The following is a 288,358-nucleotide window of genomic DNA, read 5'->3' as shown; positions in this document are numbered from 1 at the left end:
GTGAATATGGAGGCTACTTTGAAGTATGTTTCCCTGAATGCACAATCCCGTTACACAATGGGAACTGAGTTATTTTCTTTTTTATGTTATTTTGTTATAAATAATTATTTCAATTTTGCAATTGTGTATGTAGGCATACATATAACCAGTTTACAGCTGGTTACACAATATTTTCTTTTGAAATGTTTATTTTATTATAGGTTTTCATTTTTTGAAGTCGTGCTATGCAGTAGACTAATGCGAATAAAAGCCTTGTAAGGAAATTTGATAGTCCATATTAATATATTGTTTGTATGGTACTTTCAATGGAGAGACATTGAGCACAGAGTTTAGGTGGGGTATTTTGGAATGCAGTCTGACTAGATTGACAGCAGATATGACCATTTATGGGTATTTGTGTAGGGGGTTTTACAGCTCTGCTCTGCTTGCTAGCATGGGGGGATGGGAGAATCTCAGAGAATCTACAGATGCAAAGGAATGTGGGAGAGGCTCAAATGATGTCATTATAGGGGAGTGTTCTATGTTATTAAAAAGTGTTTGCAGCCATTGTCTGTGGCACAGATTCCATCCGCTGTGACCCAGAGCATTTGTCTCTGCTTTCTTCAAATAGTTCTATTCTTGTATTACACCAATAAACATATTTTTGACTTTGACTAATATTGTTTTTCAGTTTTAATCAATTTTTCCCTACAGCCTTTTGTGTTATTTTTGTAAATAATTACTTTGTTTTTACAACTTTGTTTGTACATATAGCAGTTTACACCTGTTTAAACAATATCTTCTTTTGAAATGTTTATTTTATTATAGTTTTTCATTTTTTTACGTCATGCATTATATGTGCTAATTTAAAAAATAAAGCATTTTATGTTTATTTTTTCATTTAAATACAATGTTTCTGCTATGCAAATGTTAGCTATGATGTTCATAAATAAAACTATTGAGTTGTATCTGATAGTTTGTGTTTCATTTTCATATCGAAGCTGTTTAAAATGTACCTGTCAAAATGACTTCTGGCGGTTCTAGGTAGTAGCATAAACCCGGTGGTTCTAGTGTTAAAATCCTTACATATATTCTTAAAAGAACTTGCCTTACAACAGTCAAAACATGCTTCAATGTCCTTTCACTTTTACTTTTCTTGTGAACAATGGAACAGAACATTCTTTAACAAACCTATGCCTAGGAGGTTTGGGGTAGACTGCCCAAACTCCAGGTGATTGCTAGGGGGTTATTCTGTCCCTTAGTCTTCATGGCAATCATGTCTAAACTAAGGCTTTACAAATCAAGTCTCTGGGGTGCTCTGCAGGAACAGTCAGAGTGACAGAGTATTTCCAGAGGGGGTTCTGGAACAGGAGTGACTTGACCTTGGGTTGCTTCAACACAATGGAACTGGCTGGTGGGTTGTTCATCAGTTAATAGGACATGTCAGGAGCATTGGCTGTAGGGTAATCACATATTCCTGAGGGCAGCGAAACATTGGTCACAGGTAGATCTCTTGTTTGTGGAGACGCTTCTCTTGCTCGAACATGGTCCATGTGTTTGTGCACTACTCTGTTCTCAACCTTAACTTGAAATGACAATGGACCTGTTTCGTTGACGATGGTTCCTGGTATCCACTGTGGACCACTTCCAAAATTATGCACATACACAGGGTCTCCTGCCTTAAATGTATGAGCACTACTGTATTGGTCATGATTTGCTTTCTGAGTGCTCTGCTTGCGTCTCACCTTACCCTCCAAATTGGGAAACACCAAATCCAAGCATGTTCTCAAGCAACGCTTCATCAGCAGCTCCGACGGTGTAGAGCCAGTAGTAGTTTGAGGTGTCATGAGATAGCGTAGAAGGAATCTAAAGACGAGACTCTAAAGTACCACCAGACAACTTTTTCATTCCTGCTTTAAAGGTCTGACGGCCCTCTTGGTGAGACCATTCGAAGAAGGGTGATATGGCGCTGTCTTTATGTGAATTTCTGAAATTCCTCACTGGTGAAGACTGTTCCATTGTCCGAGACAATAATCTCATACAGGCCATGTATACTGAATGAGTGACTTTTCAATGGTTGCAGCTGAAGTTGGCGTTTTAACTTCAAAGATCTCCAGCCACTTTGAATGTGCATCAATGAGCAACAGGAACATAGTGCCTAAGAAAGGACCTACATAATCAATATGCAGTCTTACCCATTCATGGCCTGGCCATTCCCAGGGGTGAAGTTGAGCTGTAACAGGCAGTTTTTGAAGTCGTTGGCATGAGAAACATTGCCTAATTCTGTGCTCAATGTCGCTGTCTATCCCTGGCCCCCAGACATAACTGTGGGCCAATGCTTTCATTCTTGACACTCCAGTGTGCGTACTGTTTAGCTCTGCCAGTATTGGTTCTCTGCCCTGTGGGGGAATCACTCTGGAACCCCACAATAAGATTCCATCTTGACAGCTCAATTCATTGCTTCTGGAATAAAATGGTCAATAATTCAATAATTCAATAACAGCACTAATTCAATAACAGCACTAACTGTTGTGTTACCGGTGTGTTAGTTGGAAAATCGGGCAATGGGAGACAGCTGAGTGCATCTGCATTTGCTATGTTCAAGCCAGGACGTTACATGAACGTTTATTCGTAAGCTGATAAAGTCAAGGCCCAACGTTAGATTCTAGCTGAAGCTATAGGTGGAATAGTTTTGTCTTCGCCGAACAAGCCTGTCAGCAGCTTATGGTCAGACACAATTGTGAAATGTCGTCCGTGCAGGTATTGATGGAACTTTTTGACACCAAATACGATTGAGAGACCTTCTTTCTCCAGCTGAGGGTAGCCCTTTTCAGCTTCAGAGAGTGTTCTGGACACATAATCAATTGGCCTGTCTGACCGGTCTTCCATTAGATGCGATAGTACGGCTCCTATGCCATGCTGTAGTCACACATCAACACTAGTTCCTTCTGTGGGTCATAATGTAGCACCAAGCATGAGGAATGGAGCAGTTCCTTGGATGTAGCAAACGCTTCTTCTTGCTTTGAACCCCAAGAGCAGTAATGACTCTTCCTCAGCAGCAGGTGTAGCGGTGCCAGCACAGTAGACAGATTCGGTAAGAAATGACTGTAATAATTTATGAAGCCCCAAAGTGTCCACTCTGTGGCCCAGGTATGTGACTTCAGGTGCCTGGAATGTACATTTATCTTGCTTCAGACGCATGCCTGCTACCACAAATCTTTTCAATACTTCTTCAAGGTTGGCTAAATGTTCAGCTTCTGTCTGACCAGTGATGAGGACATCATCCAAGTATACAACATGTGGGATTCACTTTAGCAGGTTCGCTGGAAAATCGCACACGCTGATGAGACGCCTAAAGGCAACTGCGTGTACTGGTAAAGGCCTTTGTGAGTATTGAACGTCACATACTCTCTTGATGTGTCGTCCAATTCCAGCTGCTGATAAGCATGACTCATGTCCAGCTTGGAATATGACTTGCCTCCTGCCAACGTGGCGTACAGGCCGTCAATTTTGGGGATGGGGTATGTGTCTAATTCTGCTGCTCTGTTAACTGTCAGTTTCTAGTCACCGCACAGTTGTAAGGTTAGGTCTTGTTTGACAACTGGGACGATCGGCGTGGCCCACTCTGAAAACTGAACAGGCTGGATTATTCACAGTTTTTCTAACCTACACAACTCTGCTTCCACTCTCTCTTTCAGTGAATAAGGCACTGGTCTGAACAAACGTGATGTTGCCTGGGGATTTATGTGAATTTTAGCTTGTGTGCCCCTCAGTTTTCCTAGTTCATCTTGAAAAACAGTGTCATATTTCTGTAAGAGCTCTTGAGTTCCATCAGACTTCAATTGGTATATTTCTGACCAATCCAATTTCAGTTTTTGCAGCCAATCTCTTCCCAAAAGACTTGGCCCCTCCCCCTCTACAACCATAATAGGAAGCTGGGCTCTCAGTTTCTTGTAACATACTGGAACAGCAGCAACGCCCTTTACGTGAATAGGCTCTCCCGTATATGTTCCCATTGTTGTGCCAGTGAGCTCCAACTTCACTGGCATGCTTCCTTCATTGAGGTATTTTAATGTCTGCTCCCCAACTATTGTAGCTGATAATTACAGACAGCTTTGGCTGAAAATGTGTCTTCACAAGCTCCACTAACTCCACGTACGATTTACTACTAGGTGAATTCAGGGCGGTCAGATTCCTGATAAGATTGTATGTTTTACAACCACACACACTCAACAGGATAGCTTTACATTTATCTTCAGGAGGAATTGAATTTGTAACGAAAATGAATCCGAATCTCTCGATGTACTCCAATCCTCTGCATCTGCATCATACGGATCAATCCGTCCAAACAGCGCCATGTTCGGTAAGTTATTTAAACTCTTCGTTACTCACAGCAACCAGAGCGATGTACAAAGCTTTAATCTTCTTTATCCTAGTCGCCAATGTAATAACTTAGAGCAGATGTTTATCTTGTGGAGAAAGGTGATTTTTATTAGAGACACACGAGGTACTGTTTACATGCTGATTGACATGTTCTTGAACCGGAAACCCAAAGCAAGACTATTGACCTTAGTGTGATTGACAGGGGGAGGGACGGTTAACTCAACTACTACATGGTACAATTGGGTGCCATATAGTCCAGTACAGTCGAGAGTTGTGAGGTTTACAGATGCTGTCTGAACAGGTGTGTCTTGAGGAGGCACCGGAAGGTGGTCAGGGACTGAGCAGTCCTGATATCCGTGGGTTGGTCGTTCCACCACTGAGGGACAAGGGTGGAGAAGGAGCGGGCTTTAGAAGCGGGGGAGCCGGTGGTGGAGGAGCGGAGGAGGTGAGAAGGGGTGTAGGGAGAAATAATAATCTGGAGATAGGAGGGAGCAGAAAGGTCGAGACAGCAATAGGCGAGTACAAGAGTTTTCAATTGGATACGAGCGATAGGGAGCCAGTGGAGGGAGCGGAGCAGCGGTGTAGCGTGTGAGAAACGAGGAAGGGAAAAGACAAGGCGGGCAGCAGAGTTTTGGATGAGCTGGAGCGGACAAATAGTAGTGGCAGATAGGCTGGCCAGGAGGGAGTTGCAGTAATCCAGGCAGGACAGTACCAGGGCCTGAACTAGGAGCTGCAAGGAGTATTATCAATGGCCAAAGACAAAACAAAAAAGAAATGCAAGGCCAGCTTGATAGTGGGTACTTTATACAGTATAACTGAAAGTAACTATACTATTTCAAAGGTGCACAGATAAAATAAATAGGCTCAGAATTTGTTAGACCATTTGAATTCAACATACTTGTACTACAAAAAAAAACAGAAACACAGAATACTTTCTTGGCCTCTTTCCCTTGGAGGCTGGGTCTCTCCTTTTAATTGCTGCAATGTCGACTGATGTACATCTTTTGGCAAGAAGATAGAATGGTAAAAATGCCCCCCCACCCCTCTGGGAAAGGAATTAGCCGCATGGTGGTGGGAAACATAGGGTAAATGTTTGAATCATTTTTGGTAGCACTGAAAAAATCTCATTGTTGTATTTTAGTGTAAACTGCCACGAAATCCGCGTGTTCAGATTTCTTTACGTGCTCTTTTTATTTGCTCAGCACACACTCTTATCTCAGGGGAGACGTTAGGAGGACAGAGATGTTATTACTCCTAGTGGGATATAGTTCGTGCTCTGGACCCGCAGTATATTCGGATGACCAATTTAGTACCCAAGAAATTGACAGACTCATGTATCTAAAGTGTTTTTACGAATCAGAGTATGATCAGTACTCCTTCGGTTTATTAACAGTTAAATATTGGATTGAGTAGCTACAGGCTACTTCATATCCCCAGCTGACAGACGTTCTGGGCAGTCCAGTGTCTTAACAGATATTAACGTTAACACTTTAATACATCTTTATGTATTCGTGCAGCCGGCAGGCCTGGCCACGACCACGACCACGACACTAAATACACCCAGTAGCCTCTTTTCAGCACATTCAACAAATGTTCTCCTATCTTCTAAACATAGCGAGAGTCCCTTATAGCAATACATGCAATACATGTGAGATAAAATAATAATTGATTAATGCTTACCCTTTAATATAGATCGTAAAAGGATATGACTGTCTTCACCAGGCAAATTAAACTGAGTTAAATCAGTTCAATTGTGTTTTTGGTTTGCAGAAGATGGACCACCTTGCGCTGTCTGGGATGAGTGTGGTCGCCTCAATTAAATCCAATCATTAATCAGGTGGGACAGTTCTTATCCATTTTACAAATAATAGTTTTCAAAAGATCCGGACTAACTTTTCAGAATTAATAGGTGTCATGTACTCAATAAATTCAATATCTCATTTCTTGTCTAACTCCAAACCTATGATTTCATTTCTTTGCTTTCCTCCAAGCCCCTCCTTTATCTGAAAAGTTAAGTGAACCAAGGTTCCCAGGATCTTGGTTTATAATATAATATAAAAACACTACTGCATGCAAAACACTAATTTTATATAACTAGTGTTATATATGAGAGATGTTCTTAATATGTGACATCATCTTCTAAGTGATTATATTATGCTAAATTAAAGGTATGTGTTTCTTTTAACTTCATATTGTTTCATCATTTTGTTAATGAGTCAGTTTTGATTCCATATACCATTGTCTGACAAAAGTTTGTCTCATACAATATTCAAGTCATTTAGTTTCACTAAGTTTAAGTGGTAATAGTTTTCATTACAATTATTTATCCATTAAGAGATGCACTGACCAGGCTCTGACCTGTACCTCTCTGGGAATATGTTACTACTAGCAGTTTCCACAGTCTCTTGTTTTTTCCAAGGTCAGAGTCTGTGCAAACACTTTTTAGATTTATGACCTATAAAGGTCTGTTAAGCCATAATTTTTGCATATTATTTCAAGATATATTCTTATCTGTGCTAAACCACTAATTCCATAAACCTTAACACTCCATCTACATGAGGCTTGCAGCTCTGCTGAAGTGGAACCCAAGGACTCTCCCTCTTTCTAGATAAGAAGAGAGGCCCTGTTTTCACTGCAGCAGTTTCAAATCACCACATTATAAGGAATCCATCTACCATCATTAGACAATAGTATAGTGGATTAATAACAAGGTACATTATAGTATATTATTACAAACTTAACACAAAAACATAACACAACACCTTTTAACTTCTATAATTCAATAGATATCATAATGTCTAGAAGTCTTATTGTTCAATAGAAAGAAGAATAAACTTGTACCATTTTCCCATTTAAGTAAATCGAATACTGCTCCAGGTTTTAATCTTCTTATCACTACAGCAAAGTCGTGAACAAGTAATAATACTTGTCAGTTTTAAATAATATGTTTTCTCATTATAGCAAATACTTAAAACATATTATTAATCTTATGAAATAACTGTTATGAACTATAAACAGTGTCAATTAGTACTGAACCTGTTTCATTATAAGATAATCTTTCAAGTAATTTACCTCTGTTTATCAATTGCTATAATATTATTTTGGTGAATCCCTCTTAGGATTTAAATCCAAATATAGGCCAGTATAACCCTTCTCTTTGTTCATACAAAATCCAGCCGAGACAGGATTTTTTCTCAAGACCTCTGGATTGTTAGTTAATCTTTTGGTCATAAAGAGTCTCTTCTTATCTTGTGTTTTTAGGACATAAATTTGTAGATTAACGTTCACTTTTAGCCGGAATGGTGCTTTTTATCAAGCGTCATGCTTTCTGAAGATAAGATATACTAGTGGTAAATCGTTCATTATATATATGTTCTTAGGGATTCTCAGACTACTAAGTATTTGATTGAATACATGTGTAATTCCAAACAAGAGAGGACTGACCTATTTCATGGAGCAAGAGAGCCACCTACTAGTGGTACAAGGATACTCTTTCTTTATCCTTCCTAATATCTTTGACACTTCATTTTATAATACATTCCATATTTGAAATTGCCTAGTCCATGTCCTGCATATCCCAGCGTTCCCAGCAGGATTCAACTTCTGTGCCGGGTTCAGCTCTGGTTGGTTCCGCGAAAACGACAACAGGCCCCTTTATCCAATGTTTCTCCATCACAGGTGTGGATTTCCATGGCCTGACTTCAGTCCTATAAGATACTTGGACACGTTTAGCTGTAAATATTATTTCTTTATATTTCCTATTGTTCGCACAGAGTCACTTTGCGAGGTACGCCTTCCATCCAGAACACTGAAGGAGGCCAAAACTCACTGTTACTCATATTTTCTGGTATCCAATTACTGTTCTGCCTCACATCATCAGTTGGCAGACACAATACAACTGAATCTGATTCAAGTGATGAACCAACAGCTGTAGCTACCGAGATCCTCCATGCAAAAGGTGTCAATGTTTTACTATATGGAATAACTAGTTCAGCGTCACCTGCGACAAAACCAAAAACTGAAAAAATATGTTAATTCTGAATGAATGTTCCTTCTTTAAAAGTGGTTCAGTGTGAAGAGATTTCATGCTCGCTCATTTATGCTTCTGGATTGAAATCACTTCATTAAGAATTACAGCCATCATAAAAAGGAAGGAACCAAAGCCTCTCTCTGACAGCAATTGCATAAAACACAAAGATATGCAATTTATTGATTGCTGTGTTGCATAAAAATAATTATAAAACATATATCATATGAAATGATCTGTTTTTATTTCAATAATATTGGCCATGTCACATTTATCCATGGCTGAAGCTAAATGAGTTTGTGTTTCTTTTCTTTAAAGAGTGCTGTGCGAAGCATTTTTTTTTTTCAAAATAAGCACTTTTAGTTTTTGTGGAGCTGAATTTACTCTGCATGCATATAACATGCATCTTTTCACACATCCACAAGGTTAAAGATATGCTGATAAGTTAAACATCCTGTTTACCAATGTAACTCTAAACCAAACTGTCACTGATCTGGCTAAGATAACATATAGTGCAAGTTGGCACAATTCTGCTCAAATAGTTTATTTAATTATAATTAAGTATATAAAGTGCTAATAAATTACTTAAAAAGGGTTATGTGACTGCACAGTACAGAACTCCTACAAAAAAGCATCCCTGTAGTGCTGTAGTTCATCCATGGTGATAAACTGTGACAGGATAGCTGTGTGGGTGATGGGAAATAAACCAGACCAGTCCCTGTTTTCTGTGTGCAATACACGCGGCTTTATTTTGGCCAATGCAAAATAATAATGGAGCCAGGATACACAACAATGTGTAACCTGGCAACCACAAAAATAAAGTAACAAAGAAAAAGGAACCAGAAAAAAAACGTGCACAATCCAAAAACCCCAACAAAACAATAATCCGTCTCTCCCAAATACTCGACGGGAAAACGGGGCGTCACCAGTCCGGCACTTCCAGGTTCGCGCTCCTCCTTTTTACTCCGGAGCGTCCCGTTAGTGCTTTGGCAGATAAAAGTAAGACAGTAACACAGTTATTAGCAACACACGCGCCACACACCCCTTCTCTTTGTTTTCCTTCCCCTATTTGTTTGCATCCTTTTTTTCCCCGTTATCGTCTCTCTCCGTCTCTCTCACACAGTACCTTGCAGGAACAGAACCCCGGGCCACGCCCCCTTTTGTACGCCCCGTCCCATCCCCATTGGTCAGCGAGGGCAACCGCCGTCAGCCAATGCGTGATTGCCACCACGCTTCCCGACCGGGTCTGTGACGTTGCGCACCGCGGCTCCGCCTGCTCCTCCTCCCCAGCGTCCTCACCGGTCGGAAGGGAGATCTAAAACAAGAGTTCACTCTCTCTTTGTCACATAAACACAGCAAGATATTTAGTAATACTAAAATAAACTTCTTGGACAAATGACTTCTTGTATAGAACCTCAAGCTTCAGATATGGAAAGCAGGGGCATTCATTTGAAAGCAGGGACAGTGTGTACAAATGGCAAAAAGCCTCACATATTTATTAAAATACAGACAATAGGAAAACAGACTTACCTTTCATTCTGTTCCTTGCACAGACACAAACAAGTTTACTATGTTTGTTGTTTGCTTGTGGAAATAAGGTATACAAGCACAATTGTGAATGATAAAATGGCTTAATCTGCCTGCTTTTTCTTTAGTCTGGATGTGGTTAGTGTATTAGCTTCTTAATAATTAGTCTAGAGGTTTTGAACTTGAACACATTAGAATAGTTTTTGTTTAAAAGCGCATTTCTACATGTTGTGTGTACTGTAATAGGTTAGATATGCGATACAAACATAGACAGTCTTTACATTTTAAGTAACGGGATTACAAGCCATTATAGGTTTACAGATTGTGCTGCTGTACAACACACGTGAGGTGGTACATGTACTCTATGGGAGATTAGGCCTGAAGACAAACTAAGGTTTCAGAGACACTTTTTGACTCCATAAAATGTCTCACTATTTACTCAACTTTCAAATCTAAATTCAGTCTTGTGGCAAAGTGGTTTGTAGTGCACAGGTGTAGAGGTGATTAATAACAACAGTCCAACAACAGTTCCAATGGTGAAAACAAAGCTTTATTTGTTGCTTTAAATAATAAGACTGACTACACACAGCGATGTGTAAAGCCAGTCAAAACCACGGGGTTCAGACACGGTCACGAATCCCAGCAGTGAGTGCTCCTTGTGTAAGTGGTGAATTATACAGCAACAGTGAAACAGTAGTGCAGTGCAGTCTGGGGTTGATGCTGGCTGAATAGTGACAGCTCCCAGATTTAGTCTTCTATGAACAATAAGGGTGAAAATTAATAGACACAGGTACAACACGACAAAAACTTACGGCTACTTTCGGCTTTTACCATCCTTTACAGGTCTTTCACAACCATAACAAAGGAGCAGATCGCTCGGCCACATCCCCTGATATACCTTCAGTCACGGCCCCTTCGGTATAAACAAACAAGCCAGCCAGCAAACACAAAGCACAGGAGTGCTTTATTTTCTGCCCTCTCCATTCTCTCCACTTCCAACCTGGTTTGTTGTGTTTATCTTACTCCCACTCTGAGGACAGCTGTCAATCACTAGAAATCGACTCCACCCTCTGAAATTCAGCAGGATCATTCACTCAAGGCACGCACAGGGGTAGGAACACAAAACAAATTAAATATTCACACACACACACTTTATGTCATGATCAAACAGTAATTCAACAGTGAATATACAAAACCAACACTCATAATACATAATAAGTCATAATAATAATCTAAGCGATACTAAACAATATTGTGAACATGCAAATAAAAATACATTAAAGTAACACTGTGTTACATCTGCACCCTGTAAACTGAGACTTTAAATAGTTTTTTTAAGATCAATTATTGACTGACCACTTGGAGCGTATCATTTCTCTCTCTCTATCTTATATGGACCATTGTGTAGTCCTGATCTCCTAATGCTTCATGTTTTACCTGTGAATCTGTAGTGCATTGCAATTAATGTGTTTTAGAACTATATGTGATCCTAGAGAGGAGATGCTTCTTTCCTTTGTTTTAAGTAATTGTTTATACTGTATATATTTGGTTTGTGAATAATACATTGATACATAGACTAAGCAGTACAGTTTATCAATGATAACTTAAATTACTAGTGACCACCAGCGCAACTAGATTCGGTGTTCAGTGCTAATCCTTTCCCCGAAGAGCTTTTTCTTGATCCCAGGGTGTTTCTTTGAGCTTTTTCTATGATGTTTCTTTCTATGGCCCGCACAATATTTTGTTTTTTTTATGAAGTCATCTTTCACTTATTTATAAATGTAAACAACATTTCCAAGGGGATTGACATATGCAGAGGTCTGTGAACACAATGTCACTTACAAAAATCTAATTTTATGCAAGATAGGATTTGTAACCTGTGGCTTTGATGTAGCACTGTTACTTACAATACCAACACTGTTATCTCAGAGAGGACTGCACATGGTACCAAGGTCAAGTTCAATTTACCAGTAAAGGTACTGCTGTCATAAGATTTGAAAACCTAATAAGCACATATTTTGCTAAATAAAGTTAATAATAATAAAACAAATAAAACAAACAGTTCATATATAGCCCAATGTCACATATTTTGAATCATGCATAGTTTGATTAAGCTGCGATGGAATCATTTTATAAGTCTCAGTGTGATCCTTTTAAAGGATCTATTACATCAGTTATCATACAGCAACAGGAAAACATGATTAGCCACAATTTGTAATGTGGCAGTGTAACTCCTTCCCTTGAGGTCTTTGAAGGACAAGGTGACAATTGAAGGTTCCCTGTAAAGCAGACATAATTGTCCCTGCAGAGTTATTTACCCTTATTATATCAAGACTGTATTAACACCAGTGCTAGAGGTTAACTGAAACTGGTATTGCCTTATTTGCCCTCAGGCTTCACTAAGTGCCACATGGAAGATTTAGTGAAGTCACACAGGGAAAAATTACAGTGGGCTCAACCCTTGACACTGCTGTAGAAACAGCTTTAAAAACGAGGTTTAAATAAATCACAGCGATAAACTGTCTTCACTGTTGCTTATTTACTCCAAATATCATAAATATATTTCCCATTTAAAGTCCAGATGGGGTATCTTGGTATAAAAGGTTAAAGGGGATGGGGGATGGAAGTACCATTACTCTTAATGGATCTTTGACAGATTGATGTAGAAGGGAGCAATCTGGGAGCTTTCTACTTGACCCTTGAGGACAGAGTGAGAAATGCAATGAACTAGGGGCTGTCAGCTGGTAAGCACTGAGCAGCTCCTTTGTACCAGGTGTCTCTCTGGTCCTGTGCGTTTTCTACCTGTTTCAGTAACATGGTGAGCGTCCAGTACTGGACAGAAGCCCTTTCACTATGACAATGATTATTGTGTTAAACGTCTCTTAAATTGTGGGAAAAAATGTAGCTGTCCATTTTTGTATTTCTGGTATATCAATTTATAAGTAATCTAGGTGACATATCTGTCTGTGTAAGCAGTTAACTGAATGGATCTGTTTTATAAGCGAAAGGCGGGGTCTCAATACAGTACAAACCTGTGAGATAGCGAAAGTGGGTTGCTGCTGCAAAGTGTCCAGAATGACAGTACCTACTCCTGTCCGAATGGGTTAAAGGCAGCGGTTAGCAGAGCCATGGTTCAGCATAAGAAGAGCCAAATTAGATTTGTGTTTTGTTAATGTTGTTTTGTTTCCGTTAAGAGAGTGGTCATGTGCAATAGGTACACGGATACAAGGAAAACAAAAGAACACAAATGGTGCTTTGGAAAAATAAAAAAGTGTTTTTACATGACATGATTATTTCACTCTATACTGAAAATGTACTGTATGCAATGTAGATTACTATAGCTTCGGGTAGCAACAGTAGGAGGAAAGGATGTCAATGTTGCTACCTTGTGTCATTAGTTCTGTCAAGTCATATCTATAGATTATACTAGAACCACAAATGCCCTCTAGCGCATCCCGTCTATGACATACATGTTCATTTCTTTTTTTCCCCCAGAAAATCATATGCAGTCTGAGTGTGTGACAAGCTGCTGGGAAGGCACATTGGCAACCTTAACATCCTGGGATGTAGAGGTAGTGACAGGTTATTGAGTCATCTGGTTCATTTCAGAGACAAACCCACTATCTACTATGCTAAAAGAGTTGATCACTATTTGCTGAGACAGACGCATCTTATACATTATTCAGCACAGTAAGCATTCAGTGAGAGTTCATACAAGTCCATCACCAATAGTACAATACTTAAGCAATAATTAGGCTTCATACTATTCGATTTTCATTTTTTTGCCAAATACAGACATTTATTTTAGATAGAATTTACTGTTTTTTTAGATCTTTATTTTTCAATTCAAGTAGAGAATGGGTGAAATCGACCTTTATGCTTTAAAAAAACAGACTTTTTATGCCATTGATAAACGTCTCATTTAGCGATACGTCTTTATCATATTCAACATGCAAACCATGGTTACCAACATTCTAATTGAAATAACGTTTGGGCACAGCAGAGCTTTACCTTGTAAAGATAAAGATCCTACACAAATTTAAAAAATTGTCTCAAATAAACCATAGAAAACACAGCATACACCAACTTTTATAGCATAAATTTACGAGTAAAAATACGCACAGAACAAAACATTAGATAGTTGAACAGAACTAACAAACTAGTAACTGTCACCATATACCTAGCAAAGGCTTACCTACACCTTAACCCCCAAATTTCAAAGTAGATGCCTTGAATGACACGTGCTGTAACTGGCAAATGAAATGCACAGTCGGTGCAGGTTTGATGATTGACAGTCATTTAAATGAATGAGAGCATTCTAGCGCTACTTCAGTCAACAAGATCTGTCAGAACAGGGTGAAACTAAAGTACTAACGGACCACTGAGATGACTGACACTGACCCCTAGCCATTCAGAGTGGAACAGAGACGGGACAGACAGTAACAACTACACAAACTAGAAATGATTTCTAAATGATTATTTTTCGTAAGAAAAAAAAATAACTAGTGTTTTTACCGACATTTATCCTATATAAATTTATTTCAGTCGAACTCATATTTTTTGGGAATTCGACATCTAACGAGCTTTACCGATTAATATCGAAAAGTAGCAAGCCTAGCAATAATACACAACACGGTGTGTGTTATCATGAGATATCACCCAAGAAGCGGTGATATCTAATGGCTAGGGAGAAGTTCTCAGCCAATCAGAATCTAATATTTTCGCCAATTGTTTCTACCCATTTAATAATTATAATTGTAATTGTAATTATATTTCAAAATTACTCAAATGTAACCAAACATGTATTTTAAGAATATCTTTGTGCCTCGTCCATCATGTCTGTCCTTGTGGATTTTCTTCTCTGTCTGCTTCCACCGGACTTTTGCTCTTCTGCTGTTTGACAGTTGGTTGATTGACTGCATAGTTGGCACTGACGAATTGAACCCTGATGCATTCACAGCTGGACTGTCAGAATAATTACTCAGCAGAGCAGAGCTATGGGGTAACACACTATTGTGTTTTCAGGAAAACTACACAGTTGGGTTTGAAAGGGTGTGATCATAGTTATTAGGACATTTTTTGTGTATTCTACTTGAATATCAGATGTGAAACCTGAGGGATAATACAAGCCAATACAGTTCTGGATACTGTTATAGTCACATAAAAACTAGAAAAACAGCACTGCAACACACAGTGTGTTGTGTAATAAAAAAAAAATGAATAGCTATAACCTGAAATTAGTTGTGTGCCTAATATATTTCAGCTACTGTTAATATAATGGCATTGCTTAAGTCTGGCACACAATTTCATTGGCATATTCATTCAATTAAGTGACTGTTTTTTTAAAAGTCTGCTAATTCTGTAAGTGCAGTGAGAAAAGCTAAAAAGTACTAACAGTACTAACAGCACATATGCATAAAAGATGGCGGTAATTTCCGGCCAACAAAAAAAAAAAAATTACTCCGCAGTATTAAACACGAGATTTATAAAACTGGTTATTAGACTGGCCAGTAATGTTTTGAGATGCGAGTTACCATCACGGATTGTTACCGAGAGATTGTATCTAACCAATTGTCAGAAGTATGCAAATGAGCTGTGTCCCTTACTTAAGACGTCAATGGCATTCACTGTCTGTTTACACCGTCACGTTATGGCTACAGGACTTGTCTGGAGGCAGACAGGTTGTCTGAAATATCGAAATGTCAGGTTTTAAAAAAATATTTGCACACAGGTGCTGTATGTGAGTGAGAGATTAGAGGCAGTGTAAGTCATATCTACAGATTGCACTAGAACCACAAATGCCCTCTAGCGCATCCCGTCTATGACACAGGCCTACTGTTACCATACATGTTCATTTCTTAACAGTGCATAAGGTTTTTCCCCCAGAAAATCATATGCTGTAGCACAGTCTGAGTGTGTGACAAGCTGCTGGGAAGGCACATTGGCAACCTTAACATCCTGGGATGTAGAGGTAGTGACTGGTTATTGAATCCTGGTCATCTGGTTCATTTCAGAGACAAACTCACTATCTACTATGCTAAAAGAGTTGATCACTATTTGCTTAGGAGGCAGAGGCATCTTATACTTTATTCAATATGGTTACCATACGTCCATTTTTTCCCGGACATGTCCTCTTTTTTGGTCCTTAAATCTTCGTCCGGCCGGGTTTTTTAAATATCTAAAAATATCCGGGATTTTGCCCTGCTCTTTCCATTGAATGAAATTAACTGAAAGGAAGCTTCTGTGCGCTTTTCTTCTTGTGTGTGCGGGCCCGTCCGCCCGCATGCAGTTTTTGTAAAATGTCCCAAACAAACAGCGACCACGCGGGGGTCCGAATTCTGCTGGGGGCCCTATGCTATATAGGCAGCCCGCAAAAGCCTTTCTTTTGGCCCGTCAAGCGTCAGCTGTCCTTCATTACAAAAGCCGAAATTGCTGATACGCAGGATTATAAGGTCGCCGCTATCTGCGGGGTATTTGCTTCCCCTAACAAATGTTTTTTGTGGCAGCTTAATACAGGAACAAGTCACTGATTGGCCAAGCTTTAATTCTGATGAGCTATCGTTTTGGCATGCATCACAAAATCTCTGCCCATTTTCTTAGAATTAGTGCCTCATTGATTGAGCAATGAGAGAAGGCTTTGTGAAATATGAAAACAGCGGTAGTAATATTATTTTCTTTAGTGTGGTGAAACTATCTGAATATTCTTACAAACATTGCTGCACATTAATTCAAAGCCAAAAAGCCATGTCTGTGTCTAAAATGACAAGTGATGTGTGGGATTAACATAAAAAACAACAACAAAGTGATGCTTCAGATTTGGCAAGCGAGTCAGAATTGGGAGATACAGCTGCAGGTAAAGCACATCACTCAAAAATGCTTATTCATATGATAAACTAAGTATTGTTAACCAGTAAGTGTTCAATCACAGGAAATTGGCTGAAGAAACCAAACCAATCAAAGGTCTTTTATTTGGGCTTAAAAAAACCTGTTTGGCAACAGTAAAAAATGCATCTACAGCACGCCTCTCAAAGATGGCACGGTGGATATACACTTAAGTTTATTTTCCTCTCTGTTTACTGTCATGCCATGTATTTAATTTAGAAGCTTTTCATTTACATTTAAACCCATTGGAGTTAGAACATGCATATTTAGACACCGTGCTACACTTTTAATCAGGAGCTTAATAAGATGCTGATACAATACAAGTGCTTTCGTTCGTTAACTTGAATGCTTGCTGTGCAGTAATTGTCAGAACATTTTCTAGTTTTAATAGAATTAAAATTAATAACATGCTGTTTTAATAGCATTACAGTGAGATTTGTATAATTATTTGTTTGCAAGATGTCGTTTGAATACTGGTCAGGAAATGATATTTGCTTTCTATTTTTATTATTAATGGTAATCAAACACTGTATCATTGTAAGTAGTTATTTCTGAGATGTATTAGTTGATTGGTGCAAATGCAGTGCTGCAACGTTTTGTTACTGTATGTAAAGTGTGATTGGATAGTCAGATTTTCATGACCATTTAAACAACCACCACTAGTACGCACATCTTGAGCGCCCTGTGGCCCCCCCAAGGTTTGGACATTGCCTTATCTGGCCCGCCAGAGAATGTAATTGAGTACCACTGCTATAGCGTAATTTACGTATAGGTTAATCCGGCCCTGAGTCTGGCTATCTCTCTTTCCCACAGTCTTACTGTCTGACTAGCCTAAATGTGCACTCACATGCACACACACTGCGCTCTCTTCCTGTTCTCCTCATTTCTCTAGTCCCTCCTTTTATTCTCTAAAACAAGCTGTGCCAGAGAGCGAATGAATCCTAGTCAACAATCTCCCTCCTGACCTGTGAGTGCGATCTATAACAGGAACAGTGTTCCCCGGACTGGATGGTTTGACAGTTCATTCCAGGGTCAGTCGGAAGTCGGCCATCCAGAAAGGGGGTGGAGTCACAATACCAGAAGTCATCACCTAGGCGATGTGTCAGTGATGGATAGGAGGATACGTGATTGCACTCGTCACCGAAGGGGGCGTGACTAAGGGTATATCAGGGGATGTGGCTAAGCAATCTGTTCATTTGTTATGGTTATGAAAGGACCTGTAAAGGAGTACAGAGAGAATAACACCGTGAGTGTTTTGTGTTGTTTTGTATTGTCTAATAACTGTTACGTTTGTCATTTGTAGACGGCTAACTAATCCGGGAGCTGTCGCTAAAAGCCAGCACCCACCCCAGACCACTCTACACCATTGTTGTCACCATTAACTGTATTGAATCACCACTTACACTAGGAGCACCCACTATTGGACTTGTGAGCATGTGTGTATAAAGTGTGTGTGAACAGCATTATTATTTCGGGACTGTGCTGTGAGTTTTTACCTGCACAATACAAATTGTTGTGTAGAGCCATTATTTAAGGTTGCCAAACAAGCAACCCCACTGATTAAAGAGCTGTTTTGACCATGAAATGTATTATTGTCTATCATTCCTGAGCACCGCATCACCACTACACCTGCGCACTGCAAACCACTTTGTCACACAAGCTTATCTTAATTGATTGTAATAACAGATTAATTATTTATTACAAAACAGGTGCCAGACATTACAAATGTACAGCTATAGCCAAAAGTTTTGCATCACTCTATAGAATTAACTAATTTTGCTTCATAAAGTCGAATGAAACCTGCAGAATAATCTTGCATTAAGATATTGAATTACATACGGCTTTGTAGTTTTCCAAAAACTGGACTAAATAACAGTTTGTTCAGGTCAGGTGTGCAACGTCACCAACTCAGACGGGAAGCGCTGTGGCAATCGCGCATTGGTCAACGGCGGTTGCCCTCGCTGACCAATGGTAATGGGACGGAGCGTACAAGAGGGGGCGTGGCCCAGGCTTCTGTTCCTTCTGGCAAGGTACAGTGCATGAGAGAGAGAGAGAGAGAGAGAGAGAAACAGAGATACAAACAGGGAATTAAAGAGGGAGACAGGGAACAAGGAAACGGGTGGTTGTGATTGTGCATACCTGTTAACCCCTGTGTCTTTTTGCGTATTTTATAGAGCACGCTCCGGGAATACGTCAGAGGAGCGAGAACCCGGAAGTGCTGGATTTTTACCACGTTGTTTTCATTCCCAGATCAAAGGGACGGATTGTCTTTATTTTTTGAGTTTCTCCTTGTTTGGGACTGCAACCCCTCGTTCTGGTTATTTTATCGGGTTACAGTTTTGCTGTGTACCCCGGCTCCCCTTTATTTTGTTTATTCTCCTTGACCACCTGGCATTGGTTTTACGTGTAATAAAACCGGGGCTTGTTAAGGAAAACCTGATTATTTTTGTCATTCTTTTACACCACATTCCGCCATCTTGGTCACAGTCTCAATCCTAAAATTTTAGTTGTTGCAAAACTTTTGGCCATAGCTGTTGTAATGAATTAGGTATACAATTTATTTAAATAAAAATTAGTCTCTAGTCATCCACTCAGGGAACTTAAATACCTTATTTAAGTTCATTATTATGTAGAACTCAATATTTTATTTAAGAATAAAAAGGGTGCACAACTAAATCTAATCTTTCAGAAAGGAAAGGTGATTGATTAGAGATATGCATGAATAGCATACAGTTCATCGATTTCTTAGTCAAACGATTACAACGACCACAGCATTACTAGCATACATGGTTAATATACAAATATTAATTATGGCTGATCACACAAAGTGTCCACTTTGCATTAGTATTTTTAATACTTGTTTCTCATTGTAATTGATGTTTTATATCAAATGCACGAGAATTAATTCAACTTCCCAATAAGAATGGAATCTAACATTCCAATAACTCATTTATCAAAGTAGTTTTATTGTGTTAATTTAGTTTAGACGTGATCTGCCAAACTAAACAATATGTTATCAATAGCAATTGATTCTATATTCAAATTAACTCAGAAATGGGGCACTGATCAAATTCTATGCATTTATGAGGTAACTCCTTTGAGTTAGACATTTCAAAAAACAAAATACATTTCTTACATACTCTAAAACAGGAAGTTATATTCTATTCTTAGAACAATTTATCCACTAACTTGATAGCATTAGCTACAGTTCATTTCTTGAGTCATAAATTGCTTATCATTATTACTTATCGATTTTCAACATAGAAGTGAATACACTGCAGTTTCTTCTCTCTCTGGGTCTGAAGTTCCAATGAAAGAAGACAGTACTTTGCTTGCAGTACGCATTGTATTGCGTCGGCATGCAATAAACAAATAGTACTTTTCAAATGGAGATCAGCTTGTTGATTTCCAATAGTCTTGCAGCATTATCTTTGACTTGTTGGGAGTTTTCCAACTGGAAACAGTAGCATTAACCAGATGTAACTCAGTTCAGAGAATGCGTTGCAATTGAAGAGTTATTTAGTTTGTAGAACTGTTCTCGCTGCAATTCTTCTTTAGGCTAGTACATGACTGTGGCAGAGTGGTTGCAGTGCGTAGCTGCGGTGATGTCACTGATCAGGAAACACAAACCAAAAAACACGGAATGGTGGTGAAACTGAGGCGCTACGGCGCTCAGTATTTTACTAAACAGAAAACAAAAGATTTGCACAAATGAAAAACACTTAAATAAAAGGGCACGTTGGCCAAACAAATAGAAACAAACAAACAAACAAATCACATCCTTCAGGATGGTTCACAGTAAGTAGCAATTGTTTCTTTTTATTTTCCACAGACTTACGTCTCTCCTCGGACACTCTCCGTCCAATTGGCGATCATTTATCTCCTGACTACCTGCATTCCACACGTGAAGGCGGAGAGAGGGAGTTAACCCACTCTCTGCTGAGTCAACACAACATAAAATAGCAGACGGTTTTCATCCGTCTGCATACATTTAAACAGTATAACAATATAATAACAACAATAATAATAATAAAAAACATACAGAAATACCCAGGAGTGGGCACTTTGCCACAATGACCTTTGGCCCAGCTGCTGGCAATGCTTCAGTTCATTTTGTGCAGCGACATGGAAACAAAGACCCGCTTTCAGATCAAAGCAGTGTCCCGTTTACTGGTTCAGTCTCTCGTAGAGCAAAGAGCTATGGCCCTCTTCAAAGCTGATTTTCTTAGCTGATATAGGGTCCCTTTAAGTACACTGTATAGTGCTCCTATTTCTTGTGTGCATTCATCAGAATAGCCCACCTGCTTAATGTAGGAGGGACTATTCTCTTGCTTGTTTTAAACAGTCTGTACACTACTCCCCACTGGTATCTGTTTCCATCTGGCAGAAATTCAAATTGCAATTGGCTGTCAGCAAGCAAATTAAACACTCTGGCAGTTACTGCCTGAAAGGTTACTTTTTAGTTTCCCTGTACTGCTCATTGTGCTAATTCATCAGTGCAATTGTTACCTATAATTGTAACCTCTTTCCACCTCCAGTGACCTGCTGCATGCTGAACACTGATTCTGTTACCCCTCCATTTTTTAATCTCCTTGCATATATTGGCATGTCCTATAGGTTTGCCTCTATTATTATTATTATTATTATTATTATTATTATTATTATTATTATTATTATTATTATTATTATTTATTTCTTAGCAGATGCCCTAATCCAGGGCAATTTACAATTGTTACAAGATATCACATTATTTTTACATACAATTACCCATTTATACAGTTGGGTTTTTATTGGAGCAATCTAGGTAAAGTACCTTGCTCAAGGGTACAGCAGCAGTGTCCCCCACCTGGGATTGAACCCACGACCCTCCAGTCAAGAGTCCAGAGCCCTAACCACTACTCCACACTGCTGCCAGAGTAACCATTCTCTTTCCAGGCTAGAGAGTGAATATTGAATGCTTAGGCACAATAGCCGGAGTGTGTCACTAGTAACATGGTTTCACTGAGCATCCCCAGTAATTGAACCATCTGAAGTTCCTTCAAGAGGGTTTTTGCTTCTGCTATTTGAGCAGATCGACCTGACACCACTTCAGAGTGATGTTGAGTTTCTTCATAAATTCCATTATTATTTTTCCAACTAAGATTCCTATACTGCATACCGGGTTGCCTTTTCTGGCAGGAACCATCGGATAATATCAGCCAGTCAGATACAAATACCGATTGTCCTGCTGTTGTGTATCGTTCCTCCCATTCTTCAGACGGGGGAAGATTTTGGAATTTATTTTTGAGATTAGAGGCTAGCCCAGTGGATCAGCTAGCAAAATGACCTATCTATTCCACCTTCGTTGCAGCACTTTCATGTTTACCAGTGATCCCTTTGTTAGGGTAGCTAGTCCTGGGGTATCACTGAAAACTTCAATAGGGTTGTCCTGGGTTAGGTTGAACAGAGACAGGATTACTTTATTTAAGGCAGTGAGCATTCTCTCCTCATAACAAAACTGCTTTTCTGTACTTATGAAATTAAAACCTACATTCTTAATAGGCATTTCATTGCCTTTATTCTTTACTACACTAATACTGAGTACCCTGGTACTGTGTTCCTTGCATAGTTAAATAACCCCATTACTGCTTGGAGCTGTTTCACGTTTTCAGGTGATGAGATACTGTTTACTTTTTCTTTGTAATGCGGTACTTAAATTCATACCCTGGTCTATAATTTTATTAAATTAATTAATGTATTTATTATTTTATTAATTTAAATATTTTAAATAATCTTTATTCCTCCTCTGTCATAATCTTGACTGCTGCTGCTGCTAATGGGTTAAAAATTGGAGGTCTGATGTATCTACTGTTCTTTGTTAACTGAAGTCTGGTCCCTATGCATGCCTGCTCTCTGGGCTCTCTAGGACTCTGCCTCAGATTATACTTGTGAGTTATTGGAGCCTGTGAGCTCACTATCTCCTTGCTGGTTACCACCCCTCTGGGTGGACTGAACATTCCCTACTTGCAGCTGCTTCAGCTGACTTACTCCTTTGCTCACTTAACTTCTTTTTCTTTCTTTTTTTGGACCTATTAAAAAAGTTAACAGCTCTTTTAAGGGGTCTCTCAGTTCTTATTTTCTCTCTTGGGGCAATCTCTTATGGCAACCTCCTGGAAAGCCCCATCATGTAATGAGTCCTCACTATCACTCATTATGATATGTCCTATTTAACTATCCTGTCTAATACTGCAGGATAATCTACCCAAGATGTTAGTAGCCGATTCTTCTAACTCCTGTTTTTTCTTAATGAGCTCATCTATTATAGGCTCTCTGTCTGCCATAAAGTAGTCCTGCCATTACTATTTACAGTAGCCTGTTCAATGTCCTCTTTATTTTCCTAGACTTTAGTTTACCGGAAAGCTTTGTGCACAAGTTAAGTTTGCCGCATCATAAGGTGTGGCACAACCTTGGGTTTCCCAGATTAAAAATATTTTTATCAATTTAAAATTAAAATTTAATACAAATTTTGGTCGATGTAATAAAAGTGATTTTCTTGATTAGTCATCCATATGGATCATTACCTACAAGCCCCACGTTGGGCGCCAAATGTCAGATTTGCACGTAATCTTTATATATATATATATATATATATATATATATATATATATATATATATATATATATATATATATATACATACAGACATGCTCAAATTTGTTGGTACCCCTCCACAAAAATTTTCTCTGAAATAACTTGAAACTGACAAAAGTAATTGGCATCCACCATTGTTTATTCCATATTTAATAGAAATCAGACTTTGCTTTTGATTTTTTATTCAACATGATATTGTAAATAAGAAAACAAATGAAAATGGCATGGACAAAAATGATGGGAACCTTTAGAGGCAATCACTGCAATCAAACGTTTTCTGTAGCTCTCAATGAGACTTCTGCACCTGTTAACAGGTAGTTTGGCCCACTCTTCCTGAGCAAACTGCTCCAACTGTCTCAGGTTTGATGGGTGCCTTCTCCAGACTGCAAGTTTCAGCTCTTTCCATAGATGTTCGATAGGATTCAGATCAGGACGCATAGAAGGCCACTTCAGAATAGTCCAATGTTTTGTTCTTATCCATTCTGGCCCCCACAGAGCCCTGATCGCAACATCATCGAGTCTGTCTGGGATTACATGAAGAGAGAGAAGCAACTGTGGCTGCCTAAATCCACAGAAGAACTGTGGTTAGTTCTCCAAGATGTTTGGGCCAACCTACCTGCCGAGTTCCTTCAAAAACTGTGTGCAAGTGTACCTAGAAGAATTGATGCTGTTTTGAAGGCAAAGGGTGGTCACACCAAATATTGATTTGATGTAGATTTTTCTTCTGTTCACTCACTTTGCATTTTGTTAATTGATAAATATAAACTATTAACATGTCTATTTTTGAAAGCATTCTTACTTTACAGCATTTTTTCACACCTGCCTAAAACTTTTGCACAGTACTGTATATATATATATATATACTCTAAACAGACTCTTAAACTCAGGGGAGATGTTTAGGAGGACATAGAGTTTCAGACTCCTGTAAATGGATCGATCGTTAATGCACTGGGCTTTCAACGTATCCAGATGACTTTTAATAATCAAGAAACTCACACAGACTCATTTTATTTTAATTTTTAACAAATCAGTAGTATTAGTACCCCTTCGGTTTATTAAATGCTTACAAATGGATTGAGTAGTTACAGACTACTTTAAATCCCAGCTGCCAGGCAATATGGGAAGTCCAGTGCCTTAACAGGTAGAATAGCATTAAGACTTAAAGACGTTTATGGTTAGAACATGTTTTGCCCTTAATCTATGCATGCTATAAAGCTAAAAACGCCCACCGCTAAATTCTAGAGCATCCAATATATCACTCTCTTAGACTAAAACATAAACCAGATACCTTATAGCAATGCATCAATATAAAAGAGATATACATTTAAAATAGTTCTTACCTTCCAATATATATATGGAAGTGTAGAATATAAAGACAGGAACTGTCTTCAAAGGCAAAGACTTCTGAATAAGACCCAAACAGCAATCAGCTTGATCAGAGATCTTCAGAGCATGGATCACATCATCTTGTAGTTAGCAAGCTGAGTGACACTTAACTAGGATTTTACCTCGGTTTTTATAGAGTTTTTGCTTCACTTTTTGCGTCAGAAGTCATAATTAAATCTTAAACATTAATATGCCTTGACAGCCCATGTCCTTCAGGTGAATACCATTTTCAAATAACCCAGTAACTCTTTCTAATGGGCCATCATCCCATAATCCACCTCCCCTACATTTCCAAAATATGTAAGGTGAACTTTTGAACTGATGTTATTCTCTTTTGGTACCAGGGAGTTCTTGAACACCATACAACTGAATATAGTGCAAGTATATGAAGAATACATATAGAAAGATGTGTTTAATATATAACACCTACTTTTGGTTTAATTATTCCAACCTGGGTTAAAAATATATTTCCCTTTTAACTTCAAATACATCCTCCTTAGTAAGTTGGTTTTATTACATGTATAGATGTACTAAAACATATCGGATAGAGGCTGGTAGCAGGTTCATAGCAAACTTCAAAGTCTGCAATTATATATCCAATTATTTTCACTTAAATCCAGTCTATCAAGAACATAGTCAAAATATAACAGTCCCATTTTAGCTATGCTATGCTTTAAACTTGACCTCTCTCTGTTTCTACAAAAATCCTGTTCAGGCAAATTCCAAACCACCTGCTTCTCTGTCGAGGTCATCCATCATTAATCCTTTGAGTAGTATGAATGTACCGGTACGTTCACTGCTCTCTGGTCCCCAGGGAGTACCAACGTACCGGTATGTTCTACAATTTTAAACTTGAATTACTGAGCGTACAAAACTTCTGATAAGGCTCGGGTTCGTTTCACCCTTTAAAATACTGACCCAGACACAGAGATAGAGGGTTTGGAAGCGCTTTTGCACTAATTTTTAATAAACAACAAAAACCAAAATAAACACCTAGCTGTTTTTTGAGCACTTAACTAAAACACATATGCAGGTCCCTGTCTAATATTCAAGACAGCTAAGCTGTTTACCTGACATAAAACACCAAAACAAAACAAAATAAACACAGTTTCCACAAAAACACAACACCAGGTTTTTAACACTACCTTTTTTCTCTTACGGTTGATCACTCCCAGCCGGGCTCTTTACTCTTCAGCAGCCCAGAACAGACTGGCTGCTTTCCTTTTATACCCTGCACCTGGCTCTAATTTACAATGATTACCAGGTGCAGGGGATAATTAATAATAAAACAATTAACAAAATCTAATTAAACCATTAAACAAAACAACTACATTAAACCCATATGCATTCGCATATGTTTTTCCTGCAGGGAGGATTAACCCCCTCCCTGCTGTGTTACACAAGATATTGTAACACTATGTTTCTGTAACACCTTTTATTGGTCTCTTCCGCCCTCTGCTAGATATTGACTGAATTACATACAATAAATCATCACAAAAATATCAGCGATGTATGTACATTGGCGAAAATTGCTAATTGAGAAAGAAGTATTAGAAATAATACTGAATTCAGATTCCGATTTAAATTCAAATACATACAATTCTTCCACCGAATCGGATGTCAGTGAGTGTGTCAGTGAAGAATATTTACCATCGACATCAAGCGACGGCGCCAAGCTCTGTGTGTTGATCCATGCTTCAAGGAGTATCATACCCTGAAGCATTAGACACTCTCACTCCCTCCGCCCCCACAACCTGTTTACCTGGATATGATTAATTCATGTCTCTCTCTCTCTCACTCGCTCTCTCCCTCTAGTTCAGCCTTTTTTTTTGTTAGGACGTGTTGTTGTGGCTGTTCCACCCTGTTGTTTATTGATAATTCTCTACCTGTTATTTTGTAGTCAGAATAAAACATTATATTTATTTGTTTTATTTATTTACGTTAAAAAAATGTTCTCTGTTTTTCATCAGTATTCATTACATACAAACATATAGCTTTTTGCTTGTTTGTAAGCTGTGCTCGTAATAATCAAGCACATGCAGTAGACTCACTACTCAAAGGGTTAATAGAAGACTCTTCTGTAAGTATTTTCTCAGACGTATGGCATAACATGGTCCTATGCTATTGCTCCCCCTCACTGGTTTTTACCAGGTCTTCAATAATGTCTATGATTTAATGCAGCCATATATAGCTCACCACTGACTCCCCTTTCCTGTACCAGGAGGTGTTTCTTATTATGTAAAAGATCACTTATTATAGAAACCTTGGATTTCAGACTCCCCAAACATTAAAACTTGCATTCGTTGCCAAAAAGTTATTTCCTTCAATTACCCATGCCTGGTACCGTTCCGTGTCAAGCAAAGACAAGGTTAACAAATTAATTATATTCTCTTTGGCAGATCCTACTATATGCCTGACACAGACTGGTATCGTTATGTTTTGACTGAAGTTTTTTACTTTAAACCTTTGCAATCCATTTATTAAGTGCGCGTCAGGCGCATCAGGTCCAATTTATTTTCACACGCGCAGTTAATTTTAGACGCGCTGTTTAAAAGTATTTTTTTTCAAAGTCAAACGGGTTTAAAAGGCCCTGCATATCAACAAAGCACTCACTAGGCATTTCCAGCCCCGCCCCACCCTTTCGTTCGCTATCGCTTTCACATATGCTAAGAAATAAATAAATAATAATAATAGTCGTACATACTGATCAATCATCTCCTGATCACTCGTTTTATCACCAAACTCCTCAATAATGCAATCCAAGTCATTATTTTATTACTATAACATCTCAAAAAAGCTCTGCAAATGTCTGTGATAGTCTCTGTGCGCTGATGCAGTATCAGCCAGCTTGTTTCCTTATGACCGCCCATATGGGATGCCAATGGCAAGTATGACTAATCATGAGATACGCCATTTTTTATTATTTTTTTATTTTTTATCGGCTTGTCTCAGCTCCTGTCGCTCCCGCTCTGCATTTTTTTGATGATGTCGGACCAGGTCCGACAATGGACCGGATAGGAATAATTGCAATGTCGGACCAGGTCCGACAATGGACCGCAAAGGGTTAAGTTAATTTCTGACTAATACAGAAAAAATGAAAAAACTTAGCAGTGCAGCAAAACGAAAAAAAAACAAATGGAAAAGCAAGCTAGTGAAAAATGCCTGCTGGAAAACATTCAGAGACTATCAAATTTCGGTTTTAAATCCTATAAAAATGAAGTAACGACAACAACAAATGAACCTGAACAACTGGTCAACGAGAGTTTTGGCGGCGCTACTGTTCCAAATAATGGGCCAGAAGAGTTAGAAAGTAATACAGAACAAGGAGTCGGACCCAGTCTGCCCACATTGCCAATTAACAATCAAGGTAACTTCAATCTGCCTTTCGCTTTAACCCACAGACTTCTGGAATAACATTCTGGAGAGATTTGACAAAACTAGTAAATCCATTCAAGCAGGAAACATCGAACTGTCAGTGGTAGTTGAATTACCTGAATCTCTGAAAACATTTCTGGATGATATTCGTGATAATTTTGATGATTTTGAAAACCGTGCAATGGAAACTGCAGTGCTGAAGAAATATCAAGACGAAGAGCGACGGCAGAGATGACCACCTAGTGCTCTGCAGGATCACGATTGCCCCAATGTAACTAAAGTTTTACTACAGGGCAGAGATAGATTTCGTGTTCATATGTTCCTAAAGATTCTGGATACTCTTTCAACATATTGCTTGCACCGATCAAAAGCGTATGTTACTGTTTATAACTTGTTTGGCTTCCTTACCGACTTTCAGAACATGTCAGAATATGACATCAAAAACAAAGCTGCTACACTCTATCAAATCTATCCTTCAGATCTGGATGAATATTTCCCATCAGAAATGCTCCAGTTTACTAAATTTGTTTCTGGCAAGGACAAGAGAACAGCATTTGACCACCTTCAACTTATCCTGAATTCTCAAGAGATTTCCACGTTTTCAAATGGCACCAATGCTCTGCGCATTTACCTATCCTTAATGTGCACTAACTGTTCTGGAGAAAGATCATTGTCGCGCATGGGTCTCATTAAGAATGAACTAAGAGCCACTATGGATCACCCAAAAAGCCTCGCCATCATGTCCACAGAATGTGATTGTGACAAAATGCCCCGCCCCTGTGTGCATTTGTGTTCTGTGTTATATGTTGCGTGTGGTGTGTTAATGTTGGTGTATAGATATGGCTGCACGGGATATAAATGGGTGTGTGTAGCCCGAGTTATTTAAAATGTATAACTGTATTTAGGCACGGGGATTGCACTTCACTTCACGTGCATTTAAAGTACTTTAATATGTGAACACGGGGTTTTCACAGATAAGTTCACGTGCTGGGATTCAAGTGAATAATTAATTAGTAATTGAATCCCAGCACAATTTTATATATTTTTATAAATTTAGTCGTTGCCAATTATTTTTATTATTTTCTCCCAATTTTAGAATGGCCAATTTTTTTTTTTTTTTAAGCTCAGCTCACCGCTACCACCCCTGCGCTGACTCGGGAGGGTGAAGACGAACACATGCTGTCCTCCGAAGCGTGTGCCATCAGCCGACCACTTTTTTCACACTGCGGACTCACCATGCAGCCACCCAAAAGCTACGGCGTCGGAGGACAACGCAGCTCTCGGGCAGCTTACAGGCAAGCCTGCAGGCGCCCGGCCAGACTACAGGGGTTGCTGGTGCGCGGTGAGTCGAAGACACCCTGGCCGACCTAACCCTCCCTCCCCCCGGGCGACGCTCGGCCAATTGTGCGCCGCCCCCTGGGCGCTCCCATCCACGGTCGGCAAAGGAATAGCCTGGACTCGAACTCACAACGTCCAGACTATACAGCGCATCCTGCACTCTAAGTGGAGTGCCTTTACTGGATGCGCCACTCGTGAGCCCCCTTTTTTTGATGGTTTAAAATGAGTCATTTAAGTGTTATGATAATAGACGTGATGATAATGAGGCGCGACAAAACGCTGGTCAAATGAAAGTCTTGATTGTTGGAAAGTATGACGGTAATGTGTCAATTATACAATGACTTTAATTGGCACATTTGTATAATAATTATTATTATTATTTATTTCTTAGCTGACGCCCTTATCCAGGGCGACTTACAATTGTTACAAGATATCACATTATTTTTACATACAATTACCCATTTATACAGTTGGGTTTTTACTGGAGCAATCTAGGTAAAGTACCTTGCTCAAGGGTACAGCAGCAGTGTCCCTACTGGGGATTGAACCCACAACCCTCCGGTCAAGAGTCCAGAGCCCTAACCACTACTCCACACTGCTGTGTGTCGTGATCAGCCAATAGCTTTCGGCTTTACGAAGAAGTGGGGAGGACGGAAGCCAATAAGGTGTGAGGAGAGGTGGGTCTAAGGAAACAGGACGCAAGCAGGAAAAGAGAAAAAAGGGGGGATCTGAAAAGTTTCACTGCACTGCATGCATACAGTTTAGTTTAGTTTAGAGACAACTAAACGTTTTTAGCCCTAAAGGCTGCTTGAGTAGGATAGCTGGCACAGAAATAGTACATTTACTCATATTTGCGATGTTATTTCTGTATGTGTGTGGGCCCCCCTCTGGCGTCGGGTCCCAGGACGCTTGCCCGGGTGCTGACGCCGGCCCTGGAATGAAACATTGCTGTTGATTATGTATTGTAGGATATGGCATTACAAAGTTGTATTCAGGGGTTATGCCATAAGGACAACTTGTCATTATATTTTTACATTAAATGTATAAAACTTAGTTTTCTGGTATTTTAAATATTTTTTTATGGATTTATTTATTTTATGGATATAAATATAAAAGTTACTTTTCATCAAGCAATCCTGTCACTAAATTATCCCAACAACAATGTACCACATCTGGGTGTCAGCACCTGCTTGATCTAGAGAGGTCTAGATCAATAATTTGCAATAAAAGGTTAAATGCTAAGCATATACACTGAGAATTATTGTAGCCTCTCAGAAGGTTATAGCCATCATGAGAAAATTCCCATTATACAACTAAGGTATAGAATACACTTTTAGATATTTCGAGATAGCTATTTTAAAACCAGGACCGCCGTCGCCCTACTGTCACTAACACTTACAGCTGTCTCATTTAAGAACTCCCGGAACCATTCAAAATGAATCTCAAGGCCATTTAAACTGCACTACATAGTAAAATATAGATTTAAAACAGTACCAGTAATAGGGATTTTCCATTAACGTTTGAATTACATTATGCTCTCTGGAACATTTATCAGAAGATGAATTACATTTTGTGTTTGAATACCTGCAATTTGATGAAGAACAACAAACAAAACTAGAAGAGAGTAACCCAATCAGCAAAATAACACTACATGCTTATGCTTTTAGGGACCCCAACTGGGAAGACTTACAATTGCAAAAATGCAGTTGTCTCACTGGAGTGACAATACACTGTACTGGGTAGTCTTTAAATATTTATTTTATTGGTATTATTTGTTCAAGGAAACACTCGTATGGTAATACTGGTTTAAACTTTAGTTTCTTCTTGTATAAAAAGAATAGCACACCCTACTTGATATGTAAATATAACTAACTCAGAATGGCACTGTCTCGTTGGTTGTGTGTCTGTTCTGTCCTATCCTCTGTATACACAATTAACTTTCAATACATAACCTCTATATATACTCTCTTGTATGAAAATACTCACTTCTAAATTGAGATCTGCCGTTGTGGGCCACTCCTGTCATACATAACTAAACAGGTGCTGAACTGACATTCATTATCATTGGGTATGAGGGAAAGGTATGAGCCACTGACACTGTGGACAAAGAGGGTGAAGGCTACAGTGTTTAACTTTATAGTGTAATTATGTAAGATTTACAAATCATAAAGTAGACAGAATTCTGAAAATCCACAGCTTTATCTACCAGGAGAGGCAAAAGCTATCAGACAAACTATGATAAAATGAGACCTCGGTTAGTGAACACTGAGGGAAACGGAAAGGTAAGAGTAAAAGGTGTCTGACAGTTAACCTTTTGTTTATTTAGGGTGAATAAATAGGTGATATAACATCTGTGTAGTGGATTAGAACGATGTTCTTGCTTCGTTGCTTGCAGTAAGAATAATGACAAAAGGGAAATGAAGGTAAGTACTTATTGAATCTCTGTTGTATGTACACATTTCTAGAAATTTTCAAATATGTCTAATGGTGGTCTAAGTTAAGTAGACACACGTTTCTAAACTGTTTCTTAGTTTTGCCTTATTGAGTGTTTTGTGTATGATCTGTTCAATGGGGATGTGTACAGTGTAACACACAGTACCTTATTTTTCAATATCCCTGTTAATGAATATTATCTGTACATACACACACACACTGTAAGGTTTCAAATAAACATGTAATATTGTATTCTGTGTATAGACATGCATTTGGAAAGAGTCCAATGTCAGCCTGGTATTAGGGCGTATGTAAGTTTCCTATTGCAAGGTATACAATGGTAGACTAGAAAATGAATGTGAGTTTCCTATTGCTGGGGCTTGGTCCAATGCCGAGTGGGTAAGGGGTCTCCATTGTATAAGTACATTATATGTGAGAGGGCTGTGTCAGCTAATATGAAACAGATGTAAACCAAAACCAGATGTTAGACTATGGAATTGTATAGGCTTAAGACTGCACATGTTCAGAGCCAAATTAAATATAACTATAAAAGCTTAGAGGGGACTACACTTATACACATTTTACACTGGCACACCCGACCCGTGAGGGCCTGGGACCCTCACGTGTAGGGTGCTTTTACCCTGGCAATATACCCGACCCAAATCGATCCGTACCGTGAAACTCCGACCTGATAACATATCTGAATCTGGCTCAGGCCGAAGCAGGCCGTGGGCAGGGTTATTGATTATTGCCATGACACTGGTGCATCTTGACTGTTGCATCTGTAACCTTATTGCTTTTGCCTTTATTTTATATGTTTAAGTTTTTTCAGTGTATACTGTCATTGAAGTTGTCTTTTCACAGATTAACAAGGTAAAACTAAAGTATTACGGATTTGTACTGTATTTTTTTTGTCGATTTCACTAAACGTGACTTTAGTACGAAAGTTCATACTGCATGCAAATGTTTCAATGACAAAGTATGAGGAAAAAAAACACATTAACTTCTTTGCCATACGCCTCGTCTCTATTCTCTGTGACTCGGCACATTCATTACACGTGATGTTATTCGGTCGGCTCAGCTCTTCAGTGGTACTCAAGGTACCAGGCTGGCTGGGCTCGGCACCGGCTCGGCTCGGGTGTGCCAGTGTAAAAGGGGCATTATTTGAATCGCTTGCGTTGAAATGGACTGATCACATCTTCTCCGAATCCGTCTGAAAGGGTGTTCCCAGTTGAAGGTGATGGCTAATTATTATTTTAACTGCAAGTTAGGTGACTACCATTATTCAACTAGAAGAATGGGTTACAATAATTGTAATGTGTCTGTATCTTGAATAACAAATGAATGTAAACAAATGTAATCATGTATTGACTATATGATCTGTTAAGAATAATCTTTCATTAATCAATAAACCGTGTAATTCGAATAATTAGAAAAGTAGAATTGTCTGATTCATTATAATAAATAATAAATTCACCACACTCTACAACATGTTAAACAAAATATATACTGTACGATTGCGGTTATAGCTCGAATATCCCAAGGCCTACAGTATATCAAGAATATAAGGCCGAGAAGTAATGAATGGGTTTCTTGTCAACAACGCATTTCCCAAGGGTGACAAAAGTCGACAATGTACAGTAAGAATTCAGGACTACTAGTGAGTACAGTAATTAATTATATGTTATTGTGACAGGATGAATGATGCGGTGCAAAAGATTGAAAATGTCCAAACGAATTCTCCCGTGCTGGCTCGGTAGCGACAGCCTCCCGTCCTCCTGCTCCTCTACAAAAACACGAAACAAACACATAACAAAATAAACATACACCAGCTCTGGCTGGTCAATTATTGTCTCTGGACTCTTGACCGGAGAGTCGTGGGTTTAATCCCAGGTAGGGACACTACTGCTGTACCCTTGAGCAAGGTACTTTACCTAGATTGCTCCAGTAAAAACCCAACTGTATAAATGGGTAATTGTATGTAAAAATAATGTGATATCTTGTAACAATTGTAAGTCGCCCTGGATAAGGGCGTCTGCTAAGAAATAAATAATAATAATAATAAATTGTCTCAGCACAAGGGGAGGTACTGACGTAGCTGCTTCCCCTTTGTACCTAGAAAACTCCTCCCTGCAATCAACGCGTCGCCATGGTTTCTCCAATGGAATCGTCCTGAGTACTTGCAGCTACGTGCCCCTCCTAATATGGTTACCTACCGGTTTCCACCTACCACCGAGGTGGCAGATCTAGGAGGCAGCGTACCTTCCCCCTTACACAGCGCCCTTTCGGGGGGAGATTTACAGCATTGACCCTTTCTCTCTCTATCACAGTTATGTATAGTTTTTTTTTTTAATCTAGTTTAACTATTGTATGAAATTTGTTTTGCTGGAGACACAAAACTAACATTGATCCCCCCCAATTGAAAAAGTTGGCGCCTGGCCAGACTACAGGGGTCGCTGGTGCGATGTGAGCCGAGGACACCCCTGGCCGGCCTAAACCCTCCCCGGGCAGCCAATTGTGCGCCGTCCCCTGGGAGCTCCTGACTAAGGTCGGCAATAGAATAGCCTGGACTCCAACCAGCGACGTCCCGGCTATAGGGCGCATCCTGCACTCCACTCATGATTGGGAATTTGATGTTCAGGGCATTCATTTCAACTGAGCGGTATCAGGACTGGACCAACAATGTAAATTACAATGGACCCAGAGGCAAAAAAGGGCTGACTAGAAATCGGAAGGACAGCACTACAAACTCGTAAGCGACACAATAAATAAACAGCTCAGGGTGACAAGGAAGACAGAAGCTATGGTTTAGGCCAGGGATCTCCAACCCTGGTCCTGGAGAGCTACAGGGTCTTCTGGTTTTCATTTCAACCAAGCTCTCAGTTGCTTAATTAATTGAACCTATTATCAGCATAATTAGTCAAGATTAATCAGATCTTTAGCCATTGATGACGTAAAGACACCTATAAAACCTGCAGGATTGGGGCTCTCCAGGATTAGGGTTGGAGACCCCTGGCTTAGGCTATATTTTTTTCACACTTATCACTAATTTCACAATTTCAGTGAAATTTAACCATTGCCGTATAAAAAAAATGATTTCCATTATATGACAGTAGATGTTAAAACTTCATGCTGAGTTGAACTTGGCTCTCGCCAAGATAAACACCAACTAAGACGTAGCTTTACAGTAAACTAATGTGATCCAAAAAGAACATTAGCATTTTTTTTTTTAACGACACCTTTTTATTTAAACATAATGATGTAGATATCCTTTTGTCTGGTGTTTATGGCTGACGTGTAATGCTGGCTCCAGAGATCAGCTTATTTTGCCTCCCCAACGCATCTGCACACACAACAGCTGCGATGCTGGCTCCGGGGATCAGCCATAGTGCAGTCTCCCCAGCGCATCAGCATGACAACCGTCTGGACTGAGCAAAGTAGGGTACATCTCTGGGGTCTTCAAGTGGGCACCTTCCATCCTTGGTGTTTCGTCGACTAGCCCACGACACCTCAAGAGGGCTCGATGGTGATTCTGGTGTCCCAGCATCATCCCCCTCTGTCCCCCACTCAACTCAACCCAGCTTACTTACCCGTACATCAGCGTTTCTTTCTTTCTATTGTGCTTGAGATCCCCAACCAGAATCTTTCCGTCTCAACCACAGCCAGTTGCTGCTCCACTCTGCTGCTCCAGATAAGTTCTTCACTGTGCGACGCAACTATTGGCCACTGAATCCGATGTCTCTGAGAAACAGGTTTGTAGAGTGTATCACAAATCCTCGACAACCCACCTCCAGTGGGTAAACCCGGACTCTCCATCCTCGCTGTTTCACTTCAGCGGCTAGTTGAGCATACCGCAGTTTCTTCCTCTCATACTCCTCATCCACAGCATCCTCCCATGGCACTGTTAACTCTACCAGTGTTATGTGGTGTGTTGTTTAAGCTCAGACAAGACTGTAACTGGATTTAACCAAGTTTATTATAAAATATTAAATCATTAGTAACTTGCAGTAAGTACAGAACATGTGCTCTCTCAGACATCATTATACAACTCTGGAGACCCTCCCTTACGCTGTACGCATACTACTGGTATAACCTACACAATATCCTGACATCCTTCCTTTTCAAATGAAGCAACAGACTTACTATTATGACAGAATGTAATATCACTTCAAAGCTTATTAATTAGTAATTTCTTTTGCAATTAACTTTACAGAGTTTCTGTATTACCTTATCTTTCTTGCTTTTACTATGAGTCTTTAACTATCTACATGTTATGACTATGCAGTTCCACATTTAACATCTTATAATATTTTTATTTTACTGTGTTCAAGGGTCTGATTTTATTTTCTTATTTTTCTACAGCAATCTGTTAGGGGAAGCGATCCGCCTACACCCCAGGCGTTACAAGTTCAATCATTGAACCTTGCTGGCTTCTTCACCAGTCGTCCACTTCTTGTCTTCAGGACAGGTGTTGCGACTATGCACTCCACCTGCTCTGTGTCATTAGTTGCATCTGTAACTTCAGGACTGGTAGTGGAGCTTCCATTGTCTTCTGCTCTGATGTTGTTAACTTTACTGGCTTGTTTTGGTCAAAGTACTTCAAAACTGGAGCTTTTGATAAACATGCTTTCAGCTCTTTCACAGCCCTTTCATGTTCTTTTGACCAGTGCCATTCAATATCATTCTGAAGCACTTGCCTTAGTTGTGCTGTTATGGCAGACATTTGTGGTAGAAATTTTGCAAGAAAATGTGCCATACCTAACAGTCTTTGCAGCTCCACTTTGTTTGTCTGTTCAGGCTTGTCCACAACTGCCTTTATCTTTGAATCATCAGGTTTCATGCTATCTGCTGTGAGAATGCTTCCCAGGTAGTTCAGCTGTGGCATTGCAATGTGGCACTTTTCATTTTGAATTGTAATCCAACTTCTCTTTCTCGCATTAAGACTCTTTTCAGTCTTAAATCATGTTCTGCTTTGGTAGTGCCCGAGATTAGCAAATCATCAATATAAGTTGTGACACCTTCAATTCCTTCCATTATTTCTGCAATTTTCTTGTGAAAAACTTCGGGTGCACTAGAAATTCTAAATGGCAGTCTCGGAAAACGGTACCTCCTGAATGGTGTTTTGAACGCAGTGTTCTTTGAACTCTGCTCATCCAGCGGTATTTGACAGCTTCCACTGGAACCGTCTAAAATGCTAAAGTACTTTGCTTCCGTCAATTTACTACTTATTTCTTCCATTGTTAGTAGCTGGTAGTGTTCTCTTTGAATTGCTTTGTTCAATTGTTGAGGGTCCACACATATTCTTAAGGACTTGTCAGGCTTTTCTACTATTACCATGGGGCTGACCCACTCGGTCAGTTCATTTTCTTTCACAATTACTCCCAGTTCTGTCATTATTTCCAGTTCTTTTTTAACTTTGTCTCTTAAAGCAAACTGTGTTTTCCTTGGTGGATGCACAGCGGGAGCAACATCCGGGTCAAGTTTAATCCTGTGAGTGCCTTGTACAAATCCTAAAATCATAAATAAATATAAATAATTTGCCTTATTGATGCTGTGGTGGGGTGTGGTATATGCAAAGGAGGCAAAACAGAGTTCTGGGTTTCAGTATAACAAAAAGTTTTTACTGGTGTGTCACAAAGACGGCCGGAGTGGGTGGCGTCAGACCAGAGCCAGGAAATGAAACAACATGAGAGAGGTGGAATTTGGTGGAGCTGAGCGAATGGTCTCGCTCAGCATTTAATAAATAAACAGAACAGAAAATAAACGGTGGTAACAAACAACACAGGACACGGCACTTCACGCCAAAATAAAGAGACAAACAAAACGGACTATACAGTAAACAGACAGACAAAACACGGTGAGCTTCTATTTTTAACTATTATTATTATTATTACCTCCGTCTCCAATCCCGTTCTCCACTCACTGAACACCCAACCCCGAGTGAATGAAATATGCATCTATTTATACTGTTGTGCTGGGATTCAATTACTAATTAATTATTCACTTGAATCCCAGCACGTGAATTAATTATGTGCAACCTCGTGCGTGCATATTACTTACTTTAAATGCACGTGCAGTGATGTGCAATCCCGTGCCTAAATACAATTATACATTTTAAATAACTCGTGCTGCACACACCCATTTATATCCCGTGCAGCCATCTCTATACACCAACATTAACACACGCACGCAACATACAACACAGAAATGCACACATGGGCAGAGCACATTGCCACATATACCCCCCCTTGTGCGCAGCACACATGGCCTCAACGGCCACCTCCCCCCTTAAAAGCCCAAAAGTCCAACACAAAGTCCTGGGCCAGGACCGGAGGCTTCAAGGGGCCCACAGGTGGCAATGTTGCCAGTAGCCAGGCTGCTACTGGCCATGCTGTCAGCAGACATGCTGACTCCTTCAGCCGGGGCAGTCCTGGCAGCAGAAAGGCTGCTTGGGGGGTGGTCTCCTGACCTCCCCCTTTCTTCGTAGCTGGTAGCTCCCTCTTCCGGGGCTCCGGCCACAGTATCTCCTGCAGCACAAGTGCTGCAGTGGGAGCAGGTCTCCTGACCCCACGATCTCCGGCAACGAAATTGCTGTGGGGGATGCTGGTCTCCTGACCTCTCCCCCTGTCTTTGTAGCCGGTAGCTCCCTCCTGTGGGGCTCCGGCCACAAGAACTCCTGCAGCGAAACTGCTGCTGGGGAAAGTGGTCTCCTGACCTCTGCCCCTGTCTTTGTAGCCGGTAGCTCCCCTTTCTGGGGCTCCGGCCACCGTACTCCTTGTGGTGGAGGTGCGGGAAGCAGAGACAGCTCCTGCTGTTCTGCCCCTGGCAGTGGCGGAGGCAGAGGCAGCTCCTGCTGCTCTCCTCCTGGCGGTGGTGGAGGCAGAGGCAGCTCCTGCTCCTCTGCTCCTGGTGGTGTCGGAACCAGCAGGTATTCACCCTCTGCTGGTGGAGGTGGGAGGGGCCAGCAGTCCTCCCACAGCGGTGAAGGCAGAACCAGCAGGTATTCACCCTCTGCTGGTGGAGGTGGGAGGGGCAAGCAGTCCTCCCACAACAATGAAGGTGGAACCAGCAGGTATTCACCCTCTGCTGGTGGAGGTGGCGGAGGCAGAGGCAGCTCCTGCTGCTCTGCTCCTGAAAGTGGCGGAGGCAGAGGCTGCTCCTACTCCTCTGCTCCAGGCGGTGGCGGAGGCAGCTCCTGCTCCTCTGCTCCTGAAAGTGGCGGAGGCAGAGGCAGCTCCTGCTCCTCTGTTCTTGGCGGTGGCGGAGGCAGAGGCAGCTCCTGCTGCTCTGCTCCTGCCGGTGAAGGTGGCGGAGGTAGAGGCAGCTCCTGCTGCTCTGCTCCTACCGGTGAAGGTGGGAGCAGCGTGTAGTCTCCTGGCGACAAAGGTGGGAGCAGCGTGTAGTCTCCCCCTTTTGCAGGGGACTGGTGCTGCTCTGCCTCTCTTGCAGGGGACTGGTGCGGCTCTGCCTTTCTTGCAGGGGACTGGTGCGGCTCTGCCTCGGAAGGGGAAACCAGCAGGCATTCTTCCTCTGCTGGTGGAGATGGGGACAGCAGGCATTTTCCCTCTGCTGGCAGCTTGGGTCCTAGGGCTATGGAAGCCCCGACTTCCCTCTCTTTGGGCTGTGGACGCACCGACGCCACCCTTTTGGGCTATGGACGCACCGACTCCTCCCTTTTGGGCTGTGGACGCACCGACTCCTCCCTTTTGGGCTGTGGACGCACCGACCCCCCCCTCTTGGGCTGTGGACGTTCGGGCTCCCCCCACTCAGGCGTAGGATGCTCGGGCTCCTCCCGCTTGGGCTGTGGACGCTCTGGCTCCTCCCGCTTGGGCTGTGGACGCTCAGGCTCCTCCCGCTTGGGCTGTGGACGCTCAGGCTCCCTCTTCTCCTTTGCCCTTCTCTGCCTCCTCCTCCCCTTCCTCTCCTGGGCCAGTTCCTCCTCTCCCTCTTGGTAGGGGCAGCGGAAGGGACAGTTGGCGAACAGATGTTCCTGGTCGCAGAGGAGGCACCCCGGCGATGGCTTGTTAAATCGCCGTGGATGTCTGGCCCTTAGGCGGCACTCCTCCTCCCATTTTATTTATTTATATATATTTTTTTGTAATCCAAAATTTTTTTTCCAAAAAATGCGGTTCCTGCTCTGGTCTGACGCTTGGAGGCGCTGTTATCCCACGATGACACCACGTGTCAAAAGACGGCCGGAGTGGGTGGCGTCAGACCAGAGCCAGGAAATAAAACAACAAGAGAGAGGTGGAATTTGGTGGAGCTGAGCGAATGGTCTCACTCAGCATTTAATAAATAAACAGAACAGAAAATAAACGGTGGTAACAAACAACACAGGACACGGCACTTCACGCCAAAATAAAGAGACAAACAAAACGGACTATACAGTAAACAGACAGACAAAACACGGTGAGCTTCTATTTTTAATTATTATTATTATTATTATTATTACCTCCGTCTCCAATCCCGTTCTCCACTCACTGAACACCCAACCCTGAGTGAATGAAACACCCATTTATATCCCGTGCAGCCATCTCTATACACCAACATTAACACACGCACGCAACATACAACACAGAAATGCACACATGGGCTGAGCACATTGCCACATGGTGCCAACACACATATGTACAGTGAACAAGTGCACAAAGTATTTACTATAGAACACGGCCATTTTCTCTTGCCTGCCTGCTCTCTTGCTCCTTGGTGGTTCTCCAATCCCTGTGGTTCTCTGTTCCTCGGCAGCGTTATTCATCCTGGAAAGGCAATCAGCAAGTTTGACAAATCCGTGGTTTGTTTACATTTGGTATGTTCCAGCTCGCTCTCACAGCCAAATCCCTGACTGAATCCAACCTACACAGCTACATAGATCCCTCATATGTACCAAATCCCGCCCCATTAATCCACTGCAGCCAATCACTATTCGATATAACTGCCATTGAAACCTCAGTTTTAACTAGTCTTATTGTATTACTTGTATTGTAACGCTTGAAATGTTTTTGCCTACGATTGTAAGTCGCCCTGGATAAGGGCGTCTGCTAAGAAATAAATAATAATAATAATAATAATAATAGTACAAAACTCAGTACACCTGTGTAGCCAACCTCCCCAAGATGGCCACCGCAACTGAACTCTGTATCTACTGTATGAGCCATCTTGTTGATGTTTCTGTCGGTCAGCCTACCAGGTGGCCAGTTTTTCCACCCTCCATCTCCCTTCTCACTGATACAGATGCACAGAAAAGCAATCACAGATTTTGTAAATCTGAAGTTTGTCAAGCTGAAGAATGGTAAAATACAGTTTATATTGAAGTTACAATGATAACATTGATCATAAAACTGTGGTGTCTTGTTAGAAAAAGGAATCCATTTTTACAAAGAAATAAAATAAACGTCCCTAGCATCATCAATGAAACTGCTGAATTGATTTTAACTTCAACAAATTAAAGCAGGAAATGGTGTCTTAGTACATATTGATTCACAGACAATAAATGAAGTTACCAAAATGTCAAAGCTAGAGATTTTTTTTAGATATCTATGGCTGAGATTGAGCACATTACTCGACAACAGCTGGGGAATTCAATGTTGTAGCTTAAACTGATAAACTTTAAAATGACTGAAACATAATTAAAACTCCCATTGCATATATCAAGGCTGTCTATTTTATCAAATGATACAATTAGGCATAACAAATCTGAGCAAATTCTTAATGAAAAAATAATAAGTGATGTAGTGCTTGAGTTATTGTCTGAATCTTGTAGCTGTCTTAAGCAGTACAGACAATTCGGCTGCAGAGGTTGCCTGATCTAACACAATCTCGTATTGATTATTTTAATTTTGGTGATAAGGGGAGCAAATGGTCAACTGAAACTGTGACTAGATATTGCAAGGCTGCCGATTTGATCAAGCTTGTTACAAAATGGCACAGAGAAGAGGAAAGACCTTTCTATATTCCATTTCTTTCCTATGTTAGCTAGCGGTACACATATTCAGGAGTTGCTTCTTAAGTGTTTACAGATGTGTTTTAAACACACAAATTATTATTATTTTTTTCTTTCTGTGGGGAGGTGGGTTGAACATGAACATGAACATATAGGGCACTACAGCTTGAAAGAGTAAAGAGTAAAGGTTTTTACCATCCCTTTTCCATTTTATCATGGTTCTATTCATTCTTTGGTAGTTTTTGCATTTACTCAAGTATTCTTTTTTATATTTCAATTTGTGTTAAGATGCTTTGACCTGATTTCAGGAGCTGCTTTTCTCTTCTGTTTTTCTATTGATGGCAATATTACACCTGTGCACGTATGTCTGGATTATGTCTTTAGCAGGCAACCCCACAGAAGAATAATTCACGTCAAAACACAGTAACATAGAAAATATCAAAAAGTAAAATAATATTTGTGTAATTACAATAACAATCCAATGATTGTAAACAACATAGATTTGAACATTAAAATAAATCTATATTACATGGTTAATTAAATTAATGAGAAGAAGCCTATATATTATATATGTTCATTGTTAATTAGCCATGTGATCTGGACATAGCTTTAACAACACCTTGTATGGGACACTGTGTTCAGCCTTCTGTATCCACTAGATAAACCACAGCATGTGTGGATATACCCAAATACCTTATAATATAACGAATATGTTTTAATGGAGATATGATATCATTAGAAAAACAAGCCAATGCAGTTCACTGTCAGTTATCAAAGGGAACCCCTGCTTGCTTAATGAACAAAGACAAACAGACTACAACACATGGCTCTTAAATAATCAATAAGTATCCTAATTAAAAGACACCCTGAACACATCCAGGTCTCTGCTTTTCCAAGCAAACCTTTTACACTCTACTTTTGCATTATTAACTATCCTTTCTATTTTAAGCAAAATAGACACATTATTTTTTAATTATGGCAAATAACAGCCCCTACCAGATCTTGTTAAAAGCCCCTGCATATTACACTAATAGCTTTTATGATTTTCCTGTTCAACGTGAATATTTGAATGCAGGACTGTGGCTTTGGAAATCTATAAAAAAAACGAATGTCTCAATGAATTATAAGCCAATGACTCAATTAGAACAATGTATATTACCCAAGAACATATTGTAAATATGCCTATTTATTTTATTAGTCACTCTTAATAAGGGATTTGTAACTTGAGACTAGACTGTAGCGATCTCTAATTCAGTTTGTGACTATATGAATCACTGAGAATGTTTGAAACAGTTCAAGTTTTTAACTTGCCTCCCAATGCATTCATTTAATGCATTCAATGTTCTTTTTTTTCTTATGTGCTGTAGGTTTACAAGTACCAAAATGCACTGAAACTGGAGTTTTAAAAAAACAGTCCTTGTGAACCTGGGGACTATATACACTATCCACATAACCTAAATAATGTGTGATCAACATGCATCAAAGCCAAGTGATTGCCATTCACTTCATTCACAATTATGTTTTCAAAACAAGATTGATGTGAGTAGAGTGGTAGTCAGTGATTGAAAGAGATGACTACAGAAATGGAACATTAGCATATTGTAATGAACCTTCGTTCATGTGTTTTCTAAATTATGCATAATGGCTGCTTCTTGTTACTATCTGTAGCCGTGATCTTACTTTTAATGTATGGTTTATTGATTTGTTGGGATGTTCCTCAGACATGTAGACTTGTTAAATAGAGGAAAGAAAAAATGATACTGTCTTTGTTTGTCTAAACTAAACAGGAGCGAACCGGGAAATCTGGAGGCATGGCAAAGTGAAACTAGAAATTAACATGATGATGTGGGAATGACTTGGGATGTCATGACTTTACGGCAGGGGCGCTGAGGTGGGGGTGGGGGTGGGGGTGGGGGTGGGGGTGGGGGTGTGGGGAGTCAGAGGGGCACGCAAAAGAAACATGTGCACAGAAGGAAGAAAAGGCAATTGTATACAGGTCCAGCATTAGGCCTATGCAGCCTATACAACTGCATAGGGCTCCGCGCCTCAAATGGCCCCACATAGTGTTTCCCTTCCGCACCACTGTCAAAGTTTTGTATGTACATTAGGCTACTGTCGCTTTAAGGAATTATCCCTCTGGGCCCTGCCCCACACAAACGTACAAATGGGGAAAACATTTCTTATAGGAATCGTTGTTGTGTGGTTCAGTAGCAGAGCAGAAAACCTGATAACAAATAACAAGACTTTACATTTTGGGAGACTGCACATTGCTTGCATTTCTGAAATATGTGTGTGTGTGTGTGTGTGTGTGTGTGTGTGTGTGTGTGTATAAGTAGGGCTGTATTTTTTGCTGTAAAAAACTGCTTATTTCAGAGCATTTGACGGTCTAAAAATATGTTTAAAAAATATGATTAAATATGATTAAAAATAATGTTTACTAAAGCAGAAAAAAATAGCGTTGTCGCATTCAAAATTATTATACAACGAATGTGCCAAAATATTTAAATGCTTACCTGAAAAACAGTACATTGTAGAATAGTTTTTTATGTCCACCTGTAAATAAAGTAATAAAAACAAATGTTGTTTGTTTATTGTTATATAAGTTCTGATTTAAAACAGATCTAGAAAAAAAGTTCCCATTTCAATGTGTGTTGCCCAAGTAGTAATGTAATTACAGTTGATGTTATCGCCAATTTCTATATGTTATAAAATCTACATTATTTCTTTATAATTGATATTTAAGTTTCAGTTTAGTTTTCTTGATTATTTGAGGCCACCATGGGGACGTTGTTCAGAGACTTTACTTTTCCTGTGAGGTATATTTTTTCAGTGTGAGAAATAGACTACTTTTAAAAGGGGAACTATATAGAGAATTTGAATAATTAAAGGATGGAAAAATTAACGCTTTAGAAGGCGATAATATTGTGGATGAGGTAGCAAAAATCTTAATTTCACCGCCACCAAAAAATAAAATAAAACAAGGCAGCATATTAAATTATTTCTGCAGGAGATACTCTCCACAGTAAAACAAAAACACTGACAATGTTAAACACAGTGGCTTTGATAAGCATACATAAAGACAGAACTAACACTGTGAAAATCAGAAAAAATATGGACATGTTTATAGCAAAGAATGAGCGCAGACTAGCCAACTTTGGGAGTGATAAATTGACCCTTTTCATGTTTCTGGGTTCATTAAACCATCTGTGTTTCTGTGACTCAATATGGCGGAAATGAAAAGTAAAAGCTCTTGCAGCGTACTACTGTGTTCAAACACTAGACAGAAGCAGCCATATTTTGTATTCCACGACTTTCCAAGCGACCTTAAGCTGCAGAACAAGTGGATGCAGGCAATTAATAGGGATGAGGGTGCGAATTTTCAAACAAGATGAATTGCCTGCACTCAACACTTCAACCCGTCTGGTGTGTTTACTTTGCCAACCGGGTGAACACGTCTCAAGAAAGGGACCATACCCTGCCGTTTTAAATGGAATGATTGGGGCTAACGATTGCCAAGTAGGGAATCACCCTTTGACAGGGCGAGTGTTCGACTTGGTGTCAGCCATGTTCGCTGTCAGCTATATTCGCTGCACCTCCGTTGCTGAAACAACAGACCCACAAGAAACCGACAACACAGAACTCACTGCAAACATGATAGAGAATGACTACATGCGCAGGCCACCTCCTGGTAAGTACAAGTTCTGTGTTGTGTTATTTAATACACTAACACGTTGTAATTCTACATATACAATGACTGTGTATATACACATTACAGAATGTGTTTTATATTTAATATGTGTATATTATTAACTTTAAAGTGAGATGTATGTCTCGTATTTGATTTTAAATTGCACTGGACACTGCACTGGAGTGGATAAAGGAGTTGGAAGCCCAAGTTTACAAATTGTCTTTAGTTAGCCACAAATTAATCGTTTCTGTGCCTCAAATGAAGACTTCTGCTACTACACACGCTTCTCATCTGAACAGGTTTTAAAGTTTTTTTGGACTCATTTGAACCATCTGCTACAAGACTGGTCTACTGGTCAAGGGCACAGAACATCTTGATGTATGTTGCATCCAAAACACTATATTTGGGCATTTTACTTCCACAAGACTGAAGGGATCATACACTTTACCATCAGGGCTGGCCCCAAGATGTGGAACATCTGGGTGCACTATCAAACCACAAGACAGGACGTTCACATTGCACATGTCTGCATACTGCTGTAATACTTCTGGCTCAGGTTCTTCAAGCCCCCTTTTCATTGCCCCTGTCTGCCGAGTTCCCTTAATAATCCTAGCTGCAAGAGATTGGCTAGAGGATTCTCTCCAAACATGACAAGCTTCGTGGAATCTGCTTGATGTAACTCGTGGCTGACACATACTGACCCAGAGTGGGGAGTCAGCCTGTTCTCGAGTAGCCTTCTCAATTATTAATGATAATTCATGAGTTAACTTTATGTTCAAAATGATAGAACTGTGGGCAATTTGGGACAAAATTAAAGTAATTTTTAAAGCTATATCCAATTAATGGGAGGTGTGGAAACAATGGTGAATCTGGATGTCTGGTAATCTCAGCACTTGCAATAGGTGGCACTGGTATGAAAGTACAGAACCGCGAGGAACTGGACCAAATTTGGATTCCAACATTGTAATTCCAGCCAATCCATGAAGAATTTCTGAAATCTAGAGTTATGGTCTGACACTGCTGAGGATAGATCCCGCAGATAACACATGATGATCTAGAAGGGGTCCTGAAACATAGAAAATGAAGGTACTTGGGTTAGAGAAGCAAAACATGTATAGGTGACTCAGGTGAATGAAATAAGCAATAGCTAATTCGAATTCTAATTTGTTTTACAACTTGAGAAGCCTTGAACAATATGTTCAATACTAATCGAAATATTGGCTAACCTGGATATGCTCGGTACAGTGTTGATTTTACACCACTTGTGCCATGTATCTTTCGCGTTCTCACAACCAGTTTGTCAACAGACTTTGGATGGATTCCCTAGAAAAGAAAAGTACTTTTTATTTCTTTAATAATGTTTCATTCTGCTTTCATGCATGTGCAGTGCAATTTTTAATCCTTGTTTACGCTTGTGAATTATAGTTACAGACTCATGGAATCTTATATGCAGTAATTTACCTGTGTTCTGGTCTGTGCCACATTTGAAGAGAAGTTGTACCTTCATTGTGTTGTAGTGTGCAGATTGAAAAAGCAGAGTAGCCAAATGGTTACACAAAGCATTGCCAGCAGCACAGGAACAGATGAAGTTCTTTAGAATGGAGGGCTTCTTATCCATATGCAAGGTGATCTAGAGGTACAGCAATTTTCCAAGTGATTCACAAGCAGACATATCCCAGGCCAGTGAACAGAAATGTATTTTAACAAAGATATTTAAAAAAAGAAAAGTTAACACAAACTGATCAAAATGAAAGAAAATGTGCATTATTGAATCGGGTTAGTTAAAATCTACAACCGCAGTAGATAATAGAACAGGTAAAGAAGGAAAGCAATGAACTTGAACAGTAACATGAACTGAACTCTCTAGTTTCTGCTTTAAAGCAGTAACCTCAAGTGTGTGGGGCTGCTCATTCTTCCTCATGGACCTGTAGCACTTGGCTCTCACTCCCACAGCTTGGTTCACAATGTTTGAGACTACACATACACACACAGGAGAAAATCCGGAAATTATATATATATATATATATATATATATATATATATATTAGCTCAAAGAAGAATTTGTATCCCTTGTCCACGTTTCATCTTGGAATGTTTGCTTACGAGCTCTTAAAAAAAAACAACAGGCAACAGGAAACTATCTCAGTGCACAAGCTACCTAATACCGGAAGTTGTTTTACCCTGCAAGTCGAGACAGTCAGATTTCAAAATGGATGTGTGAAAAGGCGTATTAAACAACTCACTACCCAACATTCAGATAACAATGTAACACTTTTTATTTATTTATTTATTAATTAATTATTAATTTTACATTCACCATGGTCTGGATTTGAACTGCTGACCCTTGGCACTACAGGCAGACACGCTACAGTTTTGCTAAAGGGGAATCCCCCCTAGTGGCGGGGGGTCATTCATTACAACAAGCTCATTATTATTATTAGTCGTAGTCGTAGTGTTGTTATTGTTACAAATTTTAAATAACCATTAGACTATAAATATACAATCTGGTTCAGTATTTGACGTAGTTGTTGTATCGCATTCAATTATTTGTAGAAATACTGCATTAAGATAAAAAAGTAAACACTATTCGTAGTTTTCCATGTAGTCGTAGTGTTGTTATTGTTACAAATTTTAAATAACCATTAGACTATAAATATACAATCTGGTTCAGTATTTGACGTAGTTGTTGTATCGCATTCAATTATTTGTAGAAATACTGCATTAAGATAAAAAAGTAAACACTATTCGTAGTTTTCCATGTAATGTTATCTGCTATATACTCCTTTTTATGTTTTAAACCCAAAGATCTTGTACTTTTTTATTTTTTTTTACAATAGGCGTGCTTAAAATGTAGTTTGTCCTGCAAAGCAATAAATGTTTGAGAATTTCCCGGTGGTGGGGGGTGTTCATACCAGCCAACCCTCCCCCAGACCTTGGCATCCCCACTTTTAGAAAAGCTCCAGCACCGTTTCTTTACAGGTGTGTGGAATGGGACGAGATGTCGCTGGATTTTCAGGGTATAGTGCTAGTCGTATGACAAAAGGATATTGACTCTAGATGTCCCTCAAAGAATCTTTCGCTGGAGATCCCACTGGAAAAAACAGTTCCAGTCCCCCCTGCTGTGTTCATGCTGCTTTGTGTAAATTAATATGTAAAGTGCAGCTTCAAATGTCATTTTAATAGATTTTTTAAATGTAACTATTTTATGATATTTGCAATAATTCTGAGTGCTTCTGCGTTCTGTTGCTCTTATCTGTCTTTACCAGATTTTGAGCTTGCCTGGGCAATCCAAACTGAACATTTCATTAAAATAAGTGACAATGGGACCTTTCAACACTGCTGGCCTCACTTACTCTCTCTCTCTCTCTCTCTCTCTCTCTCTCTCTCTCTCTCTCTATATATATATATATATATATATATATATATATATATATATATATATCAATATATAACCCGTAGCTAAGGCTACAGTCTCAATTACTCCTGATTTATGTGTTAAAGACCGACATGGAGGTCCCTAATTAGCAGATAATGACCTGCAGCTACACATAATTTACTTTTAATACCAGGCTGCTCAGTGCAGTTTCTATGACAAAATGCTAGAACTTGATTTACCAGGATACTGTTGGGATATAGTTCACTGCGTTAGGCCATATGACATGAGATATGCTTATATTCTCTCTCTCTCTCTCTCTCTCTCTCTCTCTCTCTCTCTCTCTCTCTCTCTCTCTCTCTTCTATTTAATATAGATATTAAAGAGTAAGTAGCCAGGTTCTAAAAAATATAACTTTACATGTCCCCATGTGTTGCTACAACTGTTTAAATAATGTACCTGTAATTTTTCTTTTCATTGTAACATCCTGACAACTTTTTAAACTTATAACTAAAGGCTGTTTCAAAGCTGTTTTCAAAATGTCCACTCTAGTACACTGATAATGTAAGGATTATTTCCCACATTGTCAAACAGGTAAGACAGCAATAATCATCCATGATGCGGTACAGAACAAAAAAGCCAGCACACTTATGGTTATGGTTTTTTTTATCGCTCTTCCTGCAGTTATTTAGAGGACAGATCTCAAACTCTAGTGCACTAGAGCAGACATTTTGAAAAGAGCTTTGAAACAGACTTTAAAGTTATAAGTGTAAAATGTTGTGAGGATTTTAACAATGTAAAGACAAATTACAGGTACGTTATTTAAACAGTTGTAAGAACACGTAGGGACATATAATGATATATTTTTCAGAACCTCGCCTCTTCCTCTTTAACACTAGAACCGCCGGGTTTATGCTACTACCTAGAACTGCCAGCAGTAGTCATTTTGATGGGTACATTTTAAACAGCTTTGATTTGAAAACGAAACACAAACTATCAGATACAACTCAAAAGTTTTATTTATGAACATCATATCTAACATTTGCATAGCAGAAACATCATATTTAAATTTTTGAAATTAGCGCGTATAATACATGATGTAAAAAATGAAAAACTATAATAAAATAAATATTTCAAATGAAGATATTGTGTAAATAGGTGTAAACTTCTATATGTACATACACAATTGTGAAAACAAAGTATTATTTCCAAAAATTTTGTAAATTTTTCACATTAGCCTACTGCATAGCATGACTTCAAAAAATGAAAAAAACTATAATAAAATAAACATTTCAAAATAAAATATTGTGTAACCAGCTGTAAACTGGTTATATGTAGGCCTACATACACAATTGTAAAATCGAAATAATTATTTATAAAAAAATAACATAAAAAAGAAAATAACTCGGTTCCCATTGTGTAACGCAGGGCTTCTCAAACTCGGTCCTGGGGAACCCCTGTGGCTGCTGGTTTTCAAGCTCTCAATTACTTAATGAGACCCTTAAGTGAACTGATAATTTGCTTAATTATACCTTTTTACTTGTTTTCAGCTCTTAAACAATTACAGTTCAAGTTACTTATCAAATGTTACAGCTAACTTGAAATATGCAACTGTTTAAGAGCTGAAAACAAGTAAAAAGGTATAATTAAGCAAATTATCATTTCAATTAAGAGTCTAGTTAAGTAACTGAAAGCTTGGTTGGAATGAAAACCAGCAGCCACAGGGGGTGTCCTGGACCGAGTTTGAGAAGCCCTGGTGTAACGGGAATGCACATTCAGGGAAACATACTTCAAAGTAGCCCCCATATTAGCACAATCCACACAGATGTAACGCTTATCAACTTGTGTTCATTTACCACATACTGCTGTTTCACACTGTGCACAGATATCAGACGTTTTATTTTTATTGCATTTAGTTACCTGGCATTGTTTTCTGTTGCTTGTGTCACTTGGTGTGCACTGTATCCAGGGTGAGCTGCGTTTCCCTGCCGCTTTGCAGTTTTCTGATCGAAATGTTTCTGCCAAAGCTCTGTGGCTAGCATCATAAGAGATCTCTCCTACTGATATTTTCCCCGGTACATTCATTGTACAAAATGAAGGAATTGATGGCTGCCATGTCCAGTACATTGCAAAATTCAGCAACTGGACACCAGTGATTGCTTTCACTGAGTACTACGTTTTGCGCAGATGGTGGAAACTGTCTTCTCGCTTTGTTTACTGTTCCAACCAGGCTGTTTTTTTTTTTTCTTCAACTGTTTTGCTAATTACAGTGAAATAAAAAAAAATGTATTGGTAACATTCATCTCTTTTCCTAAGCACGGTTACATCAGCCTAACATATTGTCACCCAGTCTCTGACCAGCGGGGCGAGTTTCATCTTTACACAGGTAGGGGTAGGGTCCGCTGCCAGCCAAAACTTGATCCCAAATTTGACAGGTTTGTTTGTCTAGCGATGCCGTGCTTTTGTCGGAAACAGCTGCTTGTCCATGTAATGTTTTATGTTTAGCTTGAAACAAGTAATGCTGTTTTCAATGAAGTCATTCCAAATTTCTGATGCCAAGGCAAATATATCTGTAGATGCTCTCAAATCAAAACGCAAAAATATCAAGATTTCTCTAAAAATTCTTGTAATAGCAATATTATAAGACAGCAGACTATATATGCTCGCGTAGACAGCCAGACGGCAGTTCTCCAAGGAACTGATTGGATTACAATAGATATTTGGATAACACATATCTAGATGTCAAGAGCAATATTCTATTCAAATACATACTGCTGTAAACTCAGCGGAGGTACAAATAACAAACTGGCTTGTATACATATAAAAAATAGCCTACCGTAGGTTATACTAACAATAAAAGCATGTATTGTAACAAGCCATCAAAATGACTACTTTTGGGGGTTCTAGGTAGAAGTGCTCATAACTTTTTTATTTTTGCGATTCTGACTTCAAACGGCGTCAGTATATTTAATACATGTATTTAGTCAAGAACAAACAACCACCGATCTTTAACATACGCAGAGTAATTTAAATTTTAAAAGTGAAAACCGTCAAAATGACTACCGTGGCGGCTACAGTGATAATAGCATTACAATTAAATTATACCAAATCACATTTTTATTTATAATCCACGGGACAGGAGCAAGGGCTGCATGGAGTAAGCCCTGAGACTTGAAATAGGAATGATGTGCTTGTGACTTTAGGAAGATGACATGCTTTCCCTTTGGCTCGCGGAGAGCCGTCCTCACAGAGGTGAGACCGAACCGATCTGCCTCCAAGGCTGGGAAGTAAGCATTACTTCCCCCAAGGAGAAAATGAAGATTTGGATAGTGGATACATTAAGAAGACTAGAAGTCACCCTAGCTTACAAGGAACGCCCCTGCTTAGGGAGGTTCAGTATGGCCGGTATGGCCAGACTTCTGAGGCAGAGCGATGCAGGGAGACAAGAATTGTGAAAGAGAGAAGGAAATTAACATATAATGAAGAGTCAGAGAATAACACTGGCACAGATGAAAGCAAGTTGTTAGTAAAGAATACCGGGTTTTCCCCTGGCTCAAGGAGAGTCACCTTCTTGGAGGTGAAACTGAACCAATCGGCCTCTAAGGCTGGGAGCATCGATGCTGCCCTTAGCGGGAACCTAGAGTGATAGAGAGATTGTTAGGATAGATTTGGCAGGGGTCTGTCTCTCGGAGAACCATCCTGGCTGAGGACGAGGCCAGCGCAGCTGAGGATGGACGAGGTCACCAGAAAAAGGGTAGTAAAGAAAAATGATTGACTACTTATTTAATATATATATATATATATATATATATATATATATATATATATATATATATATATATAGGACTAATCACACCGCTTGGCAGAGATGAAAAACTCTCCTTTAGGAGGAAACCTCTGGTGGTCCCGGCAGAGGGATGACTCCGGGCATACTAGCAATACTCTGTTGGGCCGAATATATATATATATATATATATATATATATATATATATATATATATATATATATATATATATATATAATCAGGGAGTGAAAGTGAAAGGTGGAAGAACAGTGCTTCATTGTTTTGATAAGGAACTGGATAATGTTAACTTTAGCTGCTGAGGTTGCCGTACCTATATGAAAGGAACAAGGGGAATAGAATTGAGGGGGCAGACCAGCTTTAGAGATGACAGAGGAAAGATGGGAAGAAAACCAGTTTTGTTTTATAACATCATGGTTAGTGTTGATGAACAGAAGATCAGAGGGGTTGCTGCAGGAAAGATAGCAGTATAGGGAGGTATAACAAAGAGGAGAGTTGAGTTTACAGAAGTGCACGAATTGACCCTGGCGGAACTGGTCTGTTTTGGACATATAAAGAAAGAGATGATAGTGTGGACTAGAGAGAGGTCACAGGAACGAAGTCCCAGGGAGGGAAAACTGGAAGGAGAGGGGACAGCAAATTCAGAACAGCGGAGAAAACCAAAGAAGGCATAAAGGCAAAGAGATTCCATGGCTATATTGTTGAAAGGAAAAAAACAGCCGTGACAGAGGATTGAGATTAGGTGAAATAGAATATCAGTAGTGATGGGGGGATGGGAATAAGAAGGAGGGGGGCACTCACTGACCACCCCCCTTAAGGAGAAGGCATACAGCAGGGATAGACGAGAGGAGGGGACGAGATATTTGCAAAACGATAGTGGTATTGAATGCCAGCTAGATAAGATTTGAGAGTTTCCAGGGAGAGATGCAGCTTGTCTTTTGCATGAACAAGGAAAGATAGAATGACATCTGGGTTCATGGGTGAAGGGGATATTCGATTTTGCTTGCAGAAAGTCGTGAAGGTGGACCAGCCAGTTGCGTAGCAGGAGCGGGTGGATGGAGCAAGGGCAGCAGACATATAACCTTGTGCAGAAGCGAGGAGATTGCGAAGGGAAGACTTTAGTTGAGTATTAGATTGCTGAATGGAGGAACGGTCAGTGGTGAAGTTGAGTGCTTTTTATGAAAATACATTTTCTATTATTCTCTGTCTGATTTGTATGGCTTGCATGGGTGGCTGATGTCTGTTAGACTGAACATCTGGGTCCTCCAAAGCTGGTATTTGCCTTCTATTACTCTGCAAAATGTGTGGGACATTTCTAATTATTGCAACATAGCACAAACCAGAATTATCTTATTCTGGCACATATTGTTAGCTTCTGTTCTCTTTTTTTTTAGGAAACCAAAGCAGTTCTTTAGCATACCAAAGGTATGTTCTATTTTGCTTCGTGTTTTTCTATGTGCCTCGTTATATCTTTCCTGAACTTGACCAGTCAATGGAGTCAGAAGCCACTTCTTTAAAGGATATCCAATGTCACCTGCAACAGATAACATACAACCCATTGTAGAATTGTTAAGTTACAGATACATAATTATAAGTAATTAAATATAACAATATGCTAATAATGTCACTTGCCAAGTAGAAAGCAATCCATGATTTCTCCACTGACAAACATTCTCCAAGTTTTAATCTGTTGAATAAATGAAAGAATCATAACACGATGCAGGGAAATTAGCAAATACATGTGTGATATGGCAACGAGCATCGAGGATTAACTGGACATTTAGGGAGTGGAATTTTCTCCTGTTTCTAAAAACAGCTTCAGACCGGCAGGAGGTTTTATAGCTACATGTGTACAATCCATTAGTCTAATTATCTGATGCATTTGTGCATCTAGATAAAAATCTAATTTAATTTGCTTTTGCTCAACCACTCATAGTGGGAATCTAATAAAAGCAGGAGCCCTGTTTATTAAGGCTCAGTTACATCACTGATGATCTTGCATACTGACATCTGTGTTAGTCCATAACCATAAAAATATAGGGCCAAAGTGACTTTGGTCAAAACTGGAATTGGGTGTGTTCTGTTGGTGGAAGCTTCCAAATCCGCCTTAAGTAATTCACAAAGACCATAAAGGGTTTGCTTATCAAACCATTAATGCCTCAAAATGTGTTAATTGGTGGCATCCATAAAGGTGACCCTGGAATGAAAAATTAATTCAGCAGGGTATGGTCTGGTCCTCTGTTGTTCTCTCCTCCTCTGCAACAAAAGCAAAAATCCACCTTGCCTTTCTCTGATGAAAAATCCCAGTTTCAGCAGGGGTTTATACAATACGCGTACATTTACACCATTAACTTCAATGGTATAAATGTACACATTGAAATTACATGAAAATTGTCCTTAACAAGCTTGAAACATCACTTTGTAAGTTTAGTAAAATGTAAACTTACTCAAAAACTTACTTGGTGTTAGCAGGCAGTTAGTAAAGTACATTTACGCAAATAAATTAACGTAAAGTATAATGGCTCTTACCTGGGAAAATTGTAAAAATGTGTCAATTTACTCAAAACACCTTTACTAACTTTGAAAATCAGTCCCATAGACACTAAATCTAAGATTAAATTGACTACATAGGACTAAACAAATTCATCTCTAGGGTTAAATCAATAACTTTAGGTAGTGATAACCCTTTATACAGCACTACTATCCCAGCTCACACGAAACGCTCAGTACTCTATTCTGGAAGTCAAAAGGAGCTGCACGTGGTAACTTACGCAGTATATGAAAGACATGCCTGAAGATGGAAAAAAATTATATAATCATCATTTTATCAATACTGTACTGTATCAATTAATAAGCAGGATAATATAAAGATGCAGTTATCAAATGCAGTGCGGGAAACTAAAGTATTATATACACATAGATACACAGTTTCATGAAAATGACTAGTGGTTAAAAAAATAAATATATGTAGGGCTAAATCAATTATTTTAGAAGTGATACACCATTTCTACATCTCCACATCTCCACCAGCTCTCCTGCAGCTCTCCACAATCTATTCTGACAGTTATCCTGAGCTGTGACTGTGGTATGTAAATTTTTTTGTCACCCTCAGAATGCACCCCAAAAATGTACCATATGCACTTTGAAGACAGATTACTCCCGATTCCCAAGTCAGACAAGGACATGCTTGGTATCAAAATAAAAGATATCCCGCGATCTTATGATATCTGTTCATTTCAAATACACTGGGGTGTACCCCTTGTGCTGGTGAAGGGTCAGGTGCTTCTGATTTGCTAGCAGCATGCTCCCACGGTTTCTTCATTGGTCAGCGCTAATGGAATTCTGCCAGCGCCCAGCTTAAACTCCCTTCAAAATCACAACATGAAGGGGGTGGCATAATCCAGTGCAAATGTAAAGAACTCTGTCCTTATACTTGTGTTTTTACCATGTTTCATCAGAATTAGGCCTCAAGCTTCTTTGGCTCGATTTACTGCAAAAATTGCTTTGGAATCACTTGCAATAAATCTTTAATTAGACATTTAACACAATACATCTACCAAAAAAATCCTTCTGTTAAAACTTCAAAAACGTTAAGTACCACAGTTATTACATATTACAGACTATTTCCAACCCTTTTTCATGTAAACTGACTCATCATAAGGCCACACTAAATTGTTTGCTGGATTCACAACTCCTATTATTTACAGTACAGAATGCAAGTGTAAGCATTTCATAATAGCAAAACAAAAAGTTTCCCATTTTTAGTAAATTATTACAGTATTGTCCCTACTTGACTTGCTGTGGTACTATTAGGGAACAACTGCACATCAAGAAATGAAAAAAAAAAAACCTTTTTCAAAATACAATATAAACACAAGGATAAAAGCTTCTGGAAAAACAAACACTGCTATTTTCAGTAGTCCATGCAAAAACTTTAGTCTATAACTGAAGTACTAGACTAGCGGTAGTGTTGAAATGTTTGTTTTTAACCACATGGTTTTCTACATTAGTACAAAACATTAAAAACATACAAGTGTGAAATTAATCTTCTTACATATATGGATTTTAGAGACGTGACAGTTTACTTTAAAATGTACAGTGTATTGGAACTATTGACATGTACATTAGTTTACTTAAAAAAGGATTTTTAAAATGTAATATAATAAAGGTAATTTATATATTATCTATTACAAGTTCTCTTTTTTACTAATACTTTTCATTACATAAGAAGATTTACCTTTTTAAATAAGAAGACACTTATTTTCAGGTGAGACACAGGTAAATAAATGGCATTCGGCTGTAACTGGATGAGTCTTAAAGTTACAGTAACCATAATTCAAAGCTAAGTACTTTGTAACCCTTTGCGGTCCTATGTCGTACCTGGTCCAACATCGCAATTTTCCCTTTCCGGTCCAATGTCGGACCCTGTCCAACATCATCAAAAAGACGCAAAAAACAGGTCTCTACTCGTTTTTTCTCCTGAAAAAGCAGAGAAAAGCATTCAATGGCCGAGTGAGACCGATAGGAGCCGAGAGAAGCCGGAAAAAATCAATAAGCTACTAACAACCAAACGAGCAAGATGGGCTGAATGGCCTCCTCTCGTTTGTAAACTTTCTTATGTTCTTCTTAATACAAGCAGTGTATATGAGCTTCCTGTTGTCCATTATTTGCTAGAGTAGCCTGTTACAGGTGTACAAAATTGTGCAGCTTGTTGTTTTTTTTTTCACTGATATTTTTTGTCACTGTTAACCATCCAAGAGTTTGTTTGCCTTATTTACCTCAAAAATATTTTTAACAAGACAAAAGCATGGCTGAATACGGACTTAATATAGTATTTTCTATTGTAACTACTTCTACAACACAAGCAATACCTATAAATCAATTGTATTTGGTTTTACCTCAGAATATGATCTCTGCAGGTAGCACAGATTATGTTTCCTATCATATGCACACTATGTAGCTATTCCTGCAGAAAACAATGGGCAGCCCACAATAGTTTTATCTGCAACATTGCTTTCTAATTTGAACTACAACAAACTGGCTGTAAGTATTAATTCATGGGACAGGAGCAAGGGCTGCATGGATGAAGAAACGGAGAGCCACCCTCGCGGAGTTGAGACCGAATCGATCGGCCTCCAAGGCAGGGAAGCAACCGATACTTCCCCCAAGGGGAACCTAGACGTGTGAAAATGGGAAAACAAACGAGAGGGATAGATTTGGCCGGGGATCCCCTTTGTCTCGCAGTTGACATTGATTGCTGCATCTATACGGAAGGAATAAAAATGTTTAACCCTTTGCGGTCTTATTATTATTATTATTATTAATTTCCTAGCAGACGCCCTTATCCAGGGCGACTTACAATTGTTACAAGATATCACATTATTTTTACATACATTTACATTATTTTTTACACATTGTTTTTACATACAATTACCCCCAGCTGGGATTGAACCCACAAGCCTCCGGTCAAGAGTCCAGAGCCCTAACCACTACTCCACACTGCTGCCCGACCAGGTCCAACATTACAATTTTCCCTTTCCGGTCCAAAGTCGGACCCTGTCCAACATCATCAAAAAGACGTAAAACACAGGTCTCTAGTCGTTTTTCCTCCAGAAAAAGCCGAAAAAACCATTCAATTGCCGAGTGAGACCGATTGGACCCGAGAGAAGCCGAAAAAAAAGAAAAAAGGGGCGGATCTGAGCAATACACCACAGAGATAACACGGTCATAAACACACAAGATAGCTGTATCCGCATTCAGCGCTCAAAGAGTATCACAGACATTTGCAGAGCTTTTTGAGATGTTATAGTAATAAAATAATTACTTGGATCGCATTATTGAGGAGTTTGGTGATAAAACGAGTGACCAGGAGATGATTTATCAGTATGCACGACTATGAAGAGGTATATGAAAAATACAGCGAACAAGGGGTGGGGCAGGGCTGGAGATTCAGTACTGAGTGTCTTGTTGATATGCAATGCCTTTTAAACTTGTTTTACTGTGAAAAACATACTTTTAAACAGCATGTCTAAAATAAATTGCACGTGTGAAAATAAATTGGACCCGACGCGCCTGAGACACGCTGAATAAATTGACCGCTAAGGGTTAAATCATGAAAATCTTCAAATAGGTATTTTAGACCGTGAAATGCTGTGAATGAGCCCCATGAAATCATACACCATAACTGTATATCACTTTTGATTAAATACTGGTTAACATACTCAATAAACTTTGGGAACTGTCCTGCCAGGGTTCTGAAAACTTTGAGAGTTTTGACATAGAGACCGAGACCGCAGGAATTACAATGAACACACAAAACACCCTCAACCACAATAAGGTAGATTACAATATCATAACAGTTTATTAGATTATAATCCTAATCGTACAGAAAGAAAATACTTAGAAAATCATTGTGAGGTAACAGTTCACATACACACTACTGCAGCACAAGTAAACACTTCACCCTTGAATGTATATGCTCCTATATATGTCGTTTCTAAATAATTCATTTAAACTACAGTACAAGTGGAATCCTATTGCTTTCCTAGTGTTCAGTATAGGTTCAACATTTCATTCTAACACAGTACATTAATTCCTCTGTCTCAATCTCAGTACAGGCTGTGCAGCTCTGCCAGCAGGTGATGACGTCACTGCTGACAGTTCCCTCAGCTCAACTACACAGACAGTGGTCCTGCGTCTACCGCTCACAGGCAATATAACTAGTTAAACACAAACAATTATTATTAAAATGCAAAACTTCTAATAACATCTAAGGCTGGACTACAATTGCTTAATAACAATTACACAAATATACTTTCAAATAAGCACTTCATATGACATATCTACTTTTTAACAAGGTTCATACTCTGAGGTTTTACATACACGTGTTGAAAGTACAATTTAAGATAACTATTTTATCAATTTTTATGTGTTGTAATTACAATTAATTACTCTAGTTCCACAAGGGAAAGGTAAGGAAATTATACTCAACAATTCCTTGAAGAAGACCCCAAAAGTCTGCAGAATAAATCTTCCGTTGTAGTTAAATTTTCGCTTAGTTTCCACAAATCTTCAAAACCCAAGTTGGGCTCCTTTATCTTCAAAACCCAAGTGGGGGTTTCACACATGTCCTGTGTGTTTTCTTCTTTCCTTGAATGCTTCGCCTCAAAGGAAGACACAGTCTCGTTATGCTGTGGTTATGACTGGAAACAGAAGCTTGTGTCCGAGCCGGGAATCGTTCTTTTCGACGCGTAGATAAACTGACTCACAGACGTCTCTTTTTCCCATCAGCAAGAGTCCTGAACACGGAGCTTTCTTCGACGTTGGTTTATTGCAGGGTACAAAATCTTTTTGTAGTCAAGAGGTATAAAGCTTAACGCTATCTTCTCTTAGGGAGCCATGTTAGACTCAGAAACCAGTTCAGAAACCAATTCAGGAACCAATTCAAAGTTCTGGCCGCAAGCTGCCAGTTCTTATAGGACTTCCACATAAAGACCTATACATTACCCCTACAACTGTCTTCCATTGTGTTGGACAATGGGTTGCCTCACTCTGCATGGGATGAATACATTATCTATGATTTCCTTAGGCTGTCTCCAGTTTTTGTTTCCTCCATAAATTCTGATTGGATGCTCCAATCTATTTATGATCCTGTAGAGACCAATTGTGCCTACAAAGGATTTAAGAGTTGTCGCATTTCCTTAATAACGTTAGGACATATACAGTATCTATCAGACCTGGGATAAATATTGATTGTGAATATTTAAATATTTCAAATGATTTATTTTGTATGATTACACCGTGTAACAAATTTTTTTTTTTTTGGTTCCTGGGTAGTAAGTGTTATTTCCTAATTGCTTATGCCTCAAAAGTATAGAAAATGGCTATTATTCCCCACAAACTTTGCTTTTGTGACCAGGACAGTGATATTTTGAAATTTACCTATTTTCCAGAACATTCCAGATAGATTCAGTGCTGCGTAAACCTGGAGTAACTTCTAGAACTTTCTAGAACTTTCCAGTAATATAAATAGTAGTATAAATACAGGGGCCTTAAGCCCACCAGTTCAGTTTAGTTCCAGCTGCCTAAGTGGATGCATATCTGCATTTTTCTGAGATGGCATCAATGTGACCAGTCTGTTCAAGGCAATCGGAATCGCCTGTAACCAGAATGAGTGGCGCCTCTTCATTGACAGCTCATCCAGGAGCCTCAAAGCCGTGCTGCTCCATAATGGTAACAAGTACCCGTCTCTTCCCCTGGCTCACTCGGTGCACCTCAAAGAGGATTACAACAGCATCAAGACCTTGCTGGACGCCTTGAAGTATGATGAGTACGGCTGGGAGGTCATAGGAGACTTCAAAATGGTGGCATTCCTGATGGGTCTCTGTGGCAAAGTGGTAATGACGTGCAGGTGCGTGCAGTGCAGAATAACAGACGTTGGTACAGGTGCAAGGGTGTTTATTTATTTTAGTAAATGTCCAGAGCCTCAAGGCAAAACCTGTAAATAATAATAGTGATGGAAGTGATACAGCGGCGTGTATCACTTCTAATTTATAATCCCGCGGGTTTGACCCGCAACCCCAAAGTCCCGTTCCGACACCCACACTAAACACGAACACAAAGACAGTGCGTGATTCAAGTGCTAAAAGGTGCAAACACAAAGACAGTTGGTAGTGAAAGGTGAGTGGTGAAGTCCGGGTTTTTCGCTGGCCTGCGGCTGCAGCTCCGGATCGTGCTCAGTACTCTTCTGTGACAAATAACACACAAGACATACAGTGCCTTGCGAAAGTATTCGGCCCCCTTGAACTTTGCGACCTTTTGCCACATTTCAGGCTTCAAACATAAAGATATGAAACTGTAATTTTTTGTGAAGAATCAACAACAAGTGGGACACAATCATGAAGTGGAACGAAATTTATTGGATATTTCAAACTTTTTTAACAAATAAAAAACTGAAAAATTGGGCGTGCAAAATTATTCAGCCCCTTTACTTTCAGTGCAGCAAACTCTCTCCAGAAGTTCAGTGAGGATCTCTGAATGATCCAATGTTGACCTAAATGACTAATGATGATAAATAGAATCCACCTGTGTGTAATCAAGTCTCCGTATAAATGCACCTGCACTGTGATAGTCTCAGAGGTCCGTTTAAAGCGCAGAGAGCATCATGAAGAACAAGGAACACACCAGGCAGGTCCGAGATACTGTTGTGGAGAAGTTTAAAGCCGGATTTGGATACAAAAAGATTTCCCAAGCTTTAAACATCCCAAGGAGCACTGTGCAAGCGATAATATTGAAATGGAAGGAGTATCAGACCACTGCAAATCTACCAAGACCTGGCCGTCCCTCTAAACTTTCAGCTCATACAAGGACAAGACTGATCAGAGATGCAGCCAAGAGGCCCATGATCACTCTGGATGAACTGCAGAGATCTACAGCTGAGGTGGGAGACTCTGTCCATAGGACAACAATCAGTCGTATACTGCACAAATCTGGCCTTTATGGAAGAGTGGCAAGAAGAAAGCCATTTCTTAAAGATATCCATAAAAAGTGTCGTTTACAGTTTGCCACAAGCCACCTGGGAGACACACCAAACATGTGGAAGAAGGTGCTCTGGTCAGATGAAACCAAAATCGAACTTTTTGGCAACAATGCAAAACGTTATGTTTGGCGTAAAAGCAACACAGCTCATCACCCTGAACACACCATCCCCACTGTCAAACATGGTGGTGGCAGCATCATGGTTTGGGCCTGCTTTTCTTCAGCAGGGACAGGGAAGATGGTTAAAATTGATGGGAAGATGGATGGAGCCAAATACAGGACCATTCTGGAAGAAAACCTGATGGAGTCTGCAAAAGACCTGAGACTGGGACGGAGATTTGTCTTCCAACAAGACAATGATCCAAAACATATAAAGCAAAATCTACAATGGAATGGTTCACAAATAAACATATCCAGGTGTTAGAATGGCCAAGTCAAAGTCCAGACCTGAATCCAATCGAGAATCTGTGGAAAGAACTGAAAACTGCTGTTCACAAATGCTCTCCATCCAACCTCACTGAGCTCGAGCTGTTTTGCAAGGAGGAATGGGCAAAAATTTCAGTCTCTCGATGTGCAAAACTGATAGAGACATACCCCAAGCGACTTACAGCTGTAATCGCAGCAAAAGGTGGCGCTACAAAGTATTAACTTAAGGGGGCTGAATAATTTTGCACGCCCAATTTTTCAGTTTTTTATTTGTTAAAAAAGTTTGAAATATCCAATAAATTTCGTTCCACTTCATGATTGTGTCCCACTTGTTGTTGATTCTTCACAAAAAATTACAGTTTCATATCTTTATGTTTGAAGCCTGAAATGTGGCAAAAGGTCGCAAAGTTCAAGGGGGCCGAATACTTTCGCAAGGCACTGTACAGTGTTAATACACAGACACAGAACACTCACGGTTTACTCACGGTACGGGTTCCTTCTTGGTTAGTTAACTTAACCATATGCAAAGGAACAGATCACTCAAGCCATGCCCCCTATTTATACCCTCGCCCATGACCCCGAGGTTAACGAGCGCATCCGCTCCTCCAGTCCTCGGATGCCACGCCGCTTACCGTCTGGGTGACTGAGCTCGGGTGCCATGGCTCCGCCCCCTTCCGAACTGACCGACTTCCATCTACCCTACGGAATAAATTGTCGTGCCATTTCATTAAGGGTACTCTGTTCCTCGTATACCGTGCTCTCACAGGTCGAGAGGGAGATCTAACACTAAGACTCATTCGATCTTTGTCACAGTCTCCAAGGAGGTTTTACCAAGTTTCCCTGCTATCTTTGCCTTTGGGACAGCAGGGACACCAAGGCGCACTACCACAGGCGGGACTGGCCACAGCGGACCGAGTTCTCTGTGGGGAGAAACAACGTCAAGTGGGAGCCACTGGTGGACCCCCGGAAGGTGCTGATGCCACCACTGCACATCAAATTGGGCCTTATGAAACAATTTGTCAGAGCTCTAGATAAGGAGTCGGCAGCCTTCAAGTACCTTCAAGACTTCTTCCCTAAGCTGTCTGAGGCAAAGGTCAAAGCCGGTGTCTTCGTCGGACCACAGATAAAGAAGATCCTGGAGTGCAATGAATTCCCCAAGAAGCTCACTAGTAAGGAGAAAGCGGCTTGGAACAGCTTTGTCACAGTGGTTCGGGGCTTCCTGGTCAATCACAAGGCCAAAAACTATGTGGAGCTGGTTGAGACTCTGGTGAAGAACTACGGCACAATGGTCTGTAGGATGTCCCTCAAAGTCCATATCCTTGATGCTCATCTTGATAAATTCAAGGAGAACATGGGAGCGTACTCGGAGGAGCAAGGCGAGCGCTTCCACCAGGATATACTGGACTTTGAACGCCACTACCAAGGACAGTATAACGAGAACATGATGGGAAACTACATTTGGGGGCTGATTCATGAAAGTGATTTACAGTATAATCGTAAATCTCGAAAAACTACTCACTTCTAAATCTTTTGTAGTCATTTTTGTATTACTTTAGTATAAATACATGTTAATTTGGATTCATATGTTGTTTTTTTCTGACTTTATGTGAACGAAAAGACACAAATTCGCCCGTTTTCTCATTGGAAATAGGTAAATTTCAAAATATCACTGTCCTGGTCACAAAAGCAAAGTTTGTGGGGATTAATAGCCATTTTCTATACTTTTGAGGCATAAGCAATTAGGAAATAACACTTACTACCCAGGAACAAAAATTGTGTTACATAGTGTTATAGATATACATATTTCAAATAATGTTGTTGCGAATATTTATAAATATTCAAATACCGTATTTATTTTGGCTTTATTGGCGCTTTTGATTGTATCGCCAATAATTCTTCTGCCAATCAGAGTGTGACATATAGTGAGTGATCCCGGCCTCTGACAGACTGGTATGCAGCAAAGGTTAAAGAAGCGCTGGGCAAGGGAAAGAATGTGTCGAATGTCAAAGTGAATATGAGAATGGCAGTGTGATGAAGCCAATTTGCTTGAAAAAATTAAAAGCAGACCGGACATTTACATCAATGGATTTAGAAAATCTGGAATTTATGATGCGATCAGGAACTCCGAGGCAGTGTAAACTGCGCCTGCTACTGTGGTACCTGTACGACTGTTCTTTATGTTAAGCAGTTTTGTGTTATTTTTTTTTTTTACAAGGGGTTAAGTACTGTAACAGCCAAATAGTTTAGAAAGTCTGTAACAAAAGCAAATTTGCTTTGGATTGTTATTGTTGATTTGTTGTAGATACTACTATAAAGACACCCACCGTGCAGGTATCACAACGTCCCTAAACAATATGTTAAAATAAATGAGTTCTGCACCGTATAAAAATGAGTTGATTTTGCCAGTGCTTGCTAGTCTATTAACCAGTTTTAAATTTTAAAGCGTTTTAGTTTCGTCTTTATTGTTAAAGTTTTCAGACGTGCTATACTGTCCTACAATTACTACATGATACTGTGATCATTCCACTGTGTTATATTAGTGAACTAGAGCTACGTTTTAAAACTGAGAGTTAGCAAATGCCTATCGTTAAAGTGTACTGCAGCTACTAATCCAATTACTGGTATCTTAAAATTAAGGACTATATAATGATAATGCTGTAACTCATTTTTAGAAGCCCTTCTTTGTTCTTATCAAAGTTGCTGCAGTGACATTGTAGATGCTATAACGAGTTACTGTGAATGAGATACTGTTTTAGAAGACAGATTTAATTAAGTAAATGTGTATTTGAATGTTTTTTTTAATTAAAAGTAGAAATACAAAACTGTGGCATTTTTGTTTGTGAACATGCTAAGTGAAAAACACCAATTCAAAAACCGTCAAAATCTACCAAGGTAGCAAATCCACCAAATTTAATACCAGCCAAAATTTCCCGTTATACAGTATTTTGATTTCTGTTTAAAATATATTTATACATGTTTTACAACCACACAGTAAGTTTTATTTATTTATTTATTTATTTATTTATTTATTTATATTTATTTATATACCGCCTTTAACCAAGGCGCTGAACAATTTTTAAACTAAACGGTACATTCAAAAGAAAAGGCTGAAGGAAGAAGGTACGTTTATTGGGCAAGGGTGGGTAAGTAGAGTGGTGCTACAGTGAGAACAGAGGCTAGGGCAGGGTTGGGCAAGCAAGCAGGGTCCTGACCGGGGGTTAGGGGCTAGGACACGCAGTGGTTTGGGCTAGGGTGAAAAGATGAGTTTTAAGGGAGGAGCGAAAACTGTGTAGTGTAGGGGACTGTTTTATATGGAGTGGGAGTTTATTCCAATGAAGGGGAGCCAGGAGGGAAAAGGAACGGAAAGAGGATTGGGCACAGGGCGAGGGTGGGACCGAGAGGGACAACAGAGTATGAGAACGTAAGGGACGGGAGGGAACATAGTAAGTGATGAGTGCAGCCAGATAGGGTGGGGCGAGACCATGGAGGGATTTGTAGACTAAGGTAAGGAATTTAAATAAGCAGTGATAGTAAACAGGGAGCCAGTGTAGCTGGTGGAGAAGAGGGGAGATATGAGAGGAGTGGGGGAGGTTGAATATGATACGGGCAGAGGCGTTTTGAATTTGCTGTAGTGGTGTGAAGGCATAGGAGGGAAGGCCAAGGAGGAGGGAGTTGCAGTAATCGAGGCGGGTGAAGATGAGAGCATGAACCAGGAGTTTAGTGGCAGAGAAAGAGATGGAGGGGCGTATTTTGCGATTTGAACATCTATTTAGTATTATCACATTCAGTTACACTAAATATTATCCAGTTGTGCATCATGCATATTTACAATTTCAAAACATCTATAACTTTAATCATAACACGATTTAACTACACTGATTAAAATGTCATCTGCTATGTTCAGTATGGCCTATTGTTTTCCACTCTATGTTTAAAGACCCTCAGGAATGTTTATGTAATTGCATAAGAAGCACTTACACTGAGACGCACAAGGAGGTTTGAGGTAGAGTTTACTGTGGTGCCAACCTGTTGTTTACAATATTTACAAGTGGCTTTGAATTTATCCGAGGCATTGTCTGGTATAATGAAATGCAAAGTGGCCTTAGATCTAGGAAATAACATGTTGGTACCATAAGCAAAACTATGTGAGTGACACTGAACTGAAGACAGGCAGCTTATATATACAAAGTCCTTTTTATTGACTCGTAATTGAGATGTTTGACAAGGTTTTCAAATGAGGAGACTATTAGTTTATACAACTTCAAAGTAAACCAATGACCCAGGTGAAGAGACAAGAGCTATAAAGTGAGGAGTTAAACCGTTACTCTGTTAAACCAGGTTATTGATCAAAGACACATTACTTATTTGATTATAGGGTTCCAAGGAGATTTACTTAACTTTTAAATTGTTCATTGGTATACAATTTGAAAATGATTTGAAAAGTTTGGTCAATATTTTAAATTCATTGTCAAATAATTATTAGTTTGGAGACAAAATACATATTAATATTTTCAAATAAATATTTGAGTGCAAACAAAATATTGAAATGTTTGAAATAGTTGATATTTATAAATTGTATCTCAGATAAAAATAAATATATTTGTCTCAAGTTTGGTATCCATTAGTGCATGTATCCTTGTCCTGAAACAGTGGAAATGAAAGTGAACAGACAGATTATCAAGAATATTATTTCTGTTTACCTTCAGCAAGCAGCTTTTGAAGGAGCCGTTTCTGTTTACGCTCGGCAAGCAGCTGGACGGCAGGGCCGGGCACTGCGCAGAGGGAGTGGCAGACGCTGCTGTCATGGCGGATACGTGTAACTGGACTGTTCTAAGCGAGAAATCCTGGTTTCAAAAGGCATTCAGGCGGTCAGTGGCTGAAGAAATGGCGGCTGTGACAGTGGATAGTAAATAGAGAATACGCAGCATGGGAGGGCGTTGTGCAGTACATGCAGTACAGGATAATGCTAGCTTCAGAAGCCTGTGAGTCTGGCAGGTGGGAGCATGCTGCAGGTGGCAGCACAGGATTGGCAGATTGTCCAGGAAGAGAAATACAGTAACCATTCGAGAATTCGATTCTGCAGAGAAAGAAAAGTTAGCCATTTCAAATCTAAATTGATAATCAGATTTTAATGATTAAATTGGAGTCTGCAGGGCTGTGTAGCGATACACCACCAAAAACAGACAGACCATTCTGGAATTCAGAGTCAGCATTTGAAAATTCAGAGTGAGAAAGCTTTGTCCAGCAGTGTTGAGGGTTGAATGGTCAGCGACATTTGTCAGCTGTGTTGCGACAGGCAAACGAAAAAGACAGAGATCATGACATGACTTGGGGTTAAAATAGGGGTTTGGTGGATATTATTGCCCCTCGAACCACACACAAGGATACAAATGTGAAAGCTTTTAAAAACTTTTTGTCCATTGTCGGACTGGGTCCGACATTGCAATTATTCCTCACAGGTCCTTTGTCGGACTGGGTCCGACATCATTATAGCAACGCAAAAAACGGGTTTCTAGTCGTTTTTTCTCCGGAAAAGCCGAGAAAACCATTCAATTGCCGAGTGGGAGCGACAGGAGCTGAGACAAGTCGAAACAAAAAAAACCAAAAAAAAAGGCGTATCTCATGAATAGTCATACATGGTATCTGGTATCAGATAACGGGGCGGTCGTAAGTAAACAAGTTGGCTGACTGAATCAGCGCACAGAGAACACGGACATTTGCAGAGCTTTTTTGAGATGTTATAGTAATAAAATAATGACTTGGATCACATTATTGAGGAGTTTGGTGATAAAACGAGTGATCAGGAGATGATCGATCGGTATGTACGACTATTATTATTATTATTATTTATTTCTTACATAGGTGAAAGTGATAGCGAACGAAAGGGTGGGGCGGGGCTGGAGATGCCTAGTGAGTGCTTTGTTGATATGCAGGGTCATTTAAACCCGTTTGACTGTGGAAAAAAATACTTTTAAACAGCGCGTCTAAAATTAACTGCGCGTGTGAAAATTAATTAGACCTGATGCGCGATTAATAAATGGACCTCAAAGGGTTAAACGATGAAATTACTGCCCCAAAAGGATACATTTTTCTTGTACGATATTCATTGCTGAACTTGACTTTGAAAACCATAGAATACAGTTGTGTACTGATTATGAAGCCAATATCTCAAAGCATTTGGTCTTTATCATGTAGAAACCCATGACATGCCTGCAGTAAAAATAGCACAGTATTTATAAGAACATATCATCTCCCCCTCACAAGAATGCTAAAAAGTCCAAGATGTATACTTTAACACTGTACTTTCAAACAAATACATTAACGAATGAATGAATGAATGAATGAATGAATGAATGAATTGATTAATTAAGAGTATCTAAAAATAAGAACCACAAATAAAAGAGAAACAGATATGACACAATCAAGTTTGTCCTCAATGTAAATGGTTTTATCCCTTTCAAAAGCGCTGACAGTTACCAGTTATTAGCAGCATGCTGCCCATCAGTGTAGCACTTTGCATTGTGAAATAGATCTGCTATACAATTTATATTGATTTTCTTTACATCTACTGAGCATGTTTATGGGTACTTAAGTATCTACAATGCTGAGTGGTCTGGGCTGGGCTGGGCTTAGCATAGTAGTTTAAGGTGCAGTGTTCCACAATCATGTTGTTTGGGTAGAAATTTGGCGCTGTCAGGTTTAAAGCTAAAACTAGAAGTTGGCATAGCAAAAGCACAGTAAAAGAACCGCAGAAATGTATTTATCTGACCAAAAAATAAAAATAATGGCAAAGTTAACATACAGTTTAAAGCCATATAAAGATGTGCTGTCTGCAAATTATATACAAAAAGGGTCAGCCCTGTAAAGATGTAATGTAAAAGTGGCTAATTTAAAAAGACAAAATTTTTATTGCAGTAGGAACTACTAAAAGTGGTGGCCAAGTTTGCTGTACTGATAATATTTCATAGAAATACATATATAACTGATGTTCCTAATCATTGTTTAATGGACCTTTCCCTTGTTAAAGGTGTTGCTAAGGTTTTAAAATGAATTTTCTTACCTCTGCCATTTTCACTGCTCCCCTTATCATTGAATTCTACTCTGTCCATCACATCTCAGTATACATGTTAAAAGCCTAACCTGGATGCAGCTGAGTTATGTGTGGTATGGCATTTCCTGACTTTCGTGGCTTCCAGCTGCACCATTGAAGAACATTGTATTGTCTTTTTTTTGTTTTTTGTGGCTTTAAGCTTAATCCATAACTATTTTTTTAATTACGTTTTTTGTAATGAATAATAATACTATATTAAAAAACGTGATGATCATTACCATTTACAATTCTTTATTACACTAGGCCACTTGAAATTGTTTAACACAGTAAAACTATAAGAGTATAAACTATACTATCTGGGTATGATCAGAGCCAGATTAAGAATTATTGGGGCCCTGGCACGAATAAATAACATACTCATATTGTGTTATTTATTTGTGTAAAATGGTTCTGTAAAACATTTTAGTAATTAGCATTAGTCGGCACTAAGACCCTTTTTGTTAGGTGGAAAGGTGGGCTGTGGCTGTTTTGTTTTGTGTCTTGGTGGTGTCAACCCTACTTCGGACGTTTCTGAAATATCTTGTTTCTCTGGAATTTCTATTATCTCCTTTTCCTGTTTTAGCTTTCTCTTATCACATCACTTACTGTAAATAACGACGATTGCTAGAAGAATCCATACTGGTGTTTTATGAACAGTATTTACAATGTTTGATTTGATTTCTGTGAATTAACGCACTCTTAGCATCTGACGAATCACACAGCATTAATTTGAGAGTGTAAGTGAGTGTGTGTAATAGTTTGTAGAAAACAGAGCCAAAAATTCTTTCAGCAAAAAATGTCTGATGTACTTACAAACACTGGACAGTGTATTCAGCCATTAATATCTATATATCTATATCTATATATACATATATATGTATATATAATGGCAGCCAATGACCGTTAGTGAGCTTCTGTGTGACATATCTGTGTTGGTGGGGATGGACAAGCTGCAAGGGGATCTCTCTTGGGCTGCATACCATGCTAGCCGTCAACCATCCAGTGCAGCACCAGTAAGCAGCATGGCCCTCACTTCTCTACTGCCCCTGTTCTACGACCAGGCTAAGTCAGTGGCTATGATTCAGCATTCTATGTACATAGGCTGCGTTCACATACGCATGTTTTCCTAATGCTGCACAGATTCTGTGCAGTTTCTGCGCAGATTTTGTGCAAAACCTGTCCAAGTTCGCCAACTGCGTGAACTCATCCGGAAAAGACGTCACCAGGTCACGCATCTTCCGAGCGCTGATTCTGCACAGATCGCGCATCTCCTGACAGGTACTGCGCTGGAGCAGCCACGGCTTCAAACAACAGAGGAGCGGTAGCTTATAAAGAAGTGTGTCTGCAAGCAAACCCGATCGTCACTCTATGTGCTACTGCCACCTAGGCTGGAGGTGTGAATGACACAGAAAAGGAGCTTGTGTAAGTTACCACTATTATATAACTCGGTGGTTTTGAACCCTGGTCTTGGAGTACCCAATGTACTCTGTGCCTCTGCTGGTTTTTGTTCCAACCGAGCTGCTCTCAATTACTTCATTCAACCCTTAACTAATAATTTGCCTAATCAGAGCCTTAAAATCATTTTAACCCTTTGCGGTCCTATGTCGGACCTGGTCCTACATCGCAATTTTCCCTTTCCGATCCAATGTCGGACCCTGTCCAACATCATCAAAAAGGCGCAAGAAACAGGTCTCTAGTTGTTTTTTCTCTGGAAAAAGCCGAGAAAACCATTCAATGGCCGAGTGAGACCGATAGGAGCCGAGAGAAGCTGGAAAAAAGGGCGTATCTCATGCATACTGATAGACCCGACACCACATAGATAACACAGACATAAACAAACAAGATAGCTGCTTCTGCATCCAGCGGTCAAAGCATATCACAGACATTTGCAGAGTTTTTTTTAGATGTTATAGTAATAAAATAACGACTTGGATCGCATTATTGAGGAGTTTGGGGATAAAACGAGTGATCAAGAGATGATTTATCGGTATGTACTATTATTAAGAGGCATTTGAAAAATATAGCGAACAAGGGGTGGGACGGGGCTGGAGATGCAGTACTGAGTGTCCTGTTGATATACAGTGCCTTTTAAACCTGTTTTACTGTGAAAAAAAACTTTTAAACAGCACGTCTAAAATAAACTGTGCGTGTGAAAATAAATTGGACCTGACACGTGCTGAATAAATGGACTGCTAAGGGTTAAACAGTTGGGGTTTCAAGTTAAGTATAAAATTGTATAAGGAACTTGAATCCTCCAACATTTGCTGAACTATTCAAAAAGTCAAATTAAGCAAGTTAACTTAAGGGTACGGAACTACTATCGCATCCACCTCTTCTGCAATACAAATCACAACTAAATCAGCTTCCATGTTTGTTCTCTATGCTTTGCAGCTAACCTCCAAATCGTGTCCAAGCTCCGGCTACACAGACCGTGACGTCAGACGCAGACTCCCGTCTGCAACCTAGCCGTCAAAAAAGTATTGTGAATGCAGCCATAGTGAAGAAGGCATTGGAGATCCTGAATCCTGGTCAGATGCCTATTGTCACTGCTGATCAGCCTCTGTACTCAATTGCAAAACAATCCATGGTAAGGATAATTTTGTTGTGATGTTCGGTGGGTTATACATCGAGCTCTAAAAACACTTCTTGAGGGCAGTGGGTGGACAGGTGCACTAGTGCAGGCCGGCATTGCCACACCTGGAACAGCAGACTCATTTCTGCAAGCTTCCCATGTGACACATACCCGCCGTGCCCAATACAGCAGCAGCCTGGAAGGACAGAATATGATGTCACTGGAAGACTGGTGTACTGACAGAGCTGAAGCAAGTCCCCACTTCCAGTTTTGATACATTATTCTGCAGCTGGAGCTTGTTGCTGTGATCTATGTTAGAGCAATACGATAGGCAAATTTCCTACTCTACATAGATGCTTTAATGAAGATTGTCCTTTGGTTCTTCTCCCTGGATCACACCAATTATGCCAGATGGATCCCTGTCCATTTGTGTGACATGGTTACATTGGAAAACAGGCATCCCAATGTCTTTTCATAGTTTCTCAAGGGAAACTTTACAGTTAAGAAGACAACACATGCCTTCTCTGCTATTGTAATTGACCAGGCCCACGAGCAGAATAATGCCTCTGTGAAAGGTGACAAAGGAGCTGTAGACCTGACAGAGAACCCTGCAGCTCTTTGGTGCTGGATGGTGTCTAGGCTTGAGATGGTTCTGTCTGATTGGAGAGTTTAATGCATCAACTGAGAGGAGACAGAAGAGGACAGATCTTTGCCACAAAAATTTACAAATGGCATTTACAGATGTCGGGAGGGGAGCCCCTGGCCAAGACGGCAACAACAGAAGCTCCACTTCTCCCTTTTGCTCTGTAGCCAGCAGCTCCCTTTTCTTGGGCTCCGGTCCCAGAATTTCTGGCAACGCAAATGCTGCTGCTGGACTTAACAACTCCCTGGGTGATGACAGGCAGGCATCCCTGGTCGGTGTCGTGCAGGCATCCCCAGGCAATGGTGAGCTGGCCTCCCCTGGCGATGTCGAGCTGGCCTCCGCTGGCGATGGCGAACAGGTATTCCCAGGCGATGCAGAGCAGCAGGCAACCCCAGGCGATGCAGAGCAGCAGGCAACCCCAGGCGATGCAGAGCAGCAGGCAACCCCAGGCGATACAGACCAGCAAATAACCCCAGGTGATGCAGAGCAGCAGGCAACCCCAGGCGATGCTGGGCAGGCATCCTTGGGCGGTGCAGGGCAGGCATCCTTGGGCGGTGCAGGGCAGGCATCCCTGGGCGATGTCGAACTAGCCTCCCCAGGCAATGGTGGGATGGTCTCCCCTGGTGATGGCGAGCTGGCCTCCCCTGGCGATGGCGAGCTGGCCTCCCCTGGAGATGGCGAGCTGGCTTCCCCAGGCGATGGTGAACAGGCCTCCCCAGGCGATGGCGAACAGGCAACCCCAGGCGATGCAGAGTAGCAGGCATCCCCAGGCGATGCAGCGCAGCAGGCAACCCCAGGCGATGTCGGGCAGGCATCCTTGGGCGGTGCAGGGCAGGCATCCTTGGGCGGTGCAGGGCAGGCATCCTTGGGCGGTGCAGGGCAGGCATCCTTGGGCGGTGCTGGGCAGGCATCCTTTGGCGGTGCAGGGCAGGCATCCTTGGGCGGTGCAGGGCAGGCGTCCTTGGGCGGTTCAGGGCAGGCGTCCTTGGGCGGTGCAGGGCAGGCGTCCTTGGGCGGTGCAGGGCAAGTGTCCTTGGGCGGTGCAGGGTAGGCATCCTGGGGCGGTACAGGGCAGGCATCTTTTGATGGTGCTGGGCAGGCATCCTTGGGCTGTGCCGATGGTGACGACAGAATGGGAGTTTCTGGACAAGGTGGCAGCGGACAGAATTCCTCGGCTCTGTCAGCTGGTGGATGCAGAGGTAGCTCCATATCCTCTCCTCCCTGTGGTGGGAACCATGGCAACGGCACCATCTCTCCCTCTTCCGGCACACAGAGCCACAGAACCATCTCCTCCCACTCCAGCTCCGGAGAACACTGCAGCACCTTCTTCCACTCCAGATGGCTCCACCCCTTCTGGTTCTCGAGATGTCATATGCTTAGACTTTCGAGGCTGCACAAGCTCTTCCCAGTCGTTCCCCTCTGGTGCTGGAGGCGGAACCAACCAATAAGCTCCCTCTGGCGATGGAGGCAAGAACTTTAAGGTATCTTCCTGGCGGGAGTAGCAGCTCATCTCCCTCTGGTGGTGGAGGCAGGAACAGCAGCCCATCTCCCTCTGGTGGCGGAGATGGGCATAGCAGTCCATCTCCCTCTAGTATTGGAGGAGGGAACAGCGAGATGTCTTTCCCTGGCGTCGGCAACAGGATGTCTTCCCCTAGTGCCAACGGCGGGACCATCAAGACGTCTCTGCTGGACGTCGACGGCTGCGGGCAGAGCAGGAGGTCTCCCTCTGGTGGAGACAGGGAAGGCAGACAGTCTTCATCTGGCAGTGGACAGCAGGCAGGAAAGTCTTTTTCTCTTCTCTGCCTCTCCTTTTCTCTTTGGAGACAGCAGGGCTTCTCCCTCTGGTGCAGTTCCCTCTGGATCATGTGGCATGGGCAGAGGGGCGTGGGGTGATCGCCCTCTCCACAGTCCAGACACCACCATTTCAGCTCCCAGTGTAGTCCGGGATGGGGTGGCTTCATCTCTGGCTTCCTCATCTTGGGCGCTGGATGCTCAGGCTCCTTCACTTGAGGTGCTGGAGTACTCATGTGTCCGGAACCCTCACAGCGACCACACTAGTCTAGAGGCACCTCAACCAGTTGTGCTCCAAGTGGCCGCACCAGGTGCACCCGGGTCAGACTTCCCACGGTTCCACCCACGGCTCTTCTTGCCGGGGTGGCTGCTGCTGCTGTTGCTTCTGCAGCTGCCGCTGCTGCTTCTTGCGGCTGTTCTTTCCCATATTTAAAAAAACGAAACAAAAATTAAGGCACCCTCAGTACTGCTCCTGGCCTGTGTCCTCCGAGGCACTGTTCAATCCCACAATGGACAGCACGTGTCACAAGGATGCTTTGAGTGGCATGTGTGGTGATGTCACAGACCAGGAAGCAGTACACAGTAAGCTGACCGCGGGGCTGAAACTGCCGTAGCAGTGTATTTATTAATCAAACAGAAAAATAAAACAAACAGCAAAATAAATCAACGATATGGGCAACGATATGAAAATTGTATATCGATATCGTGCAAGTATTTCGATATCGATAATATCGAAGTCTTACAAAATACAGAAAACTATTAAAACATAATTGCAATATGAAACATATACATATAGATGTTAACAGATATTTACATAAGAAAAGCAATAACTTACTTGAACTTAGTCTCTTAATATCCATGGAGAAAAACAAGGTCTTGTTATATTGTTTTATTATTCCATGCCATCATCAACTACCTCAAAACCGAAATATTTATATACTGTACTTCACTGCACAGACTAGCCAATCCGGAAGTAATTTAATCTTCTCTAATGCATGACACATTTAAATGTATTAAGTAGCCCATGGTGTCATTGATGTTTTAAAAGTACATCTCATTTATAATACCTAGTTCACATTTTAAAAATACATTACTAGTACTAATAGTAATAACATGGAAAAACATGCAATGAACCACTGACGCATGCTAGGGTTGCCAACTGTAGTTTGAAAACTACAAGTTTATTCAGTGTTATTTTGCCATTCACTGCTTAGCGGGATCCGATTACTGAGCATCTATTATTTAAAAAAAAAAAAATCACACAAAGCACTCCATCACACCTTATTAAGGGAGGCTGTGGTAATCCTAGGTATCTTTTTTCAACAATAAATTACCAGTTACAACCAAATTGTAAGCCCGCAAGATCTGGTTCTACAGATTCAGCATCTGGTCCTAACCACAGTTACAGGCCTTGTATATTTTCTTTTGCGTACATTACTTCATTACCCTGTGCAAAAGGGTCAAACAAGTCAAGTAGACAAACTGTTCAGTTCATTTCTTCTTCAGCATACTGGCAGTGTTGACACTTTTTCAGATTCTTACAGTTTTACATCATTATTTATGATATACGACTGTCTGCACAGATCATGGAGCACTTTACCTATGGTAACATTAGTTAGGCCAAGATTAGTGCTAATCAAGGTCTGTGGAATCAGTCATTAGTGTTTGAAGATATGCTTGGACTATCTATTGAGCAAAGGAAGTATGGGTGGGGAGGGGGCTGTGTATTAAAATGTTGGCGAAGGATGCTCAGAGACCAGTTACAGTAATCAAGTATTAGTATTAATTATTAAATATTATAACTGTATAACTGTAGAGTTATAAGGAAAGCAAGACTTCAGCTTTAAGATATTTTTTAACTCTGTATTGCTTTATTTCAGTTTCAAGTCATACCAGTCTATGGTAAGGTATGTAATGACTTCTTAAAATACAAACCGAGGGAAGTGGGAACTATTGCACTTAAGGCCTAGCAAATAAATACTTCATGCAGGCAATTCAGCTGCTCTAATTCGGAAGTGAACTGTATGAAAAGGTAGAGAAATGGATGTGAGAGTGCTATCTGCACCTTTAGCTTGAAAACCCTAATTTGATGTAGAGTGCCCCTGACATGCAATCCTAGCACCTGAACATTTTAGGCTGTTTTTCTCATTATTTCTCCCAGCTGCAGCTCACTGCACCACAGCTACAGTACATTGCATGTCTGCCCCTCCCACTTAGCTCCACGGGAGAGTCCTGATCAGCACTGCCCCAGCTTGCTGCTGCTGCTGCTACAGCTACAGCTACAGGCAGTCTAACTCGAGTAGGGAGCTGCAGCACACACACAATTGGGCAAAGTGCTGTGAGATCCCTGCCTACGGACAGGCACCTGTCATGACAAAATGGAAGTGCAGCCAGGCCAGCTACCAGCGGAAGGGTTCGAGCAGCTGAGGCTGAAGAGCCGACCCGAGCTCACCTCCACATCTCTCACCCGAGTTGGTTCTAACGTGTACAGTACTGTTCAGCAACATGACTATTCTGCAAGTGTGTGGCTAAGAAAAAAGGACAAACTTGAACATGTAAGCATTTTTTTTATGGATTTGTTCATTTGGGTGGGTGGTGGGTGGTGGGGGTATGTTAAATAGGACTAGTTAGTTTTATTTGATTTTCTTTAGTGCTGTAGTTCCTTATTGTGTGTTCAATCAGTTTTGCATCTTTTTTGCTGCAAATGGGTTTCATCCATTGCCATTTGCATCTTTCTTCATCAGTACCGATTGTTTTCTTCTGTCATAGTTTAAAGAGGTTTTCATTGACAATTCATATCCTGGTTTAATCTATTTTCTTCATAGCTTTATTATTACAATATGCACCCTGCAAAGCTTCCTTTCGCCCTAATAAAGTGTTGCATTTTTTATGTTAATTATAGTGTTATGGTAGTTATTGACAACATAATGATGATTTATATGCATTTTTTTGCAAATGTGGATAACTCAAATACAGTACAACCCGTATTAAGCATCACTTGAACAAACCAGTGAAGCTCAGAACAGATCTTCTTTAAATACAAGTGAATGAGAAAGGCAGTATACTTAGCAGCCACCCATCTTAAGCACCTACAAAGTTCAGTCTGTAAATGGTTAACTCAGGTACTTTCATCAGCAGTACATATCAGAACAGCACTGCTGAATTTTACAATGGAAAGTTAGTCATTTTTAACCAATTATGTTTTTAACAGTTTCTTCTTTTAAACTACGGTACATCTTTTTTCTTATGCATCTCTGCCTTCACATAGCTCTTTCTGTAAAGTGCCTTTTTTGAAATATAAAAATAGGTTGTTGAATATTTCATGGATTGAACAGCAAAAAAGTGTTTTAACATCTGGGGTCCTTGCATTGTACAGGATAATTGCTTTCAAGCTAGCCAGAAACTAGTTAAAATGCTTTCTGTAGCTGCAGCTGTTGTTATTGATTCTCAATACTTTTGGCATGTCATGCAAATATCTGTGGTCCACCCTACCAGTAGCTTTACACTTTGTATTTCAATAAACTGTTTTAAGTAGCTTTCATTTTCCATGTGTGTGTGTGTGTAACTGCTGGAGAATTTAGAGAAATTAATGAGGCTTTTTGTTTAATGTGGCAGGCATCAACTGGCGGATAATGACCTAAGTGCTGCATTTTGATTGGCTGTGGCAGTGTCCATTATGTTTAAGTAATGGCATATTCAAATACTACCTATAAACACGCTACTGCAGGTTTTATATTTACAATCTATCATTTTCTATTTATTTACTGTCTAGACATGCTCACCATAATTGTAAGGGGTGGGTTTATTAAACTATCCCACAAGGACACGACATTGCAGCAGTGTGTCACATATATCTGATCCCCTTCTTAAATAAAGCAAGCAATACAATGGGTTTTACCTGGTCTACTTTTAAACCTGTATCCATATTATACAACAGTACAACTCACAAGAGCTTCATATTTTTATAATATCAAAAATTTCCACTAGCTCTAACAACTTGGAACTGTGTTTGTTTCATATACTCAAGTTGGTATTTATCTGGTATTTCTACAAATATGTCATAATCATTGGAATAGATGGATACATTGCATTTAGCTTGTTTGTTGAAGTGTCATGTATTCTGCAGTGCAGTGAAGGAGATAACTGGATTGAAATGTTAAGATGCTACAGACTAGGTTTTTGGGGGTAAACATGAAGTTTACTCTCATGTAGGTTTTTGTTTTACCATTATTGGATACCCCTGATGGTCGGCTGTTGTAAATGCATGAATATTACTTTTTTTTCCAACTTAATTTATTTATTCAAAAAAGAATGTAAAAAAAACAAGAAAATAAACTTCAGTTTAACCAAAGAGGGTGCGGCCATATCATTTGAAATATAATGGTCTATAAACTAAAAATTATGTGGCCTTCCAGCAGGAGGTAAAATGTTTGTTAAAAAATTATTTTCTTTGTAACTAATGGGAAACCAGTATCTTTTTCAATGATCCCAATGGGATTGTATAGCAAAGGATTAATATAGTCTGCTAACAGTCTGAGTAGGCAAGGTTATTTACCCTCACTACAGTACTGCAGCCTTTTCTCTAAAAAAAATGACAAATGTAATTTGCTGCTTCTGACATCCTCTAAATCAATATTCAGACTCAGACTTTACCGTTGGTGCATTTCACAGCATAGAATGATGCAGATTGCAAATTAAGGTTAGCTTCTTTGTTTATGCCTTTTGGGGACTGACTTCAGCTCTGCCTCATGGTAAGAGGTTGTAGCTAGAGAGATGTGAATGAATAAACAATGAGCACTGCAGTTAATTAGTCTAATATTGACACAGGTTGCACTATTGTTTCAAGTTTTTACAAATTTAAGTGTTCAAGAGCCAGCAGATGAAAATGACTTTTAGGATACTCCATTGTCCATTTAATAAATCTCTTTTTTTTTTCTTTGTGAGTCAAAGCGACAGAAGGTGTAGTAAGAAGGGTCATCATTATTTTAGCAACCGGAATATACGTATAATGTGCAATCCTTTACATTTAAATTCATGCCATGGCAATGTTTTAACTAAATCTTTGATTTATATTTTAGGTTTTGTCTTTTTAGTGAACTTTTCAATATTGTATTCAAGGTTTCTTTGTCAACACTTTTTTATTGGATGAAACAAGCCGTAGTGGTTTCAATTTTCAACTTTAACCAGTTATTGTTGACATGATCATGGACAAAAAATTCCCTTTTTCAATTTCATTTTCAATGTTTAAAATAAGCAATACATGTTGGTGAAAGTTGAAAACAAATCCTAACCCCATACACTGTATGCGTAAAATACTAATAAGTTTGGTTTAGGATGCAGAGAAAAAACAACTGTTGAATGAACCAATATTTAAAAAATATATATTTTAGTGATCTTTCTTTTTTAAAAATATATTTACTGCAATAATGTTGGTTTTAGGGAGGCTGTGTGGTCCAGTGGTTAAAGAAAAGGGCTTGTAACGAGGAGGTCCCCGGTTCAAATCCCCCCTCAACCACTGACTCATTGTGTGACCCTGAGCAAGTCACTTAACCTCCTTGTGCTCTGTCTTTCGGGTGAGACGTAATTTTAAGTGACTCTGCAGCTGATACATAGTTCACACACCCTAGTCTCTGTAAGTCGCCTTGGATAAAGGCATCTGCTAAATAAACAAATAATAATAATAATTTTATACACCAGTACAGTATTTGAAGTATCTGTGCATCAAGTATGATAGTGGAGAGACGTATGTGCATATTCGCTGCTTGATTGACAGGAGATGAAGACAGAGGTTGAGGTGACACCAATGGTAGCACATGAAGAACATACAACAAAGTGTATGAAAAGCAAAAATAAAACACTGTACAAAAACTACAAACAAAAGTTGCCGTGAACACAGCTGGTGTTACTCTGCTAATAAATGGAGGTCCTGCTTATGCACCTCTCCTCACTATACTTTAGGGGGATCTATAATCCCTGAACTAATCTTTATTATTCAATAACCTAACCACAGCTAACAGCGATTTAGGTTTATTTTAAGAAAGGCTCCAATCCCGGTTAACACACACAGTGATCAGAGGACAGTTTACAGATTTTGACTTTATCCAGGCAGCGTGGACGATCTTCAGTCCGTTGGCTTATGGCCTTGTAGCAGCCTGGAGGTGTAGAATTGGTTCTCCATTAACTATTTACAATATATGCATACATGCACAAGGCTCCTGCCCTGCCACACATGCTACAACAAATATTCATAATGTATTAGTTATGCCAAGGGCCTTTATTTTTGGTTGATTATTTATTGTCTTTTTCGCTGTTTAATTTTGGAAAGGTTTGCGCTTTCTTGTAGAAGGGCTTTAATAGTCGTAAACTTATATTACATTATTTAGATAAGAAATAACCCATGACAGGGTGTGCGGTAAGACACTTATTACCACATGCCTGGGTGCATTGTGAGAATGTGAGGCATCATGTTTCTGAGGTAATTAACACCAATAGGTTCATGGGAATACCAAACTGATTTGTATTCTGGAATTTTTTTTAAGGGGATGAAGGTAGAATGATTTGGGATCTGAAGGACACTTTTGTAAATATTTTTTAAAACTGTTGACAGGGCACATAGAATCACCAGGCTGGGCAAACATGTAACCACAAGTACTTTCACGGTTGATCTCATTGACATCTTTATGTTTTTTTGTTTGCGCATTAAACAACAGGGTCACAAAATCCAGACCATTTTCATCTGTATCGATGACAAACAACTTCTGTGTCAGGTTACGTAGTCCTTCCCATCCGCGGCGAGCAAAATAGAATTGAACCAGACCTTGTTTAAAAGCCCAATGGCTGTCAGCAGAGCGCACAAGTGTTGAATTTTGTTTAAATCTGTTTCTGAAATCGGAGGGTGGTGGTGGAATGTATCTTGGAGGCAGTCAGGGCTTGTAACCAGAATGTCATCTGTTCATATCCCACCTCTGACACTGACTGACTCACTGTGTGACCCTGAGCAAGTCATTTAACCTCCTTGTGCTCCATCCTGCGGATGAGATGTTAAATCAATGTCCTATTGTAAGTGACTCTGCATATAATGCACAGTTCACAGCGTACCTCTGTAAAGCTCTTTGTGATGGTGGTCCACTATGAAAGGCACTATATAAAGATATTATTATTATATTATCGTTGCCAGATTTTCTGTAATTCTTGGCGACAGAGATGAAAACATTGTTGGATGATTTGAACTCTGTTTCAGTTATTATGTTGACATATCTACCTACAGAAACCCTGTTTAGATAGTGATTTATGCAAGCTCTTAGACCCAGTCAAATTTATATGTTGTATTAATTTCCTTCAGCGTCTCCAACTGTTGCATAAAATTGCCTTAGGACGTTGTTCAATTTAACACTTGACACAGTTTTAAAGTCCAAGCTGATGTTTTTTGTTTCAACCAGTGATTAAAAACATTCATTGTCCATGAAGTTGTTTTTCTAGTGTTCTTTTCAATTTTGTTCACCTCAATTTCATCTAGTTGTCTGTTAGAAATATTAAGGTGTCTACTTACAGACTCAGTTTTTTTGTTTTTTCTGAAGTTTAGAGACATTTTGTTCTGCTTCAATCTCATTAAGAAATTGTTCAAATGACAATCCTCCGGAAAGGGCAACATTAACTTGTTGAAAGTCAGTCATTTTTAATTATTATTATTGGTCTATGATGTCATAGCCGTGCGGTAAGACAATTATTACTGCACGGTCATGTGATCTTGTTCAGCCAATCACGGCACTTAATTTATCCAAGCCATTTCATAACTTATTATTATTATTTATTTCTTAGCAGACACCCTTATCCAGGGCGACTTACAATTGTTACAAGGTATCACATTATTTTTTACATACAATTACCCATTTATACAGTTGGGTTTTTACTGGAGCAATCTAGGCAAAGTACCTTGCTCAAGGGTACAGCAGCAGTGTCCCCCAGCTGGGATTGAACCCACGACCCTCCGGTTAAGAGTCCAGAGCCCTAACCACTACTCAACACTGCTGCCCTTACGTTAATGAGCATCAGATTCTGGAGATATTGGTGTTGCCTGTCTGTCTGTACATCTATTTCTATGTCACACTTTTTTGCATATAGCTGGAGAAGGGCTTGTCTAATTGACATGAAACTTGCTATTGACACAATTTAGCATATGTTTGTGGCACTGCCACTTAAATTGAATGTTTGGTTCTACATGGTACAATAAACGTACCATGTGTTGCGCCTTAATTGGGCAGCACGGAAGCCTGGCCAGGTTCCAAATACATTTCGAGGTTCTTATTCGCTGGAAGCGGCAGCGTTGTTAATGGAAAGATTGTTTTAGACAAGTATAAATAGTACCTTTGTTACGCCATAGGGGGGAGCTGCTTACCTGCCTTTTGAGTTCCTGTCGTCTCCTTAGTTCCTGTTTAGGGACTCTATTCCTTGTTTTTGAAAAGTCCGCGGCGTTCTTTTTCCCGGGGTGGTTTGCCATGGTAGAGCGATCCTGTTTACCTTCGACTGTCGTTCTTGTTGGAAGTTGATTTGTTTTTTTATCAGCAAGTGCTTTGTTCCAGTTTCAGGCTGTTTAGCCGGTGTTGTTCACCTCTGCTGCCCACGATCGCTAAAGCCTGGAGCCGGCTTGTAATGCGCCACGTTGCTGACGGTGTTGGTTTTTCAAGTGCATGTTCATAGTTTTTGTGGATTACTGGTCATCATCTTCTGAGAGGATCTTCAAGCAAGCGGGTACCCAGGAGTTTGGTGAGATCGTTGTTTTTTTTATTTTTGTTGCGGGACTGTTTTGTTTTTTTGTTTTATTTTGTTACTTTGTTCTCGCAATGGATATTTTGCTGGCTTGTTTATGTTTTGTTTTTTTGCTCAGAACTTCTTTTCCATCTTGTTTTGTTGAACAGTTTCAATTATTTTAGCCAATAAATGTTTAAGGTTATCCCGTGTTTCTATAGTGTATTTATTGGGGGATCTCGCGTCCTTGATGCACTGTCGCTTCGCCCTTCCCCTTGTTAATAATTTGAGTATATTTGATACAGGGAGGTAATCCTGCCGTTGGGATTAGTTTTGTGCTAAGAGCGAGACGTTACATGTTAATGCAATTTTAGGGATCTGAAGAATTGTTTATCAAATTGTGATTAAACATTTTACTGCAAATTCTTATTCTATACTATTCTGTACATACTATTGCTATATTTATTAGGCTTCCAAGCCAAAGGCTGGGGAAGCCTATTGTTATTGCTATGTTTATTATAATTATTATTATTATTATTTTTCCGCACACACAACATCGCAGAGTTATGAAAACGCATACGTAAGTAGATGCCTATGGCTGGACAACCAGACTGGCATCCCCAAATGAAAAAGTCACATGGTTCGACCGCCATCTTGGATCTCGTGGAAATTTGGGGAATTTTTCAAAACTCTTGCCGTTAAAAACAACTTAAGATGGAACTATGACAAAGGCAGCAGATAGTGCAGCAATGGCCTATAAAAAACATATGTTCAATCGAGGTCGATTGAACAATTACTTTGCCCGCTACGCTGGATTGGCGCCAAATATTCAACAATCTTCTTGTCTTAAACCACATTGTCAATTGACACCTAAATTGGCACACATGTTCATGACCAGGTCCTTTCTACTGTTTGTAAAATCCACGCTTTTTCGTTAACAAACATGGCCGCGGCGCGCAAATAACCGTTTCACGGCGGCTCTATTTTCATACATTCGTGCATAAACCCAAGGTGCAATACACTACAGTCATGAAACTTTATATGACCATAGAGACTCATGTGAAGTACTGCTGATATGAAAATGACACATTTTGGTCACATGGTTTGGCGGCCATATTGATAATTGTAAAAAAAACTTTTGCAACCCAAAACAAGAACACCATTGCACTTATGCTCTTCATTGTCAACACAATTGCACAGACCGTTGGAAAGTAATAACTGCTGAAGTTTGAAACAAATTGCTCACACGGCGTGGCGGCCATATTGGAATTTACGTTGACATTTTAACTCCTAGGGTGTGCCGACAGAGTCAAAGTTATAATGGAACATGTATAGCAAGTCATATGTGCTCTATGAAAAAATGTCATCGCCGGTGACGACCTCTCCTAAAGGTGAAACATGATGCATGACATCATCAACATATGCAACTGGCTATAAAACTGCCTATAACTTCTTATCGGCTGCACCAAAATGCACGAAATTTGACACAGATGTAGAGGATTATGGAATGTTGTGCCATGGTCAATATGGCAGCCTTTGGTCACATGGTGTGGCAGCCATCTTACATTTAATGAAAATTTCGGGCAATTTTCAAAAGTCTTCTCATATTTGTGCCAAAATTGACACAATTAGCACAGTTAAGAACATAAGAACATAATGTTCTGATGATTACGATTCATCTACAATAACCAATGCGCTTAAATTTCACAATAACTGCTTGGAAGCCTTCATAGTTGCTAGCAACTCTAGTTTATTTATTTATTGCATTTATATAGCGCTTTTTATACAAAAGTATTGCAACGCACTGTACAGTACATAGCAGAAAAAAAGAACAAACCACAATACATTTGTATAGCATGTCACACATACAACTGCCACAATCAGACCATTTGAATAACAGATTTAAACAACAGTATACACATAATAATACAAAAGCAGCAATTTTGAAGTTACATTAAAACCCACCAACATAAGAAAGTCATTTTATAAAAGTGCATTTTTAGTCTTGACTTGAAAACCGCTTCCCTGACAAACAAGAGCAGAGCACTCCATAATTTCAGAGCTCTACAAGAAAAAGCCCTACCTCCCTTGATCCTAGGAATAACCAGCAGTCACGTATCCTGTGATCTCAGAGTGCGGTTTGGAAGATCAGACTAGGTGCTAATCCATTCAGGGCCTTATAAGTTAATAGCAAAAGCTTAAAATCAATTCTATACTGCACAGGGAGCCAGTGTAAAGAGGCCAAAACAAGGGTAATATGTTCTCTTTTTCTGGTTTTAATCAGAATTCTAGCAGCGCTATTCTGAACAAAATGCAAGTGGGATACCACACGTTTTGGGACACCAGAAAAAAGTGCATTACAATAATGAATTCTAGATGAAACAAAGGAATGCATTTCTCTCGGCATCAGATATGGAAATAATTGGTCTACGTTTGGCTATATTTCTCAAATGGTAAAAAGATACTTTAGTAAATTCCTTAATATGAATCTGAAATGTTTTGATGAGAGACTGCAAGAGTCGTGCTCATGTAATCCCACATTTCCTTTTAGCTGGTTCTGTGGGCCCACTAGCATAACCTCTGTTTTACCTGAATTCAACATTAGAAAATTCTGTGACATCCAGTGCTTGATGTCTGTAAGGCAAGTAGCTAATAACAGGCAGAAGAAATTCCTGGCTTGAGGGACAAATATAGCTCCGGATAATGTCACCTAATGGTAGCATATATAATGAAAACAACAAGTGACCTAGACTGGAGCCCTGTGGAACACCACAGACAACTTCCGATAATGCAGATTTTACCTCCCCAATAGAGATGAACTGAAACCTATCAGAAAGATAAAATTTGAACCAGGATAGGACAAGGCCAGATTACCACTGTGCTTTCAAGACAATTCAGTAGGATGGAATGGCCTACAGTATCAAAGGCAGCACTTGTATCTAGAAGAACTAAAACTGATGGAAAGCCTGAGTCAGAGTTTGTCAGCAGATCAATCACAACTCTGACAAGGGCCATCTCAGTGATATGTGCAGCACTAAAACCAGACTGAAACTTCTCAAATATACCATTAAAAGTTAGAAATGTTTGTAATTGAATTGCAAGAATGGCTGGCTGGTGAAAATTGGCCAGCAGGTGATGCAGATGCAGGTGGGGTTGTGTCCTCGATTGCCAGTACCGGTAGTTCTGGGACGGGACTGTGGGCAGTTCAAGGATGGGTTGGCTGCCCTGATGGCCCCGTTCTCCCTATTGGCTAAGAAAGAGGAAATAATTGGAGCGATCTTTCCCTTTCGCAACCCGGAGTGGTTCTGTCATAAATTGAAACCCTGTAAAACTAAACGGGAGCACCGGGCTGCTAAGAATGAGGACTGGCAGTGGAGGGGGTCTGAGAAGTTTCAGGTGGGGGCGATTGGTGAAGAGTCAAGGGGGGAGGCCGCAGAGCCAGTGCAGGGGCCTGGTTCGGCTGCATCCGCTCAGGACTGACCTGATCCCGAGCTGCAAGCCATGGGAGCTGATTTTTTAGCTCACTCCCGTGACTTCCGACTCGAGCAAGGGCGTGACGATGTGCTGGGCAGGCACTTTGACCAAGCAGCGGTGGTTAATGGTCAGGTGGTCAAGCCCAGACGCGCCGCCACATACCCTCAGTTTGAAATCGCTCGAGATCTCCTGTACCGTGTTGACAAATTGCCCCAGACCAGGGAAGTGCGTCACCAGTTGTTAATTCCTCATCCTTTTAAGGAAAATTTGCTGCAGCTGGCTCACGCTATTCATTTGTCTGGTCATTTGGGAAGGGATAAGACTAAAGCAAGGCTTGTGTCACGGTTCTACTGGATGGGGCTGGATGCTGACGTCAGACGTTTTTGCAAACGTTGTGGGGAGTGTCAGAAGGCCAGTCCTAGAGCCATCCCATGGGCCCCACTGGTGCCGTTGCCTCTAGTGGAAGCTCCGTTTCAGCGTATTGGAATGGATTTGGTTGGGCCGCTGGAGAGGAGTGCGGCGGGATACACACACCTATTGGTCATTCTGGAATACACTACCCATTATCCCGAGGCCATTCCCCTTCGCTCCGCCTCAGCCAAATCTGTTGCCAACGAGCTGGCCTTTCCCGAGTCGGGATCCCCAAAGAAATACTAACCGACCAAGGCACCAACTTTATGTCCTGACTAATCCACGGAACATGTAAGCTTTTAGGACATTGGTGTTTCATCCTCAAACCGATGGTCTGGTGGAGCGTTTTAACAAGACCCTTAAGAACATGTTGTGTAGATTTATTGATAGTGATGTGCGTTACTGGGACCATCTGATTCCTCTCCTTCTCTTTGCTATCAGAGAGGTACCCCAGGCTTTCACAGGCTTTTCGCCATTCGAGCTGCTGTATGGGCGAAGACCCCGGGGTGTGCTCGATCTGGTCAGAGAGATGTGGGAGGAACAGCAGGATAATTCGACCAATACAGTCCGGTATGTGTTGGACCTGCGCAAATGTCTTGAGTCTGTTGGAAAATGGGTGCATGACAATTTGCTGCAGGCTCAGCACAGACAGGAGACACAGTACAACCGAGGAGCCCGGTTACGCACATTCCAGCCGGGGGATAAAGTACTTCTATTATTACCCAGTTCTGAGTCGAAACTTCTGGCTAAGTGGCAAGAACCTTCTGAGGTTCCACGCCGGATTGGGACGGTGGATTATGAGATCTGCCAGCCGGAGCGACGGAGAGAAATACACATTTATCATGTTAACCTCTTGAAGCCGTGGTTGCAACAAGAGGCGTTGGTAGTGGCGAGGGCAGATGACGTCACCGACCTGGGACCTGATCTTTCTGTGTTGGCGAAAACAGGGTCGGTACAGATTGCGGACAATCTGACACCAACACAGAAATGTCAGGCTCAGGCGCTGGTGACAGAATTTCCTGATGTGGTTTCCCCAGTCCCGGGGCAGACTCGAGTAGCCCATCATCACATTGAAGTTGAGCCGGGGGCGCCAGTTCGCCAGAGGCCATACCGTATACCTGAACGTAAAAGACAGGTAATAAAAACGGAGATTGATGAGATGCTGAGACTAGGGGTAATAAAGTGACTGGAACAGTCCTATTGTTTTGGTGGATAAGTCAGACAGGTCAACTCGGTTTTGCATTGACTTCAGACGAGTTAATGAAAAATCAAAGTTCAATGCTTACCCCATTCCCCGGGTAGATGAGCTACTGGAGCGTCTAGGCATGACTCATTTTATGACGACACTAGATTTAACGAAGGGGTACTGGCAGATACCCCTGACCCCGGAATCCAGAGAGAGGACAGCGTTTTCGACTCCCTTCGGGTTATACCAATTTAGGACCATGCCTTTTGAGTTGCACCGAGCACCAGCCACGTTCCAGCGGATGATGGATCGCATTTTGCGGCCCCATCAGCAGTACACCGCTGCTTACATAGATGACGTGGTTATCCACAGTGAGGACTGGCCGAGTCATCTGGGTAAAGTAGTGGCAGTGCTGCAATCCTTGCGGGAGGCTGGGCTCACTGCTAACCCAAAGAAATGTGCACTTGGAAGAGTGAGTTGGAGTATTTGGAGTATCGAGTAGGGGGTGGCCACATCAGACCGCTGATTGCTAAGGTGAAAGCCTTGGCTGACTGGCCGGTCCCTACGACCAAAACCCAGATGCGCTCTTTCTTGGGTCTAGCGGGCTATTATAGGAAGTTCATACCGAGTTTCGCCACGCTCTCTGCTCCTTTGATAGACCTCACCAGGAAGGCTGCCCCAAATATGGTTCAGTGGACGGAGCCGTGCCAGAGGGCCTTTCTTGCTCTGAAGCGAAGGTTGTGTAGCAAGCCAGTGCTGTGCAGTCCTGATTTCGGTAAGAGGGGAAGCGAGCACCCGGTCCTGTATATCAGCAGGAAGCTCCTTCTCCATGAAAAGAACTATAGTACCAGAGAAGGAGTGTCTTGCAGTAAAATGGGCAGTCGAGTCACTCCGGTACTACCTCCTGGGGCGACACTTCACCCTGGTGACAGATCAGGCCCCCTTAGCGTGGCTTCACCGGATGAAAAATAACAATGCCAGAATAACTTGGCCCTGCAGCCCTATGCTTTCAGGGTTGTCCATCGAGCAGGAAAGTTGCAGATGCTGATTTTTTTCTCTCGGGAAGGCATGGGGGTGTAGGATTTTGAATGGACCGGTGGTGCCATTCTGAGGGGGAGGATGTGTAACAGGGAGAGATCATTTTTTTATGGCCACCAGCTGCCACTTGTGGTAAAGTACAATAAATGAACAGCATGGTAAACTGTACATTTACTGTGGTAAATGTTTATAACAGAAATGGTAACAATACAGAACTGTAAAATTGAAATAAAGGCATACAATTCAATACCTTCAGAGTGTGACATTTAGTTTTGTCTGAAATACAGACATGCATGCAAGATTTCAGGATTATTAAACTGTGCTGGAAAGAGCAGGAATCCAATTCATGGCAGGGTTCTCTCAGCTTCAAAATAAGATCTGTGCAGCAATCCGGAAGCATAAGACGCTCTGACTCCTACCAGCAGAACTGACACCAGTAAAGACAGCTTTACTAATTTTTTGTTTCCCACCTAAGAATAATTTCTATTACCACAGGGGGCGCAGAGAGTGATGAATGAATTACCTTTAAGGTTTTCCTTTGTCCTTTCCATTCCCTCTCTGTTTTTAAGAACTAGTGTTCTAGTGTTCATTTTTTATATTTGTCAGAATGTGTGTATTTTACCGGATGTAATTTAAAAAGTATAAATGACAGTAAATTATTACGTGAAATATTATGCAGAGTTGTGCATTTCATATTTGTGGTGTTTATGAAAGAGAATCAAATTCCGTTTTATCACCAACTATTTGTTTTTCAGGGAACCTTTGCCATTATGTCAAATCAAATTCAAATCAAATCCCATTTTATTTATATAGCACCTTTCATACAAAACATATCTCAAAGCATTGTACAAGACAAATAAAAGAAAGTAAAACATAAAATACATGTGTGTAAAGCAATAGAATAAAAAGAAAGCAAGATACAAATAAAAACAGTTTGGTATAATATAATGTAAAAAAGTTACATTTAAAAAAAGTTAAAAGAAAAAAGTGTACACATTTTGACTTAAAAACCATTAATTGTAATACTTCTGATATAAGGTGGCAATGCATTCCACAATCTAGGAGCATAATAACTAAAAACTCTCTGTTCTTTACTTTTTGTGTATACTTATAGGAGGCACAGCAGGCCCGCATCATAAAATCAACTATAAACTATGAGCCTGTGCAGTGAGGCCTTTTTCTTTAGTTCTGCTGAGAACCATAGGAGCTCTGTTCTGTGTAACATGCAGTTGAGTTATGGCATGACCTGGGAGCCCAGCAAATAGTGTACTGCGGTAGTCAAGTTGGGAAGACAGAAAAGCATGAATTTGTTTCTCAGCATCAGACAATGAGAGAAATGACCTAAGTTTAGCAAGGTTTCGCAGATGGTAAAAAGAGACTAGAGACGCTCACCGCCCTGAACTGAAAGGTAATACGCAGTTATGTGTTCACCTCTATTTCATAAATAAATTCATAATTTCTGCATTTCTCACTTTATTGTTCTTAAAATGACCTATTAAAACTTAACAAAAAAATTTGCAGAAATTTCTATTTTTGAGTGTCTGTGTTAAGTGTATCGTACTCAAAAACTACATGGTTACTCTTTACATCAGTAAAATAGCAAGTATCCTTTTAGAGTTGTACCAGCTCAAAAAAAGTTTAGATTTTCTTTCCCCTCTTCGACTCAGTAACTTCTTAATTAGCTCAAATAGCACTGGCTATTATTTTGCTATTTGAAATCAGCTTAGTTGCTGTGCCTAGATAGATCTTATAAGCTAAGCACTTTTACTGACAAGTTTGCAAAACACATCATAAACACTTGAACATAATTAGTAAAACTTCCTATGACAGAAATATGAGTTGTGGTTGTAAATCTCACTCCCGACCTGTGAGGGCGCAAAGTAGCGAAAGGGAAAGGCTTTGGATGGGTTGGCCTGACAGTTAATTTCCTGGGTCGGAAAGTCAGTCAGCCTGGAAAAAGACAGGGCTCCGCTGCAGGAACGTATTGACCCGGAAGGTAAACGAGGTAGCAGCTGCAGGCAATAGAGTCAGCTGCAATCGTTTACCAAGGGGTCATGAATGATTGCATAAAGGGGGCCGGAGAATTGTAAATCTTTTCCTTCGCTTGGGTTTTATTGCAAGACTGGAAGGACCGTGTGAGACGCAGAGAAAGCCTACGGGAAAATATTTGTGAGTGTTTTGTTTGTTTGTTCGTGTCTGTTTAGTAACTGTCTGTGTTTTTGTTATATAGCACTAGACGGCTAAACACGAATCCGGAGCTGTCGCCAAGGGCCGCACAAAACCGGATCAACACTGCACTACAGTCACGACTAACATTGTTATCAGCACTTGTTCACAAGTATAGCACGTATTATATTGTACTTCACCACAAGCACTGAGAGCACTCACTTTTTGGATTTGTGATTGTGTGTGTGTCTAATTGTGTGTGTTAGTACTGTGCTTATTATTTACGGGACTGCAACCCTTTTGATTACTGTGAAATACACATTCTTGTGTATTGCCAGTTCATTATTATTTGCTGGCTGGTCATCAGACCATTGGATTAATAATCATTAAATTAACCATTTCACCCGTACTTTTTTGTCTGTTTGTTCTTGGGATTACTGCATCCGCACCACACCTGCCATTTGGAAGCCTCCGAATTTGATATTTCAATTGATATTTGATATTTCATCATTGTCAAATAGTCAGATCAATTAGACGGTTATTAAACCCAGTAACTCTGTTTCCGCTAATTGTTATATTTAGAGGTATTTCTTGTAAAAGGGAGTAAAAAGCTTAAGATGTGCTTAAGATGATGCTTGTAACAAGGAAGCGCCAATTCGAGAAGATTTAAAAAGCACTTTGGTATTAAGTAACTTCAGTATTCTTCTGTTTACTTTTTCTTTGTTTATTTTAGCATACTTTTAGATTTTTATTGATCATTTGAATTAAGATATTTTCTTCATGAAGTTGTTTTGTTGTACAGCAACTGTGTTTGTTTTCGTTCCTTAAAGTTAGAATATTGAGATTTGTTGAGTCTTTAGCAATTCAGTCCAATTGTACACACTTAGATGTTTCAGTGTTGCTTTTCCAAGAGTTGTATTGTCTTTTGAGTTGCTTGAAAGAGAGATTTGATTTGCTCTGAGAGTCCTTGGAGAGTTTTCCTTTGAGAGAGAGTACTTGGAAAGTTGTTGTTGAGAGAATTTTTGTTATATTGAGAGATCGATTTTCTGTGCTGCAAGCATTTTTATAAATTTTGAGAATAGGTCAGAATAGGTTAATAGTTTCTCAGATTATTGTCATGTAATTGGACGACTCTCCTAGTCATTCCATTGGTAAATCCTCAATCAGGTAATTTTATTGGCTGTTTTGAATGTAAGCAGATGACATCACAACTTCAACAAAAAGACACCTCCTCATTTTCATTTGAACAAAAGATTGTGAATCACAGAAATGCATTCAGTTAAATATACTATTTTGTGAAATAAGTTCCTAAGTTATTTGTTTTTATTTAGTAATCACATTTCTATTTTCCTGATGTGATTACACAGAATGCAATACCACAAATAAATCATATACGTCCCATAATTATCATTCTAATTAATTAATCAGATTTTAATCAATTTCTTGAATGATAAATTACTTAATTTTTAGTATTTATTTATGTAAGGCTTTTAATACTCTACATTTTATAATACTTTACATGTTTGTAAATTTAAGAGTTCACAAGAATATTGTTTTTATAACAGTTAACATATGTTCCCATTGAATACAATGCTAATTTAATTCTGAACTGAACCATCTCCATCGTCCACTACATTGCAGTATTACTCTATTTTTGACCAGATCACTTATGGAAATCACATTCGGAGACACAATGTTTGTAAGAACTTTACATGGTGCTGTTACCAGTTTCAAGATACAAGGTGTAAACAAAATCTGTTTGAAGTTTGATACCTAGTTCTGATAACAATATGAATGTTCTTGACAAAGTCAAGCCTAGCCAATCATCACAGCAGGGATCTTTTTTTAACCCTTTCAGGACCAAGCATCTTTCAGTGGGATGCTCCCCCAGGACCAGGTGCTTTTTGGCTGTAGTTGACTCTTCCTATAAAAATTCACTACAAATCACTTTTTTACAGTAGCATCTTGCAAATGGTGTCCATTTTTTCAGAACACTCTGTGGAATATTATAAAGTACTTCAGAAACGATACAAGCTTTTTGCTTTTTTTCAACAGAATATATATATATTTTTTTTTAACACTAGCACCGCCATAGCTGCTTTTTGAACGGCTTTTGCATTTCAAATTTAAATATCTCCGCGTATGTGAATATCTCGTGCATGTCCGTTCTTAGTGTTACTAAATATTTGAATTAAATACCCATATGGTGTTTCAGTTGCAGAATCGTAAAAATGAATAAGTTATAAGCACTTGCTTCTTCAACCGCCAGACCCGCAGTTTATGCGGCATATTGAAATCAATACAATATAGTCGATAATTTAGTCTGGGCTTTGTAATAAAATCAACGTCATTGTGAAATAACATATTATAATCCTGTTGAGTGCTTGAAACACTGATGAAAGTCATTCTACACATCATATATTATTATTATTTACACTACATTTCTCAGGCAGAACGACTGTGCCACCCTGAGTGTGACGGTGCAAAAAAAATAAAAAATGTGTGTATTCTAAGCTCTGCACAGATCAGTGACCATCGGGACTGCTGCTAAACGCAAGCCAGGGACTGTTGCATTTTAGTACGGTGTGGATATACTGGATCAAATGGCATGGCTGTATTCTGTCAAAGGTGGTACTCGCAGGTGGCCTGTTTTTTATAATGTTTTGGACCTGGCAGCCATCAACGCTTTGGTTTTATACAAGGAGTGCACCGGCAACACAATCACTCTGAGGGACTTCATTTTGCAGCTAGCCCTGGAGCTATGGCAGAAACATTTTGATAAGAGACACAAAAGCCGGCTGGCAAATGCCCCTCAATCTTCAGCCTGCGCTGCACCCACTGTCACACGGAGACAATGCCAGGTTGCTAAATGCAATAAAAACAGAACTTTTGATGTCTGCGCACGTTGTGAAAAGGCAGGTCTGTGGAAAATGCACTTGTACAGTTGAAAAGCATGTTTTCTGCATACTTAGAAAGCTGTAATAGAACTCTGAACAGACAGCCTTTAAACTCTGTTTCACTCAAAGCGCTTTCACATTGCATAAGTTATGTTATATTTTTGTTTTACGCTATTTTTATAACTAGTTATTTATGTTTTATAATTTTATATGTGTATACAGCTTTCTACACCTGTTTACACAGAAGTTAATTGCATGAAGTTTATTTTATTATAGTTTTTCATGTTTATGTATATGTGCTCTTTTTTGAAAAAAATAAGAAAAAAGTTTAATTTTCAATGTAAATGCAGTGTTTCTGCTCTGAAAATGTTATGCATGATTAAGATGTATCCGATTGTTTGTTTTTCATTTTCATATCGAAGCCGTTTTAAAATGGAGCTGCGCATTTTGCAGATGCGGCTGTTGTATGTAGTCCGAAATCTTGTCGGTTCTAGTGTTAAGTAATTTTTATTATGTATTCTGCTTAGAGATGACCCGAGGGACCTTACAATACTTCCTGAAAGTTTTGTTGAAAAATATTGATGTTTGGGCAGGTTACAAGACATTGGTTCACCTGAGTGATTGCAATGACATAATACATGTTTGTTCTCAGGGTCTTTATAAGCAACAATGGACACTACTCTCGATTTGTTTTCTCAAAAAATAGTTACTCATTTCATTATTATCAGTAATAAGGGAAAAAACGTACCTGATACATTTAGTTCATGAAATAATATGCTTATATCCACTCGTTTCTTGATATTTATAAATGTTGTAAAAACATATATATTAAAACACATGAGACAGAATAAATGTTCTAATATAATTATAAGTCAAATACATCAGATTTACAGTGTTTCCCCTTTTTTATTTGCTCAAAACTAGTTCCTGTGATGTTTTGTTTCTGCTTTTGTCTCTGCTGGGCTGCTTTAAACTGTGATGTCCTTTAGACACCAAATGCCCCTCTCCCCTCCCCTGTCCATTGATGTGTGTTTTAAGTCTGTACTGCAAAGTATGGTGGCCCTGTAAGTCTAAAAAACAAAGTGCTTTTTTATTGTGTTTATACGATTGCGGTCTTAGAAGCCCACTTCAGTATGATTGTGTTAACACGATCATGGTCCTTAAAGGGTTATAACAGTTCTCTCAATTTATAATCCACATAAGTCTGGCTGACCAACACAGCAGGGGATTTTCTCTAAACAAATTCCTCTGGTAATCAATGAGTTTGTCTTTATCTCTTGTTAGAGTCATCGAAGGAGTACATTCAATGGGCATATTCTCATTTAAGCAAATACAAATTGTACTTTTTATATCACAAGAGGAGCTCGGGTAGTTTGGCTAGGACACAATTAGCCTGGCATTAAAGGTCTACCACCTGGAGTGGGGGATTTTGATATTTTGTAGTGTTTTATAATACAGTCTGTTTGCGGTTCTAATATGATGGGGAATGCCCCTGAATTGCCTTGAGTAAGTTCTGACCAGTTCCTTGTGTGTTGAGCAGCCTGAATAAAATGTCATGGAAATGTCATTTGTAATGTTTTACTGTAAAATGAGCTATGTTAAAAATCAGGTTTATACATTTTACTGGAGCAGTATTAGGATCTGCCACTTTTGGACCGTCAAAATAGACCCCATAGTATAATATAGATAGTATACTTGACAGTTTTTGTAAGAGATTTCTCATGGTTATGTATTCAATTGCTGAAATAGAGCTCCTTTAATGTAATTTTGTTGATATTGCTACTAGCCACTTTTAAGCCAACTCTGAGACGGCTTACAGCTTTTTTTGTACTGTAAATGCAGCCGTCCCAGGTCCAAAACAGGTCCAGTCGTCCTAAAAGTGGCCTGCTTCAGAGGGGACTCTGCAGTGGGTTTTGTTCTGTTTTTTGCTGTATGCAGTCCCTGAGATGGCTGTTATTTGCCACGTACACTTGTGGGCAACGCCCCCATTGTCAGCATCAAACAGGCACAGACAAAAGCAACAGGAAGTTCAATTTATAGACAACAGAATAGCATAAAATGCCTAAAGTGTCCTCAAGCTGAACTTGTTTTTATCTGATAGATCCCTGCAACAAAATGAGGCTCACTAACAAAGTTAACAGCTGTTTCAAAGTACATAGCATGAAAGAGGCATGATGTGCTGTAGGCTCTTTGTAAAGCATGTCACTAACTAATTCTCAGGTTATGAAATGATAACATTAGGATTCATTAAAAATTCTAAGATAACATGGTGGTCTCTGAAACCAAGTCGATGTCATACTTAAACTACTTTTCATCAAAATATACTATGTTTACTCCTACAACCCACACCAACATATACTGTAGTTGTTTTTCTATCCTGCTGTTGGTCTGTAGTCAACATTACTTCCAGTTAATCCATGTTGAGAGCTTGAGGTTCTCATATTGATACAAATATGAAATAGAAATATGATCTCACTGTGATAAGTATAAGAGTATGTATGGCTGTGGGTCTGTATATGTGTGTTAAGCAAGCAAAAACTGAGCAGTGATTTATCAGAGAACACAATTGTAGTGGTTCTGTGTGCCACTTCATGGCAGTGCATTAATATAGCAGGAGCTGGTCAAATAATTTTGTTTCTGATCTAGTGATTTCTCTCTTTCTCTGAGCATTACCTCGAGTTAATGCAACCAGCCTGGCTCTTGTCTAAATTTACACTAATCTATTTCTGTGTGAACAGTGACTTTTTGTGCAGCCAGGTATGTTTGTTCATGCCGGTATTAAAACACAGTTACGTTCTAATCTCTGTAGCTTTGCAGGAGGACTCTCCTGCCATTGCAGAACAGAGAGTAAGTGCGTGCAGAGATTGATGACATTGTGTCAGTACTTAGTGGCTTCCTGTTGCAAAACCGTGCATTCATTTGGACATTTTCCAGAGTGTAAAAGCAGTGTCAAATAACAACTGTAACATTATTGAAGGGGAGAACTTCCCAGATAAACATCCCTAGTTTGAGAGAGATATAACCTTGCTTTCTCACAGTCCAAGTGCTTGGAGTTGAAGCTCATATACAGTGAGAGTGCAGCTTGCCCTGTAAAGAGCCTGGTGGGAATATGCCGGTGAGTTGCTCTATTTCATTTCTGCTATTTTTCTTCAAAGCTGGTGGTGGACGAACAGCTCGTTTCAGAGTTTTATGGATTAGATAAAATATTCTGTATCCTCAGGCTGGGTTATATTTCTTTTTTTATCTGTAAACTTTGCGATTTTTTTTTGTACAACATAATGTAGTCAAAACTAAGAAAAAGGCTAATTTAGTTTCACTATTTTTTTAAGTCTGATTTTGAACATTAGACCCATTTGGGAACAAATGTATGTATATTTTCCCTTTCTGTGTTATTTATAGGTGATTTGTATTAAATATATAATGCAATGTATATTTGTATTTAGTGTTCATTTTTCAAATACTGTATACCATTACATATATTAAATATACAATATACAATACTAACAACTGGGACAGAATACATGTGGTTTATGTCTTATCCATATGGTGAAATCAACCAATACTCAAAAGTGCTTGATGAAACTGTGACTGTTTGATAAAAATAACACCGATTTCCAATTAATTTTTGAACTGTTGCTTGTGAACCTTTAGAGAATGGATGCTCAATGACGGTTTCCATTTTTATGAGGGCCAGTGTAGAGAGATGTAAAATGTTTAGTGGCATGTGGTCAGTTGTAAACAGCAATAGAAAAATCAATGGGCGGTAGCTGACTTTCTAATAAACAGAGCACTTGCTATTCATTCAGGAAACAGTACTTGACCACAGCCACTCCTGTATAGCCTTATATTCTATGCATGCTCAAGTACACAATGGGGCTTGCGTACTAAGAGACGGCAAGTGCAAGTAGATGCAGGTGTGTATTTAATTTTGAGCTGCGCAAGTGCACATCTAAAAAGTTACGGGCTATGTATTAAGTGCGGAGTGTTGAAAACTGCATTTGTGCATCTAAATGTAGGCCGGAGTATTTAAATGAAGTGAATGCGCCGCACATCAGAATAGTGTAGGCTGTTGCTTGAAATTCTGGCACTTATTTAAAATACCCATTCACACAGCACGAAATTGCACAATCATGACAGTCAACAGATCGTTCTCATGGCTACAGAAACTTCACTTCAACATTTTTTTTTCTTTTGACACCATGCAACGCAAATGCTTTATATTGCATACTGCGTATCATTTAAAACAACTACGAAGGTTTTGATAGGGTCATATTTAAAACACCCTTATTTAATTTACAACTATGTATTCATATTTATTTTTATTTTTAAATCATCTCAATTACTGTACATCATGAATATCAGACGATGGTATAATGTGCACAAAAATTCTAGCTATACATTCTGTGACAAAGTGGGGTTGTAGTTTTTTTACCACAGTCTTCTAGTGTAAAAAGGGAGACTCTCAACCGCAGGTAAGGTATAAAACGAGATGGTGCTCGCATGCGCTTATTGTCTTCTTTGTATTGAAGCACGTTGTCAATAACAAATGACAAACACTATTTTACCAAACAAAAGCCTATCTCCACAATGGAGAACTAAACTAAACTTTTCTCCACTAAAGTAAGCTATAATATCGGATGACTAAGCCAATTACTGATCAAACACTTTGTATAATTCTTTGTAGAGAATATAAACGATACCTTTGTTTCAGTTGCTGCAACATGCTGGGTCTGTGGGCAGGACTGAGCCTTGTCAAAGACCCCGCACTGTGGTTTCAGCCCGGCTTAAATACCTGCCATAACCGATAACAGGTGTTTCCAATTAACCCCAGGTAAGTACCTGTTTGGACACGTATGGTATCATGGGAACTGGAGTTCAGGGTTCTTTGATAGCTGAGCTACACGTTCCTTTAAAAAACACAGCTATTGTGTACAAACCGGGGTCTGATATATACCAAATCCAACACTTTGCGCTGCACTTTGTTACACATCCTCCCCCCCAGCTCAGACCCAACAGGGAGAGCTTCCTGTTAGAAGGAGTGATCTCGGGACAAGCCATCTGCATTTCCCTGCTTTGATCCTGCCCTGTGCTCAATAGAGAAATTGAATTATTGTATCTGGTGACAATTTTCTCTTTGTTTTGATGCATCCCGGTTAGTGGGGCATGGTCTGTCTGTAATCAATTTAAAGCGTCTTCCTAGTAAATAATATTTAAGTGACTCTAACGTCCACTTAATGGCCAAACATTCTTTTTCCACATTTGCATGATTTTTCTCTTGTGGAACAAGTTTCTTGCTAAGAAAAACAACAGGGTGCTCTTCTCCATTAACACCCTGTGGTAGGACTGCACCCAGCCAACCTGAGATGCATCAGTTTGTACTAAGAATTCATGGTTAAAATCAGGGGTTACTAACACAGGCCAGGCACACAATGCACTTTTCAATAACTGAAAAGCTTTTTTCAGCCTCCTCTGTCATATGAACCTTTTTATTTTATTGTGTTACATGTTCCCATGTGTTGCTATAACTGTTTACGTAAGGTGTGTGTATTGTTTTTTTGTTTACATTTTGACCACTTTTTTAAACTTTTAAATTGCATTCCCTGCCTCAAGATGGCTTCACATGTACCCGCATGGACCTCTCAGAACTACATTTCCCATCATCCTCCTGCTCACTGGTAAATCCATCTCAGTTACATATGTGAGCAGGAGGATGATGGGAAATGTAGTTCTGAGAGGTCCATGCGGATTCATGTGAAGCCATCTTGAGGCAGGGAATGGAATTTAAAAGTTTAAAAAAGTGGTCAAAATGTAAAAAAAAAATAAAACAATAGACACACCTTACGTAAACAGTTGTAGCAACACATGGGAACATGTAACACAATAAAATAAAAAGGTCCTTATGTACCCTTTAAGAGAGTGGCTATCGAGGCAAAAACAGCAATTAACCTTCTGTAGTAACCTGTGGGCACCAAGAAAGCCCTTACTTGTTTTTTATTGTCAGGAACCTGGCCACTTTTGAATGGCTTCAAGCTTGCTAACCTGAGGTTTTACCAGTCCTTGTCCAATTGTGTAGCCCAGGTATTTGACTTCCTTTAAGCCTATAGCACACTTATTTGGATTGGCCATCAATCCTGTAGCTCTGATAGCATCAATTACGGCTTGTACTTTCTTTAAGTGGGAGTCCCAATCTGAGCTATGTACAACGACATCAGCTTCCTTACTCCAGGGTGCTTGCTAATATCCCTTAGTTCGTCCACCCTAGGCATGGGATATGCATTAAATTTCAATATATTGTTCAGTTTTACGAAAATCGTTACAAAACCTTAATGTACCTTCATGTATTTTCCATAAGAACTGAGTTACCTCCCCTTTTCGAAACATAGTTTAATTTTTTGCTATTTGTACTGAAAGTAATGATTGAGCAACTTTAAGCCCTGTTTTTACTTCAGTGGCCACAGACACTTCCCTGTCCTTCCAAGCTTTCAATAAATGTATGTGATACATTTGCTCAGGTTTTCTCCTTCTTGGCTGGCGCACTTTGTAGTTAACCTCCCCAATGCGTTCAATAACTTCATAAGGACCGTGCCAGGTAGCTAGGAACTTGCTTTCTACTGTTGGAACTAATACCAACATCCTGTCACCAGGTTGAAAAGCCCTAACAACTGCTGAGCGATTATATGATTGCTTTTGCTCATCCTGTTCCTGTCTCATGTGTTCTCTCACGATTGGCATGACAGCTGTGATCTAATCCTGCATCTGGGAAATATGCTCAATAACACTTCTGTGTGGCACCACTTCCTGTTCCCAGGTTTCTTTGGCTATGTCTAATTCCCCCTAGGATGCCTTCCATACAAAAGTTCGAAAGGTGAGAAACATGTGGACACTTGGAGTACTTCCCAGACCGCAAACATTAAATAGGACAACAGATAATCCCAGTTTTTACCATCTCTGTCTATTACTTTTCGTAACAAGTCTTACTAAATCTTTCTACGAGCCCATCTGTCTGGGGATGGTAGACAGGTCTTAAGGTGCTTCATTTTTAATAATTTACAGCACTCTTAGGTCACCCTGCACATAAATGGGATCCCTTGATTGGTCAATATCTCTTTCGGTATGCCGACCTGACTAAACATTAGCATTAACTCTTTTGCTATAACCTTGGCTGAAATATTGCACAGGGGTATTGCTTCAGGGTACCGAGTAGCATAATCCAACACCAACAGAATATGTTGATGCCCCCTAGCAGATTTCCCTAATGGTCCCATTAAATCTATGGCTATGTGTTTGAATGGTATTTCAATTACAGGAAGTGGTATTGGTGGACTGTGGAAAGCCTTAAATGGTGCCGTACGTTGACACTCGACACAAGGTACAATGTTTACTTACATCGGCATGTAAGCTTGGCCAGAAAAATCATCTGGTTATCTGTAGTTTTCTCAACCCCTAAATGGCCTCCCAACACGTGACCATTCGCTAAATCTAATACAGTGAGTCTATATTGGTAGGGGACTGTCATGGATGGCTAAAGTGGTGCATGTGGGTGGTGACGTCAGACCAGGAAACAAAACAACAACACAGGATGGAACGGGCAAAATGCAGCTGCTGCACTCGTATATTTAATAATAAACAAAAATAAACAAACAGTTTAAACAAAACACACCAAAAGAAAAAGACACATTGGCCAAAGCAAAATAACACACACACTAACAATCATTATCAAAAACGAGTACCTTTGTTCGCTGTAATACGGTAGCATTCATTCTCTCTTTCTCCATCGTTTCTCCTCTAACTCTCTTTCCACTCTAAGCATGGAGTAGGTTTTTTAATATTGTGGCTGGAGCCTTAATTACCTATTTAAACAATTACCTTATTAAGGCTCCAGCCACATTCCCATGGGCTTTATTGGGATGGGGATTTAACCCCATCTCCGCCTGCTACACTTTATGAGACCGGCTTTTTTGCCAGTCTCGAACAACAAACAACGTTGGACGGCTTTCGTCCGTCCTCACAAAAATACAATTTATATATAGTAATAATAATGATGATAATAATACAACACAAATAATAATCACACATAAATAATAATAAAAAAAGGCGGGCACCTTGTCACAGGGACCAATAACTGCCTTTCTTCATCTACACCTGTTTTATTAACTCTGTACAACAGGTAATTATTTACTTCAAAATATGGAAAAGTTAAGGGTACTTCTAGGATCACAGGTAAACCATTTATGATTTTTACATTCTTTTTCACTGAGCTAAATACAGGATCACTTAGTTGAATAGTTCCAATATCCCCAGGACTTATATTTAAATCAGGAAACTCTAACACTGAATCAGTCACTTGTCAAAAAACATTTGTAATTGGCAAGAGTGACGAGCAGCAGCGAAAACACTGCCCTTTTTCGTGTGGGCAGAGTATTTGGGGAAGCTCACACAAACAGTATTATTAAACAGTGGCACAGTTACTATATTGGAGGGTATCTGTTTTGATTGCTTTGATTACAGGAATCTTAGTTGTTTACAGAAAGCAGAGGGATAATGTAAAGATAAAGAGTTTTAGATGGATAGAACAGGAGCAGATGAATGTAACTGTGACAAACTGCTTTCTTTTACATCATGGCTGGAGAAGAACAACAGGCAACAGTATAATATTCAGGTACACTATAAAGAATGAAGCAAAATATAGTTGTTGATTCAATGCAGGGAATGCATGAATTAAGAATTGTTCAGTCACTGGCAGATCTGTCAATCTGTTTATGCCAGTAGTGGAGGACATTTAGCAGGATATTAATCGCAGCACATCATGTTTGACTTCAGGTCATGAAGGGACCTTTGTTGGTTGATATATACAAGAGATTTGCAGTTTTCCCAGAAAAAGTCGAAAGGTGGAAGATCACGTGACCTCAGTTGGTATTCACTGTGACTTCAATGACCAATTCAACAGCCAGGATCTTTGTTACCAGACAGAAAGCTGCAGTTTAAGCACGTATGCGCATGTTTATTGAAAATAAAAACAAACAGGAACAAATGAAACACGGCACATGGGCCAAAATAAAAGGTTTAAACAAAAGAACAACACACTTGTGTTCTGGGCATTACCCTTCACTACCACGTTGAAAAACAATACAAAAATCACAGCACAAACACTCGTCCCCAAACTCATTCAACAAACAAAGGATTTTGCTTCCTTTTTATACACATGGCCACAAAGTTAGCACTCAATTACCTAACTGGGGAATGGCCACACCTGTGACTGTTGGCAGGGACAGATTTAACCCCCTTACAGTCCCCCACACACTATTTACACCAGCAGGGCTTCTGCCATGCTACCGTGTGTAACCTTTACAATTTGTGTTAGATCCAAATTCTGCTATGTACCTCAGTTTCATTATAAAAGCAATACTCAGAATAGTCAAATCTAATTTTTGCTTTTTTACCCACAATGCCTTCTTTTCAGTCTGTGTAACACTGGTACTCAAGTTAGCTGGTTGCTGAGCTCTAGCCTTTCAGTTCTTTTTAATAACATATTAACTGTAAAAGTGAAATGTCTAGAATACCGTTTCTCACATGCAGCCACCAACCTCTTAATCAATCTTTATCTTAACTAGCTCCACTATCCAGCTTCCATTCTGATTCCTCATACTGCTTCTGTTTCTGTTAACTGCTATAGACCAGCATTACCATCAGGATAATCACTGCATATCGATCGGCCGTGCTTTCATTGTCATTTGATTTCATTTTGGCATGTGTCACAAATCTCTGCCCGTTTCACTTTGTGTCAGTGCTCATTGGTTGATCAAAGAAAGAAGGCTGTAGTAGTAAAAATAGCAGTATGGAATAATATTTCCTTTAGTGCTGGGAAAAATATCAGAATATTCGAACAAACATTGCTCCACACAGGTTTGAAGGCAAAAATCCATGTCTGTGTCTGCCATAAATTACATAGTTGATATCAGTTAGAAATTTGTAACAGAATGTGCGTTGCCTTACACCGATTTACCACCTTTGCGCAATAGTTTAGGAAATGGCAAGTGGGAGTGTAACAGGGCAGAAGTGTGTTTTTTTTCTTGTTTGAGTTTGGATTGTAAATAAAGTTGGTTGGAATACATAAGTTTGTGCTAGATATGGCAGGGCTGGGAGTTAGAATCCCTTTGTAATGAGACAGGTGTGGAAGATGGCCAGGTGTTAATTGATTCTTTGGTTAATAAAAGAGACGCCAAGAATCCAGTTCCTTTGTTCTTTTTCAAGCCTGGAGATGAATCGGTGGAGAACCCTCACGGCTGTGTGTTTAACCAGGGTGAGCAAACAAGGCAAACAACGAGTTATCTGTGTGAGACCGGAATAACCACAACTCTAAGGACAGAGATTCATTTAGGGGATTCTGTCCCACCCCAGTATATTTGAGTTAGAGAGGCTGGGTTCTGGTGTGGGACCTCCCTGTGTAGGGGGAGTAACGCACGGCCGAACTATTGCAAGCCACCTTTTGTTTTGTAATTTGTGTTTTGTTTTGCATTATTGTAAATATTTTGAAATAAATCCTGCTCATCTCAGTGGCCACAACCTCTGTGTCTCTCCTATATCTGTCAGCAGAAACCCACGCCCCTACTACATGGAGAAAAAAATAAAAAATTATATATATATATATATATATATATATATATATATATATATATATATATATATACTGATGCACAATGAAAATGCAACAGACAGACAGAATTTTACATCATAGCTCATTGGATACATACATAATGTTATTTGCATTTTAGATATAGGTTTGTTGATTGAGTAGTATTGTTCTTTGGGATATTAAAATACTGAACTCAAGTCATGTGATTTCATAAAAATGCCAGGTGCTCAGTGTTTGTTATTTGAGTTGAGTTCAACTTGCCAAAATTAGTTGATTAAAAATTTGTATAAATAGTCATTAGAAAAGATATGATTTTAATTAACGCAAGAACAGTGAAAGATATGACCGTGCTCTGCTTGAGTAATGAAGATCGTCTGGTTGCTATCGGCATTGCTTGCTATCGGCATGATTGAAGACAGTCTGTCTGTGAGAGAAGTTGCCTGGAGAATGAGATGTTCTGCTTCAACAATCAGCAGACTAGTCCAGAGAAACCAGGAAACCAGCTCTGTGAGGGACAGGCCACGTCCTGGAAGGCAGAAGTTCACCACACCGTCCCAAGACCATTATGCTGACTGTTGCATTGTTCAAGCCAACCGGTGGGGCAACCGTGACCAGCCAACCTTCGCCAGCTAACTGCAGCTGCACAGAAAGAGCAGCGGAACATCCCACAGCAGTCTATCCAGAGGCTGACTGAAACATGATGAGTTAGGAGGCATTTTAGAGTGGTATTTAATGAGAGATTGTATTGGGAGTTCAGACTCCATCGTACACAGACTGTTCAGTAATTGCTACGTTCATTCCTCAGGCAATGTCCTGATTATAAACAGGAGTTTAAAACCCTAACAAGTTAATAATAAAAAAATCGATTTACTAAATAAAAAATGATTGTTTTCTCTTTTATATGTATGTCATCCTTGTTGTTTATTTAAAAATGTTCAGGACTATTTTCTTAGAACGTCTTTACTCAGGGGAAAAGTACCCGATGAATCAGTACAAGTTCAAGGTAAATCTAGGTTTTTTTAAAGAAAACAATGGTAAAAACTTATTTTCTAATAGCGATAGTGCCCTCTCGATGATGGCTCTATCGTGTGATAGTTGACCTTGGCTTTCAGCCTTCGGCTCGGGACGCATAACCCCCATCATGGTCAACTATCACACAGTAGAGCCATCATCGACGGGCACTATCACTTAAATATTTAATTACTTATTGCAGCATGGTAGACTCTTTTGGCACTGTGGGGTTACACAGGACTTCCTGAAGAATGTGAGAAAGCGAGATATTCAGTCATTAGCCAAATGCACTTGGTTATTTTGAGATTTGCAGGTAAATAACATTTTTGCTTGGTAAATGTCGGAATCTTAAGATTTGCCAATATTATATTATATTCTGACTTTTATCCAATCATTGATTAGCCCTGTTGCAGCCAATCATAGTAAGAATAAGAAATTGGAATTGAGTTAGGTTGTAGTGTAAACACAACCCCACATAAATCCAACTGCAACCATCGCAGACTACTTTTTTTTTCTCTTTTGCATTAAGTTTTATAAGGAATAAATAATGTCAGCATGGTAAATAAGTAAGTAATTCTCTTTACTACTTTAAACCGTGTTCTAAGTTTTTAAGCACTGTAGAAATACATTTCTAAACCTGCATTCTTGAAAAATTACGTAATTTGATTTTGCTGAGCTCCCTGAATCTCTGGAATACAATTTATTTATTTGCACGGAAAACAACAGACCATTGGTCACCTTAATTTTGAGTTTACTGAAAACAAAAATGAATGAAAAAAGAATAATCACATAAGTTATAATCATACTTTTAGAGCTTCTTAATTCATATCAGAAAGTCTCTGTGTGATTAAATATTCTGTGCTTTGCTTCTAATCTCCACTTGTTCCCAGCACACACCATCACTATTTGTGCCATAGAGACCAATTTTCTCATTAACATATTATTCGTCTGTCATAAATTTGTATAGTGCCTGTGGAAGGCTGTGGGAAAACACAAGGCAGAAACAAAGTTCAAATATGAAAGGCCGACACAGACGCCCAGATTTATTATTCCACGCTCAGTTGGCAGGTGTTTCTGTGGCAGTTCGTGGCACTCTACCAGCAATGGTATTGTGCCCCGTCTTCATAAATCACACACGCAGGTGTGCAAACCAAAAAAAGAATAAGTAAAAGGCGAAAGGAATAAGGAAAACAAAACACTTTAAGGAAAAACTACAAAATAAACTGTGCAGGTTTTTAACCACGACTCATTGCTCTCTCTAGTGGTAGAAGCCCAGAGAAACAGGCACTGCTCAATATCCTCTCTTATACATTGTGAGATGACTCAGTCCCGCTAAGTTAATTATCTAAGATAGTGAAAAGAAAATAACCGGTATGTGGCTTGCTTGCACCACCGGGTCTGTGTGTCTTACCCTGGAGTTGCCGCACTGTCTCCTGGACTCACTGCTCCAGAGTTTCCAGTTTCACTTCAAAGTATCAGGATTCCGCTGTGAAGTCACGCTCCACTATACTTCCTGTCTGAGCCAGAGAGGATACAAATCAGTGCCTTTTTATTTACCCATTCACCCCATATAGTCCCATCCCCCAGCCAATGACAGCGTGTCAGCGGATTCCTTCACAGCCGACTCCTGTCAATAAGACATTGCCTGACAGTGTGGGAATACGTGGGGTGTCCGAACCCCCCTGCAAGCTCACGCATTTGCCTGACGGCCAGTCCAGATCCCTCCCCTCTTACGCATCCTCCCCCTCAGAATGGCACCACTGGTCCATTCGAAAATCCCGAGAGAAAAAATCTGCGTTTTGGTGCAGTTTTCCTGCTCGGTGGACAACCCTGAAGGCATAGGCCTGCAGAGCCAGGTACCACCGTGTGATATGGGCGTTATTATCCTTTATTTGGTGGAGCCATGCTAAGGGGGCATGATCTGTGACAAGGGTGAAGTGTCGCCCCAGGAGGAAGTACTGGAGTGACTCGACTGCCCATTTTACAGCCAGAAACTTCTCGATGGTACTATAGTTCTTTTTGCAGGGAAGGAGCTTCCTGCTGATATACAGGAATGGGTGCTCACTCCCCCGCACCTCCTGGGACAAGACTACCCAAGACCTGTCTCAGATGCATCTGTCTGTAGGGTAAACCTCCGACTGGTCCTGACTGCACAGCACTGGCTTGCTACACAGTCTCCTCTTCAAGGCGAGAAAGGCCCTCTGATATGTCTTCTTCTGGGGCAGCCTTCTGGGTGAGGTCTGTCAAGGAAGCGGCGAGAGTAGCAAAGCTCTGGATGAACTTACGATAATATCCCGCCAGTCCCAAGAAAGAGTGCACCTGGGTTTTTGTGGTAGGAGTCGGACAGTCAGCAAAGGCTTTCACCTTTGCAACAAGCGGTCTGATCTGGCTGTCTCCTACCCGATACCCCAAATACTCGGACTCTTACAAATTGCACACGTCTTTGGCTTAGCAGTGAGCCAGGCCTCCCGCAAGGATTACAGCACTGCCACTACCTTACACAGATGACTCGGCCAGTCCTCACTGTGGATAACCACGTCATCTATGTAAGCAGCGGCTTACTGCTGATGGGGCTGCAAAATGCGATCTATCATCCGATGGAAAGTGGCCGGCGCTCCATGCAACCCAAAGGGCATGGTAGTAAACTGGTATAACCTGAAGGGAGTCGAAAACGCTGTTCTCTCCCATGATTCTGGGGTTAGGGGTATCTGCCAGTACCCCTTCATTAAATCCAGTGCCGTGCCTAGACGCTAAAGCAATTCATCTACCCGGGGCATGGGATAAGCATCGAACTTTGATTTTTCATTGACTCTTCAAAAATCAATGCAAAATCGTATCGACCCGTCTGGCTTATCCACTAAAACGATTGGACTATTCCAGTCACTCTGGGGCTCTTCTATTACTCCCAGCTTGAGCATTTTCTCAATCTCTGCTTACACTACCTGCCTTCAATACGATGATGGGCTACTTGAGTCTGCCCCGGGACTGGTCTCCTGTTGCACCCAGGGCTTCATAAGGTTTACATGATAAATGTGCTTTTCCCTCCTCCGTCCTGGCTGGCAGATCTCATAATCCACCATCCCAATCCAGCATGTAACCTTAAAGGGTCCTTGCCACTTTGCCAGGAGTTTAGTCTCAGAGCTGGGTAATAATATAAGCACTTTATCCCCCGGCTGAAATGTGTGCAAATGGGCCCCTCTATTGTAATTGGTCTCATGTCTGTGTTGTGCCTGCAGCAGATTGTCATGAGCCCATTGACCTACAGACTCAAGATGCCTGCGCAGATCTAACACATGTTGGACCGTATTGGTCGAATTATCTTGCTGTTCCTCCCACATCTCTCTGATGAGATCGAGCACGCCCTGGGGTTTCCGTCTATACAGCAGCTCGAACGGGGAGAACCCCGTGGAAGTCTGTGGTACCTCTCTAATCCCAGTTGCGCACATCACTTTCAATGAATCTACGCATCATGCTTTTTAGAGTTTTATTAAAACGTTCTACCAGTCCATCAGACTGAGGGTGGTAAACTGATGTCCTGATGGTCTTAATCCCCAAAAGTTTGCATGATTCGTGGACCAGCCATGACATAAAATTGGTTCCTTGGTAGGTAAGCATTTCTCAGGGAATCCCCACCCGGGAGAAAACTTTAACAAGCTCGTCAGCGGCAGATTTAGCAGAAGCAGAGCAAAGTGGTATGGCCCCTGGATAATGCGTAGCGTAATCCAAAATAAACAACAGGTGCGTGTATCCTGACGCACTTCGCTCCAGCGGTCCGATTATATCTATCCCAATATGCTCGAACAGAGCTTCCACAAGTGGCAATGGCACAACCCAAGTGACCAGACAGGGGAACAGCGTGAGCCAGATGCAACAAATCCTCCCCGGTCTGGTGCAATTTATCAACCCGATATAGTAGATCATGGTCAATTTCAAAGTTTGGGTACGTGGCAACACGACTGGGCTCAACTACCTGACCATTAACCATAGCTGATTGCTCAAATAGCCAGCTCAGCGCGTTGTCAAGTCCTTGCTCGAGTCGAAATTCACGGGAGTGAGCTAAAAAAAAAAGCAAATACATTTCAAGTGTGAGTTGAGTGCTGTGCTCAGTTGTTTGGGCTGGCTCCGTGGCTGCAGCCCCTGGCTCCTTACTCCTCCTCTACAAGACACAAAAACAAACAGCACGTAACAAAACAAACAAACAAACACTCCGGCCGTAGGTTATGTTCTCAGTGCAAGGGGCCGGTACCTGCGGAGCTGCTTCCCCTTTGTACTACCCAACTCCTCCCTGCAATCAGCTCGGTGTAACCAATCACTGCTTAGTCCACAGCTGATCGCATTTGAGTTGTTTCGTGTACTGACAGCTATGTGCCTCCACCAAGATGGACGACTTCCTGTTTCCGCCCGCCGACAAGTCGGCCCGTCTATGGGGAAGCATACTACCAACCTTACACAACGTCCTTTACGATCAGGAGGGAGATTTACAACGTTGATTCTTTCTCTTTTTATCACAGACATGAATACACTTTTTTTCACTACCATGGTAAATAGAACGGTATGCTGCATGACACGCTATAGTGACAAAAAAAAGCTCATTTACATTGTTGTATTGAAATATTTTGAAAACTACTTCTATAGAAATAACATAAAAGCATATAAAATAAAAGAAAATCCTGAAGTGTTTCTTTTTTGTTCACGATGCATATACAGTTTTCAGTTTCAGCAAAAAAAACTGATTTGCCTACAAAAAAAACATGGTATATAAAAAAGTATATGGAATAAATATTGTTTCTGTCATAATTGGCATACATTCTTACTTCCCATCATTTCTTAAGCAGAACTCAAAAATCCATCAGTGTAAACAAAGCCATCTGTTGTATAAGTGGCAGACAATTAAGATTTATTAACTAGATCCCCCACATAGATTGAAAAACGCTTTGAAACGACAATGACCCTTGTCATGGATGCAGGATAGCTTAAGCAGATTGTGGTGTTACAAGTCTGTTTTTGCAAGGTTTAACCTTCCATGGCTGTAAATAGACAGGAGTTGCAAATACCAATTACTGTTCCATGATACAATGACGTACAGTCATTTAAAAAATCCGGACACCAATTATTTCTACTATGTCTATCAAGCTGAACCTTCCAACTTAAATAGCACTTAAAATATTTCTTCTTGGAACAACTTGCCTGACTTCACATGCTTACAATAGTATAAGGATTCTGCTTGCAGCCATAAGACTGTCATCTAAATATCCAATACAAAAATGTTCAAATGTTTTTTTACGTCCTCTAGTGCTTTTATTGAAATAAGTCACAACAGCTGTCTTCAACATTAAAGTCTTGTATCAGCTGCAAAGTCACTGTTTAAAAATGGTGTTCTAAAATATAGTGTTACAGAAATATTATATTCACAATTAAGGTTGCAAGTTGTACATGAAGAAAGTGAATGACTCACAGCGTGGACATTCTTACAACAAATTAATGTAAAGGCAAATTAATATGTTAACAGACTAAAGAATTGATTTTATGTGAAGCACATTGAGTGTTGTTATTAATGGTGTGACAACCTAAAAGCCTTTGGATTTACTCAAAATTTAATTAAGAGCATGATAACACACTGAACACATCTATAGGAATGTGCAAGTTGTGCTGTAGATAATTGTACTGTATATGTGTTGACAAAAGATCTATACACATTTCCTCATGATTATTCTTTTAATAACAATTACTCACTGTCACAAAGACGGCCAGAGTGGGTGGCGTCAGACCAGAAGCAGGAAGGAATACAGAGACAGTGGTTGTGATGAGCTGAGTGCAATGGCTGCACTCAGCGTTTATTAACAAAATAAAAGGTTTCAAACAGCACAAAAACAGGACACGGCACTATAGCCAAAATAAACAGACAGACAAAACGGAATAACACTAAACAAACGGTGCACGGAGAGACAAACAAACACGGTGAGTACAAACAAAACACTTCTCTTTACTTTTACGATCTTAATTACTCCTCTCTCTCTCACCCGTTCTCCTCTTCCGAACACCCAACCCCGACTGAATGAAAATGTGCATCTATATATACTGTTGTGCTGGGATTCAATTACTAATTAATTATTCACTTGAATCCCAGCACATGAATTAATTCTGTGCAACCCCGTGCTCGCATATTATATTTTAAATGCACGTGCGTGATGTGCAATCCCGTGCCTAAATACAAATATACAATTTAAACACACGTGAAACACAGACCTGTTTATATCCCGTGTACCAATCTATACACCAACATTAACATACGCACGCATACATACAACATAGAACACACAAATGCACACAGGGGCGGGGCACTTTGCCACACTCACCCACACGCCAGCCATATGCCAGCTGTCCTCCTATACTGTCACACACACAGGCTGAATTTATCATTTCAAAATCACGTGATCATCATCATTGTTTACAACTGATGTCGGTTAATGTTTCAGTGAAGTGACAGTAGCGGCTAATGAATACATTTATAGAAACAAATACCAATGCATACATTTGTAGAAACTTAGTAATCCACAATTGATTAATGACCCACAGTTTGTGTGTATAATGAATGTCATGCAACTCTGATTAGGCTAAAAAAAAGGTATTGTGGTCAAAAGTACAGCACAGCAGACAGGTATGAGTTTGTTCTAAACATACACAGCATTCAGTATCCTTATAAAGACAATTTAGTTTCTCATGTTTCTTCCATTCTTTTTCACAATGTATTTACTACCTTACCATTGATTTTATTGTGCTTTACAAATTTCTTTATGCAATTACCCCTGCTTTCAGAAAGTATCGACTATGTTTTACTACACTTTGCTATGCTTTTACCATCACTTTTATAAGGGTAATGCTTGAAGACACTGCTGTTTCGCAACAGTATGTTTATAAAGCACATTAAAGCTCTGCTGACTATATTGGGTTTTCTAAATGCAGTTCAATGAAAATAAATGTCTATTTACATATTGCTACTGGGGACCGATAGACACTATTTTTCTTAATAATGTTCTTTCATTTTATCATTGTGTTACAGGAAGGCAACATTAAATCTCATTAAATTGGCTCCTTGAGAACAGCAGTATGAAAGTGATTGATTCATTTAACTTGGTCAAGCCTGTTATTGTGTGTACAGAAAAACTAAACAATTCAAAAGGTGAAAAATATATATATATATATATATATATATATATTGACTCGGAAGAGTAATTTGCATGTTCAATTTTATTATATATCTTAACAGAGAGGATTTCACTTAATAACTGCCAATGATACTTTTAGTCATTGACTTTTTTATTTTAAACATATTTTTCTTGCTATAATACATCCACCTCTATGTAACTTAAAGCTAAATAATTATGAAAATACTTACCAGTACGGGAAGTTGAGGCGCAGAGAGGAACGAGAACTTATAGCATCTGTATACTTTTTAAAATGAGAATGCATTAGTTTATTTTTATTTGGAAATGTGCACAGTTTTAGTCTATAGAGGGGGAAGAATGAATGGAGAAAAAAGTTATTTTTATTTCTTAAAGTACCTCATCCATAGTGACTCAAATGTATAGCTTACTGATATGACTAGGCCTATATTTATTTGCATACTAGTCTACATTTTCCTGTGTAAATAATGTTTTTTATACTGGTATATTCCAGAAGTCAACAACTATGAGTTCTAGGTTATAAAAACCCTGTCCTGAGCTCCAGTTAGTTGAGCCCTGAGTTCCTATAGAGCCAGAGAAAGAGGGTTGTGTGTAAAGTGAGAGCTTGTGTTAGACTGGGGTGTCTAGACATGTGTTTAAAAGGTTGTACTTACCTGTTGCAGTCTCCAACTACTCTATTTAACTTTTTTGCCATATTATTTTATTTGTTGTTTTGCTTTCTGTTTTAATTGGGTAATCACTGTAAATAGTTACTCCATTGTACCTGCCTGTTTCTGTTTTTGTTTTGTTTTTAAATAAAAACCATCCATTTGGTTTGCAATACTCCTGTGTCATTGCCTTCTCCTTTGGACACAACATCCAGCATAACGTTCGCTTAAAAATAGTATCAGTAATGGGATCTTGTGACTGTTGAGACGAGTGAAGACAAAAGGGAAATTGCCTGCATCTGTATATCAAAGATAGCACCAGACCAGAGAGGAATGAGCTGAAGGTTTGGAGGATGGAGTGTGGGCTGCAGGTTCAGCTGCAGAGGTCATACTTCCTCCAGCAGTCCCGCACATGAGCACGGGGAAGTGAGACATCTGCCAAACTGACCGACATGTTTAACCCTTTGCGGTCCATTTATTCAGCAGGCGCGTCAGGACCAATTTATTTTCACACACACAGTTTATTTTAGATGCACTGTTTAAAATTATTTTTTCACACTAAAACATGTTTAAAAGGCACTGCATATCAACAGGACACTCAGTACTGCATCTCCAGCCCCGCCCCACCCCTTGTTCACTGTATTTTTCACATACCTTTACATAGTCATGCATACTGATAAATCATCTCCTGATCACTCGTTTTATCACCAAACTCCTCAATAATGTGATCCAAGTCATAATTTTATTACTATAACATCTCAAAAAGCTCTGTAAATGTCAGTGATATTCTTTGAGCGCTGGATGCAGAAGCAGCTATCTTATGCCTACAAATGACCGAAATCAGAATGGGCAATCAGAGAAAAAATCTTATGTCCCGTACTTTGTGCCAAATGTATCAGTTTCTAGGGATAAAGAAAATAAGGACCACTCCTTACCATCCAGTGACTAATGGCTTAGTAGAGCGATTTAACCAGACAAAGAATATGTTCAAGAAGTTTGTTTCTGAAATGGGGAAGGATTGGGAGAAATTGCTACCATACCATCCAAAATTAAATAAAACACTAGTTACTGTTTTTTTTTAATCATTTCATATTGCAATATATACCAATGTGTGTGTGGATATATATATATATATATATATATATATATATATATATATATATATATATATATATATATATATATATATATATATATATATTTCTTATATTTAACGAATGTATTTAAAATCAGATGTTTCCATTTTGCCAAAGACTGTTATGTGAAATAAGTCTGCAATAACAAAAATCCAATACATACATAGAGGCTGTAATCTATGAGAAGGTTCTGAAACTGTTCCTTTTTTTCCCCAAAGAGTTTCCCTAACCTAGTCCATTAGTGAATTGAATGTACATTTGATGCAATAGTTTTAAAGGTTCAGCAGCATGGAACACATTAAAGAATAAATTAAATCCTAGAAAACCTGCAGCGCCATTAAGCACACTGAAGAAACCAGTAAGGGACAAGAAGCTTAGTTTAAATATTGCTTTGCTTATATACCCTAAAGTTTATTTTAGCTCCTACTGTACTTGAGACCAGCATATCACATTGTTATATATATATATATATATATATATATATATATATATATATATATATATATATATATATATATATAATATGGTATTTTGTCTTTAGTGCAATTTGTTAATATTACATTATAACACATGTTATATACATTTAACTTATTTAAAGAGAAAAAAGAATAAGATTAAACAAAAGGTAAATGTTCCTTTAAGAGAAGCCATTGGTTTCTAGTACTTTTCCACATTATCCTCTTGTCTGACAGCAGGTGTGGTGATTAGTGGGAAGAACTTGATTTTTCCAGTTTTTACCTTGTTAAAAGGCCTTTAGTTATCTATGTAAAGGGGCTAGCTTTCTAGACTCTCTATTCCTTTTTTGAAACATAAAAGTTTAATTACAAGCCTTTTATGTAAAAAACTAAAACTTGAATTGTTTAGCTAAGTAGTTTGCTGAGTCTGATCTGAATAATTGTCTACACTTTCCTGTAGAATATATTTTTTCCTTTTCTTGTGCATATCACAGAGGAAGTTTCTGAGCTGAACCATAATTCATCCTTGGGGTAAAATCTGCCTAAAACATTAGCATTTGTGGATTATTTTTATTTATGAGCTGTTTTTTATATATAAATTTAGGTTTTTACCCCGGTTTTCTCCCCAATTTGGAATTACCAATTATTATTTTTATCTGAGTTCACCGCTGCAACCCTCTGGTGACTCGGGAAATGGAGGCTGAAATACGCGTCCTCTGAAACATGTTCCTGCCAATCCGTCATTTTTTGCACTGCGGATCTACCAGACCTATAGTGCCGGAACATTAATTAGTTCTCTTTTGTGCTGGTGGTGGGATTTATAAGTTTTTGCAATATATTTGGTGTTAATGCTTGTGTTTGTCTGGTATAATACACTTGCTTGTTTGTTTATTGAAAATGCTGTGTCCCTGAACTTATTCCTTTGGATTTTGCTGACGATTATATTATTGTTGATTCCCTGATTGTTACAACATGACTAAAACCAAAAAATGTACTGCAGACACATATAAGTGAACATTGTGACTTTTCTTTCGGAATATATGGCACTTATTGTTTTCTGATGAAAGCAGCTTTACAAATCAGTCACTTTGTCATTGAGGTATCCTCCCGCTACTACTTGTAGCTGTAATAAAGCTCTATTATACTGTATCTCACTAAGAAAAACAAACATTTAAAACAATACGTATAAATACATGGAAATGAACAATCATTTTTGTGTCTAAAGCCATATTCAAGCAGAATACGCTGGGACTGCTACCTCAGCCTATTAACACAGCAGAGTTTGTCCCTGCTCAATACCTCCATAAACCTTTCACAAAGCAAGAACTAATTTGGGTTTGACTTTATTTTTACTTATAAACATAATAATATCTTTATATAGCACCTTTATAGTGGACCACCATCACAAAGCACTTTACAGAGGTAGGCAGTAAAGTGAACTGTCACTTACAATAGGACATAGATTTAACATCTCATCCACAGGATGGAGCACAAGGTACTTGCTCAGGGTCACACAGTGAGTCAGTGACGCTGAGCAAGTCACTTAACCACCTTGTTCTCCGTCTTTCGGGTGAGACGTAGTTGTAAGTGACTCTGCAGCTGATGCACACACCCTAGTCTCATATCTTGTAAAGCGCTTTGTGATGGTTGTCCACTATGAAAGGCACTATATAAAAAGAAAGATTATTATATAATTCAGTATGGGCTGCCTATTTTATTAAATGTCTGTGTTTTATTAAGGATAGTGTACTGCAACCTTTCCATATGTAGTGCACCGACCAGATCTCTTATCCACATGTTGTTTGATGGGACTGCCTCTGATTTCCAAGATTGCAGAATTCATTTTTTAGCTTTCCAAATGAGAGTGCATATTGTTCAGATTGAGTTCTGGCAAAATCAGTCTGTGACTCCTAAGATTGCTGGTACAGGGTCAAGGTCTAATTTTTAAACATCTCAGTAACAATCAAATATGTTTATCCAAAATGTAGTTTAGGCCATGTCCAAAAGTGGTGTGTAAAGTATCCTCACCTACTTTACACCTATCACAGGTCAGTGAAACTTCTGGAAAGCTCTTATGAAGTATGGCTTTAGAATAGTGGAGTCTGTGCATAATCTTTAACTGACTGAAGTTAGGTTTAGCATTGACTGAGCACTGATGAATGTTTCTAAGACTGTCTTCCCACGTATCGCCCGAAACCTGCAAGCCAAGCTCCAATTCCCAAGTGTGTTTAATTGGAATCTGATGAGGTATTGATTTGTCTATCTCTTAGCATTTGGGGAAATTGTCATAAACTCATCAAGCTCTGGGTGACATAGTTTATTTTCAAATTCAGACGAATTTGTCCTTGTAAAACGTCTGAACTGCAGAGAGTGAAAAAAAATGTGAAGCCGGCAACCTATACTCTCTCTGTAACTGTTCAAAGGATGCAAAATAACCATCAATGTGTAAATCATTTAGTGAGGCTATTCCCAATTCTCTTCACTTGGAAAAAACAGGATCACTTCCTGAAGGAAAAAAGGCATGATTTACGCATATTGGACTATAAATAGACATGCTAGGAACCTTTTAAGTGTGTTTTAATGTGTTTCCAGATTCAAAGAGAATTGTTTATTATGAAATGATTTTCCATAGATTTATGTATCTTGGCTGGGGCATTAAGCAGTACAGGGAGTGAGGTTTGGGTGCAGGATGCCGATTCAATTTCTAACCAAGAAGGAGCCTCATTAAGATTAGCTGGATAGCAGTTCTTCCAATATGCAAAGGTTTTCAAATTGGCTGCCCAGTAGTAAAACTTCAAATATGGGAGTCCAAAACCACCAAAAGCCTTGGGTTTACAGAGATGTTTTTTTTAGAGAAATTCTGGAAGCCTTATGAATGGCATAATTAATGAGTCCAGCATTTTAAAAAAAGCTTTGCGGTAATTATATAGGAAGGTTCTAAAAGAGCTATAAAAAACATCCTTATCGCATTTATACGCTCGATTAGAGAGACAGGGAAAGTCCTCCAAAATTCCAAGTTTTGTTTGAGTTAGTCTAATATTTATAGGTGCCTGGATGTTGTCTGATACTTGTTGCCAGCGGTTCGATGGCCAAGGCAAACAGGAATGGCGAAAGGGGGCATCCCTGTCTAGTTCATCTAAATAACTGCAATGGAGGAGAAATATTGTGATTTGTAATAACAGATGCCATAGATTTTGCATAAATTATCTTAATCCAGTTGATAAAAGAAGGGCCAAATCCAAAGTCTTCTGTCATCATATATTCCCATTCAATTTAATCAAATGCTTTCTCTGCATCTAATGTTATAACAGCAGCACTTGTGCCATCTGTATGTGTAGAGTATAAAATATTAAACGGGCGGCGCAAATTAAAATATATATGTCTGTTAGGAATGAATCCTGTTTCATATTGTGTTTGAAATATGAGTTCAAATTGTTGGCAAGGAGTTTAGTTATAATTTAAATTTCTACATTAGTAATGAAATCGGACGGTACGAGGAAACTTCTGTTTCATCGCGGTCTTTTTGATATATTTCTTAAAATATTCTATTATATATCTATCAGGGTCTGGTTTTACGAATGGTATTGTTTTACGAAAAAGAATAGCAACACCCCTTGCTTTGGCCCCAAAATTTGATTGATAAATGTGTCCGATCCAGTTTGCAAGCAATTGAAACTGATCTGTATGTTTAACACTGGAAGCGCCAAGCCGGTCAATTTGACAGTTTGGGGTTTTAAAATTTAAATTACTCTGCGTTCCGCAATGTAATGCATATGCCTGTTCGTGACTTTTACTAAATATATGTATTCGATATACTGGATATACTGATGGTGTTTGAGCCGCATATTCGCAAGAAATTGATAATTATAAGACGCGCCAAAACCGGTCATATTCACCGGTTATTTCAAAACATATTTTTTTAAATAAATATAGCCTATAATCCTGTCTGTCCTTTCCAATACAGTCAGTTCCGTGATCAAGTGGTGTCTACCTGTCTACATTCTCTGAATCATAGATATCTCCCTGTGTAGAGCATTGCAGGTTCATTCTCAGCTCTATGCACAAAACAGTGGCGATCGGAACCAATGGCAAAAAAAGCCTGAGACAGTGTGTAACAGAGCGAGATCTGTACTAGCTATCTGGTGTATGCATGATCCTGTAGGGGAGGGGACAAGAGCCCTGTAGGATCCGCCTGTCAATCATGGCGATGGCACAGAGAGGTTGGGTGAGGGTGTGTTCTCTCCCTCTCTCTGAATGGTCGGGAGGTGGGCCTGGTGGGGGTGCCTGACCTATAAAAACTGTGCTTTGTTATTCCTCACCCCCACCCATCTAGGAAGAATAACAGTGACAGTCCTGGTCATGAGGGTCTGGAGAAACCACGAAACGACAGGCAAACGAGGCAAGGAAGACAGAGAAGAAAATAAATAAAATAAACTGTATTCACGTACATGAATCAGGAAGTGTGTAGTTTAGCTGGGAAACCCTGGGTAACCACATATAGTATAGTAGGGGAATAACAAAGCACAGGCTGAAGACCAGAGCCTGTTGGGTAGTGACAGTGGGGGAATGCTGCAAGAGCAGCACCTTTTATTTTGTAGTTGTTACTGTGTTTTATTTTCCTTTTTACATTCGCCCTTTTGTTTGTACTATTATTTTGAGCACCTGCGTGTGCATCGCTAGTGAATGGCCAACCTTTTACCATTGCTGGTTTTGGGTTGTGCTCTGGAGTCAGCGCTACAGTGCCACCTTGTTGTGTAAATAAATCTGTGCGCCCAGTAGCTATTGTGTTATTGTGTTATTTGTATTATTATTATTATTATTATTATTATTATTATTATTATTATTATTATTATTTATTTCTTAGCAGACACCCTTATCCAGGGCGACTTACAATTGTTACAAGATATCACATTATTTTTACATACAATTACCCATTTATACAGTTGGGTTTTTACTGCAGCAATCTAGGTAAAGTACCTTGCTCAAGGGTACAGCAGCAGTGTCCCCCATCTGGGATTGAACCCTAACCACTACTCCACACTGCTGCCCCAGTGTCCAGTGAATTCCCACACCCTCCCACACAGTGGAATACTGTGGATGTGCTGGACCAGATGGCATGACAGTATTGTCAAAGGCAGATCTCGTCGGTGGCCTGTGGCTGTATTTTATAACATTTTGGACCTGGCAGTCATCAATGCATATGTACCAGGGAAAACTGCAACAGGAGGGACTTCATCTTGCAGTTAGCCATGGAGCTTCGGCAAGCACATATGGATCAGAAAATGGCAGACAGATGCCCCTTCTGGCACTGCTGCAGGCGCTGCCCCCACACGCAAGAGAAAACAGTGCCAGGTTGAAAAATGCAACAACAATAAAACTTTGGATGTCTGCACCGGTTGTGGAAGGGCAGTGTGCGATAAATGCTCAGGAAAAGTGGAGAAGTGTGTATTGTGTGTGGACTGTACAGGTTAGAAAGGTCAAACAAATGTGTTATGTAAATAGTTTATTATATTCTAGCCATGTATGTGTGAAGTAGTGGATTATATACTATTTTCAAAAAAGACCCTTTGTTATTTTTACAAACAAATAAAATGTTTATACAATTTCGTATCTACAGAGATCTGTTACAAAATAGTTACTAGTGAAATGTTTATTTTATTTATGTTTTGTTTTCCATTTAAATATGGTGTTTCTGCTATGCAAATGTTTGATTTGATGTTCATAAATAAAACTTGAGTTTTATACGATCATTTGTCTTCCATTATCATATTACAGCTGTTTAAAAAGCTACCAGTTAAAATGACCGGTGAGTTTCTTGAAGGAACACAACATCAGCTGACAAAGCTTTAAGATGGGCGAACACTTTACCACGCTTAACAGGATGGTTCATGCCCTTTTCATTCCAAGTAACTATGGTCACTGCTTGAATGATTTGGTTTATGTAACATCACAGTTTTTCGCTGGGTAAATTTCACCTGCTGCGAATATGGTCGCAGAGTCACAGTTTTTCAACAAAAAATTACTCCCTCTGGAGTTAAAAAAAACCATTACAAGACCTAAGCAATAAAAATACTAACAAACCCCCTTGTATCACTTCTCAAACGAAGTGAAGCCATATCCTCTTACTCATGTCAGGGCTACAGAACTTGTTCCAACCTATTATTAATTCTGCTTCAGCAAGCCCCTGTTCGTCCTCACTAATTACAATATATTTAAGTAATAACAGAAATGACCCTAGAAATAAGTCCATGAGGTGAAATTCCAAAATGTCCAGATTATAAAACATAGGCAGTTTTTAAGGCTGTACTAATGCCATCTAGAACCTCTCACTCAAAAGTTGCTGATGCCAGATTCTTCGAAAAATAGTCTTCCGCTTCCCTCAGTGTGTTAAAAATGTGGACTTCTCCTCCGTCAGTTATTTTTAGCCATGTGGGGAAGAGAAGACCATACTTTATTACTGCCTCCTTGTATTTTCTGCGGATAGTGTCATATGCCAGTCACGGCTTCATAACCTCCATACTGAGGTCTGGGTAGATAGACTCTCATGCCATCATGCCTTCATCTGGTAATAGTGTATTCTTGCAATAATTGGCCTTGGGTGAGCTCCCGGTGGCGGTTTCAGTGCTAAGGATATGTGCACTCTGTTGACCTCAAATGGTGTCTTGAAGTTATTTTTCCCTAACAGAGTGGGAATAAATTCAGTAATGAATTCCATGGGTGGTCCGTTTTCTGCCTCTTCTGGTATGCCAATATTCTGATGTTTTGGCGTCTGGACCGGGATCCCAGGTCGTTGACTTTTAAACAGAAAATGTTATTTTCAGTGCTCAAGGTTTTGCAAAGCTGCTCTAGCAAAATAATTTGTATCTTGTAGTCTGTAGGGGCCTGTTCTATCCCAGAAACTTTGGCATCGATCTCAGATAAAGATTGTTTCACCGTAGTCAGTGTCATCAATGTTATTAAACTTCTCGTCGACATTCTTATTCAAGTGCTCAATTGCTGCCATGATATCGGCAGATGTGGGGTGTATAAGAGCAAGACTTTGCTGTGCTGTTCTGTTTCAGTTAATTCCTCAGGCAAAGACGGCATTGTATAGGACAGCAGTGTGCAGTAGTGGTTAGGGCTCTGGATTCTTGACCAGAGGGTTGTTGGTTCAATCCCAGGTGGGGGACACTGCTGCTGTACCCTTGAGCAAGGTACTTTACCTAGATTGCTCTAGTAAAAACCCAACTGTATAAATGGGTAATTGTATATAAAAAATAATGTAATTGTATGTAAAAATAATGTGATATTTTGTAACAATTGTAAGTCGCCCTGGATAAGGGCGTCGGCTAAGAAATAAATAATAATAATAATAATGGGGTTTTAAATTGTAAGTCTTATTTTTTTCATTTCAAAACAGAAGCGACTCATCTTTATTAATGTAAATACAGTTACGAATAATGATTGTAGTAAAGTTTGTCCAGCATAAAATACTTTATTTCGCCATGGATAAGGGTGTCTGCTAAGAAATAAATAATAATAATAATAATAATAATAATAATAATAAAGAGTAAGTAGCCGGATTCCAAAAAATATAGCATTATACGTCCCCATGTGTTGCTACAACTATTTAAATAACATACCTGTCATTTTTCTTTTCATGTTTACATCCTGACAACTTTTTACAATTATAAATTTAAAGTCTATCTCAAAGGTATTTCAAGATGTCTGCTTAGTGCTTTGAGATCAGAGGTGTGTCCTCCTTCTGATCATTGCCCAGAGGTGTAATTTTCCTACCTGTATTCCTGAAAAGACATGCCCCAAAAAAGCTGGGGGAGGGACGAGAGTAAAGTTCCAACCGAGAGACTGCTGTGACTGGAACAAACTGAGAGTAAGCGAGGCTGCAGTGATTGGGAGTGGAGTTTTGAAGCATGGAGGGAGAGATAGGCGAGAGAGTAGACAGTATCTAACAAGACAGGGAGAATATATAATACAAATACAGTTCAGAATCTAATATGTTGGATTGTTGTGGTGACATTTTATTATTTATTTTATAACAGTCTAATACAGGTCCTGGAGGTTTTATATGTGGCTTTACATCATCAGTGAAAACCAGAAGACCATGTAGCTCTCCAAGACCAGGGTTGTAGACCTCTGGTCTAATAGATAGATCTAAGATATGTATTTTAATGTGCCTTTTTATGTAGTGTTTTGGTGAAATCAGGGCAGTTATTGTATTTTGCTTCATAATAACTGAATATAATTTATTTTAAGTGCATAATGCATATTGTATAAACAGAAATACTGGAAAAACACCATATTTATACTATATTCTTTCTCAAGACAATATAGGATGCACATTACGTACATACCAATCTGTTCACTTTACCTGAAGCCGATCTGAAGAAGATCTGCTTTTGTACTTTTGAAATTGAAATAAATAAATAAATCAGATGGCTTCATAATTTTATTAAAGTATAGGTCTGCAATGCATTTATTAGGCTACTGCATTAAGTTTTTTTTTTTTTCAAATACCTTGACACAATTGGGGCTACCCTGGAGAATAATTCTAACTAGTCTCGTTTTTACATGAAGGGATGACAACTAAATTAACATGGTCTGTGGGTAGAATTGTACAAGTTTTTTTTTTTTTTTTTTTTAAGTTTTACGTAAGATTTATAATTTAGTTTTTAAAGAGTCCAGTCCCCAAAAGCAAACGCAGCAGGTAGGGTGTCCGGCTCTAATAATTATTTACAAAATGATTTACACTATTTTACTATTTACAACAATCCCAAACTCAAAATGGCTAAAAACTAAAATGTTTAATGTGCAGGGCCTCAGCCCTACCACACATGGCTCTTAGCAACACTTGACATTTAAAATAAGTATATAAAACATTGATACAAACTTTACTTGAGTACATACATTTTAAGCCTCTTTTGGTCCTATCCATGACTAGTTTTCCCAATCCCAAGTCCCAAACCTGAATCTTGGGTCCTCAGCACACCTTTATTAATGCGTTTTATATTTTCTGTAAGGGAATTGAAGATTCTCATGGAGTTTTTGTTGCCTTTTTTCTCTTTCAGTCTCAACAGAAATGCATTGTGGTCTTTGCCCTGGTGTGCTGCTTTGCAATACTGGTTGCCTTGATATTTTCCGCTGTGGACATTTGGGGGGACGATGAGGACGGAATCACTGAAGACAACTGTAGCAAAAACTGTCGGTAAGAGGCAGAGTTGTAACGAGTCACCAAAATTGGGACTCGAGTCAAGTCATTGGGGAGTAAACTCGAGTCGAGTCGAGTCTTTGACATGCCAAGATCGAGTCGAGTCGTCTCGAGTCACCAATCTGGCTTGAGTCATTAGTTCTGACCAGTGCTTAATTTGTAAAGAAAGTGGTGCCTGGGCGCAAGCAATTTCAATAATACTGACCTGGAGAACCGCACATTTCATAATCATATGCACAGACCAAACCAAGTGAATGTTATAAGAAATAACACAGTAGCACGAAATAAATAATAATAATAATAATAATAATAATAATAATAATAATAATAATAATAATAATAATAATACAAAAAAACTCAGTAATCTGAGTCAAAAAATGTACTTTTTGTGTAGCCTAACATTAAAAACCAACAAGGCAACGCATTAATAACTACGCTGCAAAACAGATGTTACATAAATAAAATGCAACAACCTCCCTGGATGTCTTATTAAAATACTGATATACAAATACAATACATTCATCTGCGGCACTACAACGCTTTAATTCTGTTCGACACGTTATGTCAATTCACAAACTGAACAAGTGTATACCATTGCAGTGTATTGTTTGCAATATGTAGCGGCTACATTGTACCCTATTCAAAAACGAGAAGCACCTAAATGTTTGCAACAGCTATAGAAACAATATCCCAAAAACTTACATTTTATTTCAAACACCTTACTTTTAAAAACAGTAACAGAATGAAACAGGTGTCATGTCGTGAATAAAACATCAACCCATCCTTAACTGTACATAAAATAAAATGGATCTGTTTAGATTAGGCTACTACAAAAACTGATTTGCACTCTGGTGTCATATTAAACTATTATCAAATGAGCTGAAAATGCGATCTATTTCTGTTATTGTTTATTTCTAAAACACCACTTGCATTATTTCCAAAAGACCCTGTTTTCTGTTTTGCAATGTATACAGTAAACAGATAAAACATATTTTGACCCTGATGATCATATAACCTTGGACTAATTTACCTATGATAACCTTAAAAATTCTCAGGTTTGTGCTGATGTGGGTCTGTGAAATCAGTCTTTTATTGAAGGAAGATGACAAAATGGTGGCTCAAAGTCACCCAGAAAATACAACACAGGTGCACTCCGCTTATAAGGGATCCTGTTAGAACGGAGTTCTGTTTACATCATATTGAGGAGGAATTTAATGGGGAATTACTCTGGTTAAAACGGACTTGCTTATAACGTATATGTACCGTTTAATATGTACAGTTTTCCTGTTCCATAGGTAGATATTTTGCACAAATAAGATACCTCCAGGACAGTAAATGACAGTCACGGTGGCATTTGTGACGTCAGGCAGGACAACTTTTATTTACTTTTATTCTTCTATGTTTTTGTTGGCACAGTCGTTGTACAGTTTAAATGGATAACGTACACAATTTTAATTACATTTAGCGAAAATATAAATTCGTAAAATGGTACTACTTATTACATTGTATGGCCCACAGTGGTGTGTTTTGTAAAAACTAATAAATCCCCGTTCTTTGGCAGTTAAGCTTTCTTGTATTGTTGATATTTACCGGTATTTATGTATGTATTTGACAGGGACAACAAACATTTTTTGACATTTATGACATGTCTACAGCGAGTAGATATTTAAGGTACTTATGTTTGCAGTTACATACGGCATTCGTTTATAAAATACTGATTTCCATTGTCCCTTGGAGTCCGTTACAAGTGGAGTGCATCTGTAGTAAATGACTAGAAAAAGACTATGGTAATGGAAGAGAGTAACCCCTATGGTAGTGAAGATCTAGTGCTAGATGGCATGTTTTCTGAAGGATGCTGATGGTGCACACTTGATGAATAGAGGGAGTAGTCCCAGTTTGTTTTGTAGATAAGTTCACCAGGGGTAGGGTAGGGAGGGTTGGGGAAGAAAAAACAAACTGCATTTAATTATGAGTCCTCTAAGTTGATACCTATTCTGTGTATTGAAGCAATAAATAAATGTACACCAATATACCACAGCAATGTTGTTGAACTAAGTTCATCACCATAACACTGTCCCTCATACTTCTTATTTTACATAACAGGTTATTGCTATTACCCATCATAAATATGTATTGCTAATTGTTTTAACAAATTAGGTGTAAAATACACACCGATATCTGAAAGAAGAACATAAAAACACTGGTTTCATGACCATTTAATTGTGGCTACTGTAGAAAGTAAAGAACTACAGAAGGTAGAAATGTGTTTATTTGACAAATCCAGTTTTCAAAAGTTCCTTAGTTTTCAGTTGAATTTTACAATTATCATTTAAAATAACAAAGAACAACTTACTATCAATGTAAAGCTGAATTCACCAAGTGGTGACAAAATGTTTATATCCTGTCCTGGTGTTCATGGGTTTCTTTTTGGACCAAATATTAGCACAAAATTATGTTTCAACCAGTGCAACCTGTATTACAAATCATGGAAAACTATGTTAACCTATTGTAAATGCATAATATAACTATGGGAAAAGCATGGTAAACTTATAAGGGTAGTAAGTGCATGGTACCAAGTTGAAACCCAAGTCTCCACCTGTACGTGGATTTCCACATACTTTGGTTTGCCCAATGTTGTGAATAAAATTAACATGTTGAGAATACATCTATGGCTTTTTCGATTTTACTCATTATCTTTTTAGATATGTTTGCTAATCTGTATTTTCATCTTTCTACTGTGTTATATATTTCATGGTTGGTTATGTTCTGCTGTGGGCATTTTTCCAGTGTATCGTGCTCAACCATGCTCTACAGTGCACAGAAAACAGATGTCCCGTTATGTTTAATGAAACTGTGCCCATTTACGCCTGCTGCTTGCTTCCAAATAAAAACCCACAGACAATACATTTCAATTATAAACTTACTTGCAAACGCAGTGAGTGATTATCCAGTGTATAGCATGTTTAATTTAGTACAATTACACTCTGATCAGCAGTGTTATGTCATTAACAGATTCAAATATTCACACTGAAATATTGGGGAATGCATGTTTAAAAGGTGGCTACCTTTATGAATCTTTGCACTGAGCTGCTCACTTATTTATGTAGGATTCTGAAGCGGTGTATTTCACAGTTGTCTTGGGGCTCAGCTTTCCTCTGATCTTAAAGTTTAGGTCCAGAAAAAATACCGCTTCCTCCCGGGAAGCAAGGATGGGGGTGTAGCTCTAGCTTTTGAAACAGCTTACTCAAGATTTTTTTCTTAATCACTGATGTAGAGCACTGGAAACGTTTTGCGAAACGTTGCAAAACCCGGACAAAAGTTTAATACACAGTCTATGCACTCAGAACGACATGAATATAATGTTTGCTTACTTAATCTACCTAAGCCCAGCAGGACTGGTGCCAGTGACACAAAGGATGCGTTGCAACATATAACTACCGTACATTCTTTTAGTCTGTTCTGCCAACTGTGGATTGGCTATTTTGCTCCAAACTTTTTAAAAAAGCAGATTACAGCATGCCGCCTGACGCGACGGTGTCGCATGACAGCAATAGAATTAAATTCAGCAGCACTTTGTATTTCTGCCACCAGATGGCAAAATAAACATTACAAACCATTAAAATAACAGCAGGGGCTGCTGTGGCCTTCAAGTACTGTAAATGCTTGTAGAAGACAAAACCCTAGCAGCTACAAGACCAGAAGTTTTTTTTTTTGAAACACAGCCAAAGTTATATTGAATGTTATTTATTGTTCCCAATCAAGTACGAAATGTTACCATTACCGAATGGGTGTTTACCTGTAAAGATCCTGAATAGAATACCAAAGCTGCGTGCAAGTGCCCATGACGTAGCCATGCTCATCCCCGAGAGCATAAGAGGGCTACAGACACAGGTACTAGTATCATTTTTCCTTCAAACATGCTGCAATCATGGTTACTTTTATCTGCATATATTTCACTACTAGCGTAATTATTTTTGAAACGTTGTATTTTTAGTTTACTAATTACACATATTTGCACACAGCCTGTTGCTTGCTACTTCCCATAAAGCTCTTGTGCACCACGTGGAGCCGGCGGCTTCTGCCGCCCATTCCAGGGATGAAGCAGCTTAAGTCGGTTGACTTGTACTCTCCTAAAGACTGCTAACTCCAACTGGAATAAAAAAAATAAATAAATAAATAAATAAATAAATATTTCATTTAGGAACGATATTCTTATTTCTGAACTGTAACTGTTTTACTGTTTTGTAAGAAAATATTTATGTGTGTGTGTTTTTTGTCTTGCAGAGAAGATGAGCACAGCTGTGTGTACAGGGTTATTATTAATGGAAATTATATTATTGTGATTACTGTTTACTGTGAGTAAAGTTTTTTTCTTGTGTGTGTATTTTTGGTTTAAAATACATAAATACACAACAACACAGTTACAGCTGCTGGGCTTAGCAGCTATGCGTTGATAGCTTTAAGTAGGTTGTTTCAGTCTGCCACAGTATATCACTGCCATCTTGGTGGCTGCTTCCAGCACCATTACGAAGGCTGTTTAGGCTAACAGCAGACTTTCCTCAGTTTCCTCCAACTGTGTGTTTGCCAGAAGCGATACAGTCCCTGTATACTGCTTCTTGCTGTAACGCAGGGCAAGGTTACCGCACAAGTACCGTACCGACCTGTTGCAAGTCACCGCACGTGTATTGTACTGAAACCAAGAGTATTGTACAGACCTGGTGCAAGGCATTGCATGTGTACAGTACTGAGGTCGCTGGTACCGTACCGACTCGGTGCAAGTCACCACACGTGTACTGTACTGAGGCCGTGGGTACCATACCGACTCGGTGCAAGTCACGGCATGTGTACCGTACCGACTTGGTGCAAGTCGCGGCATGTGTACCGTACCCAAGCTAGCGTAGCACCAAGGCTGTTCAGTGTACTGTTCTATTTTCTGGGCAGTTTTCCATACTGTATACTGCCTTGTTACATTTTGTACATTGGTGCTGCTGTGGCAATTGTTGGGTTTCTTTTTTCACAGTATTGTGCACTATTGCCCTGTTACATTCTGTACAGAGGTGTTGCTTCTGAACAGCCTGAGGCAGTACTGTACTAGTACATTACTGTGCAGAAGTGCTTGGGTAGACTGAGGCAACAGGTTTTCACTGCATTGCTGTTGCATCATGCCGATTTCCTGTGACATATGCAAGGTCACTCTCCCAGTAGAGGATAAGCACGACAGGTGCTCTTCCTGCCTAGGGCCAGAGCATGCCAGACAGACATTCGCTGACTGCAGCTTCTGCAAGTTTTGTGCAACTTTTTCTAACCGCACACTAGAAAAGTGTGTGTCTGTCAGCTCTGAAGAGGTGTCCATTCCTCTTGGGCAGGGCCCTTCCCCATCGCCTGCTAAAGACGTGTCTGCGTCCTCTGCAAATGGATCAGTGCCAAGGCAGAGTAGGAAAACTGCCCGAGAAAAGAGCCTATGTAAGAAGCTGTCCTTATGGTCTTCTTCATCTTCCTCTGCCTCCCCTTCTCCTTCTTCGCCTCCTCCTCCTTCTCCTAAAAAGAGGAAGAGGAAGAGTCACCATTCTAAGAGATCTGCTGACTCTGAACAAATGGAGAAACTCTGGGCAGCTGTTTCCCATCAGGGCACCATGCTTGCTGAGCTGCTGTGTGAGTGCAATGCACCGCCTTTGGCTTTCCCAGGTTCGAGTGTCTGATGGGGATAAAGCACTGCTGTTAGATGCCCCCATTACACCAGGGCATACCTTTGGTCCTGCAGTGGATGAGATGCTGCAGCGCTCTCACCGTGCATGGGAGTCCACAAAGGAAGTGGTGCATCTGCTTCCCAAGTGACCACCCCCGGTGCACAAACCAACGGCAAACTGGCACCCAAGGCCTCAGCAGCGTCAGAGACCAGCACAGCCAGCTGCTACGACAGCCAAAGGGGGTTTTCATAACCTGGGTGCTTTCTACTGTACAGACCGGCTATTCTCTCCAATTCAAGCAAGGTCCCCCTCCCTTTCGGGGCGTGACTACAACATTCATCATAGACCCACAAGACGCTGTAGTACTGTCTCGGGAAGTGACAGCTCTGCTACAAAAGTGAGCTATTTGCGCGATACAACCCCTCCACTTGATAGAAGGGTTCTACTCCAGGTACTTCCTGGTGCCCAAGCAGGATGGTGGCCTCAGACCAATCTCAGTTCAAAATGTTGACCATGCGACAGCTGTTGTAGTCAATCAGGCCAGGTGATTGGTTCACCACGGTGGACTTAAAGGACGCATATTTCCACATCCCCATAAAGCCAGGGCACAGGAGGTACTTGCGGTTTGCTTTCCAAGGAACAGCGTACGAGTTCCGTGTATTGCCATTTGGCCTCTCTCTAGTGCCCTGTGTCTTTTCAAAGTGCATGGAAGCTATCCTGGCCCCATTGAGACTCAGAGGCATCAGAGTGCTCAATTACCTGGACGACTGGCTCATTTGTGCCCAGTCTCAGGCCCACATGGAACTCGTCACCGGCCACCTTCATCGGCTGGGCCTGACAGTGAATCGTGCAAAGAGCCAGCTCCCACCTATGCAGATAGCCTCCTATCTAGGAGTGCAATTGGACTCCAAGTCCATGCTGTCCACACCTATCGGGCAACAAAGTGCAGACAATAGCCGCCTGTTTGAAGCTTTTTCAGCTCAATACAGCATTTATTTACAGACTCGACAATAGAGACAGCAATTGCAGAACTTATTAACATCACGTAGTGAGTAGTACATAGTTCAAAACAAAAATAATACAGAAACAGAAAATAAACAAACACCGACACCCTGCTCTGTAAGCCTTCTCCTTCGGGTTGGTCTTACCCAGGCAGTCCTTTTAGTCCTTGGTGTTTGTGTGAGGCACCCAGGATTAGGCCACAGCCATCTAGTGTCTGGGAGGGCGAATTACAGGACGGGATCACATTATTCTGTCACAAGGGGCTATGGAACCCCTCGTGGCAGGGTCGCCTCATAAATCTTTTGGAGCTACAGGCAGTTTATCTGGCCCTGCAGAATGGATAATTGCAAAGCATATGACATGGTTTATTTAGATTTCCAGAAAGCTTCTGACAAAGTCACGCATAAAAGATGAATCCTCAAACTGTACACAGTAGGGATTCAAGGAAATGGTTGACATGAATTAGGGAGTGGTTAACATGTAGAAAACAGAAAGTACTGATTAGAGGAGAAACCTCAAAATAGAGCGAGGTAACCAGTGGTGTACCACAGGAATCAGTATTAGGTCCTCTGCTATTCCTAATCTACATTAATGATTTAGATTCTGGTATAGTAAGCAAACTTGTTAAATTTTCAGACGACATAAAAATAGGAGGAGTGGCAAACACTGTTGCAGCAGCAAAGGTCATTCAAAAATGATCTATACAGCATTCAGAACTGGGCAAACACATGGCAAATGACATTTAATAGAGAAAAGTGTAAGGTACTGCACGCAGGCAATACAAATGTACATTATAAATATCATATGGGAGATACTGAAATTGAAGAAGGAATCTATGAAAAAGACCTAGGAGTTTATGTTGACTCAGAAATGTCTTCATCTAGACAATGTGGGGAAGCTATAAAAAATGCCAACAAGATGCTCAGATATATTGTGAAAAGTGTTGAAATTAAATCAAGGGAAGTAATGTTAAAACTTTACAATGCATTAGTAAGCCTCATCTAGAATATTGTGTTCAGTTCTGGTCACCTCGTTACAAAAAGGATATTGCTGCTCTAGAAAGAGTGCAAAGAAGAGTGACCAGAATTATCCCGGGTTTAAAAGGAATGTCGTATGCAGACAGGCTAAAATAATTGAATCTATTCAGTCTTGAACAAAGAAGACTACGCGACAATCTGATTCAAGCATTCACAATTCTAAAAGGTATTGACAGTGTCGACCCAAGGGACTTTTTCGACCTGAAAAAAGAAACAAAGACCAGGGGGCACAAATGGAGATTAGATAAAGGGGCATTCAGAACAGAAAATAGGAGGCACTTTTTTTACACAGAGAATTGTGAGGGTCTGGAACCAGCTCCCCAGTAATGTTGTTGAAGCTGACACCCTGGGATCCTTCAAGAAGATGCTTGATGAGATTCTGAGATCAATAAGCTACTAAAAACCAAACGAGCAAGATGGGCCGAATGGCCTCCTCTCGTTTGTAAACTTTCTTATGTTCTTATGTTCTTATATAAACCACCAGGGTGCCCTCAGGTTTCCCAGTCTCCATGGTGTGGCCCGCAATCTGTTGCTCTGAGCACATAAACACCTCCTCTCACTGCAGGCGGTACACCTGCCCGGGGTGATAAACTGGGCAGCGGATCTCCTCTTTCCAGGAGAGTGGCCTCAGAGTGGTGGCTTCAGGTGGTGAGCCTCATTTGGGACAGGTACAGGAGGGCAGAAATTGATCTCTTTGCCTCCCATGAATCGACTCACTGCCCCCTTTGGTTCTCCATAACAGGAGACGAAGACCCGCTGACAATAGATTCCTTGGCACACCAGTGGCCGAGGCAACTGTTGTATGCCTTCCCACCGCTCGCCATGCTCCCACTGTGTCCAGAAAAAATCAGGCAGGACCAGGCCATGGTGCTATTAGTATCCCCTTACTGGCCCAGGAGACTTTGGTTTTCAGCTCTGATGCAGCTCCTGAGGGACCAGCCTTGGAGTCTGCCCAATTGCCGCGATCTGCTCAGTCAGCCGCAGGGAACCTTAATACATCCCGACCCATCGAGCCTACAGCTCTGGGTCTGGCCCCTGAACGGCTGCAATTAAGCTGTCTGGGTCTGTCCATTAGGGTCATTGACACCCTGCAAAATGCCAGAGCAGCATCCACACATTCCCAGTACGGGTACAAGTCGGACGTCTTTCAGACGTGGTGTCTGCCTCGTGGGTTTGACCCCACGATTTGTCCCATGGCAGTAATACTGCACTTTTTGCAGGACCTATTTGACAAGGGGAAATCCCCATCCATCCATTTTGACACGGCCTGCCATGTCAATATTGACTCGGTCTCCCCAAGAGCTCACTTCCTGGCGGGACAATTTTTTAAAGCAGCTCGGCAGCTTCGGCCACCTCTGAAGGATATTGTTCCTCACTGGAGGCTTAACACAGACACTCACAAAGCCTCCATTTGAGCTCTTACATTCAGCTGAGCTGAAATTTTTGTCACTTTTTTTTTGCTTGCAGTCACCTCTGCTAAGCGAGTGAGTCAGATGCAAGCATTTTCAATTGCAAAAGCCTGCTTAAATTTTTCAAAGCCAGGACAAAGGTTACACTTCATACCAGTCCTGCTTTTTTGCCTTAAACTAACTTGGCATTCCACAGGAGGCTGTGTGATCCAATGGTTAAAGAAAAGGGCTTGTAACCAGGAGGTCCCCGGTTCAAATCCCACCTCAGCCACTGACTCACTGTGTGACCCTGAGCAAGTCACTTAACCTCCTTGTGCTCCGTCTTACGGGTGAGACGTAGTTGTAAGTGACTCTGCAGCTGATGCATAGTTCACACACCCTAGTCTCTGTAAGTCGCCTTGGATAAAGGTGTCTGCTAAATAAAAACACACTAAAAAAAACACACTTTCCATCCACCTCCTTTCCAGTTTGACATGGAGTGAACGCTCCATACACTCTGCCCTGTGTGGGCACTAGCTTATTATGTGGACAGGATACAAAATTGGAGGCGGTCCCAACAGTTTTTTGTCTGTTATGGGGCTGTCCCATGGGCAAGCCCTGTCTAAACAGCGGCCATCATAATGGATAACAGACACAGTCAGGACGGCCTATGAGCGAGTCAACTTGTCTCCTCCAGAAAAACTCACTGCTCATTTCACCAGGGGCATGGCAACTTCGTGGGCTTGGTTCCAGGGTGCATCTGTCAATGAAATTTGCAATGCAGCGGTTTGGGATACTCCCCATACCTTTACAAGATTCTATCGACTGAATGTCATGGATCCTCAAAACCCTGGCTTTGGAACTGGTGTTGAGGGCGGCTTCAGGGTCAACCCTTACAACATAACATAACGGTGAGTTCTCCCTCAATGTTTTAATCTTAGCTACTTGTTACTGGGGTTCCGAATGGTAATGCACAAGGCACAGCCTTGTAACCTTGTAGCAGTCCAGTCGTTCTGCAATATTGCTTTACAACGGCTTTGGTACACTCACCCATTCGGTAACGTTTACATTTAGTACTTGATATGGAACGTTGGGTTATTATCATAACCATGGTTTGAAGGAAAAATTATACTAGTACCTGTGTCTGTAGCCCTCTTATGCTCTCGGGGGTGAGCATGGCTACGTCACCGGTGCTTGTGCGCAGCTTTGGTATTCTATTCAGGTTCCGGGATCTTTACAGGTAAACACCCATTCAGTAATGGTTACATTTCTATTTCAGTGAACCAGGGTTATGATAATAACCCAACGTTTTATCCAGACATATTTAATGTACCGTTGTGGCAAAAGTTTTGCATCACCTAGAATTTTAGGGTTGAGACATAATAATAATAATAAAAAGATATATATTGTAATGTAGCCTTACGACTGAGGCTTATTTTTCACCCTTACACACACCGACTTACGTGCTCTTATATTATTTACAACAAAAAAACAAAAACAAACAAAAACCTAACTCCTTTTTGGAGCGCTAACTAAAACTTTCTCCGTAACCAACTATAACTGGACGGCTAAGCCGTTTTACCAGTGACACAAAGCAAAACACTCATTCAAACAAACACAGTACCTTGTTGTTAAGCCTCTTTAGCAGCTGGCTTATATTCAGCCAGGCTGCAAATGGCTGCTTCCCCATCAGCCCTGACTGCAGGGAAGTGCTCAGGTGCATTCTGGGAGTTGTAGTCCTGTAACCCTTCTCGGACAACAATTTTTCTCCTCCCCCTATTCTGCGTCAAAATATATATATATATATATATATATATATATATATATATATATATATATATATATATTGTAAACGAGCCTTGCGACTCGGGTTCGTTTTGCCCTTTAAAATACCGACCAGACACAGATGGAGAGTTTGAAAGCGCTTTTGCGCTAATTTTTAATAACGAATCAATGAACAAAAACAAAACAAATCACGAACACAAAATACCCAAACACAAAATAAATACCTAGCTCTTGTACGAGCACTAACTAACACACACAGGAACACCCTGACTACACGTGGGACAGCTAGGCTGTTTCCCCACTAAAAATACACAACAACCACACAGGTTGAATACAGCACTTTTTCTTTCTCTCACGACTGCCAGGACGCAGAGTACACCTTTCTGCTTCCTTCTTCTCAGCAGTCCTGAGCAAACTAACTGTTTCTCTTAAGTACCCTGCACCTGGTCCTAATTTACAATTGTTTCCAGGTGCCGGGAATAACTAAGCAATAAAACAATTAACAAAACCAATTAAACAATACAGCACTACAATCAAACAAAACAAAACCACACATTTTACAGCGGGGATGACTCCAATCCCATCCCCATTGTGTTACAATATATATATATATATATATATATATATATATATGAAAATGACCAAAGCTATTAAATTAAGTGCCAACGGACATTAAAGACTTTTTTTATTGACTGATCATACACAGTGGAAAAGCATGGCAGACAACATCTTTGTCAACGGGCACTATCAAAATGTACCCTGGGTACATGTCAATATATCTAAATGTGCCCTGGGTTATATTAAGCTATCATTTGGTACCTCAGTATGTCATAAATGAACCTGGTCTCAAGTGTCGTGAGTTGTTTGTGAAATCGGTTTGTTACGGCATTTGTCATACCCAATCTGCCATACTGTACGATTTGTAGTTTTTTACAATGACTGGATAATGTTTGTTGGTAAGAGTAGGAACTACAACTGTCAGTTTCACTACAAAGAGAAGTGATGCATGCAGCCAGTTTTATCTCTCTATCGAAACCTGGCTTTGAGATTTACTAGGAATCCTAGTTTCCAAGTCATCACTCTACCAACCCTGGTCCTGGAGAGCTACTGTGGCTGCTGGTTTTCATTTCAACCAATCTCTCAGTTACTTAATTGAGCAAATTATTGGCTTAATTAGTCAAGATTAACAGGTGTTCCAGATCTTGGTTGGAGACCCCTGCTCTACCATATTAAAAAGAATCTCATTTATATATCTATATTGCAATGTTAAATAATGTACTACAGGGATGTTTTTCTATTTCTTTTGTGAGGCTCTTTAATTATTATTTTTTTCTTTGTTTTGTTCTGGTGTACCTTAGCATTGCAAAGAAATAGAATCCTGCTTCATAGGAAGTTATTCTGAACTCAAGCAAACACAGAACTGCTGAGAAGTGCAATATCGTTGATTTTTATTATAAATTATAAATAGCACATCAAGACTTCTGTTGTGTGTGTATTACTTTTTTGATAGTGTAGTAGGGTATTTTTATGAAAAAATATTGTATTAAATAAAAAGGCTAGTTAGGGTTTTTATGCATGTCACTGTGGCAGAGCAAGAGCTCTGCCTGTAAATTTGTGGTATTTGTGTGTGTTTTGGTGGTGGTTGGCAGGGATGGGGTTAATTCCTGTCCCTGCCAAAAACAATGTGAGAATGTGGCTGCTCCTTAATAGAATAATTGGTGTTAATGTGGCAGCTACATCACATAAAAGGAGAGTCCAGGGATCCATTTGGGGAGTGTTGATTAGTGTTGTGAATCTGTGTTTGTATTTTATTTTTGTTCAGTGAAGGTGAATGCCCAGCCTGAAAATGTTTTTTTTGTGTTTTGTTAAACCTTTATTTTGGTCCTTGTGCCCTTTTGTTTGGTTTTATTTTTGTTTATTAAAGTGCATGTTAGCCCTTAAACTGCAGCTTCTTTGCCTCTGGTCTTCACTGGGGATTTTAGAGTGAGCTCTGCTCTGCTCCTCCCACGGGTTAGAGCCAATAAAGGCAGGGACTATTTCTCATCATTGTGCTACAGTGAACCCTATTGGACTAGGGCCTGGTGAGCTCAAGCGGACACCTGTAGGGCTGGACTTTGGCCTCCAAAGGCCGGTGACTCTCCAGCCTTCGTTCTTGGTGTAGAGGCAACTGGCTTGGTTGTGGTCAGAGGACTGCCACTTATCTTCAGTTCTCCTGTGCTATTATACAGAATTGCTGCGGTGAGGGAACATAATTGGACATTCTAAATTGGGTAGAAAATCTCAGAGAAAATAAGAGAAAAAAAAAAGTGCATAAGACATTTAGGCCTTATTAGTATGTTTTTACTTCTAAAAATATAGGTTTTCCTTGGTAAGAAACTGAGCTTCAACATGAAAATAAAGTAAATCAAGCAAGAAAATGCTTTTAAATCTATGACTATTATCCATTTAAGTAGGCTTCTCAAATCATTGGAGATTTCAGAACCATGCTTGTAAATGAAATCACCAATTTAGAATTTGCCAGTATTTCTTGCCTTTCAGTCTAGACAGTGCCAATTACAAAAGCACTGGAAAAGGGTGGAGGCTTCAAAATCTGGCTGTAAAAGCTGACCTCATAATGGATCAATACTGACAGTAAAGCATTTAAAGTAACTTACTGGGTTACATATTTCAAATAATCATGAATAATATAGCTCACTTGTTATTTCACGGTTTGAAAATATAGGAATTTGATTTATCCAAGGCCATGTTGACATGTTTAACATATTTTGTTAACAGTCTAATAGCAAAGTAACGAGGGAGCATTATACAGTAACCTGTGATTTTATTTGGCTTTTCATTAGCATTCATTATTGCAAAGCTAATCCAAAACAGTGACATTTCTAGCTTCTCACATTGTTGCTTTTGTCTGAAGTACTACTGATGTAGAAATGCATTGCTTAATACTTTTTTTTAGGACACCTCTGGTTTTAGCCCTGTACGTTTCAGGTGGTAAAAATACATCTTAGGACTTCAAAACATGTCTAAATCACTGTAAAAGCTGCACCTAATCACTGCCAGGATTTTGTTTTCAAGTCACTTCTGGTTTTAGATCCATCACCATGGTAAAAAATGACAAATTAGGTTAATGGCTTCTTTGCAGCCCCCTATAGATATAATATTTCCGTTCTTGACTTGCTTGAGGACCCTGTAACAGTTGCCATTTTAGACCACAGGGGATGTAATTTAGCAGCACAGATAGCACAAATAGCCTATTTCTTGAGTCAGTTGGTGGGGTGATGGTAGGTGAGCAGTGAGTGGGGGAAAAATACTGGGAACATTTCTAAATTCTGAAAACAGTAAACATATTTGTTTTTAGAGAGATACAAATGCAATGTTGTTAGAATAGAGCTACTGTCAGGTGGTTGGAGGTGAGTCCAAATGTACCAATAATACTTTATTTTATAGTTGCCCATAAAGTTTCAGACAGCATATTGACGAAAGTTTTTGCTGCATAGTACAAAAAACAAAGCACACTAAAAGAGAAAGATGAATGGCTATTAATAATACAGAATCGGATACCTGAATAATACTTGAGAAGTTAGTGTATGTATGTATGTATGGATGGATGTACTGTGTTAATGTGTAACTGTATAACAGTTAAAGGAAGCATACATGTTTCTACACACTTTTTATTTTGTACTTAATACTGACCAGTATTCAGATTGTTTTAATCAACAAACAAATTATGTATGCCAGGAGACAGACTGGAATAGAGAATGTTTGTATTACAATTTAAAGACAATACATTATCAAAAATAATGTATTTACCATTTTGATATATGGGGGAGGGGAGTGGGGGGGGGGAATTATCTGCATGTCTTCACCTCAAGATCAGTAATCCCTTTGGCATTACTGCTTAGCTTTACCATGTTCTTTTCAGGGTGATTAATTGCCTACAGTAGGTTTATAAATGCCCCTTTTCCACATCACAGTTTGCACAGCTATATTATTTATTATTTTAAAATATAAGTGTTTTCTTTCTCACTCGCTCTCTCCCTCCTTCACCACTCACTGTTCTCTTTTAGTAATAAGATCAACAATGCCTGCGTTTCAAATAAACCTCCCCTGAACTGGTTAGTTTGTGGTGTCATCAAAATTGCTGAAAGCTAACATGCAAATGGAGCCACATCCCTAAAGTTATTTTCACTGGTACAAACGCAGATGGAAAAGGATGGGGCAAAGTGTGCCACCAAAATCACATTACAGGGCAAACGCAGTGTGCTCCCGTTTGCACCATGTTTTTTTTCAAAAACTGTGGTAAAAGGGTTTTGTCCTTGTTATCAAAATCAGGCTCTTAGAGGCAACAACTTTACATAGAATGCCCAATTCATCCATAGTTTAACATATTTGTGTATCAGAAATGAATCCTTGATGACTGGTTTGTTTTTTATATTCCACAAAATTAGTTTTAGATGACATACTGTAACATAAGAGTCTCTCTTAGTTTTTACAGTATGCTGGGGGCATTGCTACTGCATATCACTATGTTTTGCTACAACTGCATTAAATAAACTTAATTGTAACTTCAAGTATGAGTGAACAGAATGCTAAACTATGGAGGAATGTAGTATATAGAAATAATATACAGTAGTAGTATTTAAAAACTTACATACAAATTTATAATTTCTAGAAATTTCTCGAAAACAACTCATTTTAGGAAAAATCTTTTGTAGCTAAAGTTTTGCTTTTGTGGATGAGGAAAACAGATTATTTTTAGCAATGCTTTTGAAAAACTCAAAAAATGCTAATTCAAAAGTATTCATATCCTTTGATGCTATGATTGTATTATCTACAAGGTGCTAGAAATTTCAAAATGAAATTTCAATATCTTAGAGAGTATAAAAGGGTTAGGAATAGGATGATTGCTGTCATTACCTATAAGGCAAAAAGTAAAGAGCAGGAGCTCCCGAGTGGCGCATCCAGTAAAGGTGCTCCATGTGGAGTGCAGGATGTGCCCTATAGTCTGGACGTTGTGAGTTTGAGTCCAGGCTATTCCTTTGCCGACCGAGGACTGGAGCTTCTAAGGGGCGGCGCTCAATTGGCCGAGCGTCGCCCAGGAGGAGGGAGGGTTAGGTCGGCCAGGGTGTCCTCGGCTCACTACGCACCAGCGACCCCTGTAGTCTGGCCGGGCACTAGCAGGCTTGCCTGTAAGCTGCCTGAGAGCTGCGTTGTCCTCCGACGCTATAGCTTTTGGTGGCTGCATGGTGAGTCCGCAGTGTGAAAAAAAGCGGTCGGCTGATGGCACACGCTTCGTGGCACAGCGTGTGTTCATCTTCGACCTCCCGAGTCAGCGCAGGGGTGGTAGCGGTGAGCTGAGCCTAAAAATAATTGGCCATTTAAAATTGGGGAGAAAATAATCAAAAATAATTGGCAACGACTAAATTATAAAAAAAAAAAAAAAAAAAAAAGTAAAAAACTAACTGAAGACCTTAGGCAGAAAATGATTTATTGTCATAAAGCTGGAGAAGGATACAAAAAGATTTCCAAGCATTTGAGTATCCAAATTTCAACTATTGTATTCTATCATCAATAAGTACAACACTCATGGTACTGTTACAACGCTCCCTCGGTCTGGAAGAAGGAAGGTTATTTCGCCAAGAACAAGTTAAATAATTGTGAGGAAGGTTAATAACAATCCGAGATTGACTGCCAAATATATTCAAAGTGAATTGGCTGCAAGTGGGACTGGGGTTTCCATTTCAACCATAGGTCGAGTATTGCATGGTGAAGGTCTCAATGGTCGCAGACCAAAGAAAAAGCCAGTCTTAGGAAAACATCACAAGGACAAATCGCTTAAAGTTTGCCAAACGGCATTTGAATGAGTTTAGCTATGAGTTCTGGTCAAAGGTTTTGTGGAGTGATGAAACAAAAATCACACTGATAGTCGTTACATTTGGAGAAAGTCTGGTGAGGTGTACAAAGAAAAGAACACCATACCTACTGTCAAGCATGGAGATGGTAATATCCTTCTATGGGGCTGTTTTTCCTCTAATGGAACAGGAAATTTAGTTCCAATACATGGTAAAATGGATTCCATAGCATACCAAAAGATATTGGCCAATCATCTGAAACCCTCCACTACAAAACTTGGTTTAAAGCACAACTGGACATTCCAACACAACAACGACCCAAAGCACACACATCAAAATCTACTTCAGAATGATTAAAGAATAAAATCAAGGTTCTGGAATGGCTTAGTCAAAGTCCCAATCTAAATCTGAATGGTCCTCAGAATTTTAGAGCAATTTTGCGTTGAAGTATGGTCAAAAATCACTAAAGAATCATGACAAAAGCTCATTGACAAATATCCTAATTGGTTAGAAGAGGTTATTATTGCTAAAAGTGCCTCAACTAGCTGTTAATTTCATTTTCCTTGTCAGGGTATGAATATTTTTGAATTAGCATTTTTGGAGTTTTGCAAAAAAAAAAAATGCTGAAATAAATAATTGTAGACATCTATTTCTTCTAACTTTTTTTTCTTATCCACAAAAGCAAAACTTTAGCTACAAAAGATGTTTCCTAAAATTATTTGTTTTTGAGAAATTTCTAGAAATTATAAATTTCCATTGGGGTATGTAAACTTTTGACTACAACTGTATGTGTAAAGTGAAGCTTTGAAATGCAAACTGTACCATCGGCATTAAGAGATATCACTTATCATGTTGTACATATTGACTGCTACAATATTCAGTAGGCCAATTCCTATCTAGTGTGGTTTTGCATAAACATCAAGCTAGGCTGCTAACAGCTACTCTGGTTAAGTATATTTACATAACAATATCACTAACAATAGTTATCACATTGAACTGATAGCATCCAGTTAAAAAATGTTGTTCATTTATTATTATTATTATTATTATTATTATTATTCATTTAGCAGATGCTTTTATCCAAAGCGACTTACAGAGACTAGGGGGTGAACTATGCATCACAACTGCTGCCGCAGAGTAAGACCTTGGTTTTATGTCTCATCTGAAGGACAGGGCACAAGGTTAAGTGACTTGCTCAGGGTCACACACAGTGGGATAGTGGCTGGGATTGAACCTGGACCCCTCCTGGTAACAAGCCCCTTTCTTTAACCACAGGACCACCAAGTTAAAGGAATTCTCAAAAGAGAGGGGCTGCAGGCATGTTTGGAGTGACATGACAGGTTGTAACTAGCACAGTGGCAAATTATGTCACTTTGAATTTAAGATTGCTTCTTTACTGCTCTTCAAAGCTGAAAGCTGTTAAGCAGTGTAGCTCCTCTGTAGACTCTACAGCCCTTCCATAACAATATGGGAATACACCTACAAAGACTTCAATGGGTAGCAGCCCATAAGATTGTTGTAGAATGAAATTATTAAAGAGATTAGATCACTGTGCTAGGATCTAGAGTCAGAAGTCAACCAAGACCAAATAATGGAAACTATTGCCTTCAAAGAATTGTTGAGAAATGCAAGTAATCACACTATTTCTCAATGATCTATATCAATTTTTTCCATCAATTTCTTTAGTCTCTATGGAAAGGTTACATGGCCAGTGCAATCTGGGTGGAAGTCATATGAGGCCTTCAGTATTCAAATAAGGACATCTGAGTTTGAATGGCCTCAGTCTTGGAAAATGATTCCTTGTATTTACTGGTAGAAGGATTGATGGTGGAGCATAAACTGCTAATAGCCTTGATAATCTGGTCAATAGTTTTGACAAATGTGTCTGATGTTCCCAAAACTAAAATCAATTCTGCATACAATGCAGTCTTAATCAGTCAGAACTTTTTGGCAGAAACACCTGTAATATTTCCACATTCAGTTAGTTGTGCAATTCATATGTAGAGTGAATACCGTCGATATTATTACAGTATAAGTATTTAGGTTAGCAATGGGGTTATGTTTCTGAAAATGAAGAAGCAAATACCAGAAACCTCTGACCAACAAAGACTACATTCTATTCTGAATTGATGTATTTTGGTTGGGGTAACTCAAGATGCTTCTCCAAACCACTGACCAGAGTATCAGTGCTATTAACAGTGCTAGTTTCGCTGTCACTCATTCTGCCAATAAATACAAGACATATAGGTAATTTGGTTTGAGACCATTAGAGCTCATATTTGTCTGAAAACTTGATTCCCCTATTGTTCCCCATGTCTGTCCCACCCAGATGGCCACTGACCACCAGTAAGTGTCTCTACTATGCCAGATATTAAGAGCCCAATTTTGAGGAAACGCAGTAAAATGCAAACGTAAGTGCTTTACATGTGCGCTAGATTGCGGCATCCCCTTTATGTTGGGAGTTTGAGCTGGGCACTGGTAGTATTCTGTTATTGCTGACCAATGAAGAAAAAGTGATGCCCTGTCCATTTCGGACTATATTAGTGCCAGTGGTCAGCATAACTGTCGATGTGTGGCCTCATTCGCTTCTTAGCTTTTCATCAAAATCACTTAAAGCCAGCATGCAAATTAGGTCACATCCTGAAAGTTATGCCGACCACTGGCACAAATGCAGACTGAAAAGGATGGGGCAAAGTATGCCACCAAAATCACATTGCAGGGCAAAGGCAGTTTGTTCTAGTTTGCACCATTTTGTCCTTATTGCTCTGCCATCAAAATCGGGTCCTAAATCTAGGATGATATTAAGCATCTGTAGGCCCTAATTATTGGTTCCATGCCCTCTACTCATAATATCTCTAACATTTTGTTCCACAAACTGCCCTTAAGAGTCTTTGTAGTTGTGGCCCTTGAACTTTCTATTTTGCAGCTGGGTCACCAATGTTTAATCTTACCAATGAAAATGTTTCTTCTTGGGTCATTCTGATTCAGATACTGGTAAAATAAATAAATAAAAAAAAATAAAAATAATTCATTCACACTCCTCATGACAGAACATTTAAAATTGTTTTACATTCTTGGTTATATAACTTTTTTATTTGGATCAGGAGTTATGCAGGAACAAATAGCATTTTAATTATTATTATTATTAGTTTATTTAGCAGACGCCTTTATCCAAGGCGACTTACAAAGACTAGGGTGTGTGAACTATGCATCAACTGCAGAGTCACTTACAATTACGTCTCACCCGAAAGACGGAGCACAAGGAGGTCAAGTGACTTGCTTAAGGTCACACAATGAGTCAGTGGCTGAGGAGGGATTTGAACCGGGGACCTTCTGGTTACAAGCCCTTTTCTTTAACCACTGGACCACACAGCCTCCTTAATAGTATTACAGTATGTTTATTAAGAAGTCATGATGCTTAGCAGACTTTTAAAACTGATACTGCTCATTTGTATTCTTCAAACACAAGTTTATTGACAACTAAGTCTACTTCCTTAAACCTGTTCCAAATTAATGTATACTTACATTTCACAAAAAAAGCAATGTATAATAACAGTTCCTCATTGGCATGTCTAAATGCTAACCAAAAACAGAACACCGGTAACTGTACAAAATACCTTAAAATAAAATTAACCTCAGTCATAGTACCTATTTGCCGTCTTGTTTCTGTTATGACAAGCTTATTTTGAGTCAAATAAATTTACAGCGCTCAAGAGAGGCATGCCGTGAAAATGTAAGACGCTACATTATTGGATTAAACTAAGCATGTGATTGACACAAAGGGAACCAATAGGGTAAACCACAGTTGCTAAACCAAAAGCCCACCACTGCCACCCAGAGGTTAAACTCGTGTTTTACAAAAAGGAATTGCTATTATGAAACTAAGTATAATCAGCTAATTCAACAGTCAGATAGAAATCATATGAGGATTTTGTGGTCTGTCATAACAACACATTAATTTAGCACTTAAATTACTGCATAGTGTTACACTTTTTCAGACTGCATGACCCAACTGGTGTGTCCCACTAAAGTAAAAACAAAAATAAATAAAAATAAAAAAGGAAATACTTTTAAAAAATGTTAGATTTCCAAGTGGATAGGCTACCAAATTCCATCAAACCTCAACCTCTCTTTTGTACTATATTTAACAACTTCTTACACTCCGCGTACGTGTGACGCCGACACCGCAGTGACTGAACTAAACTACGCTGAACATGTGAGTTCGGCATTTGTTGCTGCTGCATGTTAAACGGTGACTTACTTGATATTAAGACAAAGTAACTGAATACAAATTTGCAAATCACAGTGTTTTTTTTTTTTAAATAAAATGATTGCATTTTTATATGTGCAGCCTGGACTCTTCATTCATGTTTCCAAATGACATTGAATTTAGGCTACGGTGTAATCACCAAATATATAAAAGGTACAATTCAAAAATATTTCCTAAATAATTTACGTTCTAGCGGTAATATTTATTACCGCTAGAACGTAAATTATATATATATATATATATATATATATATATATATATATATATATATATATATAGCCTAATGTTTGCAGCATACTGGCAAAGTGCACTTACCTGTATAGACGACCAAAGAGCAGAACACTTTGTAAATAACTACAATCATAAAAGTAATACATTAATACTAGTCTGCTGAACTCCGTTTCTATAAATCCGTCTTCCAAATAAATCCAAATCAAAAGGCGGTCTGCATCGGTGATTTAACTCGACTCGCGTTATTACGACGCGGCAAAACAAAACACAAGTCAAAACCGTCAAGCTTGTTTTTTTGTTTTGTTTTAAACTGTCTAGTACCTGGGTTAGCACTTCACATATCCACAGTCGTGTCTGTACATCACAAAGACATCTGTTGTAAGAAAAAAAAAACTTGTGCGGACAAACTTGCTGTGATATGATAAACTCACCGGTTGCCAAGCAAGGAAGTGTAGGTGTTAGAGAGTAGGCTATATTATGATTTGAGATTATTTTTCTGCTCAGAACTGAAATGCCAACACAAGATAAAATTAAAATTCCGTCAGGTCGATCGAAACCAGTTTCGGGTGGTTAAGAGCTGTAACAGAAGAGCCTTAAGAAAAAAAATGTAAAGATTTGTTGTACAGTATATAGCCTACTAAGTTACATCACTTCTGTTCTGCTTTGAAAGCTGTCGACGTCTGTGTGTATTTGAGAACGTCTTAGCTGTGTTAAAGAAGCCAATCTTCACTAAGGTCCGCCTATCGCCCGCCCTGTGGGCTGAGCCTCTGCAAGTCAAGCCAGGACAGGTAACAGTATAAATAAATATAAACATTATTATTATTATTTGTTTATTTAGCAGACGCCTTTATCCAAGGCGACTTACAGAGACTAGGGTGTGTGAACTATGCATCAACTGCAGAGTCACTTACAATTACGTCTCACCCGAAAGACGGAGCACAAGGAGGTCAAGTGACTTGCTTAAGGTCACACAATGAGTCAGTGGCTGAGGTGGGATTTGAACCGGGGACCTTCTGGTTACAAGCCCTTTTCTTTAACCAATGGACCACACAGCCTCCTTAATAGTATTACAGTATGTTTATTAAGAAGTCATGATGCTTAGCAGACTTAAAACTGATACTGCTCTAAATGCTGATCTTGCTGTCTTTACTTGAACTGTTTTAATTGGTTTTGTAGAGGTTACTCCATTATGTTTATCTGAGCTGGTTGTTAAAATGAATTCCACCACCAGTTCTCTTGATCCTGTTTCAGCCCCTTGTTTCTCAGTTTTGTGCCCTTCTGTTACAAACTTAATTAATGAATCATTGAGATCTGGTGTTGTGCCTTCACTTCTCAAACTGGCTGCTATTACTCCTGTACTGAAAAAAACAAATATAAATACTGAAGCTTTATGTAATTACAGGCCAATTTAAAATTTACCTTTCTTGGCAAACATTTTAGAACGGGTGGTAGCGTCTCAGCTTCAGTCTCATCTAGTGCTTAATCAGCTTCATGAACCTTCCCAATCTGGTTGTAGATCAGCACATAGCACAGAAACTGCTTCAGTTAAGGTAGTAAATGACTTGTTGATGTCCGCAGACTCAGGTTCTCCATCTATTCTTGTTTTGTTGGACCTGAGTGCGGCCTTTGATACTGTTAACAATGATATTCTTTCACATTGTTTAAAGGACTTTATTGGTCTTTCTGGTACTGTCCTTCAGTGGTTTACTTCCTACTTGTCAAATAGAAAGCAGTTTGTTATGTTAGGTGGGTTTAAGTCTGATGCCAGCTCTGTTACATCTGGTGTTCCGCAGGGTTCCGTTCTGGGACCGGTATTATTCAATATTTACATGCTTCCACTTGGTCAAATAATCAGATGCCATGGCATTCATTATCATTGCTATGCTGATGACACACAAATTTACCTACAGACTAAACCTGGTGTTTCTTTGACTGTTTCTGTACTCAATAACTGTTTAGCTGATGTAAAAACTTGTAGCAAAAATGTTTGCAATTAAATTGTAATAAAACAGAGGTTATGTTATTGGGTTCGGCTCATCAGGTTAGCACAGCTGGTAATTTTAAATTGGTTATTGATGGGGGTGAGATTAGTCCAACCTCTGAAGTTACTAACCTAGGCGTGAGGCTGGCTTGTACACTTTGTTTTGAGGATCACGTTAAGAACATCTGCAAAGTGTCCTTCTTTCACTTACGAAACATTGCTCACCTTAGATCATCTTTATCTATGCCTGATGTTGAGAAACTAATACATGCCTTTATTTCATCAAGGTTGGACTACTTGTAATGTAGTAGAACATAAGAACATAAGAAAGTTTACAAACGAGAGGAGGCCATTCGGCCCATCTTGCTCGTTTGGTTGTTAGTAGCTTATTGATCCCAGAATCTCATCAAGCAGCTTCTTGAAGGATCCCAGGGTGTCAGCTTCAACAACATTACTGGGGAGTTGGTTCCAGATTCCCACGATTTTCTGTAAAACAGTGCCTCCTATTTTCTGTTCTGAATGCCCCTTTATCTAATCTCCACTTGTGACCCCTGGTCCTTTTTTCTTTTTTCAGGTCGCAAAAGTCCCTTGGGTCGACATTGTCAATACCTTTTAGAACTGCGAATGCTTGAATCAGATTGTCGCGTAGTCTTCTTTGTTCAAGACTGAATAGATTCAATTCTTTTAGCCTGTCTCCATATGACATTCCTTTTAAACCCGGAATAATTCTAGTCGCTCTTCTTTGTATTCTTTCTAGAGCAGCAATATCCTTTTTGTAGAAAGGTGACCAGAACTGAACACAATATTCTAGGTGAGGTCTTACTAATGCATTTTAAAGTTTTAACGTTACGTCCCTTGGTTTAAATTCAACACTTTTCACAATATATTCGAGCATCTTGTTGGCATTTTTTATAGCTTCCCCACATTGTCTAGATGAAGACATTTCTGAGTCAACATAAACTCTTAGGTCTTTTTCATAGATTCCTTCTTCAATTTCAGTATCTCCCATAAGGTATTTATAATGCACATTTTTATTGTCTGCGTGCAGTACCTTACACTTTTCTCTATTAAATGTCATTTGCCATGTGTCTGCCCAGTTCTGAATGCTGTATAGATCATTTTTGAATGACCTTTGCTGCTGCATCAGTGTTTGCCACTCCTCCTATTTTTGTGTCGTATGTAAATTTAACAAGTTTGCTTACTATACCAGAATCTAAGTCATTAATGTAGATTAGGAATAGCAGAGGACCTAATACTGATCCTTGTGTTACACCACTGGTTACCTCGCTCCATTTTGAGGTTTCTCCTCTAATCAATACTTTGTTTTCTACATGTTAACCACTCCCTAATCTATGTGCTTGCATTTCCTTGAGTCCCTACTGCGTTCAGTTTGAGAATTAATCTTTTATGCGGGACTTTGTCAAAAGCTTTCTGGAAATCTACATAAACCATGTCATATGCTTTGCAATTATCCATTGTCGATGTTGCATCCTCAAAAAAATCAAGCAGGTTAGTTAGACGCGATCTCCCTTTCCTAAAACCATGCTGACTGTCTCCCAGGATACTGTTACCATATAGGTAATTTTCCATTTTGGATCTTATTATAGTTTCCATAAGTTTACATATAATAGAGGTTCGGTTTTGTCTCCCTTTTTGTGGATCAATATCACGTTTGCAATTCTTCAGTCTGTCGGTACAACCCCTGTGTCAAGAGACTGTTGCATGATCTTGGTTAGCGGTTTGTACATAACTTCTTTCATTTCTTTGAGTACTATTGGGAGGATCTCATCCAGGGGATTTGTTTATTTTAGGAGCTCCAAGTCCCTTCAACACTTCTACCTCTGTTATGCTAAAGTTATTTAAAACTGGATAGGAACAGGTCAACATGCGGGGCATGTTGCCCGGATTCTCCTTTGTTAAACTTGTGAAAAGTAATCATTTAATATAATTGCTATTTTTTTTCTTCGTCTATGATTTTGCCATTTGTATCTCTTCGACATTTAACCACCTCTTTGAATGTTCCCTTGTTATAATATTGGAAAAATGTTTTGGAATTAGTTTTAGACCCCTTAGCAGTGTTCATTTCTATCTCTCTCTTGGCCTTTCTAACTTCCTTTTTGACTTGCGTTTGCAGTTCTAAGTACTCTTTTGTCCCTTTTAAACACTCTGTAAAGTCCCTTTTTCGCTGAATATTTTTTTAATTGATCAATTAAACCATTTTGGCCATTTTGTTTTAGATTTAGATTTGTCTACTTTTGGGATATAATTGTTTTGCGCCTCTAGTACTACATTTTTTTTAAAAAAACAGCCATCCTTTTTCTGAGGATGTTTTCTCTATTTTACTCCAATCTACTTCTATTAGTCTCTGTTTCATACCTTCATAGTTTGCCATTCTAAAATTGTAAACCTTAGCTTTAGTCATTACTTTTTGGGTTTTAAAAAACACTTCAAATGAAACCATGTTGTGGTCTGAGTTTGCCAATGGTTCTCTGACCTGTTTTAGTTATTCTGTCTTTGTTATTTGAAAAGACTAAATCAAGGCATGCCTCCCCTCTAGTCGGTGCCTTGACAATTTGCGTTAAGAAGCAGTCATTTTTCATTTCCACCATTTCAATTTCATCTGTCATGCTCCCCATCGGGTTTTCCCATTTTATATGAGGCAAGTTGAAATCCCCCATTAGTATGGCTTCTCCTTTGCTACACGCATTTCTAATGTTGTTGTATAACAGATTATTTTGCTCAGCGTCTGAATTTGGCGGTCTGTAGCATGCTCCTATTATTATGCCCTTTGAATTTTTGTCCATTATTCTGACCCATATTAATTCAGCGTTATTTTCTTCGTCCAGATTTAACACCTGTGCTTCAAGACTATTTCTTATGTATAGCGCTACCCCTCCGCCTCTTCTGTCCTGCCTGTCTTTCCTATACAGTGTGTACCCACTAATATTATATTCGTCTCCATCACTCTTGGATAACCACGTTTCTGTAACACCAAGCACATCGTAGTTACTTGTTAGTGCAGTAGCTTCAAGTTCTAACATTTTGTTTCTGAGACTTCTAGCATCTAGATAAATACATTTAATGACTGTCTTACCTGAGTTGTTGCCCTTGTTTTGATGTGGTCTCCCTTCTGTTTTTTTGTTGATTTCTCCCCCTCTTGACCTTTATGAAAATATCCTGTAGTATTACTACAGGAAAAATACAACACATTACCATTGTCAGTTTCCTGTGGTACTATTCAGTTGTGTTTTAAGCCATTCCTGTTGTACCATTCTTGTGGTACTATTCCTGTCTTACCATGCTATTTCTGTAGGTGTACTTTTCATGTATTTAATCTGTTATTCTGAACCTGTAGTACATATTGCTGTTGTAATATTTATGAGGTACTATTCTGATGTACCTTTGTGGTACATCAATCCTATCATATTTGTGTGTGGTTACAACCTGGTCCTGTAATTGCTGCCCTACAGCATTACATTGAACAATTTATATTGTCAGAACACGTACAAAACATCAAGTTGTGCCTCTATCATATAACATGTATCAATTATTATTGCCACAAATATAAGTGTAACATCTGTATGTTCAATAATAAGTAAATAAATTAATTAATATTTGTAGAGTAAATCTCAAATGTGTAAAAGAAACAGAACAGATACATTTTTTTGTATTATTAGATTTATTAACCCTTTGCAGTCCATTTATTAAGTGCGTGTCAGGCGCGTCAGGTCCAACTTATTTTCACATGCGCAGTTAATTTTAGACGCGCTGTTTAAAAGTATTTTTTTTCCACAGTCAAATGGGTTTAAAAGGCCCTGTATACCAACAAAGCACTCACTAGGCATCTCCAGCCCCGCCCCACCCTTTCGTTCGCTATCGCTTTCACATATGCTAAGAAATAAATAATAATAATAATAATAATAGTCATACATACTGATCAATCATCACCTGATCACTTGTTTTATCACCAAACTCCTCAATAATGTAATCCAAGTCATTATTTTATTACTATAACATCTCAAAAAAGCTCTGCAAATGTCCGTGATATTCTCTGTGCGCTGATTCAGTAACAGCCAGCTTGTTTCCTTATGGCCGCTCCTATCTGATGCCAGGGGCAAGTATGACTATTCATGAGATACGCCCTTTTTATTATTTTTTATTTTTTCAGCTTGTCTCAGCTCCTGTCGCTCCCACTCGGCCATTGAATGGTCTTCTTGGCTTTTTCTGGAGAAAAAACGACAAGAAACCAGTTTTTTTGCATTTTTTTGATGATGTCGGACAGGGTCCGACATTGGACCGGATAGGAATAATTGCAATGTTGGACCAGGTCTGACATAGGACCGAAAAAGGTTAAAACACCAAAAACCAGAACAAAGAAAACTATTTTTTGGTATTAATGAAATTATTAAAACAACCAAACTTTTATTTCTTGCTGCTTCCTTTAATTGCTTTAATAGCCCTGTCTGTAAAACAAAAACAAAAATTACAATAAGAAATGTCCAATTACAAATGTCCAAAATTACATTAAGAAATGTCTAATGTCTGATTTAAACATTTTTAAGCACACAATAGACCAAGTCTACAAATTATGTTTTTATAACATTTTCTTAGTTGTTAGGACACACAGGTCAGCATTCAATGTCTTAACATAGGATATAATTGTTTGTAAGTGCAGGTAATTATACCTTCATCAGGTTATGAACATTTTTTGTAAAACTTTGTTATATGCCATTAAGTTTCCAAAGGTTGTTACAGCTCTATTCCTAAATAAGAAACTAGTGTTGCAAATGTAAAAACTGCTAATGTTCATGGAACAGTGATGGAGAAAATGTGTTATAAAGATACAAAATAAACAAACAGACAGGTACTGTACTTCTACAAACACACACAAAAACATGTCTTTAGCTGTGTCTTTTCAGCTTCTTTCTTTTGAAGTAAGCGCACAACAAGATCATCCCTGTACAGATTGACAGCTTCCTTGCCTTCTATTTTTTTTTCTTAAAGATCAGAATCAAAACAAACCAATGGTTATGAGATTCATAAGGCTCTATCCTGGACTGAACAACTTCTAAACAACTCATATTTTTGAGCTTCTGTGTAATTAAATTCATCCTTGGCAGTTTCAGTTTGGAATGAAATATGTCACTTTAAAGATGCAAATTAATGTTGAAGATTAAAAGAAACGCTACTGCTGTAAGCCTATAAATATTATAAATTATATATTTTTTTAAAATGTATCTAACAATGCAGTAAATACTGTAAATGCCATAATTTTGCAGAATTACCTGTCACCCAAGCATAAGTTAGATTAACATCTGCTAGTATACTAACTGATAAAATGTTTGTACATGGCCAGCAATGAGGAAAACAATATTCTTCATAAGATTTAGTTTGGTACCGATTTAAGCCTAAAGCTGTGTATTGATTGCCCTTGTCTCTGCACAGTATTGACTGGGCCTAAACTATTACATCCGCCCTCACAGAACTCTCTGAAGCAGAAAGATTGCCTCTCATATGGCCTTGTCTCAGGAGATATTACCTGAAGGAAAAAAGGTTTGCATCCAAGAGAGCACAGACATGACTCTGATAACGAAAACATTACCTAGATAACCAAAAGAGAAAAACCAAATAGTGAATTTAGACACTAGTAGTGAAGGTTGTGTGGTAGATCAATGCTACAATAGGAAGTAATTTACTTCTTAATGGAACTGTGACAGGGTGACTGATTGGTGACGTCACGGCAGAAGCAGGAAGGGAAAATACACTGACACCAGGGAAGCACTGCAGTTCAAAGAAAGAATCGGCTGGCTGCCGTTTTTATTGGCAAAACAAATAATAAAATAAAATATTTAAACAAAAAACACACAAGCTCACAGAGCAAACTAAAAGGGTAAACACAAAATATAAATAAACTGTACAGGTCAGGCTGGGCAGTCGCTGTCACTGTAATAGTATACTTAAATGTTTACGATATTGTTTTCTCACGTTCTCTCCGCTCTCGTTCCTCCTCTGAACTCCCACCTCGAGTTGGAGAGCTGCAGGCTTTTTATATTTAGGTGACCATCTCCCGATTAGCAACAAATTAAATCACCTAATTAATTCGGGAGATGGCCACCTTCTGCACGAGTTTACTAATTACCGTGTGGATGGGGCTTCACCGTCATAAATATAATACAATAAAAATAAATAAACAATACAGAATAAACACAGTGGCTGAGGGGGACCCCGCTCTAAAAATAAATAAACAAAACAATGTACAGGGCACTTCGCCCTGTTACATATCCCCCCCCTTGTGCAACGCACACTTGGCCCCAACGGCCACCTCCCCCCTCAGTCTCAAAGTCCCGGAAGAGGGGGAAGCACAGTGTCCATGGGGGTGGCCATGGTGGGAGGTCCGGCACCCCCCAATACTTCGTGGCCGGCAGCTCCCTCTTACGGGGCTCCCGCCACACACTATCCTGCCGCGAAAGTGCGGCTGGGGGAGCTGGTCTTCTGACCTCCCCCCCTTCTTCGTGGCCTGCAGCTCCCCTCCGTGTTGCTCTGGCCACAGTGTTTCCTGCCGCGAAACTGCGACTGGGGGAGCTGGTCTCCTGACCTCCCCCCCTTTCTTCATGACCGGCAACTCCCCTCCGTGGGGCTCCGATCACACGATCTCCGGCCGCGAAAGTGCGGCTGGGGGAGCTGGTCTCCTGACCTCCCCCCCTTTCTTCCTGGCCGGCAGCTCCCCTTCATGGGGCTCCGGCCACAGTATAGCGACCCCAGGCGAAGCAGGACCCTCGACGACCCCAGGCGAAGCAGGACCCTCGACGACCCCAGGCGAAGCAGGATCCCCGGCGACCCCAGGCGACGGCAGCAGCAGCGGACCCTCGGGAGGCGACGGCAGCAGCAGCGGACCCTCGGGAGGCGAACTCGGGAGGGGAGCACCTGGCCATGGAGGCGGCAGCGGGAGCTCCACTTCTCCCTCATACCCTGTGCGGAGCAGCAGGCAGCCCCAGGCGATGCGGAGCAGCAGGCAGCCCCAGGCGATGCGGAGCAGCAGGCAGCCCCAGGCGATCCAGGCGTGGCATCCCTGGGCGGTGCGAGGCTGGCATCCTTGGGCGGTGTGAGGCTGGCATCCTTGGGCGGTGTGAGGCTGGCATCCTTGGGCGGTGCGAGGCTGGCATCCTTGGGCGGTGCGAGGCTGGCATCCTTGGGCGGTGCGAGGCTGGCATCCTTGGGCGGTGCGAGGCTGGCATCCTTGGGCGGTGCGAGGCTGGCATCCCCGAGTGATGGCGAACTGGCATCCCCGGGCGATGCACGACAGGGCGGCAGCAGTCCCTCAGGAGGCGACGGCGGCAGCGGACCCTCGGGAGGCGACTGCAGGAGGGGAGCCAGGACCAGCGGTGGGGCTAGGTTTGGCCCTCTTCTCAGCCGCGGTGACCCAGCCGTTTTCCCCCTTGCCCTTTTTAGCAGCCTGTGCAAGGGCAGCTGCGGACCGCTAGCCTTCTGTCCTGGTCCGTCCTGTCGTGAAGGGAGAGGCAGCTCCTGCTCCTCTCCCTCGGGTGGTTGAGAAAGAGGCAGCTCCTGCTTCTCTCCCTCAGGTGGTGGTGGTGGAGGCAGAGGCAGAGGCAGCTCCTGCTTCTCTGCTCCTGGTGAAGGCGGCAGGGGCTCCTCCCCTTCTGGCTGCGAAGGCGGCAGGGGCTCCTCCCCTTCTGGATGCGAAAGCAGCAGGGGCTCCTCCCCTTCTGGCTGCGAAGGCGGCAGGGGCTCCTTCCCTTCTGGCTGCGAAGGCAGCAGGGGCTCCTCCCCTTCTGGCTGGGAAGGCGGCAGGGGCTCCTCCCCTTCTGGTTGCAGCCGTGAAACCAGCAGGCATGCTCCCTCTGCTGGTGGCGGTGATGGAGGCGGAACCAGCAGGCCTGCTCCCTCTGCTGGTGGTGGTGGGAGCGACACAGTCCTCCCATGGTCGTGGAGGCGGAACCAGCAGGAACTCTCCCTCTGCTGGCGGAGGTGGGAGCGACACACAGTCCTCCCAGGGCGGTGGAGGCGGAACCAGCAGGAATGCTCCCTCTGCTGGCGGAGGTGGGAGCGACACACAGTCCTCCCAGGGCGGTGGAGGTGGAACCAGCAGGAACTCTCCCTCTGCTTTTGGTGGAGACTGAGGCGACCCCTGCTCCTCCCTCTCCTGATGGACTGGGCAGCGGGCCACGTAGTGCTCACCTCCGCAGATGGGGCCTAGCTGGGGTAGCTGTCCGAGGGGGTACCAGGGGCAGTTGGTTCTGGAATGCCCAGGCTTAGCACAGCAGTAACACCCGGGCTGCTGTTCCTCCGGCTGGTGTTGTGGCTGCTGCCTTCTTATCCTCCTCTTTCCTCCCATCCTTCTCCACACACAATGAAAAAAAAAAACGAAAAAAACTGCAGTACCCTACTTCTGCCTGAGTCCAGGAGGACTCTGGTGATCCCACGCTGGACACTACGTGTGACAGGGTGACAGATGGACTGACGTCAGGCATACAACGTTAATGTCAATGTGTTGTTGTTTTTTTTTGTTGTTGTTTTGTTTTTTTTAATTATGAGAACTTGATAAATTTTACCTTCTTAAGAGACATTTTGAAATCTTGAGCCTGATATTTATTTTGGTGATGTTTGTGGTCTTGTTAACAGTTCTGACGTCCGTATGTAATGATAAAACTGTTTAAGCCCATAATCATATGGCTAAAACAAATGTTTTTAAATGTAACTTTTTTTTTACTAGAAAATCACAGAAGTGCAAGCTTTTAAGCCAATTGTTTTTTTTTGTTTGTTTTTTCCCCTCAGCATTGTTCTTGTAGAGAACATACCTGAAGACCTGTCCTGCTTGGACAATGGCACTGTCCATCTGTCTCTCTATCAGGGCCTGCTCAGCCTCCTGGATTCAGCTGAGAAGACAGTGGAAATCGTATCTTCTCACTGGGCCCTAAACAATACAGACCCGGAACAGAGTCATCCTTCAACCTGGCAGGTATGAACTTACAGAAAAATATCAATCGGGATACCATTGCTACACAAGTGTATTATGCTGAAGAAACCATAGCAGACCTATAAGAAGACCATATCACTGTCAATAACAGCTGACACTGTACAGTCATTTATTCCAAATCATCATTGCCACGATTTATTAAGGAAAACACATGCAATATAGTTAAATAGAAATAAACAATATATTTGTTTTCGAATTGTAATTGGTGCTAATGACAATTTGGGGTAAATAACTTGTAGAACATTACAATGGATTAGTTCACATCATAGAATTCATGTTGAAATATAAAAATGTTTTAGCCTCAGTAAGCCATTCATAGTATGTTTATAGCACTTTGTATTGGATGACTCTGTTTGAATTCGAGCTGCAGTGTTTTGAGTGGAATATTTCAAGAGACGCTTTGCCTGTGGTTTAATACTATTAAAAATGAAAAGCCCTGAAAACTGAACTTAATTTATGGGACACTTCAGGTGAATAATCGCATGGAGTAGCAGTTAAAAATACAATTTTCAAAATTATCAAACAAACTGCCTTCTGCTACAGCCAAATATTTCAAATTTTGACTCATCAGTCCAGAGCACCTGCTGCCATTTTTCTGCACCCCAGTTCCTGTGTTTTCGTGCATAGTTGAGTCGCTTGGCCTTGTTTCCACGTCAGAGGTATGGCTTTTTGGCCGCAAGTCTTCCATGAAGGCCACTTCTGACCAGACTTCTCCGGACAGTAGATGGGTGTACCAGGGTCCCACTGTTTTCTGCCAATTCTGAGCTGATGGCACTGCTGGACATCTTCCGATTGCGAAGGGAAGTAAGCATGATGTGTCTTTCATCTGCTGCAGTAAGTTTCCTTGGCCGACCACTGCGTCTACAGTCCTCAACGTTGCCCGTTTCTTTGTGCTTCTTCAAAAGAGCTTGGACAGCACATCTGGAAACCCCTGTCTGCCTTGAAATTTCTGCCTGGGAGAGACCTTGCTGATGCAGTATAACTACCTTGTGTCTTGTTGCTGTGCTCAGTCTTGCCATGGTGTATGACTTTTGACAGTAAACTGTCTTCAGCAACCTCACCTTGTTAGCTGAGTTTGGCTGTTCCTCACCCAGTTTTATTCCTCCTACACAGCTGTTTGTGTTTCAACCTACATATTGAATTGATGATCATTAGCACCTGTTTGGTATAATTGTTTAATCATACACCTGACTATATGCCTACAAAATCCCTGACTTTGTGCAAGTGTACCTAGAAGAATTGATGCTGTTTTGAAGGCAAAGGGTGGTCACACCAAATATTGATTTGATGTAGATTTTTCTTCTGTTCACTCACTTTGCATTTAGTTAATTTATAAATATAATCTGTTAACATGTCTATTTTTGAAAGCATTCTTACTTTACAGCATTTTTTCACACCTGCCTAAAACTTTTGTACAGCTATATATATAGCTATATAGACATTGTGCAATATTGGATATACCTCACTGTAAGTACCCGCCGACATTTTTCAAGATTTATTTTTCACGCACCATTTTTTGATACCGCAAGATTTAAAACGATCAATTATTTTTTGAATCTATCAAAGCTAACAGGTGTGATAAAAAAAAAAAACATGTTTATATATATATATATATATATATACAAAATAAACAACAGTCAGTCAGTCGTGTGTTCCTCCACCGGGGCTGTGCTCTAGCCTGCCCCGCTATCGAGTAGACCTCATCAGCTGTCTCAGCCCGCCCACTTTGGTGCGTTAGGCCTTCTGTTCTGTTCTTTTCTCAACTAAATGAGCCCTTGCCCGCCACAACTTCGGCCTGTATGTCTTCCCTGGTGCACGCTGCGAGCTGACCAGGTTGTTGACTATACGCGGTTAGGGTAGGCACCGCTGCATTAGCTGCCCCCGGTGCTTCGGTATCTCAGTGCACACTCAGCCCTTGGTACTTCGGTGCCTCGGTGTGCATAGCGCCTTGGTGCTCGGCGTGCACGACACTTTGGTGCCTCGGTGTACTCTGTGTGCACGCCGCTTCGGTGCACATGGCACCTCGGTACTCTTTGTTCTGTGCCTTGGTGCTCATAGTGCCTCCGTGCTCGGTACACTCACTGTGCAAGGTACTCTCTGCACTCAGTGCACACGGTGCCTCGGCACGCAGTGCCTTGGTGCACGCCCCCGTTTTCGAGCTCCACGTCGGCCCTGAGGGGATGTGCTGCAAACTTTTTGCAGGTCCCCTGGGCGACAGCAACTCAGCCATGCTGGTCCATGTTCAGGACGCAGGCTACAGCTCCTCACCCTAAGCCCTTCCCAGCATTCCCGGATTTCATGGAGGAGATACGCTCCTCCTGTGATCGTCTCGCCTTAGCGCCCAGTGTACTGAAGCAAGTGGCCCCGCTCACTTCTTTAGAGGGCGCAGACAAGCTGGGCCTTCCCCCAGTGGACTCCACCATTGCGGCCTTGGTTAAGGCTCCGCTGGTGGGGGGCTTGCCCAAGGATCCTGTGTGCCTGAACCCGCAATACAGGGTCACAGAGACGCACTTGAAGCGGGCTTACGCAACGGAAGCACAGGTGACTCGTCTGTCGAGTATCCTGAGCACCTACGTGGACGGCATATTACTAGAAGCCATGCTACCAGAGCCAGTGGCTTCTGAGTTACACCTCCTTTCAGGCACGCTGCTCCGACCTTCAAGGGCAAGCCCTAGGCCAGACCCTGGCAAGCCTGGTGGTGGCTACCAGACAGCTGTGGCTGTCACAGGCGAGGTTCCCTTACGCAGATAAAATGGCGCTGTTGGATGTGCCGATATCCCCGGGGCATACCTTTGGGCCAGCAGTAGAGGAGATCCTGCAGTGCGCCCACCAAGAACATGAGGCTCTGGCACAGGGCAAGTCAAGCTACTGGCAATATCCCCAGGCATGCACGATAACCCAGACAGTCCAGATTTCCACGGCTCCACTGGGTGACCTGAGGCACCACCTGCAGACCACTACAGCAGCAGGCAACTGGACCCTTCCGCAAGGAAGAAAAGCAGGCCGTGGTGCACCCATGCAGCAGCGCTCCAGAAGGCTGTTCCAGGGCAGCCGCCTCAGCAGTCCCAGTAGGGGCCCTGAAGTCTTGCAGCCTCAGGCCCACCCATTTTCCCAACATTAGCTGCAATACTGGCACAATTGCACCTTGGACTCGTGGGTGCTTGCCACCATGCACACCGGTTACGCACTGCAGTTCTGCGCGGGACCTCCATCCTTTCGAGGGATCACGGTTACATCCGTGAACGACCCTCTCCAGGCTCTGTCACTCAGGCAAGAAGTAGAGAAATTACTTCTCAAACAAGCCATCTGTCTCATAGAACGCACCTCTCAAGAAGAGGGATTTTACTCAAGATACTTTCAGGGGCCAAAAAAGGATGCCGGCTTTAGCCCCATCCTAGACCTGAGACACCTTCACGGATTCTTGAGGGAGGAGGTTCCAGATGGTCACGTATCACTGAAAGGCAGCATGGAAAATTCAAATATGCTCCCCTGAAAGACAAAGCAGAGATATTTCCTGTGTGCTGGATGGATAGGAACATGAAAATATGTGTCCTTCAAGTCCACTGTTGTGGGAAGGCCAGATGACATATCAGAACATCCTGGTTATGACTGATCTGTTTACCAGGTTGGATGCGTCTGTCGTCACCACTTGACGGCTGTGTATCACTCCCATTACTACACCTTCACGCAGGTGGGAGGTTAGTCTCCACCAGCGTATGGTTTCCCAACATGAGCGACACTGGACTTGAAGGACACATATTTTCACGTTCCTATCCATCCAGCGCACAGGAAATATCTCTGCTTTGTCTTTCAGGGGAGCATATTTGAGTTTTCCATGCTGCCTTTCAGCCTCTCCTTAGTTCCCTTTTTGAAGTACATGGATGCAATCCTAGCTCCCTTGCGGCTGCAAGGGATCAGGGTGCTGAACTACCTGGACGACTGGTTGATATGTTCCCAGTCTCAGGAAGGAGCAGTGGCCCACACGGCGACAGTGACAAACCATGTAGCGAGACTGAGTCTCACTATCAACGAGGACAAGAGTCAATTAATACCGGTGTAGAGTACGGTCTTCTTGGATCTCTGGCTGTATTCCCTCACCATCCAAGCTATTCAAAACTGTCTGGCCTTGTTTCAACAGGGGTCCACAGTGCAACTGGTGTTATGTCAAAAACTATTGGGTCTGATGGCCGCAACCTCATCAGCTATCCAACTGGGGTTACTGCAGATGCGCCCCATTCAAGTGTGGCCCAATGGCTTTCGTCTACACCCCAAGCGAGACAGACACTGTCGCTTGACGGTGTCTCGCTCATGTTGGGAAACCCTACGCTGGTGGAAACAAACCTCTCACCTGCGCGAAGGTGTAGTAATGGGAGTGATACACAGCCGTCAATTGGTGACGACAGACGCATCCAACCTGGTAAACAGATCAGTCATAACCAGGATGTTCTGATATGTCATCTGGCCTTCCCAATGTGAAGAAATCAAAGGCTATACTTCCATTGGGGTTTTTACCCTAATTGGTATAAGAAGGGCCTTTGGCTCTGGTGTAGTTTTATGCAACACACAGCTGAGGCATTTCTCTTGTCAACCTTTAAACTCTTTCCTTATTGGGCCAATAAAAAACGCTTCCTAACTATGGACATAGTTTGCTCTAGGCCCAAATGCCTAGTCTGTTTGTAGTAAGCTTTCCAAATAGTGTCTCATTTTATAGCGAGAAGAATTTATACATGGTATTGCCAATAAGATTCTTGTTGTTCTTAAATGAAAGCGATTAGAATTATTTTAACAATTGCCAAAAAAAAGAAAAGATATTGAATAGTCTTTACCAAACATAAGCACATTGAGAACTGGGATGTGTTAATGGCTGCAAAGGCTTTTCTTACAGGCTTTAGGACTGTTCAACTATGACAGGGTGGCTTAGTGGTGATGTCAAGCCAGAAGCAGGAACAAGACAAAGGCAGTACTGCAGGTGCAAAGGTGCTTGCACCATTTTATTTTAACAAAAAATAAAATAAAAGATTGAACACAGCCAAATAAAAAAGATAAATAAAAACAAGTCACAAACAGAAAATACTATGATCAGGCTGGGCAGTAGCCTTCACTGATCCTACTTATTTTTATCTTTATTTTTACCCTCCTCTCTCTCTTTCTCGCTTTTGCTCGCTCCTCCGAACACCCACCCAGAGTGCAGAGAGCTGCAGGCTTTTATGCAGGTGACCATCTCCCAATTAGCAACAAATTAATCACTTAATTAATTCGGGAGATGGCTACCTTCTACTCAAGGTTTTTAATTGTGGATGGGGCTTCCAATCCATGCTGCAAAACAAAAGCTCCGGTCGATATTGTACGGTAAAATGATCATTTGCCAACTGGTATTACTGGTAGGGAAGTCCCATTTGAAGAAGGAACATGGAGAGGCCACAAGCTGGATAGAAGAATGCAACCAAGCTTTCAAACATTTAAAAAGGGCTTTACTCGAAGCACCTATTCTCATGTTTGCTGATTACACGTTCCCATTTATTGTTTACACAGATGCTAGTAAGACATAACTGTTTTATCCAGCTTATAACCTCCCCTGTTGCTCCTTCAGATGGGACTTCCCTACCAGTAATACCTGTAAAAGTCCTGCTATCCCGGCAAACCCGAGGATGAACTGTCTATCGAAGGAGTGGGGAACCCATGTTCCTGGAGGGCCGGTGTCCCTCCTGGTTTTTGTTGCAACTGTGCCCTAAATTACTTAATTAGACCAATAACTGGTAAGAATTGGGGGCTCCCGAGTGGCGCATCCAGTAAAGGCTCTCCTCGCAGGATGTGCCCTATAGCCTGGAGATCGCAGGTTCGAATCCAGGCTATGTCACAGCTGACCGTGACCGAGAGTTCCTAGGGGGCGGCGCACAATTGGCTGAGCGCTGCCCGGGTAGGGAGGGCTTAGGTCGGCAGGGGAATCCACGGCTCACCGCGCATCAGCGACCCCTGTGGCCGATAGGGCGCCTGTGGCTCTGCAGCGGAGCCGCCAGATCTGTGTTGTCCTCTGGCACTATAGGTCTGGTGGCATTGGTGTGGATCTGAGGTGCGAAAAATGACGGCTTGGAAGGAGCACGTTTCGGAGGACGCGTGTTCCAGCCTCCGTTTCCCGAGTCGGCGGGGGGGTTGCGAGCGGTGAGCCGGGGATATAGATAATAATTGGGCATGCTAAATTGGGGTGAAAACCGGGGTAAAAATAATTGGCGACGACTAAATTTATAAAAAAAAAAAAAAAAAAAAAAAAAAACTGGTAATAATTGATCCAATTAAATAATTTAGGGCACAGCTGGAACAAAAGTCAGGGAGGACACCAGCCCTCCAGGACCAGGATTCTCCACCCCTGGTCTATAGTAGCCAACAAACCCAAGGAAGGAATGTACCTTGTTCACAGTATGTGGATGGGGCCAGTCTCGAACAGCAGCATTATCCAGATTAGGGGCCATACCATCTTTGCTCCCTATATGGCCTAGATAGGAGACTTCAGTTTTAAAGGAATTGCATTTATCTGACTGCAGTTTTAATCCATAACGGTTCAGCTTCTCAAATACAGTCTAAATGACCCAAATGAGAAGAGAAATCCAGGGAACAGACAATCACATCATCCAAGTAAATTAATAAAGATTCAGATACTTGACCTCCTAGACATCGTTGCATCAACCGTTGGAAGGACATGAACCCAAAGGACATCCTTTAAAATTCGTAAAGGCCGAAGGGGGTGGTGAATGCAGTCTCCTTTGGCTACATGGCGACCTGCCAATAGCCGCTTGCCAAGTCTAATGTGGAACAGCACTCCGCCTTCTTCAAACTGGTCAGGGTCTCTTCAATTCGAAGCAAGGGAAATACATCCTTATGTGTTATGGCAGTTTTCTATATTTGGCACAAAAGTGCCAACTCCTGTCTTTCTTCTTCACCAGTACAATGGGGGCGGCCCATGGGCTACTACTCTCTCGGATAATCTGTGCATCCAGCATCCCCTTCAATAAGGCTTTCATGTCCCGATACAAAGTGAGAGGTATGGGGCGGTACCTCTCTCAGATTGGGGCTGCATCTCCAGTGGGGATCTGATATTGGACGATGTCAGTGCTGCCCACATCTTTGTCACTGATAGCTAACACATGGCTCCACTTTAATAAAAGGACCTCCAGTCACTGCTGCTGCTCTTCAATGAGGTCAGTCCAACTCTGGGCACTTGGAGTGGAGTGCTGGGGGGACCTGCTGACTTCGCCATAAAATTGTGTCAAACCCTTTTGCCTTCATCATGGCTTGCCCAGATACTTATTTCAGGGAAGCAATTTGAGCAGCCAGGAAGGAAAGAGGTCCACAAGTTACCCATGAATTAATCAATGTTTATTAAAATGACTAAATATAAAGAGAATTAAGCTAAGAATCCATTCAATATAAAAATTATATATATATATATATATATATATATATATATATATATATATATATATATATATATATATATATATTGGCCAGTACTATACAATAATACACATAAACACAATATTAAAACGTAATCTCCCAGCTACTGTTTTTGTATTGTGCAAAATACAAAAACAGTTCCATCCAGACTAACAGTCCCCACAAAGTCCATAAGCACACAGGAACTCCAATGCAGCTAATGATGATGGGTCACAAATGCGGTGGAAGTTTTGTGAGGTAGAGGTGTGGCAGAAAACAAACAAAAAACTAAAACAAAAAGAAACATAACTGAAAAGTACAGCGATTTGCTTTTACCAATCATTCAGCACTCAGTATATTGCAATCAACCAGTGCGAGAAAAACACAAATGAACAAATCACAAAAGAAAGCAGCACTCAAACTTTCTTGAGGGGTGCTTTGAGCATTCTGATAATACAGTCATTATAGGAATAATAAGAATTCAAAATCAGATTTTGCAAAATAAGTCTAAATGTTAATTTTACAAACTTGCAAATGTTTTGTTGTGTTTTTAAATGTTTTGTTTACCTAGGGTAGTCTAGAAACCCGCAGTTAGGCAACCTCCTCCCTCTGGTCTTATTCATTTTGCAAACTACCAAAGAAACTTCAAATTGTGTATACAGTGAACTGGATAGCATCTGTGTTCTTCTCCTTACATTTAAAATGTTTTCTTTCTTTAGAGCAAGCAGCTGTTTAAAAGACTACGTGGTTTGCAGTCTCATGAAAAAAATCTGAAAATAGCCAGTGATCTAAAGCAGAAGGACTCTAAGGAATTGAAAGATCTAGAAGCCAGTGGTGAGTATACTGGTATGCTGTATTGTGACACTGGGCAACAAGCATAGGCATCCACACAATCTATTGCCAGAGCATCTTTGAATTGGCCTGATAAGCAAAAACCAGAATAATTAAGTTACCTCAATTAGAGGCGTGGTAATCAATGCTTTTAAATCAACCTACTTCATATTGGCACTAACAGTATAACTGCACCTTTTTGAGTTTCTTGTAAAAACAAAAGGGCTCAGTTTTATTTGTAATCACAACAAAAGGGAGACCAGTGACAATGTTAATAAAGCTAATAGGTAAGAAAAGGGTGCTGATGTCCGGTAAAATTGTCAATTTTACTGCTATACTGTTTTAGCCTGTGGACAGATCAGTGATACAAATCTTTTCATATATCCATTTTACTTCTTGATAACAAATCATTTGATCACATGTGACACCCCCTTTGGTTATTCCACAGGGGATTCTTTGTTTTTGTTCACAAAATCTGTTTATTTTTATCACCATTAAACTTTGCAAACACTGCCTATCTCGATCTAGGACAGCCTACAGGATTTTAGATGTGCTAGTCAGCAACTGGGATAAATGCTCAGTTGGTTATTCTATCTATCCCAAAGCGCCTTGGCTGCATAGATATTAAAACGCTTTGCATACTGAACTTCTGTGAGGTTTAATGTCCTTTGTAATTGGATCTATGGATCTGAGCTACAGCCTTTTGTACTTCTGCCAATTTTGTTCTGAAAGAGCAACCCTGAGATAATCACTTGTCAGACAGTCAGACAGCCTAGTAGGCTTCAATGTCATATTATATTAAGTAACCTGTTAACGTATTCCCCCATTGTGTACCAAGCACATCATGCCAGGAATTCACTGGCTGCGAGTATCAGATGTGTTTCCTCCTGTAGTAGTACTGTACCTACATTTCTACTGCAGTGTCTTTCTGACCCATTTATGTACTGCACAGCTGTAAAGGTTTTGGACAACAAACAGGAATGCCAGGAATATTTAGGAAATGGGACGATTAATTTGCATATGGAATCCCTGACCTATATTCTGTATTGTATAAAAACTGCATCTCTCTGTTGCAAGGCAAAAGATCTGACAGACTGATACAGAGCTCATAATATGGACCGTGTAGCTGACATTATTATTAATCACTCTCTTAACTCACCATCCCAGGGTATAATTTACCTTGCCAATATTGTGGTAATATTTACATTCCTTGGTACATGTGTGGGAATGTAATCCAGGCAGTAGACTGTTAGTCATCTGTCAGTATTGCTTTTCACCTTAATGTCTTACTGATGCCAATTCCCTGTCCCAGCAAAATATCTTAGTGGTGCTATGAACGTTTTCCTTATCTCAATGTATATTAATAGTTATAATGTAAATACGATATAGAAGTTTTGTGTTGTTTAATTATTCTTATTTACTAATATATAATACAAAATATAGTACTGGGGCTGTAAGATGCAAACTGAATTTTCACCCCGCTCACCCCCGGAATGTCAAGTATCATGGATATCAGCTTGTATTGCACCACACTCTTCAGTTAATATTTCTCCAGTATCATATATAAGATTTGTGATACAACTCTGAGCAGATTAAATACCAACATATTTTAAATGTTCCTTTGGCCAAGCCATTGTTTCAGAATACCCTATAAACATTAAAAGCTTGCCACCTTATATTAAACATAAAATAAATGTCAAGGAGCTGCTTTATTAAAATTCAAGGCTTCCAGCTGTCTCACTCCCTGTCTGCACAAACATGTGATACATATTTTAAACGGAGGCTTTCTTCACCTTATTTATAGACCATTGTTCTGTTTTAATATCTGCCTTGCATTGTTAAAAACATCATTGTGTATCACTCAGTCAGGTATTGTTATATAACACTTAAGTTAAACCTTAAATAAGTATTAATAAATATTACACTATGCAGTAGAGAAGGAGTTTTGTTTTAAGATATCCTAATAATGGTGTGATATTATAAACTTGTATACAAAAAAAAAGAAACTGTGTTATGAACAAATTCTAAAGCGGACGCTTCCATCCAAGCTTATCTGAATTGAACCGTCGGACCAAATGTTAATTAGAGCAAATGTTTCTTCATCCCTGCTGCAATCTGGCTCATGGTGTGTCTCAATCAACGAAAATATGGCTAAACAGAATAAACAGAAATGTTCTGTGTGGAAGTGAAACCTTCACGCAGGCGTGGCTGTTTGTTATTTCGTCAGCTGAATGGTTGTCATGCATTTTGTCTCGCTCAAACCGTGTCGACCCACCTGGAGATGGATCACTGTGACCCGGGTCAACCTGGGTACGACCCTGGTATGTGGTTTCACATACTAAGCGGGGTTGTGACCCGGGTAGCCAGAACCCGCGTAGGAGTGCCAGTGTGAAAGGGGCTTTAGAAACTGTCGTGCAAGTTCTGGCAAGGTGGTAAATCGGTGCAAGGCAAAAATTGTGATACGTATTTCTAATATCCACAGACGTTGATTTTTGCCTTTGAATTTATGTGCAGCAATGTTCTTCACATATTCAGATAGTTTATCTGGACTAAAATATTACTCCATACCGCTGTTTTCATGTCACTTCTCTCACTGATCAACCAATGATGTAGATCAACCAGTATATATAATGTAGGCTTGCTACTTATTTTTTTTTTTTTTTTTTTTTTTTGCCAAATCGACGTTTATTTTTGAAAGAATTTTACCGTTTTTTTCAATCTTTATTTTTAAATTCAAGCAGAGCATGGGTGAACTCGACCTTTATGCTTAAAAAAAAAGACTTTTTATGCCATTGAGAAACGTCTCATTTAGAGAAACCCCTTTATCATATTCAACATGCAACATGAATAAACCGTAGAAAACGCAGCATATAAAGTGTATTACACAGGCTTGTATTGCATACATTTCCAAGTAAAAATAATATGCATAGAACAAAACATTAGATAGTTGAACAGAACTAACTTACACTTATTACTCTGAGCTCTGCCCCTCTCCTGCTTCAGCACGGTTGGACTCAGAGTCACTGAAGGCAAGGCAGACGCTTCGTCCTGCTGCGGAGACTTCAGCTGTCGATCAGGGTATTGTGCACAACACTCATTAAGTGTTTTCCTTTTGCGCCCCATTTTCAAATCAAACTAGTAACTGTCACCGTATATACCTATAATAGCAAAAGCTTACCTATGCCTTAACCCACTAATTTCAAAGTAGGCGCTTTGAATGACGTGTGTTGTAGCAAGCAAATAAAAGTGCCTAGTCTGTCTTATTGACTGACAGTCATTTATAAACAAATGAGAGCATTCTAGCACTGCTTCAGCCAGTCAGCCAGTCAGAACAGGATGAAATGACTGACATTAAAAAAAAACTACACTAGCCTATTAAGGGACCACTGAGTTGACTGACCCCTAGCCATTCAGAGTGGAATGGAGACGGGACAGACAGCAAGTATAAAAACTACACAGACTAGAGATCATTTCTAAATTATTATTTTTGGTCAGAAAAAAAAAAATACCAAGTAGTTTTACCAACATTTATCCTACATAAATTTATTTCAGTCAAAACTTTTGGGAATTCGACATTTAACGACCAATTTAAAATCAAAAAGCCTATATACACTGAGTGTACAAAACATTAGGAACACCTGCTCTTTCCATGAAATAGACTGACGAGGTGAATCCAGGTGAAAGCTATGATCCCTTATTGATGTAACCTGTTAAATCCACTTCAATCAGTGTAGATAAAGGGGAGACAGGTTAAAGAAGGATTTTTAAGCCTTGACACAATTGAGACATGGATTGTGTATGTGTGCCATTCAGAGGGTAAATGGGCAAGACAAAATATTTAAGTGCCTTTGAACGGGGTATGGTAGTAGGTGCCAGGTGCGCTAGTTTGAGTGTGTCAAGAACTGCAACGCTGCTGGGTTTTTCACGCTGAAGGTTCCCGTGTGTATCAAGGATGGTCCACCACCCAAAGGACAACGACAGGCCAGTGGTCGAAAACGGCTCATTGATGAAACAGGCCAAAGGAGGCTGACACGAATTGTGCAGAGCAACAGACGGGCTACAGTTAGTCAACTGACAGTCCAGTACAACATTGGTGCCGAAAGACCCATAAAGAATGCACAACTCGTCGTACCTTGACACGAATGTGGTATGGCAGACGACGACCTACAGAGTTCCACTTCTTTCAGCAAAAAACAAGAAACTGTGGTTGCAGTGGGCTAAGGTACGAAAACACTGGACACTGGAGGATTGGGAAAACATTGCCTTGTCTGATGAATCCCGGTTCCTGTTGTTTCACGCTGATGGGAGGACTAGGGTATGGAAAAAACCACATGAGTACATGCATCCATCATTCCGCGTGTCAACATTGCAGGCTGGTGGTGGTGGTGTGATGGTGTGGGGTGTGTTTTCATGGCACACATTGGGCCCCTTGATAAAAGTGGAGCAACGTTTGAATGCCACAGGAAATCTGAACATCATTGCCAATCAGGTGCATCCCTTCATGGCAGCAGTGTATCCATCTGCTAATGGATTTTTCAGCAGGATAATGCCCCATGCCACAAGGCTAGGATTGTCCAGGAATGGTTCCACGAACATGACAGTGAATTCAGCTTACTGCAGTGGCCTGCCCAGTCACCAGATCTCAATCCAATTGAGCATCTGTGGGATGAGATGGAACAAGCTATTTGGAGTAGAGATCCACTACCAGCCAACTTGACACAACTGTGGGAAGCATTGGAATCAACATGGGCCAGCATCCCTGTGGAACGCTTTCGACACCTTGTAGAGTCCATGCCACGACAAATTGAGGCTGTTCTGAGGGCAAAAGGGGGTGCAACTCAATATTAGGAAGATTTCTAATGTTTTGTACACTCAGTGTATATGCAATAATGCCCTTCAGGGCGTCTGTAAATTCAACGTATACGGGACGCCCTGAAGAGCCTTATTGCATTTATAATCCAGGTAAAACAGTGGATTTGAAGAAAAAAAAGCATAAATCATGTTTAGGACCAAAAAATTAAATAATCATTTTTTTTATTCTTTTATTAAATATTCTTGTGCCAAAAAAGTAGTCCCATTTATAACTACACACTAAGTTAAGCTGAGTAAATTAATTTTATTAGAACATGCAAGAGAAAGTACATCTGTATTTCTGATATTGTGGACATTGCCATTAAAAAGATACATCAGGGGGCAGAGTTGAGACGGCACTGAGTTATTTTTTTTCCATGTCACTGACAGTCCAGACACTGTTTGAGCAGAACAGACGGGAGGAATAAAAAAAAAAATACAGCAACATCTCGGATTTCAATAATTTTTAAGATATGTGTCAGAGAGTGGTGGATAATGTACAGAAGTGTCTTTTAGTGTTTTTCTGTAGTGTTTACAAACCGTTAAAAATACATTATTTTAGTGACTTAGTATAAAGACAGCTTTTTTTTTCACCCAAATCTGCATGTCAATTTACTACTTGCAAGCAAGATATTTCAGTTTTTTATTTTTCTTAAAAATATTTCCCAACATAAAACCAATGTCACCTTACAATAATTGATTTTGAGTTTCAGTGTTTTAAAATAAAATATCAAACAGAACGAAATTGCAATGTACCATTTGTATTTTGTGGATGAGGAAAAAGTTTACAAAAAATAGATGTCTACAATTATTTATTTCAGCAATTTTTTTGCAAAACTCCAAAAATGCTAATTCAAAAGTATTCATACCCTTTGAAGCTATGATAGTATTGTCTACAAGGTGCTAGAAATTTCAATTAGATAATGCAGAACCTAATTCTAAAAAAGTCTAGAAAATGCTGGATTGTAAGTGAACATTCTTAGAGAGTATAAAAGGGTTAGGCATAGGATGATTGCTGTTATTACCAAAAAGTAACTATGGGGGAAAAGTAAAGAGCTATCTGAAGACCTTAGGCAGAAAATGATTTATTGTGATAAAGCTGGAGAAGGATACAAGAAGATTTCCAAGCATTTGAGTATCCCAATTCTAACTATTGTATTCTATTATCAAGAAGTACAAGACTCGTGGTACTGTCACAATGCTCCTTCGAAGAAGAAAGAAGGTTCTTTCACCAAGAACAAGTAGAAGAATTGTGAGGAAGCTTAATAACAATCCGAGATTGATTGCCAAAGATATTCAAAGTAAACTGGCTGCAAGTGGGACTGGGGGTTCCATTTTAACCATAGGTTGAGTATAGCATGGTGAAGGTCTCAATGGTCGCCACTCTTAGGAAAACGTCACAAGGACAATCGCTTAAAGTTTGCAAAATTACATCTGAATGATGGCTATGAGTTCTGGTCAAACAAAAATCAATCTATTTGGTCACACTGATAGCCGTTATGTTTGGAGAAAGTCTGGTGAGGTGTACAAAGAAAAGAACACCATACCTACTGTCAAGCATGGAGGTGGCAATATCCTTCTATGGGGCTGCTTTTCCTCTAATGGCACAGAAAATTTATTTCCAATACATGGTAAAATTGATTCCATAGCATACCAACAGATATTGGCCAATTCTCTGAAACACTCCACTATAAAACTTGGTTTAAAGCACAATAATGGATAAATTTGGGGACATCATCTACGCATATGGAAGTGAGAGGTTTGGAGTTGAAAAAAGGAAGTAAAAAGTACAAACAATTCCTGGAAAGTCTAGACGGCAGCAGGATATTGAACGCTTAGTTAGAGAAAGGAGACAGCTGAGGAAGCAATGGAGAAGAGCAGAACAAAGTCAGAAGGAGGGACTCAATCTCTTACAAAGGGTCATAAAAGATAAGCTTGCAACATTGCGCAGAGCTGAGCGCCTACGGAAACGCTACAAAAAGAAGGAGCGTGCGAGAGCTAACTTTTATAAAGACCCATTCAAATTTGTAAAGAAGTTATTCACCAGTGAGAAGAATGGCACACTAAAAGCATCTAAGGTTGAGCTGGAGAGATATTTGGAGGAAACACATACAGATTCAAAAAGGCAGGAGCCTATGTCAATTCCGTCAGACATCCCACCTATCAATCCACCAGAATACCAAATGGAGGACTGTGCACCTAAGTGGAAAGAAGTAGAGCGAGCTGTGAAAAAAGCAAGGGCTTCATCATCTCCAGGGCCTAATGGAGTTCCGTACAGAGTGTACAAGAGTGCTTCAGGAGTTCTACGAATTCTGTGGAAATTGATGAAAGTGGCATGGGAAAAACAGGTTGTACCAAGAGCATGGCGCCGAGCAGGTGGAGTCTTTATACCTAAAGAAAAAGATTCTACAAGCATCAGTCAGTTTCGTCCTATTTCCCTATTAAACGTAGAAGGCAAGATTTTCTTCAGCATTATTGCTCAGAGATTGTCAACTTACCTATTAAAGAACTGCTTCATTGACACTTCAATACAAAAAGCGGGCATTCCAGGTTTCCCAGGATGCTTAGAACACATCAATGTGATCTGGCAGCAAATTCAATCAGCTAAAAAGGAGAGGAAGGAGCTCCAATGTGACATTCCTGGATTTGGCTAATGCATATGGTTCAGTGCCACATGAACTTCTTTGGGCAGCATTTGATTTTTTCAGTGTACCGATTACAATAACAAATTTAGTGAAAGCCTACTTTGGAGATTTGCAATTTAGTTTTTCAACTTCAGAATTCAGCACTACATGGCAATGCCTAGAGATTGGAATAATGGCAGGATGCACCATTTCTCCACTGGCTTTTACCATGGCAATGGAAGTAATCATTAGGGCATCAAAATGGGTAGTGGGAGGAGAGCGCTTGGCTTCTGGAATGCGACTACCACCAATCCGAGCATACATGGATGGCATGACAACCATGACTACAACAGTAGCCTGCACTAATCGGTTATTGGGCAAATTAACCAATAACATTGAATGGGCACGAATGCAATTCAAGCCCACTTAATCAAGAAGCATTTCTATAATTAAAGGCAAAGTAGTAGATAAAACATTCTTCATTAATGGTGAGTCAATACCAACAGTGTCTGAGAAGCCAGTGAAGAATCTTGGGAGATGGTACGACGGGGATCTAAAGGACACAGTTCGTGTGGGAGAAGTTAGACAACAAGCAGTGGAAGGGTTGAAGAGCATAGACAGCTGCGCTCTACCAGGTAAACTAAAACTCTGGTGCTTTCAGTTTGGTCTACTGCCGAGGTTGCTGTGGCCACTGACTGTGTACGAGGTTTCTTTGACAACAGTAGAGAAGCTGGAAGCTTTAATCAGTTCATACGTCAGGAAATGGTTGGGAGTTCCACGCTGCCTCAGCAGAGTGGGACTTTATGGTAAAGGAATACTGCAGCTACCAGTCTCCGCTCTAACCGAGGAGTTTAAGTGCGCCAAGGTCAGACTGGAAATGACATTAGTAGAGTCACGCGACAAATGCGTAAGGGAGGCAGCACCTGTGTTGAGAACTGGAAGAAAGTGGGCGGCAAAGAAAGCTGTGGAAGATGCAAAGGCTGCCCTTCGAATTGGTGATATCATGGGGCAAGTTCAGCATGGAAGAGGGGGTCTTGGTCTCAGTTCAGCTCCTCCTACATGGCACAAGGCAGCCCCAGCTCAAAGGAGGAAGCTGGTAGTCAACAAGGTGCAAAAGCAGGAGGAGTGGATGAGGTTTATAAAGGCCATTTCCCAGGCCAAGCAGGGAGAATGGATGAGATGGGAGAGTGTGGAACAACACAAGATTGGCTGGCAAGACCTATGGTCAATGGAACACAGCAGGATCAGTTTCCTCATCAGGTCAACATATGATGTTCTCCCATCACCACAGAACCTAAACCTCTGGGTAGGAGAGGATCCCTCATGTCCTCTGTGTTCATCACCTGCACCATTAAGGCACATTTTGACAGGATGTAAGGTGGCTCTTAGCCAAGGATGGTTTACTTGGCGCCATGACCAGGTGCTGCGATGTTTGGCCTTAGCATTGGAAGACAAGCGTAACATGACCAATAAGTTGCCACCTGTTCCATCAAAACATTACACACAAAAGACAACATTCCTCCACTCAGGAGAGCAACCACCAAGAAAAGGTGTTAAAACCAATCCTCGCCCAGGACAACTGGAAGCTGCTAGAGACTGGAAAATGCTGGCAGATGTTGGTCAACGGCTTATTTTTCCACCTGAGATTGCCACCACTAACCTTCGACCAGATATTGTCTTGTGGTCTGGATCAGCACGCCTTGTTCACCTGGTAGAGTTAACAGTGCCATGGGAGGATGCTGTAGATGAGGCGTATGAGAGGAAGAAACTGCGGTATGCTCTACTAACCACTGAAGCAGAACAGCGAGGATGGAGAGTCCGGGTTTACCCAGTGGAAGTGGGTTGTCGAGGATTTGTGGCACACTCTACAACCTGGTTTCTCAGAGACGTCGGATTCAGTGGCCAAGAGTTGCGTCGCACAGTGAAGAACTTATCTGAAGCAGCAGAGAGGAGCAGCAACTGGCTGTGGTTGAGACGGAAAGATTCTGGCTGGGGATCTCAAGCACAATAGAAAGAAACGCTGATGTACAGGTAAGTAAGCTGGGCTGAGTTGAGTGGGGGATGGAGGGGGGTGATGCTGGGACGCCAGAATCACCGGTTGAGCCCTCTTGAGGTGTCGTGGGCTAGTCGACGAAACACTGAGGATGGAAGGTGCCCACTTGAAGACTCCAGAGATGTACCCTACTTAGCTCAATCCAGACGGTTGTCATGCTGATGCGCTGGGGAGACCGCACTGGGGTTGATCCCCGGAGCCAGCATCGCAGCCATTGTGTGTGCTGATGCGCCAGGGAGGCAAAATAAGCTGATCCCTGGAGCCAGCATTACACTTCAGCCATTAACACCAGACAGAAGGATATCTACATCATCATATGGAAGGAAACGTAAATGGATGGAGACACATATGGATCACATTAGTTTACTGTAAAGCTACGTCTTAGTTGGTGCTTATCTTGGCGAGAGCCGAGTTTTAACATCTACTCACGTGTAATGGAAATCACATCTGGATGCTTCAGAATGGTTGAAGAATAAAATAAAGGTTCTGGAATGGCCTAGTCAAAGTCCAAATCTAAATCCAATTGAGAATCTTTAGTATGAGTTGAAGAAAGCTGTGCACAAGAGAAGTCCTTGGAATTTGAATGATCTGGAACAATTGTGTGTTGAAGAATGGTCAAAGATCACTTAATAATCAAGCTAATTGACAAATATCCTAATTGTTTAAAATAGGTTATTATTGCTAAAGGTGCCTCAACTAGCTATTCATGTAATTTTCCTTGTCAGGGTATGAATACTTTTGAATTAGCATTTTGAATTAGCATTTTTGGAGTTTTGAAAAATAATTGCTGAAATAAATAATTGTAGACTTCTATTTCTTGTAACTTCTTTTTCCTTATCCACAACAGCAAAACTCTTGCTACAAAAGATTTTTCTAGGAATTATATATTTCCATTGGGGTATGTAATCTTTTGACTAAAACTGTGTTTGTGTGTGTGTGTGTGTATGTGTGTGTGTGTGTGTGTGTGTGTGAGTGTGTGTGTATATATATATATATATATATATATATATATATATATATATATATATATATATATATATATATATAGCGATGATAATGTCTATTTGCCATTTATTTCTCTATGGAAACGATAAATCGATGATATACTACTGATGTGGTCAGGATCCAGTTCACAACTTTTTAATGTATATTAATGTAGTTGATAGCAATTTACATCTTAAATGTGAATCAGATATACAAAAAAAATTGATTTATTAATATATAAGAGTACGAATACGTTGCATACAACGCTTTTCAGTAAACCGACAGACTAATTCTTTCTTACTAGCAACTAGTCAACAAACACGTCCTTTGATAAGAAATATACCAATGGGCCAATTTTTACATATAAAACGAAATTGTAGTACAGAAAATCCTAAATCGGAGGAAATGTATTCGAAATTTAAGATGCGAGGATATGAAGATCGTATCTTGAAAAAAACAATACAGAAGTTAATTTGATTGCCAGGGACTCACTTCTCAAAAAGAAAACACCCAATCTAAATAATACTAATACAATTAGTTTTTCAACTGAATTTAATTATATATCGAATGATATCAAACAGATCATCTTTAAACATTGGCATATTTTGAGTAGTGATCATTCCCTTAAGAAAATAGTACAATAAAAACCTCCCCGGATAGCATTTAAACGTGCAAGGAATATAAAGGATGTACTAGTACACTCGTTTAGCCCAAAAATAGAACATTTACAAACTTGGCTATCTAAAAATCCTCTTAATGGTAACTATAAATGTTGTTACTGCGTACATTTTTCAAACACTATCAATGCAAAATTGACATCACACCCGAGATCAGGTAAAAAAAAATAAAAAAAATCCAGGATTTTATCAGCTGCAACACCACTGGTGTAATATACAGCACATGCTGACATGTCCCTGTAGACTTCTGTATATTGGACAAACAAAAAGAACATAAAAAATACAGATTGCAGAAGACAAAGCTGCTGTAAGAACCCGTAGACAGGATTATGCTGTGGCCAAACACTACATTAAAGCTGGACATGGATGTTCTCCACACTCACTAAGATTTGTGGCAGCAGTGTGGAGTAGTGGTTAGGGCTGTGGACTTGACCGGAGGGTTCTGGGTTCAATCCCAGGTGGGGGACACTGCTGCTGTCCCCTTGAGCAAGGTACTTTACCAAGATTGCTTCAGTAAAAAACCCAACTGTATAAATGGGTAATTGTATGTAAAAATAATGTGTAAAAAAATAATGTAATTGTATGTAAAAATAATGTGATATCTTGTAATAATTGCCAAGAGAGGCACACTGGATATTTACTCTACAGACATTGGAACCACTGGGACTCAATGAGGATGTGAATCTGTGTCCTCTTATTTAAAATTGTTAATTGGTCCATTTTAATACCTGTAATTTGTGGATACTCACGTTACAAAATTTGTTTAACATCGCAACATTGCCTTCTTTTTTTTTCAATATACAATGATCATACACAGTACAATACAGATGTGGTTAACTTTCTTATATTTTGTTTATGTAATCTGTGAAAACTAAATATGGTGTTACATTTTAAATGAGTGAACCAGATGCATTTTAAAAAAAGACAAGATAGTCTATATCTGTAAAACTAAGGGTCTAACCTATAGTAATATATTGTAGCGTGCACGGGGAAAGGCAGCAGCAGGGCTGGTAGGTGACATGATCACACACGAGATGGAAGATATTTATTTGATATAGATAGATAGATAGATAGATAGATAGATAGATAGATAGATAGATAGATAGATAGATAGAAAGAATGACTGGAGAGGAGGGCCAGGGTGTGATTTGATGGGGGGGCATTTTCCCTGCCTCTGCACTTTCAATGATAAATGTATTTTTACACAAAATTACTTCAAATAAATCTCGGTCTTAGCACTTCAGACTGCAAGATCAGTAGCACATTGTATTAACATGATTAAAAAAAAAAAAAAAAAGAATTGAGTTTAGTTTCACTGGAGCCGGATCATAAAGTTCGGCTGTATAAAGTGGAACCAATGAAAATCAACTACGTCAACGTCATTCAGTTGCTGTATTTCAAACTGTTATTTTTTATTATTATCATCAGAAGTAAATGAAGACAGGACACTAAAATCCATAGTAACTTTTTTAAACAGCCCCAGAGCCAAAGACTGGTACGTTTACCTGCCGAGTCACCCGCTGAGCAGAGTGGAAAAAAGATCAAGATTAACAACAATTAACTCCTGCAGATTAAGATGTTAAAATACGTAATCTGTATTATGTTCCATTTATTGTTGTTACACTCTGTGTAGTTATCAATGAGGTTATGTTTAACAATGCAAGTACTTGTCATGAGTGTGTTTTAACATTGTTTTAGTTGCTGTAACGTAGGTAGTTTTGTTATTGCTTTTTGATAACGTACATACATGTTGGTGTAAAACCACACGCTGTGCTCTTCGTGCGGCTGACACGTCTGCTGATCACTAATTTATGCAAAGGTAAGAACGCTTGATTATGTCTATTTTTACTGTCATGATGGTCACGTGGTGTTGAGTTTGGGTGGATACGTCTATTACATGATAATATATATGATCAGCGTCCCGCTGAACAGTTTCCAAATGTTGGCAAGTATGACCGTATCCATAAAAAATAACAGCATTTATCCTGCATGATGGCAGATTGGCAAAATATTTCTTAGCAGTTGATTCTGTATAGTAAATAAGTAACTTAGTGATTCTCTTAACTGTTTAAATTGTGTACTACAGATGTATCAAGGCTATTTTATCCACCCCACTGGAAATTTGACAAATCGCACCCTGAGGAGGGCGATAGTGGAAAATTATTGACCCGAGGGAAGACAATTGTTACTATTTTCCACTATAAGCTGAGTCTGCAGTACGTATTTAATGAGTCGGTTCAAATAATGAGGCAAGATTGGATAGCAAATCCATAAAGACTTTGTATACTGTAAAGCCATAAATATTAGCGAGCCTTTTTTATTTGTTTTTCGCGTATGAAAAAAAAAGTAAACATTTTTGGAACAAATATCTTAGTGCTGTACATATAATGAAGTAATATATGACTACCAGTGCAACAGGTCGGCAACATTTCTGGAGTAAAATAAGTTTTATGGGTGTGATTTGCTAAATATTTTGGTTGCAAATATTTATGGCTTTACAGTATTCTGTTTAAATATAGCTGATACAGCATAAGTACATGACTAAATAACATAAATAAGTAACAGAATTTCATACTGCACAGTTATCAAAGTTTTTTTTTTCTTTTGTAGTATGTTTTGTAATTCATTTTCTTTTAAGTCACAGAATTGTTGTTTTTTCATTCAGCAGTAGAGGTGGAAGGTGTTCCTTTGAAAAGGGGTGGGACTGACAGTAATGTGAACCAATCACATGTCAGAAGGATACTACTGTCAGGTGTTAGGATGTCAGGGCAATAGTTCAGTCTATTTTTGGCTCCTGTGATGAGGTTTTAACCAATCACAGGCCAGAATTACCAAGTGCTGACTCATATTTTCATTGCAAAAAAACTAATGCAGCGTTAGAGTTGTGGTGTCACCATTCCCTCCCCCACACAAGCAGCCAAAGGAACCAGACAGCACAAGCAACCGCAGACTGCCGTCATCAGGTAAGACATAGATCATGCAACAATTTCCAGTTAACACAAGACATCCATGCTCCTACCCACCCGTGTGGTAACAGCCCTGTGACATCAGATCTTACATACTGGAAGCAAGAATCGGTAATGCCTGGGGAGGTCAGGTGGGTTGTTTGATTTGCATCATATACCACGTTTCCACTAGCCACGTTTGAGTGCACCTGTGCCTGGCCGTGCCGCAGCGGTACAGCTAAAGATGGCTGCCTGCGTGTGCACTGAAATTTCGTGAGGTACAGCTGACCTCGGAAGTGACTGTGGTACACCAAAGGTCAAACGGCATTCTGGGACACTGAATTCTGAGATTTAGTGTTTTGTAAACATGGAGATTGAAAGAAGCCTTGTTGCCGTTTTCCTTTTCATTTTACATACTATAATTAACAACCTTATCAATTGTAATCTGCCTATCAATTCCAAGAAGCGGAAAGCAACTGACAGTGTTTTTAGTTTTTTTTAATTTTGTCACAGCACTGTATTGCAGTCCGATGCAGACCTTTCTCTAGCAGGATTTTCGCGATCTTTTCAAACACTTTAAAATTTCTTATTGCTCCAAGCAATTGTTTGTGTATGGCACTTTTCGACCGTACATTAAAGGGCACATAAAGACCTTTTTTATTTTATTGTGTTACATGTTCCCATGTGTTGTTACAACTGTTTACGTATGGTGTGTGTGTATTGTTTTAAATTTATTTTTTTTTACATTATGACCACTTTTTTCACTTTAAATTGCATTCCCTGCCTCAAGACGGCTTCCCATGTACCCACATGGACCTCTCAGAACTACATTTCCCACCATTCTCCTGCTCACATATGTAACTGAGATGGATTTACCAGTGAGCTGGAGGATGATGGCAAATGTAGTTCTGAGAGGTCCATGCAGGTACATGGGAAGCCATCTTGAGGCAAGTTCACTTCTTGGTAGAAACAGCTTGCCAGTGACCCTGTCACAAGGTGTCATTAACTTTAACAAGCAGTTAACAAATTGACCATTATCCTTAACTCGTTAAGGAAACAAGCAACTACGGATTTTCCGGAGACGTGCATACATGCGGGAACTAATGACATCTAGTGGTCAAACCATTACACTGCAGGGAACAAAGCTCATTCTTAAACTGACATTGATTCTGTACCACTACACCACATTATAAAATGGGTATTTTAAATACTCTATCCTGATTGGTCAAAACAGGTCACATGGGGATGTGAATATTCCAGCATATTCCCATGGGTTGAAACTTTTTTTCGCTTGTACATATCCATACACCACTAGAAAAAACGGTAGCTATATTTAAATTTATAATAAACATGACTAATCACATTTAATATATAATTTTGAAAAAAAATGGTAGCCATATTTAAATTCGCAATAAAAATGACTGACGAGGTATATCAATTTAGACGTTTTGGGAAACCAAACTCCATGAGATTTTGGATCAGACATCAATACTTATTCAAGTGGTGAAAAAAAAAAAGTAATACTGCTAGGCAACTTACCGAAGCATAGCTTCTGGACATAGAAAAAGAAAAGAAAAACAAACACAGAAGTCCACTGCCTGGGCATCGGGTGTCCTTTTCATGCCACTGTCCGAGTATTTCAAAATGCAAACAACATCTTTGTTGCCACTGGAAACGGTACAAATCTGGCATGGCTATCTCCTGTCACTACTTCCGGATCACAAAGGACGATTTAAAACTAAAAAAAAAATTTAAATTCTTCCCCAACACTGTCACCTGACACTGCCATAGGTCTTGTGAGAGGTTTGTTTTGATGTGCAGCTAACTATGTCGAGACGTGGCAAAGAAGGTCTATGTGATGTTGCTCGAAATCGCTTGCTGCACTAAAAGAAAGGCCTTTAAATCTTCAAAGCTGCAATTTCAATGGCCGTGTTCAATTTAACATCTATAAATAGTGCTTCTTGTTTATGAAAAAAAATGTAATTACAGCCAAACCCATTTACAACGTACCTGGGATATAACGTACACAGATATAAAGAACCAGTATCCTGGAACCGAATAAAATCGTATTAAATCCTGTTTAAATTCTTCCTGCAGTACGTACTCCGATAGTGCATACTTCCTGTTATTACGCACGCACAGCGATGGCATGCAGTGGTCTGTGCTGTGCACATTGCGTACTTGTAGGCCTGCTTGCTGTTTGAACTTGTCCTTGCTCTCTATTACTGTAATTTATGCAGTATTATCATGGCCAGCGCTAAACGATCGTCAATTTCACTTAAGGACAAACTGTACATTATTGGAGAAATCTTAAAGGGTCAGAATTATGTTGTCAAAGAGCTCAAGTTTAAAAAGCACAGTCGCTGAGGAAGTCGTTAAGGCCCTGTCCACAATAGAGCAAAACCCTGAACCCCAGCCCATCAGTGTTAGAGCGTCCAGATTGCCGTAATGAAACTGGGTTAGTTTAACCCAGCTGTTATTGAAAAAACACTTCGCTGGATGACTGTATCCCAGAAACCACTGTAATGTATACACATTCTTCTCCCCCCTCGTAAATGTTGTTGTTTATTTTCATTGAACACAGGAGCAGAACGGAGGAACTATGAGAAAGTACCTAAATAATCAAAATGGGAATAATTCTTATGGGGTAAAAAAATGCCCATGCCATAGTAAATAAATTAGATGGGCATTTGCACAAAGGAAAAATCTGGGGCGGATAAGACATTCTTTAATTTAATTAAAAGTCGAAATAAAGACCTTTAACTTTCTAATATGTGATGTAAGATCTAAGATCATTTAAAAAGTGTTTTGGACACAGGTTAAGTTTTGTGTAGTACAGTATATTAGCATATCTGACTGTACCAATGGAACATGACGAGAATAAATCCTCCTGTATTTTAATTCGGGGTGGTCTTTTCTTTAATCTCGTCTCATGTAACCAGGGGGATTATGGCAACGTACTACCGCAAAGCACTAGGGGATATCAGAGGATACTGTGTAACCAGACTCGAACATGGTTCATGTCCAGATTACAGTTAAACCAGTTGATCTAAACCAGTTATGCTGACAACCGAGTTCGAAACTACCTCCTGAGTCGGTTTCAAACTCGGTTGTTGAACTCAGTTATGAACCGTGTTTAGTGTGGATGCAAATCAGTTTAAGCACTTTTAAACAGATGTTGAACCTTTAACTCGGTTCTAAAACACTGATGTGGCCAGGGCCTAAAAGACTTTGAGTACAGGCAATGATTACTATACTGTACCTGAACTGACAGTTTGTATGGTAATGTTTATTGACCTATATTATTTTTATTATTATTATATCCGTTTTATTATTTCTATAATTTATTATTACTGTAATATATATATATGTATATATATAATTTGTTTATTTTACTAATTACAGTATAGTATTAAAGGAGGCTGTGTGGTCCAGTGGTTAAAGAAAAGGGCTTGTAACCAGGAGGTCCCCGGTTCAAATCCCACCTTAGCCACTGACTAATTGTGTGACCCTAACTCTTTCGGGTGAGACGTAGTTGTAAGTGACTCTGCAGCTGATGCATAGTTCACACACCCTAGTCTCTGTAAGTCGCCTTGGATAAAGGCGTCTGCTAAATAAACTAATAATTATTCAGTACATTAATTACATGTTTTTTGTTATTTTTATAATTCATTTAGCTGACCATCTTTATCCAAGGCAACACAGAATTACTGTATTAAATAATTAAAATACAGAATGTTATATACTGTATAGTAATGTACAGTACTAGCTACTTGTTACATTGTTTTATATTGTTTCTTCTGTAATAAACCTTTATACTACAATGTACATTAATCAATTAGTACTGTACTAGGTTTTGATTTTTATGCTGATTTGGCGGGTATGTGCATGTATCTGGTTATTACATACCTTGGTTATAACATACTGTTTTTACAGTCCCAAGGCAGTACGGCGTATCAGAGTTTCACTGTAATAAATTCTTGGTTTTATTTTTAAGTTTTAAGGGACTATTTTTTAGGTCAGAGGTGGAAGGATATTTAATAAAAATTACTTTTTTGTTAATTAAAACATGTTTTTAGGTTTTTTTTAATTATTTTTTTATTTAGTTAGTTGACCCATTTTATAAGCACAATAAGGCACTTCAGGGTGTGGGTTATACTCTGATACCCACACACCCCGGGCGGTTAAAGCCACTCTGCTTTGCCTCCTGACTTACAACGCACCTGGTGCGTATGGATATTAGAGTATGTCCCACACCCTGTCGTGCCTTATTGCTTACATATGCAAGACATGCACAATATTTAACAGAATGGTGAAGCAACTCACCAGAACGGGAGTGTGGCGGAGTGTCCCGCTCCTATATATATATTTATTATTATTTGTATTTTTGTTTGTGGCGCAGATCAAAGCACCGCGTATTTGTTATTCTTTTTATAATTTAAAAAACCCCTTGAGGATGCGTGACTGATCAGCTAGTGATTTATTTAGCTAACTGACAGTCACACATCCTTATTAAACTCGTGCAGACGGTGACCATCTCCCAAGTTAATTCATTGATCAATTGTTGCTAATCGGGAGATGGTCACTGTATATAAACTTGCAGCTCTCTACCCTCAGCGGAGAGTGTATTAGGCGTGAGAGCGAGGAGAGAGAAAACGAAACTTACAAATAACTGCTATAAAATGGGTCAACTAACTAAATAAGATATTTATTTGTTTGGCCAACACGCCTTTTTGTTTGTTGTGTTTTGTGTTGTTTGTTTAAACCTTTTGTTTTGTTTTATCATTTAATAAATACACTGAGCGCTGTAGCGTTCAGCTTCACCATTGCCATCCATTGTTTTGTTTCTGTTACTTCCTGGTCCGTGACATCACCTCACACGCCACTCAACAGCTGCTCCTGACTTGTGTCTGATTTCAGATTTTTTTTTCCAAGAGCTCGAACTTTTTGTAGCAAGAGAACCAGTGGCGCATTTCACCTTTTGTTTACATGCCATTTTGTAGCAATTAAGTGTACTCGTGGAAATCAGAATACAAAACAAGGCAATGATACTTTGTTTTGTAAAGAATTAATAAATCAATCAGTGTGCCTCAAGATACTATCGCGATGACAAGTCGCTTTTGAAAATATTTTCTTTGTATAGTACATGTGGAATACCATACTTTGGTGTTTTAGACACACTGATGTACCTTACATTGTTTACAGAATAATGCCCTGACATTAGTCATTAATAAAGCAACTACAATGTAGTATAACTGCTCCTGCTAAGAAGATATTTTTACATATCCGATAGATGCCTAAAACCAATTAAATTGGACGTGACAGGTTGTACTGTAGTTGATGTATTTGTCTTGTCTTGTAGAAGTGCAGTAAATGTACATTTCAGTATGCTCTAGTACCTTGCAGTTAAAAAAAAACAACAAAACAAACAAAAAAAATCCAGTTTCTAGCTATGTAGTGCCCTCTAGTGTTCATAACACACAAATCGAGAAGGGTATTACTGCAGCCTGCAGCTGCTGTCTCATAGCTGCTGTCTCATAGCGGAAGTTGAAGTTGTCACATATATCTACGTAGGAAATGTTAGTCTTGAAGGGCTACTGGAACAAATACCATCCTTACTGTGTGCTCAGTTGTTTCTTAAAGAAAAAAAAAATCTTGCCAATAAATTTGTTTTCTAAACAAAAATTCACATTCTAACAGGATGACTAAATGTGGCTAACACATGTTAATCCACCTCCCTGAGTTACCCAAATGCTTTCATGCATCATTTTGAAACATGAATTATTTTCACATTTTTAAAAAATTTTTTGTTGAATTAAGGAGCCTTGTGGTTTGATGTTCATTCCAAACCTTTATATAATTCTTGATTACATGCACTGTGTTTTGCTAGCGGTTGTACGACAGTTAGTTAATCTTTGGTTAGATCCTTCTATCTCATCAAAACCTTATTCTTTCCGTAGATATATGGGGAAATTAGACAATATGTTTGTAAATGTTAAATTTCCATCTGAAATAACGCCTACACCTCATTCCTTACAGCAAAGAACATTTTGGAAAGCATCTGTGGAGAGCATTTTTACTTTTTATTCATCCCCTTGCTTTCACAGTTTCTATACATTATTTGTGTCATTGGTTCCTCCTTGTTTATGTCATTTGTTATTGGCAGATAAAATGACAGACAGTACAACTGTGTCAGTAAAGCATGCTCTTAAAAAATGTGTTTAAAAAAATGGAAATGCTCTGTGACTTAGAAAATGTGTCTTTCATTATACACCTGCTTTTGCACCTGTCAGATAGCTGCAGAGATTGGGGTCCAGCATGGTGTGTGACTGCATTTCATTATGAAGGGAACAACAGAGTACTTCTTCATTTACTTAATATGTCCCTCATCAGGTTTGCAGTGCATATCTTATTATAAATAGTCTACCTCGGAAAGCAGAAAAGTGTATGTAAAGGGCCTCTGCGAATATTCTAAGAGCATTCAATTAGGATACTTCCATATTTTAAATTGGATCCAACTATCACAGGTCATAAAATCATGCCCCTGGGAAGTGGTTTTAACAATGGTATGTCTGTCATTCATTGATTAGCTGTAGAACATGCTTCCAATACAATCTTAATAAATAAATGGGTGAATATCTTGCCTTCTTTGTTGTTAATCACACTTTGAATCATTCTGTGAACTACACTGGAGCCACCAAGAGAATTAGCCATGCAGGTCAGTTAGAGAATGGGGGATTGGTTGACATAATGTCCTTGGTCAAGATAAAACTTGACTGTAAATGCAATTCCAGCAGCAATTGTGCATGCATCTCTTCATACATATAAAAACTCTGACCAGTAAGTGTGCTGCAGTTGGTGATCGTGAACTTGCTATAGGGTGTGAAGGATTTTTATATGATCTAGAAGAAGGTAAAGAGGTGTTTGCAGGTAACCCAGAAACACTTAATAAGTACATTAAAGTACAGGTAGTACTTCAAGTACTACTACAAAATGCTATGACATACAGTATTAATATAAAGTACTAAAATATACTATTGTACTACTATGATGTCCTATAGTATTACTATAACATACTATAAATTACTATAGTAGTACTATAAAGTAGTATAGTACTACTATGATGTACTATAGTATACTATAACATACAGGGTCCTGTTTACATAACTTTTACTTGAGTTATTTGAAGACTTGTTTTATAATTCTGCTTTAATATATTCATAAAGCTGTTTACTGTTATGTAATCATAACATGAATAAAATCTTTGAGAATAAGATTCATTGTTTCAATTTGTGTATGAAAAAGGTACAGCATTTACAATAAATAAGGATGAAAGGTCACTGCATCATGACTTTTGGAATAATGGATTCCAGCTCCAACAGCTGAAACATTATTGAGAAACATGAATAAAACTTATCAAACCACTTCTATTAATTTTAGAAAAGTGTAAGGGAAAGAAAGATCACTGGATAAAATTGTATTGCATCAATTTATTCCATAATAGCCCTTTTTTATTTACAATGAAAGCCTTTGTCCTTTCTGTTGATAATGACAATCATTTTCTGGATAGTTTCTATGATAACACTAAGTCATGAATGTTGACCCTATAATGCAGTCTGGAAAACTCAATTTTATATCATTACAATATAATTTCGAAACAACAATCCAGTGAGTAAAGATTATTGGTATGTATCAAGTATTTGTATAATTTGAATAGTTTTGCCTATACTTCCTCCATCAAAGCAAGACCGAGTTATGACAGTTCCCTAATCCTAACTGGAGCTGAGAGAGTGCCAATTAAAACTGGTTCAGTGTGCTACCAGTAGAAAAAACAGGACCGATTTAAAAGCACTGTTAAATCAGTCCTGCTCGTAGATGGAAATGTGGAGGCCAGTCCTTTGCACGATATTATTTTTGTGCAAATCATATATTTAAGTAATATATAATATAAATATCATGCCACACATTATTTGAAAAGGACCTGATACATTAAGAGAAAGCTCAAAATATGTTTTTCTTCTTTGTTCCCAATTCAGGTGCTGACATACACTTTCTGAACATGACAGCGTTAACCAGAGGCAATCTGCGCTCCTCTTTCTGGGTTGTGGATAAGAAGCACATGTACATTGGCAGTGCAAGCATGGATTGGCACTCCATGGCACAGGTAAAACATACAGTGAAATCATTTTTATTTTATTACAGACTGTAATTTGGTATTTGTAACAGTTGACTTGACAGGATAGGGCCAATTCACCAAACTATTTTAAATTCATGAAATAAATGAAGACATGACATGTTCTAGTCTGTTGTTGGGTGCCTTAGAGTAGCGGGGTTCCATAAAATATAGCGTTATATTAATGTTATATGTTACTACAACTGTTTGAATAACGTACCTCTAATTTCTTTTGTAGGATCAGATATCAGAATCAATGATCAGTCAGGAAAGTTGAGTCAAATCAGATGTTTATTCAAAGAGCTTCAGAAAGCAAAACAGAGCGCTCCGGAGAACAAAAGAGCACTCAGTCAGTGCTCTTCATATTCTGCCAGTTATTGTACAGCAGTAATGTTATATAGGGTCAGATTTTATTCTTCATTGTCCTATAAGCTTTAAGCACGCATCAAACAATTCACATATTTAACAATCTCCTTTACACTGCTACACCCTTTGGGGGTAAAGCATGTATTGTTCGGCTACCTAGGGTCAGTGTGTGGTTCACCTGCATACAATATGAAGTGTTTGTTGCGCAGAACCGTGCTCCCATAGAAAGGTGGGAGCGATCAGAGGTGATACACCAATGTGTTTGATTCACTTGTACTATCTGTTCAAAACCTTTTAGTGGTCTGATGGCAGCGCGCAGATACATATTGGTTAGGTTCATGTAAGCATCACAAGTACATGTTACAATTGATCTCATTTGGGTACAACAATCAGTGGTTATCAAACTACCATTCCCTACCCATCCGACATTGTTCAGAGTATAGACATGATTCCCCTCAGGGATGCCTAAGGCTCTAACCTGTTTGACGGAATTACGTCGTATGGGTGTCCCAGCTGGGATCAGAATTTGATACGTTATGTTTATCGTGTGTCCGAGACCTCGGTATGGGCGGGTGATAACGGCGTCCCAGATATCAGCAGCCCAAGCGATTCCCAGACCACCTGTGTGAGTGTTACGAATAGATGTTCTATGTGTAGGTGGTAATCGATTTGACAACAGGTCACTGATATCTCTTTCATAGTGATTCAGCATCGCTGTTCCCATTCGATAACACCTTTCCTCATGTTGAGTTATGTTAATATCATTCATTATTGCCCGAATCAACATTCGGACAGATTTTACTACTAATTGCACAGCGTTGGCATTATGGTGTATTCCCGTCGACTAATGCCTTGGGCATTGTACCAATTGGTGGCATCATTTTGTTGCTGCTGGAATTCACCATTCACATTATTCATGGTTGATTGTGCCGCACCAAACCACCCTGCGGCTTCAGATAGTATTTCCCTTTTTCGCCTCTTGGGGGTATCATCTAACCACAAGGTGATTTGCTGCACATATCTCTGTAAGGCATCTTTCATTTGTTCTTTAAAGATTTTAAACAAGGAGGGGAATTGTGAACAATTTACTCTGAACAGATCCATAGAGTAATTACAATGCACCGTAACTCGATGCCATACGACATTTTCAATTAACCCTAAGGGTTCACCTACTTCGATTAGCCCATGTCTAGGTGGAGGCATTGTCCCCAGACATGTGGGGCACCTTGGGGATCTGTATACCCATCTTCCCCAAAACTCCTTTCCATTAACAGTCACGGATTTGTTGGGGCACCACGTGTGATTCGCTTCTATATAGCTTAAACACTTGGGGTCTGTCGAGGAGTTGACAATTCAGACTCCCAGTTGCCATACTCCCGGTGGATCGGACTCACGGTAGGAATAGGGTAAAACGACTAGCCTAGTTCTGTTACCACTCGGTTGTCCTTGGCATTGGGGATATTGGTATCTTAATACCAATATCGTACGATTTGTCATGTCAGTCATGTTGTGGTCTATGTTAGTTTGGTTAGGGAAAGAATACATTTTATTACAACTTTCATCATATGGGTAGTGCTGTATTGGGCCCAGCCATGTAGGGACTGCTTCTGTCCCTAGATCCGGACACTCCTCCTGGGTTGAGTGTACTGATCTATTCACATTGATAAAAACAAAAGTGGGGGTTTAGTTTTTATTTTTCGGTTGAGCCATATCCACCGGCCCCTCTTTATGTAGTTTCCAGGTGTCTGACTTCCTGAACCTGAGGGTGGCATATTCATTCACAGATAAGCTGAGCTATTCTGTCTACCTATAAGTGTTCAGGGGCAGCCGCCACGATTGGAGAGGTTCTGGAGATTACCTCTGTCCCCTGAACCTGTTGTCTTTTGTACAACTTTGTCTGTGTTTTGTGTACCCATTGTCCTTGATTGTTTTTCTGGATACACACACTCTTGGGAGTCATCATGAGCACCATATAGGGCCCATTCCACCGAGGACTGAGTCCTGTGCGGACATGTTGGACAGTTATGACGGTATCTCCATCGTCATACTCTGTCTGTTGGACACGTGCTTTCTCGTTTTCGAGCTGTACCTTGAGCTGTTGCTCATTGGTCAGTTCCTTGAATAATTGCAAATGTTCTCCTAATTCTCTTAAAAACTTGACTTTAGCGTCGCGAGCTAGCATCAGTGGTGCACCTCCCATGAGGACAGGGTCCATAGGGAGTCGCATTCGTCTCCCTGTCATTAGTTCATAGGGGGACAATTCTGTCGCTGTGGATGGTGTTGCCCTTACCTTTAATAAAACCCACGGTATTGTAGCAACCCAGTTTCGGTTTTGTTCAGTGAGCCTTTTGGTTATACTGTCTTTAATAGTACGGTTAGCTCGCTCCACGATACCGGAGGATTGAGGATGATAAGAGATGTGGAATCTTTGTTTCACACCCAACAATTTACATGTTTCTTTCATAATTTTACCTGTAAAATGTGTGCCCTGATCTGAGTCTATCCAAGAGGGTGTGCCCCATAAAGGCAGTACCCTTTCTACCAAGAGTTTGGCTACAGTTAGAGCACTGCAGTCCTTAGTGGGGAATATCTCGATCCATTTAGTAAATGTGTTAATGATTACCAAGCAGTATGTTTTCCCCAGGGATGGTGGAAGAGCACCGATGAAATCTATTTGTAGACTCTCCCATGGTCCCTTCGGTGGCCGGGGTCGATGTAGCCTGGATTTCCCCGGTTTTCCTACGTTAACCTGAGCACATTGGAGACAGTTAGTACAGTATTGGTAAATAGCTTTTGCCATACCCGGCCACCAGGCCAATTGCCTGATGAATGCGAGAGTAGGTTTATAGCCTGTATGCATATTCGTCCGTATCACTTCAGTTTCATATGCCGGGGGTACCACCCACTGATCACCATGCATGTACTATTATAACTCAGTATGTGTCCTAAATAAGTTACATCCTCTTGCAACAGCTGCGCTTTGGTTGGGTTCACTTTGTAACTAGCAGCTTCTAATGTAGCAATCGTTTCCGAAGCAGCCGCCGCGCCTGAGAAAGAGAAGTGCTACAGAGCAACAGATCAGCAACATATTGTAATATAGTTCCATTACAACTACTTTTGAGGGGGTACAATGCTTTGGCCAGGCATTGGTGGAACGCTACAGGGCTATTATGATAACCCTGGGGCATACGGATCCAAGTGTATTGGACCCCTTGAACCAAAGGCAAATTTCCATTGGTCCTCGGTTCGGATTGGCAAACTCCAAAATCCGTTGCCGATATCAAGTTCAGAGAACCAGCTTGCTTCAGCTGGAACCTCTAGGGTTGGCTACTATTTGTGCCATTTTCGGCAGAGCCTGATTCAGTCTCTGATGATCAATTGTAAGTCGCCACTTGCCTTCCCCTTTAGGCACCGGCCAGATGGGGCTGTTCGTGGGGGAGTTGCATTCCACCACAATCCCTTGGACCAGCAAATCAGTAATAATGTTCTTTACTGCCGCCACTGCTTCTGGTTTAACTGGGTATTGCTTTTGAGGAGGTTCCGGGTACGACCTCACAAACTCCCTGACAGTAGAGCTGAGTGCTTCTACTTCATAGTACTTAATTGCAGCTATACGCCGTCTTACACCGTTCTGTGTATTAGCGTCACTCACCCCGGATGATAGTGTACACGCTCCTGTGTCTATTATTAATTTTAACTGCTTCATTACATCTAAACTGAGAATATTACCTTTGTGTGTTAGTGCATAGTACATTTCAACTTCAGCACAGTGATTCCCTATTTGCATCATTACAGGTTTAGTACGGTGGGCTATTTGAGTACCTCCGTTAACTCCTTCGAGTATTACATAGTCTCTAGTTACAGGGATGGGCAGGTTAGTTATGGTAACACCGGCCCCGGTATCTACCAACATCTATGGTCACCGACCATTACATTCACATACAGTACATTCTGTCATCCGTCTCTGACTCCTCTTCCTTGGAAACCGGGGCCACACTCTTTCATTGTCCTCCTTTACTCATCTGGGCTTTCATTTCAGCCAGCTTTTTTATACACTCATCATATGGCCCAGGTTGCAGCTGCGGTCTTTCCCGGCCACTACCTGTAGCCCAACATGTCCCTTTTTCGTGCCCCGTTTTCCCGCAATTCTCACACATCTTCCCGCTTCGACCACCTTCGGTTTTCCTACCCTTCTCTTTTCTCTTTAACCAGCAGTCTTTTGCCCAGTGCCCATTTTTACCACAGTTCAGGTATGCTCCGCGACTGCCTTCGGTCAACACTACCAATGCTACACTTATGCTTGCCACCTTCGTTTGTTCCCGGCGCTCTATGGCGCTAGCCCATGTCATAATTTGGGCATATGTATCTCCTGGATTTACCCCAGTATCCATGATTTTTTGGAATTTGGGTGCCAGACCATTTTTCAGGATCTCTCTAAAAATAGGGGAATCTATGGTTGTAGCATTTACACCTTGTAAAATCAATCCACACTTGTCCTCAAAAATGTCCCATTTATGCTGTCCATATTCTGCAGCGGACTCTTTTGGCCCTTGTGTCACTGCTGTTATGCAATCCCAATCTACCCTTGCATCCCCTTGTACCAATGTTATTGCCCTCCTTAATTGCAGATTTTTCACAGGGTAATCTCCTGTCGGCTGTACAGTTAAATATTGCCCTGTGCATACATCCTCAGGTAATCTGGTACATATGCTCCCAGGTAGAGCTAATATAACAATTTGGAACACATCCCGTGCAGTTAATGAATAGCCCTGGACCATATCCTCTAATTTTGACCAAAAGTCAGCATTGCTCTTATGTTTTTAATTCCAAAACTCATTCTGAGTTGTGTCTTGTCCTTGCAGCTGTGAGATGTGCCTCCAATATCTACTATTAACACTTCTCTGCTGCTGGACAACTGCCCAGGCACCTTATCTGCATATTTGCCTGTTCTCTGGCAACACGCCCAGAATCTTATCTTTTGCTAAACTTCTAGCTTCCAGTCCTATTGCATCGCCGTTGCGATCCATATTTTATTTTAATCCACTCCATTATATCAATTCCTGACCTGAAGCTGGCTTCCGTTCTCAAACTGTGACAGGTTTCATGAACACAGTTAACGTACTCCCACTCTTCCTTATGTTCTAGTTCTACTACTGTGTCTTCCAATTGCACAATTTCATCGGCTTGTTTCTCTGTCTTTTGTAGCAGTATTACTGCCGCAACGGCTTCCTTGTCATTTGACTGTTTTAGAAACCATTTAGTATGTTCTACATCATCCCATCCAGGGTCCCAACCTTTTTTTATTGCCTTCTGTCTGTCCTTTTCCCATTTCTGGGTCAAGTACTCCTTGACTCCTCCACCGGAGAGGTCTTTGCCTGTCATGCTACAGCTCCTCGCCGTAGGCTTAATAATTTACCATCCTTTAGTAAACTATGGTCCCCCTACCGCACAGTTCGCCGACTGCCGACTTTCAGGGTCTGATGCCCCTACCGCACAGTTCGCTGACTGACGACTTTCAGGGTCTGATGCCCCTACCGCACAGTTCGCTGACTGCCGACTTTCAGGGTCTGATGCCCCTACCGCACAGTTCGCTGACTGCCGACTTTCAGGGCTGGTACTAGTTTTAGAAAATAACCCTGAGGTTTATTTAATCACTCCAAGCGCTAGTTACCCTCTCCGAGCCAGACTAATTCCCTGACTCGTGTCTAGAGACAACCTGATGCATACACACAATGTAACAGTTTATAACAATCACATCACATTACACATGTTTCATCCCTTTTTACTACGTAGATTTGGTTTACTTCACACTCCACTCTCAAGTTGACTCACTCGCCTATGATTTACACAATTTTACTTTCGATTCCAAGTCATTTAATAGATGTCGTATCGTTCCTTACCCTACGCCGAAGATCGCCACTCCGCATACGAACGTCATCCAAAACATCTTGGAATCCTGCCGACTACGCCAATTTGTAGGATCAGATATCAGAATCAATGATCAGTCAGGAAAGTTGAGTCAAATCAGATCTTTATTCAAAGAGCTTCAGAAAGCAAAACAGAGCGCTCCGGAGAACAAAAGAGCACTCAGTCAGTGCTCTCCGTATTCTGCCGGTTAGTGTACAGCAGTAATGTTATATAGGGTCAGATTTTATTCTTCATTGTCCTATAAGCTTTAAGCATGCATCAAACAATTCACATATGTAACAATCTCCTTTACACTGCTATACCCTTTAATCTATGCTATCCCTGTAGCTGTACATAACCCCTTTCTCCCCCTTGAACGGTTGTTATGTTTTTTTCAAGGACATGTTCTTTCAAGGAGTCATTTGTTCTGCCCTTTGTTCCACTATGTTCTAGTTCTACGGGTTGTGCAAAATGTTCTTCCTGTTCTTTATTTCAGCAAGTATTACTGCCCACAGCCCCCTCCTTCGCACCGGATGGTGGGTTCCTTCACTTTTCATTAACATCCTGACAACTTTTTACACTTCTAACTTTAAAGTATTTTTCAAAGGTATTTTCAACATGTCAGTTCCAGTGAACTCGAGTTTAAGATCAGGGTTGTGTCCTCTGATCACTACAGGAAGAGCGATTGAAAAAAAAAAACTACAAGTGCTCTGGCTTTTGTATTCCGTATGACATCATCAGTTGTTATTGCTGTGTTACCTGTTTGGCAATGTGGGCAATAATCCTTACACTATCGGCAATAATAATAATAATAATAATAGACAACATGCAGTTGGCTTTCACCATGCTCCGCTCAGCAGCAGGTGCTGCTGAGGTTGGCCCTGCGGTTGCCCTTCTGAGTCTGGAGCTGGTGGAAGCTCCTCCCCCTTTGGCTCGGGAGATGCCAGCGGCTCCCCCTTTGGCTCTGGAGATGGCGACAACTCATCCCCCGGCACTGGAGACAGCAGTGGCTCCTCCCGTTTTGGCCCTGGAGATGGCAGTGGCTTCCTCCTCTCTGGCACTCATGGGGGGGGGGGGGGCAACAATCCAATAGAGAGGTACTATACAAAATACACTTAATAGGATATTTAACCGGTATTAAATATTCCTAAACTGTGGTAAATACAAATCTGTAAAAGCTTCTACTATTTAGGATGTCTTCATGTATGTTACTTCATACACATTCATTATATTTTATGAAAGATAATTTGATATTTCAGAGTATTACATAAGCAGTCAGTGTGTCAGTAATGTGTATTTGAAAGTGAATATTGTATATTATAAATAAGGCTACAATTTTGTCGGAGGTCACTGAAATCGTGAATCGTAAATTTGAACAAAAGTCAGTGAAAATTTCATGATTTTTTTTTTCATATAGTGTATCCAAGTAGTCCCTACTTATTGAAAATAAATACTAATTTTCTCTAAACCTAAACATTGCTAAACAAAATACTTCAGACTGCTGTTGAACATCTTGTTTTTATTATTTCCTGAAAACTGTAGATAAAACGAGAGGTTTATCTGTTTTGTAAATCTTTTTCTGATCTTTGTGATGCCTCGTTTCTGTATGTTTTTTTGTTTTTATTTTTAAAGGGGAGTGCTCTGTAGACTACTCAGAAACAATCAATTTAAATGTCTTGTTCTTATTATTGAAGAAAAAATATATACTGTTTAATTTTGAGCACGGTAATTAAAACAATGCTGATTTTGTATATATATGTACATTTACGCCGGACGCGCAGAGAAATAGGGACAGTTTATTTCAGAAACCATCTATTTCGCTGCATGGCTGGTGTGAAAATGCATTGTACAGTATTGTAAAAAATAAATAAATGTTAAGTTGGTGTAAAAGGACCTTTAACTAAGTTTTGTACTCTAAAGTAACATTTAAACTTGTCAAAAGCAGTAGTCTCGCCCAAAAATCACTGTGAAAAAATTGTAGCCTTTAATTATAAATTGTAACATATGTCAGTTAGTCTGGGCAGGGTGTGCATATTGTGTTGAAGAATCATTTGTTTAAGCAGTAGACCAGGAAAATAATAAGGCCCAGATGGGATATGTGAAGGAAAAAGTTGAAGGCATTTGCCAAATATTTCTCTACTTGACTTGTGCTTATTCTGCTTTTTTCAGCTGACAGATAACTTGTTGGGTTTTAAATTCCCAGCACTGAAACCAAAACAACAGTTGGTTATTTGATACGGCAGATAAAGGAAAGAGCAATGCACTTCCTCCAGTAGACAACATGTTATAGGGAAGATATGCCTGTATATTTTCAACAGTGCAACATTATACTGTACATTTGGAACACTTGCATAAAACAAATAGGAATCAGTTAACATGGAGGTTGTGTCATTTTAAAATGTTCTATACCTATGAGAATATATTTCTCAGATTACACATCATAAAACTCACCACGCACCTCCTGGGGGAAAAAAAGGCCTTGGCATATGTTGAGACAGAGGGTCTTAACTGTGATTAAATCTGAGGCAGCACGATTCAGAGGGGCCTGTAATTGGAATTGTCTGCAACTCCCAGCAATTGTTTTGGGTTATTGCCAAAAGTGGAGAAAGGAAATCTGCAGTATCCTCTTTCAAAATGCAGACAGGATTGCAGATACACAGGCTCTGGTCATTTATCTTCTTCCGATGTGCAGGCCTATGTGGCTGCTGTGGACTTGTTCATTATAGCCTTGAGGGATCCACAGGAGGCTTAATGCATTGATCTTTCACCCCTTGAGTTTTCTCTTGGTTCCAGTCCAGCTCGGATCACTGGTGAACAGGATTAAGTAATATCAGAAAGCTATAAAACAGTTTAAGTAAATTGGAAGTTGTTCCACCCAGCAAGGACTGTTTTTCAAGGAACTGGATTGTATTTTTAAAATCATCTCAACTGGAAACAGATTAGGATCAAGATTCTGAGAAATGTAATTTGATCTGTTTGGCACTTTATAAAAGGTTTTCCAAGCTACTTCAAACCATACATCCTTTTCAGAATAATCTGTTTAAAAATCAAGAGGAGGAAAGATTAATGATTGATTTTATAAGTACAGTATCCTACATTTTCTTCTATTTTATACAGAGGACTGGATGGCATTATTAATATAATATGTAATATCCAAATCTTAAGACTTATTAATAAAGAATTGCCCACTGTCCTACATGAAGCATTCATGTTTTGCAACTTGTAGTACTAAGATAATTCATATAGGTGGTTGGGTTTATTTCAGTTATATTCCCTGCACACATGAAATGCTGAAATGAGGCTTGATAAATAATGAGCTGTCAGACTGTAAATCAATTTATGAATTTGAAAAGCCCAAGTTTAATTTCTTATGCACTCAAAGAGATGTCAGCCTAAAGTATTTACATTAGAAAAGTGGTGTATAGCTGGATGAGAATTGTTCTAAATCAATTCTAATGTATTTGATATAAATGTATAACAATATTCAATTACCATATTCAAGAGTGGGTTGATTTATGACTCATTCTGATGCTCATAAAATCAAGCAGCTGCCTAGTTTTGGTCAAGACCTAGGTATTGACATCCCAGCCTGTCCTTTTAAGATTGAATTCAAAGCTGTCTATCCCTTAGCCTATTTTTGGCTCTATTTTTCTATTATCAAAGGACAGTGGTGCAGCTGAAACAAATGCAACACATTTTTAATAGACATGTTGATGGTGAAAATTGATGTGGCAGAATATTTTAAGGTACTTCTCTATGCAATCATTCTTTTCTTGATAACTAAGCACATCTCAACAACAGTTTAGGTTGAAAACACTGACAGTGTATACAACTGCCAGTCTCATTAACAGCTTTTTCAAGTCCTGGATTGCTGAGATCAAAAGCATTTCATTTCTTACCAGGTGGATCTACTGTGCCACCCAGCCACATCTAAAGGGCAGTGACTGCAGAATAATAAGTTTACTGATGGCAGTTAATATTTATTTCACAAATAGTACATAACTAAATGTTTGACAGTGTGTAGGTTGATTTTAAACCAGTGAAACACTGTTTAAAGAATACATATCTGTTTCTAGAAAGGAGAATTGCAAGTAAAGTAGGCTCAGATGGGAGTGGACTCAAGTGATTTCTTTGCAGTACTAATCACAATCTGTACCATACTAAAATACTTAGACTATACTTTTTCATGTTTTTGATACAGAAATTGAATAAAAGATCAGTAATTGAATAAAAAATACATAGACACGCTGTTTTACATTTTACACACTTTCTGTAGAATTGTGATATTGATGTTTGGTTTCTGCAGCTGTTATTAGCATACATTTCTTTATACATTTCTTTAGGATAGCATGGTTCAGATTATAAATCTACTACCCAGCTTTGTATTAAGTCTAATGTAAAATAATGTTAACATAAGTCTACTGTGTATGAATACAAGTAACAGTGCAAGATGAAAACACAAAGTGACCAGCTCAGCAAAAAAAGAAATAATACATTGATTTTGCCAGGGATGCAGAAAAAAAGGCTGGGTATATCTAACACAGAAAGGTCAGATCAATGGGTCTACTTAAATGACTTTAAACAGTGGCAAACAGAGTGACCTAATACATCTTAGCAACAGGAAGTGAATTAAAATTCACATTGTCAAGAACTTAAACTCAACCACAAAGTGGCCTGATGTTCGTTTCACTTTGTGTGAGCGTGTGTATGTCAGTAGGAGAAACCGCTGCTTTGAGGAAAGTGTAATACAGTCAACACTCACATATCCGACCCTATAAAAATGTGACACAAGTGATGGTTAAACGCATGTGATGCATATCTGAATATTTAATTTTGGCCTGTTCCAACCCTTGTCTGTTTTTCAGGGAACACCAAAAAAATACAATATAAAAAATACATAGCTGTTTTAAAGTAAGTAGGCTTCCATTGATTTATTTTTGCCACATGGTGGCATGGCTGCACAGTAAAAAACCCAACACCAATATTGGTAAAAGGTTTCTGTCCACTCTTGGCGCACACGCAGGTGTACGAAATAATAATCAAAACGGAAGGAGAAAGAAAAATAGGAAAATAAAACACTTAAACTACAAATAAAAGTTGCTGCTTCCTGCAGCTTCCCACAACCTTTGCTATCTGAAGCAGCTTGGGTCTTCAGCTACGCTTTTTTATCCCCTCAGTTTTACTTACAGGGTTGCCCAGCCTTCCCCAGCTAAACTAGCCGTAACCTCTTACTTGCCCCCCTTTTTCCGTTCCAGACACTGTCGATCGGTGTTTAGGTTGTGTACTCCAGCTTTTCATAACCAGCTCCTGCGGTTGTATTTCCTAGAAGGGCAAGAGCTATGGGATAGCAAAGCACTAAAGAGAGAGACACGCACGCGTGTGCATGCACACACACACACCCTCACCCAACCTCTCCGTGTCATTGCCATGGTTGACATGCGGATCCTACGGGCCTCCCGACCTCCTCCTGCAGGATCATGCATGCATCAGATAGCCAGCACAGACCTCTACTATATTTTCAACAGAAGTATTTTAATTCAGAACGATATGATTAAGCGATAGAGCCCGTTGATGCAGGCTCTACCGTGTGGTAGATGACCGCAACTGGAGTTATGCATCTTGAGCCATAGGCGAGGGCGCTAATGAAAGTCAAGGTCATCTACCACACGGTAGAGCACGCATCGAGGGCTCTATCATTATTAGAAAACAATTTCTTTATTTTCTCTTTAAATAAAGAAGTTTATCAGATTAGTTGTAGATTAGAATGTTAAGGGAAAAAAAATGGTATTTGTGTGCGGATTGATTTAAAATTTAATTCACAGTTAAGCACTTCAACATTCCAGCAGGAATCAATGCAAAATAGAAGTCTGCTAGATCTGGAAGCTGATTGGCTGTTTGCACTCAATCATTTTCTAATTCTGAAAATATCACTTGCCGAAAGAGACGACACATGAATTGTAATACAGTACATACTTAAATACGGTACGTATTGTAGCAGCATGTAAAAGTCCTGTAACGATCCAACAGCAAAATGAAATCAAAATGTTACCCATGCACAGAACTGCGTAAAACGTACAAGGTAATGCAATTTAGCAAAAGACAAAAAAAAAAAAAAGTTTCCAGAATTAACAGTATCCAAAGTCAGTATTCAAAATTGCAGAATATAGTGCTCGATAAGGCCCTCGATAATGCACAAAAACTAAAGATCTCATTCGCTTTGTTTTGGCTGCATTTTCGTCAGGTGAAACTGGAGGAAGCGCTGTGTAACTGCATAATAAAGACAAAAACAAAAAAACAAACAAAACAAAAATCGCAGGCTGTGACAGATTGTAACACTGAAGAGAAGGCCTTTGTATCAGAAAACTGGTGACAGAGTCGGAAATCATGTGTGACGGGTAAGTGCATTAATTTGTTACATATACAGTATATAATGGGAATTGATTTGTTTCTTAATACCTGGACGGTAAAACGCGACTGACATGTATCCGAGTGTTGACTGTACTATATTGCACAGCCATTAGGTGCCGGCTGTGCAGCTACAGTATCATTTTATGAAATGTTGGTTTCATGGATGCCCAAATCTGCAAGTTTTGCTTTGTTTTATTTATTTTTTCAGTGAGGATTTCATCCATAGCTATAGAACAGTCAATCTTACAAATTCGAAGAAAAAAATACATATTCATTGACAAAAAGTTTGCGACGGTTGTTTGCCATTTCGGGTGACAGGTAGGTATCTTAACCTACCGAATTATAACTTAAATAACATGCAACTTGCCTGCAGGGCCTAATTGCTGAGTAGATTATTTAAGCCTGCGAGAACCTGTTGTGGATTGCTAAGCATAGACTTTGTATTGAACCTGAAGCACAGGTGAACAAGATGCATATCAAATATAGTAGTTTCTTTAATCTTAGCGTGAAAGTTAACTATAAAAAGAGACAGAGAGAGGGCCTAATTAACAAATTAGCAAAGACCAAAAACAACAAAATAAATCAACATTTGTTTTTTCCAAAAGAAAGTAAGAAAAACAACAAAACAAATAAGCACACTGAAGGAAAGTCCCTTTTATAAAGCCTGATATGCAGTCCTGTAAAAAGCATTTTCAGTGTACATAGTAAGCCATCAAGTACATATCTGAACATATAAATCTAGTCTGCCATCTTGTATGCCAAATAAATCAGGATTTCCAAGAACAATGCATCCAAATGCACAACTGTCACCACTGCCATAAAATGAAAAGTTGAAACTTAAAAGAGACCAAACCAAGATGTCAAATTCTGTTTTCTTATCTCTCATTAGCATGCCAACAGTGCCTTTGTCATTTACAGAAGATCTTGGTTTTCCAGAATTATTTTTGTTGCAGCCCTCACTCACGATCTATGGCTATTGGGCAAACTTATTAAAAAAATATACAAAAGGTTCTACGACACTCATCATAAAAATGGAAAATATTACAAACCACCACTTAACTGTACAGTGTCTTTCTTGTTCCAACTTTTAATAACTTGTGATATGTTAATGAGATCTTATTTTAGTTTACCTTCTGTTTTGGGATCATTGTTCAGACTCTTGTTTCATTTTCCTAAAATAGTATTCCTTACCTGTTTAAAATTATATTGTGTGTTACGTATGATTATCTATTGTAGTTTCTGCTGTGTCATGCTTGCTAACTAGTCCAGCAACAATATTGCTTCAATCAAGATTGCTTGTGGGGAATTGAGGTGGGGCAGTCTTCAGGTACAATACTTGGGCTCAGTGCACAACACAATGCTAATATGCTTTTGCACCGCCTTTTCCCTCAGACTTAACTAGACTTTTTATTCCAATGTGTCATCCACACAGATCCTTTCCATACCATAGGAGTACCTTGTCCCAAAAGAGGAATGAAGAGGAATTTTAGCCAGGGAAAAACTTGATCCTCTCTATAATCCATTGTGTTCAATTTTTTATTTTTTTAATTTTACTTGTTGTTTCTCAGATTAAAAAGTAGTGAGCAGGGCATTGCATTTTTCTTCCATCTCTCTGAGCTAGTTTTGAATTAAGCATTGTGCAAGTTTCTTGCTGTAAACTCATAATCTCTTCTCTAGTGGTGGTTAAATCATGCCTGCCAAGGGTCGGGTCCTTTTGAATTCGTAGTCCTCTAGATCAGCGTTTCTCAAATACGGCCACCAGCGGGATGTTGTGCGGCCACAGCAGTCTCCCAGCAACTCCTCTCTTAATCAACCTTTATCTTATTTGTTTAAATTAGAAACACTTTGGTTTTATTATAGAAATAAATAAAACTTTAGAAGTGCATTTGTCTATATTTTCTTTATTTTTCATACAATATACGGAGAGGTAATTGTACTAAAATGGGCCAGTCGCAGAACAAACATACCGCAATTTGCATTTTCGTTGAGACACTTAACAAAGTAAACATTTTGTCGTATGTACTAAGAGAATATATGTTAATGAAGACAGCCAAAATACACTAATTTAAATATTTGTTCCATCTTCTTGGCAAGATCTCTGGCATTATACATTGCGAGAGTCATGCGACATTGTTCAAATAAATAGCGGGAGTTGAGTTATGCTTTGCTGCAGCAGAGAGTGCCCATAGGATAACATGCAAGGGTGCAAGAATCAAAATAACATTGTTTTTGTTAAATGTAAATGTCATCTGTACAATGCAATCTATTCCGTCTTCCTATATATAAATAAATTAAAGGCAGTTTAATCCCATCAGATTCCATAGTGCCCCCCCCCCACCTTCACCCCAAAAAAGCTTTTCATAATCATACAGTAGCCCCTCACTAAACAGGACAAGTTTGTCTAACATAAGGAGGTGTCAGGTTTAAAAATACTACTCACACATACATTTATAGTGCTCAGTGCATTTTAAATATAAATCATTACGCTGATAGAACACTAATGTGTTTTGGGTAGGCTACACATTACATTATGTAAAAAAAATATAAATCTGTACAGTAGGCCTATACAGTATACAGTACAGTAGTAAAATCAAATGAACACCTAGCACACTTTTTTTTACTTTAGCCTGCCGTTAACACAAAATAAATCATGCTGTTGCACTGTACACATTGGTGTACAATGCGAATAAAAGATTATTTTAAATTGAAACTAAATGATTTTTGTGTTACTTTCTTTTTATTTATTTATTTACTTATTTATTTATGTTTTAATTATTATTATTATTTTTAACTTGGCCTGCTTAGTAGCCTAGACAACTGACATACAATAGATACAGATGCTCAGAATGAGCTGGAAGGCTTAGTAGCACACAGTCTATTGCTCCCAACATGTTGGGGAAATCTGAAATGTTATGCAAATTTGTTTTCAAGGCTTGTAAGTACACCCTGCCTTTCATGGAAATTAGGTATTTGGGTGTTCGCCTCAAAAATGCATTGAGCACAACTGGCAACGCACAAGAAAAAGCAGACTGGGAAATGCCAGCAACAATTGTGACTGTTTAAAACATGCTTTCAAAAGTTCTTAAAAAATTGATGCAATTGTAAGTGTCACAATTGCTGGCAGCTTTCGTACATCTCATTATAATATTTGAGAACCCTCATTTGCACTATCTCCGCCCCCTTTTTGTGAATTTATGCAGGAACGCCCATAATTAGGTATTCAAGTTGCAAATAGCATTGCGCTTGTTTTGTACATTTCCCCTAGACTTCTGACTGGTTTGCGACTATTGCGACATGCGCAATACTTTATTACATCTACCCCTTAGTATTTTTAGAAAAAATGTGCGGTGCGGCCACCAACACTGAGCAAGTCGTATGAAAAATGAAGAAGATTTTTTTTGTTTTAGAACCACTGCTCTAGGTGTGCTTTTGTTCCTCCAATATGGTGACAAAGCAGTCTCATGCAACATCAGTCTTATTTTTTCCATTTTTCTTTTTCATTGTGTATTGTTACATTTAAGTTATCATTCATACTTAGTTATCTGTCACACTGTGGGGCATAGGTGAAACAGCAGAAGCTGAGGAGTGGCCCTGAGGGTTAGCAAATTGAACACTATTTAGATCAGGGCTGTCCAAACACAGCCCAAAAGCTCTCTTAATTCAGCCTGTGACATGATGCAAATCTGCTACTAAAAATGGCACTCTGCTGCAACATGAAACCAAATTCCCACTTCCTCCCCCAAAAAACAGCAAACCAAGCAACAGAAACACTATTTACAATATCCTCCGCCAACACACACACATATATTACAAAATTAACAAGACAACTTATAATATTGGATACAATAAGCCAATCACAATGGGAATTTTATGAATCAGAGTTTAGTGATTCATCATGGTGTGTGTATCACAGTAAATATATACATTACTATTGGTTTGTCATCATTACAACCAATCAGGAACAGAATCTGCAGCAAACTACTGCTCAGAGTGGCACTGTCCGGTTCACGTGTTTGAGCTTTCAAAACAAGAAGGCCATTTGTTAATTTCACAATGTTGTAAAAAAGAAGAGAAAGGTGGATAGTGAATGTCATCGGTTTTGAGACCATTGGCTAAGTGAATATGTTTTTTCACTGAACATAAAAAAATGCATGTGATCAGTTTGCCAAGAAACAGTCGGTGTTATGAAGGAGTTTAATGTAAAAAGACATTACGAAACAAGCATGAAGCCATGTAAAGGAATGTGTTTGCAAAATAGAGAATATAGTATGTCCAGAAAAGAAACAACAGTTTCTGAATGTCAGTCTAGCAAGGAATAAAGTAGCTAGGAGGGTAGAAGATTTGGCAAGAAGCATACAGAAGCAGTTGTGTGAAAAGGGGCATGGCTTTGAATTTTATTCAATTGCTTGTGATGAGAGCAGACACCAGTGATACTACTCAGCTGTTTATATTTTTACGGAGGGGCTCAATGAAGAGCTCCAGAGGAACAACGGGGGCTGATCTGTTAGAAGTGTCAGCTACACTTAAAAAGTTTGATTAGCCTTGGGAGAAGTTATGCAGAGTATCAACGAACAGTGAGCGAAATGGGGTGTCATCACCTATTTGTCACACAAAGTCATTGAAGCTGGTGGTCTGGCTGTTAAATCGCATTGCATCATTCACCAGGAATTTCTATGTGCAAAAGTGATAAAATTGGGAGACATAATGACTATGATTATAAAGACAATCAATTTCATTCAGACACAAGCACTCAATCATAGGCAATTTAGGAATTTCCTCACTGAAGTGGAAGCTGAATACGGAGATATGGCTCATTCTCATATACGCTGGCTTAGTCGTTCGGTATTGAAAAGCTTTTTTTCCCTCCATTGAGAGCAGAAATCGGGCAGTTCTCACAAGAAAAGGGAGAGCCTCTGAATTACCTCACAGATCCTGCTTGGTTAGTGGACATTGTTTTTTTTTTGTTGATATTACTGGGCAAACAATAGTAGCCTCCAAGGGAAAAACAGCAGCACCTCACAAATGTATACTGTCAAAGCATTTGTAGTGTATTTGAGAAGCACACCAAAGGCCACACTTTCTGTACTTTCCATCATTAAAACTTGCTATCAACAGTGTATATATATATATATATATATATATATATATATATATATATATATATATATATATATACACAGACGTGCTCAAATTTGTTAGTACCCCTCCACAAAAAACAAAGAATGCACAATTTTCTTTGAAATAACTTGAAACTGACAAAAGTAATTGGCACCCACCATTGTTTATTCCATATTTAATCGAAATCAGACTTTGCTTTTGATTTTTTTATTGTAATAATATTGTAAATAATAAAACAAATGAAAATGGCATGGACAAAAATGATGGGACCGCTAACCTAATATTTTGTTGCACAACCTTTAGAGGCAATCACTGCAATCAAACGTTTTCTGTAGCTCTCAATGAGACTTCTGCACCTGTTAACAGGTAGTTTGGCCCACTCTTCCTGAGCAAACTACTCCAGCTGTCTCAGGTTTGATGGGTGCCTTCTCCAGACTGCAAGTTTCAGCTCTTTCCATAGATGTTCGATAGGATTCAGATCAGGACTCATAGAAGGCCACTTCAGAATAGTCCAATGTTTTGTAGTTATCCATTCTTGGGTGCTTTTAGCTGTGTGTTTTGGGTCATTATCCTGTTGGAGGACCCATGACCTGCGACTGAGACAGAGCTTTCTGACACTGGGCAGTATGTTTCGCTCCAGAATGCCTTGATAGTCTTGATTTCATTGTGCCCTGCACAGATTCAAGGCACCCTGTGCCAGGCGCAGCAAAGCAACCCCAAAACATAACCGAGCCTCCTCCATGTTTCACTGTAGGTATGGTGTTCTTTTCTTTGAAAGCTTCATTTTTTCTTCTGTGAACATAGAGCTGATGTGACTTGCCAAAAATCTCCAGTTTTGACTCATCTGTCCAAAGGACATTCTCCCAGAAGGATTGTGGCTCGTCAATATGCATTTTAGCAAATTCCAGTCTGGCTTTTTTATGTTTTTCTGTCAAAAGTGGAGTCCTCCTGGGTCTTCTTCCATGGAGCCCACTTTCGCTCAAAAAGCGACGGATGGTGCGATCAGAAACTGACGTACCTTCACCTTGGAGTTCAGCTTGTATCTCTTTGGCAGTTATCCTTGGTTCTTTTTCTACCATTCGCACTATCCTTCTGTTCAATCTGGGGTCGATTTTCCTCTTGCGGCCGCGCCCAAGGAGGTTGGCTACAGTTCCATGGACCTTAAACTTCGTAATAATATTTGCAACTGTTGTCACAGGAACATCAAGCTGCTTGGAGATGGTCTTGTAGCCTTTACCTTTACCATGCTTGTCTATTATTTTCTTTCTGATCTCCTCAGACAACTCTCTCCTTTGCTTTCTCTGGTCCATGTTCAGTGTGGTGCACACAATGATACCAAACAGCACAGTGACTACTTTTCTCCATTTAAATAGGCTGAATGACTGATTACAAGACTGGAGACATGTGTGATACTAATTAAAGAAACTAATTAGTTTGAAATATCACTATAATCCAATTGTTTATTATCTTTTCTAAGGGGTACCAACAAATGTGTCCAGGCCATTTTAGAATATCTTTGTAGAATAAGCAATAATTCATCTCTTTTCACAGCTTCTTTGCTTTATTCTATGACATACCAAAGGCATGCAAGTATACATGATAAAATAGCTTTTAATTTCATCACTTTTCAGGAGGAATGAAGCATTATTTCAATGAGCTGTAAGGGTACCAACAAATTTGAGCACGTCTGTGTATATATATATATATATATATATATATATATATATATATATAATACATACATCCATATATATTTAGCAGTTTCTAATTATTTTCTGTTTTTCTTTCAGAAACCCAGCTCGCTCGTAGGCTGTCTCCGTGTACTAGAGTCCGCCTCTGTACACAGACAGTATACTGCGCTAGCCGTCTGTTGTTTTTTTCCAGTCACCTTTATTGGCACCATGGTTGGTACCAGTCATCTGGTTCATACCAGAATCGGTACCAGTGACCTGGTTTGGTCTGGTTTGACACCAAGACCATTACCAGCGCTCCATTTTTGTGCACTCTGGGGTAGATGTATTAAAGTGTTGTGCCTGTCGCAATAGTCGCAAACCAGATGCAAACGAGTCGGAAGTCTAGGGTGAAATGTACTAAACAAGCACAATGCTATTAGCAGTTTTTCTTTGCAGTTCAACCTTAGATGAATATGTACTTATGGGCGTTCCTGCATAAATTTGTAATAAAAAACGGGTGGAGGTCAGAGTTCTCAACTATTACAATGAGATGTACTAAAGCTGCCGGCAATTGCGACACTTACAATGGCATCAATTTAAGAACTTTTGTAAGCATGTTTTAAACAGTCATAATTAGTAAACGTTTAAAAGGCATTATGAAAAACACTATCCCCTAACCATGGCCGTTGTGATTGCAACAAGAAGGAGACATCGTCTTCAGCAAGAATGAGTGATTTGTAGGATGAGAAGAGAAAGGGTATTTCGTACCCGCATTACCCTCTTCGATTTAAAAGACCAAATTTAGCATAGGTACAGGCTCGGCAGCCATAAAATTCTTGAGCTACTGTCTGATTTAAAAGATGACCTGGACCCTGTCACCCAAAGAAGCCATGCTATCCCTGCAGTGGTCAAACTATTGTCCACCCTACATTATTTTGCCTCTGGGTCCGTTCAGGGGACTGCAGCTTTTGCTGGCATTTCCCTGTCCGCTTTTTCTCATGCGTTACCAGTTGTGCTCAATGCATTTTTGAGGTGAACACCCAAATAACAATTTTTCCCTAAAACCAGCGTGTACTTAAAAACCTTGAAAACAAATTTCTTTGACATTTCTGGTTTCCCCCAACGTGTTGGGAGCAGTATACTGCACACATGTGCGCTAAGCCCTCCAGCTCATTCTGAGCATCTGTATAGGAATAGGAAACACAACTATTCTATTAATGTGGAGGTGGTTTGTAATTGTGCACAATTTAGCACTGTACCACTGACTAACTTAAATAAAAACTGACAGTATACATTTGGCTTATAGACTACTCTACTTGTTCGGTCGAACAACGCGGTCTGCTCAAGGAGCCGGTGAAACATGGTGGAGCCCCGCAGGTGCACCTATGGCCAAAAGTTTTGAATCGCCTACATTTTTTGGGGGGATTGAGACATAATTTTAAAAAAAGTCTACCGGAAGCTATAATAGTTGAACAGTATGTAATTCAATATGTTAACGTAGCGTTATTCCACAGGATTCAATCAACTATATGAAGCAAAATGATTTAGTTATATAGGGAGATGCAAAACTTTTGCCATAGCTGTACTGCTAATTCACTGTATTCTAGCAGATAAATTACAACTGTACATGCAGTACTGATAAAATACAGTAAACATAGCCTTGATTTATGATGGTCTGTACTGTATAGCGAGTTTGTATATATTTGACCCATAATATTAATGTTATAGTTTATTTATTACAATGATATAGGCCTAACTACTGCTTGGAAAAAAAAAATCATTACAATGCACAAACACATCCCCAAATCTTTGTCAGCCATTACGCTAGAACAGAAATGGAACTAAATGATTTTGCAAAAGGGCTATGACCTGTTCCTGTCCCACATCGAATAAGCTGAATGTGTCGGAATGGAGGGGTTGGTCTACTTCATAGTATTGCACCAGGGCCCGGTAAATCCTAGCGCCGGCACTGGCCAAAGGAACCAGACAACCCAAGCAACCGCAGACTGCCATCATCAGGTAAGACATAGAACATGCAAATCTTTATAGATGACACAAGAGACATCCATCATCATGGTTCACCGGTACTGTAGCAATGGATATACATGTACACTTCAACACATACACACCCACTTCAGGCTGCAAAACAGTATCAACTTTACAAAAATTTACTGGGCCCTGTCTCTTGTGTCATCTGGATAGAGTTGCATGTTCTATGTCTTGCCTGATGATGGCAGTCTGCGGTTGCTTGTGCTCTCTGGTTCCTTAGGCTGCTTGTGTGGGGGTGGGAATAGCGAGTAAGGGTTAAAAACCCTAACATCACTTTTTCTTGCTTTTGTGGCAGTAAGTTCAACCTTAATGCTGCTTAACGTAGTTTTTGTGTTGAATTCCCTTGCTCTTTTATTTTCATTGTAAACTACACCATGTGGAGGTGTTCCATACATGACTGCTGCATTTTACCACAGTTTATTAGACATGTTAATGCAAAGACTGCAAACTCAGTAATTCTAGCAAAATAGTAAAACAATGCTGATCGTTTGTATCTACAGTCAAACCTGCTCATGCGACCACCTTTATTTAACGACCACCTGGTCTAAGTGACCACTTTCAATTCCTCCCAATGATATTTGTGCTTTTATTTAACTAGATAAAGCAACCACTATTCTCTTACCCAGCAACGGACTCAAACCTGTATTAAGCACCCTTACACAGGGCTATTGTTATAAGAAAAATATGGTTTTAAATGGTACGTCCTAAATTCAAAGGAATACGGTAACCATTTTAGCAGTCTTTTATCCATAATCAATTTCTTTAAAGGAAGAGAGAAAACATGGAGAAACAAAAGGTACACTCAAAAAAATAAATTGCTTGTCTGTTCTTAAATTAATAAATACAATTACTCAAAAATAGTAAAAAAAAAAAAAAAAACTTGTCAATCCTGCAAGTAATTCTTGGGAAATGGTGGTAATTGGTAGTATTTTCTAGTAATGTAAAATTACTTGCATTACTTACATTAAGTAAACATAAATTACTTCTTATTGGTTGATATAATAATTGTAGTTACTTAAAAACTTCTTGAAAAATCCATTGTGCAAGTAATTTTTAGTATAACTGCTAAATGTAAGTAATTAAAATAGGTTTTTCAAGTAAAACATTTTTTACTTTCATTTACTTCAAATAATAACTAAAATTACTTACAAATAGTAATAGAACTTGTCTATTTAGCAAATAAATTTAGTGTTTACAGTAAAAATTAAGTAACCAAATTATATTGTTTGAGTAAAACTGTTAAAGCAATTAAAGAATATTTTACAAAACTGAAAATGTTTGTAGCTTTTTTTACTTAATATGGGTAGCTTTTTAAGTAATTCAATTAATAACATTTGCTTAACTAATAGTTTGTAAATATGTTTTTTAAAATAACATTATGAAATTGCTTCTTTAAAACTATATAATAAAACTGGACTATATTGATTTTTGGTACCAAAAAGAATGTTGTACAATGTAATGAAGAGAAAGAATCTTTTAAGTAAAATAATGTATCTAGAATTCAAATCTCAAAGCAAGTAAATAAGATAAATTCAGTCCAGTACAAATTCCATATTCATTTTCATGGGCGCAGACTATATAAAAAAAACAGTAAAAGCACACCTTGAGTGGCCATGCATTTTAATTCACTTTGAGTAAACTAACTGAAATATGTATCTATTACACACATTTTGTATTACTGGAACTGAGAAGCAATAATGCACATTGGGATAATGGCATGTCAAGTCATTTTTTTCTTGTTTGTATTATTGAAGTTGCAAGACAGTTTTATCTAATCAAAGATGGTTTGGAAGTTGCCTTGTCTCAGACAAAAAAACTTAAAAGATTTTTGGATAACTTTTCAAGTAGCACAACATCCTTCTCACGTAGATTATTTTGTAACACTTCTTTCTGGATGTACAGTAATGCCCCATTAGCTATCTGGGGATAACCAAGGAGGTATGTGTAATAAAACCCTGTAAGTATAATTCTTCTCTAAAATCTGTGAATTTAATAAGATTTAACACTGAAGCATTTCTTCATATTTATTACCATTCACAGTGTTTGCTCCAGGACTTGCAGACTGAGGGTCAATGGGGCCCCCTCTCAAAATGTTAGCGGGACATTTTCTTCAGTGAGGGGGTCAGTGTGTTTGATGATTCAGAACCAACCACCACTTCTTATTTTTGTTTGTTTTAAATATGTCAGCAGAGTTTACCAGCCTTTTATGTCTGAAGAACAAAAAATAAAACTGTAATGCTGTAGATACAACCAAGGTGTCTCTACAATACTCACTGTCACTTTTGGGGAAAATATTGGAAAATGTGTCACAGTCATGCTGGTGTATCACTGAGTATAGAGGACATTCTACCAAATCACATTAGAACAGGGGTTTTCAATCTTTTTAAGCTGCGTACCCCTTTCCAAAAAATGTAGTCCATCGCGTACCCCCATCTGAGATAGTCATAATAAAATGAAAACAGAAACAAATGGTCTGTACAATAACAACATGATACAACAAAACTCACAAGCCTTGGAGTGTGTGATGGATACAATTATAAAAGTTACAGTATTATAACGGAAAAAAATATATATTATATTTACTTTTGGATAAAAATAGTCCCTCAAAAAGGTTTCTAGTTGATGGAAACATCAACATCATTTTATTATAATTACTAATAAATTAAAATCAACAAAGCCTCCATGCTAGCCTCAATCACTCAGAAATGACATAGGACTATTTCGTGATAGCAAATGGCAATCATATATTTTATTGATAATAAAATCACATAAAAGGCAGCAAAAAATAATTCACTATCTACGCATCTCTACAGCTGACCTCATTACGAAACATATTATTGGCATTTTTAAATTATTGGTGACTAAAACGTACAGTACGGATGCAAATTAAAAAATAATAAAAAAACACTTACCTAGTATCAGTGTGATGGATGTCCTTACTTGTTACCACACAAATCATTGATGATGGCAGGGAAATTGGACAGAGCTTCAGTCACAAGACATTTTTGGCGTTTTTAATCTCTGACGGTATTTCGTCTTGATCGCCCTTTGTAGTAAATGTACTAGTATTGAGCCAGCAATCAATATTTTTTCACTGGATTGAAAGCTAACAATCCTTACTCTCACACCAGACGTAACGGCTTATCAAATTAGACCGCATGACAATACTTTGGTTTCTGATTGGCAATACATTCTGTATTTTGAAATGAACAAGTAGTACTTAAGTTACAATAAACTTTAATCGGGTCATTGAAAAAAATATATATATCAATTTGCAGGCATGAACGCACACAGGAAATAAAATGAGTTAAAGACTAGGCTTTTAGTTTTTTTAAATATGTATTTTTTTTTTTTTTATCCCCAAGACAGACTGCAGTAACCACCCAACTATTTATATGACATTTAAACAACAGGGCTTATTTAAAAAGTATATATTTAATATGTAAATTAGTCATGTGTGCAGTGAACGCTGTGTCACAGCACATCAGTGTGGTGTTAGCAATTAAACATACATGACAAAAGTTTGCAATAAGAACATAAGAAAGTTTACAAATGAGAGGAGGCCATTCAGCCCATCTTGCTCGTTTGGTTGTTAGTAGCTTATTGATCCCAGAATCTCATCAAGCAGCTTCTTGAAGGATCCCAGGGTGTCAGCTTCAACAACATTACTGGGGAGTTGGTTCCCTCACAATTCTCTGTGTAAAAAAGTGCCTCCTATTTTCTGTTCTGAATGCCCCCTTATCTAATCTCCATTTGTGACCCCTGGTCCTTGTTTCTTTTTTCAGGTCAAAAAGTCTCCTGGGTCGACATTGTCTATACCTTTTAGGATTTTGAATGCTTGAATCAGATAAACCGCGTAGTCTTCTTTGTTCAAGACTGAATAGATTCAATTCTTTTAGCCTGTCTGCATACGACATGCCTTTTAAACCCGGGATAATTCTGGTTGCTCTTCTTTGCACTCTTTCTAGAGCAGCAATAATCTTTTTTGTAATGAGGTGACCAGAACTGAACACAATATTCTAGGTGAGGTCTTATGCATTGTAAAGTTTTAACATTACTTCCCTTGATTTAAATTCAACACTTCTCACAATATATCTGAGCAACTTGTTGACCTTTTGTATAGCTTCCCCACATTGTCTAGATGAAGACATTTCTGAGTCAACATAAACTCCTAGGTCATTTTCATAGATTCCATCTTCAATTTCAGTATCTCCCATATGATGGTTATAATGCACATTTTTATTGCCTGCGTGCAGTACTTTACACGTTTCTCTATTAAATGTCATTTGCCATGTGTCTGCCCAGTTCTGAATGCTGTCTAGATCATTTTGAATGATCTTTGCTGCTGCAACAGTGTTTGCCACTCCTCCTATTTTTGTGTTGTCTGCAAATTTAACAAGTTTGCTTACTATATCAGAATCTAAATCATTAATGTAGATTAGGAATAGCAGAGGACCTAATACTGATCCCTGTGGTACACCACTGGTTACCTCACTCCATTCTGAGGTTTCTCCTCTAATCAGTACTTTCTGTTTTCTACATGTTAACCACTCCCTAATCCATGTGCATGCATTTCCTTGAATCCCTAATGCGTTCAGTTTGAGAATTAATCTTTTATGCGGGACTTTGTCAAAAGCTTTCTGGAAATCTAAATAAACCATGTCGTATGTTTTGCAATTATTCATTATCGATGTTGCATCCTCAAAAAAATCAGGCAGGTTAGTTAGACATGATCTCCCTTTCCTAAAACCATGCTGACTGTCTCCCAGGATATTGTTACCATATAGGTAATTTTCCATTTTGGATCTTATTATAGTTTCCATAAGTTTATATATAATAGAAGTCAGGCTTATTGGTCTGTAGATTGGTTAGTGGTACTAAATATAATGCGTTATCCAACATTTCAGAATTTTTCTAGCGTACCCCAGGTTGAAAACCGCTGCATTAAATGTCATTGTCCTGACTGGTAAATTCTTACCTTCCAGCTGCCCCTTTATTTTGACAATTTCCATATCAAAAATGGCATTTTCTTTTCTTGTCATTTTTCATTCTTAGCCGCCAAGTAAATATTTTGGACAGTTTTCAAACAATTTTTGCTTTATTTTTACAACACAATCAATGTTGTTGATATGATAAACGCATCTGCTTCAGGTACTGTATTTAATTAATGGCCCGTGTTAATTAAGGTTAAACAATGGCCCGTGTTACACAGAACACTAAAAATAAAATGTCAAATATACCATATGTATTTCATTGGTTTTGTGGATTTGCTATATTTTAACATATTTTAATACTACACAATGATATGGTTTTGAAAATGCTACTTAAACAAAACCGTCATTGCACGTGAGCTGTATTACATAATAATTTCCTTTATTCCGATTCCAGTGGTGTTTTCTCAATGCAAGATGTAGTCTATACAGTGCTGCATAAAATCACATACGCTATTTTTTTTTTTTTTATCACGCTGTAATAGGCCTACTGGCGAAAGGGCCAAGAGACAGTTGGTGCTTAACACATACTGAATTATTTTGGCCCTGAATTTTAGCATTTTTTGTCATAGAAAAGACACATTTCACATGTTTTAAAACATTACCGTAGACTACTTTTTCTGCACTTTGTCTATAAACTGTACTGTAGTACGCATAATAGCCTACATTTCAACAGTCACTGCCGAAGCTGATTACTTATTCATCCAGAAGTAATGGTCGGGTGTAACAGGGATACAAGGTTATATTTGCGCCGGGCCATGTGGTTAACAAGCCTGATGTTGTCGTCCAGGCTTTACAGGGAGGGTGTGAGCGCATTCTACTGGACTGGAGAATAATTATGAAAACGTGTAAACAAACAAGTAAAAAAGATTAGCATGTCGTCAGACATGTCATGTTAATACAAAATGCATTAACTTACTGCAATACTGCACATTGGTATTGCGTCTAGTCTGGGAAGGGGGACACACAGGCGTGTTAAGAGAAATTCAGCAGGACATTTTTTATTTCTGGGGGCAATGGTGCAATGGCGCGGCCTAGAGCGAACACTGCTTTCATACTTGGTATGATGAAGCCTTCAAACATTATTTGAACTTAACACCTGAAGCAGGCACAGCATTTCATTAGGTCTAATAAGGGAATCCATCAGATTTTGTTTTATTTTTCAAATTGAATATATATACCAATGTCTTTTTATGCCAAAGTAAATTTTTAAGCCACAACACTAGTACTGGGTCTGTTATTGGAAACATGCTCAATTTTACATTAAAACAAATTCTTACCAACAACGTATGTTTCCAAGTGAAGCAGTTCTGTTTTTAGGGAAAAACACATGCACTTAGGTAGAATGTAGCCATTTAGGAAGTTGTAGAGCTGGCCCATGTTATCACAGTTTGAGAAAAATTTACAGTGCCTTGCGAAAGTATTCGGCCCCCTTGAACTTTGCGACCTTTTGCCACATTTCAGGCTTCAAACATAAAGATATGAAACTGTGATTTTTTGTGAAGAATCAACAACAAGTGGGACACAATCATGAAGTGGAACGAAATTTATTGGATATTTCAAACTTTTTTAACAAATAAAAAACTGAAAAATTGGGCGTGCAAAATTATTCAGCCCCTTTACTTTCAGTGCAGCAAACTCTCTCCAGATGTTCAGTGAGGATCTCTGAATGATCCAATGTTGACCTAAATGACTAATGATGATAAATAGAATCCACCTGTGTGTAATCAAGTCTCCGTATAAATGCACCTGCACTGTGATAGTCTCAGAGGTCCGTTTAAAGCGCAGAGAGCATCATGAAGAACAAGGAAGTTTAAAGCCGGATTTGGATACAAAAAGATTTCCCAAGCTTTAAACATCCCAAGGAGCACTGTGCAAGCGATAATATTGAAATGGAAGGAGTATCAGACCACTGCAAATCTACCAAGACCTGGCCGTCCCTCTAAACTTTCAGCTCATACAAGGAGAAGACTGATCAGAGATGCAGCCAAGAGGCCCATGATCACTCTGGATGAACTGCAGAGATCTACAGCTGAGGTGGGAGACTCTGTCCATAGGACAACAATCAGTTGTATACTGCACAAATCTGGCCTTTATGGAAGAGTGGCAAGAAGAAAGCCATTTCTTAAAGATATCCATAAAAAGTGTCGTTTACAGTTTGCCACAAGCCACCTGGGAGACACACCAAACATGTGGAAGAAGGTGCTCTGGTCAGATGAAACCAAAATCGAACTTTTTGGCAACAATGCAAAACGTTATGTTTGGCGTAAAAGCAACACAGCTCATCACCCTGAACACACCATCCCCACTGTCAAACATGGTGGTGGCAGCATCATGGTTTGGGCCTGCTTTTCTTCAGCAGGGACAGGGAAGATGGTTAAAATTGATGGGAAGATGGATGGAGCCAAATACAGGACCATTCTGGAAGAAAACCTGATGGAGTCTGCAAAAGACCTGAGACTGGGACGGAGATTTGTCTTCCAACAAGACAATGATCCAAAACATAAAGCAAAATCTACAATGGAATGGTTCACAAATAAACATATCCAGGTGTTAGAATGGCCAAGTCAAAGTCCAGACCTGAATCCAATCGAGAATCTGTGGAAAGAACTGAAAACTGCTGTTCACAAATGCTCTCCATCCAACCTCACTGAGCTCGAGCTGTTTTGCAAGGAGGAATGGGCAAAAATTTCAGTCTCTCGATGTGCAAAACTGATAGAGACATACCCCAAGCGACTTACAGCTGTAATCGCAGCAAAAGGTGGCGCTACAAAGTATTAACTTAAGGGGGCTGAATAATTTTGCACGCCCAATTTTTCAGTTTTTTATTTGTTAAAAAAGTTTGAAATATCCAATAAATTTCGTTCCACTTCATGATTGTGTCCCACTTGTTGTTGATTCTTCACAAAAAATTACAGTTTCATATCTTTATGTTTGAAGCCTGAAATGTGGCAAAAGGTCGCAAAGTTCAAGGGGGCCGAATACTTTCGCAAGGCACTGTACATTATCAAATTTAAAACATATTTACATTGACAATGTGTACAACATGGTGTGCAGCAGCTTTTCCCTTTATATATGAGCTCTGAACCACAAGTGAAAGGTAGCTGAAGGCAACAAGCATTTTCTGTTAAGATGGAAAATGTTTCTCCTACCCTCATTTAGAATTGTTGATCTTGCTATCTTGATCATGTTATTATCATAAAGATAATAAAGGATGTTTGCACAAATCTTAATCAAGTTCCCCCTTATAGTGTCTTCATTGCTGACATGTGGCAAGATTAGAAAAAGTTTGTCCTTCAACTGAAATACAGCATTAATGTGGTAATACTGATGAAATCACTTTAATAATGTACTGTTGGGTAACATAATAGTGTCACAATATAAACCGCAGATATTGCAGACACATCTTGAGCAGCAGTGTGGAGTAGTGTTTAGGGCTTTGGACTCTTGACTGAAGGGTCGTTGGTTCAATCCCAGGTGGGGGACACTGCTGCACCCTTGAGCAAGGTACTTTACCTAGATTGCTCCAGTAAAAACTCAACTGTTTGAATGGGTATTTGTATGTAAAAATAGTGTGATATCTTGTAACAATTTTAAGTCACCCTGGATAAGGGCGTCTGCTAAGAAATAAATAATAATAATAATATCTAGTTTAATTGCAACAACAAAAGTTATGCTAGAAACATAATATGAATAACTAAAAAATCCCAATCAATTATGTTCAAATGTGTTTTTTTAATACTTAGTTCTGCAGGTAGGTGGATTTTACATTGGCTGAGTAATACGCTTAAAGCTGGGGCCCCCAGATCAATGGGGCTGAGTTTAAAGAGTGGGGTGGCAATGAGCAACCAGGGCTCAAAATTGCATAGATTTAGGCTTTTGTAATGATCAGTTGCGTTTCTGAAAAAAACAAAACATAACAAAAAAAAAAAACACGCATTGTGATGCAATACGGTATATGGCTGCAAACCCCAATACAATTGTATCTATCTCAGGTTTTGGAGAAAATAAAAACGAACAGAAAACCTTATTTTTTTGGTTGTTGAAGTGAAATACGTGTTGGTGCATTTATAGGGTTGCTAGATTTTTGACCAGAAAGTCTAGTTAAGGGAACCTGTACAGTCTCCGGTTTTTCAATTTTCTATATTTAAGCATCCCGTAACAAATAAAACTTGAGAGATGTGTAATAGAAGCGTCAAAATACATTGCAGCACTTGGTAAGAGAAGGAGTAGGATTTAATCTTCCTTATTCAATTCTTAATCCAACACAGTATACACCCCTTAGTCCAGAGATTAAATCTAAAAATAAAATATTGACTGTTTTACTGTTAACTAAAATCATGTACTTACATAATTCTGTCTCACTCCAAGAGCTGGGTTGTCACGCAGTGAAATATATTTGTTAGCAATAGCTCTTGCAAGGTCATGCAATTCCGCTTCAGTTGGTCTTCGACCTGATTGTGTACACAGGTGATCCATACATATTCTTAGAAGCCTCTTCCTAGCATCATCAATTTCCTTCTGGCTATATTCCTCAGGACTACTAAGGATGGAAATATGTGTCACAAATAAAAGTGTGTTCCTCCTCTGGTGTGTCTTGCACTTGAAGTGGCTGCGGACTGCATGACTGAACTGCTTGAATGGTTCTGGGTTTTTTGGCAGGAGTGATCTCAATCATGGAGTTTCCATGCGGGTCAATTTACATGTGAAATGACGATGCGCGTGCACGTTTGGGAGAATTACTTGGGTAAATCAGGTTTGTGGCCGAAAAAAAACGGCCAAAGTGAGGGATAGGGTAAATCTCATTTATTCGTGTAAATGACTAAACACACGGGAAAATCCACGCCCAGTTTTGCATGGAAACCCGCATTTCACCTGTAAATATTAATGAGCGTGTTTATCCTTAATTATAAATATTGCAAGGAATCAGGTCAGTTGTTACTGTGGATTCCAAGATGGCAGAAAGTAGTGGCTGATGGGCGATTTTATGGTTAGCAGTGGAGTAGTTCACCTTAATGTTAATGCGGACAGTCCTTTTTATTGTTTTTTGCTGTGTCTTGTCTGTCATGTTGTATATATCTTGTGGGTTTACAGTTCTGTATAAAACCGTTTACCACGAAGTGCGTTATGCATTTGTTATAGTATTAAAGCAGCTGTTTGAGAATACCCTTGCTGTAAAAACTAAGCTAAAGTTAAACACGAAGAGCAAGTGAGCTGCTTAACTGAATTCATTCCAGTCCTTTTTTTGATCCCAGCTATGTCCAAAGACAACGCGCGTCTGCCCTCCACGTTAATAAATATAGTTTGTGAACTGGATGTTATAAGCCAGCTCATTCGCCCAAAACAGCGCAACAACATCCAAGTTGTTATTGATTGTGTTTTATTTGTTTGCATCATTAATATTTAACACAGCAGTAAATCCAACACAGCTTAAAAGAAAGGAGAGCATCTCTGACAGCACGAGCCACCTCAAATTGAAAAAAAAAATGGTCAAGAGCAGTAAAGCATATTATTAACCAAACAGTCACAGGGAGGCTGTGTGGTCCAGTGGTTAAAGAAAAGGGCTTGTAACCAGGAGGTCCCCAGTTCAAATCCCACCTCAGCCACTGACTCATTGTGTGACCCTGAGCAAGTCACTTAACCTCCTTGTGCTCCGTCTTTCAGGTGAGATGTAATTGTAAGTGTCTCTGCAGCTGATGCAATGTTCACACACCCTAGTCTCTGTAAGTCGCCTTGGATAAAGGCCTCTGCTAAATAAACAAATACAGGGTATTTTACTGTATTACAGCAGTATGATTCACTCGTGTACCAGTTCTCTGCCATGGAAACCACATTTTCACAAATTGTCACTAGTAATCTTCAAAAACAGCACGAGTACTTTACGCATAGTTAATTTACATATCAACAACCACCTTTCCCATTCATTTGCATGATGTCGGGTGATAAGCCCGGTTTACTCCAGTAAAATAAACTGAGCGAATGGAAACCCCAAAAAGCATTTTACAAGAGACATTTTTCTCGTGTTAAAAAAAAAAAACTTGCATGGAAACCCCATGAATGTCTTCCTAAACACAATTATGGTATATTTGTCAGCACATCATATTACAGAATTATTAATGAAAGATTGTAAAAACATACGTGTAATATTAAAGGTGATAATGTAAAAGAGACAATATAATTTGTATTTTACCTTGTTCAAAGAGGTGTGTATGCCTCTAATCTTCTTCCTTGAAAGAAAATCTTCAAATAAATCTTTCAGGTCTGTCAGACAATGTTAAAAATGTCTGCCTATCCATACTGGCACCAAGTGTTAAAATACATGATATTACTGCTTTGCATCAAGTGTCTGTCTTTCAGAATTATACATTTATGATTAAATTACTATATTCATTAACTCAAATACGGTATCTTTTCAAATGCTAACACATCTGCCACGGTGAGTTTTGTGAAATTAAATATTTAAAATTTGATTTTTAACGTTAATTGCTGAGGATCAGTTAATACACAGAGCAGACATGTCAGTCTTTTTCAGAATGAAAATATTATCACAACTAATATTATACGTGTTAATTTTTAATTATTAGATTTTAGCATATGTTATCCTCTATCTACATACCTTTTAAAATGTCTATACAGTTTTTCTTCTAGTTTTTGTGTTTGTAGCCATGAGAACATTCTGCTAATTTAGCAGAATGTTCTCATAATTAGGATGTAGTGGCCTTTTGACTTAAAGGCAAACCGTTAATGAAAATAAACACAGAAAAATTCAAAATATACTGTGCACAGGCTGACTGTAGGGGTGCAGGTGCAGGGGTGATCCAGTGCGGTAATGAAACGACCTCAAGAGGTGGCGAGCCCCTTTTAAGAATCTCTGAGGACCTCTATGATAGACAGATGGCTAGGACACTGATTGGGCAGGGAGCAAATGCTAACAAGAGGTCTCCTCCAATTGGGTCTGAGAAGCGAGAGGGGGGCGGGCCAGTATATTATTATTTATTTCCTAGCAGACGCCCTTATCCAGGGCGACTTACAGTCGTAAACAAAAATACATTTCAAGAATCACAGTACAAGTATTAATACAATTAAGAGCAAGATAAAATAAAATGACTTTGGTTCTAGCAAGTACAAGTATGACAAAATATGATTCAATAATGGAGAAGATAACAGTGTCAGTGATAGTTACATCAGGATATAATTAAATACAATGATTAAATAACACAGATTACAGTACTCTAAAGTACAGGATTAAATGCAGTAAAATAGGGAGCAGATAAGAACAAGTAAAGCACATTTAAGGAAGAGTGATAGTGTCCAGAGGGAAAAGAGGAGTTCTGCAGGTGCTGTCTGAAGAGGTGAGTCTTGAGGAGGCGCCGGAAGGTGGTCAGGGACTGGGCAGTCTTGACATCTGTAGGAAGGTCATTCCTCCACTGCGGGGCGAGGGTGGAGAAGGAGCGGGCTCTGGAGGCAGGGGAGCTTAGAGGAGGTACAGCCAGTCTTCTAGTGCAGGTGGAGCAGAGAGGTCGAGTGGGGGTGTAGGGAGAGATGAGGGTCTGGAGGTAACTGGGTGCAGTCTGGTTAAGGCATCTGTAGGCGAGTACAAGAGTCTTGAACTGGATGCGAGTGTTGATCGGGAGCCAGTGGAGTCAGTGGAGCAGTGGAGTTGTGTGGGAGAAGCGAGGCAGAGAGAACACTAGGCGAGCAGTGGAGTTCTAGATGAGTTGGAGTGGACGGGTGGCGGACACAGGGAGGCCAGCCAGGAGGGAGTTGCAGTAGTCTAGGCAGGAGACTACCAGGGCCTGGATCAGGAGCTGGGTGGCGTAGTTTGTGAGGAAGGGTCGGATTCTTCGTATGTTCCTAAGGAAAAATCGGCAAGTGCGTGCCAGAGTGGAGATGTGCTGGGAATAAGAGAGGCAGGGGACAGGGTGACTCCGAGGTTCTTAGCTGAGGAGGAGGGAGAGAGTGTGGTAGATTCCAGAGGAATGGAGATAGAGAGATCAGAGGAGGGGAGGAGGAGGAGGAGGAGGAAAAAAAGGTGGTCAGATTTAGAGAGGTTGAGTTTCATGTGATGCAAGTGCATCCAGGAGGAGATAGCAGACAGACAGGTAGAGATACGGGAGGGGATGGTGGAGTCATCATCAGCATCATCAGAAATGGTATGAGAAACCATAGGATGCAATGAGGGGGCCCAGGGAGCGGGTGTAGAGAGAGAACAGGAGAGGACCCAAGACTGACCCTTGGGGGACTCCTGTTGAGAGAGGGCAAGGTGTGGACGAGTATATAAGAGCGGCAGGAATGATGCCATGGGAAAAAGGAGTTAACAGGTGAACTGATAGGAGGAAATAGTAAGAATAGAGAAAGGACCAACCAGCGTCCGATTACGACCGACACAGGCCCCTTGTTCACTGTGGTGCGAGTTTCCCCCTGGGGACCAAGCTGAGAGAAGCGAAAGTAGAGGGAGAAGACGGACAGCCACATTGGGCTAAGGAGCGACTGAGTGAGAGAAGGGTAGCCAGACGGGAGTCTGAGAGATGGGTCCTGAGGAGCTGCGGCTACAGTCTAGTGCAGGGGTGGGCAAGTACAGTCCTGGAGGACCGGTGTGTATATATATATATATTGTAAAGTAGCGGGTTATGAGAAACAGCAGGGAGGGGGTTAAAACCTCCCTGCTATAGAAATGCACTGTTTTGAGTTGTGTTGCTTTATTGTTTTGTTTAATTGTTTAATTGTTTTATTATTAATCATCATCCGCACCTGGGCGTTATTGGAAATTAGGCCCAGGTGCGGGGTTTAAAAGGAGAACAGGCAGTCTGCTCGAGGCTGCTGAATGGAAGGAGGCAGAAAGGAGTGCTCTGCTTCCTGGCAGTCCCGAGAGAAAGGTACAGTGCAAACCTGTGTGGTGAAGTTTTGTGGAACAGGGAAACGGCTTAGCCGTCCTGTGATAGTTAGGTTCCTGCGTGTGTAGTTAGTGCTCAGAAGAGCTAGGTGTTTATTTTGTGTACTTTGTTTTACGTTTGTGTTTATTAAAAAAAATAGCGCGTGAGCGCTGAGAAAACTCAATTTCTGTCTCTTTCCATTCAGCAGCCGCGAGCAGACTGCCTGTTCTCCTTTTAAACCCCGCACCTGGGCCTAATTTCCAATAACGCCCAGGTGCGGATGATGATTAATAATAAAACAATTAAACAATTAAACAAAACAATAAAGCAACACAACTCAAAACAGTGCATTTCTATAGCAGGGAGGTTTTAACCCCCTCCCTGCTGTTTCTCATAACCCGCTACTTTACAATATATATATATATATATATATATACACTAACGGTCAAAAGTTTTAGAACACCCCCATTTTTCCAGTTTTTATTGAAATTTAAGCAGTTCAAGTCCAGTGAATAACCTGAAATGGTACAAAGGTAAGCGGTAAACTGCCAGAGGTTAAATAAAAAAGTTTAGGTTACCAAAAACTGAAAAATAATGTACATATCAGAGTTATACAAAAAGGCCCTTTTCAGGGAACAAGTAATGGGTTAACAACTTACAGCTGTTCTGCAGCAATGGAAGTAAATTAAGCCTTGAAAGTTGATGCTAACAATTCCTACAGGTGTCCCAACTTTTGTTGATTACTTGCAAACCCTCTGTCTGTATAAAAGCAGTGTTGGAACAGACTGTGTTACTACACCCTCTTAAGCATTATTTGGACAGTATTGAGTATTGTACTCATAATGGCGAGAAAAAGGCAATTAACAAAGGGAAGACAGACAGACCATTATAACCCTTAAAAGTGTAGGTCTTTCCTTTAGAGAAATTGCAAAGAAAGCCAAGGTGTCAGTGAGTACAGTTTCCTACACCATCAAAAGGCACTTGGAAACTGGAGGAAACTCTGACAGGAAGAGGTCTGGCAGACCCAAAGCCACAACAGAATCAGAAGACAAGTTTCTGAGAGTCAACAGCTTGCGTGATAGGCGGCTCACAGGACAACAGCTTCAAGCACAGCTTAACACTGGTCGAAGTAAGCAAGTCTCAGTTTCAACTGTGAAGAGAAGACTTCGAGCTGCAGGTTTGACAGGTCGAGTGGCAGTAAGAAAGCCATTGCTAAGATGGCAAAATAAGAAAAAGAGGCCTGCCTGGGCCATGAAGCACCGCCAGTGGACTACTGAAGACTGGAAGAAGGTCTTATGGACCGATGAATCAAAATTTGAAATCTTCGGTTCATCACGCGGTTCATCTTTCGGCATCTTCATAGCACTGAGACTGCCGTGGTCAAAGTCACTAATGATCTTTTTATGGCTGCTTTTAATCCTCTTGGATCTTAGTGCGGCATTTGACACTGTAAATCACAAGATCCTACTTTATATATTAGAGTGTTTATTTGGCATCTCTGGCACTGCCCTCAACTGGTTAAGATCATATCTAACAGGACGTCAACAATTTATCTCCCTGGGTGGGTTTAGTTCTGAGGTTGGGCCAGTTACTTCTGGTGTCCCGCAAGGCTCTATCCTCGACCCCTGTTATTTAGTATTTATATGTTTCCCCTTGGCCACATTTTAAGGTCTAGTGGCATACACTATCATTTTTACGCAGATGACACTCAAATCTATATTAATTCTAAACCTGATATCAATGTTGCTGCATCTGCCCTAACTGCCTGTATCTCTGATATAAAAAATTGGATGTCGCAAAATTTTTTACACCTTAATTGTGACAAGACTGAGGTAAGGTACTCCCCACCACCTAGGTAAAACCAATGTTTAAATGTCTGTTGATGGAACCATGCTTGAGTTCAGATCTAAGATGAAAAATTTGGGTGTGATTTTTGATCCTGGATTAACTTTTGAATCGCATGTGCTGAATACTGTCAAGGTTTCTTTTTTTCACCTTAGAAATATTGCCAGACTGCGTCCCATGCTTTCTCTACCTGTAGCTGAAAAACTGATTCATGCCTTTGTTTTCTCCAGGATCGATTACTGTAACGCCCTGCTCGCTGGGGTGTCTAATAGCATCCTCAATAAAATTCAATTTGTTCAAAACTCTGCAGCCAGAATTTTGTCTCGGTCCCGCTCAAGGGATAACATTACTCCTGTCTTGGAGGCCTTGCACTGGATGCCTATCAGGTTTAGAATTGATTTTAAAATTTTAATGCTGACATATAAGACTCTTCATGGGTTAGCTCCGACTTATGTCAGATCTTTTATCGTTTTACACTCCCACTCGCAACCTCCGCTCTGCTGATCTCAGACTGCTGTGTGTCCCGCCTGATCGCCTGCGCTCTTATGGGCGACAGGGCCTTCTGTTGCTATACCTCCAAATTATGGAACTCTATTCCACTAGAGATCAGGGACTCAACTTCTTTGAGTGTTTTTAAAGCTAATTTAAAGACTCACTTTTTTAGAAAGGCGTTTTTATGATTTCTATGTTTTTTTTATTTCCTTGTGCTTTTTTATGTATAATCTGTTTATTTATTGCTGTACTATTAATTGTGAAGCGCTCTGAGATGATTGCTTTTAAGGGCGCGATACAAAATAAAGTTTATTATTATTATTATTATTATTATTATTATTATTATTATTATTATTATTATTATTACTATACATATTTTGACACAAAAAAAAATGTTCAAGCATTTTGGAAAGTAACCGAAAACACTAATTTCATACAGTATATCAAAAACGAAAGCCCCGAAAAAAAAAGATTTACATAAAACTTGAAAATAGCTAAAAATAAACACTGAAAAATACAATTAATAAAACCCGAAAAACAGAAGCCCTACTTATGCTACTATTTAAAAAAGTTATATTGACACCTTTTAAAATTAGATCTCCAGCCATACACCACTGCCACTGACTGACTCACTGTGTGACCCTGAGCAAGTCACTTAACCCCCTTGTGCTCTATCCTGTGGATGACATGTTAAATCAATGTCCTATTGTAAGTGACTCTGCATATAATGCACACTTCACAGCCTACCTCTGTAAAGCGGATTGTGGTCCACTAAGAAAGGCGCCATATAAAAATAAAGATATTATTATTATTATTATTATTATTATTATTATTATTAATAATAATAATAATAATAATAATAATAATAATAATAATAATAATAAGGCTCTAATTAAGGGCACATTGATTCGGAAGTGCTGTGATTGACGGCTGCACAAATCACTGCGAACAAGACGAACTGTAGATCACCCACAAAATCGTATATGTTTACAATTTTAGATAACCAAATTTGTTGCTCATCAGTTAAAGTCACATAAATTTTCACATACATTTTGTGACCCCGTAATTTTGTGACCCCATACAGATGGGCGTTTGCTTTTCTGAGCTAAAATCATTTGCGCATGCCCGGCATTTTGTATGTTACACACGGGAAGAAGATTTTAGGTTAGTTTAGTTTATTTAAACTGAGGAGAATATATGCTATTAACCACCCAGCTGACCATTTATTTTGTCAATATCCATGTCAAAAATTGGTATTTTTTTTTGTTTGCAGATTTTTCATTCTTAGCCCTCAAATAAGCAATATGGACAGTTTTCAAAACAATGGTTGCCTTATTTTTTAAACATAACATGCTTTTTTTCCAATGGCAGCATTATATAAGTATAAATAACATATTTGTTTTTACAATTGTAGCATATAACTTGAGTGCAACAAAAGGTTGTATCATTTTTTCGAAAAAACATTTTGTGCTATAGATTTCAAAGCAGCTGCCCTGCAAACTCTCATCAATGCTAACGTCTTTATCTAGTACATATACAGTACATCAGAAAACTTGTGTCGCAAATTCATGTCAAGCAGCTGGGTGGTTAAACAGTCCCTCGCGATCGGGGGGAAAAACACAGAATTACCCCCTACTTGCAGAATGTTCATATGAGAAAAAAAAGAAAATTTGTGAATTTGTCTTCAGTGCTACTATTATTGCTGTTAAGTGTCACTACAGCAGCACAGTGAGAAGTGTGGGGGGATTCAGTGCAAGCATCAGCATGGAGCAATTCATTATATATGCAAATAAATGAGTACAATTATAAAATGGCTTGGATACATTCAATGCCGTTATTGGCTAAACAAGATCACATGACCTTGCAGTAAGAATTTTCTTCTGCAAGGCTTAGGGGCGAATCACCTCTGAAGATCAATCAATTGCATGGATTTATTTTCTTTAAAATCTCAAAATCTCTGTCTCTGGCCACGGCGATCATTCCTATAAAGCCCCCGGACTGCAATCGGACTGGGTGGAGATCAGTTGTGTTGGATCTTAACAACGAAGGGACAGCATATGACAAGAAAAACACTATGTTCATATTTTCAAGAATATGGTTTCAAAAGTTAAATACTTTACAGTAATTGTAGACTCCAGTGTTGTATTACAGTAGTCCATCGCATATCCGACTGCAGTAACGGCGGATATGTAAAAAGTCAGATAAATGAATCCTGTTTTAAATACCATTATACACAGCTGTAACAATTACTATATTCACGCAATTATTGTTTTGAGATTCAGCTTTTATTATGGAGCTTCCCTAAATCCCTTGTTAAGAAAGATGTAGGGTATTAGTGCTGTATACACTAACAGTGATGTCGGGTAATTTACACAGTAGCAAAATGTATAGGTTTATGGAGAGAAAAAAAAGTAGTGTCCATTTGCTAAATATATATATATATATATATATATATATATATATAGATATATATATATATATATATATATATATATATATATATATATATATATATATATATAAACATAAAAGTAGAAAACTGAAGTTACAATAGAAATTAAATGTGCAGTTCTTACATTACTGTGTTGGAGTAAAAAAAGTTGAGTCGGATCGGCTTCGGGTTGCTGTCCGAACTTTTTAATCTCTGAGGCAGACTTTTTAATATCGGTCACAGTGCGCTTTTCAATTCCAAAACCATGCGCTATTTTATCCCTGGTAACTTCCTTTTCCCGAAGTGAAAGTATTTCCAACTTTTTTTTTTTAATTGTAAGCACAACTCACTTTCCTGTAGCCATTTTGCATTAGCGCTGTACACATGGGTGACTTTGCTGAAGAGTTTGATGATGCCAGATAAACAGTTAGGGTGGATATGTAATATATATATATATATATATATATATATATATATTGTAAAAGAGTGGTAGTGTGGTGTTGCTGGGCACCGGTATCTCTCGCCACAAACTGGGAGTGAACACGTCACTGATTCAGGTAAATACTTTTATTTACAATATTTACAATCAATCATATATTCTCTTGCGTTCATTTGCCCTGTACGGGCCACTAACTATCTCACTTCTTCTTCCCTCTCTGTGCTACGGCGAGTGTAAGTTGGACTCCCCCTGGTGGAGTGAGCCAGGTCCACAGGTAAGTACAGGTTGGGCTCCCTCTGGTGGAGTGAGCCTGGAACACAGGTGAGTACAGGTTGGGCTTCCTCTGGTGGAGTGAGCCTGGAACACAGGTGAGTACGGGTGGGGCTCCCTCTGGTGGAGTGAGCCTGGAACACAGGTGAGTACAGGTTGGGCTTCCTCTGGTGGAGTGAGCCTGGAACACAGGTGAGTACGGGTGGGGCTCCCTCTGGTGGAGTGAGCCTGGAACACAGGAGTGTACAGGTTGGGCTCCCTCTGGTGGAGTGAGCCTGGAACAGAGCAAGGCCAGCAGGATTCAACTATAATAAAGATTGTTCACACACCCCGATTCTGTGCTTGGTGGTTTTCTTCCAAATGTATACCCCTCCTGCTTAGAAGTGTACCGTACTCCAGCAACCAGTAATCCAGTCTGTATGAGCCAGACTTGGTTCGGTAAATTGTAACTTGGTGTACACTCACTGCACCTGCAGCTATAGCCCTTGCAGTATTTTTACTGAGTCCCGCAACACCCTTGTTCCAAGTAGTTGCTGCACCAGCGACTAGAAAACACGTAATCCTTGTAACGGGTCCTGCTCATATAAACAATTCAATCGGTTAAAGTATCGCCGCTCCTGCAGCTGGGGAACACGTAATGTTTTTAACAAGTTCCGTCCATATAAACCACACACTCAGTTAAAGTATTGCTGCTCCTGCAGCTGGAAACCGAAACAGTGTGAACACCGTAATTTATTTAAATCCAAAATTATCAAAACCAAAACCAAACAGAGCAAAACAAAAGTCTGCCTCACCAAGAGAAAAAACGCTCTAGGCTAGACTATTAAAGAATGGCTAGAATTCAAACGTAACGCACTACTATAATTTCTTACGCACCAGAATACTCCTTGGAAGCTTGAACAGGCAGGACAACCGGCCGAGTTCCCCACAAAAAGCCCCCTTTGTTCTTCCCCGCATCCTTTTAAATCTTCTAACCCCGCCTTCTTAATCACCACTGGGGACTATGGGTTGTGTAGTTTCTTCCCCAGTGACGCCATTTCTTAAAGGCGCCACTGCTCCTTCCTCACAATATATATATATATATATATATATATATATATATATATATATATATATATATATATTTAAACTAGTGTTGCGAAGAGATGCAGGCAGTACGTTTTGGAGGAATTAAAAATAATGGTGTAGAGCGCGATTATTGTGCAGGTGAAAGAGTGATTTTAAATGTCAACTTAAATGTGTATAAAACTTGTAAATAAGCAGTTTCTTTCTTTTTTAGTTTTTCAAACTGCACTTAAAAAAAAAATGAAATATCACTATGTATTTAAAAAAAATGTCCAGCAGTAATACCCTTTTCCAGCAGATTTGTAGCTTCTGAAGATTGTAGGACCTATTTTGCACTGGCTAAATAATACATTACATAAAGCTTAATTTTAAAAGGTGAAATGTTATTGTTGTGATTTATTAATACTCATTAACGCAATTTTTTAATTGAAAATTCATTGCTGCAAAAAATATATTTTTCTCTTTGCAGATTTCTATGGTAACTAATTAAAATTGAATAAAAACAGTCCTGTGGATTAGCGATAAAAGCCAATTTCTGGCTTCAGCGTAGGGAAGTTATGTCATTCACTCTTGTGCACGCTACACTATATACAGTGTATGTGTATGTGTGTGTTATATATATATATATGTGTGTATGTAATCAGGATATGCAAATGTCAGCATCAGAAGAGCCAATCAAATCACATGAAAGTAACCAACAGGCTTCTACATTCACATCATTTTAAGTCAAAGTGCAGTATCTGCATACATGTTTCATCCTGTCTGGGACTCATCGTTGCAGTGTAACTGTACTTTCACTAGTGAAAAGCTGAGGAGAGTAGGTACATATAAGTAGCTTACGAGTTAAGGTGGGAGAAAGCAGTAACTAGCATTATGGGTAATCGGGATATGCAAATGTAAGCATTACAAGAGCCAATCATATGGATTACCCATAATTCTATAATTACTGTTTTCTGCCTTAACTCGAAAGCTACTTGTACACCCACCCCTCGTTACATCGCCCCTCGCTATACTGCAGATTCGGATATATCACGGTCCTGGAGTTGGCTTCCCATTTTTATCATTGCACAATAACACAAAGCAAATTAAATATCTACTTGCTGAAGCGTTTTTTATTTTAGCTAACGAGGTGTTCACGTGTGGCAGCAATGCACTAGCAAAAGTCACAAGGCAGGGACGTCAGCTCCCTAGCAACAAGCCTCCTATGTTGGGAATGGATTCTTTCAATGCAGCGGGTTTGTGCATTTGAGAAAGGAAAGGAAGTCTCATGAAATTAATTATTTGTTTATTTAGCAGACGCCTTTATCCAAGGCGACTTGCAGAGACTAGGGTGTGTGAACTATGCATCAGCTGCAGAGACACTTACAACTACGTCTCACCTGAAAGACGGAGCACAAGGAGGTTAAGTGACTTGCTCAGGGTCACACAATGACTGAGGTAGGATTTGAACCGGGGACCTCATGATTACAAGACCTTTTCTTAACCACTGGACCACACCTCTCCTAATTGGAGACTGAAGTTGATGAGAAGCAATTACCCTCTGCTGTGCGAATTAAATCGGTGTGCTGCTGCTTATATGAAAAATGAGAAAAAGCAGGTTGTGCAGAGGATTTATATTGGACCCTGAAGCCCCCGGTAAAACGAGGGAGTGGTTGTACAGTATTTGTTATTAGTATTTGTTTTTCTATGGGTCTCTCGCTATATCACGGCCATTGATATATAGCGGATTTATATTGGAACCCGACACCCGTGGGTGGTGTATTTACTTGTCTTTTTCAGTTATCTGGTGAAATTCTCTCGTTTCTCCCACTGAACGCAAATGTGACCGTGAGGTTAAGTGTTTTTCTTCTTGTATTTTTATTTTCTTGCTCTTTTAAAAACATTTGTTATATTCTGTTATTTGTGTGAACCTCATTTTTTTTTCAGAGCATAGCTCTGTTTTGAATATAGTCTATTATTGTCCGCTTTAAGACCCAAAGTCACTGAAGACGGTGATGACATAGTCCAGGATGAATATCTAATATGAAAAAAATATTGGTCACTGTGGCAATGTGCCCCGCCCCTGTGTGCATATTATGTGTTGTATGTTGCGTGCGTGTGTTAATGTTGGTGTATAGTCATTGGTACACGGGATATAAACGGGTCTGTGTTTCATGTGTGATTTAAAAAGGTAGATTTATATTTAGGCATGAGGAGGGCACAAATCACTTCACGTGCTGGTTAAATGTAATATGTGAGCACGGGGTTGCACAGAATTAATTCACGTGCTAGGATTCAAGTGAATAATTAATTAGTAATTGAATCCCAGCACAACAGTATATATAGATGCACATTTCATTCAGTCGGTGTTGGGTGTTCGGTGAGTGGAGAACGGGATTGGAGACGGAGGTAATTGTAAATTGTAAACGTAAATAGTTAGAGTATCTGCTCACCGTGTTTGTTTGTCTGTGTAGTCCGTTTTGTTTGTCTATTTATTTTGGCCTCAAGTGCCGTGTGTGGATTAAAAAAAAAAAAAAAAGAGGAAAAAAAAAATGGCAGAAGACGCCATCAAAGTGCGGGACTGGATCCTGGAGAATGCTGGGCTGGAGGCCCAGTCTATACCAGTAGCCGTCCGGTTCCTGCGGTTTATGGACAGAGAGCGATGGGAGGCGTATGCGAGGGAACAGACCGTAAGCACCTGGGAGGAAGGTGTGGAGTTGGTCCTCAGCTACATGGAAGCGGTCATAACTACAACAGCCCAGGTAGCAGGTCCACCAGCAGAGGAAGAATGCCTGCTGTCCCCGTCTCCACCAGCAGAGGAAGAAATCCTGCTGGTTTTGCCTCCACAGCCCGAGCGGGAGGAGCCAGAGCGTCCACAGCCCGAGCGGGAGGAGCCAGAGCGTCCACAGCCCGAGCGGTAGGAGCCAGAGCGTCCACAGCCCGAGCGGGAGGAGCCTGAGCGTCCACAGCCCGAGCGGGAGGAGCCTGAGAGTCCACAGCCCGAGCGGGAGGAGCCAGAGCGTCCACAGCACGAGCGGGAGGAGCCAGAGCGTCCACAGCCCGAGCGGGAGGAGCCAGAGCGTCCACAGCCCGAGCGGGAGGAGCCAGAGCGTCCACAGCCCGAGCGGGAGGAGCCAGAGCGTCCACAGTCCGAGCGGGAGGAGCCCGAGCGTCCTACGCCTGAGCGGGAGGAGCCCGAGCGTCCTACGCCTGAGCGGGAGGAGCCCGAGCGTCCTACGCCTGAGCGGGAGGAGCCCGAGCGTCCTACGCCTGAGCGGGAGGAGCCCGAGCGTCCTACGCCTGAGCGGGAGGAGCCCGAGCGTCCTACGCCTGAGCGGGAGGAGCCCGAGCGTCCTACGCCTGAGTGGGGGGAGCCCGAACATCCACAGCCCAAGAGGGGGGAGTCGGTGCGTCCACAGCCCAAAAGGGAGGAGTCGGTGCGTCCACAGCCCAAAAGGGAGGAGTCGGTGCGTCCACAGCCCAAAAGGGAGGAGTCGGTGCGTCCACAGCCCGAAGAGAGGGAAGTCGGGGCTTCCACAGCCCTAGGACCCAAGCTGCCAGCAGAGGGAGAATACCTGCTGGTTCCACCTCCACCAGCAGAAGAACAATGCCTGCTGTCCCCATCTACACCAGCAGAGGAAGCATGCCTGTTGGTTCACCTGCTGCTGCCGTCCCGAGAGCTAAAGGGGAAGGAGCCATCGCTGCCGTCCCAAGAACCAGAAGGGGAGGAAGTACAGGCTCAACCCCCTGAATTTTTCTGGGGGGGAGAAGGGCAGGATGCTGGTGTCCCCCAGCAGCCTCTATTTATGCTGCTGAAGGGAGCACGGCGCACACCAGCCCAGCCGCCACAGCAGAGGGAGCCAGCACCGCCACAGCCTCCCTCTGAGTGGCCAGCATCAGCCCCATGGCCTCTGCCTCCACCGCAAGGAGCAGAGTAGCAGGAGCTGCCTCTGCCTCCGCCACCTCCACCGCTTCCTCCACTAGGAGCAGTGGAGCAGGAGCTGCCTCTGCCTCCACCACCTCCAGGAGCAGAGGAGCAGGAGCTGCCTCTGCCTCCACCACCTCCAGGAGCAGAGGAGCAGGAGCTGCCTCTGCCTCCACCACCGCCAGGAGCAGAGGAGCAGGAGCTGCCTCTGCCTCCGCCACCACCACCGCAAGGAGCAGAGCAGCAGGAGCTGCCTCTGCCACTTCCAGGAGCAGAGGAGCAGGAGCTGCCTCTGCCTCCGCCACTGCCAGAAGCAGAACAGCAGGAGCTGTCTGTGCTTCCCGTACCTCCACCACAGGGAGTACGGTGGCCGGAGCCCCAGAAAGGGGAGCTGTCGGCCACGAAGAAGGGGGAGGAGGTCTGGAGACCACCAACCCCAGCAGCAGTTTCGCTGCCGGAGATCGTGGGGGAGGTCCGGAGACCTGCTCCCACTGCAGCAGTTTCGCTGCCGGAGATCGTGGGGGAGGTCCGGAGACCTGCTCCCACTGCAGCACTTGCGCTGCCAGAAGTACTGTGGTCGGAGCCCCACCAAGGGGAGCTACCGGCTACGAAAACAGGGGGAGAGGTCAGGAGACCAGCATCCCCCGCAGCAATTTCGCTGCAAGCGTGGACTAGCAGGCTGTCAGCCGTGCCACTACCGGCAGGGGTGCTGACAGCATGGCCAGCCATGGGCCCACTGAAGCCTCCCTTCCCAGCCCGAGACTTTGTCCTGGACTGCTGGATTTTTAAGGGGGGAGGTGGCCGTTGAGGCCATGTGTGCTTTGCACAGGGGGGGGGGGGGGTATATGTGGCAATGTGCCCCGCCCCTGTGTGCATATTATGTGTTGTATGTTGCGTGCGTGTGTTAATGTTGGTGTATAGTCATTGGTACACGGGATATAAACGGGTCTGTGTTTCACGTGTATTTAAAAATGTAGATTTGTATTTAGGCACGAGGAGGGCACAAATCACTTCACGTGCTGGTTAAATGTAATATGTGAGCACGGGGTTGCACAGAATTAATTCACGTGCTAGGATTCAAGTGAATAATTAATTAGTAATTGAATCCCAGCACAACAGTATATATAGATGCACATTTCATTCAGTCGGTGTTGGGTGTTCGGTGAGTGGAGAACGGGATTGGAGACGGAGGTAATTGTAAATTGTAAACGTAAATAGTTAGAGTATCTGCTCACCGTGTTTGTTTGTCTGTGTAGTCCGTTTTGTTTGTCTATTTATTTTGGCCTCAAGTGCCGTGTGCTGTGTTTTGTTGTTTCAAACCTTTTATTTTCATTCGCTCATCTTCACCAAACCCCAAATCTCTGTCTGTTTATTTCCTGCATCTGGTCTGACGCCACCCACTCCGGCCGTCTTTGTGACAGTCACATAAATATATACAAGAGATGAGGCATTCTTACTTCATTTTTAATAAATACAGTACAAGTCCAGCAGCTTTCAAAGTAACTTTCCATTGTTGATATTTTACACTATGAATCAGAAAATAATAACTACAAAGACTAATTTGAGATAAAGGTTTTGCAGAATTTTCTCCACCCTTTATCAAAGCTAAGCTCAATCATTCTAACAACGTGAAAGTAACAGCATCCTATTCAACGATGCGTACAAATAATAGCGTTACCTGTAAGATTTCATACCAGTTTGTCTCAGTGGTATAAATTCACTTTTCAAATTTCTTGGTCGTTTTCATTCTACATCATGAGTTGGATCCGATATGATCAAGACAAAGATCAGTAATACAAGCAAGAAAATTCATATATTAATTTAAGTCAATGGTAAATAAAATATTTCCTGTAAGAGTATAACAGTCTATTAATGTTAATTTGTTATGAAAGGTAAGCTTAAAGTACTCAGAATGCATCCGAAGTACAGGAATCATAATATTTTAAACCACTTTTCTAAGCAATGTTATTATACATCCAATCTTCAGTAGCAATTGTTTCTCTTTTTGGCATTTGAGCATCATTTGTTCTTGCAAACTGTGAGGGTCGCTGATATTTATTCATGCTTTTTTTTATCAGTTTGTTCCAATGTTGCCAACCTTAAAGACCTACGTTGTTTAGCATTGAAAAGATAGTTATTTAACAAACTAACAGGAAAATGCACGATGTTTAAAGTATTGGAACAGTTTTACTTTTCGTTAATAAAGATACACAGTTTACGTTACCTATGTGCTGACTCTTTATTTCCTTGAAAAAAAGCATAAATAAATCAAACAAACAAACATGACAAATATGTTGATTATCTATTAATACCCATCTTTTGTGTCCCAGAATATTGTGATATAGGCTACATTGTTAGTTTGTATATGCTTGTGAAGGGAAAATATTGATTGGCTCTTTGGGCTCACGTTTTAGAGGCCCTCTGCTTTTTGTCCGATAATTTTTTTTGTTTTGTTTTTTACAGATGAAAGAGCTTGGTGTTATTATCTACAACTGCAGCTGCTTGGTGCTGGATTTGCATAGAATATTTACCCTTTATTGGCAACTGGAATACAAAGACTTTGTACCAACAAAGTGGTCCAGGCGGGTGTTTGCTTTATCCAGTAAAGTGGAGCCCCTCAAACTGCACCTCAACGACTCAAAGGCTGAGGTTTTTTTATCAGTAAGTATGTCAGTCCTTCGTCATTTGATCTCATCAAATGACGAATGTGAATTTTTAGAACAATCATCAGGTCACAGTCTATTTTTATTTAAACAGGATTTAGAGAGCTATAATTCACCTATGGGCTAATGTCTCGCTACCTCACAAATATGTTTTCAGATGATTTTTTATATATATATAAATCCCTTTCCTGGAATTTGCTACATTTAGTAACCATGTTACAATAGTATACAAATTATACCTTTTAATTATTTTTAAACAACAATGTCCAACATCCTCATTTCTGTCAGATTCAAACCCAGGCCTTCAGAGAGGCATTAGAAGTGATTGAATTATCTTGCTGTGCCACCTAACCCTGTCTTTTTCTATTAATTTCTGGAACACACTAGAAAATGCTTCTTTTAAAGAGAAACATGGAAAAATACAGGACTGTGGCAGTCCCTGCTCATGAAAGTGTGTGTGAGAGGGTGTGGGTGAGTCACTAATACACAGAAGTCAGAAGTTTTATTTGAAAATGCCACTTCAGCACACAGTTTTATTTTTAAGCACAAGAGGGCGCCGCCATGAATGCTACATCGACAACTTTACTTGGTGACAGGCAGTCCCAGGGTGGTTACCAACAATGGTAGTAATACCTAAGCAGTACATGCAGCACTCACAGGTGCTAAAAGGTTAAGAAAAATTAAACACTTTTAACAAAACTACAAAATAAAGGTGCGGAAATAAACCGTGGATCGGGGGATCCCCCTAACGCTGGAAGCCCTAAATAAGAGTCACTGTTCTAACTCACTGTGGGACCGCTTAGTTCCCTCTCTATACTTAACTGTCAACCTGTTGCCGGCTTGGAAAGTACCGGCCGGAGTCCAGGTAAACAAATTCTTTATTTCTTCCTTCTCGCTCTTGTGTCCTCTCGGCTTACTCTGCCCAGCGTACAAATCTCCGCTGCATACCGTCAGACTTCAGCAATCCTCCTGGCACAAGCCTGTCAATACACTTCCTAACGAGAGAGAAGGATAGAGAACAATGACTCTCTTATTGGCTCTCAATCCCGCACGGCTCCACTTCCCAGCCAATCACATAGTGCCAGCCGACGCACTTACAGCTGGCCTCTGCATCAACACCATGATTGACAAGTGGAGCCCAACAGGGTTTTCTGATGCCCCCCTGCAAGCTCATGCATGCGCCCGACAGTCAGCACAGCTCTCCCCTGTCACATACCATCCCCCTCAGAATTGCACCATCGGTCCATTTGAAAATTCTACACCCCAATGCCTTCCCAAGAGAAAGAAATTGCATTTTGATGCAGTTTTCCTGCTCGGTGGACTACCCTTAAGGCATAGGGCTAAAGAACCAAGTACCACTGTGTGATACGGGCATTGTTATCCTTCATTCAGTGGAGCCATGCTAAGGGGGCATGATCTGTAATCAGGGTGAAGTGTCGCCCCAAGAGGTAGTACCAGAGTGGCTCAACTGCCCACTTTACCACCAGTAACTCCTTCTTGGTGGTACTATAGTTATTTTCACGGGGAAGGCGCTTCCTGCTGATATACAGAACTGGGTGCTCACTTCCCTGCATCTCTTGAGACAACACTGCCCCAAGACCTGTCTCGGAAGAAGGAGCACACCTGGGTTTTAGTCGTAGGAGTCAGCCAGTCAGCCAAGGCTTTCACTTTTGCAGTCAGCGGTCTGATCTGAACGCCCCTACTCAATACCCCAAATACTCCGACTCACTCTTCCCAATTGTACACTTCTTTGGGTTAGCAGTGAGCCCAGCCTCCCGCAAGGATTGCAGTACTGCCGCTACCTTACACAGATAACTAGACCAGTCCTCATTGTGGATGACCACATCATCAATGTAAGCAGCGGCATACTGCTGATTGGGCCACAAGACACGGCCCATAATCCGCATGAAAGTAGCTGGTGCTCCATGCAACCCTTCTTAAATCCAGTATCGTAATAAAGTGAGCAGTGCATAAATGCTCCAGCAATTCATCTACCAGGGACATAGGATAAGCATCGAACTTTGATTTTTCATTCTCTCCTAAAGTCAATACAAAACCGAGTCGATCCATTTGGCTTATCCACTAAAACAATTATTCCAGTCACTCTGGGACTCTTCTGTTACCCCCAGCTCAAGCATTTTGTCAATCTCCATTTTCACAACCTGTCTTTTACATTCAGGTATAGGGTACGGCCTCTGGTGAACTCACACCCCCGGCTCAATGTCAATGTGATGGTGGGCTACTCAAAACAGAACACGTCCGGGAAAGCTGCCACCAAATCTTCAGCCCGACGTTTCTGTTTTGGTGTCAGATTGTCTACAATCTGCACAGACCCTGTTCTCGTCAAAACAGAAAGATCAGGTCCCAAGTCTGTGACATCATCAGACTGTGCCCCTAACAAAGCTTCCCGTTGCATCCAGGGCTTCAGGAGGTTTACATGATGAATGTGTTGTTTTCTCCGCGGTCCTGGCTGGCAGATCTGATAATCCACCGTCCCAACCCGGCGTGTAACCTCAAAGGGTCCTTGTCACTTGAGTTTAGACTCAGAGCTGGGTAACAATAGAAGCACTTTATCTCCCGGCTGAAACGGGTGCAATCAGGCCCCTCGGTTATACTGGGTCTCCTGCATGTGTTGTGCCTGCTGCAAATTGTCATGTGCTCATCAACCAATAGACTCTAGATGTTTGCACATGTCCAACACATACTGGACCGTATTGGTCGAATTGCCCTGCTGTTCCTCCCACATCTATCTGGCCAGATCGAGTACATCCCGTACAGCAGCTTGAATGGAGAAAACACAGTGGAAGCCTGAGAATGGGAGGAATCAGCTGGTCCCAGTTGTGCATGTCACTATCAATAGATCGGCGCAACATATTTTTTAGGGTTTTATTAAAACGCTCCACCAGTCCATGAGTCTGGTAAACTGATGTTCTGATGGTCTTAATCCCCAAAAGCTTACATGTTTTGCTGACCAGCCGTGACATAAAGTTAGTACCTTGGTCGGTCAGCATTTCCCAAGGAATACCCATCCGGGAGAAAACCTTCACAAGCTCACTGGCAACAGACTTAGCAAACATAGAGCGGAGTGGGGTGGCCTCTGGATAATGCGTAGCATTATTATTATTATTTGTTTATTTAGCAGACGCCTTTATCCAAGGTGACTTACAGAGACTAGGGTGTGTGAACGATGCATCAGCTGCAGAGTCACTTACAATTACATCTCACCCGAAAGACGGAGCACAAGGAGGTTAAGTGACTTGCTCAGGGTCATACAATGAGTCAGTGGCTGAGGTGGGATTTGAACCGGGGACCTTCTGGTTACAAGCCCTTTTCTTTAACCACTGAACCACACAGCCTCGAATAGTGTGAACCAGCTACAAAAAGTCATCCCTAAAAGGCTTAGGCTTAGAATGAGCAAATAATGACGCACTTCCCCAGTCTGGGATAATTTATCAGCCCAATACAGTAGATCTCGATCAGTCTCGTGGGCTGGGCTCGACCTGGGCTCGACCACCCGACCATTCACTACAGCTGCTTGGTCAAAGAGCCTGCACAGCGTGTCGACGTGCCCTTGCTCAAGTCGAAAGTCACGGGAGAGGTCACATTCCATGGCTGGTCAATCCCAAACAATGCGGCCCACCTCCTGGCATGTCCAACACTTCAGTGGACCTGGTTCCCACCGTGAAGCTTCCAGTGGAGGTTTGAAAACAGGAGCCATCAATTGGGCTCTACTATAGGGTGTCCGAGCAAGACACCTGCGAAGACTTCCTCCTGGAATTTTTTTCGCAAGACCTCTGGCGTGGCCCCCACCCGATTTGAGGATAGCCACCTTAAGCATGGGGTATTCCATAATGGATGTGGGCGACAGGGTTCTTGCTGCAGCCTGTGCCTCCCCAGTTAACTGTGGCAGGAGGTAGCTAGCCCACTGTACCTGGGACCATTGGCCCCGAGACAGCCATGGCTTTGAACACATCCAGGTAGGCATCTGGACAGTCCTCTTTCATCATTTTCATTGGCCACTGCATTCTCCTGTCAGGGCCAGCAGCCCCCTCCCCTCCCTGCACTGCCATCGTCAGAGTTTGGCGCAGGGGGTCCATCATCGTGGCAAACTGGGTAGCGTCCATTCTGCTCCTGGATTAGCGATGCCGTATTTTGGCAGGGCCGGTGAATCCCACTGCTGACACCACATGTGAGAGGGTGTGAGTGATTCACTAATACACAGGAGACAGCCAGCACAGATCTCCCCTGTCACAGTGTGTTTTTATGTTTTGTTTATTTTTCTTCAGGTTTATTTTATGTTTTGTAAATTATTGTAAATAATTTGAGAGCCAGACGCTCTGCCAGCCGAGTTTGTTTACAGGGAATTGCAGCCAATGATTGAATTGCTGCGGTTGTTTGACCGGATGGCAGGCGTATCCCAGAGGAGCATTTCATGATAAAAGAGGTTTGATGACACACCTCCATGCTGCAGCCACAGACAGGATCATCCTCTACCCAGACAACAAACTTTTTTGATAAAGAAACTAAAAACCTCTGACCACCATGTGTGGAACCGTGATCAGAGTTTTATTATTAATAAAATTTATAGACTAAAGTTCAGGAGGAGGGATGGACCCTACACATTTTGTCATCTCAATGTAACCTATCAAAAACATATAAAATGCCATGTAACTCACCCCTTTCTTGCGGTTGGTTCATTCGTTCTTTGTCATGGAAGGAATCCTTGACTGTTCTTCGAGTGGTGGTTTGTTTGCTCTGTCACCTGAGCGGCAGCGCCCTTCTCCCCTTCAGTCTCTGTCACTCTCAGGCTTCACCTCGCTCTCAGCTACGCTCTGCTGTGGTCCCAACTCCATTGTTCTTGGCGCTTCTCTCTGCGGCTGCAGCTTTGTTTTCGGATCGGTATTCATCCCAGCACCCCGGCTCTGCACGGGCCTGTACTTATCAGCTGGCTCATCTCCTTCTACTTCAGTTCACCGCGGCTCTTGTCTTGCTGGGTACAGATCAGCAGCTCTTGACATTGGGAGCCGGCCTGTTCCAGTTTCTCCTTGACAGGATCATTTCATTTGGCTCACTGGCTCGTAAGGAAGAATTGTTTTCTCTGTTTCGCTGCAGTCCAGGCAAAAGCATCCCCTCCCCAGCTGATCGGCAGTAGCCATCTTGAAGCATGCAATCCCCTGTTCTGAATCCTCCAGCGCTACAGGGCACATGAGTCCTTAAAATATCGTCGCCACTGCAAATACTACTGCTACTAACTATTACAAAATGCCTTTTGAGAACGTAACACAGAAACACAGTTAGGGGGATTCCCAGAGGTTTCATTTCCCCTACTAACCTGGTTAGGGGGGTTTGTTTTTCCTCTCCTGAGTGCTAACAGATAACGCTGGCACCAAAGCGAGCGAGCATAGGTGGGCTAAACGGCCTTTTCTCGTTCTTGAATTCCTTTTGTTCATTATCCAGCTTCATGGTCTGTCTCTCTTTCTCTACGCCATCAAATACTTTATGTAGACTTTGCTTATCAGTTCCCGAGATAGTGTTAGCAGCAGAACAGTTGATTGTGGAGAACTCTCCATTAAAGCTTACTATTTCAGAATTCATTCTCGTTTTCAGTCATTACAGTGACATCATTTGTGAGGTATACCATTTCTGCATTCATCACCTATCTTCTTCAGCTTGTTTCCTCTGTCGACTCCCTCTCTCATATTATTTCTATCAATGCCTCTTGCCTCCAAGAATTACAGCTATAGAAACTCCTTTTAAGGCATTGGAATATAATTACGTTCATTTATGACGACATCCTTGTACCTGAAGATTTACAGCTTTCACAGATGCTTCTTCTCTTGTTTCTGGAGGGCATTTCAAGGGAGAATGTTTTGCAGCTTGGTCTAAATAATTTGAATCTATACCCCATTCCGATCAGTCCTCTGCATTGTATGAAATGTACCTAGTTGCTGTAGCCGTATTCCTTTAGGGGTCTTCCTGGGCTAAAAAATCAATTCTCATCAACTCATGTAATTTAGCAACAGTCGAAATCATTAACAAAGGTCATTCTTCCTCATTACATATTATGAACATTTTCAGAAGGATCAAAAGATTATCAGTTTGCCATCAATTTATATAAAGCAGATTGCTCACTCTCTTTCTTGTTTTCAATTAAAAAGCAAAATCAGACAGTTGGCTCCAGAAGCAGCTCTTCTACATCCATTGCAGGTTCCTCGTTTTTCAGACCTGAGATTCCTGTAAATTATAATCTCTATCGTATTCTACAAGCACAGGAAACAATCCTTCTAGCATCTCACCTCTGACCCTTCAAACATACTGGTCATCTTGGAATGGTTTTAAAACCATCCGTTCAACTTCAATATTCTTTTTCCTTCATTTACTGTTAGAGTGACTTACCTACCTTAAAAAAAACACTTACAATAATGACTCTTTTATTTAAAGTGGTAATAGCGGGTATTCAGTTTTTTCACAAATTGATCTGTGGTTCGTCTAGCCCTGCTCTTGATAAGTATTCACACCAGCCTTCGGTCCGGTTACCTCTAATGTTTTAGATTAAATTCCTGAAGCTTTATTTCTCTTGGACTTCTTTGGGTTTTTGAGATGTTCGGAATTTACAGCTTCTTGATATTTCAGCTCTCTCTTTCACCCATGCATTTATGACCTCTCTATTCTCTTAAATGACACTTTCCACTTCAAGAGCAAAACTGACCAAGAAAGAAAAGGCTCTTTGATGTATTACTTCAGATTAAGTCCATACAAACCTCTTCTTTTTTCCCAACTTTGGCTACCGCAGGGAGCACCAGTTCAGATACCCTGTTTCTAAATGAAAACGGAACCATTATCACCCGTCATTGGTTTATCTATCACCTCCGCCAGAACCTGTTCACGTCTGGGTTTTCGATAGGAGCAGCTTCCACAACCTCTCGTCGTGGAATTCCCATCCACCTCATCAAACGACTTGGTCACTGGTGACATCAATGACCTTAAAAATAATTTTCTCTGCTCAGTAATTAAAATCTACTCTGCAGCATTGGGACCCACTTGGATCTTTTGGGGGTCTCCTGCCTCGTCCAGACGGCCAGTTGGTGGACCCTCAAACCAAGCAGCATAATTGCATAATCAAAACATTTCCTTAAACTCAAATTTCTGTGTTGTGGGATTTGTCCTTAACTACTGGATTCAGAGTAGGGATTAGTTTGGATTCTGAAATTCCCGAAGTATAGTGAGGAGTGTGACAGTGGGACCTTGTAGAGGAGCAGTACTCGTCATCTTAAAGGCACCTTTTTATTTTAGTTTATTTTTTTTACAGTATTTTATTTTGCATTTGTGTCTCCTTGTTTATTTTACACTGCAGTGTATTGTGGCCTGGCCCTTACCAGTGGCTACTGAAGTGGCTACTTCTGTTGCCGTGTAAATAAATCCTAAATGCCTGTGTGACGTTTTCAACAACAACTTCCTGTGTCTGTCTGTCAACCGATAACCCACACCCCCTATCACAAGGATACAAACAAATATTAATTCTGTGGGATATATCAATGTGGATAGAGCTGCACAACTGCATCTGATGCAGTCAATCAAGCATGTACTGCATTTGTAAATACAGCCACTTGGATGTATTGAACCTTTCAAAGTGCAAATGTTAATCACCTGTTGGTATGCAAGGGACTGGCTAACCGTTTTTCATACCCTTGGCACAATGTTTGAATATGGATTGTGTTGAGTTTCTAGTAAGACAAAATAATCTTTCAACTTTGGAGGCCTGACTTAAGTTATATATTACTGTAATTAATTTGGTGGCCAACTCAGCCTCCAGTGGAAAATATTTTGCACCATAGTAACACCACATAATTCAACAAAACTGACCCCTTTGAGGGTAGTCTAAAAAAAAGAGGCCAAAGATTGAATGAGCAAGGAAAGTAATTTGCTCTTTTCACCCTACTTCATGTAATTTCAAACTCAGTGCAGGTATCTTGCTTGACATGCAGCAACTCACTTCAGTATTTAGTTTTGTAAGCATTCAAATTAAAATGGAAAAGTCTTGGAATATCCAGAAAGACTGAAGTAATGGCTCTATCAGAGAAAGGAGAGAACAAATGGAGGTTATAGGCCCTACATCTAAATAAGTTGCTGTGAAGGATTTTTGAACATTCCCTATTCATAACATTTTTTTTTTAAAATTGTAAAGTAACTCTGTTCAAAGAAAGAAAATCACGTAGGGAATTAAAGCAGCAAGTTGTTTTTGTAAATCTGACATCCTGGAATATAAATGCAATTTTTACAAGCATTTTGATGTTAATGTAATGTTACAGTATATGTACAGGGTACTTAATAAAATGAAACTTTATAAGACATGCATTATGTTACCTTTGCAGTGTCCTATGTTGTCTGTATCACAGCGTTTTATTTAGAAACAAATTCTTAATCACACATTATAAGTCATAAACCAGCTGGGCAATATATTTCTCAACATTGGGGAACATTCACCGGGAGAAAAAATGTCTTCAAATGATCGCAGTGTAGTCCAGATTACACTCCTCTGTTCCTATAATATGAAGGAGGGAGCATGAACTGGCCTGCAATGTTTTAAAGAAAAAATCTTTCTCTTGGCAAAAGTTCCAGAGTAAAAGTTGAAAAAAACCCCGTAATTATCTAATTTATTTATTGTGATGTGTGAATAAAAAGAAATTAGCAAAATTATTGTAGAACTGAACTGTTTGTCTATTTATCAGTTCGGATTTGGAGGACTGCACCTTTACGTTTCATTTTGGACTATTGTGTTTGCCATAGAGATGGATGTGAAAAAAGAGATACACAGGAAAAGCAAGAGACAAGCAGCAGTAAGATATGCTGCTTACCTATACTTCTATTTTGTCAAAAGTACGCTGTGTTCCGATTTGAGAAAATAAATAAAACCTCCATTATTAGAACCCTTGCATCGCTCTAAATCAATACAAGTACAACATTACACTGGTGGCAGCAGTGACTGCGTTTCTTATCTTTCATTTAATCGGACGGCGAGTCAGCACAGAGGCGTGAAAAAAAAGAAAAGAAAAAGAAAAAAAGACTGTGACCGGGACTGTGATAGCTGGTGAGTTTATAAACTCTAGTTTTGCTGCATTCATAAATTGCTCCATGTACAATAAGTATACAGACATGTCTGATGAGGAAGCAAGCCCAAGACAAGAAGCAGGCGTAAATACGCTGCAATTTAAACACAAGCTACCATCTTTTTTTCTTGGCGATGGGCCAGAAAGCTTTGTACAGTGGGCGCAGCGGTTAGAAGTGTGCTGTGATGCTTTAGGAACACCATCAAAACAGCTTGCTAAACTTTTACCGTCTAAACTGGGAGGTGTTGCTTTTTGCTTTTTGGGCAATCTTTCTAATGCTGATAAAGATAATTATGACGCTTAAACAGCGAATGTTTTTGGACAGAAACAGTTCATTACATCATTCCAAACGTACGTCCTCGTCTACCGTTTGAACAGCTTGAAGTGCATGCGGCTGAAATTTCAAGGTTAGTCCAGCAGGCGTTTCCCAACTATGGAGACGTTGCATTAAAAAGGGAAAAATTTGTTGCTGGACTTGATCCACATTTACAATCAAGAATTCATGAATTTAGAGCACAATAGCCTGCCAATGTGAAAGGGTGCAACAGGCTCTGCTTTTAACAGCCCCTCAGCCATTTCCAGCTATTTCCAATGCAAACCGTCCCAGCACCAGTACAACTCAAGTTTCTGCTGTGCACAGTGAAAAAGGTCTGCATAAAATCTTGGATGGTCTTGTAACTCAAGTGAAGCATTTACAGTGTGAGGTGAACAAATTAACAACCGAAAGGCAGTATGAGGACTCGAATAGACCACATAGGGAGTACAGGCGGGGGTGCTCACCCACTCCGGAGTGATATTTCAGCACCACAGCTGGATATGACCATGAGAGGTGCTTCAGAGAAAGACAGCGTGAGACATCTCCACAAGCCTGGTCCAGACAGCGTGCTCAACGCTACCCTTCACCTTATCAGAGACACACGGGGAGCCCTGGATCCCACTGTGAGGATTCTCGTTATGATAGACACTCAAGCAGCGTTCCAGATGACTATGGCAGGACAAAAGCCATCAAACATTCCATCAGGACAGGAAATACCAATCCCATTAGACAGCCTGCGTACTATGCTTCACCCACTATTAGAAAAGAGATTAAGAAGCAAGTGGATCATTGTGGCAAAGTGGTTTGCAGTGCATAGGGGTATGGGTGATGCAGTGCTCAAGACAAGGATAAATAACAAAGTACTGGTGAATTAATGGTTTATTTTGTAATCCAAAGTCTGGTGACAAACAGTAAACAATAATGATAACAGGCAATACACAGCGGTTGCGTATTGCTCTGTTTAATCCACGGGTTGGTCCCGAAATAATAGTCCCAGTATTTAAACACCTACAGTTAACACAAACATGATCACAAGTCCACAGTGAGTGCTATAGTGCTCATGGTGCAAATACAGTTTAATCGTGACACAAGTGAAGTGTTGTGTGGGTTTGGTGCTGGCCTTTAGCAACAGCTCCGGATCGTGTTAGCTGTCTAATGAGAACAAACAAACAACAAAACAAACAAAACACTCACAATTGCAATATGGGTCTCCTTCCGGTTTAGCGTTAACCATAACAAAGGAACAGATCACCTTGCTATGTCCCCTTATTTACCATCAATCATGCCCCATTGATTAACGATTGCAACCGCTCCACCAATCTGCGGATGCCACATCGTTTCCCTTCCGGGTCGATGATTTAATGTACCGTAGCTCCGCCCCCTTTCTAGATGGCTGACTTCTGCCTAACCCTGGGAATGAACTGTCTGGCCATCCAGTCCAGGGCACGCTGTTCTGTTTACACAGCGCCCTCACAGGTCGGGAGGGAGATCTATCACCAAGAATCATTCTGTCTCTGTCACATATCCCACCAATCAGAGTGGAGCAGAAGGAAGATTCGGCTGAATCTGCCTTTCCCATTACTCCCCCCTCCTGGGAACAATAATCCACATTTTGGTGTTCTTTCCCTGCACGGTGGATCATTTGAGACCACCGAGTTATCCTGGCATTGCTGTCCTTCATTGTGCTTAACCACTTGAGTGGGGTGTGGTCTGTGACGAGATCAAATGAATGTCCCAGCAGGTAGTATCATAAAGAGTGAATAACCCATTTAACCCTTTGCGGTCCTATGTCGGACCTGGTCCGACATTGCAATTTTCCCTTTCCGATCCAATGTCGGACCCTGTCCGACATCATCAAAAAGACACAAAAAACAGACATAAACAAAGAAGATAGCTGCTTCTGCATGCAGCGCTCAAAGAATATCACAGACATTTGCAGAGCTTTTTTAGATGTTATAGTAATAAAATAATGACTTGGATCGCATTATTGAGGAATTTGGTGATAAAACGAGTGATCAGGAGATGAATTATCGGTATGCACTACTATGTAGAGGTATGTGAAAAAAACAGCGAATAAGGGGTGGGGCGGGGCTGGAGATGCAGTACTGAGTGTCCTGTTGATATGCAGTGCCTTTTAAAACTGTTTTACTGTGAAAAAATATATTTTTAAACATCGCGTCTAAAATAAACTGCAAGTGTGAATAAATGGACCGTAAAGGGCTAATGGCCAAACACTCCTTTTTGACCATGGAGTAGTTGCGCTCCCGGAGGAGCATCTTTTAGCTGAGGAACAGTATCGGGTGTTCTAGTCAGTCTACCTTTTGGGACAAAACCACACCCAAACCAACATCTGATGCATCGGTGTGGCGGATGAATCTCTTGGTGAAATCTGGTGTGATCAGAGTGGGTCCTGGCGGAGTCTCTTTTTAACCCTTTGCAGTCCATCTATTCTGTGGCTGTCAGGCTGGTCAGGTCCAATTAATTTTTGTGAACAAAATTAAATTTCAGACCATGTGCTGTTGTGCTGTTCAAATTGAAATAAAGTGACTTTATTTGCTTAAAACAAGTAACAAAGCAGTGTAAGTCCAAATAGTACCCTATACAAGACAACAGTACCACAATTTTGAACAAAAACCATGTTTTATATATATATATATATATATATATATATATATATATATATATATATATATATATATATATCAGGCGAACATTGAAAAAAAGTAACAATTTCACAAAATTTTAGTTTTTGCTTGATTATATTACCTTTAGAATAATCAGACAGGTACAAAACTTTTTACAAATCAATTACATACCAAATACTAACAAAGAAAAAAACAGCAAATTAACTAAAAGCTATTTTTCATCAATGTTATATCAGGCGAGGTATGCAAACAAAAAAAAAGGCATTTACACTGACAGAAATTATCTGTATGTGTCCATGGTATGGTATCTTTCAAAACAGTCACCTGGGTGTAACCCTGGCTGCCTTGAGCAGGTTTTGCAGAACCATACAGTCTCCCTCCTCCCCCCTTTTGTCACTGAATACTGCATAGTCTTTGGTGCTCTTTGATTCATTTTTGCAATGAAATGTGGCTTTCCATTCAGTCTTTCTTATCTTGTCTGTTGATGATGGACAACCACATTTTCTTGAGCCAGGGTTGCAAACATTTCCCACCAGTTGTACCAGTAAGGCTTTCCTGAAGGTTTTATGGTGAACAGGTAGCTGTCCTGATTCCACCTTCATCAATTGCTACTTCCAGCAGCCAAAAGAACATCTTCCTCCACCACTTCAGAGACTTTCTTGTGAAAGCATAGCTGTCACAGTAGTGATCCGCCCAGTCCACTGTACCCATCTTGCTGGTGTAATCACAGATAACTGAAGGCTTGTCGAGCTCTTCAATTGCTCCTCTCTTGATGGTATGCTGTGCCTTCTCAGTCACTGCCTTGGAAGGTGCTCAACATGAGCACTAGCCTTTTGTCCTTCCATCCTAGCACCATGATCTTGTTGTCCTTGGTGAATGAGACTGTCTCATTTTTTTTCAGTTTGAGGCCTTGCTTCACTGGTACTGGCAATCCTCTTCTGTTGGCCATTACTGTTCCAGTAAGGTGGATTTTTATTTTTAGCAGTTCCATGGCCGTTCGTAACCTGTGTAAAATTTGTCTGTAAACAAATGAAAGCCATGTCCATTTGTTGTCTGCAGCAATGTTTCACACAGGTGAAGAACAATTCTTGATGAAAACGGCATGTCAGGTCTCAGCAGGGAGTCTGTTGTTGGGCTGCCAAAGTAAGGAACAATAGCAGAGACTTAACCAGTTTCATAGTTAGTTAAAACAAACACACGCATCCCCCACTTGGTAGGCTTCTGAGGATTGTAGCACTTGAAGATAATCCTTCCTTTGAAGCCAACGGTGCTCTCATCTATGCAGATGTCTCTACCTGGGATAAATACCTCACAGCATTTTGTGTCTATGTAGCTGACCACATTCTTGACCTTTTGTCCTCTGCTAACAAAAGCATCTGAGGCACCTGGTGGGGGAGGGTAAAGGTGCAGCATCCAAAAGATCTGCAAGAAACGTGATCTCTTGAATACATACGATGCTCCCTCCCATTTTCCGATCCATCTCTCTTTGTTAGTTCATGACACACCGTGCAAGAAAGCTGCTCACACCCTGTGTCCACTAATGCGTGGGTTTTCACATTAACTAAAACCACATCAACAATACAAGGCCCCTCCCAACTATTTTCCCCTCGCTTACCCGCTTCTGATGCCCAATTGCAAGCCTCCACGTCACACTCCATTGCAGATGGGCATGACTTGGCCTGGTGTCCCGGTTGGTGGCATGTAAAACAGGTAGTGGGGAAAGAGGAAGCAAAGGTTAAATATCTGTCCCATTGCAGGACTCCAACATTCAAACAGTTTTACAATGGATGCAGAATGAACATCGCCCACCGCACTGGAAACTTAAAAATGTCACTCCAGTACTTAGCAAGCTGTGGAGACAATATTCCAGCCTCATCCTTCAGAATGGACTGTTGTACTGAGTGAAACCAGCAGCAAATGGTGATAACCCCATTTACCAGTTGTGACCACAGTTTTAGTGCCTCATGTCCTAAATTACCTGCATGGTCTCAATTTTGTAGGGCATTTAGGGTTTTGCAAGACTCTTGCACGAGCCAACAGCCCGTTATTGAGCCCTTTATGTCTACAGAGATTTCTGCAAAACTTGCAAAGCCTGCCAAACTCGGACATTCCACATCACAAAGCTCCAATGCAAACTATAACAGCTTCCGAGCCTTTTCACATTGTTGCAGCAGACCTTACAGAACTGCTGATCACCTCCCGTGGTAACTATTATGTATTTGCTGTGATTGATTATTTCACAAAGTATGTTAATCTGTATCCTGTTCCAGATCAACAAGCTACTACAGTTGCAAAATGTCTGTTTGAAAGTTACATTGCTGAACATGGCATTTCTGAAGTCCTTCATATGGATCAAGGAAGACAGTTTGAATTCGATCTCCTCAAGCAACTCTGTCAACTTCTGGGTGTCACTAAAACAAGCACTTCACCATGTCATCCTCAAAGTCATGGTATGGTTGAAAGTGACTTAGTTTGGCTTAACAACCCTGCCAACTCTCGAAACAAGCTTGCACCATATTGGAATGGACTCTTTTGTGTGCTAAAACGACTCCCAACCACTGACACAACTCCTGCAGTTCTGTACAAGATTGTGGACACCACCAATTTACAGGCCAAACCCCAAGTGGTACACCACAACAGACTGAAATCCTACACTGCCAGGGAGAGATCGACTTTGTTGTCTGTGCAAACCCATCAGGACCCCCTTGAACATCGGCATTCACTGACAGCATTGACAGGAGCGTTGGCTCCTCCAGCTTCCTATCATTTTGTCGAAGGATCTGCATTACCTGTTTCACCTGCATACAGTAACACCTCAACACCTACCAGTTCTCCACGACCCATTCAAGTTCTACCTGCACCACGTCTAGTTGAATGAACCAGCGATTTACCACCACCGCCAGTGCATTTGGGAACTACACATAGTGGACGAAGGGTTACCCAACCTTCCCATCTCAAAGATCACAAACTGACATAGTTGGGACTTTATAGATGTGTGGAATGCACAAGCACAAACCAAATTGGACAATGCTTTTCATTTACCTGTTTTCTTGTTTGTATTGCCTCTATATGGTACAACATGAAGCAAACATGCATTTACATTGTTGAGCTAAATATGAGGTCAAATACTTTATTAGTACTATTATCTTGTTAAAAAGATGTCATTTTACATTAGTTGCAACTGTTTGTTTATATAGTGTAGAAACGGGGATGTTTCTTAGGAAGGGGGTGTGACAGAGATCGAATGAGTCTTAGTGTTAGATCTCCCTCTCGACCTGTGAGAGCACGGTATACGAGGAACAGAGTACCCTTAATGAAATGGCACGACAATTTATTCCGTAGGGTAGATGGAAGTCGGTCAGTTCGGAAGGGGGCGGAGCCATGGCACCCGAGCTCAGTGACCCAGACGGTAAGCGGCGTGGCATCCGAGGACTGGAGGAGCGGATGCGCTCGTTAACCTCGGGGTCATGGGCGAGGGTATAAATAGGGGGCATGGCTTGAGTGATCTGTTCCTTTGCATATGGTTAAAACATATAACCGAGAAGGAGCCCGAAACGTGAACGCGACCGTGAGTGTTTTGTGTCTGTGTCCTAACACTGTGTGTCTTGTGTGTTATTGTCTCACTAAGATTACTGAGCACGATCCGGAGCTGCAGCCGCAGGCCAGCGAAAACCCGGACTTCACCACTCACCTGTTTCACTTTCGGAACTGTCTCTGTGTTTGCACCTTTTAACACTTGTATCACGCACTGTCTTTGTGTACGTGTTTAGTGTGGGTGTCGGAACGGGACTTTGGGGTTGCGGGTCAAACCCGTAGGATTACAATTAGAAGTGATACACGCCGCTGTATCACTTCCAGCACTATTATTATTTACAGGTTTTGCCTTGAGGCTCTGGACATTTATTAAATTAAATAAACACCCTTGCACCTGTACCAACGTCTGTCCGTGTGATTATTCTGCACTGCACTCACCTGCACGTCATTACCACTTTGCCACACGTGGTGTCAGAAGTGGGATGGACTACGCAACACTGTCGGCGCTGCTGGAGCAGCTGGACAGCAGACGGGAGGGGGAGGAAAGACGGAGAGAGGAGAGGTACACCGCGTTGATCGAGAGGGTCGGGCTGGCAATACCTCCCACAGCATCAGCGGAACGCGGCTTCATAGCGCCCAAAGCCAGGACGCATAAAATGACGGCGGATGATGATCCAGAGGCATACCTGGTGGCTGGCTACCACCGCGTCATGGCCCCGACAGTTCTGGGCAAGCCAGCTGGGACCCTGCCTGATTGGGGAAGCGCAGGCAGCATACCAGGCAATGGGGGATGACGACGCCGCTCAATATGACCTGGTAAAGCTGGCTATTCTCCGCCGTCTGAATATTACGGAGGAAACGCACAGAGTGAGGTTCAGGGAGTACAGGAGGTCCCCGAACGTACGCCCCAGGGTGGTCGCGCAGAAGCTCTGTGACCACATGATACACTGGCTCACCCCGGCGCTAAAAACAACTGCCCAGATGGGGGAGGCCATCGTTATCGAGCAGTTTTGTCATGTGGTCGGCGCCGAGACCCAAGGATGGATACGGCGCCACAACCCCGACACCCTGGAACAGGCAGTCAAACTCGCTGAGGACTTCGAGGACTCCCTGGTATCCGCCCAGACCGGGCTACTCACCCCGCTACCTCAACGGAGCAGCCGAGCCCCACCTCCTCTCTCTGCTCCATCAGCCCCACCACCAGGACCGGGTCAACGCCCTTCGAGAGCACCAACCCCAATGGGCGACCTTGCCTCCTCTTCATGGAGACCAAGGTTGGCCCCCAGCGGGGGTAGAGGTGCTGCCCCTGCCCCGTTGCCATACCAGCAGTGGGACAGACCATTTAATACTGTGCCCTCCTTTCCCCCTACCTGTTTTAGGTGCCGCCAGCCGGGACATCAGGCTAGGTCATGCCCATCTGCGATGGAGTGTGACGTGGCCGTCTGTAATCTGGCATCTGAAGCGGGTAAGCGAGGGAAAAATGGTCGGGAGGGGCCTTGTATTGTTAAGGTGATTTTTGGAAATGTGAAAACCCATGCATTAGTGGACACAGGGTGTGGTCAGACCTTAATTAGAGCATCTCTCTTGGGCGGTATGGTGTGGCAGCCACAAGGTCAGGTGGTGATCTCCTGTATCCATGGAGACACGGCAACATACCCCACAGTAAAAGCATATTTATCGGTCGGTCCGATGAAACGTTCCCTGGTAGTTGGGGTAGCGGAAAGGTTACCACATCCCATTATTCTGGGTCGGGACTGGCCCAACTATAAAGATTTATTGAAATTAAGGGCAGTCCCGGCCATACACGCAAATGTGGCAGAAAAAGTAGAAGGGGAAATAATTGGTAATGTTTTTCCCTTTCAAGCGGAAATGTTCTCTTCCCTGTTCCGGCCGAAAAAAACAAACAAAGAGAGAAGGCTGCGGAAATGGGAGGGAGCGTTAATGAGACAAGGCTGGGGGCTGGTGGGAGCCTGTTATAACGGTGAAAAACGTCAGTCAAAGGGGGTCGGAACGCAGTGTGACCGAGAGGGCGAGGTTACTGGGCCATCAAGGGCAGATGTTACTCCTGCCCCGCTCAATATACCGGACATGTGGCACTCGAATGTGAACCTAGTGTGGGAGCAGGACAATGACCCATCACTGGTGCACATTCGGGGACAGGTCCGGTCCATTGAAGGTAAGGATGTTGAAGGCGCTGGGGCACTAGTATTTCCACACTTCATTATCAAGGGGCAATTACTATATAGGGTAAACCTGGCCGCGGGCACAGGACATCCTGTAACACAATTATTGGTTCCCCCGTCTTGTCGGCTGGAGGTCATGAGGCTGGCGCATGATATCCCTTTTGCGGGGCACCTCGGAGTTGACAAGACAAGGGAACGGATATTGGCTCGATTCTTTTGGCCAGGTGTTTATAAAGAAGTGTCGAAATATGTAGCCACATGCCCAGACTGCCAGAGAGTAGCGCCGGGTCGAGTGCGCCCCGCCCCTTTGGTCCCACTGCCGATTATTTCCACCCCCTTTGAACGCATCGCAGTGGACATAGTCGGCCCTTTGCTACCTTCTGACTCCGGGTATACGCATATCTTAGTGGTGGTAGATTACGCAACGCGATACCCAGAGGCAGTTCCATTGAGGTCCACTAGTGCTGCTGCGATAGCCAAAGAACTAGTGCAGATTATGGCAAGAGTAGGGATCCCCAACGAGATATTGACTGATCATGGAACTAATTTCTTGTCAAATACGCTACAGCAGGTATATAAATTACTAAAAATACGTCCCATCAGAACGTCGGTTTACCATCCACAGACGGGCGGTTTGGTGGAACGTTTTAATCAGACTCTAAAGGCGATGCTGAGACGATTTGTGAATCAAGAGCAAAAACATTGGGCATCGCTTCTTCCCTACCTCCTTTTTGCAGTGAGAGAGGTGCCGCAGAGTTCGACAGGGTTCTCCCCCTTCGAGCTCTTGTACGGCCGACAGCCTCGCGGCATTCTCGATCTGTTGAGAGAGGGGTGGGAGGAGCACAAAGGCTCGTCCAAAAATGTAGTGCAGCATGTGCTCCTACTGAGAGATCGCCTAGATTTGGTCGGTCGTTTGTCCCAAGACAATCTCAGATCGGCTCAGCATCGACAACAGCAGCATTACAATCAAAATGCATTAATCTGAACTTTTCGACCCGGAGACAAGGTAATGCTGCTACTTCCCTCATCGGAATCCAAACTATGTGCTAAATGGCAAGGGCCATATGAGGTGATTCGGGCTATAGGAAAGGTGAATTACGAAATTAAACAGCCCGATCGCCGTAACAAAAAAGAAATTTATCACATAAATTTATTAAAGCCCTGGCAGGCAAGAGAGGTGTTATTCATAGCCCCAGGCAATATAGAGGATGATTTAGGGCCCGAGCTAGAACCCTCTGGCACAAAGAACATTTCGATGGGGGAACAGTTACTTCCTGATCAGCAACGTGAACTACGGAGGTTAATTGAGGAATTTAGCGATGTTTTTTCTAACACGCCCGGTAGAACTAACCTTGCTGAATATGACATTATCTCTCCCCCAGGTGTCACAGTGCGAGAGAGACCTTACCGGATCCCGGAAAGTCGACGGAGTGGCGTTCGCAAAGAGGTATGGGACATGCTCGAACTTGGGGTGATTGAGCCTTCCAGGAGCGAGTGGTGCAGTCCAATTGTGATAGTGGCCAAAAAGGACGGCACCAACCGCTTCTGCGTTGATTTCCGCAAGGTAAACGCTATTGCCAAGTTTGATGCGTATCCCATGCCTCGGGTCGACGAACTCCTAGATAGACTGGGGACGGCGAGGTTCATCTCCACTCTGGATCTGACGAAGGGATATTGGCAGATCCCGATAACTCGTAGTTCTAGAGAGAAAACCGCATTTTCAACACCAGAGGGGCTGTTTCATTTTACAACCATGCCGTTTGGGTTACATGGTGCGCCTGCTGCCTTCCAGAGACTGATGGACCAGGTTTTACACCCACATCGTGAATATGCGGCAGCGTATATTGATGATGTGGTCATTTACAGCTCCACCTGGCGAGAGCATTTGGCTAGGATCACAGCCGTCCTTCAGTCTCTAAGGGCAGCCCGGCTGACAGCTAACTTGCGAAAATGTGCGTTTGCCAAAAAAGAAACGCAATATTTGGGATTTGTAATGGGGAATGGCAGGGTGAAACCCGTTGTCTCCAAGGTCCAGGCCTTGGTAGACGCGGCAATCCCCAAAACCAAGGCTCAAGTGAGGTCGCTACTGGGGTTAGCCGGTTATTACCGCCGCTTTATCCCCGAGTATGCCACAGTGGTTAATCCCTTAGTTGACCTCACCAAAAAGAGCGCACCAAATTCAATTAAATGGTCAGAAGAATGTCAGGGGGCGTTTAATACTGTTAAGCAGAGACTTTGCCAGGCCCCTGCTCTCATCACGCCAGACTTCACTAAGAGATTCATCCTCCACACCGATGCTTCGGATGTCAGCTTGGGTGCAGTCCTGTCTCAAATGGTAGGCGGAGTAGAACACCCTGTTCTGTACATAAGTAAAAAAATGCTCCCTCGGGAGCGCAACTACTCCGTCGTCGAAAAAGAGTGTTTGGCCATTAAGTGGGCTACTCACTCTTTAAGATACTACCTGCTGGGACACTCATTTGATCTTGTCACTGACCACGCCCCACTCAAGTGGTTAAGCACAATGAAGGACAGCAATGCCCGGATAACTCGGTGGTATCTGGCATTGCAGCCCTTCATGTACCATATGGTACACCGTGCAGGGAAAGACCACCAAAATGCGGATTATTTTTCCCGGGAGGGGGGAGTAATGGGAAAGGTAGGTTTAGCCGAGTGTTCCTTCGGCTCCACTCTGAGCGGTGGGATATGTGACAGAGATCGAATGAGTCTTAGTGTTAGATCTCCCTCTCGACCTGTGAGAGCACGGTATACGAGGAACAGAGTACCCTTAATGAAATGGCACGACAATTTATTCCGTAGGGTAGATGGAAGTCGGTCAGTTCGGAAGGGGGCGGAGCCATGGCACCCGAGCTCAGTGACCCAGACGGTAAGCGGCGTGGCATCCGAGGACTGGAGGAGCGGATGCGCTCGTTAACCTCGGGGTCATGGGCGAGGGTATAAATAGGGGGCATGGCTTGAGTGATCTGTTCCTTTGCATATGGTTAAAACATATAACCGAGAAGGAGCCCGAAACGTGAACGCGACCGTGAGTGTTTTGTGTCTGTGTCCTAACACTGTGTGTCTTGTGTGTTATTGTCTCACTAAGATTACTGAGCACGATCCGGAGCTGCAGCCGCAGGCCAGCGAAAACCCGGACTTCACCACTCACCTGTTTCACTTTCGGAACTGTCTCTGTGTTTGCACCTTTTAACACTTGTATCACGCACTGTCTTTGTGTACGTGTTTAGTGTGGGTGTCGGAACGGGACTTTGGGGTTGCGGGTCAAACCCGTAGGATTACAATTAGAAGTGATACACGCCGCTGTATCACTTCCAGCACTATTATTATTTACAGGTTTTGCCTTGAGGCTCTGGACATTTATTAAATTAAATAAACACCCTTGCACCTGTACCAACGTATGTCCGTGTGATTATTCTGCACTGCACTCACCTGCACGTCATTACCACTTTGCCACAGGGGGCATATGTAATATTTATCGGTTTGGATTTGGAGGATTGCACCTTCAGGTTTCGTTTTGGATTATTGTGTTTGCCATAGAAATGGATGTGAAAAAAAGGGATACACAGGAAAAGTGAGAGAAAGATATGCTCCTTACCTATACTTCTGTTTTGTGTAAACTACGCTGTGTTCCGATTGAGAAAGAAATAAAACCTCCATTATTGGTACCCATTTTTTATTTATTAATAGTGGCCGGAAATGCTTATTTTGCCAGGTTTTTAGTGTACTGATAATGTCAACTCCACTTATTGTCATCACTTCAGCCCAGCCCCTAAAGTGATATTAAGCAGGTTTGACTGTAACTGCATGTTTAGTATGAGCAACATGTGGTATATTTGAGCCTCAAGAATATTTTTAATTAGACTTTGCTTTGATTTAATAAAGAATATAAATGAAATTGCAGTTTTGCCCTTAAAGGCAGGCTGGAGGAACACGTTTGGGGCAATGTGGGGAACTGATTATGTATTTGCTAACAGCGATGTGGATACATACATTTTAATACCCAGTACTACATCAAAAGCTCAAAATTTCTCCACTCAACAGTCCCATATTAGAAAATTATATTTCATTTATAAGGATGTAGCGTAAAATGTACCATTATTGTACAACTAACAGTAATATTGTGCTTTTTTTCAGAGTTCTCCAAGCATATTTTGCCCTAATGACAGAACAAAAAATATTGATGCCATCAACAGAGTTATTTCTGGTGCCAAGAGGTTTATCTACGTGTCCATAATGGACTACCTGCCTCTAGTCAACATAAGTTCTCACAGTTCAGGAAGCACACAACCAAACAGGTAAGGTCAGAATAATACAAAATATATACAGGATAGGGATTCTATATGAGACAGGAGGCTAAACTTATTAATTGCCATTTTCTCAGTATAGATCTGCAGCAGTGCCATTTAAAACCTTGCTTATATGAATCATTCCTGATTTCTGAAAAACACATTCAAATGAAATCCAAATTCTTGCTGAAAGCATGTACACTGTATATATCCTCTATGTTTCAAATTCCAGCAGTGGGACATTGGAACTAATGTTTACTGGCTTCTTACAGGGCACCCGGAAGGTATTAAAATCCCAGACTAGGTTTACAGCAAATGGGCTTTAATTCTTTACAATAAAGGGATTTTTTGTTGACCTACTCATGAGACCAATCAAAAATGAATATTGTCTATAATTCCTAAAGAGATGATAGAGTTGAAAATCTGCAAAAATGTCTGTTCTTCTGAATGGCCTGTAGTGATAGAGCCATCACTTTCAAATGAGTGTCAACTGCAATGTATCTTACCCTCTATTGAAGCCCATGTACACATAAAGCATGTGCTAGTTATTTATAGTATTTTCAATATATACTGTATACATTGCTCCCTAGTTAGACTTCAACCGTTTATAGTACATAAATAACTTATATCATAATGCCATTTCACTTGCATTCTCGTTATAAGGCAGGACACAAAGCACAGCCTCTTAAATACAGCTTCCAACTATGTTGCAACGAGGAAGCACTTCATACATAAGTGTTGATACCAGGGCTTAAATTCAGCCGGAGCTGTCCAGAGCTGAGCTCCGGTAAATATTTCCACACCTTGACTTCAGGCTGTTCTGTAGTGAAAACAATACAAGATACAACTTTTACTATAGTAATTATGAACACTTATATTAATGAGGACTGTAGCAATTTATTTTCATGTCAATTATTACAAGTGAAAATACTTATGTACAGTATATGGAGAGCAGCATAACAACAGGAGCGTCACACAAGACTGACAGAATGCGAACATATGCTTAGCGAAGGAGGCGCGACAGCATTCGCGATAACAAAACACAAGTAAAATTCCAAGCGAAATCTTGTGGAACCAAAACAAGCCCTTTTCGCCCTAAAAGCAGCTATCGCTTGTTGACTACAAGTGGGTTGAGAAGGGGGAGTGATTTGCTATCGCCCGACCAAATCTACTAAATTCCAGCTATAAATCACATCCCAAGACTTTCGCAGGACTGGTTTATACAGTCGAAAGCTATCGCGTATTAAGCAAATAGTAAAACAAAATAACACTAAACATCCTGATATTTGAAAATGCCTCAAGACGCTCCACTGACCTCATATATCAAACACTTGCACACAACACTGAATAATTTAAAATTAATAATTACAGTATCAAATATTAGTATATGTATTATTCCTATTATTATCATAATATATGTTGTGTTTGTTGCACCCTTAAACGAAACACACACAAGACTTCTTTAGCCTACTTTTTTTTTTCGAGTTAAATGTTTAATAAAACAATAAGTTTTATTTCTTTAATACGTACAAACAATAAACTATGTTCTACTCACAGAGAGGTTTGCCTGAAGCAGCGTCTCTTTCAGTGAGGTAAAGCTTTTTAGATATATTTTCTTTTATTTCTTATCTTTGTAGTAAGCTACAACTACGGACGGTACACTTTTTATAAAGTCCATGGACATATTCACTCGTCATCTGTGACGTCACCTACCTCTGTTCAAATTAAAGGCACAGTGCTCCGTTACATTGAACTTCGATCAAACTCAAGGCTAACAAATGTAAACAAACTAGAATACTAATAAAGAACGTGTGACTGTTTTAACCACTTTAAAATATATTAACTTTTAGTTTTAAACATTTAGTTACTCTCGTAAAGTACTTCAACATGTTGCCCTACACATTAACATTATGAAGCCCAAATTCTCAGCATGTAAGAACAAGCCCACTGTTCCAGTACAGGGGAGCACATTTTGGCTATACGGTGTCAGCATGCCAAGCTGTCCCCTCGAAACATATGAATCCGAGTAGATAACAAAATTACATAATACCTGTAAAGGTCATCTCAGAAGCATCAAGATGAAGTTTTTAAATTTGCTTTGGGCTTTCGACAGAAGTAATAATAATAATAATAATAATAATAATAATAATAATAATAATAATAAAATACAATTACCCCACTCTGCCCGTTTAAAAAAAATTAAAAATCTGCTATCAACATTTTTTTTTTCACGGCACTGGATAGCATTTCATTCCACTTCTTATTGTATATAATATGTACCGGTATTGATCCTGGCGACAGTGTTACATTGGTTTTTGGATGTTCTATTCACATCCAAAAACCAATCCAAATCCAAGTTTGTTAATTTTTTAATTTTTTAAAATTTATTTAATCTTCGTTCTCGTGCAGTTACTATGCAGCCTTGTGCACAACAGGGCTCTGGGCAGCACCGTGCCAGTCAGGTATGAGGATGCTGACATTGCATGGTGCTGACACAAGCCAGGGCACGATATGGATTTTTACAAAAATCATGAAAACAATGTGGCACGCTTTCATAACAGTGACAGAACAATGCAGCACGATGCTGCAGACGTCGTGGAAACGAGGTAATTGCCAAGTGTGTGTGTGTTTTCTTTCAAACTCACATCTGTATTTTTCAATATTTTACACAATAAAAATAAAAGCAGATAATTGTTATTATTATCATTAAACATATTTTTATTATTATTACTACAAGTAGTAGTTGTATGTAATAGCATTCATTCACTGATATCACTATGTAACACAATTTTTGTTCCTGGGTAGTAAGTGTTATTTCCTAATTGCTTATGCCTCAAAAGTATAGAAAATGGCTATTATTCCCCACAAACTTTGCTTTTGTGACCAGCACAGTGATATTTTGAAATTTACCTATTTCCAATGAGAAAACGGGCGAATTTGTGTCTTTTCGTTCACATAAAGTCAGAAAAAAACAACATATGAATCCAAATTAACATGTATTTATACCAAAGTAATACAAAAATGACTACAAAAGATTTAAAAGTGAGTATTTTTTCGAGATTTACGATTATACTGTAAATCACTTTCACGAATCAGCCCCCAAATGTAGTCTCCCATCATGTTCTCGTTATACTGTCCTTGGTAGCGGCGTTCAAAGTCCAGTATATCCTGGTGGAAGTGCTCGCCTTGCTCCTCCGAGTACGCTCCCATGTTCTCCTTGAATTTATCAAGATGAGCATCAAGGATATGGACTTTGAGGGACATCCTACAGCCCATTGTGCCGTAGTTCTTCACCAGAGTCTCAACCAGCTCCACATAGTTTTCGGCCTTGTGATTGCCCAGGAAGCCCCGAACCACTGCGACAAAGCTGTTCCAAGCCGCTTTCTCCTTACTAGTGAGCTTCTTGGGGAATTCATTGCACTCCAGGATCTTCTTTATCTGTGGTCCGACAAAGACACCGGCTTTGACCTTTGCCTCAGACAGCTTAGGGAAGAAGTCTTGAAGGTACTTGAAGGCTGCCGACTCCTTATCTAGAGCTCTGACAAATTGTTTCATAAGGCCCAATTTGATGTGCAGTGGTGGCATCAGCACCTTCCAGGGGTCCACCAGTGGCTCCCACTTGACGTTGTTCCTCCCCACAGAGAACTCGGTCCGCTTGGAAGGGTCCACCATGCAGAAGTAGCAGTTGCTTGAGTGGTCAGTGGGTTCCCGCCAGATTCTTGGGATAGCGAACTTCATGGCTCTCTTTTCCCCTCTGTACCATCCTACAAAAATACATTTATTTCACCCATGACTAATGTGTAAGAGATTCTCGCAACATTTTTCATATATGATATATTTTTTCAATAACATTGAAAATTGTAAAACATTTTAAAATTAAAAACTTTTACAATTTTAAAAATTTTAACAAATTTTATAACATAAAATTCCGAGCAACAATTGTCCATCTTACCTTCCAGAGTTTTTTTGCAGAGTGCTCGCAGGTGAAATGAGGTGCGCAGGGTTTGTCTTGATCCCCGGCAGGCATGCCAAAATATGCCTTGTAGGCCTCACACATCTTAGCAGATGCTTCCACAGAGTACTTTTTCGCTCTTGTCTTGATAAATTGGCCACAGACATAGCAAAATGCGTCTGCCGGATGCTTACAGCCTCTTGATGCCATCTCAGAAAAATGCAGATATGTATCCACTTAGGCAGCTGGAACTAAACTGAACTGGTGGGCTTAAGGCCCCTGTATTTATACTACTATTTATATTACTGGAAAGTTCTAGAAAGTTCTAGAAGTTACTCCAAGTTTACTCAGCACTGAATCTATCTGGAATGTTCTGGAAAATAGGTAAATTTCAAAATATCACTGTCCTGGTCACAAAAGCAAAGTTTGTGGGGAATAATAGCCATTTTCTATACTTTTGAGGCATAAGCAATTAGGAAATAACACTTACTACCCAGGAACTAAAAAAAATAAAAAAATTGTTACACGGTGTATTCAAACGAAACAGTAGTAGAACACGCCATGTTTCCGCCCCTTCAAAATGTCACAAATACCGGCTGGGGATCAACAGCTGTTTTCATGTTGCTGTCGGCGGCCCCTCCTACTCCTGCGAAACTTCTCTCTGCCCATTTCGCGGATTGGAAATGTATAGTTTTATTTTCGTGATAAAGAAAATGCGATATGGAAACTAGCGATATTATGCATAAACACGCTTTTGCAAGAGCGATCAGTGTTTCTTTTGGTCCGGCCCATAATCAGCGAGCAGCTTGGGTCGTAACCAGGGTAACGCGTGAATGTGACGTGCGTGGTTTGTGTATGGTTGATTTACTGAATAGTTGAAATTCATCACTATGAGTCAAAAAAATAAGATTCATTTCTTTACAAGAAACTCTGATTCTGACAGTGAGGAAGTTTGTGGTGTTAAGAGGAGGAAAAGCAGTGCAGAGCGTCCCCAGCGAATCAAATAATCATCAAGAAAAAAAAAAAAAAACACGAAGATGAACCAGAAGGTTGTGTGAGTGATCTATGGTTGTGTTGTTCACACAGTCAAAAAAAAAAAGACTTCTGCAGAAACACATGGCTAATTGTCAGGAAAGGTAAGCTGGGTTGCAGCATCTGAAAAAGTATAGTCCCATGGAGTGATAAGTAGAGGTCATGACTTGAAGATTGCTAAAACAGGCAACTTGTGATATTTCATGCTATGGGGACATTAAATTAAAACAAATGAAGTCACTGAGGAAAAAATATATGTGAGCACAAAATCTCAGTCCCAAAGCAGCAGAAAGTATTCAGAATGTGACACAGAAAGATACATTTATATTGTGTCAAGTGCAAGGGCAGTCACAGCATATTGAAAGTGCATGCAGAGTGTTCCATACTGCTTACAAACAGCCTAAACAAAATTGGGCCTCCTACAATTTTGAAACAGAAATATCATATCTTGCAATGATTGATGAGACAACTACTTTGAGCCAGGCTACCATTCTTATAGTCTGTGTACGATTTGCAACAGAGGAGATGAAGCAGCCTACAAACATATTTCTTGATCTGATAGAGCTTCCAGCCACTGATGCTGCCACCATTTCAAGGATCTTGCTGCAAAGTCTGAATTAAATGGGATTCACAGATTACCTAAAGGAGCACGTGGTGGCTCTTGCTTGTGATGGAGCCGCAGTCATGCTAGGTCGGAAAAGCAGTGGATACTCTGATACAGTGCGTTTCCCAAAGCTGATTGTTTGGCACTGCTCTGCCCATTGATTGGAACTCTTTGTTCATGGTGTTGTGCAGGAAGTTCATGGGATCAACCACTTTAAAGTGTTTATCGACAAACTGTACTCTCTGTATCACACCTCTCCTAAAAGCGCAAGGGAACTTAAACACTGTGCAGCAACATTACATGTGTTATCCTGAAGATTCGTCACGTTCTGGGAACACGCTGGGTTGCATCAAGTAGCCGTGCAGGTCTGGAAGAATTACTGTGCTCTCTTTCTTCACTTCCAGCAGTCAACAGCAGGTAAAGAAAAAAACATGTTTAGCGGATCAACATCCACAGTCAAGGGAAATCAACATCCACAGTGAAGAGAAATCAACATCCACAGTGAAGAGAAATCAACATCCACAGTGAAGAGAAATCAACATCCACAGTGAAGAGAAATCAACATGCACAGTGAAGAGAAATCAACATCCACAGTGAAGAGAAATCAACATCCACAGTGAAGAGAAATCAACATCCACAGTGAAGAGAAATCAACATCCACAGTGAAGAGAAATCAACATCCACAGTCAAGGGAAATCAACATCAACAGTGCACAAGACAAAATTCTGAGGAAGATTTGTGTTTTTGAGCGGAGAGTGCAAGAGCCAGGTGAGCAAGACCAGCTCACATGAGAAGCCGAAGCTGTGATGGGATTCTAAGGTATCACGCTGCACACAGACCAGCTGCAGCATAGGCTCATCGACAAGGAACTGGCCGCAGGATACAGACATACTCCACAGAGAACGTGAAGTCCAGGCTCTCTGTCGTAGGATGAAACTGGATGAGAGAATGAAAGTGCAGACCATATTGACGCTACTTAACGCTACTTTTCCTTAGCTTGGTAGGACTTCCTCTCAAAATGTTCAATCCTGAGCCAGATGTGAGATCCTGATTGGGAAAGGAAGACACGCTGCCACGGATCTCAGGAGCAAGGGGAGGGAAGAAAAAAGTACGAAGACAACATGATACAGCTGTTGAACCAGTTTTTTGTTTGTTTATTTATTATTATTATTATTATTATTATTATTATTATTATTATTATTAATAATAATAATAATAATAATAATAATAATAATAATAATAATAATAATAATACCAAATTTGGAATTGCCAATTTAACTCGGCTCACCTCTGCAACCCCCCGCCTCGGCCCAGGAAAAAATGAAGAAAACATTCTCGTGTCCTCATTGTAGCTGCTTTCCTCACGATGAACTCTTTGACATTGTGCGATTGTACGTGGTGGTTTATTTATAATTATATTCACGTTTACTTTAAATATTCACTTTACTTATATTTTGATTTACACTTCACTGAATTTATTTATGATATATATTTTCACAAATGTACTTATTTAGATGTGAGCACTACCTCTGTATCTGTATGTCTATGCCTGTCCTTTCTTTCCCTGGTTGTTGCTTTGTGTGTGTGTGTCTGTGTGTGTATCATGTGCAACTGTAAACGAGTTAACTGCTGTATAAACTTGACACAATATATTTTATTTGTTTCCATGATTGAAGTAAGTCACTACTATCGGCAGACCTGAAACAAGATATCGGTTTGGTTGCCTGAGAATGTACGAGCTTATTAGTTTGAAACAATATAACAAATTGAAGTACTGACTGAATGGCCTGAGAAACGATTTAGAACACTGTCAGCACTGGCTTATGAAAACCTTTTTATTTTCTTTATAGTAATTTGTAAATCTAAAACTGAGAATAACGCCTGTCTTTTTATAGCAATGCAATTTATTTAATCTGTTGGGAATCTGAGACCTTCTCTGTGGAAGTCCAGAGTTACACTTGTAAATAAGGTTGATTCACGCATTTGTCTTTTGGAGTTTTACTTATTTGAAGTTTGAAGTTTTACTTAAGTGCACTTTTATCCTAGTTGGCTACTGAAACAAAATTTGTGGCGGTTGGGATCCGGGAAATATTCCATGATAATTTAAGCCCTGGTTGATTCCTAAGGCTGTTAATGCTGACAAAGATGATCCAGCCAAGCAACAAATTGGCAAGCAGATGGTGTGAAGAAATTCCCGTGTACTTGGCACAGTAGAAAATTTGAGCAAGTTTAAAAGAAAAATGCAAGTTTTGTTTGGAAAGTCACTTTCAAAGTTGAAAAGAGTATATACTCATGACTCAATACATAGATCAGGTCTAAGACATAAAACAATTCTGTCAGGGGTTATTTCCCAGAGTGTGATTATTTATTTATTTTTTTTATAATTGGATGTCAAAGAAAAAAAAGTTGCTAGAAAAGTTGCTAAACAATAATTCTCAGCACAAAAATATTTGTTTTTGCTATGTTATTTTAATTTGAGTCAGATTGCAATTTACTGAAACCTCATTCATTAAGGCAACAGAAGTAGATGGTAATAAAGATGCTATTATTACCTTTTAGGAAACCCGTCGAATTGTCATAGGGACATGAATGTCAGCCTAACTAAAAAAATGTAATTTTATGTTGTAGTTTCTTAGAAATGACTCATAAACTTACCGGTACTCTAAAAAGCAGCTGTGCATGAAAAGTGAGGAACATTGTCCCAGGCTACAGTTAAGCATGGTGTCTGCAGGTGACATGAAACCTTCCTCTCATAGCTCTGCGAGTGAGCGCATCTCAGTCCTACTGAACTCCCCCTACCAGTGCATACTGGGCCTTTCTCAAGCAGAGGCTGACCAAACTCATTTCTGTTGTGAACTCACAACCCTCCATAACTTCAAACCGCTCAATCAAAATACAAGGTAAAAGTCAAGTATACAAATGTTATAGTAATACAGCCAGAACTGGGGGCCACGTGATCTTTCTCATACTGATTTAATTTACTTTGCACCTTACGCATTTTGGAGTGCATATGCTTTTTCTTATTTAATCTACTTCATTAAAATAAAAAATAAAATGTTTACAGTTCTCAGTCTGTTTTCTGGGGTACACCGCTCACAATACTTTATTGATTTGTTTATTTAATTTTAAATAAAGACTACTTATTTGATCTTTTGGTTAAGAATCTATATCTGCGCAATAACTGTAGATAAAGCATCCTGCATTGGAAGCCACACGGTTATTATTATTAATGGATAATTAAGTTATCACTGACATAAACCCAACAGAATGCTGTTATGTTGTTTCCTTTCCGATTAGTTCCTGAGAAGAATAGGCTCTGCAGTTATTATTATTGAGGTGTACTTGCCGGTAATGCAAAGCTTGTTCTAACGTTGTCTTTATTACGCTGGCCAGTGACCCATGGTTATAAATGCATTGTCATATTTTCTACATTTTCTTTAAATTCTCAAATTTAATAATCGATACCCGGGTAGTAAATAAGAGACCCGGGTCCGGTCGGGCAATTTATAATCTGACGGGAACCCAGGTTTTCGGGTATATACAGTATATATTGTTAACGGGGATTCAGTAGTAGTCCATGCATGTTCAACACATTTGTCAGTAGATGCTAATCCACCCGGGACTTTCTGGAACTTTGTTATGTAAGTCTTGCAGCAAGCTGATGTTAATCCCTGTATTTGTCTTTTTGAACAAAATCGTGGAACCAACAGCTTTTTTTTTTCTTTCTCGTTCTTCTAAAACAAATAGTGCTCAATGAATTGGGTTTAAGAGATTTTACTTCAACTCTAGCCTAGGTGGTCATTTAAGCCTGGTGCTGTCGGTAGCCTGCAGCAATAATAAAGCCACTGGCAACAAATTCCCAGCTATGCTAATTTAATACATTTTGGGGGTACAAACTTGCCTTTTTTGTCCTTGGTAGGTTCCCATGATAGATGCTACCTAAGTCTAGTGTACACTGTATTGCATCTTCTTGCTAAGGGACAGAAAAGTCTAAGTTCCAATCACCAAACACGAAGATAACAAAAGTGTAAAAGATGAAAAAAATGTCAGTGCTTTGCAAAGGGTTTTGTTATTATTTACTTATTTATGGCAAAGGCTGCATTTTTTAATTTGTAGTAGCTTCAGTATTTTTTTTATAACCTTCCTTATAAAACAACTAAACTATAAAGCACTATCATTTTATGAGTCAAATGGCAATATTTTGAATTGCTGAATAAATGGTGTCATATAAATAAAATACTGAATGAAGAGGTCTCTAAACCCCTCGTACTGTGTGCTTATTCTTTCCTATTTGGTCAAAGAAGCTTGCCAGGGCTACTTCCAACAGATTTCAGATAATAAAAGATTGCTTTGTACGGCCTCTAGTTATAGCAATAAGTTGTGCAAGGTTACGTCACAAACGTGATTTTCACTACTGACATCTCGTGAGCATAAAGTACAGCTTTCGGACATTATTATTATTATTATTATTTATTTCTTAGCAGACAACCTTATCCAGGGTGACTTACAATCGTAAGCAAATACATTTCAAGTGTTACAGTACAAGTAGTACAATAAGAGCAAGATAAATACAAGATAAATACAATGACTTTGGTTCAAGCAAGTACAAGTGTGACAAAATACAATTCAATAATACAGCAGATAACAGTGACAGTGATAGTTACATCAGGATATGATTAACTACAAAATACTACAGATTAAACACTTGGCAGATTACAGTACTCTGAAGTACAGGATTAAATGCAGTAAAATAAGGGGCAGATAAGAGCAAATAAAGCGCATTTAAGGACGGGTGATAGTGTCCCAGGGGAAAAACAGAGGAGTTCTACAGGTGCTGTCTGAAGAGGTGAGTCTTAAGGAGGCGCCGGAATGTGGTCAGGGACTGGGCGGTCCTGACATCTGTAGGAAGGTCATTCCACCACTGCAGAGCGAGGGTGGAGAAGGAGCGGGCTCTGGAGGCAGGGGAGCGTAGAGGAGGTAGAGCCAGTCTTCTAGTGCAGGCGGAGCGGAGAGGTCGAGTGGGGGTGTAGGGAGAGATGAGGGTCTGGAGGTAGCTGTGTGTAGTCTGGCCAAGGCATCTGTAGGCTAGTACAAGAGTCTTGAACTGGATGCGAGCGGTGATCGGGAGCCAGTGGAGTGAGCGGAGTAGTGGAGTTGCGTGGGAGAAGCGAGGCAGAGAGAACACCAGGCGGGCAGCGGAGTTCTGGATGAGCTGGAGCGGAAGGGTGGCGGACGCAGGGAGGCCAGCCAGGAGGGAGTTGCAGTAGTCTAGGCGGGAGAGTACCAAGGCCTGGACCAGGAGCTGGGTGGCGTAGTTGGTGAGGAAGGGTCGGATTCTTCGGATGTTGCTCAGGAAGAATTGGCAAGTGCGTGCCAGAGTGGAGATGTGCTGGGAATAAGACAGGCAGGGGTCCAGGGTGACTCCGAGGTTCTTAGCTGAGGAAGAGGGAGAGAGTGTGGTAGATTTTAGAGGAACAGAGATAGAGAGATCAGAGGAGGGGGAGGAGGAGGGAAAGAAAAGGAGGTCAGATTTAGAGAGGTTGAGTTTGAGGTGATGCGAGTGCATCCAGGAGGAAACAGCAGACAGACAGGTAGAGATACGGGAGGAGATGGTGGAGTCAGAGGTGGGGAAGGAGAGGAAAATCTGAGCATCATCAGCATAGAAATGGTATGAGAAACCATAGGATGCGATGAGGGGGCCCAGGGAGCGGGTGTAGAGAGAGAACAGGAGAGGACCCAAGACTGACCGTTGGGGGACTCCTGTTAAGAGAGGGTGAGGTGTGGAGGTTGCTCCACGCCAGGTTACCTGGTAAGTGCGGTTGGAGAGGTAGGAGGAGAACCAGGCCAGAGCAGTGCCAGAGATCCCCAGGTCAGGAGAGATGATAGTAGAATAGAGTGATCAACAGTGTCAAAGGCAGCAGAGAGGTCGAGGAGAATTAGGACAGAGGAGAGAGAGGCAGCTCGGGCAGACTTAAGTGAGTTGGTGACAGACAGTAGGGCAGTTTCAGTGGAGTGAGCAGAGCAGAAGCCAGATTGGAGAGGGTCGAGCAGAGAGTGGTTGGACAGGAAAGCAGAGAGCTGCCGGTGTACAGTCCACTTGAGGGTTTTGGAGAGAAAGGGTAGGAGGGAGACAGGACGGTAGCTCTGGAGGGAGGTGGGGTCGAGGGTAGGTTTTTTGAGGAGGGGAGTGATAGAGGCTTTTTTGAAGGCAGAGGGGGAAAGAGACCAGAAAGTAGAGAGGTGTTGAGAAGAGAGGAGATGAAGGGAAGTAGAGCAGGAAACGGATTTACCTAGTCGTACAATGTTTTATACACACCCACCCTTGCGTGAGCAATGAACATGGTATGTGCTTGCTACATCACATAAGTTATGAAAGTGGAGAGAGAATTTAGAGTTTCTAAACTCTGTGGAAACCCGGCCATTGAAGTCAGCTGGTGCTCGCGCTAACAGTATGTACCATTATACAATACAACAAATGGGGGTGATTGTAAGGCGAACAAAATAGGCAACTATATTAATGCACTTTACAATTATAATGAAATTTTTTTGTATTTAAAAAAATGTTTATCGGTATAAGTTCTTGATATATTTTCTTCCCCCTAAATAAATAAAATAAACCCTACCGCTCCTGCTTACCTTTACAGATTAATGTTGCATTTGCAGTCAGACAGGGTACATCTGAGTACAGCGGTTTCTCAAACATCTGAAAAAGAACACTAAGCTGTAAGCTGCTGTACTTCTACCAGCACAAACGAACTAAAGGTATCAAAATCTAAATTTCAGGTTGGGTTCTCAGTCAAGATGCCCTGGTCTACTTGATTTGGATTCACACCCAGTCAGGGTGAAAGGCATAAATCTAATAAATTAGCATGTTCCTTAATACATAACCATGCATCAATATTTTCTTTTTCACAGATATTGGTCCCGTATTGATGAAATGCTCAGAGAGGCTCTGTTATTGCATAACATCAAAGTACGCCTGCTTATAAGCTGCTGGAAACAAACGCATCCCTTAACTTTTAACTTTGTTTGGTCTTTGAAGACCCTCTGCACCGAGATACCGGACTGCAGTTTAGAAGTGGTACGTGAAATATATTCATTTTTTTGTTATTATTTTGTTTTAAATCCTAATGCCTATATTTCATGGTGACTTGTCAATTAAAAGTCAACCAATTTCAATTTTTTGGTAACAAAATAAAAAATAATAATAATAATAAATCAAGCAAATACACTACATAGCCTAATATGTAGGTTATTGAAACATTGCTTATTATATACTTGAAGTGTATCCTTATAACATTATCATTAAGATTGTTTTCCTCTTACTTATGCATTTTTCAGTTCTCTCAACAGAGCAATTTGTTAACATATTTAATAATGCAGGCTGGCTGTTCTTGATCTTGGGAATTTTGCCCAATTTGCATCCTTTGTCACTGTAAGACTCCTCTCTAACTGCTGCCTGGCAGCTCCTCCTGCTGGGAGCAGCAGGGCCAGGCCAGTTGCTGTTTGACACCCACCCTGGCTCAATACTAATGTCTTCCGAATACATAGGTTGAATGGTAAACAGTATAATTTTAAAATTGGCATATTACATGTCATGGCCATTCACTTATTATCTCATTATAATAGCTGTACTGTCATTTTATAGTACATTTTATAATATGTTGTCAGTATCTTTCTTAGAAAAAGATTATACAATGCTCCCTCCCTATCTTGCTTACAAAAGCAATTGTGAAATATTAAGAAGGGGGGATGTTTACTGCAACATGGCCTAACTGTGAATAAAGAGAATTTGTAAATTTTTAAATTGAAATACTGTAACAAAGGAGCATTATATTCTTAAGTACTGTACACTTCCTATATTATGACTGGCAATGGCCAAGTCACACACAGAATATATTAAGAAAAAAGCACTTCTCATGCCTTGCTGTCATTTACTGTATAAACAGGGCAGGCACACATCCATGCCTTTTTATTATATTCCAGTATTTTGTTCCCCAGCCAGTTAATTTCACTAGACATACTTTCTCCTGAACATTGCTGACCTGACAGTGGTATAGACCTGACAGTGGTAGAGATTAGGAAATGAAGCATTGCATGCTGTTATCTAGCTTCTATGCACACACATATGAAAAGTGCTTGTTTGTTTTTAGTTTTACCCCCGACATCTTGAATGGCGTTTACAGCTACCATTTTTTTAAATATTATTTACAATTATAAAGATAAACCCAATTCATAATTATGTCCAGTATACTTAGAAATATATCGAAAAAAAAACCTATAGGGAATCATTTATAGCTCCCAGTAGTATTGTGAGCTATTCTAAATTTCTCTATGAGCCTTAATTTTCAGTTAACCAGGTCTGAATTACCGTAAATAAAATGTTTATGGTGTTTTTTATAATAACTGTATATGCATAATATCAATTGTATATTGATAATGAAAGTGTGTTCAAAGTGTCTCCTTTAGAATATGTGCTCAAAATCTAGAGAGGGCAGTAAAAAGAGTAGAAAACATTTCAAAGATATTTCTATTTTATTTATTGCATGTATAAGAGCACATCATTGTAGAGTTTAGACTAAATCAAAGGTTTGTCTGAGCCGGAAGCCAAATATGTATTCAAATTTGTAATGAATATTGCTTTATCAGAATATTCAAATTACATAATGTAAAATAATAAGAATATCCAAGCATTTTAATTACTAGGTGATATGGACTAGACAGTATGGGGGTAATTTTAGTTTGTAAATGAACTTGCTGTTCCAGCCAGCTACATTTTCTTTTTAACACAATTGTATATTTTAATATTTTATTCCACATGTTCAATTGTAATTGCTCCTAAAGCATTATCACTTTCTACCACTCCACTGCTTTTGGAAAAATACCCAGCCTCCTGTGTGTGTGTCATGTCATGCTTTACTAGAATTCCCAGAGATTCATGATGCTTACCAGTGCTATAAATGCTTTCACTAATCTTTTTCTATAGATTGTATGTACTGAATGTCCTTCACAATTATACTGAAACACAGACTGCAATGTGATATCTTTTAGTTTGGTGAGGAAAATTACATTTCTTACAGTTGCAAATTCCTAAAAGAGGTTTAATGAACTGTTCTTAGTCATTAACTACAACTTTTATTTCCTCATAACAGTAGATGAGCTCAAATTTTAATGTGAGTTTTAGAAGATTCCTCTCCTGCTAATTGATGCTGCTGGCAGTATTATTAACTGTAGAAAGGGAGTGCACATACAGTACCTTAATGAGAAGTTTTCTGCCACTGATAGCAAATTGCCAATTCAATATTTAAAACCTATCCTGCAGCACATATATCAAACTGAGAAGGTCAGTAAATGATGAATACGTATATGGGCTTGTTAGTTTTACATAATTTTGTTTTCATGATACAAATGTTACTCACTCTTTTTTATCATGGACAAAATATCAAACAGACGTAAGAATATCAACTGACAGAAGTAGTGTCAGTAATACTGGGCCATATTCACAAGTCTTTATTATGAATTTTAATATTCATTAAACTGTTTTAGACTTAAGATAGGGCAAACCGTGCATGTGGACAGTTTTCTGCATGGATAACATTAGTGAGGCGGACTGTTGTCTCCTAGTACGCTAGATGGATCCTCTAGTTAAAGCTATTATATGACAAGTGCTCAGGTCTTTCATTGTTTATAGGTTCAGTCTTTGATAAGAGAAGTTCCACTTCTGCTCTGAGTCTGACTTCATTCAGCTTGGTGTTAGACTGCTGTCACTACCCTGTGACATTGGTTTATCCAAACTGTACCATATCTTGTTAACAGGATTTGGTACAGGACTGTACAATATATGTAAAATCTCACAAAAAAACTTCTGTAGATCGCTCACAAGTTAAATCTTTATGAATATGGCCCATTGCCTTGTAACTTTTAACTTGTATTATAATTGGCTTATATCAATGATGGTTTTAACTATGCTACAAATGTATATACCACATATTAAAACATAATCCATTAATTAAAGCTTTCTGAAAACAGAACAAATAATAATAAGTAGAAAATGTAATTAATCTCCTAGATCATACAGTGGCACTACAATGGCAATGCAATGGTTCTGTATTAAGGGGAAATGATTGCACAAGGTCAGCTGTCCTTGTATAGGTCATTGGTAGAATGGTACTACATTGGTAACCTTTTCATATTTTCACTAACCAATGGTATTACAGTGCTATATAGCAATAGACATTGATAATCCATTGCAGTACCATGGTACTGTTCCATTGTGAGTGCAATATTTATTCTAAATCCATTGTTTTGCCTTTACTTGTAATAGTGTGGTTAATACAGTACTATAAAATGGTACCCTAGGGCAATTGTAATTTTCTGAAAGTGTATGCAGCCAGAGAAGACTATACATTTTACATCTTTTAATGTCTTAAGAGTATCTTTTATTCAAAAGCAATCATTTATGTATTTATTTATATAGTTAAATGGTTTTAGATTTCAATACTGTGAGTTTGTCATGATAGAAAAGTAATCCAACAATTTATACTTGACAGTCTGTCTGAACTTGATTGCTTTCCATATTTTCCATGTAGAAATTTTTCTGCCTGACAGAACAGAAGAATGCTACTTTTCCTAAAATTAATCGAAACAAATTCATGGTGACTGACCGAGCAGTTTATATTGGTAAGTAACATTATCAGAGTATTAATGTAGGCCAAGTTGTGGAAAGCATATTATAAAACTATTGATATATAACTCAGAAGGTTACTTTAAGTATGGTAAAGGTTTCTCCACCCTATTGTTTTTCTTTCTAGTTCTGTTATATTACTTGTAAACAGTAATATATAGAGGCAATTGTATGTTTGACTATGACGTGGTTATACGGGTCGTAGTTAAAATATTTTCTTTATTTAGTATAGTATGTGGTAACTAACTATGTTCAAATAACATTGGATACAGTATATATTCAACAGTGGATAAAAGATACTACCACAGAATACTGAATGTTTGAAGGTAGAATTGCCACCAGAGGGTCATTGCTCCAGAGGGTCATATGCAGCCCATGAAGTTGTATCTAGTGTCTGTACTATTATGTTAGTTGTGCCCAGCATGGACAAAATGCTGAGCTTGGAACAGCTTAAATATGCCAACAAGAGAAATAATGGTGCACAGGAATTCCCTAACGGTGATGATTCTCTGATCAGCTGAAAACAGTGCCCCCTAGTAGGCCACAGCAGAAATTGTAAAGTGAGTAAAAAGCAGTGAATATGCTAGAGCCGCTTTTACTGGTTATAAGGTTTTGTTTTTTTTCTACAAAACTTATAAGGAACATGTCGACTTTTCATGATATTAAGACTAGAGAGAGAATAATGAGAAAAGCTTTTTCAGTAAATCTCATCTCTTTCCTTAAGAAAACCTAATTGCTTTGTCTTTTAGGAAACAACGACTGGATTGGAAATGACTTCACTTACAACACAGGTGTAGGTCTTGTCATCAGTCAAGCAGAGGCATCGTCAAACTCCACAATTGTTGAGCAACTAAAGGCTGTGTTTGAACGGGACTGGTACTCCCGGCATGCCAAAAGTTTACAAGCAAATAAGATCCCTGAGTGCATTAAGCAAAAAATGAAACACCCAGCAGCTCTTAAGGTCCCTTAAGACAATGGGGACGGGAAAGACATTTTACAAAAATTAAGACTTGCATTGACTGGATTTCACGTCTATTACCAGAAAAAAAGAAAAGGAAAGAAAGCTATTTTTAACATGTGTCTTTTTCCATAGTGAGGATTTGCATTTTCACTTTTGGCATCCATTATTTAAAATATGTTTTAATTTATGGTATTGCCACATAAGACTGGAACTCTGCATGTGCTGTAGAAGACAGGCAGTCATGCTGTTTCTTTGTTTTCCTGTCAACATCAACCATAGAAAGGACCCCAGGATATCTGTGGCCAGCCAGAATGGAGTGTAGGAAATTGATCCTTCCAGTTTTGGTAGCAAGCGGTCTACTGCATATTATGCAGAGAACATTGGTGTGATTTGCAGTGCATTTCAGTTCTTTATATTCTATATTTAGATACAACTGAAGAGATATGGAATTATGGCCTCGACAACTGCAAAGTTTTCTTACTCAAAGTCTGTTTTATATCTTATCTGTGGTGCTGCAATGTAAAAGATACTTCAATTTAGCAGAACAAATAAAATGGAGGAGGGTCGGAAGCGCTTGGTTCTTTTTTAATGAAGTACAGTACATAAGCTATATCTTTTTTTGAAGTTTATTGAACATGTGAGCACCACAGGAGGTCATGACCCCACACCCTCCCCAAAAGGAAGGTGGTGGAATTGTGTGCCATTGTGAAGTGATAACCTGGAATTTTACATATACTGTCTTAATCCAGTCTACATAATCTTAATTAGAAGGGGATAAAAAGCATACTTATTGATATTTTCATAAAAAAAGAACACAGGGTACATTGATTTGTCAAAAGCAATTACTTAACAAAGTTATCAAATGCAGCATATAAAAAGGCATCATAAAGTAAATCATTACAAGATTCGCATGTCTCATGACAAAAAAAACAATTGATTACTTTTGTAACTATTTCATTACATGCAAATATAATACAGTTTATAAAAACAATTTATGGTAACTGGTTTTAATGTAACAATAGATTTTAATTAATCAATGTTTTATCGATCTTTTATGAACTTTATAAACTAATCCATATTTCATAACATCCTTTGCACAATTGTTACTAAAGATGGGATGGTTGTGTGGTCTGTTCAACTGATTTAATTGAATTAAAGAGCATGTCTTATTATAGTGTATTTCTGTAAAAATGTCAGAGAAGGTCCTATTTTAACAATGTAAACTACAGTGCTATTTAGATCAATTGAATAATTCTCTTTGTATTCTTTGTTAAAAATTACACATCATCTTAATAGTTCCAGTTGCCCCTTTCTCATACCCTTGCTTTGAAATGGCATGTATCTAAACCCCTCTTAATAGTTCTCTTGGTTTAATGAACCTAATTAAACAACTCGCTTGCCTCTCAAATTCTTGGCTTTATACATTCATATATATTGCAGCCCCTGAAATAACATCAATGTGGCCATGAATTGCATTTTGGTGCAAATCTGGGATCAATGATTGCATTTTTTGTATTTATTTTTTTATTAATTTTGATTTTTAAATGACTTTTTTAGTTAATGTTAAAAAATAAGAAAATACAAACTTGATGGAGTTTAATATCAAAGTACCAGGTTTCTAAAATTCTTTTGTATTACCGAATGATATGCTTCAGTGGACGTTTAACGTATTTATTAAACTTTCCAGTTAGTATTGATAGTTCACATAGACAACATTAGACCCTTCCAAGTTTTAGCAGACCTTATATAAAAGAAATGCCTTCACCATTATGATATCATTATTGTTTTGTTTTTGTCTTACATTTGCCTAGAAATACTCATATAGTATGAGTCAATTTTTCTTCTAAAAATGGCTTCAATGGGTGCAGGAGAATCAAAGATAGCATATTTCACTTTTTGGGGTGAAGGGAGGCAGTGGGCTGCAAATGAACATCAACACAATGAAAGATAGACAATTGTTTTTTTATTAATAGGTTACTTTTTAATTTGTAGAGTGACAACACTGTGCTATGTTTTCAGGGTAGCTCCTTCTCTCCAACATACATTTTGAAACTTAATTGCTGAGTTAAACAGAACACAGCCTTTAATTTAATGCTGTAAAAGGAGTTTGCTGTCCTTTTAGTGGGACACATTTCCCTGGCATATGAAAACTATAGTGTTCTCAGACATTACATGCAATGTACAACTAGACTTTGTAATACAGTAAAGTTTATCCTGTATCATCCGTCTGAGGTGCAAAAAGAGTAGTCTTTGTATAACTTTTCTTATCTGACAACCAGCTGTTTTTATCTTTGCAAACTAGGAGGTGTCCAAAGCCAAACACTGCACAAAGGTCTTTTATTTTTAATATACGGTATACAGACAAGTACAATACACTGTTTTTTGTAATTGAACACATTATGGCATGTTTTATACTGCATGAAGTGCATGAGCATAGTGTGAAATGCACTTTGAATGATGAATGTTTGGCAATGTCTTTGCAGATCTGCACCAACTGATTTGTGCATGCATAAGAAAGCATGACAGGGTACCAGGGGATAACAATAGTTGCAGATACTTCCAAAGGGAAAGATTTACATAGGCATTGTCTTCTTATTCAGTCGTTTGTTTTATAGAATTTTGGTTTACTAACATTATACAATATATCCTTATATCATGTACATAATGACTACAAACAAATTGTTTTGCGCACTTGTATATCCTAGTAGAAGGATATGTATTAATACTGACCCCTTTGCTAATGGGAGAGCAATTCCAGTCCCTTGGGCTTGATTACATATCAATTTCTATAAACAGAGGAACAATTTCTTGAAGAATCAGCTTTGATTGAAAGGCATGTATCTGCTGTTTATATCCAGTCTGAAGAACAAGTTGGAAACACAGTAATAATTCAAATTATCATGTTGACGTGTACCATAGCAACAAGCCTAAATCATTCACTTCTTTTTTGCCTCCTAGATGCATATATACATGTCCAATTAAATGCAATATTAGCTTTATATCTCTTTTGTTTTGCTATAATTTTAAAAGTACATACAGCTGGGGGCAGGTGGCTGTAGTGTTACTCTGTTGAGGGGATTTTAAGGTGTGTTGATCATTCTTTTTATGTAAAACTGTATGGATGTAAAAGCTTTTGTTGTAATACACATTGTTCCCATTGAAAAATTGTGAACTTTCTTCAAAATATGGGCAGTCCATCTTTGTGACAATAATTACTTTGTAATTAGTAATTATATGGAAACTACAATGTGATTTATGTAACTTATGTAATTGTTTTATCATCATCACTACAATAGAACCCCAAAGTTATAAACACATAGGGAATGGACAATGTTTATAACACTTAAATGTCTGTAAATCTGAATTTTTTTTCAAGAATGTAATGTATGTGTACTGTATACAAATACAAAACAACAAGCCAGGATAGCTATGTTTAACTAGCGAATGCACAGCATCGGATTGGTAGTCTTTTAAAGTAGCCAGGAGCCCTGTTTCCAGTTACAAGTGCTGTGATCCATTGACTGGTAGTTTGTACGTGTTGAGTTCATAACTTTGTGGCTCTGCTGTACTAAGGAACTGACATTACCATGTAATTAAGGAATAACAAAGTTAACTTACAGAACACAAAACTAAATAATTACCTAATAACAGTATACTAACTTGATATTTACTATGTAGTTCCCAAACAATTATTCATGAATATTTGGAAAAGTGTTCACACACTTGCTGAAAATCCCTTTACTATTTGTATTACTTAAAGATGAGCTAGATCAGCAATGCTTTGGAAGGTTAATAGCTGCCACCTTATGGTTGATGTACGCATGGAAATAGTACCACTGTAACATTTGCTCTTCTGTATTGAGAATTGTTTCTATTCCTTTATAAAGCCTATGCACTGTAAATGCTTTAATACAAAATGATTGAATACACATGTTTCTATCAAGCATGCTACCAGTTTGTGTGGTCTGCTATTAATGATATGTAACCTTACTGTTGAATTATTTTGCAGTAATTATAAAAATGCAGATGTATGCAATATATATATATATATATATATATATATATATATATATATATATATATATATATATATATGACAATAAACATGTAACAAACAGCCAACAAATGGTACAAAAATAATATCTGAATAATATGTAAATAAATTTAGACAACGTAGAGCTCAGTATCATAATGTCAGTCTGCCCACTGTAACCTCGGCCGACATCCGAGCAGTGTTTATGCTGCTGTTGTTGTTGTTGTCGTTGTTGTCGTTGTTGTCATTGTTGTTGTTGTTGTTGTTGTTATTAATTAGTCATTTAGCAGTTGCTTTGGATAAAAACGTCTTACAGAGACTAGGGGGTTAACTATGCACCACAACTTCTGCTGCAGAGTCACTTACAATAGGACCTAGGTTTTACATCTCATCTGAACGATATCTCAAGAACTATGTCTGAATGAGTGTAAGCAAGATAAGGGGTTTGAATTCCTGTTAAAAGGACAAAGATCTATAAGATGGGAATTTGGCCAAAAATGAAATATTTAATATACATTGTTTCAACTTTAATGAAACTACCATAAGGTATATTTGCAGAACTGATCTTGTCTAATCAAGGGCTTTTTATATGATCTTGCTAGAAAATGGGGTCAGAGAAGTGAACAAGTGGGTTCAATAGTTGGATCTTCAAAGAAAATTTCAAGCTTCAGCCTGACCAAACTAAAACAAAAAAAATTGCCTGAGAAAACCTGGTTGTATTTCTGGAAAGAGAATCTGCCCACTAATCAACACGTCATATCCAAGCGCCATAAAAACTCTGTGTGGCTTTCATTCATGTTGCTTCTTTTGTTTGGCCTCTCAGTCACGCACAGCAAGGCCAAACAGGGAGACAGCCATCTTTAGAGCCTGGAGGAAGGGCTACCCTCAGCCATGGATTCCCTGAGATTTCCTCCTACCAGCGAATAGGGAGTTCATATTTACTTTCTGCAGGGTGCGTGGCAGGCCGATGAGGCCGGGTTCTCTCTCAGTGCATTTCATGCGTGGGGGGGCGGGCCCGTGTTTCAGCTGCTTACTTTTCATTCATCCTTTTCCTATTTCTTTTTTCCAGTCATGGTTTGGCAGCCTTGTCTTTTGGGGGGGAGGTGGCCCTGTGAGCCACTTCCTATTCGCGGCACTAGACTACATGATGTCATCGTAACATTGAGGATAGCTGTCAGCACCCACAGACAAGGTCTCTGGCCAAATTCATTATCATTATTAAATTGTCTGTTCAGTTGCAATTAAAATCATCCACATTGTGGATTATCCGTACTTAATGAGAAGTTAATATTTGTAACTGTAACTAGTTTTTTTTCCCCCCCAAAGTAATGTTATTGTAATTAATTATGTGTGTTCAAGTAACTTGTAACTGTAATGAATTACTTTCCCCACACTTGTTTTTGGTATGTAAAAATATCCACACCTAACAGGTAAGGATGACTAGGCATTCTCTTGTAGGATTCTAAAATAAACTAACACAATAGAAAATGCCCAGAGGTGTAATACTTTTAGTAGGTAATAAGGATTGGATTGCTAAGAATGCCTGAACTGACAACTGGTGTCGTGAGAAGCATAACGTTAGATAACAGCTAAAAAAAAAAAAAATAGTTTGTTATCTTAAATTAACCACAATAGTTCAACCTCTCACTTCCTTGAATGTGTGTCAGAGGGCAATACAATATTTAAATTCTATCATGTTTAACTAGAAGTAGCCATGGTAATGACCTATGAACCACCAATTCAGGTCATGTATGGAACTACTGGAGAATACATTTTATTTTTGAATGTGTGTGTGTGTGTGTGTTTCTGGCAGTGCAAACCTGATGTATTCACATTGTATACAGGCAAAACATAAATGTAACAATCAGAAGAAAATTTACAAAGAAACTATAGTAAAATGAAACAAACTTCCTCCTCAAATAAATTAACATAAATGCATTTAATTATTTTTTAAATTATTTAAAAGACAGAATACATTATATATCAGGTCTTTGGTAGTGCATTTAAACTTAAAGTCTGACCTGACTTCTAGTATTTTGTTTCTAAACTTCATCAGTTGAACCACCTGTTTACACTGTTGCAGCACTCTAAGCAGCCTTAGGTCCTGTTTGTCATGTCAACATAAATACTGGTACACATACAAATGATGATAAATTAATACATATGGTTACATTTGATGCAAAAGTTTACGTGGCTTTCTTTAAACACTATTTTTACTATCAGCATTTGATAAGCGGTTACTAAGATAATTGTTCAGGATCCTGTGATTGAGTAAAACTGCCCAGGTACCATGTTTCTACTAGTGCAATGACTGTTGTGTACTCGTATACCAGAATATGAATTCAATGTTATCACTGTGCTACTGTTCTACCAATTGCTCATGATACTACTGTTGCTGTCTTTGTGGTACCATTATCTCTTTGTACAGAACCACTGCAGTGGCATTGATGATCATTTTGTAAGGAATCATGGTTAGCAAGGATACTAATCTCCAGTGATGACACAGCAGTTCTATTTATTATGCAATTTACAAAATGCTTAAAGATCTAGGCTGAGCCCTACGAATATAAGGAATGTTATACTGTGCTGTAAGACAGACCTAGTTTGGTGCAGTAAACAAACATTTTCACACAAAATCTTTACAAAATTAGAGAAATGGCGACATCAAAGGCACAAGGACCTATTTTCCAATAAACATATTTGTTTTTCATGTTTGTGGATCAGACAAGAGCTGTTAGAGTTAAGTTGCCCACGTTGCGACCTTGCTGGCCATTCAAGCCACAGTGAATAGCTCCAACTGGTGCCAGGTGATCAAGGTCCCTGGGACAAATAATTTGAATGCGTTTTTTTCTTTTGCACATTTTTCAATTGTTCTGGTTTTTTTGTGCTTTTGGTCCCTTTTGTATATATATGGCCATAATTCCTTTATTATCCAATTTGTTCAAAACAAAAATTCAATCTCGAAGTTTCATTGAACACTTTCAGATATGAGAGGGCCATGCTAAAATAAATTTTACAAATAAACCATTTTCTGTGTATTATCTCTATTGAACAGGGTGAGTTTCAGCCTTTTTTTATGGAAGCCCAGTGTGTGCACATTCATTTCATGTATAACATGTACCTGTAACCTTTATAGTTAAAGAGTTATAGCTACAAAGCTAACAGTAAAAAAAACAGGCGAAAATAGTGTAACAGGTCCTTCCACTCAATTTGCACAGTGGCCCCTGCATACACTCGCTTAGCTGACCACTGGCGCATGAATCTCAATGTAACTCGATTGGAAGGAAAATCAGTATGCCAGCACACAAGTCAATTTTGCAAGGCTTTATTTCACACAAACCAACAAGAACACCCAGAAACAATCCCAATAGTTCACTCCAGAATGTCTCCCCACCTCCCCAAACCTAGCCTAACAGTATGCAATATTCAACTCAGCTGATACGTGGCCACTCCTAATTATTCTCGGCTCCAGATTCCACTCTCCCTGCCACGCTACAGTCCAGCACAAGTCCGTCTTTTCTTTCCTCTGTGTTTTATGTTGTATGTAGTGTGTAAATGTTGGTGTATTGTAGTTGGTACACAGGATATAATGTGGATAATGAGCACTAGTGTTTAAAATGTATACTTGTATTTAGGCACGGGAGGATCACCCACGCGCATTTAAAGTATTTAATAATACATGAGAACGGGGTTGCACAAATTAGTTCACGTGCTGGGATTCAAGTGAATAATTAATTAGTAATTGAATCCCGGCACAACAGTATATCTAGATGCACGTTTCACTCACTCAGGGTTGTGTGTTTGGTGAGTGGAGAACGGGTGGAGTTAGGTCATTTGAAAATATAAAATATAGAAAATAACAACAATTGCTATCGCGTGCTGGTAGGATCAGCACGATACTTGTTTGTTTATTTTTACTCACCATGTTTGTGTGTCTGTTAGTCCACTGTTTGTTTAAGTGTTAGTCCATTTTGTTTGTCTATTTATTTTGGCGTAAAGTACTGTGTCCTTTGTTTTGTTCAACCTTTTATTTTTATTTGTTTAATAAACCTACTGAGCGCAGCCATTGCGTCTCAGTTTCACCTTTCACTACTGTCTGTCTGTGTACTCCTTTCTGGTCTGACGTCACCACTAAAGCCAGCTTGTCACAGTACCCCTTTTTAAGATACTGTAATGACCTGGTCTGGAGGGCTCCGCACGGCATGCTCGCGCTCCAGAGGGACTTTGTTATTGCTGTTGCATTACTGTTATTGTTTACTGTTATTGTAAGGTATACAGTCCACCTATGCGGTGGGAAAACTCAAAGGTGTACAAGCAAAATTGCAAGATACTCTAGGAAGGTCAGTGCCAGGCTCATAGATCAAATACAGTAATAGAACACAGCTGCAGTGCAAGTCAAATCATCGGCAACCTGTTAGTTCAAGTGGAAGAACTCTATGTTTTCTTTTCTGATAGTACAAAAAGATATAGAGTACTACATGCACAACTTGTTGCCATTGAAAATGCATTAAAGCTACGCAACCTATCCAAAACCAGATGGACATCAAGAGCAGAGTCAATACAGAGTCAATACTACGTCAGGTCCATGTTCACATTTAGGGCTTTTAAAACAAATAAAATGTGTAACCCATACTGATCTTGTGCATCTGTCGACTCATCAGTGACCACTGACAAGCAACCAGACTGTTTTACCAATTCCATAATCTCCTGCTTGTGATACTCGGCAACTAAGGTAAGTATTCACGTCTCAGCTGGGCTGATGAAGGAATCGCTCCACCATTTGCTACACTCTGTCTGAAGAATTTCCGTAACTTTTGGTTGTCCAATTTTTCAAAAGGGATATTTACGCAAACAAATGCCTCTGTCAGGTCAAAATTTAATAAGTGGACTTTTGGAATATGGAAGTCACCGTTTTTTGTTTCTTTGCAAGTAAAGCAGTCGCAGTACTGCTCTGGATTTCCGCCTTTCTATTTTATGTGAATCTAAATGCCTGTCAACAGACGAGTTTTGGTAGAGATCTACAGTAACATTGCAGGACATACAGAACAAGAGCTTACCTCCATCACTGTGTAAAACTCCTGCTGGATACTGTTTACGTGATCTGCTGCAGGCACATTTTTAGCCTTTTTAGAGACATCCATTTTCTTGTTTAGTGTGTAGTATTTAAATTTCCCGCTTAGATTGCATAAAGTGACATGACATAATCACTGCACAGCACTGTGAGCATGGCGAATATTACACACAGACACACAGCAGAGCTGTACAGTTTCTTTAATATGCTTCTTTTTATTATTTTTTGTATGAAATACAAATAATTTCTTAAGAATATTGAAAAAATCGCAGTATTGGGCTAATTTCACGATTTCCTCGCAGACTGTGAAATCGCAATTTTCACACGGCATTATGTATGGGATATGCCTGCCCATTGGGTAGATATCGCTGAGCTCTCTATACCAGAGCTGCCGATAGGCCCCTTCCTGGGATGATGCACTCGGTCCCGCCCACCGAGGGATTAAAACCGTCATCCTGAGGAAGCCATTTCTCTTTTTCCATCGAACCCGTGAGGGCGACCTCGCGGTTGGTGATCGTCTTCTCTTTCAGGGAACCAGGGTTACGGTAAGTAACCTAACGTTCCCTTTCAATTCGAAGATGACCACCAACGAACATTATGGAAGGAAGGGGTTTTAACCCCATCCCCACGACTACATATTACAAGACCGGCTCTTTCGCCGGTCTCAAACAGTAAATAATAAAAGACGGACGGTGCTCGACCGCCCGCACATAAACACAATAATGATGATTAGGATGGACAGCTTCGTCCGCCCGCCTACAATAACAATAACAACAACAACAACAATACAAACCATACATATATACAAATAATAATACAGGGGTGGGTGTACTCCGTCACAGGCAGTCACTTCCTTCTGAAGTACCGAGGCCTTTCGTGGCGAGCACCCAGGTGTCCGAGGTGCAAGCGCGCCAGTACTGCAGCTGTTGTGCCGAAAAAGGTCCATAATATCCGTCGCCTGCCTGGAACGCTTCATCCTTCTCACCTGTGGAGATGGGGAGCAACTACAGGAGGCCTGTGCATCGTGGATGTCCAGCAGGGGGTCCTGGGACAGGTCATGGAGGAGGGGTCTGGCCACCGAGGACGATGAACTCGCCTTCGTGGCCCTCTCCAACCTATTTTCCTTCACCCGGGGCTGAAAAGCTGCACAGATGCTGCAGGCCACGTCCCTCTCGAGGGCCAAGGTGGCATGTTGGATGCCCAAGCACCGTGCACAGAGTGTATGTCTATCCTTTTGCAGGATATTTGCATTGCCGGCCGTTACTTGCCTGACATGGGTCTGGTGTTCTGCATCAGCTGTGCACCGAACACCGCTTGCACTGTGCTGAAGCACTGATTAATAGTGTGACGCCGTGCGCTCACCCACTAGCGCTGTAGCGGAGCGTATCGAACACCATGTGCACTGTGCGTACCGGGCACCGTGTGCTCTTCCGCTAGCTCCATAGCAGTGGCCAAGAACCATGTGCATTGCGTGCACCATGCGTACTGAGCACCGTGTGCACCGTGCGTTCGTGCACTAGCGCTGTAGCAGTAAGCACCAAGCACCGTGTGCACTGAGAGCACTATGTGGACTATGTACCATGCGGCGCTGTGTCTGTGTACTGACGCTGTAGCGCTGGGCACCATGTGCCGTATGCAACGAGCACCTTGCGCACGAGACACGAAGTACCAAGGGCTATGCATGCGCCGTGGTACCGAAGCACCAAGGGGGCAGCTACGCAATTGTACTTACCCTAACCGCGCGGTCACACACCTGGTCTGCGCGTAGCATGCACCAGGGGAACACGAGGGCCGAAGCCGTAGTGGGCGAGTTGAAGCAGACGGCAAAAAATCACGGTAGAATAGATAGACAGGGGAGAGCACACTGTTTGTTTACAAGGCCCGACTCACCGAGGTGGGTGGGCCTACACAGCCGGCGAGGTCTACTTAACAGCGGGGATACTGCAAGGCCTAGCCCCGTGGAGGAACTGTGTACTCTCAAGAAAGTAATAGACAACCACTCGCGGGTGACTGCACAGGCAGTCGCTCACACATGACAGACAGATAACAAAGAGCGGCCTACCACGCAAGCAAGGAGGCTGCTGAAAGACAGAAAGGCGAAAGGCTCTGTCTTTTCAAAGTTGTTGATTCCGAGAAAGCAACAAGCCAGCTTTCAGCATGAATGCAAGGGAAATACAATCGACTCGATTTGACTCGTGAAGCTCTTTTCTATCAACACGCTCAGCTCAGCTCAGCTCAGCACAGAGGTCTTACCGTACCGTCTTGAGAAGGAAAAAGAGAAATGGCTTCCTCAGGATGACAGTTTTAATCCCTCGGTGGGCGGTACTGAGTGCATCATCCCAGGAAGGGGTCTATCGGAGCTCAGCGATACCTACCCAATGGGCAGGCATATCCCATACATAATGTTTGTTGGTGGTCGTCTTTGAATTGAAAGGGAATGCAATTTTAAACATATATCTCTAAGCAGAATACATAATAAAAATTATTTAAGTTAATATATATATATATATATATATATATTGTTGAAAAAAAAAGCAAAAAGTTTGTATGGTTTCTGAAGTACTTTATAATGTTCCCCAGAGTGTTCTGAAAAAAAGGACGCAGATGCTGATGTAAAAAAGGATTTATAGTGAATTTTTATAGAAAGAGTCAACTACAGCCAAAAAGCGCCTGGTCCTGGGGGAGCATCCCACTGAAAAATGCTTGGTCCTGAAAGGGTTAACGTGTGTAGGGGTGCTGTGTTAATGTGTTATGCTTGCCTTGAATATTGCTCCCATATTCATAATTACTGTTAGAGCCGCTACTGCATGTATGGGTGCTTTATTAATTTATTAATATTATTATAGTTTATTAACATACCCTTGCCTATTGCTTTTCTCTTACCTTTTCTGCTCACTTCATATGTTGATGCATGTGCGTCATGACATAAGTAATAAATACATTTGTATTTATTGATTTATATCATGATTGGCCTTGGCATATTGTGTCCGGTGGTCAACTCTCTTTAGAGAACACTTAGCTTGCTTCCCCGAGGGGTGTTCTCAGGGTATTCTCTTAGCAGGAGACTGTATTGACAAATTTGTTTTTCAAGAATATAAAACACACTACAGGGATGGAAATAAGACTCTCCTTGCATAGAAGTTTGAAGAACCATTTCATTTTTCTCGTAAAACCTGAAATGGATCAAACTGCAGTGCAATGAGTGTCATTTCAATTATGCAGATTTATTCTGGCATCTGATATTATAAAGTCAGGTTGAAATAATAAGCACTGTAATACATTGGGATAAAAAATCAGATTACCAAAAATAACAAATCGGGTTGTTTTTTGTTGAGCTCTGTGCTTGTGTGAATACGTGTTGAGTCTATTGCTTTCCTCTGTAATGCAATGTAGCTCTCATTCTGTTATTTATTGACCACATTCTAGAAAAAAAAAAAAACACTGCTGTATATAAACATTTTTACACACACACATGCTGTATAGATGTTAAAAGCTGAATTGTTCTAACCTGGCTTTTTGTGTTTTGGTCAGGTGACAATAAAAAAACAAATATGGCTCTGTTTTTTACCCTGGATGTGGCATTCTTACCGCATTTTAATAAATAAATTATGTCCAGTTGTTTCTAAATAAAGTTTC

The 288,358-nt window shown here is 40.1% G+C and overlaps 1 protein-coding gene and 1 long non-coding RNA gene across 3 annotated transcripts; one reads left to right on the top strand and one right to left on the bottom strand.

Annotated features, from left to right (window-relative positions):
- Positions 1–77,123: 77,123 nt before the first annotated feature.
- Positions 77,124–279,647, top strand: LOC117410474 (inactive phospholipase D5-like). 2 transcript variants are annotated; one of them, XM_034017045.3, is made up of 10 exons: positions 77,124–77,378; positions 124,872–125,008; positions 157,035–157,218; positions 165,384–165,498; positions 187,666–187,793; positions 236,097–236,294; positions 258,234–258,394; positions 270,889–271,054; positions 274,563–274,653; positions 275,407–279,647. In XM_034017045.3, exons 1-10 carry the CDS (start codon positions 77,202–77,204, stop codon positions 275,625–275,627), a joined length of 1,578 nt encoding a protein of 525 aa, XP_033872936.1. In that variant the 5' UTR covers positions 77,124–77,201; the 3' UTR covers positions 275,628–279,647. The 2 variants fall into 2 exon arrangements, with proteins under 2 accessions (XP_033872936.1, XP_033872939.1); XM_034017048.3 differs by lacking the exon at positions 77,124–77,378 and adding an exon at positions 97,734–97,855.
- On the bottom strand, positions 248,606–260,038 carry LOC131737285 (uncharacterized). The gene is made up of 3 exons (XR_009328891.1): positions 259,941–260,038; positions 249,980–250,043; positions 248,606–249,499 (listed from the first exon to the last, which is right to left on the bottom strand). It is a non-coding gene; the product is annotated as an uncharacterized LOC131737285 (long non-coding RNA).
- Positions 279,648–288,358: the final 8,711 nt, after the last annotated feature.

This window comes from Acipenser ruthenus, chromosome 6 (assembly GCF_902713425.1).
Source record: "Acipenser ruthenus chromosome 6, fAciRut3.2 maternal haplotype, whole genome shotgun sequence".
Lineage (NCBI taxonomy): Eukaryota > Metazoa > Chordata > Actinopteri > Acipenseriformes > Acipenseridae > Acipenser > Acipenser ruthenus.
The sequence above is the reverse complement of the archived record's forward strand: the minus strand, read 5'-3'. Positions and strand labels throughout refer to the sequence as shown.

Coding starts and splice junctions, on each gene's coding strand:
- LOC117410474 (XM_034017045.3), top strand. CDS start 77,202: ATGGAAGTGCAGCCAGGCCAGCTACCAGCGGAAGGGTTCGAGCAGCTG. Junction 165,499..187,665: donor GAAAGATCTAGAAGCCAGTG/GTGAGTATACTG, acceptor TTCCCAATTCAG/GTGCTGACATACACTTTCTG. Junction 274,654..275,406: donor TGACCGAGCAGTTTATATTG/GTAAGTAACATT, acceptor TTTGTCTTTTAG/GAAACAACGACTGGATTGGA.